This window comes from Apodemus sylvaticus, chromosome 10 (assembly GCF_947179515.1).
Source record: "Apodemus sylvaticus chromosome 10, mApoSyl1.1, whole genome shotgun sequence".
Lineage (NCBI taxonomy): Eukaryota > Metazoa > Chordata > Mammalia > Rodentia > Muridae > Apodemus > Apodemus sylvaticus.
The window spans coordinates 63,991,855-64,263,871 of NC_067481.1; the positions used below are offsets into that span (position 1 = coordinate 63,991,855).

The 272,017-nt window shown below is 48.8% G+C and overlaps 3 protein-coding genes across 11 annotated transcripts; 2 read left to right on the plus strand and 1 right to left on the minus strand.

The window, feature by feature from the left end:
- The first annotated feature begins 1,123 nt into the window (after positions 1-1,123).
- Positions 1,124-122,389, plus strand: Tom1l2 (target of myb1 like 2 membrane trafficking protein). Of its 4 annotated transcripts, XM_052194297.1 has the most exons (16): positions 1,124-1,279; positions 67,918-68,002; positions 73,975-74,053; positions 77,962-78,111; positions 85,719-85,853; positions 87,242-87,400; positions 90,224-90,340; positions 100,312-100,445; positions 103,414-103,462; positions 103,916-104,039; positions 106,450-106,567; positions 107,413-107,488; positions 109,913-109,975; positions 116,108-116,167; positions 117,960-117,996; positions 118,915-122,389. In XM_052194297.1, the coding sequence occupies exons 1-16, from the start codon at positions 1,228-1,230 to the stop codon at positions 119,061-119,063; spliced, it is 1,587 nt and encodes a 528-aa protein (XP_052050257.1). In that variant the 5' UTR covers positions 1,124-1,227; the 3' UTR covers positions 119,064-122,389. The 4 variants fall into 4 exon arrangements, with proteins under 4 accessions (XP_052050257.1, XP_052050258.1, XP_052050259.1 ...); XM_052194298.1 differs by lacking the exon at positions 109,913-109,975; XM_052194299.1 differs by lacking the exons at positions 109,913-109,975; positions 116,108-116,167.
- A 6,150-nt stretch (positions 122,390-128,539) lies between these two features.
- Positions 128,540-149,260, plus strand: Srebf1 (sterol regulatory element binding transcription factor 1). Of its 2 annotated transcripts, none has more exons than XM_052194417.1 (19): positions 128,540-128,727; positions 141,609-142,031; positions 142,309-142,487; positions 142,570-142,707; positions 142,789-143,010; positions 143,629-143,740; positions 144,192-144,403; positions 144,523-144,718; positions 144,810-144,988; positions 145,203-145,464; positions 145,545-145,711; positions 145,897-146,065; positions 146,535-146,637; positions 146,876-146,985; positions 147,065-147,197; positions 147,371-147,536; positions 147,996-148,196; positions 148,281-148,392; positions 148,666-149,260. In XM_052194417.1, exons 1-19 carry the CDS (start codon positions 128,637-128,639, stop codon positions 148,893-148,895), a joined length of 3,405 nt encoding a protein of 1,134 aa, XP_052050377.1. In that variant the 5' UTR covers positions 128,540-128,636; the 3' UTR covers positions 148,896-149,260. The 2 variants fall into 2 exon arrangements, with proteins under 2 accessions (XP_052050377.1, XP_052050378.1); XM_052194418.1 differs by lacking the exon at positions 128,540-128,727 and adding an exon at positions 138,454-138,573.
- A 422-nt stretch (positions 149,261-149,682) lies between these two features.
- On the minus strand, positions 149,683-246,086 carry Rai1 (retinoic acid induced 1). 5 transcript variants are annotated; one of them, XM_052194413.1, is made up of 10 exons: positions 245,631-246,086; positions 209,534-209,646; positions 209,032-209,251; positions 206,489-206,694; positions 205,512-205,580; positions 205,283-205,418; positions 158,452-163,981; positions 155,044-155,137; positions 151,002-151,051; positions 149,683-150,835 (listed from the first exon to the last, which is right to left on the minus strand). In XM_052194413.1, the coding sequence occupies exons 7-10, from the start codon at positions 163,963-163,965 to the stop codon at positions 150,821-150,823; spliced, it is 5,673 nt and encodes a 1,890-aa protein (XP_052050373.1). In that variant the 5' UTR covers positions 163,966-163,981; positions 205,283-205,418; positions 205,512-205,580; positions 206,489-206,694; positions 209,032-209,251; positions 209,534-209,646; positions 245,631-246,086; the 3' UTR covers positions 149,683-150,820. The 5 variants fall into 5 exon arrangements, with proteins under 5 accessions (XP_052050373.1, XP_052050374.1, XP_052050372.1 ...); XM_052194414.1 differs by lacking the exon at positions 209,032-209,251; XM_052194412.1 differs by lacking the exons at positions 205,283-205,418; positions 205,512-205,580; positions 206,489-206,694; positions 209,032-209,251.
- Between the last annotated feature and the right edge of the window lie 25,931 nt (positions 246,087-272,017).

The following is a 272,017-nucleotide window of genomic DNA, read 5'->3' on the forward strand; positions in this document are numbered from 1 at the left end:
GTCAGCTGGACCTGAAACACTAGATAGACCCTATGGGCCACAAAATAATGGGTAAAAGTAACTGATGGGAGTAAGTCCTTGTCTTACTCTCAGTGCACACAACTTATTTAATTACATGCCAACTCTGGGAGCTATCTAAAATCTCCCAGGCAGGGAAATTGAGGCTTGAGGTGGGGCTTTGTGTCCAAAGTCATAGAGTGAATTACTGACAGTGACGGAGATGGAACCTTGATATTCGTATTCTCATCGCAAACACTTCATACAGCATCAAATGAAATACCTTATTGCAGATCAAGAAGATGGGTATAATAGGCAAATTCTAGAAGGAGTTATCAGTGTATAGAGTACCTCTCTTTCAATGAAACGGATCAGGCCAGGAAACTGGCTGGTGGACCCTCTTCCAACTTGCTTTTGCTGGCTGACGAGTTTATACGTAATTTCTTTTTCAAAAGCCCGATTAAGTCTCAGTACAAGTGTAAAATGATGTGTGTGCTCATTTTACAGATGAGAAGTGTCAGGTCGGAGTCCCCACAGAAGAGTTACAAGACAGACTTCAGTCATGCAACCTCTAATCTTCCGGAGCCTACCTTCCTAAGGACTCTCTCCTTGCAGTAGACGCTTCGCCTGGTTGCTGGGGAACCAAGCACCGCCACTTGGTTGCTAAGGGGAAGTCAGGCAATAAATATCCTGGGTGAAAGTTGATTTGTCACGTAGCCATATTTCTGGGTGGGGAACCGTTTCTAACACCAACCAGACTTGAAGAAAACAAACGTTTCTCCAATCAGCACAGTCAAAGAGCTTCAACTTCTAGCTACGCTTTCTTTCTGCCCGCCTATTTAAATGATTGACACACATTTTATCCAATAATAGTAAAGATTCTCTAGACTGACCAACGTGCTAATGAATCAAAAAGAACAGCCCCTCGTTTGGAGGCGGGTCCGAGGGTTGAGCCGCTACGGCTGATGGAGACCCCAGTGACTTAGCTTGCTTCGTGCCCAATCGGACGCCGCGGAGTGGGTGGGACTTCACTGAGAGTGGAGTGTCGTCCAATCGGAGGTGGGCTGGGTAGACGCTGCCCAATAGAGATGCACCCAGAGGGCGAGGTCAGACCGGCGCTTGGCGTTCCCGAGGGTGGGGCGAGGGCAAGTGTCAGTCAGGGCAGAACGCGGCGCGGGCAGCGGAGACCCGTGGCACACAGGCGTCCGGGCTGGAACGAGGCCCGCCGAGATGGAGTTCCTGCTGGGGAATCCGTTCAGCACCCCTGTAGGGCAGTGTCTTGGTAAGGCCGCGCGTGGGGCAGGCGTCGAGTGAGCCACAGCGGCTGACCGGGCTGGTGAGGTCCGCGGGCCTCCTCCCGGCGCTGATATCACCTCACGTGCGGGTTGGGCCTTTGCCAATAAGTGGTGTCATCTCAAAGGTGGACTGGGCAACCATGTCACGAGGCCTCTGCCTGACGCTGGTGCCACCTCACCCTACAAGGAGGCTCCCCTGAGGTGCAAATTGGACTTAGAGAGGCCCCCTGCATCCATACCTATCAGGGCCCAGCCTTTCAAGTCTCTCCCCAGAAGTAGTGTCTGCCCACCCTTGCGTATTGGGAGATGTCACTGCGAGTACTCGGCTCCAGGCATCTCGCTGCATCTGCTCCCAGGCCCTCTGTCGCCAAGAGCCTTTGTGGAATGTAACTCCTTCCATCCTTGTCCCTGCTCATTGGTACCAATGGCTCTGAGGCCGGGCACTTTCCCAGAAAATGCCCCATGCTGCACTTCTAATTTGAGCTGCAATTCAGCCAGGCTGTAGGAGGGACTGGGATGGGGGAGGCACTCGGGGAAAGTGACTGGCTTGGCAGGGGGATGGCATGACTGCAGAATCTCCTAGGCGTCCTAGGAAAGAAGGGAGGCATTGCTACTTTTTGATAAGCATTCCACTGGAACCGGAAACTTGGACTCCAGTAGTGACTTTGCCAGGGACTCTCCTCTTGACCTTGTGCTCTTTTATATTTTGAAGTTCTCTTGTCTGCCACTCAAGGTATCTGGAGATAAGATGTGGTGAGAATCTTCAAGTTATAAAGTTTTAAATCTTCCTTGTTGATATTAAGTGTTTGCTTACATTAACTCTTGCTCTCCCACTATATTTAGTTAAATGGTAGCAATCAGAGCATCTGTCAATAGTATAAGGAGTTTAAGATGGGCAGCATGCTGCATAAGGAACAGCAAAGGTACAATCATGTAGTCACTGTGAACTTTCCGTACTGAAAAAGTCACTTGCAGACTGGGAAATAGTTCAGTAGGTAGAGCATTCGCTTAGCACACACAAAAATTCCAGATTTGATCTCCAGCACTGCAAGTAATAAATAATAAAACAGTTTGGCCTTTCACCCAAGGCAGGAGCTTATGCCAACAGATCAGTTAAAAGTGCTGACTAGCTTTTTTTTTTTTTTTTTTTTTTTTTTTAAACTGTGTCTTGGGGCTGAAGAACTGGCTCACAGGTTAAAGGCATTGACTGTTGATCCATATTCAAGCCCTGGCACCTGCATAGTGGCTCACAACTGGCTGTTACTTCAGTTCCAGGGGATTGGTTGTCCTCTTCTGGCATCTTTCATATACATGACATGTAAATGGTGCACAGACAGGCAAACAAAACACCCACATATGTAACATTCTTAAAAATTAAAGTTGGGTCTGCAGGTTGGTTGAGATCATCTTTTATGAACTGGGTTCTGTTCTACCCTTATGGGTATGACTAGTTCAGGAGGTAGAGACTTGCTTATTTTCTACTTTATATATGAATTTATAGTCTACTTTTCTGTCGCTAGAGAGGCCCACGAACTTACTAAGGCTTCTTCTGTTGGTTAATTGGCATTTAGGAGCATTCTGTTCCTTTTTAATAAAGTGTTTTTTATAAGCGATCATGGATGCTGGGACCTGAAAGTCTTTTCCCACTTCTATGACACTTTTTTCTCTGATGTTCACTCAAGGTTTTCTCTTTCTCTGTATGGGTATGTATATATATATGTGTCTGTGTGTAAATATTTCAATTTTATGTGTTTATATATAAACATATATATGTGCATGTATACATGTAAATATTTCAAGTTTATGTGTTTGTTTTGCCTTCATGTATACATACACCACTTGCATTCCTTGTGTGCACAGAGGCCAGAAAGGGGTCTCAGAACCTTGGAACTGGAGTTACAGACAGCTGTGAGCTGCCATGTGGGTGCTGAGAGTCAAACCCGGGTCCTCTGGCAGAGCACTCATGCTCCTTAACCACTAGGTTATCTCTCCAGCCTCCCCTCTCGTATTGAAAAGATTTGATTTGATTTATGTATGTGTGTGTGTGTGTCGGTGTGAGTGTGTAAACACATGAATATAGTGTGCCTGTGGAGGAAGATGAAGGCATCAGATCCCATGGAGCAGAGTTACAGGCATTTGTGATCTAGCTGATATGGGTGCTGGGATCCAGACCCCCATATTGGGCAGCCAGTGTTCTTCAGCACCGAGCCACCTCTGCAGCCCTGACTGTGTCTCCCACTCTCCAATCTTCTTACTCATTTCCTTCTCTTCAAGTGTCCGTTCACTGTAGTCCAAACTCACTTCCCAACCTAGTGTTGAGCTCAAGCCAGGGAACTAGAGTGGGGGTGGGGGAAGGGGAGGGAAGCTGGCACGAATGAAGGGCAGAATGTAGAGAGAAGTAAGGGATGTAGGGCATGTGAATGGATGGAACTAAGTAAACGTGTTAGATGTGACCTGAGTCGAATGACCTTGGTTATGGAACCTCAGAAGGTTGTGTAGGCCTTCCGAGCCTGAGAGTGACTGTCTGCTGAGCAAAAGAAGGGAAGGGTAGGGAGAGACCTGTGTTCAGAGTGCTTTGAAGGGTTCATGTCCACTAGCACTTGGTCTCTTATCTAGAACATTGTAGAGACTCAATGAATTGGGCTCTCTTTCTGTTCACAGTAGAAGTTAAGTCAGGGTTGGGTTTTATATCAGAAGAGGCTATGTGATCTGACTGTTTTATGGTCTGTGAAGGACAGTACCCTCCCAGGCCTTAGATCCACTGTTGCTTATAAAAGACATTCGAAGGGCTAGATAGGGTCTTTAAAAAATATTTATTTATTTATTTAATTCATCTGCATGTATACCTGCATGGCAGAATTGAGCATTGGATTCCTTTACAGATGGTTGTGAGCCACCATGTGGTTGCTGGAAATTGAACTCAGGACCTCTGGAAGAGCAGCCAGTGCTCTAAACTACTGAGCCATCTCTCCAGACCTAGGTGAATTCTTATTATGAGCAGTTGTTACTCTTACAGAGGTCACAAGTTTAATTCCCAGTATCTACATAGCAGCTCACAACCGTCTATTAACTGGAGTTACAGGGGATTTGACACCCTTTTTTGGCCTTTGTGGAATGTGTGTGTATACATATGTCTGTATACATACAGGCAAACACACACAAAATAAATAAATAAGAAAAAGAAATTTGATCATGAAAATGATGAAGAGATCATGTTGATAGGCAGCTACTAGTCAGCAGCTAGGCCTTAGTCATTTTAGTCTATAAAAATGATAAATTGCTGGGCAGTGGTGGCACACGCTTTTAATCCCAGCACTTGGGAGGTAGAGGCAGGCGGATTTCTGAGTTCGAGGCTAGCCTGGTCTACAGAGTGAGTTCCAGGACAGCCAGGGCTACACAGAGAAACCCTGTCTCAAAAAAACAAAAACAAATAAACAAACAAAAAAACCCCCCAAAACCCAAAATGATAAATTGACCGATTAAAATTTTAATGGATGTTCTGTAGGTTTGTGGCAAAGAATAAAGGTGATTTTTGGTATTGTAAATGTGCTTATGCTGGGAATGGTGGTGAATACTAGTAATCCCAAGAGAAGGTGGAGCCAGTAGGATTATGAATTCAAAGCCAGTTTCAGCTACATTGAAAGTTTGAGGCTGTCATGGGTTATATGAGACCCTATTCCAAGAAACCATCATCAGTACCAAATGGTATGTTCTGGGGATGGGGAGAAGGTATAGAGAACTAGCAACCACAGGCTAATGCTTAAAGCAGTGACGGAGGGACTGAAGAGATGGTTCATCAATTAAAAACACTGGCTGCCCTTTCCGAAGACCCAGGTTTGATTTCCAGCACCCATATAACAGCTCACAACCATTTGTTAAGTCCAGTCTCAAGAACTCTCAGACTCTTCTGGCTCTGTGGTCTGTTGGCAAGTATGCATGTGATACACAGACATATCATATATGTAGGAAAAACACCCATGCACATACTAAGAATAAGTAGATAAATCTCTTAAAAAAATGTGATAGCATCTACAGGGCTGGAGAGGTGGCTCAGAGGTCAACATCACGAATTGCTCTTGCAAATGACCCAGGATCAGATGTGGTGGCAATGTGGTGGCTCATAATTGCCTATAACTCTAATTCCAGGGGACCCAACATCCTTTTCTGATCTTCATAGGCTCCTACATGTTTGTTGTACACATCCATGCACTCAGGCACACACATGTACACACAAAAAATAGATATTTAAGACAGTAGCTAAAAGTAGTTCTCCAAGAATCATTTGTTCTGTCTAGCTGTTTTGTGATTTGTTGTCCTTCCCACTTTAGAGATGAGGAAACTCAGGTTCTGAGGAGAGAAACACAACTGTTTCACCAGTAGGTGAGAGAGTCAGGGTCTCTGGACCTAGGACTTAGGACTCTGGGAGAAAACACAGAGCTGCCTGGACTGGCGACGAGATGGAGGCGTTTAGATGTCAGAAGAGAGTAAAGGAAGGGGTGGGTATGTCCTCTGAGGTACTCTGCTGGCCAAGAGGAGGGTATGGTGAGGAGAGAGGTGGGTGTGGGAATGGGGGTTGGTAAGGTCTGATGACAAGATGAAGCCCTACTCTGAGTGGGCAATATCGAAGATGACTTTTTTTTTTTCTGTGCTAGGATAGGAAGCCAGTGCTAAATGTGGCTTTCCCTTGCATTGGCTAGACATGTTTTCAGATATTAATTCAACTCAAAGATTATCTCCTTTCTTCAAAGTATTTCAGCCACAGACAGGAGGCAGATAATCAGGCACAGTGTTTGTAGTGTTGGACATGAAGTACTTCCCAGTGTCCTCTGAATGAGAAAGGAAGAACTCTAGCCTGGCTATTTATATCAAGAATAATTAGTTGTCCCTCTGAGTGCTGTAATGGTTGGCAGTTGTGCAAAGCCCTTTGGCCTTGTCATTTTCTCTTTCAGAACAGCTGTATAAGATACATACAAAGAGACTAAAAGGAACTTACAGTGTCTCACTTTGGAACTTAAAATTACTAAGCGACAACATGCAGACTCTGTGCACAGAATCACTGAATCCTCAGAACACTGAATTATATGAGACTTATAATTTCTGCTGACTTAAAGAAATCCCAGCTCTGGGAAACTAAGAGACTTGTACAGGTCAGTGACAGAGCAAAGCCTGGAATTCGCTCCTGGTCTGTGCCCACTTGGCATTGGCCCACATGTCACTTCTTGGACTCAGAATGCATAATTCATCAGCATCAGAACCCGGAAGGCCTGCTAAGGCCCCACTCAGAGTTTCCAAGGCAGGCTCTAGAACTTCTTCAGAGTTTCTGATCCACTCCCTAACCGTGCTGCTGCTCTTTCCATGGCACACTGTGAGAACCATTGCCATAGACGGGATGTTTCACTTTGCATCTTTTCTTTATCTTTCTTCAAACGCTACATATGGACTTTGAGGGACTATCTCTAAAGGGTGATTATTTTGAATTCATTTCCTCAGACATTCAGTGGCTTTATATTGCCCACCTGTACATGCCTAGCTAAGCACTTACCAGGTTGTACAGTCAAACAAAGAGCTTAGACAGATCCCTAGATCATGTAAAACAGAAAGTGATTGGGTCAGATTGGACGGGTTAATGAAATAACATAATAAAGGAGAGGAAGAAGTACCAATAAGAAAGTATTAAAAAAGAGTAAGATGCTCCTTGCATCTTAAAACCATCTAGTTTTCGTAGCACTGGTGTAAAGAGATACAGTTATCATCCCTGATTTGCAGATGGGAACTATCAAGGCAGTACAACGATGTGTTAACCTACTTGGGGTCACATGGCTAGTAGTGAGGGAGTTAGAGTCTAAACCCAGCACCCTGCTCCGGGAGTTGCACTGGGCTGCCCATGGCAGTTACAGAAAGATCATTTTCTCTTAGCATCAAAGCCCCACCTGTGCGAAATGAAAAAGGTAGGTCCTACTAGGAAATTAGCTACAGACAGTGACACTTGCTCCAAGGTCAGGGATAGGGACACTTCCTGTGAACCTCTATCAGAGATGAAAGGGGCAGGCCACAGGAGTACTGGGACAAAGTCTGGAGTTCTGAGAAGATTTATCCTTCATTGCCTGGACAGGTTATAAAACAGAAGGACACAGGAGGGCTAAGCTGTTTTTCTCTCCTCCGATGCTTAATGTGCATCTGGTAGTGCCACGACCTGGGGCACTATTTGGAATAGTTCACATTCTCATATAAAAAAAATCAGGACAACCACAAAGAAAATAGGAAAAACAGAAAATTCAAAGAAGAATTAGAATCTCATCATAAACTTCCTTATAAGTTCCTTGAGATTTTTCTTGTTTTTGTCTATGTTTTATTTCGTGGAAAGCTGTATCCTCTACCCTCTCAGCATGTTCCTGTGTATTTTCTGACTTAGATTTGAGATTCTTAGAGGGAGGAGGTGACAAACACTGTGCTTTGAGGAGAATCACAATAGGAATGTTGCTTTTGGCCTGGAGATAAATCAGCCAGAATATTTTGACTGACCCAGAAGTCTGGAAGGATATAAACATTCAAGTTTTAGGGGCTAGGACAGCTTGTTTTTCCTTTTTAAAATTTTATTATTTGTGTGTGTGTGTGTACAGCAAACTTTATTGAGAGTATTAGAGTAGGACTTCCTAGGCCCCTCGTTATTGTAGGGATCTGGGATGGAACCTATGAGGGAGATGTCTAGTGTCAGGGGCTGAGTTGGGACAGGGACAGGGACTCCTCAGCAGCTGGGGGACTTTCTCTTTCTCTCATGTCTTTGCTGGGGTGGGTGGTCCAGGGCTTCTTACTCCTTGGAGGCCATGTAGGCCATAAGGTCCGCCACCATTTAGCTGTAACAGTATTCATCATTACAGGAAATGAGCTTTACAGAGTTGTCATTGAGAGCAATGCCAGGCCCATCATCAAAGGAGGAAGAATAGGCATCACTGTTAAAGTTGCAGGAGACAACCTGGTACTCAGTGTAGTCCAGGATACCCTTTAGTAGGCTCTCAGATGCCTGCTTCACCACTTTCTTGATGTCATCATACTTGGCAGGTTTCTCCAGGCAGCATGTCAGATCCATGATGGAAACTGGGAGTAGGAACACAGAAGACCATTACAGTAAGCAGCTTCCCCCTTCAGCTCTGGGAGGACCTTTCCCACAGCCTTGGCAGCACCAGTGGATGCAGGGATGATGTGCTGGGCAGCCCCACAACCATTATACCACAGCTTTCCAGAGGGGCCATTCACAATCTTCTGAGTGGCAGTGATGGCATGGACTCTGGACATGAGCCCTTCCACAATGTCAGACTTGTCATGGATGACCTTAGCCAGTTGGTGGTGCAGGAAACATTGCTGACAATCTTGAGTGAGTTGGCATACTTCTCATGGTTCACACCCATCACAAACATGGGGGTATCAGCAGAAGGGATGGAGATGATGACCCTTTTAGCCTTACCCTTCAGGTGGGCTTTAGCTTTCTCCATGGTGGTGAAGATACCAGTAGACTCCCCGACATACTCAGCACCAGCATCACCCCATTTGATGTTACCAGGACTCACTCCTGGAAGATAGTGATGGGCTTCATGTTGGTGAACTTCCCATTCTCAGCCTTAACTGTGCTGTTGAACTTGCATTGGATAGAGTCATACTGGAAAATGTAGAACATATAGCTGAGGTCAGTGAAGGGGTCATTGATGGCAACAATCTCCACTTTGCCAGATGCAGAGCAGAAGGTAGCCCTGGTAACCAGGCGCCCAATATAGTCATATATGTTCACTCTGACTTCACTATCATGTCTGAGGGATGAGGTTGACACTGCATGAGAAGATGTGACTGTCTTTGGAATATGAAGGAGCAGAGAGCCATTTTATTTATTTTATTTTATTTATTTTATTTTATTTTATTTTATTTTATTTTATTTTATTTTATTTTATTTTATAGTCTTACTATGTAGATGAGGCTGGCTTGGAGCTTAGAGTTCTGTCTGCCTGTGCCTCCTGAGTGCTGGGATTAAAGGCTGTTTGTTCCTAGTGAACTTTTATGTGAATTTGGGGGATCGGGCTTAGGTCCTTACATGACTGAGCTGCCCCTTAGCCCCTGTTTAACCATTGTAAACACATGATACAGTGGTACTGGTGCTCATTTTGTGCAGAGTATCACCACCATCCATCATTGACAACTTTATTTCACAAATCGATGGCCCCCACCCCATACCCTGGGAACCGCCTTTCTGCTTCAGATACTATGAACATAGCTCTCTAGGACTTTCATATGAAGAACCATCCAGGATTTGTCCCTTCGTGTCTGTTTCACATGAGATGACTTCTTAAAGGTTCGTGTATTAGAGCATGTCAATTTGTCTTTCCTTCTAAAGGCTTTGTCACACTCCATTGTGTGCACCCACTGATAAACATTTAAGTTCCTTCTGCTTCTTGGCTGCTGATAATAATGCTACTATGAACATAAGTGTGCAAATATATGTTTGTCTTTGTTTTAAATTTGTTTAGATATATACCCAGAAGTGAAATCAGTAGGCAATATGGTAATTCATTTTTAACTTTTGGTGGCCCTGGGGGTATTGGCCTCAGGACTTCACGTGTGCCAGGTGAGTGCTTTACTACTGAGCTCTACCCCCAGCCCCACTTGTAGCTTTTTGAGGCTCCACCATGCTGGTCTCTCAGGTGCAGCACTTTACCTCTCACCAGCAGCGTGCAAACTCACCTTTATTAACAACTGGCTCTCAGTTCTGCTGCTTTCCTTTGTAATGTCTGTGTACTGGGCGAGGCATGCTCTCTCCTAATCTTTCTTTTTTTCTTTTTTTACAGTACTGTGCATTGCTGAATGTAAGACCTCATAAATGCAAGCCAGTCGCACTGACACTGAGCTATGTTCTTGGCCCCTAATTGTGGTTTTGATTTGTATTTTCCTAATGATTGATGATGTTGAACATCTTTCCATGTTGTTATTGACTATCTTCTTGGAGAAAGATCTGCTCAAGTTCTTTATCTAGTTTTTGAGATGTTAATGTTTAGTGTTAGGAGTTTCCTGTGTAGTCTGGGTATCAATCCCACAGCAGATGTCCACTCTCTGTAGGACATTTTTTACTTTGTTGCTAGTGTCCTTCAGTGAACAGTTTTCAGTCCAGCCTGTCTTTTGCTGCTTTTGCCTTTGGAGCCATGCTTTTATCTCTTATTTTTAGTGGCGCCTAAGGATAACACACTTGGGGTTATGAGGACTAGCTAGCCTGACTCCTTTCTACATGCTAGGTGAAGTACCCTTTTTCCCTTTGTGGGGCTCGACAAGGTCTCATTGTGTAGCCCTGGCTAGCCTTGAACTGTATAGACCAGGCTGGCCTGGAACTCGGAGAGACCCACCCACTTCTGTCTCCCAAGTGCTGGGATTATAGGTGTGGGCCACCATGCCCAGCCTTTAAAAAAAAGTTTTCTCCTAGCATGTATTGGTCACACATCTCAACAGGCTCCGTTAGGATATTTCTTGTAGCATGAGCTGTATTTGAGTGTATCAGTTCCCATTTTCCTCCCGCTCCTTGCCTTGCTCTCCCCAGTTAGGCCCCCACTTACTTTCCTGGGTTTTTTGTTTCTGTGGACCAGTGAGTTTAATTAGGGTTACTTACAAAAGCACAAGTAACTTACTTGTGTGGGCTCCACTGAAACAGTCTCTTTCCTCCTCCTCCAGCAAGCATTTCCTGCCTATAAATACTCAGAAGGATGGATCCTGGTGAACTCCTCCCCCATAACAGCTGTTAACTGTTAATGAACCCTCAGGGATGGGCAGGGCCTCCTGAGGCCCTCCATCTTCATGGCACAATGTTGCTGGGCCCAATCATTTGCCTGTAATCACAACCTCTGTGAATTTAAGAGAAGGTGAAGGCAATTGCCATCAAATCTGAGAACCTGAATTCAATCCTCAGGACTCACAGATGGAAATATAGAACTAACTACCACAAACTGTCCTTTAATTCCCACATACGTGCCATGGCAGTTGTGTGCATGTTCAGGAACAACACACAAACTCATGAAATATAAAAAAATTTAAAAGTGCAATACTATGTCACACCTAGAAGACAATAGTAGACAGTACTCCACCCCATTCTTATGTTCTTGTCGTTCCTTTCTCCTTGGTTTTCTCTGAGACTTGGAGAGGGAGATATAGATATCCCACTGAGGGTTCTCTCTCTCTCTCTCTCTCTCTCTCTCTCTCTCTCTGTGTGTGTGTTGGAGGGATGTTTGGCCATACGTGTACATGTGTTAACCAGGGGTCAACATCTGCTGCATTCCTTTACCACTTTCCACCTTATTTTATTATTACATTACCTTATGTTTATTATGCATGGAAGTCTATGAGTGTATGCATCATTGTACATATGGGAAAGTTAAGAGATAGATTGTGGGAGTTGGTTTTGTTTTTCTACTAGGTGGGTCCTGTGGACTGAACTCAGGTCATCAGGCTTGGTAGCAGTAAATGTCCTTCCCTGCTGAGCCATCTTGCTAGCTCATCTACTTTATTTTATTTTATTTTGGAGACAGAATCTCACTGAACTTGGTATTCTCCATTTTGGCTACTCTGGCTGGGTGATCCCCCAAGACTTGCCTGTCTCTGTCTCCCAGTGCTGGGGTTATAAATGTGAACTGCCACACCAGGCTTAAAAATTTATTTTTAATTAGCAGGTTTTCTCCTGGCCCTCGATTCATGTTTAGTAGGTTGACTCTGCTATGCCTCCTTTTCCCCCATCTCCCTGCTCTGCTTCCCAGCTTAACTTTTCCACCCCTAGTACCCTCCTGTCCCCAGAGAAGTACCTTGTTTTTTGTTGGTTGGTTTGTTTGTTTTTATGGTGCTGGAGTTCAAATTCAGAGCCTTGCACATGCTAGGCACTGAACCACTGAGCTATGTCCCCAGCTCTTCTTGGCTAAATATCTTGCAAACTTAATTTTCTTTAATTCTCACAAAATTCCAGGTAGGTACTATCATTCATATACATAGATATTGTTTGTCTTAAAGAGACACAGACTTGATAGGTTACTCAGAGTGACCTCCAACCCCTGGGCTCAAGTGATCCTGTCAACCCAGCCACCTACGCAGCAGAGAGTACAGCGCACATCATGGTCCCTGGCATGTCTCATATTTTATTGCCTCTGCCTCCAAAGCGCTGGGATTAAAGGCATGAGCCACCACACCCAGCTGCCAGCTGCTGCTTTAACCATTAGTGCTGTCTTGGCAGTCTAGGGGCATGTCAACAATTCTCTTGGGGGTTTTATTTTTTTTTAATTAAGTGCATTAGAGAACAGCTCACTCTATCCCAAACTAGCTTGGAGCTCACTGTAGCCCAGGCTGGCCTTCAACTAACGCAATAATCTCTTTGCATAAAACTCCTGAGTGCTGGGATTATAAATGTGAGCCACCACGTCCAGCTTCAGAGACAAATTTCCTCTCAGAAAATCGGTCTGTGAATCTTTGAGAGCTGGTGATGAGAACAGGGACCCATAATAGAAATACTATTAAGCCCACCTTTTCTTTTGCTGCTACTCCAGAGATAAATCATATAGTTCAGGCAGATCATTAGTCAAAGTAAGGAAATGTAGCCTGGGAAATTATATTGCTGGGGAATTTGAAAGCTGAATTTCCTCCTCCTCCTCCCGTTTTGCCTGCATGTGTGTGTGTGTGTGTGTGTGTGTGTACACAGGCATACCTGTGGCCTTCTGAAGTCAGATGAGGGCTTCTATCCCCTGGACCTGGAGTTACAGGTGGTTGAACCACCATGTGTATCCTTTGAGAGCAAATGACCTTAACCACTGAACCACCCCTCCAGCCCCAACTTTGGAAATTCCTAAACCAGCAATTCAAAGAATCACAGGGTTACAGATAAAGAGCCCCAGCTTTCTTTGGTCTCTTTCATTTGTATAGGGAGACAGGCCCAGAGAGGGTAGGCCTATGCTGTTTTACCCTCACAGACACTTCTGACACCAAAATGTGAAAATTCCCCCCAGATATCAACTGGGAGTCCTATAATTCTGTTCAGTTCTACCATTGCTTGAGTGGGTGCTGACCCCTTTGGGTAGGCGTTGACTCCTATACAAATTATCTTTCATGCATCAGTGAGCCTTGGTTACTACCTCTGTGCTTCTGAGTAGCCAGCTCCAAGGTAGGGACTCTTATGACATCTTCCTCCTGCTTGATAGTTTGCCACAGCAGCTTATAGAACTGTACTTGTGCTGATGTAAAGGATTCAGCCCCTCAACAGCCAAGTGGAACAGCGCATGGGCAAGAAAAGGAGGATGAGCATGAGGCTTCTGTGCCTTGCTGTGTCCACTGGCTCCCAGCACCTCTGCGTGCCCAGTTGTTAGGGTCTGTGGAGGTATCAGCAGGGTAGTCATGGCTGATTACACATCATTCTCCCTGGCTTGCTCGGCTTCAGAGCCACACCCTTCAGTGGGGTGGGGTTGTTATGGACTGAAAGTTCCAACCTTTTGAACCTGCCTTGGTTTTTGTGGCAATTAGCTCTCCTGCTGAAGCTATCCCAGGGTTCCCCACTGCCTGTAAACTCATCCAGTTGGGAATGGTGGCACATACCTTTAATTCCAGCACTTGGAAGGCAGAGGCAGTCGGATTTCTATGAGTTCAGGGGCTAGCCTGGTCTACCCATTAAGTTCCAGACAACTGGGGCTACACAGAAAAACCCTGTCTCAGAAAAACAAAACAAAACCCCCTCCCACAAAGAAAATGCAAGACAAAAGAAGCCATTCCAGTTTGTGCCAGGAATCTGAACAAAGGCAACACTGCTTCTCCTGCCACTGTAGGCGCTTTCCCAAGGTCCCACACTGAGTCAGTTTATGACACCCACAGGGCTTTCTATTTACCCACAGTTTCTTGCCAGTCATTTCATTTGGCTATTTGTTATGGTAGAGAGGCTCAATGAGGCAGTATCCAGATGCCATTTAGTAGAAGGGCACTTGACTCATTCATGGAGGTAAATACTTTTATTGTTTGAAAGTTAATCTCCTGATTCAGACTGCTTGGTTGGAAGAACAGTTTGGCTTAGCTCCAGGCTTGATGGCCTAAATGAAACTGGTCCCTAAAACCACCTTTATTCTGTTTTCTTGGCTTTTTTCTGGCACTCATTTCAGACAGAGAAATATGTCTCAGGCAAGGACCTGGGAGGTCTGGGATTGGCCAGCACTCTGAAACTGGCTTTGCTCTGTCACTTTGGTTAGGTCATGTCCTACTTATTTATGTATTTGAATTATAGGTTCTTCAGGTTCATTCCCAGCCCAGCAACGTAAGGACAATTTGTGTGTGTGTGTGTGTGAACAGCCACAGTCTAAATATTTATTTATTTATTATATGTAAGTACACTGTAGCTGTCTTCAGACGCCAGAAGAGGGTGTCAGATTTCTTTACAGATGGTTGTGAGCCACCATGTGGATGCTGGGATTTGAACTCATGACCTTTGGAAGAGCAGTCGGTGCTCTTACCAGCTGAGCCATCTCTCCAGCCCGTAAGGACAAATTTTATAAGACAAAAGGTGGCTTTTAGTTTGTCTCAAAACTTTTACCCCTCCATAGGAGCAGTCTTAAGAATCCAATTTATATGAGTATACACATATTCATATACTTCATACATTTATTTATAGTTGTGAATATAGTACATTTGTTTGTGTATGTTATATGTATAATAAATATAGCATATTTTCTTTTTGATGTTTTCATTGAGATATGGTTTTCCTTTTTTGGTTTTTTGTTGTTGTTGTTGTTGTTGTTGTTGTTTTTTTTGAGATAGGGTCTTATAATTTTCCTATAGGAAATACAATGTACAAATCTTAGTTGATGCATTCTTGACAAATGTATACATTTGAAGTCTGTACCCTGCCAAGACATGGACAGTTAACCTCACTCAAGGCAGGTTGTTTTTTGTTTTGTTTTGTTTTGATGCCTCTTCCCGGGCAGGCTTCCTGTCAGCACACCTGCAGAGGCAGCCACTGATCTTGTCTGTCTCTGTAGGTGAGTGTTGCCTGTCTGGAGATGCAGCTAAGTGGAGTCACATGATGTGTGCTGTTTTGTGCTGTCTTCTTGCCCCGAGAAATCCTATACCTGTATGGTATTTTCCCCACTTGCTGTTCTGAAAGGGCATGAAGTTTGGCTTCCTTCCAGTCTCCCTGAGCTGCTATGGTTGAGAAGTGAGGGCCCTCTGCCAGGGTCCCACCATATTGTCTGCTGAATGTGCTGGACAAGATGGAAAGAACAGTTTGCTTTCCAGATTCTAGGTTGAGTTTGTTTCTATAATTGTTGGTGTCGTAGTCTCTCTTGTCAGCTGGGCACATTCGATCTGCCAGCAGAGAAGACTAATTCTGACACCCCAAAATGTCACTTGCAATGGCATGTTTCTAAAAAGGTGTCCATGGGACGCGTTCCTTTCAGTTTCATATGTACAAAGGACAGACGGCTCCAGGGGTGAGCAATGTCAGAGGGAGGCAAGGAGGCAGAGAATCTCACTGAACTCAGACTCTGTGTGTCTGTAGGTTTCACTGCTGGTGTTTGCTTCTTATATATGTTTGTCTTCACAGAGTCCATAACATTTGTTTCATCTTGGCTTTTGCATTCTCTGAGCTGGTCTAGCCCTGACCTGCCTGACCAGTTGCTTTTAGCTGGCCTCCTTCCCTGAATGTTCTCCTTCCCTTTCTATATTATATGCCCCATATGTGGGACAAACCTGTTGAATACTTCCCATCTCCTAAATACTGCTGGTGTAGGAGGCACTCAACTTGTTGGGCTCCTTCCTGTCTCTTCCCTTGCAGGACCTATGCAAGTGCTCTGCTGTTCTTGTGCTCTCCCTGGTTGTGTATAACATGTTATGGCTCCTGTGTAGTAGTCTCACTTGCTTGTGGTTTAGATCCATAATTCCTTCCTGGTCTAGTTTAGGGCCTTATGCTGACAAAAATTCCTAATCTGCAGTGGTATGGCATTTCCTATGTATTTGATAAATATTTGGCTATTTAAATGTGGTCATTAGCCTTTGGTTCTGGGATTGGTTTGAGTGGCCTCACTAGCTGTCAGTATATTTAGAGGCTTCTTATTTTCTATGTGTAAATACATCAGAGAGGAGGGATAGGGATTTTCCCTGAGATAGTGTCCTGGGGGGAGGAAGACAGGAATCCTGTTCATCCCTCAGGAGTTGGAGGAAGCTGGCTCTCATTGCAGTACTCAGTGGGCTGCAGTCTCCAGCACACAGCTTATGTGTTTGGAACCAAGACTATTTCTTGTTTTGCAGCTTACTCTCTGGAAGTTTTAAGGACATGGTTCTCCTAAAAGTGGGCTGTGTGATTTTACCTCTCATGACTTTCTTAGAATCAAAAACCCCAGCAAGATTGGAGCCCAGTTTGGCCCACAGCACAGCCTCCAGGTGTCACCTCCCTCACCTGGCTTCCTGTGGTCTTGTGTATGGGGAAGGACAGCGAGATCCAGTGTGGACTGGTCTGCCCCATCTATATGCATGCTACTTAGCACAGGTTTTATCTTGGGTCAGGACTCCCTTCCAAAGAAGTCATCCATTGCTTTATGGGAATTATGGTCCTCTGTTCCCTCAGGGCTGAGGAAGTGACAAGAAAGACTGTCTTCAGCATCTTTTAGAAAGATCTTTAAAAGCTGGGCAGTGGTGGCGCACGCCTTTAATTCCAGCGCTCTGGGAGGCAGAGGCAGGTGGATTTCTGAGTTTGAGGCCAGCCTGGTCTACAGAGTAAGTTCCAGGATAGCCAGGGCTATACAGAGAAACCCTGTCTCGAAAAAAAAACCAAAACAAACAAAACAAAAAAATAAAACAAAACAACAAAAAAGAAAGATTGCTAAAAATCTACTGTGTCTTCCTTACTGAGTCACACTCCAGTGCACAGAGCAATTCTCTAGACTTGTGATTTTATTTTGGCAAAGTATACATGCAAATAATGTTTGTCACCACAACCATGTTAAATATAGAGTTCAGTGGTAGTAAGTACATTCACTTTTTGTTTGTTTGTTTGTTTGTTTTTTGGTTTTTTTTTGGATTTGATTTTTTTCAGGACAGGGTTTCTCTCTGTAGCCCTGGCTGTCCTGGAACTCACTCTGTAGACCAGGCTGGCCTCCAACTCAGAAGTTCGCCTGCCTCTGCCTCCCAAGTGCTGGGATTACAGGCGTGCACCACCACCGCCAGGCTGTACATTCACTTTTAATGTCCGTGTGCAGCAGCCACAACCATCATTTCCAGAAGCTTTTAAAATCTTTCCCCACAGAAATCGTATGTCCATTAAACATTAACTCTCCATGCCCCCATGTTCCCAAGCAACTGCCATTCTATATTCTATCTGTGAATCTGACTGCTCAAGAGCCTCCTATAAATGAAACTACACAGTAGGTATCTTTAAAACCCAGCCTGACTCACCAGCTCCATCTTCAGGGCTGGCATGTTAGTGTACATGCCAGATTTTTTTTTTTTTTTTTTTTTTTTTTTTTAAAGACAGGGTCTCACTATGTCTCCTTGGCTAGGCTGGAACTCTTTGAAGACCAGACTAGCCTTAAACTCACAGAGATCCTCCTGCCTCTGCCTCTGAGTGCAGGAACTAAAATCATGTGCCACCACACCCACCTTTTCTTCTTTTTAAATGCTGAATAATATTTCATTTTATGGCCAGACTATGTTCTGTAATACATTCATTTACTGATGGACACTTAGACTAATTCTGCCTTTTTTTTAAAAAAAAAATTCTCTATTTTTATTTAGATGAGTACACTGTAGCTTTCTTCAGATACACACCAGAAGAGGGCATCAGATCCTATTACAGATGGTTGTGAGCCACCATGTGGTTGCTGGGAATTGAACTCAGGACCTCTGGAAGAGCAGTCAGTGCTCTTAACCCCTGAGCCATCTCTCCAACCCCCTAATTCTGCCTTTTGACTATTTTGAATAATACCATTATGAACAGGGTGCACAAACATCTTTTCCTAGTTAGGACTACTATTACTGTGATGAAACACAGTGACCAAAAGCAAGCTGTGGAGGAAAGGACTTATTTTGGTTATACTTCCACATTGTAGTTTGTCTTAGTCAGGGTTTCTATTCCTGCACAAACATCATGACCAAGAAGCAAGTTGGGGAGGAAAGGGTTTATTGAGCTTACACTTCCATGTTGCAGTTTATCACAAAAGGAAGTCAGGACTGGAATTCAAGCAGGCCAGGAAACAGGAGCTGATGCAGAGGCCATGGAGGGATGTTTCTTACTGGCTTGCTTCCCCTGGCTTGCTCAGCCTGCTCTCTTATAGAATCCAAGAACACCAGCCCAAAGGTGGTACCACCCACAAGGGACCCTCCCCCCTTGATCACTAATTGAGAAAATGCCCCACAGCTGGATCTCATGGAGGCACTTCCCCAACTGAAGCTCCTTTCTCTGTGATAACTCCAGCCTGTGTCAAGTTGACACACAAAACCAGCCAGTACATAGTTCATCATTGAAGGAAGTCAGGACAGGAACTCAAACAGGGTAGGAACCTGGAGGCAGGAGCTGATGCCAAGGCCATGGAGGGGTGCTGCTTACTAGATTGCTTCCTCTAGTTTACTTGGCCTGTTTTCTTATAGAACCCAGAACTACCAGGCCAAGGGTGGCAACACCCACAATGGGCTGAATCCTCCCCCATTAATCGCTAATTTAAAAAATGCCCTACATGCTTACCTATAGCCTGATCTTAGGGAGGCATTTTCTTAATTGAGGCTCTCTCCTCTCACATGACTTTGGCTTGTGTCAGGTTGACATAAAATCATCCAGCACACATCTATTGGAATCCTCACTTTTACGCATTTGGGCACATAGCCAGAAATAGAATTGCTGGGTAATATGGGAAACCAACTTTTAATTTCTTCTTAATTTTTAAAAATGTATGTGTGTGCATGCCTGCTTGTCTGAATGAGCACTACATGCATGCTCAGTCTAGTAACAAAGAAATTAGTATTTTATTTTTTCCTCCCAGGAATTATCAATATCTTAGACACAGACCACATTTTGGAAATAGGAGAAGGTACCCCATATTACCATGAGATGATAAATATCTCCTTATCTTATGATAACACACACATAAGAGACAACAGTCTCTAAAAAAAAGAGCAGGAAAAGCCTTAATAGAATTTGTTTTTAAGTTCATGAGGTTAAGACCAAATATCATGAAAAATATTAATGCTATTGCTAATTACAAAAGGTAACTGAATGTCTTAGCATTGAAGCACTTGGGTTTCAAGTCAACATATAAGAATATAGGCCTTCTTAGTCTTAAGGTGACGAGCAGCCTCTCCCTACCCTTCAGCACAGGCTCTGTGAGATGCTTCAGTGAGCAGCTTTGTTCATACATAGTGAAGAACTGAGAATTTCACACCTGCAGTAACCTTGACGAATTTCCCTCTGAGGAGTTCTGCAGACTTTTCTCCCTTCTGCCTTAACTCTCCTCCCTTGCAGGTTCCACTAGGCACTTACATTTAAGATCTGTGCGTTTAAAAGTAAACTAACTTTTCAGATATTGAACATCACAAGCTATTTTATACAAGCCCTAACCATCCGACTTTTTGTCATTTGTTTGTTTGGTTGGTTTTGTTTTGTTTCTGAGACAGGGTCTCTCTACATAACCCTGGCTGGCCTGAAACTATCTCCTTAGACCAGGCTGCCTCTGCTTCCCTGTGCTAGGATTAAAGGCATGCACCACCATGCCGAGATTGCCAGCCCACTTTTAATTTCTTGGGGCACCTATACTGTTTTCCAAAGCAGCCATTCCATTTTCCATTTGTACCAAATGTGTACAAGGGGTCATATTTCTCCAGACCTTTCGTGACACTGTTTTTCTGGTTTTGTTAATAATAGCCATGTTAATGAGTGTGAAGGCTGTTTACGTATCTTTAGGGGTATTTTATGAAGGGCCTACATAGAACCAAAGTTAAGGATATATTTTTAGAAGATGGCAGAGTATAAAAACCATGGGTAAAAATATTTTGTTTTGCAGCATTCCATATTTCCTGGGATGGTACTGTATAGTGGTTGTGACAAAAAAGTCTTTTCTTGAAGTAGATGCTAGTCAGCTGGTGCTGTAGGTTTAGAGTCAAGACTGAACCAAGAGTCTGTAAGATCACTTGTGGTTATGTGACAGCAGAAGTAACAGCACTTAGAGTGGTAGCATTGTCTTGACTTTCAGTGATTTCATGCCTCCTAGGCATGCTGAGGGCAGCTCCCTACCTTGGGTAGTAGTCTGGCAGGTACTATTCTGGGAAACACGTTGAGGGATAACCCTTAGCTCCAGGGCCCTGAGGACCTTGCTTGGGGCTGAAGGATAAGCAGGAGTTGACCAGAGAGGGATGAGTTTAGAGGCAGAAAAAGATGCCCTTCAGTTTTGTACTGAAATCACTGATTGAGGTTCTTGTGTGAGAGAATATTCCTAGGAGTCTTCTGCTTTAAATCTTGATAGCCTTGGGTACTGGCTATGGTGTGATCCCTGGCTCAGAGCTCCTTCAAGGGAGAGGACAGAGGCTACACTGGAGAGGGACTGGTCTGTGGGGTATAACCACCAGCTCTGTTGTAGGACTGTAAGATGTTTTGGGGGAAGGCGTGCATATCAACCTTCCTGTTGGATTGGCAAGAGGAAGGAATGTGATATGTCTTAGATGGCTGAGGTCTTCCCATGGTATTTTTTTCTACTCTCTGGCCTTTTATACCAGCCGGACACACCAAAGCACTTTGTCCTTCATTCAGTTTGTGTAACACACAAATGTCATATGGCATAGACCCATTCTTGTTTTTAAAATGTTAGGCAGTAAAGGAGCCTCTGTTCTTCATGAGTAAGCCCATTACCACTTTCACTGTACCGAGGAGGTAATGCCCAGTAGCTTCTTATCAGCTGTCTGTTTCCCTTGAAGTTTCTTTTATATAGGCTTCATCTTATAGCCCGTACTTGTCTACCTCGTGCATGGCCATCCATAGACTGGACATTTGGGCATGCAGACATTCTCCTCCTGGCCAGTGGCTTTGGGTCCTCAAGTAACATGCCTTTGTACCATTTAACAGTTCTCTTATTTAGATTCTGTGTGAGACCCTGGGAACATTTCATTACAGACATGGCTACATTGCCCCCTGAAAAAAGCTATTGTGAATTAGCCTGTGAGCCATTGAACCCCAGAATGCCTATTCAGTTCATATCCTCTTCAGTGTGGGGGCCATGTATTAGTCCACTGGTCTCAGGACGAATTATGGCATGTAGTGGTTCTGGGGTCATATGGTCTAAAGGAAGACTATCACTGACACCTCTGTTAAAGCCTGGACATCTCTCCCTGAGTTCCAGGTTCTTCCTGGAAACATAGAGGTGGGACATACAACAAGGGAGGCTGTTGAGACTCTGCCCTCCTATAGTCCTGACCTCCCCTCTGAGCAAGACTTTATATTTTTCTTGAAAGTTTTCTCCTAAAAACACTTTAATTGAGTCTGGAGAGATGGTTCAGAAGTAAAGACCACTGGCTGTTCTTACAGAGAACCTAGTTAGGTTCAATTCCCAGCACTCACATTGCAGCTCGCAACTACCTCTAACTCCAGTTCCAACAAATCCATCACCCTTCAAGTACTGACCTCTTCGAGTACTAGGCAATAGTGCACAAAGATATGTGCAGGCAAAACATTCATACCCATAAAATAAGAACGAACCCTTCACATGCCATTCTCCATTGGTTTTCATATGAAGTGTATCAAATGGGTATCGATTCTCGTGCTGTCTTCCTGCTAGTCAGGAGGAAACTGAATTTCTGTTGCTGCCCCATGGTTACAACCTTTTCTATACCAACTCCAGTTTCCTTCGCTTTACTCTGACACATCTATTCTGCTTTTCAGAATCGCTGGGTCTTTCCAAGTAAGGGTTGCTCCTCTCCATTGCTAAACAGTAACATAAAGAGAAACCAAATGCCTCATTCATCCTTTAATTAGGGTCAGAACAAAGAGGCAGAATGCTGTTTCTTTAACCCTGAGGAATACCTCAAAGACTGAAACTTCAGATTTGGCTTTGTGATAGGTAAAAATAAAATCTTGGTATGTGAGATGACTGCCTTCTTGAGGGGTGCTGGTCATTTACTTGCAGTGCCCCAAGGCAGGTTTACACATGGGTCTGAGTTATGTGTATAGGCCTCCCAGAAAGTAGGTGACAGTCAGAAAACAGACATGAGCCCACATCTGTCCATGCTGAAGACAGTACCCACTTAGTAGTGCTCCAGGATCTAGAGACTCTATCTCCTATGGTTTGCGTGCAGTCGTTACATGTCCCCCAGGCTTTATGGGTTAATATTCAGTCCTTATTCTGAGGTATTAAGCGGGTGGAAACTTACTGTTGTTTAGAGGGGGGTGCCTTTGGGAGATAAGGTGGAGCTCCCATGACTGAACCCTGGGGTATTCATAAGAAATAGGCTATTCATAAGAGAAGACTAGAAGAGATGCACATTGAAAGACATGCTTTCCCTGTTCTTTGCCATGTGGTTATCTTGTGTTTCTGTGGGAACTCTGTCTGCAAAAGGCTGTAACTAGAGGTAGCCTATTCACCTTTGACCTCTAGAATTATGAGCCATAACTAACTTATTTATACTGTAACCAGTCCATAATATCATGATATTGGCATCAGAAACTGGACTCACATAACATGCTCTAGGACTTTCTCCATAGAAGTGAAGATGAAGTGGCTTCTCCTTGCTAGGTCCTGCCAACCCACTGGGCCCCAGATAGGCATCTGTTTTTTTTCCTCTCCTTTCCCTGTACTTCAAGATACTGGCTGAGAGTTTCTCTTCCTCCTTAGGACCATCTTCAGAACTTCCCTTGTTTCTGAGCTACCTATGCGTATGTTTTCCTGCATTGATTCTTTATTTTGTTTTTTGAGTCAGGTTCTTACTGTGTATCTCTGGCTGAGCTGGGACTCTGTATTCAGACCAGGCTGGCCCTGAACTCTTAGAGATCTGTTTTTGCCTCCCAAGTGCTGGGATTAAAAGCATGTACCACTATCCCTGACCTCATTTTTTTATTAATTTGAAAAAAATTATTTACAAAAGATTTTTCCCTCTTCATTTGGCATTAATGCAAAGTAACATTAAAATAATAAAAAGGCAAAAAGGCAGGCTCAGAGTGCCCACCACACAATGTGACGATCTGAGTTTAGTGTCTGGATCCCACTGGTAGGATAACTGATCCTCCAGTGTTGCTTTCTGACCTTTACATGCATGCTATGGCACATGCGTACTAACAAACACACACATGCACATGAATGTGTGTACCTGTGCATGCATACACACATAGTGATAAATAATTTATGGAAGTGTAAACGGGAGAGAAAGGTACTGACATGTGTTAGTGTTCGCTTGTCCAGCTCAAGGCCCTACTAGGCTTGCTTCGTCACTACTCACACAAAATAATAATAAATAAAAGTGGTAAAACCATACAAGGTGATTTTTGCTGGCTACCATTGCTTCCTGAGACCCCAGTTGAGGCTCATTCCCAGCTAGGAGAAAGAGCTTGCGGAGTGATGGAAAAGTGGTTTTCTTGGTGTCCGAACACTAAATTGGGGCAGAAGCAAAAAGACAGGTCCAGTGTTCTTCATCACTACCACCCTGACCCAACCTTACCTGCTCCCCATTTACATGGTTTACCCCTCCCATGCCCTCCCCTGGCTTTGTTGCCCCTGCTCTGTACTCCTTTTACCCCACCCCCTGCTGACCATCATTGTGAATAGGCGTGGCCCTGTCCTATACCTTCTCTCTGTAGAACCAGTATGACTACAAAGCATGGGTTGCTTGGTCATATTGCAGCATGGTTGCAGGAGTAAAGGGACCAAGTGTGCAGGAGAGCAGGCGATGGGTAAGGGAAAGTAAACACTGCCTGCCTTTTCTCTGGGTATTGTCTCTAGTGCTAGAGTTTCCAGCTGAAGACAGAGCAGAGGGCTGTGTAGCAGGCTGTGCCCTGCATTACTTCTACTCTGAGATGGAGGCACTTTCTCTGGTTTGCATTAGAAGCTCTAAGTAGGCTCATAGTGGCGTTAGAGAACATCAACTGAGCTCTGAGTCCTATACTCATCCCAGATGGGAACCAGGCACACTCACCTAGGTATAGAGTATTCAGATTAGATAATATGTATAAAATACCTGACTCATTGCATGTTTTTTTTTATGTCCAAAGTGTTTTTGAAATGAATTAATTCTAAATTTAGACTGTACCAGGTATATTCTAGAATATACTATTGATTAAAAAAATCAAAACAAACTTGAGATGCATGTTTGTACAGGCCCACAGTATATGGATTCACATTACATTTGAGGGCCAAAGGTCAGCATGAAATGCTGTCTTAGGGTTTCTCTTGCTGTGATAAAACACCATGATCGAAAGCAACTTAGGGAGAAAAGGACTTATTTCAGCTTGTAGTCCACCATCCAGGGAAGTCAGAACTCAGGGCAGGGACACTGGAAGAACTGAGGTGGAGGCCATGGAGGAATACTGCTCACTCACTTGTTCAGCCTGCTTTCTTATACAGCCAGGACCCCCTGCCCAGGGGCTGCCCACAGTTCACTGGGCCCTCCTACATTAATCCTTAAGAAATGTCTGTCTCCCACAGGCTTGCCCATAGGCCAGTCTGGTAGAGGTATTTTCTCAATCAAGGTTCTCTCTTCTCAAATGACTCTAGCTGTGTCCAGTTGACCAAAAAAAAAAAAAAAAAAAAAAAAAAAACCTTAAACAAAAACTAAACAAATGATTCAAAACTAACCAAGAAGGGTGTCTTCCTCAGTTGCTTTATACCTTATTTTTTGAAACAGGGTCTTACTGAACCTGTAGCTAGACTGGCTAACCAGCAAGCCCCAGGGGTCCTTCTGAGTCTACATCCTCAGAACTAGAATTATAGGGATGCGCTAATGTCTGGCTTCTTATGTGTGTGCTGGGGCTCTGAGTCAGAGTCTTGTGCTTGCCTGGCAGACACTTTACTAACGGAACTATCCTCTGAACCCCAGTTTTGTTTTGTTTTATTTTATTTTGTTTTGTTTTGTTTTATTTTATTTTTGAGGCAGAGTCTCATATAGGTCAGGCTGCCCTCAAACTCACAGTATAGGCCAACCCTTGAACTCCTAATCTTCCTGCCTCTGTTGCCCAAGACTTGGGATTATAGACATACAGTGCTATGCCTAGCTTAAAGGTTTTTTGTTGTTGTTGTTGTTGTTGTCTTCATTTCTCCTAACAGTATGACCCACATACTACAAAAATAGTGAAAGATAAATTACAGGGTTAAAGAGATGGCTCAGCAGTTAAGAGCACTGGCTACCCTTCCAGAGGGCTTGGGTTCAGTTTCAAGCATCCACATAATGACTCATAACCACCCGAAACTCCAGTTTCAGGGCAGCTGATACCCTCTTTTGGTCTGTGTGGGCACCGGGCATATAGAATAATTTTAAAAAAAAAATTAAGAAGAAAGGTAAATTATAATAAATTGTACTTTCTAGAAAGAAAAGCTTTGAAATTAGACAATTTTTTTTCCTTCAGTATATGGCCTTATCCTGGGCCACACTTCATCATGAGCCCTGTCCCAGCTCAGAAAAATGCTCTGAGTCCTAGATCTGATAATTTGTTTGCGCCTAAGATTCCTCATCTGTAAATGGGGATGAAAAGTCCTACTTTGGGACTGGGGATGCAGCTCGACTGGTAGAGGTTTGCCCTTCCACAAATCCATTGCTTCTGTCCCCTCCACTGCAGAAAACCTGTCATGTGCACAAACCCGTACTTCTGGCACTTAGGAGGTAGAGGCAGAAGGGCCAACATTTAAGGCCATCTTCTGCTACTCCACAAGTTTGAAGGTAGCCTGAGCTCCATGAGATCCTGTTTCACAAAAGAAAATAAAATCCTATTTTAAGAATAGTGTTGAGAGGCTGGAGAAATAGGTCAGTGATTAAGAGCACTTGCTGTTCTTGCAGAGGACTGGAATTCAGTTCCTAGTTCCTGAGTTATATGTGGTTACTCAAAACCACATATAACTCAGCTACAGGAGATCTGATGTCCTCTTTAGGGTCCTATGGGAACCCACACTCACAGACACACAGACACAGAAATACACACACACACACACACACACACACACTCACATACACTCACTCACTCACACACATTTTTTTTTTTTTTTTGGATTTGGTTTTTTTGAGACAGGGTTTCTCTGTATAGCCCTGGCTGTCCTGGAACTCACTCTGTAGACCAGGCTGGCCTCGAACTCAGAAATCTGCCTGCCTCTGCCTCCCAGAGTGCTGGGATTACACCACCCGGCTCACACACATCTTTTAAAGTAGCATGAAATGAGATGTCTGTTAACAGTGACATTACAGAGTACCACAGGCCGGCTGCTTCGACAGCATCCACTTCCTCACAGTTCTGGAGGCCCCAAGTCTGAGGTCCTTGTTCCCTGGCTCTTGCAGAAGGCCACCTACCTTCTTACTCTGCTCACACGGCCATTTTAGGCCTCTGAGATTTGAAGAGGACTGCTCTAACAACTCTTTAATTTTTGTTCTTGTTTTTTTCAAGATAGGGTTTCTTGGTGTATCTTTGGCTATCCTGGAACTTGCTCTGTAGACAGACTGGCCTCGAACTCATAGAGAGCCACCTGTCTCTGCTTCCAGAGTGCTGGGTATAAGGACGTGCTCCACCACTGCCCACCTTCTAACAGCTCTTTTAAACCTAACTGCTTAGCTCCAAGTATAACCATATTGTGATGATCTAGGAGTTATGCTTAAAATTGGGTAGGGATACAACTAATTGTTCACATTAGCTAGCTAGAGAACTCTATGGATGGAAGGCAATTCTTCTTATCTGGATCCGTGTTGAGTTCTTTCTGTTTCTTGTTGAAGATTGTATTTAATGTTTGGGATTATATGGAGGTGAAATAATATTCATTAAGCTCCTTCCTAATTTCTAAGCACTTATGTTAAAATTAGACCAGCATGGAGGGTGACATTTAGAGAGCAAAACCAGCCTGCTGCTGCCTACAGTTCTATCTTAGGATCAATAATTTATCAGCTGCAAAGGCCAGGCTTGACTTGATTTTAGCAAGGATTATGCTTCTTTTCTGTTTTCACTAAGGTCCCAAGGGTTGAACCCAGGGCCTTGCACATGCTAAGCATACACTTTACCACTGAACTACCTTCTTAGCCCCAAGATTTTATTTTAAATGTATAAGGCTCAAAATAGGAAAGAAAACAAACAAAAGAATTGATTAAAAATCACACAGATGAGTCATGCATGGTAGTACACACTTTTAATCCCAGCACGCAAGAGGCAGAGACACTTAGACAAGTTCCAGGACAGTCAGAGCTACACAGTGGGACCCTGTCTCAAAACAAAACAAAATAAAACAAAATTACACAAGTAAAATATACTCAGTAAAAGAAGTCAGACACAAAAGACCACACATTGTCTGATTGCAGTTATATAAAATGTTTAGAATAGACAGCTCTATATACAGAGATAGCAGATTAAGTCATCTGAGCCTGAGAAGAGTGGGAACTGCAAAGTGACTGCTGCTGGTATCTTAGGGTTTCTACTCCTGCACAAACATCATGACCAAGAAGCAAGTTGGGGAGGAAAGGGTTTATTCAGCTTACACTTCCACATTGCAGTTCATCACTAAAGGAAGTCAGGACTGGAACTCAAGCAGGTCAGGAAGCAGGAGCTGATGCAGAGGCCATGGAGGGATGTTACTTACTGGCTTGCTTCCCCTGGCTTGCTCAGTTTGCTTTCTTACAGAACCCAAGACTACCAGCCCAGGGATGGCACCACCCACAAGGGGTCCTCCCCTCCTTGATCACTAATTGAGAAAATGCCTTACAGCTGGATCTCATGGAGGCATTTCCTCACCTGAAGCTCCTTTCTCTGTGATAACTCCAGCCTGTGTCAAGTTGACACAAACCAGCCAGGACAGCTGGGGTCTAGGCTTCTTTCTGGGATGATAAAAAACATCCTGAAGTTTGAGATTGGGGGTGTCTCTCAGTTGCTATTGCTTTTACAGTTCTGTTAAAGTATGCTTGAAATTCCCTAGCACTGTGGAACAAAAGAGAGATATCCTGGAGTTAACAGAAGAGCTACTTGTGCAAGTATATAAATACACTAAATCTCTTGGACTTGTGCCCTTCACGAGAGTGAACTTAACAGTATATAAATTCTTTCTCAACAAAGCAGTTATAAGGATTGACTGTGGGATGGTGAGCTGTGTATCATTTTTTTTTTTTTAACTTTGTACCTCAGGTTTCCTTTCCTAACTTGTTTTCAGTTTTAGAATGTTGGAATAGTGCATAGGGCTATGTAATCCAGGCTGGCCTAGTACTTCATGTAGCCCAGGATATCCTCAAGCTCAAGCTCTTTTTGTGTTCTTCTAATTTTCAGTAATTATTGTAATGGGAAAAACAAATTTCTACATTTCACTAAGATCACTGCTGGGCAGCAGTGGCACACGCCTTTAATCCTAGCACTTGGGAGGCAGAGGCAGGTGGATTTCTGAGTTCAAGGCCAGACTGGTCTACAGAGTGACCAGGACAGCCAAGACTATACAGAGAAACCCTGTCTCAAAAAAACAAAACAAAACAACAACAACAACAAAAAGATTACTTAGGATACAGTTTTGTATGCAAAGAAATATCCTTGAACTATCAAGAGGTTACTTTTGCCCTTAACATTGCTTGACTAGAAGAAATGACTAAAATGCATAGGCCATCAATAGGAAATGGGTACATGTGTATTGCTCATAATCAGGTTGGCCCCACATACCATGTTCCTCCTAAGAGAGTCTGTCTCCTTGTCAGTGGCTGATGTGTGCTCTGCAGGGATACAGCTCTTTGTCACTGATGGAGTGAGTCCACAGATGCCTTGAGATCCACGTGAGTGTTCATTTAGAGAATTGTTGGTTCTGTGTGTGACTTGTTTTCAGTCCAATGCCAAGAGATTTCCGAGCTCTATATATTTTTAATGTGCACTAAATAATTCATTAGGGTTGTTCGTGCTTACCTCACTTCCAACGTGCCTGTTTCTACTTCATTTTAACCTCACAGAGCCTTATAGCAATCTGTTTCCTGACTAATGTGTAACCTCGCGGAGCCTTATAGCAATCTGTTTCCTGGCTAATGACCACATAAAGTCATCTCAGAAAGGAAAGCTGAAGACTTTCATGTTACCTTTGCCAGTTTGTGCTTTCAGTCCACCCTTTGGTATTTGCAAAGGTCAGATGAGCTATTTCGGTGTCCATGGCCCTGATTAATGGGAAATCTTGCATTCTCATTGGTCCCCAAGGATGAAGGATTGGTGTGGTGGTGGCAGGCAGCATCTGCTGGAATGTCAGAGCACGTTGTTGGGAGTTGGATGAGCAGCAGGCCTGTGAAGCACAGGAGGTGGTGTTCCTTTAATGCTAGCCCGTGATTTCCTCGTCCACAGCCATGCAGACGGCTCAGGAGTGTTTGTTCTCCTCCATTAAGCCATGTTGCTAGGAATTTAGTGTGGCAAGTTGCCCCTTCCCTAAGCAGGCTACGGGCTGTTTGTTAGCTTCCCGATTCCCTCTGTCTTCCTAAGCTCCCTGTGAGTCGGTATGCCTGCCTGTATTTAGCTCCTACTCTCCTTGTAGATGTAGGTCTTTTTCAACTTAAATAAAAATTGCTGTGTTGGCATGGAGATTTCAGAGAGAGCAGGTGCTTTGTGCACTGGGGAGAATATCTCTGAATAACAGGGGACTTGCTTCCCACCCAAGAGCAGATGGTCCACATTCATTTATCTTCTGACCTTTCTTTGCTTCTCAGACACCAAATTTCAGATCCCAGGGATCATAAATATTCTTTAAGTTTGCAGCTATAGAGACACTGAGAGCAGCAAGCCGTGGGTGTCATTCCCCACTTGTTAGAACACTTTCCAGCACTAACTCAGACTCGTTTAACAGAAGACTTTCTGGACACCTGAAGGACACCATGGCAAGGCTGCCTTGGCCAAGGTCAAGAAGGAGGCCTCTGCTCAGCTCTGCAGACTCACCTGTCCAGCTACTTGGCAGCTTTCCAAGCAGCTGCTTCTAGACACGATGATGATGGGCACAGACCGTTTTTGCCTGCCCAGGGGGTCTCATTATTAATGTCTTCAATAGTGATAAAGCCACCTGGTGTTAGTCACCTTGTCTGCTGCCTCTCCGCCCCCGAGCACCTGCTTTCTTGTCAGGAGACAGACCCACAAGTGCTGTGTGGAGTGCTCTGCGAACAGGCATGCACTGAACTGGGCAGAGGGAGGATGCCTACATAAAGGGGTGGTCTCAGTCAGTCTCCTAAAGGAGACTGTGCCCAGCTGTGCCCAGCTGCTCTGGAAGGTTTTTAATTTTTTTATATATGTGTATGAATGTTTTGCTTGCCTGTATGTCTGTGAACAGCATGTGGGCCTCATGTCCACAGAGACTAATAGAGGGCATTAGATGGAGATGCTGGAAACCGAACCCAGGCTCTTTCAATAGTAGCCAGTGTTCTTAACTGCTCAGCTATCTGTCTGGCCTCCCTGGGACATTTTTTGTTTTTGTTTTTCTTTTTGTTTTTTTAACTATTTCTTCTTTCTTTTCTTTCTTTCTCGCTTTTTCCTCCTCCATTAATCGATTTATTTATTCACTTTATACCCTGATCACACCCTCCTTGTAGCTGTCCTCACACAGCCCTTCCCCCATTTCCTCCTCTCCTTTCTTTAATGTTCTTAGGACTTCAAGCAAGTGCTGTCCATTTCCCCAGCCCAGAATATCTATTTAAGAGTGACCATTCAGGGGTAATATAGAAGGTAGTCTAAGAGGGGAGAGAGAGGAGCTAAACTGACGTCACCCCTCCTTTTGGCAGTGGATAGTGGGAGGTCTGGAGGCAGCTCAGCCTGCCTGTCTGCACATTCACACTCATGCCTTCCCCATTTCTTCTCAGTTCTATAGTCTCCCTAGATCCCCATATCCTCCCGACTCCCAAGTCCAGTCACCTTCCCCGGGGCCTCCCCGCTCTCTAGGCAGCAGGCCCAGCCTCCCTCTGCACCGTACTTGTCCCCACTGTTTGACTTGCAGTGGAGGCTGCAAGGTGCTCTCAGCTCTGCTCAGCTTAGCCACACTGGATTGACCATTCAGCAAGAAGAAAGAAAGAAGAGCACCTTAAAGTGACTTTAAGTGACTCTTAAAGTGACTCAGCGGGGACTTGTGGTTTGGGTCACCCAGTTTGAGACTCCTAAGAATAAGAAAAGTTGTTTGCTTTTCTTATTCTTAAAATGAATGTTATTGTTGTTTCTGCTTTTTTTTTCTTCGAGACAGGGTTTCTCTGTGTATCCCTGGCTGTCCTGGAACTCACTCTGTAGACAAGGCTGGCCTCAAACTCAGAAATTTGCCTGCCTCTGCCTCCCAAGTGCTGGGATTAAAGGCGTGCACCACCACGCCCGGCTTGTCTCTGCTTTTTATGTGCTTGTTGTGCAGTTTCAGGCATGAGCAGGGAAGACAGATGTGGCGTGGCCGTGCATCTGATCCAGCTGCTCTCATGTGGCCCAGCCTGCTCCCCTAATCCTCCCTCCCACCTACATTATTTTGAGACAAATTTCAGGTGTCATGTAATTTTACCTACAAATGCTTACCTATGTTTAAAAGTATGGACTTTGCATCTGAGATCTTTCTCTCAGAGCCCCAGGTTCTCAACCTGTGATGGTTATTTTAACTGTCACCTTGACTAGATTTGGAGTTGCCCAGGAGACAGCTCTGGGCTTGGCTTTGAGAGCATTCCCAGAGGTTTAATTGAGGGGAAGGGCACTCCCTGAATACTGGCTGTGCCATCCTGTGAGCTGGGTTCTCAGACTGAGAAAGGCAGAAGGACTTGGAGGTAAGTGACCAATCGCCACCTCACACTTCTGCTGCCACAGGGGAGTTGTGCTTCCTCCCTAACCAGATGATAAGAATACATTTAAGTTGTGAGTTGAAAAATCCTTTCTTTTCCTAGGTTGCTGTGGTCAGGTTTCTTGCCTCATCAACAAGGCTAGCACATCCCATCCCCTGCTGTGAGTAGACCTGGTCCCACCTTTGGGATTTTGGTGGTCAGCTTGTTGCCTCAGTTTGTAGCAGGCTCTATTGTGGCACAAAAAAACACAACTGTGGAGCAGTGGATGTGCCTTAGTGGTGGAGAGTGTGCTTAACATTTGTAAGGCTCCGTGCTCATTTCCAGTCTCCAAACCAAACCTTCAGAGCAGATGAGAGCAAGTCCCATTTTCAACCCTGACATTTAGCAATACTACCAAACTCAGTCTTTTGGAACATGGTGCCTTAGTCTGTAACCTGGGCCACTCCATAACCACACCATGACAGTGTTATGGTAAGATTTAAATGAACAGTGTATTCATTGACACATGATAAGCTCTGAATGCCTCTATGTCATTTCTGAGTCTTTTAGCAGCCCTGCACGGTCGTTGCTACCCATAATTTATCTGTGAAATGACTGAAGCATAAAGCCAAGGTGAACGAACATGCCTGAGGTCTTGGAGCTAATAAATTGCAAAGTCAGGCATTTGAGCCTAGGTTTGAATGACTTGAAGGTCCCAGGCCTTTATTACTGCTGTTATTTATTGAACCTTGTTGCATGGTCGTGTGAGAAAGAACATGCTGATCTTGGGTCAGGCAAACAGGATGGGCAGGCCCTTGCCTAGATCTGCTGTTTTAAGTTTCTGCTGATTCGTTATAAGCCCAGGATTCCAGGAACAATTTTTTCTTATGACTCCTCCCTCCTGGTCTCCTTCCTTCATCATGTCTTTCATTTTAGGAGCTTGTTGGACTCATTAGCACCTGAAATGGAGAGAAGTAAAGAGAGCAGAATGCGGAAGAAAAGTCAAATGCAAGAACTTTACATCAGTTTTTCTTTGCTGTTTTTAAGGAAAGAGGGCAGAACTAATAGAATTCTGCTTCTATTCAATCTAGGTTGTGAGGGATTGCCAGTGATTTTTTCCATTCACATTATAAACTGCTAGGGATGGCAAATGTGAATATGATTCCACAGAAGCCCAGGTCCCACCTGCCGTGTTGGATTTCTTGTTCTGCAGCACTGCCCCTTGTAAGTGGGCAGCTTAGGGGACCCATAGGGAGGTGCAAGAACTAGCTATGCTGTAACTGGCTGCCTTGGATGCCCCAGCCTAGAAGGTCTGGTTTACTGTGACCATTCTGCTAGTTTTTCCTGTGTGCATCATTCTCACAGAGCTATGAGGTTCCTAGTTATATAAACAGGGATGCTGCTAAGCAGTTGAGAGATGTAGCCAGTTCTCTTCCTGTGCCTTATAGGAGCTTCTGGAACTTGCTCTTCAGTGGCATCCTGACTCTCTTGTGAAGAACAGAATAGCCAAGTTGGAATGGGGCTAGGAGACTCTCCCCAAGGTACCCAGGCACAGTAGGCTTGGCTCTGAAATGGCTTTTATCTGACTGTTAATTGCACAGATGGCCTCTTCTGTGCCTTTGATGCTGTGCTGGACAGCCATTGTCAGTGGTACAGCTTTCCCAAATAAGGCAGGGGAACAGACTTAAGTCAAAGACTGTGAATCCCAATGGTGCAGCTCTCACAAGTTTAACTTATGAGTTCCATGGCAGAGGCTCCCTTTTGGGTAGAAACACAAAACCGGTACCTCACTGCAAGATGACAGCCTGGCTTTCTTGGGATCCAGCCAAGCAAACAATTTGAGATGACCCCACACTTAACTAGCTAATTCCTTGGGCTGTAATCCAAAATCATTATGGAATACTGTTAAAATTGTTCCCTCTGAAACCCTCTGGCTATTTATTTGAATTAGTGAGGTTACTCCAATGACAGCCGTGGAGATCAGTCTGTAATTAGGAGAAGCTGCCTTGAACTTCACAAGAATGGCATTTCTCTGCGTCTTGAATGCCTTTCTCCTGGAGGTCTTTCAGCCTTACCTTATTCTTGCTCCTTGTACCGAGTCAGGGCTCATTTCTCTTCTTGAACCCCTCTTCCCTGTTTGGTGATCATAGAGCTCTCCTCTCGTTGAGTATGGGGACTTGTCTGAAACCCAAGCTCTGTCTCTTACTAGGAATATGGATTTTTGGAAAAGTTACCTCTTTTTTCCTGTATCTTGTTTCCTCATTTATAAAATGGGTCTAATATTTACTTGAGTGGTATCATAAAGCTATTTAAAGCTTTTAATGTTTGTCAGTTACTTTGTATAATACATAAAAACTTAACCTCATCTAAGTAATAACTGCCTCAAATGAAATTCCTTGGTTTAAATTTTGTTTTTTGTTTATTTTTTGTGTATGTATTTTTCCTGAATGTATATGTATGTACCACATGTGTACTTGTTGTCCTTGGGGATCAGAAGTGGATGTTGGATCCTCTGGAACTGTAGTATGAGCCACCAGGTAGATGCTAGGAATTGAATTCCAGCTGTCTGAGAAAGCAGTATATGCTCTTAACTGCTGAACCTTCTCTCCCACGGGAATTCTTTTTTTTTTTTTTTTATGCATTATTTTCCTTTTGACCTTCAGCTGGTTTCACTGCCCTCCTTCCTTGGCCCTCTGAGTGTTGGTTCCTGCCCAGCTCTGTCTTATAGGTTTTACTTTAACTTTCCTTTGAGAATATTGGATATATCAATCTTAAGTTCAAATCTGGATCAATTTTTTAAACTTCATATTTCATAAAAATGTAACTATATGCACAAATAAGGAGTCTACTATAACAGTCCTCTTGCATAAGTGGAGCCCTGAGCCCCTAACAGAGCCTCACTTTCTCTAGTATGGCATGTTGGATTTTGCTAATCTGTTTTTGTTTTTAGTTTTTGGTTTCATTAGTTTTTTTTTTTTTTTTATTTTGAGACAGGCTCTCTGTGTAGCCTTGGAAGTACTGGAACTCACTCTGGAGACCAGGCTGGCCTGGAACGCAGAGATCTGCCTGCCCCTGCCTCCTCCATGCTGGGATCAAAGGCATGCACTGCTACTGCCTGGCTTTGCTAATCTTTTCGTTTGTTCCTTTCTCTGTCCATATTAGATTCTTTGAAATTATAGTTATAACATTTCTCCCTTCCCTTTCCTCCCCCTCCCCCATATTATTTCTGAGTAAGTTTCCCAGTATTTAGCCATGTATTTTAGTAGGTAGCTCTAAAAATGACTATTTTTACTGTGGGATTGAATCTAAGGCCTCACACATACTAGGCAAACACTCTATTACTGCTGCAGCCCAGGCTGGAATAATAATAATAATGTCATAATTTCACCTTAAAAAGTTAACTGAGGGGTCCCACAGGGAGGGCTTAGTCGTTAAGAGGACCTGTGGCTCTTTCAGAGGACTTAGGTTCAATCCCCAGCATGAACATCAGCAGCTCCAGGGAATACAACACCTTCTTCTGGCCTCTGACAGTGCCCATATACATGTGGCCTGCACACACAGACACACAGACACATGCACATACACGCATGTACACACAGATACACAGACACATGCACATACACACATGTACACACAGACACACACACATGCATACACACACATACACAAATAAAAAGAAAGTATTTGTTTTTTGAGACAGGGCCTCTCTGTATAGCACTGGTTGTCCTAGAACTTACTATGTAGACCAGGCTTGCCTAAAACCTGTAGTAATTCCACTGCCTCTGCCTCTCAATGCTAGAATTAAAGGTGTGTGCAATCACACCTGAGTGATAAAAATAAAATATTTTAAAAGTCTAACAGACATTTGCTAGTATTGTATATGCAGTTAGGTTCAGAGAGTGCTTGTCCTTCAATGGACTTGTTCACCGATTGGTTACTGTGAATGGTTCTCCCTGGGAAAGGGATGAAGTCAGGCCTTAGGCTCTGTGCCCTGTCTGTTATCCAGAAGTCCAAGCTTTAGTTGTAGATTTAGCACTTGGCTTGTGCCCTGATATGAGGAGCACTGACGGATATCAGGCAGCCTAGGTGCGTTGTGTAGCTACCACTGTGCAGGGAGGTGAGGGGAGAGGCCTTGAGCTTGAGAAATCTCTCCAGCTGTCCAAGCAAACTGCCAGATTTTTGTCTGGAATTAATCTCAGCACCAAAGTAAGCACTGCTAGAGGGACCTTCAGACCAGAGAAGGTTGCCTCACTGCAAGTCCTGGGACAGGGCTACTCAGATGAAAGCCGCGTACTGGGAGGCTGTCTGCTACCAAGGCCATGATGTTACGCTTTCATCCTGTTCCTGAGCAGCTGTGTTATAACTCAAAAGGCTCTGGCCAGGAAACCAGGCAGATATGGGTGCATACTCGTGTGTGTGTGTGTGTGTGTGTGTGTAAGTGTATGTAAGTGTGTGTGTGTGTGTGTGTGTAAGTATGTGTGTATGTGTGTGTGTGTGTGTGTGTGTGAGAGAGAGAGAGAGAGAGAGAGAGAGAGAAGTGACAGTAAAAAGTTTCTACCTTAGTCTTCAAGTAAAGACTACATAAAGTAAGAGGAGAGACATGTAGGAATTTAAAGAATTTAGTCAAGGAGACTAGAGAGATAGCTTAGCCATTACTTCTGACTCTATAGACACATGTATTGCCTATTTACACAGACACATTCAATATACATAAAGAAAAGGGAGGATTGTTTAAAAAGAACCCAGTCAGGGTTGTTGATGTTGACTTACGACTACTGAAATTTGTCCCTGTGTGTTTATGTGTGTGGGCATGAAAGCAGAGTCTGGAGAGGTCTGCAGTGTCTTGAGTCTCATGGTCTCTTCTGGAGTACACGCTCACATTTTGAATGCCTGTCTTAGCCTTCTTTGTTGCCTCTCCTGTTAGTCATTTATTGCATAGAGCATGCTAGTCAGGGACAGGATTGTTGTCAGTCCAATGAGGAATGCAGCTTCGGGCTGCGCCAGTGAAATCAAAGACCCCAGTGTCTCAGAGGTAGAAGCGCTATGGGTTGCCAAGGGCAGCAGCACCCCTTCTAGGGCATTTTGCCAGGTGGCTTCCAGCCCAGCTTTGTGTGTTCCAGGGAGGAGAGCTGCTCACTGTCCACAGCACACCCCCTACTGCTCTCTTCTCAAGAGAGGGGCTTTCGTCATTTTATCTGAAGCCTGTCTCCTCATTTCACTCTGCCAGCAGTTGGTGCTCTTTCCTTTGTACTGTGAGCGTGAAGGACAGCAGAGGGGAGTGCTCTTGACAGTGGAGCTGGAACAAGCCTCCCAGAGCCGACCTGCAGTGGAGCGAAGCTTAGCCAGCCAGCCATGTGGCTCTCACTGCCTTTGTGTGAAGTCAGCAGCAGAGACATTTCTGAACACGGCAGAAAGGGAGTACAGTTATCTATTAAGCAGTGTCAGATTCAGGTGGGCTGGCGTGACGTGCAGGAGGCCATTGCAGGAGCCCTGCGACCTTTCTACATGCTCCTCACCATACAGCTCTCTCTAATGTCCTTTGTTAGGTCCCTGCATGGGAGTACTGCATTGTTTAGTGCCATTTATCCTGGCCCCTTCTCATGCCTGCAGTCTGCAGGAAGAGACTGTAACATATGGGCCGTGTGTCAGTAGTGGGCAGTCTGTCAGCCTTAGAAAGCTGTTAGGGAGCCCAGGGCTGCTAATGTCAGCGGGTAGCTCAGAGCCTTCAGACACAGAGTTCTTAATCACCAGGAAAGACTCTCCCCTATAATGACACAGACACGCAGGGAAGCACCTTTGCTTCATCTGGCTGGGTGCATTTGCACCCATCCATACTTTCTGGATCTCTGGATCTGAGCACAGGGTGACCAGATGTGACACGCTGAATGCAGCATATATTCATCACACTGGGCTTCCATTTCCATCTCTTACCAAAGGTAAAAGCAAAGCTGTTCTTGCATAGAATTATGGTAAAGTGGTTGGTACGGGGAAATGCTTTTGCTTTGGAATGAGAAGTCATGTCGAATGATCTGTGTTGGGGCCCGATTGCTCTGGAAACAGCTTCTTTCTTATTCTCTAAAGCTCCGGGGACAAATAGTCTCTGTCTTCCTTTTCGCCCCTTGATTTTGTTACAAATGATGTAGGACAGGGAGCTGACAAGGACATCATGGGAGGTCGGCACTGAGGGACACAGAGGTCAGGGCAATTCTGACTCCTCACAGTAGGGGGCAACTTGAGACACCCCCACCTGACTCCCATTTATTTGTTTGTTTGTTTGTTTGTTTATATTTTTGAGACAGGGTTTCCCTGTGTAGCTTTGGCTGTCCTGGAACTTGCTCTGTAGACCAGGCTGGTTCAGACTCAGAGAGCTGCCTGCCTCTGCCTCCCCAGTGTTTCGATTAAAGGTATGTGCAGCCACCACCACCTGAGTGGACACTTTTTTTGACACAAGGTTTTATTGTGTAGCCTGTAGCTTTGACTGCCTATATAGACAGTGTGTGTGTGTGTGTGTGTGTGTAAGTGCAATGGTGCTGGTTATTAAACCTACAGCTTCATATGTGCAAAGTAAGTACTCTAACACTGAGGCACACTCCAGCCCCATGGACCTAGGTGCTCTCTCTCTCTCTCTCTCTCTCTCTCTCTCTCTCTCTCTCTCTCTCTCTCTCTCTCTCTCTCATATATATATTAGAGAGAATATATATGTTTTGAATATATGTTTGAAATATATGTTTTATTCTTTGGGAATTTCAGGTAGATAGATAGAGAATATTTTTGAATATATGTTTTTTGGGGGACTGTCATACATTCCTATATCTTGATCACATTAACCCTGCGTCTCCCCTAACTCCTCCGAGATCCACTGCAGCCCTAGCAGCCTCCTTCCCAACTTCATGCTATTTTTTTCATAACCTACCAAGTCCAGTTTGTGCTGCCCATAGTCATGGGTGTGGGGTCATCCACTGGAACACTGAGGGGCCTGCCCTTAGAAAAAGCCACTCTCCCTCTCACTGCCATTCTGTCAGCAGCTCTTCAGCCAGGGGCGGAGCTTGCCAAGAGCAGCCGTGGTGAAAGGCTGTGCAGGTTTCATGCAAGCAACTGTAACTACTGTGAGTTTGTGAGTGCAGCTGCTGTGTCATGAGCAGAAGACACCGTTTCGCCTCAGCCTTCCCCAGCTTGAAGCTGGTACAGTCTGGGTTCTTGGACCTCAAAACTTGAAAGCATGAAGAAATATAGAGAAGTAGAGAAAATATCATTGCCTTACTAGCTGTAGCCATTTCTGTAAATACCTTGGCCTGTGTATTTCCTTTTTGCATTCTTACTGCATTTTTAGTTATGGAGATGATGCTGTAGATGGGTGTATGCCCTGTTTATTCCCCCATTTAACATGTAGTGAACATTTTCTAGTGAGAAAGCAGCATATGAATACTATTTTGCTTTCTCTTTTTTGCCTCTCTTGGAACACAGAACTTTGCATGTGCTACGCAATCACTTCATTGAGATATATCCCTTGTCCTAAATATCATTGAACATGACTTTATAATGTGTGGTCATTACTGTTGTCTTAGTGTTAGACATCTGATTTTTTTGTTTCTTTTTTTCCATTTTGCTATGACAACTGATGCAGTAATCAGCATCTCTGGTCCTAAACCTTTTCTTAGTTTTAGATTATTTACTTACAATAAATTCTTTCAAGTGGAATTACCCGGTTGAGAGACTTAGCATTTTTTCTTACTATTTACTTATAGACAGGGTCTCTGTATAATTCAGGCTGGCCTCAGCCTCCTTAGTACTGGGATTACTGGTGTGCACTACCACTCTCAGCTAAATAGACCCAGTTTTATTAAAACTTGGTTATTTAAATTTGGAAACAGGATGCTGCCTTTTTGAAAACAGGATGTTGACATGTCGTTTAGGCACCCCTTTAACTTGCAACCTTCCTGTGTCAGCTTCCCAAGTGGCAGCCTGACCACTGTATGCAGTATACTAAACTGGTAAGGTTTGCTCTCGGGGGCTAGGAGTGGGGGTGGGGATCAAGCTGCTTTAATATTTTCTCAGCCTTCGCTGGCACCCAGCCTAGTCTGCCCCAGGCTGGCATGGGACAGTAGTATATAGAGAAGGCAGGGAAAGACTTTGCTCAGTTTGTAGACACATTCCAAAGATGTTAAATGTTAACCAGGCTAGAAGCAGATGAGGACTATTGTAGATATGCAGACAGAAGGGCAACAAGGAGCAGACAGGGCCTGTGGGTGGAGCAGGCTCACAGTGATGGCAGGGAATCAGAGAGGCTCTGTGCAGGCCAGTAATGTGACCAGATTTGTGTTCTGTAAAGGTCACTCTAGCAGTAAAAAAGGTAGATTGGGCACGGCAGGAAGAATGACTTTCCCCCTGAGAGGCCGGTTAGGACTGTGGAAGACAGACTGCACTAACAGTGGATCTGGCGCTTCAGACTTAGCTCATTGTTATGGAAAAGTATGTTTCACTTACATTTCTATTTCTTGAATTTCTGCTGAGGTTGGATAGTCTCATGTCGATTTGCCATACTGTTTGCCTGTGTGGGCCTTGCCTCCTATGACCTAAACACTATACAGAATAACTCTATCATCTCAGGCTGTAGAAGTGGTGGTGTCCTATGTACAATTCAGTTTCATGTCAGAGCTCATAGACTTACAAGAGGAGCAGGCAACTGGTCCTGAGGCTCCCAGGCACATCATCTTCTGCTCTCTCTGGCCCTCTGTGTGCCCTCCTAAAGCACCATGGCTAAGGCCTTGGGAAACACACCTCAACAAGGTTGTTGCTAACTGGAAGGAGCTTGTAAGAGGGGAACATAGAGAAGGCCACTCTTCTGTCATCCAGGGTTAGGGTGTGTAACTCAGTTAATTTGGGGGAACCTTACCGACAAGGGGAAGATTTGTTACAGATGAAGGTCAGTTAAGGCTGTAGCTGTGTGTAGGTTACAAGCATCTGGTTACATTACATACCTTCCCACACCTGACTCCCTGCTCAGCTGCCACTCTACAGTTAACAGCATCCACTTGCGGATCTTGCCTATCAATATAATTAGGAGTTTGCTAGTTAGAAAGCCTCCATGGCTTTTTGAGGTAATTTCAGACAAGGGCTTGCTGAGACTACTAATTGGAAACCTTTTCTTGGGGTTGAAATTTACTTATTTTTGTTTTATGAATACAGGTATTTTGCCTGCATGTTTGTCTGTGCACCACATGTGTGCAGTGCCCTCACAGGCCAGAAGAGGGCACTGGATTCTCTATAACATATGGTTGTTAGCTACCATGTTAGCACTGGGAATTGAATCCTAGCCCTCTGCAAGAGCAGCCAGTGCTCCTAACAGGCACCAGGCAGTCATCCCTCCTGCCCCTAGAAAACTTTTCTTAAGTTGGCTGCTTGCCATGCTGTGGAGTTTTGAGTATTTTGGTTTCTCTCAGAGGCTTTATCTGTAGTGCATGGCGTGTCCTGAGTTCTACCCTAATTGCTGTGTGCAGGGTAGGTCGGCACTGAGTGCAGGATAGTGGCTGAGTAATAAATCCAATGGCCTTTACACCATGTCCATCAGCAAACCACAGGGACCTTGAGCCTGTATTTTATTCTGGATTGTTTCTCCTTGTTAAATCACCGTTGTTTCAGATGTCAAAACATTGCCATCATAGTCAGCAGCCATGCTGTGGTGTCCTACATACATAATCGCACACTTGCTTTGGCTGCAGCCCTTTTTTGCTATACAGTTTTACACAAAGACCAGATGTGAGCTATAGCATAGAGTTGGATGAATTGACCGACCAAAGGCCTTCTAAAAACTATTCTGTTACTTTTGATGACTAGGTAGCATTGGTAATTTAAAAAATTATTTATGTGTGTGTAAATAAAATAGATATGGGGGCTGGAAAGATGGCTCCCAGAGGTCCAGGGTCTGATTCCCAGAATCAACAGAGCATCTCACAACTCTCTGTAACTCCAGTTCCAGGGATTCAATACCCTTTTCTGGCCTCTTTGGGTACTATATTCATATACTATGCAGACATCTATGTAGGAAAAAAAATCCATACACATAAAATAATAAATTTTAAAAATTATGGATATATCTTAAAAAGAAAGTTTTTTCTCTTTTGAGATGAAGTTTTATTACCTTTCCTAATTGGTCTCTAGTTCCTTGCTCAAATAATCTTCCTACCTCTGATCCCTATATGGCTAAGCTTACAGATGTAGGATGGCTGTGTGCCAATCAAAGAAATAGTCTTTTTGTTAGGATTGTCCCTCCAAACAAACCAAAACCAATCAGATGACTGGAGAGATGGTTCAGGGTTAAGAGTGCTCATTGCTCTTCCAGGGACCTAGGTTCTATAAAATAAACGAGTCTTTTTTGCTTAAGTGAAAAACAAAGTAGAGTCAGGCATAAGTTGTGTACACCGCTAAGATTTTAGCAGGAGTGGGTGTGCCTTTCAGGTCTGTCCTCTGCACAGGTATACCTTTCATATGCTAAACTCTGAACTATTTTTTATTTTCATGCACATTGCCTGCTCTGGCTTCACCACTCCCCTGTCCCATACTCAGTAGCCATCATCGTGTCCTGTCTAGAATGGCCCTGCATTCTAGTCAGGGGGTCACTTTGTGAGTAATGCTGTTGTCTCCATCAGCCTCATGTTTTAGCCATGCTTTGGGCCCAGGTCACATTCCTTAAATCCTAGGTCATCGTTTGAAGGATAGGTTTTGATTTCTAAAACAAGCTGATAATCTTCCACATCCCATTGTTGTCTCCCATTTGTGGCCTGCGGCCTGCGGCCTACATGAGTGTGGCTGTAACAACAGGTCAGGTTTTCTAGAGAAAGGAAGGAGGATCAGAGTAAATATTCGTGAGTTACTTGGAATTGCAGCTGCACTAAGCTGACTCTCAGGGCCTGTAGAAACCTCTATGTAACTTTGGCAGTAATTCTCAAAAAACTCCTTAAGGGGGCATCAGAATCTCCTGAAGAGTTTCTTTAAAATGTACATGAAGCTAGGATTGGTGGAGAGGGTACACCGTAGAGAAGGTAGCCTTCTCTGTGATTGAAGTGAAACTGCTCAGCAGGTACCCAGTTACCGTTCCTCATTTGTTCCACACCGCCTGAGTTTTCCTGCTATTGCAGGGACCACAGAGGAAGGCTCCTTACTGGCTGGCTTCCTCTGGTTTGCCCAGCTGTTCCTTTTATATGTAGCCCAGGCCTGTTTGCCCAGGGATAGCCCTGCCCTAGTGGGGTGGGCTCTCTCATATTAATGAACAATCAAGAAAATGTCCCAAAGATGTGTCCCACAGAATGCACACAGGTCAATTGTGATGGAGGCAACACCTCACTTAAGGCTCCTACCCAGGTGGCTCTAGTGTGTGTCAAGTCCTAACCAGGACACCAATGGAACCCTGATTTTGTTTGGAGTGGCTTTGCCCAGCTAAGATACTCCCTTCTCTGGGCTCCCTTGTAGCTAGGGGTGGCCACCTGTAAGCTCTGGCCTGCAAGTTGAAGGCTCCTAGGGGAGCACTCCTTCATAAAGGGGCACTCCTCCAGCCTTTGTACCCTCTCTACCTGTTTCAAGGGCTTTCAGGTAGCGGCTACTGTCTTGTAACCTCAGGTAGATGACGACAGTCACATAGTTCTCAAGTCACTGTACCTTCATGCTGGCGGTTTCAAGATTTCTTCTTGTTCCATGAGAAAAATAACCCCCATCTGCTTAAGCAAATGTTGGTTTTTAATTGCTTGCAGCTGAATGCAATCATAACTGATAAGGTAATGTTTTAATATTTTTCAAGGGAGAAATATATTTACATATTGTGTAATTAAAAATGAAAAATAATTTAAATCCCCACAGATTTCTGTGCCCCACATCAGATGCACTGAAATAGAATCTTTGGGCTCAGGATGCACATATCTACATTGTTAGCAAACTCTACAGGCAGTTCTGGTATACAAGGAAATGGGAGAATCATTTCATCCTTGTTAATAGTCTAAGTCCCATTTTACAGATGAGATACTGAATCTTGGTCATAAAAGCTCCATGTCTATATCCATGTCAATACACACATATGTGTATGTTTGGAATGAAGGGCTAAGGATGAACCCCACAATCGTGGGCTTCCTAGGCATGCATGCTACTACTGAGGTACACTCCTTGTGCCCAGTATCCCAGTATTTTAAGTGAGGTTTGACTCTGGACCTATCTTGTTCCAAAATATACTTCCTCACCTCCTTACCCAAGGAAACCTGGCTGCTCAGCATAGTCAAACAGTTTCTAAAGGGATCTTCTAAAATGGAAGGTCCTGTGTCTGTACAGTAATCTGATAGCACTGTCCAAGGACCGCATCACTGCCGTGTCTCACGCAGGGGGTGAGAAAGGAGTGCATCACCGCTGTGGCTGACCTGGGAGTGAATGCTGCTTGTTCTCATAAGTTCTTGGTTTCTTTTTCTACCTTTGAAACAAAAACTGTATTGAAATTTCATTTTCTCCATAATTTTTCTTGGATTAGAAATGACTTAGAAATGATTATAGGTCTTACCCAGGTAAGGTAAATAGGGTAACTGTAGTCTTTAAGAGTGTAGAAGGCGCCAGGTGTGGTGGTGCACACCTATAATCCCAGCACTTGGGAGGCAGAGGCAGGCGGATTTCTGAGTTCGAGGCTAGCCTGGTCTATAGAGTGAGTTCCAGGACAGCCAGGACTATACAGAGAAACCATGTCTTGAAAAACCAAAAAAAAAAAAAAAAAAAAAAAAGAGTGTAGAAGACATATAGTCAGTAATTAGTACTCACAGTGCTCACATTAGACCAGACTGGCCATTGAGGAGTAATAGATTTTAATTAATTAATTAATTAATTAATTAAAATTTGGTTTCTCTGTGTAGTCCTGGCTGTCCTAGAACTCACTCTGTAGACCAAACTTTCCCCTGCCTCTGCCTCCCCAGTGTTGGGGTTAAAGGTGTGTGCCCTGTGACAGGTGGCTTACATTCATTCATATATCATGGATTAATAAATGAACAGCACAATATATATGAGGTTTAGGTAGATCCATATGCGTTTGAGGCCAGCCTGGTCTATATAGTGAGTTCCAGGTCAGCCAAGGCTACATAGTGAGATTCTGTCTCGAAAACAAAACAAAATAACTGTAGTCCCAGGCTTACGGTCATCTTTACCTTATTTTCATTGGAAGTAAATGATTATTAAAGAAAAACAGCCTTAAGTCCCTTTTTTGGCAGTAAGATATATCCATGTACCATCACAGAGAGAGGCAGGAAGGGTGGGCCCAGGGCAGTGAGGCAGCAATATTTGCCTGAGAACATTTTCCTAGCACATTGAGGAGTTCCTTGCAAAAGAATATTGAGAAGGGTGTGTTATCTTGGACAATTGATAGAATGAATTGGTGCAGGCCCCCACAAGCCTTTGAGTATTGTTGGAAGGGTGTGGTAGATATATGTTGGCAGGAGGGGTGCTCCTGCCGTTTTCTTCCCCCTACCAAGTTTGAAGTTGTGTTACTCTATATGCCTGGACTCCCCTTTTGATCACTCTTGCAAGTCTTTGATTTGGTGGTTCCATACACCACCTCAACCAATTTGGGGTGGGAGCTGTTAGAAAAATGAGCTAAATCAAGCTTATGTGTTGACAGGTCAGGTGCATTGAAGGTAGCTCAGCAGAATGACTGCCTGGTGGGTAGCATGGAACATCCTTGACTGTCAGGGCCTTGAGAAGAACATCATGGGCTCAGGTCAGAGCATCCAAGTGAGACCCACCCTCCTGCCTTCCCGGCATACAGGCGAGGCGTCTGGGCAGCTCTCTGTGCTGGGGGGGGGTCTTCATAAATGCAGAGAACTGAGCTGCTGCCTAGAGAGTTGCTGCACATCAAGGTCAAAGCCTTACCTTAAGCCTGGCCACTGTCCTGCTACTTGTAAACGTTGATATTATTTTTAATATTTGTGTTAGTAGCCACAGTGGTTTGGTTTGAATGAAGAACCTGCTGAGATGTGTAGAGTTGTGTGTGAGAGCTTTTCTGAAAAGTTTACCAGATTCTCAAATATTGTATTTAAGAAGAGTTGAGCAAATTGCTGGTCTGCACACCGTATGCTGTCTGTGGGGATCCAAGGAGTTCTGGCCCTGGCTGAGAGGCCAAAGAGTTGCAGCTCTCCAGGGGGAAGGCAGATCAAGGCAGGCTGCCAGGCCTCTTCCATGGCTGCCACTGTGGAGTTGATGGCAGTCAGGTGTTGGGATGCAGTGGGTGGCTAGGGTCAAAGGTTGGGGCCACGGAGGAGGGATTCACTCAAGAGAGAATCTTCTTTCCTGGAGTGTTTCAGCTCGATAAGACAGGCACTTTCAGACAATCTTTGGTGAAATAACTCGTGTACCTATTCCTTGTGGATAGGGCCTTATAAACATGTTGGGGTGGGGTGGGGTCTAAAGGCAGATGCTTTCTATTGGCTTGGTTTGAGATGTTAGGGAATGCCTCATCTGCATGTAGAAGGACTTCAGGTGTTGTCTTTACTGTCACTGTCCTCTCAATGGGGTGTCATGGTCAGGACAGGAACCTGGTAGGGAGTAGATTTAAACGCCTACCATTCTCAATTATAAGAATTGCCGGGGTTCCTGAATCCATTTGACCAGGTTTTCTGTCTGGTGGCACTGTCCACTGCCCCACACACTACTGCTCTGAACAAAGACTATCTGAATTTCTTTTTGGCATTCTAAAATATCAATCAACCCTCTCCCCAAGCCTGTTATTCAAAGCACCTGTAAACAGAAGGGTTGGGGAGGCATTTGGATAGCTAAGAACTAGGTGATACACCACTGGAAGGCCCTGGACTGTCCCTGCTGTTGCCCACAGGAGCCCCTTAAGCTCCAGTGCAATCTAACACCCCCTCCGCACAGAGCTAAGAGCGGCCGTGGTCCTGGCTGCCCTCCTGCCCTTACTTTTCACCACAATGCCAGCTGAGGAAAGGCCTGCTCCCCAGCTGTATTTGGGGAGCAAGTATCAGGAGCCAGAGCAGTGAGACTCATTTGCTTGCAAAACAGAGATTTTTCTCCTTTGGCCCAGCTAGGGTCTGGACAGGAAGTCTGCCTGGCTTTGTGTTGCCTTAAGGCTTCCCAAGCCCACAGTGCAGGCAGCACTTTGTGAATCAAAACTGGAAGCATTGTTCTCTGATTACCACCAAGGAATGCTTTTCCTGAGTGGTTCCTGTGGGTGTGAGTAGCTCTGAAGGAAGAATTCCCTGAGACATTTCAGACAGTAGCTATTTATGTTCTACTCTTTTGGTCAGACATTACTGAATACCTGCTGTGTGCAGGTAGAATTCACTGTCTATCAGGGAAGGCAAGTCTATGGGAAGACATTATTTAAGCCGTAGAGAGTAAGTAAACCCATCATAGGGATCCCAGAGGGGCACAATTAATTCGGCAAGTGCACATGCGGGGGTGGCCTCCCTCACTAATAGGAGGCCACTGAGCTGAGTGTTAAAGGGGGGATATGGCTTCTGCAGTCTCTCGTGAGCCTTTCCATTATGGAAGCATGCATTTTTACCTTGTTATTAGTATGCACATAATATTTCCTGCTACCGCCTTTCTGCTTAGCATTCCACTGCTGATTTCTACTTAGCAACTAGGCCAAAGTATTTATCATTTTTAAAAGCTACATAGCATTTTTGCCTTGTTGATGTACCCTCACTGCATAGCCACCCTCTCATTTGTTGGGAAAAGCAGTTTTTCTCAATGATGTTAGCAGTTGGTGCTTCCGCTCCCCACTTCCTTCCCTTCTTCCTTAGGAATCTGTGGCTAGGCTACAATTATGAATGGCCTTATGCTTTCTCCTTGGTTTTTTTCCCTTTTTATTATGGAAAATTCCAGACACACACAAAAAGGAAATGATTATAACAATCCCCATGTATTAATCATTGAGCCCCAATAATAATCAGTTCATGGTTATTATCACACCAAAAATAAATTAATCGTGACTCTTCATTTTCTGTGGTATTAAAAATGGAACCAGGATCCTCATCTCCACTAAGCTGTATCTCCAGCCTATTATAATTGATTCCTAAGTGGGAATACCTGGTCATCCAAATGAAAGCTGACAGTCTCCCAGTGTTTCTTTGGTCACTCTCATGAGGCCAAATTGCTTTTTGTTCCAGTGTATTCCCCAGGGAAGTTTTGCTTGACCTGTCAGTTAGCAATTGGGAATGTTTTTGTCAAGAAAGGGTCTGTCTGCCTGCAGGGCCTGGCCTCCTAAGGACTGGAAGGGAGGAGGAGGAGAGAGAGGTGCTGCTCTTTTCTTCCATGGGAAACTTGGCTGTGCCGCCCTTTTCACATACTTGAACTGATACCTCAGGGTTGGGGGGTGACACGGTGTCAGGCTCTCCCCACGAGTCCACCCCATTAAAGCAAACAGCCTCACACTCTCATTTCCAGCACTGAGAAAAGCTACGTGGCATTAAATTTCTTTTTTACAGTAAAAACTTCAGAAAGCTAGGAAAATGACTACTCCCTACTGTATTTGGTCATTCTGTTTCCATGTTTCCCTTGGCAAGCTCTGTTCTGTGTTTTCAAGGTGACCCAGTTAGAACTACTGTTTAAAGTCATGCTGGCCTCGGTAAGTTACACAACCTGTATGGGATCAAGTCTACTAGCTCTGCATACTGTACAAGGAAGTGCATGGAGTCTCTTAATATTTTAAGATGATCACATTATAATCTCTCCTATTTGTTTTATGTTGATATTTCTGATTTTTTTGAGTGATGACGGGTAGGAACAGCTTCCTAAATAATTCACAACCCTGCTGTATTTGTCATCTCAGACTGAATCTCAGTTTGGGCCTCTTGGATTAATCAGAAATTAGCCAGGGCCCTGGGTAGCTGCCTCTGGGATGAGGAGTGTTAGCAGGGAGGCTGGTCAGGACAATGTGCCTCTGAGAGACAGGCAGCTGTCCTTAGAGAAGAGTCAACACATTCAGTGAGATGGCCTGTGCCCAGGCCAGCCTGAGCTTGTTCCTCGCTCTTTCTTTCTTTCTTTCTTTCTTTCTTTCTTTCTTTCTTTCTTTCTTTCTTTCTTTCTTTCTTTCTTTCTTTCTCTTCTTCTTCCTTCTTCTTCCTTCTTCTTCCTTCTTCCTCTTCCTCTTCTTCTTCTTCTTTCCTTCAAGGATTTTATATTCTTTCAGTGCATAATAATAATAATAAAACCAGTTCAGCTTCTAGGAATATCACAAATGTAAGAAGGTACTGCTACCATCATTCTAAATAACTGGTATAAATTAGGTTTTTGTTCCTTCATCTGGCTTGCTATTTCTAATAGAACAATTAAATGACTGTTTTTTTTCATATGAAGCTCTAGGTAACTACCAAATATGTAAATTGTGCACCTCTCACTCCCCCAGTAGTATTAGCCAGACATATACATTCTTTAAAAAAATTAGTTTAGACTGTGTTTCTTTCGATTATTACATAATATTTATGTTTTTATAGCCTCTTATAATGGCTATATAATATCCAGCTGAGGCCCCATTCATAATTTATGTAACCATCAGTTTTCTGTTGGAGAAGTTTTTGAAATGTATTTATTATTTTATGTGTGTGTGTGCACTTGAGTGTATGAATGTGAACTATATGAGTGCAGTGCCCACAGAGGCCAGAAGAGGGCTGGATTCCCTGCACCTGGAGTTGGGCATGGTTGTGAGCCTCCCAATCTGGGTACTGGGAACCAAACCAAGGTCCTCTGAGGAATTTTGAGAATTTTAAATAATTATACTTTAATTATGTTTCTGGTAGTTTTTATTTTCTTTTCAATAGCTTTATATTAAAATATAATTCTTATTCACTTACTTAAAGTGTACAGTTCACTTCTGTACACTTTATACATTTCTGTATACCCTGAGTTGTGCAATCAGTACTATAGTCAATGAGAGCATTTTCATTATTCCAGAGTCGTTAGCAGCCACCCCCCACTCTTCTCAGCTCACCGTCCTAGGCAGCTGGCGATTGTTCTCTACCTGTGATTGTGAAATTAAAACTGAAGTGCAGTGACACATGCCTTCAGTTCTAGCTCTCAGGAGGATAAGTGCTTGTGGGGCTAGAAGAGGAACTGAAGCTAAAGGCCACTGGAACTAGAGCTATAAGTGGTGGTGAACACTCTGATGTGGGTATGGGAACCGAATCCAAGTCCTCTGCCAAAGCAAAAATGATCTCAACTGCTGAACAATCTCTCAACCCCATTTTAGCCATTTTTGTGGCAATAAGCAAATTTATGTTCTTGTGCAACCACTACCACCATACAACTTCATAACTCCTTCGTCATTTACTGTCTCCTCCATCTACCTCAGGGCCCTGGTAACCAGCATTCCCTGTTCCTCTGTGCTTACCTACTCCTCATAATTGCATTCACACAATATTTGTCTCTTTGTAACTCGTTCACGTCACTTAGCACAATGTCCACAAGATTCTGCATGTTGTAGCGCAAATCAGAATGCTGTTCCTTTTGGGGGCAGGGTCTCACTATGTAGCCCAGGATGGTCTGAAACTCTTAGTCTTCCTGTGCCAACCTCTTGAGTGCTGGAATTACAGATGTGTACCATCACACCTGGCTTCTGAGCCTTCTTAGTGCTGAATGGGATTCTTCTGCATGAATGGACCATGGTTGTCTCTGTTCTGGCAATTATGACTAATACAGCTGTCTTAGTAAGACTTACTATTGCAGTGATGAAACACCATGACCAAAAGCTAGATGGGGGAAAGAGTTTATTTAGAACTTATGCTTCCATATCAGTGTTCATAATCTAAGGAAGTCAGGGCAGGAATTCAAGCAGGGCAGGAACCTAGAAGCAGGAGCTGATGCAGAAGTCATAGAGGGGTGCAACTTACTGGTTCGCTCCCCATGACTTCCTCAGCCTGCTTTCTCATGGAACCCAGGATCACCTGCCCAGGGATGGCCCCACCCACAAAGGGCTGTGCCCTCCCTATCAATCACTAATTTAAAAAATGCCCTACAGCAATATCATATGGAAGCATTCTCTCAGTTAAGTTTCCTTCTCTCAGATGATTCTAGCCTGTGTTAAGATGATGTAAAATTAGCCACCCTGAGCACTGAGGAGCATGTTTACATATAGGAAATGCCTCCATTTCCCTTGGGTGCACTATTATGAATAGGACTGCAGAATTTTGCATTGCTTTTTTCTTTAGTGTATTTGTTTCTGTTTTGAGTCTTTTTTTTTTTTTTTTTTTTTTTGGTTTTTTGAGACAGGGTTTCTCTGTGTTAGCCCTGGCTGTCCTGGAACTCACTCTGTAGAACAGGCTGGCCTCAAATTCAGAAACCCATCTGCCTCTGCCTTCCAAGTGCTGGGATTAAAGGCATGTGCCACCACTGCCCAGCTCTGTTTTGAGTCTTAAAAGGATTATTAGGTCAAAGAATAAGAGCATGTTATGGCCTTAAAAATATGTTTATGTATTCATTTAAAAAAAAACTCACCTCTTTTTCTAGGATATCCTTTGATACCTGTTGCCCAGATTATTTTTCCAGAGCTATAAAATGCGTGTTACCTTGACGAAACATGACATGGCACACAATGACCTTCCCAGAAGTGGGCAGTATTCTGTTCAAGACACATGTTTAATTTCACTGTTTTGACTTGGGTGTCTTTTATTATTGACATCTTGACTTGTAGATGAGGCCTGCAAATGAATAACATTTGAGTCTGACCTGGGTGGGTTGCTTTTGATGATGCCACAGGTGCCTTTGAGTACTGAAGATGCTATGGTAGTAGCAAGGCGCTTTTCTGCACCCAGTTCTGAAGAACAGCTCTTTGTAGGAGTTGGTAAGCACTCTGCCACAAGTGAGCACAGCAGCCATGAGCTCCTGTAACCTCTGGAAGGCTTCTCCTGGCTTGGAATTTCACAATGGTACTTTGAGGCAGAAAGTAAATCTTCCTTTTCAGTTTTGTTCATAGTGATGCTTGTGGTCCCTGGCTCCTTCATAGAGTTGGTTGGTCCCTGGCCAGCAGAGCACAGTTAAGGCTTCTTTGCCTCTTCTCTAGGTGGGAGTCTGGGCCACTACTGTGCTTTTCCATTGGAGGCTGCACTGAAAGCCTTGGGGACCTCAAAGGCCTTTTTCTCCTGAATTCACCTTTCCTAAATGTGGGACCATAACATGTGGTTCATAGGCACTCAGTTGCTGGGCACTTGTCTGAGGTACTCAATGCCTTGGCTTTAATCCTGCCCCCCAGACCAACGTGTACTCATAACATAATAGTCCAAAAGTTGATATATCTCCATTGGATGGAGTATTTGTGGTAAAGGCTTAATGGTAGTGTGTTTGACAGGCTTATGTGAATCCCCAGCACTGTCTCACACACACACACACACACACACACACACACACACACACACACACAAAACATGTGCTTCACCCTATTTATTATCTATTAATCATTATTGCACCCTACCATATTCCTTGCTTCATGTTTGTATCACTAGTTCCCTTAGTGTACTCTGAGGAGATTTTTCTGTTATACACACCTTTCAGCAATTAAACTGAGTCAGTGAGTGTATGAAATATTGTTCCCTGTATCACAGTGAGCCCAGCTGCTTCCATGCCTATCAGATTAAAAACCATGCCTTCGACCAGTGTGCTGTCCTGGGTCCTTACTTCATTAAGCAGTTATAATGACCTGTTCTTGCTTCTCTTGCCTGTCCTGAAAGAAACAAAAGTATTGTCAAGAGGCATTTGTACCCCCCCCCCCTTTGACAATCAGGAATGTGAACTGAAGAAAGAAAAGGCCTTCTTTGCCAGTTAGAAGAACTTAGTACTCAGATAACTTGTCAGACCACTCTGCAGAAAATAAACCAAGACACAATGGGCAAGCTCACACCTTGGTAAGGACTACTTAGCTATGCATACCTTCTCTTCTCTATTTGAACCTAAACTCATGTTAGGACTGTGCCGATGGGCTTGAGGGGCCTCACTGCCCCTCATGGCTCCTCTTGCCAGTGTGGCCACCAGAATAAATCTCTTTTCTCTGCTTTCCCCCAGTATTTGTCTCTGTAATTGGCCTATTGAGGGTACCTAGATGAGCCTGGCTTGGTAGAGCTACTGAGGCCAGTAACTCCAGTAACAACACTTCCTGCTCACAGTCTGTATTTTAGTACAGCCCCAAGCTGTTCCCAGAGTGACTTGTCACAGGAACTCCAATTTGTAAAGCCCCAGACTGCAGAAAGTGAGAGGATTCTTACAAGTTGGTCATCACTCTTCTGCTCTAACATCTGTGCTCCCCACCCCTCCCACTCCTCCACCCCCTCATCCTCCAGTTCCTGCTCTCCCACCTTGTTTGCCCCTCCTCTCCCTCTATCATCACTGCTCATCGTTCTTCATCTTTTGGATTGTCAGGCTAAGTGCACACCCCTTGCTGACATTTGTCCCTGGTGTCCTAGCTCTCTGCTTGTAGGTCTGTGATCTGGCTAAACTCCCTGAGGCAAAGACTCCATCTTGCCACGATATTCCCATCACAGCCTACCAATGACCCACAGTGGGATGTCCCCCACTCCCACACCAAGGTATCTGCTAGATTTCAGCCAGAGCTCTACCTGAACACCGAGTCCCAGGAGATGTTTATTTCCTCAGCCAACAGGAGAGAGCAGCCTGTTTGGCTAGGATAAGCCATCAACATTTCCCCAGCCTGCTGGCTTCTTCCAGGGCCCCTTCTCCTGGTGATAGCTAGTGGCTGTGATGATGGCCACCATGTGTTTGCATCCCAGCTCTCCCTAGCTCCTTTCTGTGCTCATTTACCCACACATAGTGTGTTCCATTGAGTACAAAGAAAGGAACACATCAGACTAGTGATTCTGCACCTGGAGAACATACCCCACATGCATTTTAAATCTGCGGATTCCCCTTAAGGGAATTCCAGTTAAAAAAGAACTTGGGTCAGCAGCCTTGGGCCTGTGTGGCTAACAAGCTCCTATTTTCTCTGTTGTTGGGCTGGCCTGAAGGGCTTCTTTGTTTGGGGTAGGGGTGGATGTGATGCCCTAATGAGGCCCTGTGGAATCCTGGCTCATGCACAGCAGCCTGTGGGGTGGAACTCTCCAGGCAGGAAAGTAAGTTGGTGAGTTTGTGGGTTTGTCAGATTTTAAAGAACACAGAACAGCGTTAAAGGGGTGAAAACTAACTGGAGAATTGTATTCTGGGTTGGATTCAGCACAACAATGCAGAGCAAAGGCTGAAGGAATGTGAGCAGTGTCTAAAGTCTAGCTACTAGTACCACACTGTGTTCCATGTTTAAGTTTTGACAGATGCACACTGGTTCTGTAACATGCCAGCATGGGCGGAAACTGAGATGGAGATTTGAGACTCTTGGTGCAACTTCTCAGTAAATCTAAACTTGCTGCAAAACAGAAATAAAGATGGGAGAAAGGGCAGGGTCAGTCCACATGCCCTTCTGCCCCTCTCACTCTGGTCTGGAGCCCTCACCTGCAGGAAGCTGTATGGCAGTCTGCTTCTGCTCCGGGCAGTTGGCTCCTCTGTCCCTGCTGTTCTTTGTTTGGGAACAGGTTAGGTTATAAGACCAGGGCCTGCCAGAGGAGAGGGGTCATGTGGTTACTGGAAGCTCCTACCTCTTGCCCTGCATCAAGGGACAGGTGACTTCTTAGACTTTCTTCACTTGTTAGAAACTGCAAACCTGACTGGAAAGGCAAGGGAGGGCGAAGGACCTGATGTATGTGGGAAGCTGACGGGAGCTGAGATGTGCCTGGTGCTCAGACAGGGGCTCTGCACGGCCAGGTGCCAGGTTCCATCCCTGTGCTCCAGACTGGAGGTTATGTACTTGGTAAGCAACAAATTTCATCCTCTGTTCTGTTTGTTTGTTTGTTTGTTTTGAGACAGGTTTTCTCTGTGTAGCCCTGGCTGTCCTGAAAATCACTCTGTAGACCAGGCTGGCCTTGAACTCAGAAATCTACCTGCCTCTGCCTCCCGAGTGCTGGGATTAAAAGCATGCACCACCACTGCCCGGCTCATGCTCTGTTCTATTTTTCTATTTAAAGGGATGAGTGTGTGTTCCTGAAGATTTAGATCAGCAGCTTTGAGGGCAATCAGCTACTGGGGGACTAGCAACAATGCTGCACTCTTCTCCTGCCTCCTGCCCGCTTCCAAGAGCCGTAAAGAGCACACCGCTTTACTGGCTGGTTCTACATCCCCTCAGGGTTTAAATAATTAGATTCATAAAAAAATTGTGTTGTTGTTGCTCCTTCTCCCTAAAAATGAAACAAGCCAAGTTCTGAGGCTTCTTTCTGCTAAGGGAGCTCTTTCTGTCTTCCATCATGAACCTTCTGGCTCAGAAACCCAGAAATAGGAAAAGGACATTTGGAGCTTCTGGATGCTTGAATCCTGTGAACTGTTGTCCTGTAGGTGGCAGTGGTGACACATGAGTGCTCAAGGAGGCCTGGAGGGAATGGTGCTGGCAGGGAGAACCCCTCAGACAACAATAGTAACAAGTATCAGCTCCTAGTATGGCTGTGGAGTAGTTCTTTGGGAGGGGGAAGCTCCAGCAGGTGTTTTCTCTATAGTATTTAGTTTCCCTTCAGGCAACTGTGTAAAAGAAATCTGTTGTTACTGTATTTTACAAATGTGGGAAAGATCTGGTACCCTGGGGTACCCCAGTTACAGAAAGGATAAGCCAGCAGAACTCTGAGTTCACTGCTATCCAAGGCTGCTGCTGTGATGCACAAATGAAGTGCGTTTCATATATCTACCCACTGCCCCCCCAGGCCTGTCTCCCCCCCCCCCCACCTTGGCAAACATTGCAATCAACACTTCACTTTCAAGGGCCCTGGCAGTACAAGGCCAGCTTCTATTTCAGGCAGGAGAAGGGGTGGGATGGGAATGTGAAACAGGCTTTCTTTGTAGCCCAAGCTGATCTTGAACTTGTGATTCTCATGCCTCAGCCTCCGAGTGCAAGGATTATAGGTATGTACCACCATGTTGCAAGGTCAACCACTTAAAGACACTCAACTTCAAGTCTAGGTAGGGGGCAAAATGTACTTTTGGCTCATGAGCCACTAAAAAGGCAGAATTTCTCAGAATACAGAATTGCCTGAAAAGCTCCATGGCTGTGCCTTGAGGCACTGTGGTCCATCAGAAGGCACCCAGTGAGGTGGTGGCTCTGTAGTGGCTGGGCTGCAGCAAAGCCTAGGTCAGAGGTGAGCCCCGATCCTCATGTAGTTGCTGCTTTCACCTCCAGCAGAGACTCTGCTATTCTGTGGGACAGAGCTGAGCCGAGCCTTCTGACGTGTGTGCTTGTGGTGTGGTTATTCTTTGATGGGTCTGTGTAGGTAAAGGGTGCTCATTCTTACTAATATTCAACCAAGAGCTAGAAATGGTGGCCAGGCTAGGTAAGGAAGAGAAGGAAACAGAAGGCATCCCATGGGAAAGAGTAGTAAAGCTAGGTTAACAGATGTTAAGGGTTCAGAAACTCTGCCATGCAGCCATCAAAGCACAAAAGACCATCCTTCAGAGTGGGCCACAGCATCCATGGGACATGGGGCCTTTCCTGTCATCTCTGTCAGTGTCAGAGAGCCCAGGGATGGCAGGGACAGTAGATTACTGTTAAGGTTGACAATTGGAGGAAGATGAATTGTGAAGAGCTGTAGCCCAGCCTTCAAATTTCTTTTCTTGGGAAAGAATGGAATTTTTCCAGTAGTGGGGGTTCTTACACATGGACAATTAGTGCTTGATTGGTCATTTGAAAATACCTCAGCAGAGAACTTTTATTTAATTTAATTTAATTAATTTATTTATTTATGGTTTTTTGAGACAGGGTTTCTCTGTGTAGCCCTGGCTGTCCTGGAACTCACTCTGTAGACCAGGCTGGCCTCGAACTCAGAAATCCGCCTGCCTCTGCCTCCCAAGTGCTGTGATTAAAGGTGTGTGCCACCACTGCCTGGCTAGCAGAGAACTTTTATATCTCAAGAAAATACTGAAAAATTTTTGAATTGTTATAGCTATTTTTTAAAAGATTTATTTATTATTATATGTAAGCACACTGTAGCTATCTTTAGACACACCAGAATTGGGTGTCAGATCTTATTACGGATGGTTTGTGAGCCACCATGTGGTTGCTAGGATTTGAACTCAGAACCTTTGGGAGAGCAGTCAGTGCTTTTTACCCACTGAGCCATCTCACCAGCCCTTTTATAGCTTTTGAATTGGATTTTTATTCTGTCACGTAATTTTTAAAATTTGGTTTTGTTACATTTATTCATTTGTGGTAAGGGGCAGAGGATGACTTGTAGGACTCTGTTCTTTCTTAGCATGTGGGTCCTGTGGATCAAATTTAGGTCTTTAAGCTTGATAGTAAGCACTTTTACCCAATGAATCATCTTGCCAGACTTCTGTCACATGTATTTAAGTACAGTGTTAAATATTTTCCCTCCCCCCAATATTCTTGGGGGCTATTTCTTATAAAGAGTTTTTGAAATGTGTATTATTTGAACGTTAGTGTTTCTACCAGTAAAGAATAAAACAATCGTGTGTGTGTGTGTGTGTGTGTGTACATGGGCATGTGTGTGTGGGGGAGGACATAGGCATGTGTGTGTGTGTGTGTGTGTGTACATGGCATGTGTGTGTGTGGACTGGGCATGCGGATGCTATACTGTGCATGTAGAGCTCAGGAGTTGGTTTTCTCCTGCCATTTTGTTAAGGCCTAGTTTTTCTTGTTTCTGTCATGACAAATACTCAAGACTGGCTAGTCTGCAGGCTTCTGAGCTTTAGGCAGATCTGTCCCTGCCTCCTGTCCCGCTGCAGGAATGCTAGCCCTGCAATGATGCTTTGTGGAGGGCTCTGGGGTTGTATACTGTGAACTGCAGACTATTGCTGCAGGAAGCTCGTACGGTTGTTTATACAAATACTCAAGAGGCTATAGGAGGATTGCTGGAGCTGAAGGTTGTGTGCTTTGTAAGCAGTAATTTTCATTCTTTTTTGTTTTTCTATTTAAAGGGATGAGTGTGCATTCCTTGAAGATTTAGACCAGTAGCTTTGTGGGCAAGAGGCTGCCGTGTAGACAGCAACAGTGTTCACTGTACCTCCCATCTCCTGCCCACTTCCGAGGGCCAGGAAGTACAGCTCTTTTTCCTAGCTGGCTCTAAACACTCTAGGGGTTTAAATATTTAGATTTACAGCAAAAACTGTGCTGTTGCTGTTCCTTTACCTTAAAGATGAACCAAGCCAAGTGTAGGGACTTCTGCTAACAGAGATCTTTGTGGAGTTGTCGGAATATGTCTGGGCATCATATCAAGACTGTCTCAGAATACCAGACAAACAAATCAGTAATATATACATAAACAGACACACACTGATGAAAGAAATTAAAGACAAGTAAATGGACAGCAATTTTTATTAAATGGAAGGAAAGACAGTATTAAGATATTAATGTATGGGGGAGGGTGTCTAGAGAGATAGCTCAGTGGTTAAGAGCACTGGGTGCTTTCCTGGAAGACCTGGGTTCAATTCCCAGCAATCACAGGGGAGTTCACAACTGTCTATAAGTCCAGTTCCAGAATATCTGACACCCTAACGCAGACATGTAGGCAAAACACCAATGCCTTAAAAATTAAATTAAAAAAAATATATTAGTGCTGCCCCAAACAATCTATAGATGTGGGGAAACCTATCAAAATGCCACTCACAGTTTTTCTAAAAGTAAAAAAAAAAAAAAAAAATCTGACTTAGAATTCCCATGACCTCTGAGAGAACCTTCAAATAGCCCACAAAAAAACAAAGAACAAGGTTGGAAGATGCATACTTTCTGGCTTCAAAATTACTGTAAAACTAGATAATCAAAACAGCTAGGTCTTTATCTTATACCACATACAGAAATTAACTCCAAATTGATCAAATTCCCAAGCAAAAGAACCTAAACTGTAAGTTTTAGAAGACAACAGGAGAAAAATCATATTGATTTAATAATTTCTTGGGTGCGACACCAAAAAAATAAAAACAACAAAAGAAAAAAAATAAATGCAACTTTATCAAAATGACAACTTGTTTGGTTGAGTGTGGTGGTGTGCAATTTTATAATTCTAGCACTCAGTAGGAGTTTGGGGTTCCTGAGTTCTAGACCAACCCTTGCTACACTGTGAGATCTTCTCTCAAAAGATAAAAACAGTCCCTTTTATGTATTAAAGAATATTTTCAAGTGAATGAAAAGCCAACCTACAAAATTGGAGGAAATATTTGCAAGGAATATATCAGATAATGAATCACTATTTAGAATATGTAAAGAAACTCCAAAACTGAACCACAGAGGGAAAAAACCCAACTACCCAATTTAAAAAATGGGTAAAGAATGTTAATAGACACGTCTCTAAAGAAGATGCACAAATGTCTGGTAACTGTGTGTTTACATGAACAGATGTTCAGCATCACAGTCACCAGGGAAATGCAAATCTAAACACAAGATTCTACTTCACATTTGCCAGGCCAGGATTACATGATTGATCTCAGTTCTGCTTCAAAGGCCTGGATATTTACTCTGTATTGTCCCATCTGGTAACAAAACCCAAATTTGGATGTGGTGTTTTTCATCTAAGACAGATTCTGAAGCTGCCTCATTCTACCTTAGTTTATAAGAGAGGGTCCATCACCACCGTTTATTTAAGAGTTTCCTATAATCCATACATCTACTGAACTTGTCAGAAACTAGAGTCATCTGAGGGGGCGGGGGGGGGGGAACCCATAAGATCAGGTGTCTCCTTTACTGAGGATTGATGAGGGCCTGCCAGCTCACTGTGAATGGTTCCACCCCTGGGCAGGCAGCCCTAGTTTTAAGAAAGCAGCCTGAGCAAGCCATGAGGAGCAAGCTAGTAACAGAGGTCTTTCATGGCTTCTGCATCCGTTCCTTCCTCCTGATTCTTCCCTTAAATTCCTGTCCTGACTTCCCTCAGTGATAGTGTGTGGCCTGAAGATGTAAGCTGAAGTAAATCTTTTCCTCCCCAAGGTGCTTTTGGACACTGTTTTATCACAGCAATAGAAACCTAACTAAGACAGGTACTGGTACTCAAATGATAGATAAATGGCCCCTGTAGAAGTGGGACATGCCCTTATGCCTTACATAGTAATACTTGTTTTTTACCTAGCATTAGAATTCGCACATCCAAATCCAAGTTGTGATTACAAGCAGTGAAAGCACACTACAACGTTATATAGCTAGTTCCTAAAACATATGCACAGCTGCGTTCATTGGGCTACAAAGAGCAATTGTTTTAGTTACCACTTATGTTTTTCCAAAACGAATATCTCCATCTTTTCACCCTCGTTTTACATCATGTGTGGCGTTGATAGACCGTTCACCACCAGACAAAGCAGAGCCATTCACTTCCCTTCTAATGACTGCTAACCCCACATGGAAGCTTGACGCAGTCTTAACCAGGGTCCACAGAAGGCACAAGTGTGGCCAGCACAGAAGCAGGCAGTGTTGGATCCTTGTATATAAGATGAGGAATGGATGAGAAAGTACTTTAGCATCAGTAAGATTAAGAGCCACATGGGCCCCTGTGGTGCCCTGTCTACCCTGCTCTACCGTGTCATGTATGTAAAAAAGACAGTTCAAGGTCAGGAACCAGTAGCTTTGGAGCACTGGAGGAAATCAGAGCATTGTAAGAAGGCAGCTGGTGAGTAGCAAGCCGTTAAAGACAGGGATGGCTGCAGAAAGAGTGCTACAAGACCCCATCATTTGAGTTAGGGAAGAAGGTAGTGAGTGCAGAAGTTCTGAAGAGGTAGAGGTCACAGTCCCAGTGTAGCTCTGGGACAGCAGAGTAGTCTGCAGCCCAAGGCTCCTCAGAGGCATGCGAGATCAGTTCACAAAACCTCACTCCTTCGTTGAAGGTGTCCTTTCCCAGAAGAGGTGTTTCAGTACCTCCCTCTGTCACGTACGGAAGAGGCTCATCTGTGCTTTGCTCTGGCAGCTGTCTCAGCAGGAGGCTTGTCTTGAAGCAAGGGGGCCTGACTACAAGCCTGTACTTCTTCTGACCTTTCAAGGCAGCCCAGCTAGGAGAGAGGCCGCCTGGGCAGGGCACTTCAGTGCTTCACAGAACTCGAGCTATACTCACCCAGGCTGCTCTTTGGTAAAGCTACTAGGGACACATACTTGGGAGGCTTTATAGAGGAAATACTAAATCAGTGAAACATTATTTCTAAGTTTGGTTTAGCAGCAGAATCCATTAACCTTATGTTTACCCCCCTCCTTCCTCTCATAGTACCAGCCAGGTGTTCAAAGGCATAGCAACTTATTCTTAGGGTCAGAACATTTATTTCAACTACTGGGGTTTTGAGTTTTCCAGCTAAATGATACTCACTTTGATTATAAGGAACCAACCCAAGAAGAGTACTTCTTATTCCTGCTTCATTAGAAAGCCACGCCTGCTGAAGCCCGAGGAGGGAATCAAGGCTGGCAGAGCAGCTCAATCAATTCTTATTTTTCTTTTCATAAAAGAATTTTCATCAGATGAGAACAAAGTCGTGTCTGATTGATTCTGGGATTGAGGCCACTCAATGTGGTCTCCAGGCTAGAGTAGAGTAAAGTTCATTTCTTTTGACATGTAAATTGTCAAATCCTAAAATAAAACTTGGTATAATGGTAGAGACGCAGTGCTCCAGGGAGCAATAGGCAAATCCTTCCTGCCAGCCATGAGCTGGGATGGATAAAGACTAATGTAACAGTGACGATGGTTGCAAAACGTTGACCGTCCTGAGGCTGTGCTAATGGCCAGGAGCTGGAATACGCAGAGTAAAGCACTCGGATGTACAGCCCGGCATATCATTCCTAATGTTGTTGCCACCGCATTTGCTTCATTCAGAAAAGACTGCCCCGCCTGGTATTGGGCCGGGCCAGAAATCCCTCAAGCCTTGACCCTGACAGACGTGCACATTCTCTCCGGAGCACGGTTTTCTTGCCTACCCACCCCTCCCATGCATCAGTCCTAAGGCAGCCTGCTGAGAGGAGCTCCCAGTGGGTTGGTTTCTTGGCTGCCATATCTATACTTGGATGCTAAATATACAGACTTCAGAGGTGCCAACACTAGAAGGCAAAAGAGCACTGGTTTAGCATTTTACATTCAGCGACATTCTTTTGGTGAGTCTGGAGAAGAAAACAGCCAGATTATCTCCACAGTCAGCAAGTGTGGGCAGTAGCCCAGAGTTATCAGAACAAAGAACTAGCATTCAGGGTACTTCAGGCCAAGCTGGAGAAAAAAGAAAATGGGGATTTGATGGGTAGCAAGCTCATTGGGTAATGGGTCAATAGTATGCAATGAAGTTTCTGGATTACTGTTACTGTCAGCGAGACAGGAATGGCCCCTATGAAGCAGGTGTTCCACATAACCATTATTGCCTACTGCTTCAGCTTCCTGACATCCTATGTGAATGTTCACGGTAGAAGTTCCATTTCCACTGATGAGTCATGAAGACAAACATTAACTTCTTAGCCCTGCTTTATAGGCGATCCTTTTGTATAGTCCCTGTTGGTACCTCCCTTAAAAGGAAAATAACAGAGGCAGAAGAAGGTTCACACACTTCAATGCAGTTCTGTCTACACCTTGAAGGCAAAGTAAAGCCATGTGGTCCAAATGCCATTTTCTCAAGATTGACAAGAGCCTCAGATGTACCACATACCATTTTGGAAGCTAAGGAGAAAGAGATGATTAAGACGCCCACATTGACAGTCCAGCCTGGTTGCTAACGGAGGATACCACATACTGTGGGTGGTTGATACCTGTACCCTAGTGCTGGAGCTTCGGAGGAGGATGTGTATGTCCCTTACCACACAGTGACAGTCTCTGTACATAGGGCAGTAAGACTGAACTCCAAGTACCGGTCTGCATCTCACTGCCCATCAATGGAGCACCAGCAGAGGGTGCAGTCTACCATACAAGGTGCAGTCCTTAACCTTGACCACGCATCTGCATTACCACCAGGCTTCCCAGCATGGTGCCTGAGTACCTCCTTTAATCAGATCAGAATCTCTGGGTGTGTGTGTTCTAAATACTCCTCAGAAAGGTCATGTGTTTAAACAATGCTGAGGATTACTAGCTTGAACCTAGGCCGTCAGACATAAATGGGTTGCATAGCTCCCAAGTGATGTGGTGATGTTACAGGATCTAGGGGTCTTGAACTGGTGCAGTCCAGGCACCTTCACTGGGTTTGTTTTCTCTGCCAGAAAATTAAGAAGCAGGAAAAATTTAAAATGCAACAGGTAGCAGCAGAGAGATCTCAAGCACCATAAATAGAATCAGCATTTAAAGAAAGCCAATTATTGCCAGTGAGGACTCAGATATGCAGGACACAGAGAAAAGACTCAGAGAAGGGACTCAGAAAGGAACTTCTCTGCAAAGCAGAGAAGGGACTCAGAAAGCCAAAATCCAGCCTCATCTTGAGGGCTGGTGTGTTGTTTTTTGTTTTTTTTTTTTAAAGCTTCTGAAGAGTTTTCCTCCTCTACTTTAGGGTTGGTCAGTTTGAAGACAAATAGAATGGTTGACTGGTCTGTAACTGTTGTCTGACATATCCTGATATGGCCTTGAACTTGTTGAACCACTCTGTCAACAGAGGTCCTGCTAGAGAGGTGTAAAAGCTGCCAGATTCTTATGTCAAGTCAGGAAGGTGAGAAGTTGGCCATCTTGGAAATTCACCACCTTTATTACTTAGCCATGGCCCACCACCCTGTCTGTCTGTCTACCAGGGAGTCTGTTTAACTTCTGGGCTTTCATTAGGAAAAGGTGAAAGATATGTAGTCCCTGCCATTGTGGGGCTCACAGCCCAGAGAGAAGAGGCAACCCAGGGTCTAGTTCTGATCCTGAGCCCATTTCCTCTCTTGAGTCTTACATTCCCCATCAACAGACCCCAATGGTCTTCACTTCTCTGTTCTCTCCAACCAGTGAGTCCGTTGATCTCTCTGTATTTTTTCTTCCTTTCTGGATGATTTAAAGTAAGTGTGTGTGTGTGTGTGTGTGTGTGTGTGTGTGTGTGTGTGTATGAATATGTGTGTCTGAGTGTAAATGTCCATGGAGGACAGAATAGTGTGCTGAATCTCCTGAAGTGGGAGTTGTGGCTGCCTTACCTTGGTATTGTGGCTGTATAGAGACACCATGACCAAGACAATTCTTATTAAAGAAACTGGGGACTTGTTTACAGCTTCAGAGGTTTAGTTTGTTATCAGTGGTATAAAGCATTGTTGTGGTGGTTCACATATTGCTGGAGTAGTAGCTGAGATTTTCATTCTGATCCACAGGCCAAGAGAGAGATGCTGGCTGGCATGGGCCTTTGAAGCCTAAAAGCTTACTCCAACCCTTCCTCCAACAAGCTCACCCATCCTAATTCTTCTGATTTTTCTCAAATGGTGCCACCCCAGTGACTAAGCATCCAAGGATGCGAGCCTATGAGGACCATTCATGTTTAAAGGACTGTATGCTCCTAACCCTTTCCCAGCCCTTTGTTTGTTTTGTTTTGTTTTGTTTTGTTTTGTTTTGAGATAGTGTTTCTCTGTATAACCCTGACTGTCCTGGAACTTGCTCTATAAACCAGGCTGGCCTCAAACTCAGAGATCTATTTGCCTCTGCCTCCAAAGTGCTAGGACTAAAGGTGCGTGCCACCACTGCCCCACTTAGATGATTCTTTTAAAGTTGTTTTCTGTGTGTGGAATAAAAGTTACCATTCTAGCAATTTTTTCTTTGTTTTTTGATTTTTTGTTTTTCAAGGCAGGGTTTCTCCAGGTAGCCTTGGCTGTCCTGGAACTCTATATAGACTAGACCGGTCTTGAACTCACAGAGATCCACCTGCTTCTGGCTCCTAAGGGCTGGGATTAAAGGCACACGCCATCACTGTCCAGCTTATTCTAGCCATTCTTGAGCATACAGTTCAGTAGCATTAAATGTATTCCCATTGGTGTGCAACCATTACACCATCCATCCCCAAAACAACTCTCTTTTCTGAGCACAGCTTCCCACTATTCCTCAGTCTCCAGCAATCCCCATTCTGCTTTCTAACTCCTGTGACTACCCTGATACCTCACAGGATAGGACCATAGAGCATTTGTCCTTTGAACCTGGCTGCTTCCACTCAGAACACTGTCTGGAGGGTTCACTGGTGTAGCAGGTATCAGAATTTCCTTCCTCCATGAGGCTGACGAGTCCATTGTGTATATATCCATTAACTTATGCGTGGGTAGTCAGCTTTCATTCTTAGAACACTGGACAGTTCTGCTGTGAGCGTGAGTATACACATGCCTCTAGGAAAGGAAATACCCAAAACCTAAGTTACAGGTTCTTGAGAATCCACAATGCTGTTTCTATAATATTTGTACTGTTTGCATTCTCAATAGAGAAGAAGGAAGGGTTCCTTCCAGTTTTTCCACATCTTTACCAATATTTATTATCTTATGGTTTAAAAATAATAGCTAATGGAGAGATGACCCAGTGGTTAAAAGCACTGACTGCCCTTCTAAAGGATCAGAGTTCAGTTCCCAGCACCCACATGACAGCTAACAACTCTCTGTACCTATAGTTTCAGGGGATCCGATGCCTTCTTCTGGCCTCCACAGGCATTGCATACGTGTGGTACACAGACATACATGCAGGCAAAAGATAAAATGAAATATGTGTGTGTGTGTGTGTGTGTGTATACTGTGAATATGAGATGATATCTATTGTGTGTGGGGGGGGTATTATTGTTGCCACTGCTGCTCCTGCTGCTGCTGCTGCTGCTGTTGTTGTCATGCTAGGGACTAGAACAAGAGCTCCACAAATGTTAGCAAACGTTTTACCACTGAACTATATCTCTAGCCCAAAGATATAGCCCAGGATAGTTTCTAATTCATAATCTTGTTGCCTGTTCATCAGTATCACAACTAGCTTATTGAAATTTTTGATCTATACTTTCCTAAAGTAATTTTTGATTATGATCATTTATATAATGGCATATAATAATATAAATACATTTATATTTCTTCTTGGGAGAAGTGTCATATATATCATGGGGGCTCTTACATTATATTAACTCTAAATATTTTAAAGATGTGAACACAAGTGTTAAAAATTTTTGCCTATGGAAAGCCTTCTTTTAAAGATTTATTTATGTATATGTGTGTGTGTGTATAAGTATACTGTATCTGTCTTCTGACACACCAGAAGAGGGCATCAGATCCCATTACAGATAGTTGTGAGCCACCATGTGGTTGCTGGGGATTGAACTCAGGACCTTTGGAAGAGCAGTGAGTGCTCCTAACCACTGAGCCATCTCTCTAGCCCAGGAAAGGCATTTTAAAAACAATTACTTTATTATGATACATAATTTTGTTGTTGAGTTGCAGGTTCCTTTATATTCTGGATATTTCATCATGTGTGTGATTTGTCAAAGACTTTCTCCCATTCTATAGCTTGCCTTCTTATTCTGTTGTTTGTGTCTTTAGTGCACGATGGGGCAGAGTTTGGTAGTGCTAAGGTCAAAGCTAGGGCTTGTGGATAGTAGTTACCTGCCACTCAGCCCTGCCGCTGAGCTCCAGAGGTTTTAATTTGATTAGTCTAGTGTCTAGTTTTCCATAATGATCGCTCATACCACTGGTGTTCGATCCATGAAGTTATTGTCAAATCATATCATGGAGCTTTCTCCTTGCTTTCTTCTAAGAGTTTTACAGTTTTCACACTGTGTTCACATCTTTCACAAACTGAGTTAATATAGTGTAAGAAAAGTATACAACTATCTTTTTACGTACGGAAAGTAATCTTTAAAAAAATTATTTTATTATGCTTTGCCTGCATATAATGTACCATGTTCATGCCTCATGCCCAGGCATGATCCTCTGGAACTGGAATTACAGATGGTTGCAGTCCATACTGTGGGTATTGGCATGGTACCTGGGTTCTCTGGAAGAGCAGCCAGTGCTCTAACCACCATACCTCCAGCCCCAAGAACCATTGTTGTCAATGCCAGGGTTGTCCTTTCTCCTCCATTAAACGCTTAGCAGGTTGTTATATGTCAGGGACTCAACACCATGTGTTTCTTTTAGTGAGCTTTATATCATTGTGACAAATGGTGTCAGTTCAAGGTCAGTTGGCTCTGTTGGCGGGAAATATGTGGGTGAGCAAAACAGCTCCCACCAGCATCTAGGAAGCAAAGTTTCCCAAATACTCTCTAAGAAGCTCCACCGCCCCCCAGTGGCATCAGAGACTGGCAAATATGCTCTTAGCCTTAGATGTTTGTCGGGCAGGGTGGGGGCAGGGGGGCATGGGGTGGGGATTAAGAGCTAAACTGTGATGTCATACCTGCTGCAGCTCACTGAGTTTTCCCTTCTTCCTTTTCTTCTGAGGTGTGGTTTTAACAGATGCTTTTTCATGATTATGATAGTAGATCTCTATAGAGGACAGGCTGTGTGTCCGGCCATCTCCTAAGGGATTACACCTGTTAAGACATTTAACTTTTTTGATGAGATGTATGCAATAGTTTTAACTAGGCTTGGTACTTGTAAATGGTGGAGCCCATATTCTGGCTTGGTGGTTTGGTTCTGAAACCTGTGGTTTGTAGTGGCTCAGGCCTCCTAGATATGGGATTCGGAGACTAGACAACCTGAGCATTCCTGAATGTCTCTTGTGAAAGCAGTAGCCCCAGAAGTAGTGGGTCTAGTCTCTTTCCATCTCCTTCTAGGCTCCATATTCCAGGAGAAATATAAAGCAGTTTCTTTCTGATTTCACAGAGAAGGCAACGGATGGCTCCCTGCAGAGTGAGGACTGGACACTGAACATGGAGATCTGTGACATCATCAATGAGACAGAGGAAGGGTATGCTTCCTGGGAAATGCCTTGTCTCGGTTTGGGTGGGATGTCATACATCGCTTGTCCGGGCTCAGTGTGCTGGGTTCAACTCTGGTGCTTGTTTTTTTATTATTGTTTTCAGTCTGCTTGCTTTGGCATTAATAGGCTGAAATCCAGTAATCTGTCCTTTCCCCCACCCTGCCCACTTCCTCATGGCAGTGCCTCAGTTAGAGTGGTGAGGCCTCTAGCATCTGCTTTGAACCATGAGTAGACATGCAGCTGCTTGGCCTCCTGTACTAGTCATTTGCCTCTCCCCATTCCTCCTCAAACCCTGCTTCCATGTTGCAGACACGGGGGCTTCTGTGCCATGCGTTGCTTTCTAGGGTACTGTGGAAGTAGGCCCAGAGCATAATCAGATAAAGGGGTGACTGAGGGGCACCCATGGCTCAGCGGCTGAGCATCTCTGGTGTGGGTGGACTGAGTGTATGTACAGCGTGCCCTCTGGCCTTTCTGCACTGCTTAGTCAGTTCTTGGTGTTACTGAGCACTATGTTCTCTCCTCGATACCTGCCCTCTGTTCATATTTTACAGACCAGCCCGATTTAAGGTTTGCTCATAAACATCCCATTTACTCTGACTCTTTTCAACGCCAGTGTGTCAAGGAGAACAGTTGGGACTCAAGCAGCCTGGACTTGTAGATTGGAGGTGTTATCTACTTGCTGGTCTTCTCAAGTCAGTACTATGTTCATTCAACAGAAACTTACCAAGTGCCTGCCGTTTGTAGACACTGTTGTAAACATGGAGGGCACAGCAGTGAGCAAGACACAATTTCACCTCTTGGGTAGCTGCCAGATTGGAGCAGAGAGGCAAACTGTGAACAAGAGAAACCACATAAGCTGGTCAGGTGGACTGAGCCCTATAGGGAACTCTTGGGAGGCTCTGGGCACATGAAATGGTCTGGTCTGGCTTTAATTTGAATGGTCATCCCATGGTCAGAATGGGCTCACCAGGGCAGGACTCAGACAGAGCAGGCAAAGCAGGAGGAGTTTATTGCAGTCTCCCTGTTGTGAATTGATGATGGTAAGTTGGACTGGAATAGTGGTAAGGATGTAGGAGGCATCATTAGATTCTGGTGAGATTCAGAAATTAAAGCTAATGGAATTTGCTGGTGTAGAATATGAGGAAAATGTCAAGCATAACACCAGAGTTTGGGACCTGCAAACAACAGGATGGAGCTGCTAGTGCTGAGGTGGAGCAGGCAGATTGCAGAGCTAGATCTGAGCTAAGGTCAGTGTATGGCCCACCCACTGGAGCCTGCCTAGGGTTTCTGGAGATCAGACCCCAGCCTGTGCCCAGTATGGCTGTCTCCATGGGAGAAGCACTGAGATGCCTTCCAGAGGGGCTTTGAGCTTGTCTTCTGGGACAGTGTGACTTGTCCTCAAGGAAGCATAAGAAAGCGGGTACAGGTGGCCTAGTGTCACATGTTGAAGGGTATCGGGAAGCAGGAAGTGGCTCAGATCAGCGTCATCTGCCCTGTTTCCTGAAGAACGCACTTGCTTCTCCCACACCTCCCATCATTTCCTGGCGCAGGCTCCGACCAGTGACTTGCTCACTAGCAAGCCTTCCAGAGCATTCTTGCATTTTTACCATGAAGAGAGTAATCACACACCTCTGCAGCCCTTCTTCAGGCCCTTCAGCCTCACTAATTTTTCTTTTAGCTCCTTAAATTCTCTACATTTTTGTCTCCAGTCAGATATCTAAGCGTTGAGGGCAGAAAGTCCAAGACCCCTGGCATGTCTTCCTTCTGAATGATTTAAGTCCTTTTCAAAGTGTGAGTGGCCCCGCTTTCTCAGTTACTGCTCTAAGAAGGACTCTTGTGCGTTTCTCAGTGCCCTAACTTCTTGTTCACGTGTGTTAGAATGACAGCATGGTGATTCTTGAAGAGTTTCTGTGCTTGCCTCTAATGTGTCTGCTGAAATCCCTCCCACATGGGGAAAGAGAAAACAACACACATACACATTCTCTCTCTCTCTCTCTCTCTCTCTCTCTCTCTCTCTCTCTCTCTCCCTCCCTCCCTCCCTCCCTCCCTCCCTCCATTCCTCCCTTCCCTCTTTCCCCCCTCCCCTCCTGCTCCTGGCTGAGGGCTTCTGAACATTGTTCCTCATGTTTCTCCCAGCCTGTCTCCCTGACACTAAGTGGTTCCCATCAGCTATTGGATCTCAGCATAAATCTCACTCCTCTGGCTTCTTCCCTCTTATGGTATTATACTTGGCCTTCAAGTCTTTGTGATGTCTCTTATTGTCTGTCCTGTCCCACAGCTACTTCATGAGAACAAGAATTCTGTTACACTCAGTATTTTATCTCTGCCACAATGTAGCTGACACATAATCAGCTTGTGTGTCTGTGTGTATGTGTTGTGGGGGAATGTTTCATATTCAGAGGCTGATCACAAACCTGCTATATAGAGAAGGATGACCTTGAGTTTCTGAGCCTCCTGCATTGCGTTCTAACTACTGGGATTGCAGGTGTGCACCATCACACCTGCTTTATTCAGTGCTAGGGATCAAACCCAGGGCACTTTATGAAGCCACATCTCAGCTCCAAAACCAGCTCTTAATAAATATTTTAAAGTGTGTAAAGAATTAATGACATCCCTAAGGTAGTCTGATGAAAAATGCAAGCATGTAAATACAATCATATCTCGGCATGCCAAGGACTGAGACAGAGCAAGAAAGGCTGCACACAGCGACAGAGGCAGACGTGGGCCATGACTCACAACCAGCCTGGGGGCTGTCAGCAGCAAAGCCTTTTTGAAGAAGATGACACTTCAGTAGACTCTTACAGGATACCAGGATATTAGCAGGACAGGCAGATGGATGACAGGGAGAGTGGTGGAACCTTTAGGCTGGGAAGCAGTGTGTATATCAGGTGCATAGGAAACATGGTAGTATGGGTTAAGGGATGTGGAGCCTGAAGCCATCCACCTGGGCCAGAGGCTTATGTCACCACTCACTTGTACAACCCATCTCCTTGTGCCTCAGTTTCATCAGAGATAAAAAATGACTTAGCAGTAGTGCCTATCTTATAGAGATATAGTAAAGATTAGAGAAATAATCATACACACACACACACACACACACCCTGGCAGTAGTGCCTATCTCATAGAGATATAGTAAAGATTAGAGGAATAATCACACACATGTACGCGCGCGCGCGCACACACACACACACACACACACACACTGGCAGTAGTTCCCATCTCATAGAGATATAGTAAAGATTAGAGGAATAATCACACACATGTACACACACACACACACCCTGGCAGTAGTTCCCATCTCATAGAGATATAGTAAAGATTAGAGGAATAATCACACACACACACACACACACACACACACACACACCCTGGCAGTAGTTCCCATCTCATAGAGATATAGTAAAGATTAGAGGAATAATCACACAAATGTACACACACACACACACACACACACACACACACACACACACACCTGGCAGTAGTTCCCATCTCATAGAGATAGAGTAAAGATTAGAGGAATAATCACACACATGTACACACACACACACCCTGGCAGTAGTTCCCATCTCATAGAGATATAGTAAAGATTAGAGGAATAATCACACACACACACACACACACACACACACACACTAAGCAGTAGTGTAGAGCAATCAGATACTAGGCAGACTCTGATGAGGATCCAATGATCTGGATCATTTTATAACTATTTTTTATTGTTCCTAACTCACTGAGACCTTATTCTACAGCATTTATCCTAGAGTATAATGTAGGAGATCCAGTAAATGCAGTAGAGAGGATGGTTGCTGGGTAGAGACGGGGGCTTTGTTCAGGAGAAAAGCTGTGCCTGGAGATGTAACTTGCAGCTGTCTGAGAGCCACTGAAGAGCTCCCCACTGCTAGACAGGAGGGCTCTAGGGAGTCTCAGAAGGGTGTGGGTGGCCAGAGGCTGGCCTTGAGGCCCTAAATGACTGCCCCATGGGGTCCCAACCTGAAGAGCTCTCTGCTGAGAGCTCCTGGGCTTGGCCCTCTCACTCAGTCCATGTCTTCCTTGATCCCGCCTGCCCGCCTGATGGTGGCCTTACTCAGCAGTTGTGCCTTCAGCCTTCAGTAGCATTTTAAATGTCATGGTTCTTCCACCCTGACTGTGATGCTCCGATACTTCTCCCTCGGATCAGCAGAAAGAAATGATTCTTTTTGCTCTCAGGTAGCACTTCCTGAAGCATAGCACTTGGGAAGGGATTTTCAGCTTAAACCTAACCAGAGTCTGCCTGCTATCTGATTGGCCTCCACCCACAATCTGGGCATGCTGACATGCTGTCAGCCAGAAGTACACAGTCCTCCAGGGTAGTGCCTGTTTTTCACATCATGGAAATCCAAGAGGAGATGAAAGAGCATATAGAGAGATGGTGCAGCCTGTCAGTCTGGGGTGACAGTGGTGAACCGAGCCTGCAGACAGGAAATCAGTCTTCTCTAACCATTAAGTTGCCTGCTTTCTTCAGCCCTGCACATTTAAGCATGTAGCTGCCGAAAGGCTGCATTTATCAAATCTGTGCCCCTGTTGGAAATTGCCCATTTGTAGAGCCCTGGGATCCTGCCAGGCACACCTGTAGTTAGTCCCAGCACTGAGGAAGCAGAGGCAGGCGAATCTCTGGGTTAAAAGCCAGCTACACAGAGAAGCCCTGCCTTGAGAGAAAATAAAAAAAAAGAATCAGGTGCTGCATTTGGTGGGCTTATTTCTAGGTGTGCAGTACTCCATCTGAACGTTTGGTCTGGGACTGTACTGCTTTTATTACGAAGGCTCTGCAGTATCGTCTGGACTTAAGAATTCTGATACATCTAACATTGGTTTGTTTGCTTGTTTTCCCTCACTACTCAGGGGCTATTAAGCTTCCTATGAATTTTAGGAATATTTTTCCTATTTCTGTGAAGAATATTATTGGAATTTTGGTCAGGATTGCATTGAGTGTATCGCTCAACTAGACAAAATAGCCTTTTCCACAGTACTAATTCTGACAACACATGAGCATGGGCGTTCTTTTTGTCTTCTACTGTCTTTGTTAAAATTATCCTCTGGTGTTTTTATTGTAGACATCTTATGCCTCACTGTTAGGGATGTTTCTGTTTTAAGGCTCCTGTCAGTGGAATTGTCCATTTCTTTCTTTGCATGTTCTTCATCATTGCCCTGTCACAGTTTTTAGATGCTAATTTGGTAGTTTGATACTTTGCTAAAGTATTATCAGATCTAAGGGTTTTCTGGCAGTCTTCAGGACTTTCTCTGTAGCCCTAGCTGGCTTAGAACTCGCTCTGTAGACCAGGCTGGTCTCCATCTTACTCACAGAGATCCACCTGCCTCTGCTTCCCAAGTGCTGGCCCAGGATTTTATGTGTAAGGTCATATCATCTGCAAATACCAATCTGAGTCTTCCTCTCCCATTATATCTGATTTGTTTCTTTTTGAGAATCAAGTACTATACAGAATGACAGAGAGGATGGGCATCTTGTCTCAATACTGTTTTTAGAGGAAATCCTTTCTGGTTCAGTATAATATTGTGTATAGATTTATCACATATTACAGCCTTTATTTGTAGACTATGATCCCTCTATTTCTTGTTTATTTAGGGCTTTTTCATGAAAAAAAAAATGTTGAATCCCGTCAAAGGCTTTTTTTCATCTATTGAGACAATCGTGATTTTTTTCAATACTTGATATATTTATTCTTATGCATATGTCTTTTGAGTTTGGTTCATAAAAATGTACAAAAAGTTTTTTTATTCTCTTTTGCAGCTGCATAAAGGCCATGATGTAGTTATCCCTGTTCTCTCATGTAGATATCCCTGCCCCCAACTCTGTTATACTCACAGACATGCTGCAGTAAACACCCTTGATTTTATACTAGTTGACATTGGGCTAGTGCCCCATGAGGCTTGTGAGGATCATAGTTTATCTGTCCTTTTGCCAGGCCAAAGGATGCCATTCGGGCTCTAAAGAAGCGGCTCAGCGGGAACCGGAACTACAGAGAAGTGATGTTGGCCCTGACAGTGAGTATTGTTTCCTGGGAGGGGAAAGTCTTTAGGCTTCCAAGGAGCCCCACTGCCCACCCAAATGGGCCTCTAGCATGTAGCCTATGTTGTCATGGTTCAGCAGCAGCTCCCAGGGGGCACTTAGGGTCCCCTGCCCGCCTCTGTTGCAGGAGGCAAGCTTAAGTGGTAGGTGTACACCAGGAGAACATGAAATGTGGATGGCGCTGTGGAGCCCCACAGCGGTGGCTGGAAGGTCAGGATTAGAGGCCAGGACAGAGCTTGTTCCTGCTTCCAGCCTGAGGTGCTGGGAGTCAGTTTCCTGTTTATACAGCTGTCCACCTTCATCTGTCCAGTGCCTTCCCAGGATGGAGAGTTTCAGATGTTGATGAGATGTTTACAACCACCTTCTAAAGTGGGCTGATTGTTCTGCTTTTGGGCTCTGAGAGGCCTTGGAGTTTTATTTTCACAGCTAGGAAAGTACCAAGCTGTGGTATGCCATAGCATGGTCTTTTGTTTAAGATGAAAATGAAAATAATACAAAGGTTCCTGAAAAAGTCAGCCAAATGACTCCTTTCAGGGCAAATAGATAAGAATTGTGCCCTTCCTTAAGACAGAGAACTAAAAAGGATATTTCAGGTGCTATTTCTGACTTAAAAGCTAACAGTTTTTCAGATGCTGTAAAATCTGGGCCACAGTGGCTTTTTAATAGAAACTGTAACAAGTCACCATGTCGACTTCTGCAGGTGGGGAAAGTGGGTTATTTATCTCAAAATACTACAGCATATTTCCTTGTAAAGCAGAGGAGCTGCTGTGATCTATCTCCCTGCCCCCACCCCAGTGAAGTCCAAAACTTAATAGGAGGGCTCTCTCACCCAGGGACTTGGGATTTGCACAGCAGAGGAGAAAAGTCAGTTGAGAAATTGGTGAAAGATTTAATTTTTTTTTTTACCTCAACGTTGGTAGAGCCCAGGGTGAAGTGCGAATCCTCATGTTTAGTGACCTACATCCCTGGATGCCAGCTCTGACATTTGTCCCTCTTCATGCCAGTTTCATGGTAACCACTGTAGGAAGGAAGCTTTTTAAACTGACTGCATTTCCTCGCCTTCCTGAAGCATCCCCCGGCAGCCGTCATTTGACCTTCCTTGTGGCTGAGGCTTTTCTGCAAACTTGTGAGGACTGTGGACATGTAGACCTGTTGTCCTTGCAGTTAGCTCCCTGCCTGGCACGGTTGGCATGGTCTAAGTCTGCCATGCTGGCTTCACTCAGTTTCTGTCAGCCCTGTTCCTTCCTGCGGCCTTTCCCAGCTGCACATCTGCCCTTGCCGAGGCTGTTAGTATTTATCCAGTGGAGCTGAGGGCCTCTCTGCCTGAGCCTCCATATGTGTGTTCCTAACATCTGCTTCTCGTTGCCTAGAGGCCCACTTTGTTTATTCCATGGGTTTTGGCATTACCTCAGAAAGTTGCCACTGTGCTGCATTCCCTAAAACCCACAAAGTCAGGTTTGCCAAGATCCTTTGAAAGGGCGGTCTAAGGTGCCATTGATAGAGAAGACTTCCTGTGCCTCCTACATCCAGAGGCTTGGGCTGCTGCAAGTTCCTATGCACAGGGTATTGTCCAAGTCCAGGATGTGACACACTGACCTGAAAGTCTGCTGTGCGGGAAAACTCAAGGCAAGAATAGCATCCTGTCCATGGTCTCCCTAGAAATAGAAGAGCCGGGGGCTGACTCCAGCCTACTCCTCTGTTTTTAGTTATTTCACCCAGGCTAGCTTCCTGAGCCTCCTACCGTGCTGATCCTCACCTGCCTTTCAGGAAAGAAGGGTTCAGCAGCTCAGCAGCTGGCAGAGTCTAGAGAGTGAGTAGAAAATCCAAAGGAAAAGGTTCCTGCTCCATGCTGAGAACAGAAAGAACCTCTCTGGTCCCTCTTTGTAGCCCCATGTGCCCCTGAGAGTGAGAACTTTTATCTCGGGGTCACCCAGAATCAGATACTGAGATTTAAAAAAAGGAATTCCCCTTACCTGAATAAAACTTGTGGTTAAGGGCCAGGAGAGATGACTCAATGGTTAAGAGCACTGGCTGCTCTTGGAGAGGACCTGGGTTTGGTTCCCAGCACCCACATAATGGCTTACAACCAATTGCAGAGAATCCAGTGCTACCTTCTGGCCTTCCCAAGCACTGTACACACTTGGTACACAGACACACATGCAGGCAAAATACCCATACACATGGAATAAAAATAAATAAATCTTTTTAAAAATAAATTGCACTTGTGCAGAATCCACAAAGATAATGAGTTTACACTTCCTGGGTGTACCACGTAACATGTGGAGCCTCTAGAAGCACAGCAAGGAAAGAAGGAGAGGGTGGCTTGGGAGTTTCAGAGCCTCTGCATAGGGACATTTCATGACACTGCCATGAGTCATTTTAGTGCCTTCCTTGAGAGTAGCTCAAAGAACAAGAGAAGGACAACTGAACCATGACACAGTTGCTGTTTCTAAGGCTTCACAGCTGATGCGGCTGCTTAGAAGAGAGCTAAAAGAGGGTTGTCTTTGTCCTCAGGCTGGGGAAGTAACTCGGTGGTAGAGTGCTTGCCTACCATGCACAAGGGATGGGGTCAGTCCCTAGCTCTGTGAAAGAAGGACAAAAGAGTTTCCATCCGTCTCTGCTTTGGTTTTTCCTTCCTGAGACTCTTAGCTTTGAAAATACTTGAATGGACCATAGTAACTATGAGAACAGAATTAAAGTATATGTAATATGGAGGGATCTCACAGTACCTGCTATGTAGCTGGCATTCAGTCTATGTCATAATTGTGAACATTTTCTCTCTGCACATTGTCAAGGCAAAAAAGCCTGATACAGAAGCCACCTAGGGAATAACTTTACAAGCTAATTCATGGTCACACAGGAACAATGAGGTGGTTAGAAGTGTCCTCTGCTGCTGCACTATACTTGTGTGGGCATTCATTAGCAGGCCCTCCAAGAGGGGGCTTGGGAAGGCTTGGGTGGGCTGTTTTCAGGAGGAACAGAGTCAGAAAACTGTGTTTGAGGCTAGAGAGGCCCCTCCCTGTACTCTCCCAGTACCTCACCTGGGAAAATGCAAGAAGTCATGGATTCAGCAGCCTTCTGAAGTAGTCCTAATGGTTGTCTGCCCTGTGCAGCTACAGAAATAGCTGACATATGTCCTCTCTAACTCTCCCTGCAAAGGGAGAGCTCCATGCTCCCACTCTCCAGATGAAGACACAGAGGCTGAGTGAAACTTGTCCTGGGCCATCAGGGAGGGAGTAACAAAGCTGAGTCTGTCTTCCACTGCCACCTGATCAGAACCTATCAGCCATCCTTTCTCAAAGCTACTGAGGCCTAGGGACCTCCCCAGCTAAGACAGGAGAGAACAAGGTCTTTCTGAAGAAGGGTGGAACCTAAAACTGACTGATAGCTGGGGCCCACACACTATTTGTCAAAGGTCCCAATACATAGTTGTTGCTGATTTTATTTGCGGAGTAGTAGTATATTGGGGATGTTTATTTGCTTTCTCACACACAAGGGTCAGTAATTCACCCAGCAGCCTCTTTTTGCGACAAAGCTTGTGTCTCATTGGCTAAGATCTTATACTCAGACCTAGAGAGAAGAATTAAAATGTTAATTTCCAGGAACCTCTCAGTCATTCTGACATTGTTACAAGATCATGCAAAACATACGTGTCGATTACCAACCTAATTGCCTGGTTACTGTGCAGGTCCTTCAGTCAGCACAAGATTGTCATTCCCAAGGAAGAGGGATGACAGAATTAGTGCGGGGATGACTGAGGGTTGGCTTTGGAGGGGATATAATGGGAGGATGATCTGGAAGCACACTGACCAGGTGAGGAACTCGGCTCCCTCCCCGCCCATTCCCAGTGTGATGACTTTCCCCCAACCCCCCACAACTTCAGGTGCTGGAGACTTGTGTGAAGAACTGTGGCCACCGCTTTCACCTCCTCGTGGCCAACCGAGACTTCATCGACAGCGTTCTGGTCAAAATTATCTCTCCCAAGAATAACCCTCCCACCATTGTCCAGGACAAAGTCCTCGCTCTAATTCAGGTGAGCTGGCTCCCTCACCCAGTGTGTCGGGTCTGTAAGATGGGGATACTCGCTCATGCTTTCCCATTATTTCAGAGAAAAAGATACAGATTGGGGGTGGGGGGTTAAATGTTTGTTATAAAATACTTATTTTCTTTATACTCACCTCACTGGAAATCCTAAGTGGTGACTCTCTTGCTGGTTGGCAGAGCCTCCAGGAAGCTTCTGAATGTCCAGCCTTCTGTTACAGGTGGGCAACAGAAAGGGTTTCAACTGGCCTCTGAGATACCAGAGTATAGTGGAGATCAACGGAGTAGAAAAGACCATGTTAGAGTCATGTACCAGTGGGTTAGGTCACAGAGCAAGGGCCAGCTCTGGAGTGGAAATGATGTTAAGGGATGTTTCACTGAAGGGATGAAGTTTCTGTTGGACACTGAAAAGTAGGAATGAGTTTAGAGGAAAGGCCAAATATAGGAGGCATCTCAGGAAGAAAGCACCTGTGGAAGGGCCCAGAAACATCAGAGAACAGTTATCCATACTTGAAATATACCTGCTATTCATAATAGCAAATAACCCCAAGTCTAGCCCCTTACCGTGACAATGTTACCTTTTCCCTAGTTTCTGTAGGAGCAGACTTTCAGGTGTAGCATTATTGGGAGATTATAAATGTACCTGCAGGCACTACTGGAGATGAGTACTCCATTTCCACAATGGTGCCTAGACATGGTTGGTGGGGGAAGCTTCAGTTCCTTGATAATGTGACAATAGACTTGTGTTTTCCAACACAGAGACATCAAGGAAGTCACATGTCACACCTTTTCTGTCATTCCATTTCTTAGACAGGAATCACTAGGTTAAGCCTCAAGAATTTGGAATTAAGAGATGAGGTGAATATGTGAGCATGTTTTGAAAATTGTCTTTTGGAGAGCTTAGTACAGAATGTCCAGGGCTGTGCTTGGGGTGGGGGCAGTATGAGGAAGAGGTGAGGCCAAAGGTAGGTAGGCCTTATGGGCTGTGTGTGCTGGGGCTTTGGCCTGTAGAGGTAATAGGGGAACCATTAAATGTTTCTGATCTGGGTTGTATGCAGATTTTAGACAGAGCACCCGGCTGACATGGCATCTGAATCCATTGGCACATCCAATGTGGATGAGTAATGCATGTTCAAGAGCCAAGATGAGAGGGAGACCAAGTCAAATGTGAGCGCAACTCCTGCAGGGGCAGCGGCTGGCAGCCTGGCTTAAAAGATGGCAGACACACAGTAACCAGGGGTCATTGTATATGAGAGTGGAGGGGAGCCTGCTGTTCTATCTAAGGAGTTGTCCCAGCTCCTGGAGCACTTATCTCCTCCTAGTGTTCAGATGTGCCTGCCGCAGAGAACTCCCACCCTGAAGCACAAGTCTGGCTTTCTTTTTCTTTCTTTCTTTTTTAAAAAATATATATTTTATGTATATGAGTACACTATAGCTGTACAGATAGATGGTTGTGAGCCACCATGTGGTTGCTGGGATTTGAACTCATAACCTTTGGAAGAGCAGTCAGTGCTCTTAGCCACTGAGCCATCTCTCCAGCCCCTAGGCTTTCTTAATCACATCCCCTTCTAAAGATCTTCAAGTACAGCTTTGCTGTCTTTTCTTCTTTTCTGTTCAACTCAGTTGGTTCTCTGAGAGCCCTGGACTGCTATGCTCCAAGGGTCTTGAGCAGTTGGTTGTCAGTATTGAATAGTATTTGTTTTAGTTTAGTAGATGAATGTAGCTCATTGAGGCTGAGAGAAAGGGCAGGGTGACAGAGCCTTCTCTCATGCTGTCCCCATGTTGTCATTTTGCACCCCTCCCTCAATCCTGGAGTATACGTTCCCAGTTCCACCCACTCCCATAGCCTCTCCTGAGACTGCAGACTTCCAGGGCCATGAATGGTAGCTTTCTCTTGCAAAAGGTGGGACAGAGCTTAAACTCTGCATTCTGGGTCAGGTCTCCACAAGATCCACACTAGCTGCAGAACTGGAAGGAGACATTCATTGAGGGCTTGCTCACCTGAGGATTACCCAGGCTCCTGGGTAAAACACAGCTAACTTGATGGTGTGATCTGCTGAGGGAAGACAGGACCCCTTCACTGGCTGGGTCCCACACTTCTCTGCTCCAGAGGTGCCTGTTTCTTGCCTGCTCTGACCTTTCTCATTTGGTCACTACTCCCCTAAGTCTAGCTCTTCCCAGGTCCTAACCTTGGGCTGATGCAGTAACTTTTGGGCATCTCCCTTCTCTATAAAATGAAGGCTGGGTTTCTGCCCTCCTGCTCTAGGCCATGTAGCACAGGTGTCTACCTACACCTGTTTCCTCAGCCCTCCCCTCCTGGGCTGAGCAATAGCAGTGCACATATATAGCTGAGCATAGCCTAAAGTCTGATGGCGTGGGTCAGCTGTAGTTTATTGGCATTCCTAATGTACATGGGTGCTTTATGTTTGGAGTTGCTGCCACAGCCTCCAGTGCATGTCTTGGGGAGCACATGATTCTTTTTCCTAGGCATGTGTTGAGTACATGAAGCTGTTGGCTTCACTTCAGTACCATGAGAGAAGGTACTGGGTCAGGAGGTACCAGGACTTGTAGCCCTTCCGCACCCTCACCAACATGCCACTTCTGCCATTGCAGCCTGTTTGATGGACTTGGGGGAATGCTTCACAATGTCATATTTAACCACTTCATTGACTATATATAAGTGATCATCAGTATTCATGGGTTTGGCAGCAGCTGTGACATCAACCAACCTTAGCTGGAAACTATGGAAGAAAAGATAGCATTGTACTGAGCATGCATGGATCCTCCCTTGTTGTTACTCCACAAGCTGTTCATACAACATTGACACTTCACTGGTAGTCAGAATAAATCCCCAAACTAAAAATCAAGAAACACTGAGCTGGCTCACACAAGGACCAGATTAACTACAAACTTTGGTATCCTAACAGATCCTGGAACCAGTCCTCTTGTGGATACTAGGAACAACTATCCTTTTAAAAACTAAACCAGCAAGCCAGGTGTGGTGGTACACCCCTGCAATCCCAATTGGGAGGAGGCATTCAAGGTCAAGGCCAGCCTTGGCTACATTGTAAGTTTGAGGCTAGTCTGAGCTACTTGAGACCCTGCCTCAAAAAAAGAATAAACTAAATTATAGTGGTAACAGTCATTGCTTTTCTTTACAGCTGTGAGTAGGTAGTGGCCTTTAAGGAAAATCCTGCTGGATTGAAAAGTGGTTTTGCTAATGGTACAGGTGCCAGTATAATCCAAACTCTTCCTTGGTGCTTGCTAGAGTCCAGCTGCTTGGGAAGTAGGGTCAGGTTAGCCCTGCCCTTGCCCTCAGGGAGACAGCAAGTTAAAAAGAGAGGCTGCAGTCAACTGGAGCGGAAGCCTAGCTAGAAAGGATTGGAGCTGGCCTTTAACTATTGGGAATGATGGTGTAGGCCTTGCCCAATGTCCTATGTTTCCCGTTGCAGAAAAGCTGACTGAATATTTCTGTACTTGAAAAGCTTTGAAGTAAGAAGCTACACAGACAAGCCCCACCAGCTTCCTAGCTGTGAAATGTGCTTCAGGCTTTTGGGGTGGGGTTGAGGTGGGGAGAGGACAGAGGGACAGAGAAGCTTTTCTGAAGTCTCTTGTTCCTGTGGCAGAGTAGGTGAGAAGCATGTTCTCTTACGTCTGCCTGCTCCAACCCATCCTCCCCCAGCCCTTCATTGACTTGGAGTCACAGGCATGGTTGGCTTAAAAATGGCCTTAGAGGTGGCATTTTCTATAGCATGTGTTTATCAGCAGCAGCCCTCTGAACCAGCTGTGAACAGAATCTACCAGTTGGGTACAGCTTAGTGCAGAACACTTGCTAGGCATGTGGAAGAGCCTGGGTTCCATCTCTAGTGAGACACACACATACGCAAGCATGCGCACTCTGATATCTCCCTCCTGTGCTCCATTCTACCCCTCAGTGAGGCTTTCTGTGCCTTCTAATGTGAAAGCTAAAGTTATGTTTTAAGTTTAAATTACGGTGCTTAAGAGATCTATAAAACAATCAGGAGATTTTGAAAACATAATTTTTTGGTACCCCAGCAGCTGATGATTGCTGTTCCCAGTGCCTGAGGGGGATAAAAATCTATAAAACAAAATGTCTCTAACCTGAGCACTACTTGTCCAAGGACAGATAATTTTCTGGAATGCTGGGGGCTGTTGTTCATATAAGATAACAAGCCATGTGTTTTCACTTTCTGTAAACAAGTTTGGTTGCCCCAACTGCACAGGATGAGCTTGATCACATGTAGACAGCAAGTATGTCAGGATGCATGCTCGACCCCATTGGATAAAGGTTGGGATGGAGAGGGAGGTTAGAAAGGTCTGAGAGACTGTGTTCTTCGATAGTGTCAATGGCCTGATGGCACCTGAGCCTCATCACTGAGAAACATGCTGAGGACACTGCTTCAGGTGAAAGCCTGTGGCAGTGTCTGGGTACTTTGTCCTCTGGGGGCAGAAAGCCTGTGCCAGAGCCTGAAGGGGCTAGGACCTGTAGTTCAAGTGAACACTTATTTCTTGCTCTGAAAGTTGCTACTCAAAACCTTGAGGACTAGATAAAGTGTAGTCATGTTGTGTCTGCAGTTTGTCACACAATGCTAAAGCACAAATTGACCTTTGTCTTCCCGTTAGTCCTGCCCTTGGGTCCTTCAGTCTCCAAATACTGAAACTACAAATAGGAAAGAGAGAATTACATAAAGATCTTGGCTTCTAGTGAGGTGGCCACCTTGTCATTTGCCAAACTGCATGGTGGCAGAGAACCTGAGAGAATGCCAGCACTGTACTACTGGAGCCTGTGTCCTGATAAGGCAGATACTGGGGAAGCATCCTGTCAGGTGACCAAGATCTCCCAGAACTAGTCCCAGCTCTCCCTAAGGAGGATTCTCCTCTAGCTCAAGCTGCAGCAGGAGCCCTACTATATCATGCTCATATTAGTTCCTGACAGCCTCCATAGCCATCTCCTCTATTCTCTGAAGTAGGAAAATAAAGTTGCTTAGTAACTGTGAGAACTTAATTAAATTTAGTCTGACAGTTATTGACTGACTGCCTTCCCTGTACAGCAGGAAGAGACCTGTGTGTACCTTTAAAGATGCCTGACCTGGTTGGGGAGACAAGAGAAGTTATCTAGGCATGTTCCTAGAAGATGCTAGAACATGTGACAGCTATAATTTATCCATCTCCATGTTCTCATATACACTGTTCCTTTAAAATGATTTTTTTCTCCCTCCTCACTTTTCCCTGCTCTGTCCTCCCTCCTCCCTGTGTTTGTCCCTCTGTTGGCATCAGACACTTATTCAGGGGAGATTACTGTTGTGAACATATGCTTTGTTTCAGCAGTCTGGCCTAGGCTGCCCTAGACAGGAGCTGGCGGGTGGGTTAAGGTATATTAACCAAGACTTCTTGTCTACAAATTAAAGCCAACTCTGCTTGCCTAGGCAAAGAGGAGGTTTGTCTTGACAAAGCAGGACCTCCCAGAAGCCCTAGCCACCTGTCCAGGGTATGACTGGACCTAGGAAATGACAGAAGGGGTCAGGAAGCCTTTGTGTCTTCTCTCTGCACACCACTTAGCATAGCAACTGTTCGTTTCTAGAACACAAGCTATCTCTGGTCCTGAGCCACCATCAGGCTTAGATTTTCAGAGGAGCAATTGTCTTACAAGAAAAGGATCCAGTTCTCTGTTATGTCCAGGGTTGAGCTCTTGGTAGGAGGAGAGTCCCACCTTGGGACATGTCCCAGGTCCCTAGGGCAGACACAGTTCCTGAGTATGTCTAAATATGAGGAGGAGTCCCAAGGAGTGAGGAGTGTGTACATCAAGAGACCAGCATGGAGCAAGGAGACACTGAGAAGAGTCTTTTGTTTCTCCAAGAAAACAGAGGCAGGAAGTGGCACAGGGACAAGCAGCATGCTCTCCCCAGCTCTTCCCAGGGCTGTGAGTGTGGTTTTAAGATTCCTTAAGTTTATTTTTATTATTTCTTGTTATAGGACTAGGCATGGAATCTGGGGCTGATGCATGCTAGGCAAATGCTGTACCATTAGCCTGCAGGCTCCCAAGTTTGCTCCTTAAACTGAAGGCCTAGAATTGCAAGACTGAGCTGGACTTTGAGTAGGGGACAGACTTCATGATGCTGGAAGAATAGGCAAGCTAAGGCTGTGAGGCTGCGTGGATCTCCAGCTGGGTCTCGCCAACAGCCTCCGCAGGTACCTTCAGATGCAGAAGAAAGGACTGGCAGAAATAGGCTGTCCTGGTGCCATGGTGATGTAAAATTCCTGAGTATGTATCAAGGAGAGAGAGCCAGGCTGACAGTGTTGTTTGTAGAGTGTGAGATACATTGGACACAATTAAGGAAGCTTATGGGAAAATGGCCTTTTAACTTCTAGTGCTCTGGTGGTTAGAGATAGAATTTCTATAGCTGCCTCTGGATTGGCTGGAGCTTATGGCTGTAGGCCTTTAAATGCTGTGATGGTAATATCTCTAAAAAGTAGCATCTCTTCCTTTGGGTGCATATTGTAATAAAGGGGTGGCACTGGGAACCCTATTTCTGAAGAGCCTGTTGAATATTTTCTGGATTTGATTCCTCTATAAAAAAAGAACAGGATTGATTTTTTTCTTTTTCTTTCTTTCTTTCTTTCTTTCTTTCTTTCTTTCTTTCTTTCTTTCTTTCTTTCTTTCTTTCTTTCTTTCTTTCTTCTTCTTCTTCTTCTTCTTCTTCTTCTTCTTCTTCTTCTTCTTCTTCTTCTCTCTCTCTCTCTCTCTCTCTCTCTCTCTCTCTCTCTCTCTCTCTCTCTCTCTCTTTGGTAATTGTTAACAGGTTTGTACATCACCAGAAATGCTGATTTGCTCACAGTTTTCCTGCTCCTTTTTTGTCCTCTCATCATTCAAAAAAGTATGCTTTTGGAACTGAACTTTCAATTTCATTTCTGTGTTTGGGCAGATGTATGTTGAAACTGTCAGCTATACAGTGTAACAGAAAAACACCAGGTTGATACAGGACTCCCTGGAAGTGGGGTGAGCCCCAGCCACTGACTGTGGGTGGTCTTGTTCCCAGGGGACTCGAGCCCCTGGGCTGAAATCATGTCACCTGTCAGTGACAGGACCAGGCCAGACGAGTTTTAGCACTGACTGATCTACTGAGAAAAACTGGAATAGCCTTGGCTTCTCAGTGTGCATCAGTTTCTCTTTTTCTTTCTGTTCAATTTGCCTATGGCCCCTGCCTCCAGGGGATGTCAGGCATCCACTTTGGAGGCATTCAGGTAAGTCTTCCATCTTCACTTCCTTCAACAGCTCTGGCAATTGATGTCCTTGAGATGGGGCAAATGCCTGCATCATAGTGTATGTAAGGGACTTTTGTTTCTCTGCCACTTTTCTAAGGAAATACATGCTGAATTAAGTTTTATATGTGAGTTTGTTCACATTCAGTGGCATCATTGAAATCCAGGGCTTCAGCAGCTGTGCCTCAGCACTGATTGCAGGAGAGGAACAGAATCAGATTTGCCAGTGTGCCATGTGTGGGTATGTCTGGCAGCACCGGCCTCAGGGGGTGGAAGGACCACTTGTACTTCCTGACAGGCCTTCCTCTCTCCTCCCAGGCATGGGCAGATGCCTTTAGGAGCAGTCCTGACCTCACAGGTGTTGTACACATATATGAAGAACTGAAGAGGAAGGGGATTGAGTTCCCCATGGCAGATTTGGACGCTCTGTCTCCTATCCACACACCCCAGCGGGTAAGCTTCCAGCTAGTGTTTTCTAGAAAGACTGCCTGTAGAACAGCCGATTGAGCATTGTACCAGCCTTTGCTGATGCCTTTGCATTATTCAGCTTGTCATGTGTTCTTAAAGCTCCAGGGCATTTCTTTTTAATAACAAGGGGGATGCAGAGGGAGACAGCTGGGTGACTGGTGATTAAGTGGCAGCAGTGTCTCTCCCTGTTTCACACTGACAGTGGAGGAATATGGTTGAAGGTTTAGTTCAGCAGTTTTCATGGAAATGACTGCTTTGGCTGAGCCTTCCTGTGAGAGTCATTCGCACCTGCATTACAGAAGACTGTAGACAATGTGAGAGAATCTGTCCTTATTTCCTGTGGTACTTACCAAGGGGTAAGTACCAGAGGCAAGGAACAGCTCTTAGGATGCAGTATAGTGTATTTATCAAGTGGATAATTTCTTTATGGTGCTGGAGATAGAACCCAGGGCCTTGTGCATGCTAAGAACACATTCTATTACTAAGCTACATTCTAGCCCAGTCAGTGAATCTAAAATGTATTTTGAGTATGGGCATTCAGCATCCGTCCAGGCATTCTTGAATTCTATCAGCTTTGGGACTTGGAACCCAGAAAAGGCCTGTTTTAAAGCATCCTGAAGAACCTCTTTCAGTGCTGACAGTGACCAGAGTGGCTCTGTGTTTCAGAATTAAATGGATGTTGGTAATGCCAATCATGGTTCCTCTGGGTAGTTAGTTTTTGTACTAGTAATGAAGCAGCTCCCAGTCCAGGGTGCGGAGCCAGCATAGCCCAGTCTGAAGAGGCACCAGGGATGGCTCGCATGGCCTTACTGGTCTCATATGGGGACCTCAAGGATGGCAGTATGCCTTACACATTTGTGTGAACATGTGTACTAATACTGCTGAATATATCTGAGATACCTAAGTAGGCAGAGGCCATAAAGAATCACATTTTCCAAAGCATTATTCTTGTTATGATCCTCTAAACCAGTTACCTATGTTTTGTTGTATAAATATAACCCGTTCTATTCTTTTATAATGACACAGAAGGAACAATGTTATTGTTCTAATAATTACAACAAACAATCAGTAAATTGCATGATTGCTATTTATATTAGTCTTCTTGTGAAGGCCATATGTAGTCTGGGGTTCATGATTAGTAAATGTCTTTTGGGTTGCATTGCTTGCCTGCAGCACATTGTTTGGAAGGGAGGGAAAAGAGGAGGGAAGGGGGGAAGAAAGAAAGAGACAGTGGTGGCTCTGCTGCTCTCATGAAGAGACTCACCAGGGCTCTGTGGAGTCTAACTGAAAGCACCACCCATGTTAGGGGGAGTGCCATGCCAAGTCACTTAGGCACCCAAATGAATCAACAAATATTGTCCTTGTCATGCCAGAGTGTCCCAGAAATGGATCCAGCTGCCACCATTCCCAGGTCCCAGTCACAGCCCAGGACAACCGCTGACACCTATTCCTCACCGCCTCCGGCTTCCTACTCTACTCTACAGGCTCCGGCTCTGAGTGTGACGGGCCCCATCACAGCCAATTCAGAACAGGTATTCATGTGCTTCTAGTCCTAAGCAAACCAGCTAACTGTCCTCGGGTGCTGTTCTAGGGGACAGAAGTCTCCCTGGGCTTCCAGGGATTATGCTGGGTATAGGGACACAAAGATGGAAAGGCAACAGATTGGAGATCATTTCAGTAGTATGTGGTCTTGCTATATTAGGAAGCAGAGCTGAAGATTCTGTAAGCCAGGGCTGAGCAGGGCTTAGAAGACTTCTGGGAGCTATGACACTGTGGGCTCTGGAGTGGGCCTGGGGTTTTGTCAGCTGAGGTCTATGCAGGCAGTCTCATGAACATACACAGCACAGAATAGTAGCTTACCAGGGAGCACGCAGTGGTTCATCTGCAGAGTGGGTTAGCATATAGACTAAGTGGGAAGATAAGTGACAGAAAGCAAGGTCCAAAGCAAAGGAGCATAGCTGAGCTGTGAGTAGGCACTTCCCTGGGGAGAACATGGACCTCATGAGCCGCGCCAGCCATCACAGTTCATAGTTGATCATTGAGGTACCCTGGAGGCAACAGCTAGAGCGAGGAGGCCTTCCAGAAACCTCTTCTCCTCTGTCTGAGGGTTACTTCTTAATAAGTTACTGATAATTCTACTCAATTATATTTTTAGAGAATTTATGGAGACTATTTTTAGTTGAATCTATAGAATTTCTGTTAGTTGGGAGTTTAGAATGGGTGAGACTTGGGAAAGTTTCCTGGGTGTTTTCAGTTCCTATTGTTTCTGTGCCATTGCTATGGAACCTTGTTAAAACAGGTCAAGGCAGTTGTTCGTACAGCAGTGCCGTTGTGCTAGAGCTCTGTCCTTCTGCCAGAGCTAAGGGAGAGCATGTAGGGAAAGCAGGATGTGAGCAAGGAGGCCTGGCCTGGGTGTGAGCTGTGTTCTCCTGCTCCGGAAGCTTCAGTGGAATAGCTAACCAGTCTGAGCAGGTAGCCAGGCCCTGACCCTGGTCCACAGAAGGAAGATGTTCTCATGCCTCTACCACATACAGTTGCTTGGTCTAATCCCACTGCCAAGATGTGGTGTTGATGCTCTTGGTCAGGCCTGGGTCACTGACGCTGCCTCCTCTTCACCCTAGAGCCAGAGCCTTTGTAAAGGGGAGCTGTGGGCAGGAGGTCTCGGTTCTGGGCGCTGCTTTGTCTGAGAGGAAGCAGAAAGTGCTGGAAGCTGGAGGGCAGTGGAGCCCTTGCATTGGCTCACTGTAGTGTAGGGATGCTAAGGAAGGGCCCCTCAGCAGTGGGATACCCAAGAGGAAGCCCTGAGTATTAAGTGGGGACCCTGAGAACTGTGGCTCCCACACAGGCGGAAAATGGAGAGTGAAGCATGCTGGTCATTGGCTGGCCTGCGCTGCCTCAGAACCCATCAGGGGTAGAATTTTTTTTAAAGCTTTTATTTTTTTTTAAGACTTATTTATTTGTCTTATTTATATGAGTACACCGTAGCTGACCTCAGACACACCAGAAGAGGGCATCAGATTTCATTATGGATGGTTGTGAGCCACCATGTGGTTGCTGGGATTTGAACTCAGGACCTCTAGAAGAGCAGTCAGTGCTCTTAACCACTAGCCATCTCTCCAGCCAAAATCTTCTTAACCAAGACGTTAAGGAGGCTCTGGCACCACCCCTGAAATAAAGCAGAGGGTGACCTTTAGGAACCTAATCCATCGCCTAAGTGATTGTTGAGGTGGGTCTCTTTCCTGTCTCTTCCCTGAAGTTAAGACTTTGCTGAGAGACTCCTGTAGCACAGGAAAGGCTGAGGGAGACTGGTAGAAGATGTTTATACTCAGGCAAGTCAGGGAAAATGGAAAGGCCTTGCTAGGAGAGACAGGTATGGATCTGGAATATGTCTCTTACAGTCCATTCAGCTCTGGGTCACTATAGGAACAGGCATGCCTATGGTCGGCAGTATGCATTGTACCAGGTATACCAGGCACAAGACAGGCCCCACAGCAGCCTGTAAGGTGTGGGGTTATCATTCCCTCCCATAGGTGAGGAGATGAGTCTCACTGTGGACAAAGAAGGTCCCCGTGGTTTCCACAGGTATCTTGAAAGGATTAGAGACCTCAGGACTGGAAGACAAAGGGAGACAATGTACAGTATGTCAACTGCAGGCTCAGGGTTTCGGGGTGCTGATGGCTGGGCAGGGTCTGCTTCCACTCCTCACCTATTCTTTTCTTATCAGAACACTAGGAGGGGCTGGTGAGATGGCTCAGTGGTTAATAACACTTGACTGCTCTCCCGAAGGTCCTGAATTTAAATCCCAGAAACCACATGGTGGCTCACTACCTTCATAATGAGATCTGATGCCCTCTTCCGGTGTGTCTAAAGACAGCTACAATGTACTTACATGTAATAATAAATAAATCTTTAAAAAAAAGAAGATGATGAAGAATGCTAGGAGCACTGGCCAGCCTCCATTAGGGTGTGACGCTGGAAGGGACAGAGTCTGTGTGCACCTGCACTACCGTACACTGCTTTTAGAGAGAAGAAACAGAAGCCTAGTGAGGTTAAAGGACTCGTGGGAGGAGAGCTGGAGTGCTCAGCTCCCTCCTGCCCTATGTTACTCACCGCATGTTGCTCTTCACGTGCTGTTATGGACAGTGAGGGAAATCAACAGACTCAGCATCTAGGGCTCACTGCCTCCTCCATGTGGTTCTCACCAGACTCCAGCCCTTGGCAGGCAGAGCAGGTCGGGTAAGAGTCTACTCCTGTGGTTCAGACTGCTCTAGGTGATCTCACTGTGGACAGGATTGGCTGGCTGCTTCCGATCTGTAGCCCACTGACCTTCTTCCTACCTTCTCCTTGACCTACAGATTGCTAGGCTGCGCAGTGAACTGGACATTGTTCGAGGAAACACAAAAGTCATGTCTGAGATGTTAACAGAAATGGTCCCTGGGCAGGAGGACTCTTCTGATCTGGAACTACTACAGGTGAGGATAACCTTAGCTTATGAAGTAAGGGCTGAGTGCCTGGCTGGGCCCTTAAGGGTAGTGCCAGTGCTGCACACTGTGGTAGGACCCTCCTCAGGCACACAACCGTGTTAACAAGTCTGGTGGCACCATGGTGGAGGGGTCCAAGGCAATGTGGTTCACATCCAGCCTTATTTCTTGGAACCTTATTTTTCTAGTATCACTCTTTGTACTTAAAATTTTTTATTTAGTAGCTTTTTAAAAAGATTTCTTTATTTTATATATTTGAATGCTCTATCTGCATGTACTCCTGCATGCCAAAAGAGGACATCAGAATTCATTATAGATGGTTGTAAGCCATAATATAGTTGCTGGGAATTGAACTCAGGACCTTTAGAAGAGCAGCTGGTGCCAGGCAGTGGTGCGCACACCTGTAATCCCAGCACTCTGGGAGGCAGAGGCAGGCAGATTTCTGAGTTCAAGGCCATCCTGATCTACAGAGTGAGATCCAGGGCAGCCAGGACTACACAGAGAAACCCTGTCTCGAAAAAACCAAATCCAAAACAAAACAAAACAGAAGAGCAGCTGGTGCTCTTAACTGCTGAGTCATCTCTCTAGCCAGTTTTTAATAACTTTTTCCTTGACTCTAAAGTAACAGTTATAGAATGTGTGCCTATCAAAAAATTTAGTTTTTAGGCACCCACAATAAGTGGAGTTTATATTTTGATGTATTTTCAGTTAGACTCTTTGTCGTGTTCATACATTCGACATTGAGTTGAAATTATGTGTACAGTCTTGTGCATGACTTGGTTCCCTGGTTACAGTATCATAAACATCCTGGAATAAGAGTTTTTGGGTCTTGATGACATGAAGAAGCTGTGCTAGTCTCTCATCTTAAGGCAGGAGATTCTGAGGTAAGTTCAAAGCCCTGTTCTCTGCTTCACTGCTGGGACCATACGGGCTTGGGGTGAACATGTGGTTCCTGAGAAGCTGCTACCCCACCCCCAGCTTCTTTGCCTCTGAACACCTATAGATGGTGATGCTGGAGTTGGGACATAGGGCAAGTTACTCCACAAATGAACCATACCTGAGCCCACCCTACATATCTTGAACACGGCAGGAAATGGAGGCAGGAGGAAGCCAGGCTGCAATCTCACCCTCCAATTAGTTGAGAGACTCTGAGGCCCAGAGACAGAGCTCTGTCATATTAGCCTTCAGTGACTGCTGTACAGAAAGTGGCAGTGGCACTGTCCATCGGGATAGTGACCTTCTGGAAGGCAGAGAGAGAATGCTGTGAACCTCGAGTACCAGATCCTCCTCTAAGAGGCAGGGTATCTGAGCGCACAGATCAGGAACCACGCTGGCTTGGTGACCTATGACCTGAGTGCCTCACGACACCTCTGCTACTGCTGTTGCTGTTTCTGTCTGGCAGTCTTGTACACCCGAATACTATCTTCCATGTTGCTATATACTCACATTGATCACCTGGGAAACTTGGCTGATGGTCCTGCGCTTTGGTAATATACATGCCCAAAAGTTCTGCTGCTTGGAGTTCCCTCACCCCACTCTGAGCCCTTAGTTCCTATGGGGCAAGTCTTGGTAGGGCCTTCTCCTGGTCCAGCACTGAGTACAGTCTATGGGTCATAGATATGGCTCCTGCTCTAGGGAGCTCCTGGCTAAGTACAGGAGACAAGGAAACTACTGATCTGTAAGGGACCTGGACATCAGACTGCTCTTGAAACTGAGATGAGTACCCTTGGCCTATGTCAGTAAGAGCACCAAGCATCCCCTCTCTTGTTCCCAGACTTCATTCCTGACACCTGCAGCAAACTATGGTCCTGATTCCTCATATGGTGACAGTGTGTTATACTCTGCAGATCTACCTACCTCTAATTCAGTCATTGGCCCCAAACCTAGCCTGCAAGAGGGCTCGACTAGTTATCCCATAGTGCACAAGAATCTGAGGCCAGTCCAGTAATGGATGGTGATGCTATGTTGTATCAGTGTTGGAATTCCTTTTATGGGTTTGGGACTGTTGCTCTGGGCAGAACTGAGCTGGCAGTGGAAGGTGGGTTAAACAACAGCAAGATGGTTCTAGACAGGCAGATCAGACAGCAGAGATGGTCTGTGTGTGTGTGTACGTGTGTGTACACGTGTGCGCGTGCATGCGCATATGTGCATGTATGCACGTGTGCGTGCTCATGTACTCTGTGTGTGTGCATGTGCATACTTATGTGTGTGCTCGAGTGCATGTATGAATTTGCATGCATGTGGTTGTAGGGTATTTTGTTTGTTTGTTTAAACAAGCTCATCAGCCAAGAATAACAGAATCTAGTCTCCTGCCATCAGCTCAGTTTTCAAAAATAGGTTGCTTCCAATGACATTTTCCTTCACTCTGTTTTGTTCCAACTCAGAGCCTACTGGCCCCCACTGCTGTCATATAAATCAAACAGAAAAAGACCATGTCTGGGAGCCTGCAGGAGGCTGTCATTTCAGTGTAGAAGAGGCAGAAACGGGTAGCTGTGTGAACAGACTCACTTTTCCTGGCTGGAGGCCACTGCCGTATGTCGCCCTTCTTCTGCCCCAGCAGTCAGCAACCAGCAGGCAGTGGCTCTCACAGAACAGTGAGCCTTCCATATGGGAAAATGCCACTGTCGTCTTGGAACATGGTAGGGTCAAAATCTGCCCCTAACATTCCTCGGGCAATATGGAAGACAGCCAGACTACTCTGGGCAGAAGTAGTCAATTACTCAGAATGCTGGCCAGGGCCCTGGAAGTAAGCATATTTGTCACCAGCCCAAATGTCCCCACCAACAGAGACAAGCTGCTCTTGACACAAGTGTAAGTTGAGGACTAGAAGATGCAGGGAGTCAGAAGAGGTGATTGGAAGTACCAACTTCAGGATGTACCTGTGGCTAGTTGTACTCATGGGCAGTTTCCATCCCAGTTGCTTCCTGCTTACAGCAAAGGTCTTACAGGTGTGTCCTCCCACAGCCCATGAGAACAACAGGGAACTGCTTGTCTGGGGATTCCTGGAAAAGTGACTTGTCTTTGAGGAAAGGCCAAGACCAGGGACCCCTAGTGTTATCAGCTTTGCTGGAGGCCCAGGGAGATAAGATGTTGGGGGGTGGGGGAGACTCTCAGCGCTTCCCGGGGTGGCTGTCAGATCCTCTGCTTTCTGAGTTGAGCAATATCTTCCAGACAGCTATTCCAACTCAACACCTGTGCCCAGATTCCCTCTCCAGAGTCTTGGATGAGTTTTTCTTCACATCCCAGTGACAGGCTGTTCTGGCTGTCATAAAAGCACTATTTGTTTCCTGCAGGCATCTAGGTTAGCCTCTGAGCACAGCAGGGCAGACAACTTACAAATGGCCAGGTGCACATCTGGAAGACTCTGGGTAAGGCACAGCCCTTCCTGTGCCTGTATCTCCTTCCTTGGTGCCTGGAGTGATGGCTTTCCCTGTGAGTGTGGCCGTCACAGGGCATGTCCTCTGAATCATAGCTTCTTAGCCATTGTTGAAAAGCCCTTCTGCCCACAGAACTCAAGTCTGTTCTGTAGCTGTAATATAGTCTGTGTTAGACAAAAGCACAAAGAAAATCCCTCACCCATGTGGGTAGAGCCTTGGGTATCCAAGGACTGCTGTAAGGCCTACCTACTGGCCAGTATCCATGCTGGTGACATTCCTCTTGTACAGGAACCCACCAGAGGAGGCAGATATCGTCAAACTCACTCTGCCATCCTGCACCTTTTGTTTTGTGTTTTTTGTTTTAAGACTGTCTTACCACAACCATGGCTGCACTGGAACTCTCTATGTTGAGTAGGCTGGCCTCAAATTCAGAGACATGTCTGACTCTGGTTCCTGAGTCTTAGTGTTAAGGTGGGTGCCACCCCTGGCATGCTGTACCATCTGCATCCCACGTATACATACACATGGGTGAGCCCGGAGGTGCAAAGCTATTGTTTTTCTTCCTAAACTGACTATGTTTTACTGGGATCTAGTTGAGCCTTTGAAGCTGTCTTCAGTTACTAACCTATGCAGTGATGGATACTGTATAGGTCTCTATCGGATGAACAAAAGCCCTCTCTGTGCTGTGTTTTGAGTCATTTGTGGCCATCCCTGCTCGCTTTGTGCATCTCATTTCAACAGAGTGACCAAGATGTTCTTGTCAGGGAAAACTTAGCGTATCCCATACCTCATGCTCTCCCTTCTTTCTCGTCCCTCCTCCCTGTCCCCTTTGCTGCTGCATCAGGATGAGTCTTCAAGTCTGAATTCTTGTTCCTTTGCCTTGAAAAGGGTTTAGAGGATAAAAAGATTATTTTGTGAGGTGGGGATGGAACTGTCTCTTGAAGAGAAGATAACAGCATCAGGGTTAACGAGGCAGCAAAGAGGGTATTTGATCCAGTGTTCTGACTGACAGCAGGCATTTGCAGAAGTGACTGGCTGCTGAGAACCAGAGATAGGAGGATGCCAAAGCAGAGTCCTTGGCACTGAAGGAATTCCTGGCCCAGGGTCTGCATGGTGGAAAGGGAGACCTGTACAAGCTGCTGGCTTCTATCCCAGAAGAGAATAAGTCACTGCTCTTCATGGTTAGGAATAGAGGGGGACCAAGGTATCTCCAACAGCCTGCTGTGACAGCTACAGATGACACCAGGGAGGCCATGGGGATGGTCGGCTGGTACAGCGTGGCACAAATCCCAAGGTTCTGCTCCTTTTCTTTTCTTTTTAAACATGATTTTTTTAAACTTTTGTTTATGTGCCTGTGTGAGGGTATGTGCATGTGAGTTCAGGGACCCACAAAGACCAGGAGAGGACCCATATCTCCTGAGGTTGGGAGTTATGTGGTTGTGAGCCACCCTTTGTATGCTAAGAACTGAACTCGGGTCCCCTGCAATAGCAGTGCACATTTTAACCACTGAGCCATCTTTCTAGTCCTCCCATCTCTAAAAATGTATTACTTTATGCTATGCATATAAGTGTTTTGCCTGCATGTCTGTTTCTCATGTGTGCCTGGTACCAGCAGAGGTCAGGAGAGGGTGTCGTGTCCCTGGAACTGGAGTTCTAGGCCATTGGGAGCCATAAATAAATGCATGTTGTACTATAGAGTTAGGACGCTGCACCACTGAATCATGACACATGGATTTTAGATTGCTAATATATTCTTTGTAATGATTTAATTTTACTTATATGGGATTTTATCTCTTTTTTCACCCTTTTTTTTTTAAAGACAGTGGTTTGAAAGTTGAAGTCAGGAGATGTGCAGACACCTTGAGTCAGAAGGCTGGGGTGTGTGAGCCTGTCTCTGGGCAGAGTCCTTGTGACAGCCCTTGAGGCATCTTCCACAATGTGGCCTGTGAAACTCTGAAAAGAGAATGTTTTCCTATCACCCTGGCAGGAGGAGTGGAAAGAGATGTAGCAAATGCAAAGTCAAAGCAGGTGTTTCTTGTGTTAGTGTCAGAGCTAACTTGTCCCCGTCTTTTGGTCAGAAGGCTTCTAGCACTTTCATAATGGGCTTTGAAAGTAATGCAAGTCTTCTTCCAAATTGAATTCTGTAGAATCTGGCCATGTAGCAGGTCCTTAGATGTCACTGAGATGCCTCAGTGGAAATCTGCAGAGGTCTGGGACCAGAGCTATGAATATGAAGAATATATCTAGCCATACCTACTTGCTGCTGCTACTGCTGCTGCTGCTGCTGCTGCTGCTGCTGCTTTGTCCTCAGTGTCCATTCTGGGTGGGGCTCTGTAGTAACCTTGCTCTCTTCCTTTGTAGGTGGGACCCTGATGCTTTGAGAGCTGCAGCTTTGAGTTTTGGTTAGTTGCTTGGTTTTGATTTTGCTAAGAGGGCATTGCATTATGTTGTCTTGTATGGCCTCAGCTTCCTGAGATCATAGGCATATACCATCATGCCTAACTCTGCAGTGCCTAAGACACTCTGCAATGTGCTGCATGAATCTCCTGTGAATCTAGGATCTGAATCAAACATCTACTCTTTGGAGTGGAGCAAGCTTGTCGTTACTTGGAGGCTCTGCTGTAAATATAAATATAATACTGACAGTGTGGGGCAGCAGTTGCAGTCCAGGTCTGGGATGCTGTGTGAGTCCTGTTAAGGGAGGATCTGCCAGAATCTCTAGAGAACATTCTGAGTGGGCAGGGAAGTTAATATGTGGGAGCTACATAGCAAAACTGACACTATAAAAGTGGTTGTACTTTTGTTACATGTATCCACACACATATGTATATATGTATTTTTTAAATATATGTATTTTATTTTAGGCATATGAGTGTTTTGTCTGAGTGTATTTATGTATACCATATGAGTAACTAAGGATCTTGAGAACTAAACTTGGGTCCTCTACAAGAACAGCAAGTGTTCTTAACTGCTGATTCACATCTCCATTACCTGCGTGGTTTGTTCGTTTGTTTATTTGTTTTTGAGATAGTGTCTTTATATAGCTCTAGTTGTCATGGAACTTGCTATATAGAGCTTACTGGCTGGCTGGCCTCAAACTCAGATCTGTCTGCCTCTGCCTCCTGAGTGCTGTAAAGGTATGTGCCATGCTGGTACTTTGCTATATTCTTGAAAATTTATATGATAACATACTGGAGTGGGGACACATTCTGAGGTCTGGAAGGATAAGTCGGAGTTTAATGAAAGGAACAGACAATGTTGGTAGAGGGCCAGCCCCTCATCATCCCTGAGCAGTGTGGTGAGGCCACCTCTCATCCTTGAAAGTCTAAGACATGTTTGGAGATGACCAGTGGGCTCTAGGTAGTGATGCCCAGGGCTCCAGAGAACCTTTGAACTGTTTGCAACAGCATGCCCGGTGCCCTCTGACTCACAGGTCTTCCACCTTGCATTGGCCTGCAGTTGGAATGAGAATGACTGACTTTTTTCTTCTCCTTCCCCAACCAAGGCCCCAAGGGATGCTGCTTAGCCATAAACACTAGACAGGGTCCCGCTTTCCTGCCCTGGGCCTTTGTGGTAGTCTTTGTGGAAGGCTCTCCTCTTCCAGGGATCATACTTCCTTCTCCAAACCTAGGGTAGGAGTCTTTGGAGAGCCAAGAGGAGGGGTCTGGTCTGTTCAGAAAAACATCTGGAAGATCCAGACTCCCGCCTTCCTTGTATGGTGCTCAAGAAACTGATAGTGCTGCTCTGGCTGGACAGAGAGGATGACAGGCCCTGCAAGGTGGTCAGATCCAGGGTAGAGGGAGTCTCAAAGAATCTTTATGTTCAGGTAAACACCAGATTCTCAGCTACCTAAGTGCAGGTCTCTTCTGGCCTATGTTTGAGTGCTTCCAGGATGATCCAGTTGGGTCAGGCTTTGATCCCTAGTAGGCACTATGGAAGTCTGAGGCTGAGCGCTATGGGAAGAGAGAGCACAGTCAGGCCTAGGACTCACAAGTTTCATAGCATTGATTAATGAAGCACCAAGTGGGTAGAGGGCCACCTGCCTTGTCTATTCATTTTCTGGGGAGCATTGGAAAGTGCCACTATGTGTCATCCTTGGTGGTGGGGAAATGTAAAGAGAGGTCTCCTAGCCAGGACAGTAGGATGATGAGACAAAAAGAAGCAAGGATTGCCTGTGCTTGCTGTGACTACACCTGGTAGTCTGTAAGACCCATCTCCAGACTGAGGTGGTTCTGTGGTGGAGCTATGAGAAGGTTGGCCAACTTTAGTGTCTGTTCCCATATCTAACTGGATTATTAGCTCCCCCCAGTGTCCAGGAACATTATTTCACTTCTGCCTTGACCCTGATGGCAGGAAGGCTGAGGCCTGACCAGCCTGCCATGTTTCCTGTGTAGTAGCCTCAGTTTGACATACAACAAGGCAGGGCCCTAGCATGTGCTTAAGGCTATCTCAAACAAGAGCCTAGCTAGGAGCTTGCTCTGGGGCAAGAGGACTCCTATAAACAAGCCCATGAGGTGCAGGGTCTGTCTTAGGGGCTGCTGCGCTGAAGGGTTGAGAGTTCCTGTGGTGGCTGAGGGTTGCAGGTGTGGCCTTGGCCAGCAGAGAACTCTGAGAACTGTGATGCTCCTGAGATCCCAGCAACTTGACAGATGTGCCCCACTGTAAATTACATGATGCTGCCATAAGACACAGTTGTGCCATTGCTGGCAATGCAAGCAAACCGGCCTCATTCGTGGAGGGCCTTTTACTCTGACCGCCAGTCTGTGTTCTAAATGTAATACCATTTCTTGCTATGCAAGTGCTTGCCCAAGTATATAAGAATTGGCATGAGTATGAACTGCTACATTGTTTGGGTTGGGCCAAAGAAAAAGATTACCACAAGCCACATATCCATCAGTGGCAGGATAGCAAGCTTGGTACAATGTGACATACATGTGAAGAAGTGACGCAGGTGGTACCAAGGGGTAGGCAAAGGAGCCTAAGAGATTTTGTTGAAAAGAAGCCAGCACAAAGAATCATGCTTTTCTATCTTAATAATAATTTGTAGTGGGCCTGAGACACAGCTGCCTGACTCCAGCTCACGGGATCTGACACGGTCTTCCAGCTTCCACCAGCACCTGTGAGCAGGTGGTGCACGAGCACAGAACAGAAGCTTTTAAAAGGATTTGTAGTTGGTTGTTGAGACATCTAACACCTGTGTAGTGACAATTCTGGAATTTTGTTTCTTTAAAAATACAGAAATATTATAAGAGAGTATTTTTGTTTTAATTCCAGGTGTGGGATATGAGGCTGCTCCAAACTGACCGTAGCAGCTGACTGTGATTTGTCTTGTGCTCCGGCAGAGGCATGGTTTTACCAGCTGCAGATGGTTTCTTTTTTCTTTTCTTTTCTTTTTCTTTCTTTTTTTGGGGGGGGGGGGATTTTGGTTTTTTTTTTTCCGAGACAGGGTTTCTCTGTGTAGCCCTGGCTGTCCTGGAACTCACTCTATAGACCAGGCTGGCCTCGAACTCAGAAATCCGCCTGCCTCTGCCTCCCTGGGATTACAGGCGTGCGCCACCACCGCCCCGCTTGCAGATGGTTTCTGTGACTGTGTGATGTTTGGAATTCTGGGAACTTTTCAGAGGGTCTATAAATGATAGAGCCCTGAGGTGTCCCTTGGCGGTTGGTTCACGGGGACTGGTTGCAGTTTATTAATAGTTGTTCTCAAGAAAAAACAAGAAAGAAATTAGATTCAGAGATCTCTGTTCTCTCTCTCTCTCTCTCTCTCTCTCTCTCTCTCTCTCTCTCCTCGCCTGCCTCTATCCTTCTTTCTTTCCTGTGATGGGGGTGAAACTGGTGGGATAAAGAACCCACAAAGTAGCAAAGACTGACTACACATGTGAGATGCCAGGACAGTCTGTGGTCAACTTTAACACTGAGAGTGATGGTTTAACTTTACAACCAAAATCAAACAGGCGAAAGCGTAACTGACAAAGACAAAGGAAAATGAGTGTGAAGTATTATTTCAGCTGTCAAGATATGGTCCAGGTGGTGTCCTTCCTCATAAAACTGCACAAAGCTTTTTTCTGTATGTGACGGTTTAATTACTTGTTTTGTTTTTAGTGGACTTATGGGAATACATGTGCTTAAATAGCCTTATTGTGTCTTTATAGGTATCTATCGCATATTGATTTTTAAACTTATTTGCATTAAATATTCTTTTTAAAAATGACTTGTACTAACATATGCTTGTGTATACACAGCAGTGTGTGTGTGTGCGTGTGCGTGCGAGTATATATGTGTATATGCTTGCGCTCTTGTATATATCTGTGTGTCTGTGTATCTTTGTGTTTGTGTGCATGTGTGTGTGTGTGTGTGTGTGTGTGTGTGTGGTTGCACATGCTCACAAGCCTACAGAAGTACTTGCTTCCTCTGAGGCAGGAGAGGAGGGTGCCGTTTACTTCACATTCTGCACACGTCTGGTTTTATGAACAAGCATGTACTCCTTCCGTGACTTTCAAGAAACAGTGCGGATCCTTTCAAAGGCAGTAGAATGTGAGAAAAGCATTCCCAGCAGGCTCTGCCAGACGTGCATATGTTTCCTAGGAGCTGAACAGGACCTGCCGAGCCATGCAGCACCGCATAGTGGAACTCATCTCCCGAGTGTCCAATGAGGAGGTCACGGAGGAGCTGTTGCATGTCAACGACGACCTCAACAACGTCTTCCTCCGCTATGAGAGGTGGGGCAGAGTCTTTGGGGTCTTTTCCATGAGAAGATGATTGGTATATCAGAGGAATTTCATTCATAAACAGAGAGGGAGAGGGAGGCTGAGAGAGCCTGGGAGGTGTGAGAGGTGGGGGTAGTCATCAGAGATGGATGACAGAAAAAGTGCTTCTTGTTCTCCAGAGAACAGAACAGCAGGCAGCTGACTGCAGATCCACCTCTGCTCCCCGTGAGTCCGGGGAGGGCTGAGACAGGGTTCACACCCCCTCCTTTGATGATCCTTTGAATTTGAAAAAGATTGGGGGAGGGGAACCTTTACTCTAAAGAACAGGATTTCCTCTATTTCTAGTCTTGAAGAAAGATCATTCCCTTTGTAAATGTCAGTCCTTCTGGGGTATGGAGTGAAGTAGGCCTGGTGTGAGCGCTGTTTCTCCGGGGAAATACACTTTGCTTCCGTTCTTCCCACAGCCAAGCCACCTAAAGTGACAAACCTGAGCCCGTGCTCCTCTTTCCAACGCCTCTCACAGGACAGAACTGGGTTTTGTTTTGTTTTGCTTTGCTTTTAAAGTCTCTCCTGGCCCTAGCTTTATGTGGTTAGTGTTGAGAACAGCCCCCATCTGTCCCGATTTGGGCACTTCCCATTGGCCTAGGGTTGTGGCTGGCTTTGACTCTAGGCCAGCCTTCTCCATTAAGAGCATGACAGAGTGAGCCCCATGGAGGCCTGTGGCCACTCACTCTGCCGTTTGTCAGAGGACAGTGACCTGACTTAAGTGAGAACAGAACACAGGCACTGTTTGCTTTGTATGCATTGGAGGCTCTCAGTCCAGTAGGTCCATTTAACCCTTTCCTGGAGATGTACAGCAGGAACTGCTGTGTGTGACTGCCCCCCATAAGCCACAGGCTGCAGCTACACACTGTCAGAAGCACCTCTGCAGCGCTAGAAACAGCTGTCCAAAAACCACACCTTTCTGGTTTCTTGGTTTATTGTTTAATTTATTTTAATGAGATTTTTGTTTTATTTTTGTTTTGGAGGGGGGTATAGAGAACAGGATATCTCTCTTTGTCTCTCTGTCTTTCTATCTCTCTCTACACACACACACACACACACACATACACACCTCAGACTGGCCTTGAACTCTTGACCTTCCTGCCCCAGTCTTTCCCCAAATGCTCAGATTACAGTTACTGACCATCATGCTCATGTGGTCTTTCTAGTTCTCTTTTAATTTTTGTTTGTTTGTTTTCATTTGTTTTTGTTTTATTTATTTTTTCACTACCTTTTTTTAATACCTCCTTTCACTCCTCCCAGTCCCCACCCCCTCTCCCTCAGATCCATTTCTTCCTCCTGTTTCCCTTTAAAAAAGAGCAGGCCTCCCAGGGCTATGAACTGAGTCCAGCATATAAGGTACAATAAGACTAGACACAAACCCTCATACCAAGGCGAGGAGAAGGAAAAGTGTCCCAAGAGCAAGCCAAAGAGTCAGAGATACCCCACTCTACTGTTAGGAGTCCAGGTAAAACACCAAGTTAACAACCATAACATACATGCAGAGGACCAAGCTCAGACCCACACAGAGGACCTGGCTCAGACCTATGCAGGCTCCATGACTGCTACTTCATTCTCTGTGCCCTGTGAGTCCTGGCTAGTCTGTGGGACTTGTTCTGATGTCCTTGACAACTCTGGTTCCTACAGATCTTATGGGATGGTTGTAGATGTTGTTTTGTTTTGTTTGTTTGCTTTTGAGGCTGGATCTCTCTTTGTAGTCCTGGCTATCCTGGCACTAACTTTGTAGAACAGGCTGGCCTTGAACTCACAGAGATCCCCTGCCTCTGCCTCCTAAGTACTGGGATATAAAGGCATATGCCATTATACCTTGCCTATAAAAACAAACAAATAAACAGTCTCTGGGCTGCCATGGTTCACGTACGTCTGCCCACCTTTCTGAGGCAAGCCTTTTTTCTTTCCTGTCTTTTTCTTTCAGAAGCTGGCCAGAGCCTAACCATGCTTTCTCTGCCACACTGGTATTTTCCACTCTTACCTAAAGCACCCCGCTTTGCCACACAACTCTTTGCTCTCTTGACCCCCACCTGTGCATACAATAAACCCTCTAAAACTCAAACCAAACAAGCCCCACAGTGTACACCTAGTCATACTGTTCCTTCTGGTCCTTTGTCCCAGATGCTGATCACACCTACTGGGGTGGCAGCATAAAGCAGTGCCTCTCTGTTCTCTAGTTTCCTGGGCTGTGGCTGGAGTGGGGTGGCTGGCTTCCCCTTTGCATCTGTCATTTGGAGCTTTTAAATATAACACAGGACAGGAGCTGTTGTCCTGTATGGACACGTCAGAGCTTCTGCCAGGTGTAAGGGTGACTTCTGGCAGAGGGCTTGCTGGTCTTCAGTTGCTCTCAGTAAGCTCCCTGCTGCCTGGGTGTGAAGGTGTCCCTGGTAGGGCCCACTCCATCTTGTCTTCCTGGCAGCCCTTAGGTAGGTGGCACAAAATATCTTATGGTTCTGGCAAGGCCTTTCTCCAGGTTCCCCCTTCTCTTCCTGAGGTTGGGCTGGGGGTATTTTTAGCCACAAGCTGATTACCCCCAAGCCAAGTTCTGTGAAATAGAGGGAGCTCTGCACTTACCTTCCAGGCTTCACAAATGACCATGTGGAGACCGTGTGACCCAGTCACACTTTCAGAGACTGGAGGAGCATTAGGGCAGATGTGTGAGAAGATGACTATGGATGCTTCTGGTGGCCTCCTAGAACCAGCTAATAAGTACCCTGTTCCTGATGGCAGCTCGGGTGCTTATGGGAGAGACAGTGGAGCTAAACCTGTAAGATAGGAAGCATGATGCATTGAACATGTGAAGTCCACTCCACTGACAATACTGGCCAGTCTCCTACCTCTACAGGGTCCCAGTGTTCTCAGGACTATGAGCACGGCCTTTGGGCCTCACTCACATCCTCCTCATGTCTGCTCTCCTTCTCATTAGGTTTGAGAGGTACAGGTCCGGCCGATCCGTTCAGAATGCCAGCAATGGAGTAAGTATTCTTTTGAGTTCCCTTGTCTTCTGAGGCGGGCACCTAGTCATACACACATTAGAGCTTGAAGAGCTTGGCCTACTCAGGCCTCACTTCTGGTTTTCTAACTGGGACCAAATACAAATACTGGGGAACCACAGAGCAAGAGAAGCTGGAGAGCTAGCAGGCAATCTGATGAGAAAGGCAGAAGGAAGACAGTCCACAGTCATTGGTGAGGTAGCATTCTAGTGACTCAGTATACCTTCTGTGAGAAGGAGAAAGAGGAGGGCAGGGCTTGAGGCTCACTGCTAACCTGAGTCCACCATGTACCCTTCAGGTAGGTAAGGAGACCCATCCTCCATTGGCTGGACAGCTTTGACACCCTTCCTCATGAGTGCATGCAGATCTATCTGTATGGGGTTGCTGGAGTGTAACCCCAGGGCTGACCTCACTGTCAATCTCATGTCCTGACAGGTACTAAGTGAAGTTACTGAAGACAACTTAATAGACCTGGGCCCGGGCTCTCCTGCTGTGGTGAGCCCCATGGTGGGAAGTACAGTGCCCCCATCTTCTCTCTCTTCCCAGCTTGCAGGCTTGGGTGAGTGCCTTAAAGATGAGGGAAGGACCTCCTTCTTCTCTCCCTCCTTCCCTGGAGGTCTTTCTCTTTGTTGGAAGGTCAGAGAGGGCCTTTGGAATAGTCCACATGAAGCTGTGTCTGAGTCCCAGCCAGTTGTACCACCTTCATTTTATAACCTCCTTTCTGAAATTTGAAGTTTAAGCCTTGTTTGGAAAGTAGAGATGGAGGAAGTTCTGAGGATATAGAAATTGTTTCCTTTTCAAAAACCTGCCATGTTTTATCTGGAGTATTCTTTGTACTTGAAATTATTTGTTTTTCACTGTTAACTAGGCTAAAGGTGGCAAGTATTTTATCTCACTGGCTGCTCAGAACAAAGGTTTGAAGGGCAGCTGCAGCCACATTGTCCCAGTTTCATTTCTGTAACTGTAATAAATACCCTGACAAAAAAAGCAACACAGGGGACATGTGTTTGGTTTATAATTCGAAGTTGCAATCCATTGTAGGATGGTCAAGGCGGGAACTCGAAGCAGCTAGTCACATCCACAGTTAAGAGCGCAGAGAATGAATGCATGTGTGCTTATTTGTGCTCAGCCCCCACCTCTACATTTTACAGTTCAGAACCCGAACCCTGGAGATATTGCTGTTCACAATGGATGGATCCTCCCACTTCCGTTAATGCAATCAAAACACCCCCCCCAAGTGTGCCCACAGTTCTAACCTGAAGTAGAGAGTCCATCATTGAGATTATCTTTTTGGGTGATTCTAGATTATATGAAATTGACAATTAAAGCTGTTATACATCAATCCCTAAAAATTGAATCTGGGATGGATTGGCAATGTCTGCACAGGGCTAGGAATCAGAAAGTGGTGGTATGATGTATTTGCCTACCTCAAACAAAACTGTCAACCTAAAATGTTCTATTGTATGAAATTTAGGAGAAACTTCTCACTTTTTCACAGTGAAAATGTATGAATGACTTTGTATGTTTCATTTTTACCAAGTTATATAAAAATTAAATTCTAATATTTTTTAAACTAACAGCCATGGCCTTAAAATTCTTTCCTCTACTTTGATTTTATGTTTCTTTTACTAATAATTCTATATCTATTTCACTTGATTTGGATTAAACTTTTATTCAGTGGCCTGTCAGTTGTTACAATTTTGGTGTCTCACTTTTCTCTGTAGCCATATATCTAAGGTAGAGTAGATGTCTGTCCCTTCAATCTATCTAGCTGATAACATATATATGTGTATGTTTCACATATATGTATGTATAGCTTTAAATTTAAATTATAATGATTTATTTATTTAGTGTGTGTGTGTGTGTAAGAGAGAGATAGTTTGAGTATATGAACATGTGGAGATTAAAGGACAATTTGTGGGAATCGGTTCTTTCCTTCTACCATGTAGGTTTTAAGACAGAACATCCGTTGTGTTGGCGGCAAGTCTCTTCATTTGCTGAGCCATCTCACTGGCCCTATGCTGGCCTGGCTTTTTGAATAGCCTGCCTGTTACACAATATGTAGCCCAGGCTGGTCTTGAATTCACAGCAAGCCTCCTGTCTCAGCCTCTCAAGTGCTGGGAGTTCAAGTGTAAGCCACCACATTTAATACCTAAAATTCAAAGTGTACCTGCTGCTTTTCCATTCGATGCTTTACCTGAATGGTCAGCTCTTGTCTCCCTTTTTAGTCATGCATCCCTCTCAAGGGCTAACACTTCCAATGCCCGGCTTTCCAAACCCTGCTGTCTGTCCATTTTTTCCCTTCTCCTGCAGCATACCTCCACGAATCTTGAAGAACCCACCTGAGCCTCTCCCAGAATCTGAAGCCAAACGCTACAGGGTTTTGGTCCTCCTAACTGCTCAGTTATACATGAGCTCCTGAGGCCAAGGGCCATGCTGATTTCACCTGATATGTTAGAGCTCTGGCTCTGAGTGCTTAGGGTGTAGCTTCCACATTAAATGATTGGCCAGACCCTGAGACTCTGTCTGAGTGGACTGGTGAGGCCTGAAGAAGCTGCGGGCATGCCCATCCTCTCACCAGCAGCAGTCTCTTCTCTGTCCTGGATACCTCTCCCTCCTTGAGCAGTTTCAGATTTGGGGCAAAGCCTGTCTCCCACCTCACTTGCCCTGGTTCTTGTGTGTGCTGTACTGGGAGCTAAGGACACCTTCTCACCATAGTGTTGCAACCCACTGGACTATCATCCTGACTTTTGGGGGCACTCCATCACAAACTCATATTTTGGGGTCAACAAGATGATGGCTCAGTGGATAAAGATACTTGGCATGCAAGTCTCATGAGTTGCATGCATATAGACACACAGATACTCAGAGACGGACAGACAGGAATGATAATACAATAATAAAACAGTTTTACCAGCTTTTTATACACCCACATTTGTTGTCTTCTGCTTCTTATTTTGTTGTCACAGACTTGGGAACAGAGAGTGTCAGTGGCACCCTCAGTTCACTTCAGCAGTGCAAGCCACAAGATGGTTTTGACATGTTTGCCCAGACCAGAGGAAACTCCTTGGCTGAACAGCGAAAGACGTATGTGGGGCTCTTTCCAGTTACTTTCCACAGATACTAGTGGGGGAGGGGTGTTGTCCCAGCATGGTCACATTAAAAGGAGAAGCAGCCTTTTCTTTATCAGATTTAAGACTGCTAGAAACATAAAAATATCACAGTGAGGACTTGTTAACTGCTAAAACTGAATGAGTGCCAGCCCCATCTCCCCTTCTCCTCTGCCCCAGGGTTCTGTTCTGTTCGGCACAGATTGATTTTCTTTTCAACAGCCCTCTCAGGGCTGAGGAGAAATCCTACTTCCCTAATTATGGCTGCCTCATTCAGCCCCTTGCCCCAAAGCAGGCAACCAGACCCACTCCCAGCATAAAACCAACTGAAGGAAAAACAAAAACCAAAAAGCTTCAGGGCAGAGGCTTCTCCAAGCAGTTTGGGCAAAGCAAGCCATACACCAGTGGGGGGTACCGATTCCAAAGCGGACAACCCCTGCATCTGGAACTAGCACACCATCCACTCAGCCCAGTGGGGGCTGGTGCTTGTAACATAATTACTATGCCTTCTGAAGCCCCTTCCTTTGAGGACTTCCAGAATACTTTTGACATCTTTCTCTTGAACTTCAGTATTGTTACTCAAGGCAGGGATGTTTGAAAAGTATGGTGTCCCAGGTCTTAAAGGACTGTCTCTAGGTGTGAACTAGTGCCAGAACTTACCTCCACACCTCATCTGCTGGGAGGCAGACAGCAGGAATCCTCAGCCTCTGCTGTAGGCCAAGATCACAGCTGAGGCAAGCACCATGAGATGGAAAAGATTACAGGTCACAGCACAGCTCTGCACCCACTGGGAGAGAACTCATTGGCACTGCTTTTCTTCAGGGTCACCTATGAGGATCCCCAGGCTGTTGGAGGACTTGCTTCTGCACTAGACAATAGGAAACAGAGCTCAGAAATGGTAAGTCTTCAAGCCTGTGCGTTGCCCACAGTCTTCTGGAGATAAGGAGATAAAGACAGGCAGATTGGGAAAGTTGGCTGGATAATTCAGCAGAAGATGGCAGAGACAGCCTAGGGAAGACACCACAGAGCACCTCTGGGAGGTAGGTAGTGCACTGATAAAATATTGATCTCACAAGGAAAGTAAATGCTGATCTGAGCCACCTCACTACTAGCCGACCATAGTACTAATTCCAGGGGAAGGCAGTTGAGGGTCAGAACTTGTCTGTGAGGTGGCTTGGATAGTGTCACTTTGGGCCTGGAAAGAGTCAAGTCAGAAGGTTTTGAATTTGTGTTAACCTGAAACCACAGCCAGTTCCTGTGAGCAGTCAGATCCCAGGGAAGAAGATCCTGTGCACTTGATACACAGATATTTCTCTTTTGAATCTGCCCAGGAAATGTATGGGAATGTATGCCTGTCTGCCTGGCAAGGAAGAAGAGGGCTCCCAGCACCCACTGGGCTGGAATGAAAGGGGACTGTGCCCACCTATTCACTGGACAAGGAAGGGCTCTTTGCTTCCTACAACCAGAACTTAGCCTCCTGGGGCCCCTGTGTAAGGGACTGGTGGGGGACAATATGTTATCCCTGGCATGATGGAAAGGTTTGGTCTTGAGGGTGGGGACCCCATTTCTGAGCTGGCATATGTACCTCTATAGTGGCTGCCAGGAAGTGCAGAAGAGCCCACCCACTGCCTTGATCTCAGCATCCTGCCTGAGCACAATGGTGGCCTTTTTCCCATTACTTAGACTATTTGTGCATTGAACCCAGCAAGGGAATTAAAGAGCCAGGCCAGGGTCCTGCCAGTGTGCTGCCTAGTGAAGATGAGGATGGCCCCTCCTCTGGCTCACCTCAATCTGGAGCAGCCTTGTAATCCAGCAGGCTCTTTGCTCTCCACCCGACCATGCCAACACGTGTCCTGCTCCGACCCAGGCCATTATCAGTGCCCAGGCCTGGGTCCAAGTCCAGGAGACGTGGTCTGTTTCTCACCTGTCAGCCTTTGAATACGTGGCTTGGCCTGGCTCCTTGTTTGCAAAGGTCTTGCTGATTTCAGCAGATTTACCGATGATAGTAGGCAAATTGCTGTTCCTGTTGTTACTGGGACAAGGACTGGCCTCAGCAAGAAAGACTGGCAGGACATAGGACGGTCATGTGTGTATCTATGTGTGAACACGTCTGCAGGCTGCCTTGACCCTTCCTAGGCCATGCTGTCCTGGTATCGAGAACAAAGCAAAGAAGAGAAAGTTGTGTAGCCACACCTCTGCAAGTAAGACCCCACCTCTAGCTATACCAGTTAAAGTAGCAGGAGAGTGCTGGCGAGATGACTCAGCCGGTAAAGGCACCCACTGCCAGCCTTACACTTGACTTACATCCTCAGAACTTCCCACAAGGTGGGAAGAGGCAACTGACTCCCACAAGTTACCTCTGACCTCCACCCTCAGAGCGGCATGCATGCGCAGACATGCGTGTAGAGTGCACAGACAAAATGAATAGCTTTTAAAAAGATTTATTTATTTTATGTATATAAGTACACTGTATCTGTCTTCAGACACACCAGAAGAGGGCACCAGATCCCATTACAGATGGTTGTGAGTCATCATGTGGTTGCTGGGAATTGAACTCAGGACCTCTGGAAGAAGCAGTCATCTCTCCCTGGCCCTTGAAGGGTGTTTTGTTTTGTTTTGTTTTGTTTTTTAATGCAGGAGGTCTGTGGGTGTAGCTCATTTATCTAGTATATACAATGTTCTGGGATCAGCAGCAGCACCACAAATAAACAAATGCATAAACATAAGAAAGCAAGGAAGAGTATGCTGAATTCAGCATCAAAGTCAAGAATTTAAGAAAAAAATACTTGGGCAACTAGGATAGAGAAAAGGAAAGGAAAGAAAGGAAAGGAAAGGAAAGAAAAGAAAAGAAAAGAAAAGAAAAGAAAAGAAAAGAAAAGAAAAGAAAAAGCAGAGTGAGTTAGAAAAGGCTAGCTCTCTGAAAGTTGACCACTTCAGCCAGGCATAGTAGCAACAGCCATAATTCCAGAGGACTGAGACAGGGGGATTGGGAATGCCAGGTCAGCTTAGGGTTAAAAAAAGAAAGAAAGAAAAGAGAGTTAATATGCCCACTCTGGTAGTCTGACTTCTCAAGCTGTTCGGAAGCCTTAGTGTGTTGGATAACAGTCAGTATGAACTTTTGTTATCCAGCCTAGGAGGTGTGGTGATTGAATTTTCCTTCTCTTTTCCAGGCATGTAGGCAGGGTGTGTGCTAGAGCAGGGGTGGGAAGCATCAGATCACATTGCCTTGTGTGACATATGATCAAGTCTGAACAGTGACTTTTCTCTTACAATATGTGGTATGACTTTTCTTTTTGGGACTTTTCTGTCCTTGGCCCAACAGAGAGGGAGAGGTGGGGACTCTGACCTGCAGCCCATAGACAGCTGGCTCATGACCCAAGGAATGGTGAGGAGCCAGAGCTGAGTGAGCTCACTGCCCACCCCAGCCCCTCACCGTGCAACAGTCGGCACCTTCCTCTTGCCACCTGCCCAGTCCTTGTGACCAGACAGGACACAGACCACACACTTGTTCTGGGTGTCAGATCTCCCCGTGTCTGTGTGGAATCTCCATAAGGCCCCAGACTTCCAGCTCCAGAAACACCTTCCCTGGTATTTTACTGAGCCTATGCCCCTGGGTCTTCATGGGCTAGGATGTTTGCAGGGGTGAGGGGGGCCTTTCCCTTCTCCAGCAGACTCTGGAGTTCTTGGCAGTATTCATTTTTCCAGGATAAGCACAAGTAATCAGGGCTTGTGCCCAGTGGGAGGGGCCATTATAAGAGGATTCCACATATAGCCAGTCAGAGAAGCTCCCTCTCGCCCTGTGCCTGGGAATTTGGCAAGCCTAGGCTTGGTGGACTTCTATAGTATGATAGAGTCTCACATATGGCCTGGAGAGCTCTTGCAGAAATGTATAGATATGTAAGAGGGAAAAAAGAGGATAAATCTGAGAATGCTTATATCACACAACAATGCACTCTCATATAGAACTTTTGTGACAGAGGCTTAGGAGGGTCGGTCCCACCTTATCCATTCATATGGCCCTGAGCTAGGACCCAGGCTGTTTTTTTCAGGTTGATCACTTCACCCTCAAGTACAGAATCAAATCTCTAGGTATATGTGCTAGGGGTGGAGCAGGTAAGGATACAAAGAAATAAGCATGTGGACCTCTGCCCTCCAGACAAATATGGTATGTCAGATATAGATCTAGGCCTTGGTGTCAGGCCAGGAGGGACCCAGGTGTGCTGGTGTCCATGTAGGATTGTTAAGTGACAGGCTGCTTGCAGCACAGGGGCCACCTGCTTAAGAAAGGATTAGACCACGGATGCAAACAGGGCCTGCAGGCTCGTTCAGTGGTGCTGAGCTCTCCCACTCCCACAGCAATACACACCCACCCTGAGTAAGAAAGCAGTTGTTTCTTCAACCGAAGGACTATCCCTGCAAGTGTGGGCTACCTGGGCCCTTCATTTTCCTCTGCAAGGTCAGCTTGGGCCCTGGCCTTAGAGCAGGCTTCTTAAAATGATATCTCAATTGTCCAAATTGAGAAGATCTAGCTGTGTGCCCTTGTGCCTGTTAGCCTGAAAAAAAGGATACTGCCCTGAAAACTACCTGAAGTGACCTGGGCAGCTGGTGATGGTGCCTGTCTTTGTCCACATAAGCCGTCTCTACCCTTCCCTTCCTGTATAGAGCTCCAGTCTTCAACTTCCCAGAAACAAGCCCAACTAACAGCTAACTTAGTGTCTCACCTTCCTGCCTATAGTTCTTTCCCCTGTTAAAACAATGTGTGTTAACTGCTTTGCCTTATTTCCTGTAGTATAGAAACCCTACCTTTCCAAACCTCTCAAGTACAAACTCTTCATATGGAAACTTTGTATACTGCTGAGGGAGACCAGGAGCTTTAGAACATCCCTCCCTTTGGGTTGGGGTGGAGTGTCACAAACTTTCATGACTTCTCTAGAGATAGCTTCAAATAAAACCTTCACCATGGGGCAGGTAGGTGTCCTTTTATTCTTGGATCTAGGAACAGCCTTGGAAGAGTTCTGTCCTCTCCTGGAACTTGAGGTGTGAGGGCAGCTGGTACAGTTAGGTCACTACACCAGGTGCATTGGCAGGTGAAGGCAGGCAAGATCTGGCTGAGCCCAGGGCCAGTGGCCTTCCCTCTCCTCCCTTCTTGGCCTTTGGATCTCTTCTGCTACTTCTGACTAGTGATCACTTAGGATCATCTCCTCTTCCAGGGTACAAGCAAGGAAATCCAGAGCATGAAAGCTGGTATGGTAAAGAACACCTCTGGTCTCAGCACTGGGCAGGCTGAGACAGGAGGCTCATGGTCTAAGCTGAATAATGGGACCTTGTCATATACACACTCACACAAGTAGAAGTAACCATAACAACAACAATAATAATGTCAAAGCAAGAACAGAAGTAGTAGACTGTTCCCCCACACTCATTCATTCATGGTCCTGTGTTGCTCCCTAACACCAAAGGTGCAGGACTAGGAAGACCAAAAACAATGGGTTCTAAAAAGAGGGGCTGGAGAGATGGCTCAGCAGTTAAAAGCACATACTGCTCCTGTAGAGAACAAACCTGAGTTCAGCATCCACACTGGGCCACTCACAATGGCTATAACCACAGCTCCAGAGAATCTGATGCTCTCTTCTGGCCTCCATGAGCACATGCACTTACATGCACATACCCCATACTGACAGATAAACACACACAGACACAATTAAAAATAAAAACAGTAATGAAAGCCTAATTGCTGTGAGAGCTAACACTAGTTATCCCCACTCTATAACCTGGCAGACACCCAGACATAACAAACCAAAGGAAAAAACAAAACTAAACAAACAAAAACAACAACAAGCAAAACTGGTTGGATCCAGTGGCAGTACCTCCTCTGTTCCTAAGATGGAGTGGCCCTGCCTGAAGCTCCTGACTTCTGCCCACCACCCAGAACCTAAGCTGCCACCCCAGCATCAGAGATGCCTGAATCTCTTTGGACTCCATATGATGGGCTGGGTGCTGTTACCAGGGTGGCTGCCATGTTAACTGGGCCAGCATTTGGCACTGGTCTCACAGCATTTGGGAGGGTATTCTGGACAGAGTCCTTTGTCCTCACCTCCTGTCTGTCTTCTTCGTCACTCTTCAACCTCCTCCAATAGCCTGCAGCTCGGACCAGGGTCCAAAAAGATGCTAAAACCATGGCATGTGAAAACCACAGCTTCCTACAGGTCTGCGGGATGAGCACCTCATTGGAAGGATATGATGCTAAGGCACCCACGGGCCTGGTGACTTGCTCAAAGACACAGGGCAGAGGCACACTAAGACTCCTGCCATGCTCCCATCCCTCTATCACCCAGAGGTGGGATGGAGTGGGGTGTTTCTCCTTTGTTCTGGGCCTCCACGGACTGTATTTTCCAGTGAGTGTACATGTTGAGTCTGGGTCTGGTGTGCCAATATGGTGAAAGGGATACTCTGCCTGCTTCCCAGAGCAGGTTCATAGCTCTGCTCCTGTATCAGCCCCTGCTTTCTGTTAGCCTAGCTGATAAGCAACACCCACCTCCTCAGAATGCATCTCGAGGCCCGAGACACAGTTCCAGTGACCAGACTCTCTTGAGTTTCTACATGAGAGCACAGGAACACAAACCTGGGAGACGAAGAATCCTGACTCAGGAGTATTAGACTCAGAATACCACATTTCAGTCATCTGTTTCCCAGATGAGGAAGTGGGGGCCAAGCCTTGTCGAAGGACCTGGGCCAACTCCTCTACCTTTACCCACAGCTGAGGCTTCTAAAACAAGAGGCAGGCTCTCCATATTGAAGAAGTGGTTCAAAGAGCAAGACTTGCCCCCAGCCTGCCGCTGTGCACTACGGCCCAGGTGGAGCCCAGCTCCAGTGTTGTCCCACGGCACTGCCATTGCATGGCTGTGTTCAGCTCTTTGCTGTCTTTTATGATGTGAATTAACCCAAAGCTCCATGCATGGTATGCAGGTGGTGCCCTACTTCTGAATTACTCCCTAGCCCTCTACATTTTCTTTTTTTGAGGCAGGATCTCTACATAGTGCTGACTGTCCTGGAACTCACTATGTAGCCCAGACTGCCCTTGAACTCATAGAGATATACCTGTCTCTGACTCCCAAGCTCTGGGATCAAGGTGTATACTCCAGCCACCAGGCCCAGCCTGGCCTCTATACTAATTTTTTTTAAGATTTGTTTGTTTATTTTATGTACATGAGTACAGCATAAATGTCTTCAGACCCACCAGAAGAGGGCATCAGATCTCATTACAGATGATTGTGAGCCACCATGTGGGTGTTGGGAATTGAACTCAGGACCTCTGGAAGAGCAGTCAGTGTTCTCAACCATTGAGCTATCTCTCCAGCCCTGCCTCTCTACAAATAAAACAACAACAACAACAACAACAACAAAAAGTTATAAGAAAAACCTGGAGGTTTTGGACCTGTGACCCTTTAGAACTAACAACACAGTGAAAGTGTCCAGCCCTCCTGCAGGAGAGCCTATGTTCTGCACCAACACCAAGAAAGTTTGCAGACATGGCATCAGTTTCTTCTTGGTGGACTGAGATGGACAAGGCAAAAAGGGCCCACATGCCTCTAGCAGCTGGCGTTTCTTGTTGGAGAGACTGTTGACTGTAAGCTGTGGACTGGGCCTAGCACATGGCCTCTGCAAGTCAGACATTGTGGTTTATAGACACCAAGATCATGAAAACAGCACATCCTGTTTCAGGAGTGTGTCAAAGTAGAAGCCCCCTCTCACCCCACCCACCCCTGCAGTCATGAGATAGCAGATCACACCCACTGTGTCCTGATGTTCTCTGGTGGGGAAGGCAGGCATCTGCCGTGGGCACTGCAGGCACAGCTATTGAGCATCCTTGCTGTCACCTCAAGTCATCATCTGCTTTGTCACCAGGACTCATGTCATTGTGTGGGAGCTCCTAAAACATCCAGTTCAACAGTCTGAAGTGTCTGGGGGTTAAAACAGTAGCACAGAGACACTGTGTAGTGATCAGTGAGCCATCCTGAAAATGCCTGCACTTGCCCACGGCAGGGTGAAGCTCGGGCACAAAGCACGTTCTCAGAGCCAGGCTCACCAGCTTGCTGATGGGGATGGGGGGGTGGGGGGGACTGCAAGCCTCTGATCAGCGGGGCCACACCTTCTGCTCACAGAGTTCAACCTTCAAAGCAGGAGCTGACAATATGAGTGCTTTGTTCTTTTCCTTTTCAGGTTCGAATTTGGGATTATTTTTGTTGTCCTCAAGAATTACTTACACTGAGTTTTCCTATTGTCTATTTAAAATTTATTTCTGCCCCAGATTTTGACATTAGAATGTAGCCAGCTATGGACACAGCACCGGCTTTCTTTCTTTTTTTTTTCTTCTAGAGATACTGAGCTAATAATAAGCCAGGCTCCCGGGTGAGGCCCCTCTCAGTCCCAGGGTAGGTAAGAGGCAGGTTGCCCGACTAAAGGCCAGCGCCTCACTGCCTAGGCGGGAGCCACCCTTTTTTAACGTGGTTCTAAAGGTCTAAAGGCCTTCACTCCTTATCCTGTCATATCTGACAGCAACTTGAATGATTTCAGTTGCATATGTTTTCCAGAACCCATGTTCTGGGGCCCTTGGCTCAGGCCAAGGCGTGACTCCTCCCACACCCAGGTCTGAGGGGAGATCTTGCCACACCCTGGGTATTCTGCTGACAGCTCACACTGGACTACTTTTCTCAACTACTGAAGCTTAGGCAGGAGAAAAGGCAGACTAAAGGAAGCTCAGGCGTCTGAGGCTACTGAGTGGCGGTTTTTCCTCACAAGGGAGAAAGAAGACTAAAGCGCTGCATCCTTTCTTGTCATCAAAGCCCTCATTTTAGCAGCGCTCCCCTCAGAGGCAGTGAGCCCACTTTATGGAAGCAGGGCGCTCCCAGACCAAGGGAGCACGTGCTGCTGTCTCCTTCTCCCACTCACAAAGCACCTCACGGAGCAGACAGGGTCCCAGGGCTCAGCTGCCGGGCCCTCCTGAGAACCCTGCACCCTGCACAGGAATGTTGCTGCCCTGGTTCCTCTCAGTCCTAAAAGCCCCTTGGCCTGGGGTGGTCTGTACTAAGGGCAGCTGATTATCTTGTCATGGCCACTACATGACTAGTCCTTTCTGAGATTAGAAGGTGTTTGCAGCCCCGGTCTGAAAAGACAAACACACACAGAAGCAAAGAGTTATCCATATCAAGAAGACGTACTTTCCCACCGCAGCCCCTGCTGCCCAGCCCCTGCTTATAACCTACCACCTCATTGCCCTCCTCACCACCTCATAACCTTATAACCACCTCATTGCCCTCCTCACCTGCCGTTTCACACATAGCCGCTGTGCTGCCTGTGCGTGCGTGCCCGCCCGCCATGTAGTTGTTTTGCTCTGTGTACATTTTGGTTTTGTTTGGGGGTTACTTTTGACGATTTACTTTGTTCTGGTGTTCTGTCTTCTTTTGCCTGGCTGTGTGGGGCTGCCTGACCCCGCTGCTTGCCGCCTCCGCCTTCCTAGATTCCCGTTGCGCAGCCCTCTGTCATGGACGACATTGAGGTGTGGCTCAGGACAGACCTGGTGAGACTTGACATTTACATTTGCTGTGTGGGTTGTGGCCAGGCAGGTGTTCTTGGAGGAGAGGCCTGGGACTGGGGCTCCTCCACCATGGTGGGTCGGAGGAGGGGGCGAGGGCAGCTCACAGAGCTCACCTTCCTTTCTCACATGTGGTCTGGTGATGCCGGCTCTGGGCACAGCCTCCTAGCCACACAGCTCCGTACAGATGTGGGCAGGCCCCTCACATGTCTCACATCTGTGGACACTAGAGCACCCAGCTCTCACCACTCGTAACACACACCGACTCCTCTCCAGGTTCTCCTACATGGCAGAGGTGTGTGTTTGAGTGGTTCTTCTGCTTCCTTGTTTTTTGTTTCATGCTGCTTTTTGTTTTGAGGGAAGAGGGGATTTTTGTGTTTTGGCTTTTGTTTCCTTTCTCTTTCCCCTGGTTGGGGATTGAAGTCGTGGCATTGTGCATGTGAGGAGGGGGCGCTGCATCCCAGCCCCCATTTCTTTTTTCTTTTTCTCTTTTTTCCCCACAAGTGAGTTAGGTGCTTGGTTTTAAGTTCACCGCCATCCCATTCCCACCATCTTATCATTTTTGTTTACAAGCTCTGCCCTAAATGAATGTCTCTCCATCTCCTTGGGTGGGGAGAGGATGAAGATGGCCTCAGGTCAGCCCTGCTCCTTACAGAGCATTTCACTCACAGCAGCGGGGTGTAGGGGATTCAGTGAGGCTTCAGGCTTCCTGTAGCAAGTCCCACACAATAAGGACAGCATTGTAGTCAGGGCAAACACTGCCTTGTCCCAGGGGGCCAGGCCTTCTGAAGAGACAGCCCTAGGAGGCAGCCACCAGGGTGTCAGGGAAGATTGAAAGGTTCTGTGACTTCCCAGAGCTTAGAAAGAAATATGTCCCTCACTGAGGTAAGACCAGAAAGGCTCAGAGCCCTGTCCCAAACTAGACAGTGTCACACACCTATAAACTCAACATTTGGGAAATGGAGGCAGGAGGATTAGAACTGTAAGGCCAACTTTAGTTACTTGAACTCAGGTGAGTTCAAGGCCAACCTAGGTGCCATTAGACCCTAAAGAGACAAGATTCAGAAAGGATTTGTTAACAAGGCTCTCAGTGAGGCAGCGATATATCAGGAAAAGCCCATATAGCTCAGCCCCGCTGGTGAGGCCTGTGTAGAAGCTCTTCTCTGTTCAAGTGTGATCCACTTAAATATGAGGAGGTACACAGCCTCCACGGCCTCTCTAGGTAGCAAGAATAGGAGCTTGGGTCCAGGGGAAGGCTGGCCCAGCTGCTGGGAGGCCGTGGGCATGTATCTAGTTGCCAGCCTCCCTGGCTTTCACTGCTGGAGTCAGGCATAGGCCATGCAGGCCCCAAGCAGCTTCTAGCTATTGGTGTGGATGGCATCTTCAGAATCCCTGTGCTGGCAGCACTGATGAGCCTCAGCCTCATGTTGCCATGGCAACTCTCCTCAGAACCTGGTGTTGATGGGTGGGGTTCATCCCTCTGGCCAGGTAGGGACCAGCCTGTATCAATTTTGGATTTTTCTTTCTTGTCCTTCTAAGAGATAAAAACCTAGAATTTTTTTTGTTGTTGTTGTTTTGCTTTTTTAAGAAAACAAAACCTTCCCCCCCCCCCCCAAGATTGCTCTCTACTTCTCTAATAGGAAGAAGAGAAATCTAGAGGCAGGAAAAGTAGCACTTGGGTGGCCATGGGTGGGCAGAGGTGGTGGGGTGGGCAGGGCAGGGCAGGGCAAGGCAAGGCAAGGATGAGCCTTAATGCCTTTCTCTGCTTCATCCACAGAAGGGTGACGACCTAGAAGAGGGTGTCACGAGTGAAGGTAGGCCTGACCAGTGGTTTTACAGTCCTCCTTCTCTCTTGTTCCTGACTCTCAGGACCGCACAGGGCCTGACCTGATCCGCTAGAGCCATGTGGTGCTGGGCCTGAGCCCTAGCCTTCATGGGGACTAAATTTCTGAGACACACAGTGCAGGGCCTCCTGGGCATCTGGGCCTCAGTTGATGGTTGGTTAGGTGGGAACATGGGCCTAGTTCTCCACCGAGGCTCCTCCCTCTTCCCATATGACCTTGCCTCCCTTCTGTCTGCCTTCTACATCTCAGCCCATGCTTCCCCCTCCCCCCTTACTCCTTCCCCCCCCCCCCCCCCCCGATTCTTCCAGACCCTGTGGTAAAGACCAGTCTAAGGACCTACCATTGTGCTAAGTGGTTGCCTTCTGTGGCCTTGCTCCAGCCTCTTCCTTGCATCAGTGAGGGTGGGCCTGTGGTGTCTAAGCAGGTGCTTGCTCGATTTTATCAGCCCCACCCTGTGCTGACTTGGGAGATAGAGCTCTGGGCGGGCACTCTGCACACGCTGTTTTCTGGATGAAGGGACTGTTTTCTCAGTCCCTTGTCTTGCGATGAAGGGACTGAGGGCTGCTGGATCCTTTCCTCATCATTGGGGGCCCACAGCAATATATAGGGTCCTCCCCTCGCTTACCCCTAATCCAGCTTTCCCCTGTTCTATGTGCAGAGTCAGAAATAGGTGACTTCCCTTAGGCTGGTCCCCAGACTGGAAGAGCCCAGGAAAACATAAGGTCTAGCTGTTCCTCTCCGCTAGCATCCTTCTCATCCCCACTCCTGCTCACATGTACCTCCGGCAGCCAGGCCAGTGTTGTACTGGCTGGAGCTGGAGACCAGGGTGTGGGGCTCCAGCTAAGCGACCCCCAGCAAGCCTGGCCCTCAATTTGGTTTGTGTTGCAGAATTTGATAAGTTCCTGGAAGAAAGAGCCAAAGCTGCAGAAACAGTTCCAGACCTGCCCTCACCCCCAACAGAGGCCCCTGCACCTGCCTCAAACACTTCAAACCGGAAGAAGCCAGAGCGGTCTGAGGATGCACTCTTTGCCCTGTGAGCTGTCCTGTGGATTGGCCCGCCCTGGCAGGTCACTACTGACTCTCCCAGTGGACACTGGGCACTGGCCACCCCCAGCCTACATACCTGTATCTCCATGGAAACACCACTGTTTTTGCGCCCAGGACATCCTGGTCAGGACCAGTGTTGCCACCTTCTTTCTGGGTGTCAGCAGCAGCACTGACCAGAGGTCCCGTCCTCCCTCTCCCCGAGGGCTCTCATGGCCTTCAGTCTTCCCAGGAAGAACCAGTGGTGCAGTACCAGGCAGGGAAGCCCCATTGACCCTTTCTGGACAGAACTCCTGAAATGACCCTCTCATCTCCCCTTCCTGCTTCTGCCTAGCTTCATGGCTTCCTTCAGGTGAGACACTGCCCCACTGGACCCCCTCTTCCATCAAGGACTCTGGGAAAGCAGGGCTCAAGCGTTTGTAACTACAGGCTTAGTTTCCCCCCTAGGACCTGTGGCACCTGTGGCACTTAGTGTCTGTACTTGAGTGGGCTCTGTGGGTTACTACCTTGAAGGTCCCTCACTCCTTTCCCCATCAGTCAGCTGCCAGGCCTGGGACCAAGTCTCTTGGTGTGACAGCAGCCGTGAGGCCAGCATGTGTCCTGCAGATGGCAGACAGCCTCCTCCAGGCACGGCATGCACGCTCACATTCATACCTGGCCCTGGTGTTTACAGAGGGTCATTTGCTAAAGCAGCAGGACTTTAGTGCACCCCATGATTGGCCTTGCCTTCAGCAGCCTCCACAGGCTATCTCCAGGCCCAGCAGAAGGTAGCTGTGTGCTGTGCTGGAGGTGCAGAGGACCGGGAGCTGTTCTCCACTCCTCCTCTCCCTGACATGGCCTCAGCCTTCATGGTGCCCTCACCTCACATATCCCCAGGCACCAGTTTCACTCTGAAGCTTGCCAACAGCCTTGATCTGAGCAAGTGAGAGCTGCTGATACCTGCTCCCGGCAGTCCTGGGCATTACTGGTTTGTTTCCTGGCTCTGAGCAAATGACTCAGTGCTACCATAATCTTGGTCTAGCTGCTGTTGCCTAGGAAAAGGGAATTGCTGCTGCGGCTGTGTTACCACATACTGTGCAGGTAACATCACCACACATTCCTTACCCGAGTGTGCTCAGCCTTTCCCACTGTTAGGATGGCTCAGTGCTATACCTGTTGCCATTTGAGCTCCCACTCCAGCAGGGAGGGGGATGGGCTGCACTTGCAGTCAGGTCAGTGGGTTCTGTGCAGCCCTGGCTGCAAACAGAAGTGGCCTTTCCCAGGCCCAACCCAGCACCCCTCCTTCAGCAGTCTCCGGAAGGTCTGGCGAGGTGTTATCTGGCAGGACTGTGGAGGACGTCATTCTGGCTTGCGAAAGGTACCCAGGAAGCCTCTCCTGCAGGGAGCTCAGCTGACCTGCCAAGTGCCCAGCGTTCTCTGAGCACCTGTCTCACCTCCACCCTCTGTTTAGGACCCTTGGACAGCCAGAGCTTCTCAGTGGTTCTCAAGTGTAGAGCCCTCAAAGACTAGCCTGGCTGCTAAGGCCTCTGAAGGCTTGTCACAGCAGAGGAGTCTGGGGAACCAGCATACCTGAAAGTCTGGCTTCTGGCACAATTCTAGAAGGGTCGTCTATGAGGGTCAGCTGCACACAGCCTACAAGAGTTGGCCGTGTGGGCAGCAGCAATCAGGTCAGCGGCTCTGAATTAAGAGATGCCTCCTGTTTATGAATGATATAGAAAGGAAGATAGGCTTCCATCAGGGAGAGAGACTGATGTGGGCCCACCTTGGGGGTCCCCACAAGTCTGTTTCTAGTGTCCAGAGCTGTCCCCTGACCTCCTGACTACAGCTGCTGAGTCTGGCTGAAGCTGGGCTGCTGTGGGCACAACAGGTACTCAAGAACTCCCCACAGCCATCGAGAGGCTGCCTTTCTGGCTGGGACCAGCCCAGCTGGTGGGTTGCTTTGTGTTCTTCATATCGTGTCTGGAGGTAGTCTGACTTCTCTGTGGGCTGAAGTGACATGTGCCTGAGGCCTTTACCAGAAGCAAGATTGGGCTTGGGACTCTGGGGGCCTTGAAGGGGGTTTGACTCTTGTGAACTGTCCTGTCCCGAGGACTCTTTCCTACCCGTTCCCCACCATCTCTAGGCAAAGTCCTTAGACACTGGGCCCTCTCAAGCCAGCAGCCTCTACAAGTGTTAGAAATCACAGATAGAGTATGTACTTAATTACACTAAATTATTGCCAGGACTCCTCATAAGCACTAATTACACCTGATTATAGGTTAAAATATTTATTTTGTCAAAATATTTTCTTGAGGATGTATTAACCTTTTCTTGTTCATTGTGTGCTGAAGTGTGAAGACTGCTGCTTCCTACCTTTTTGGTCATCAGGCAGCAGTAAAAGAAAGTCACCAGGTGACCTAGAGTGACCTCTGTCCAGGTACCAAGAAGGTAGGCTGGAGTTGGGCCGAGAGTTACCAACTTGTTTATCTGTACATGGGACATGGGGGTTTGGAGCCCAAGGGGCTGCTTGGTAGCTGTGGCCAGGGCTAGCTTCCACTCACTCTGTCAGCCCCTCAGTGTGAGTGACTGTGACTTGGCTCATTACCTTCCTCCCCACTTGGCCCATGCTGTCTGCCACAGCACTGCTCACCCGGAACCTGGGCCCTGCTGGCCCCGGGGCAGTGAGCTCCTTTGTTCTACCACAAAGCTTCCCTGCCCACCGTCCTCTCACTGATGGTCTCTCAGATGGCTCAGGACAGGCCACAGACACTCTTGGTTCAGCCTAGGTGGTTGGTGGGGTAGAATGAGGGCCTTTGTTCCTGCCTGGCCAGTCTCTCCCTGGGGTCTCCCTGTGTGCTCAGCCACACAGGCAGCCAGTGGGGGAATGGCTCCACTTGGAGAGTCTCCCTCTGTGGCCCTCTGGAGTCTCCCTAGCCCAGTGCCCATCCCCAGCCCTTCCTGTTCATGGAGTCTAAGCTAGGCCTCCCCTAGCTCCCAAGAACAACTGTCCACCCCATGTCTTGACTGCTCCTGCCACACTCATACCCTCAGGCTCTCTGGGAGAGCCGGGGTGGAATTTCTTCCTAAAGTTTGCACTTCCTTTGTGAGGATCTAAGGATCTTTGGAGCTGCTGAAAAAAATGGTATTGAGTTTGTTATCCTGTTGTCTCACGAGTCGGATTCTTGTCCCTGTCCTAGGTTTCTGTAGGTAGAGCTGGTTCTGGAGGGTGGCTCAGAGTGACAGTTACTGTGTCCCCCACCCCACTGGCTCTGCTTCCAAACACTGTCTCTAACTTGTGTTCTTGCATGTAAAGTACTCCACAATAAATAGCTGAACCAGCCCTTCCTGTGTGGTGTCTGATTGGCCTGACCATCCAAAGGGCCTGGAAGTTGGCCCACCTGACTCAGTTTTTAAAAATACTATATTTTTTGAATTCTGTGTTTATATGTGTGGTCTAAATGTGGATATGTGCACTTACTAGTTCAGGCTAGAAGGTGCTGAACCCCCTGGAGCTGGGGTTAGAAGGTGGTTGAAAGCCTTTGTGTGGACCCTAAGAACCTAACTCCAGCTCTCTGCAGAAACAGCGTGTTCTTTAACCAGTGAGATGGCTCTCTAGCTCCCACCTGCTTTTTAAATTTTATTTCATGTTTTGAGATCGGGTCCTACTATGTAGCCCTGGCTGGCCTGTAACAGACCAGATAGCCCAGGCTAGCCTCTAACATAAAGATCCTCTAGCCTCTGCTTCCCAAGTGCTGGGATTAAAGGTCTAGGCCACAATCCCAGCACTACATGCCTTTGACAGGCTTTCATGGAGAGAGCAGTTACAGACTGCTCTCCTTGGTTCCCCGAGGAAACTCCTGCAGACCAGCAGACTTTGGGAAAGGGGCAGATGTATATCTACTCTTGCTACCTAAGAGCTATAGGACTGGGCATGATGGGTTTTCCTCTGACTCTGATATGGCAAGGCACTCGCCCTGGCTCAGACAAGTAGGCCTGAGGCACCCAAACCCCTTCACCTGGGTTTCTGCCAAAAAAGCATCAGAATCTTCTACAAAGCCATGCCAAGCACCAAGTCAGCAAGCCGTGGCGCCTGGGAAGTGGGCTCCTCTCCTTGGCTTCGTTCTTTACAATCTACAGTACACACCACAGATAGTTTTCAAACTCTAAATGTACATTTGAATGGTTTCAATCAAGAATTAGAGGGTTGGTTGTGTGACCATCACAATTTTAGAACCCCCTTGTCCCCCCAAAGCAACTTATCTCTGCCCCTCCTCACCTGTCTTCCTATTGGAGCTCCTGTGCTGTTCACGGAGGCTGCCCTAAGGTACTGTTCTGATATATTGTCCCTTAGGAACTGGTCTCGGTCAGCTCTGAGCAAAGGGACCAAGCGGGGAGACAAGAGTGGATCCAGGTGTCTGTTCCTATGTCTCCTTTGCTTGAGGACTTGAAGCCCTTCAGACCTTCCACCTCATGGATCTGAGGATGGAACTCAAGTATATCAAACTTGTGTGTCCCTGGCTAACATCTGCCGACCTGCCACCGTACTAGAAAAGTTGGGGCTGGGAAAAGTCACAGACTTGCTTTTGGATACAGAGATGGACCTAACTGTCATTTAGACCGGGACTCCAGTCTGCTGGATGTGCGGCAGATGAACCGTCCAGGAGGCACAGGCTGATGGGGTCCCTGCAATCACTAACCCAGGCCAGGGTGTCTGCATTCAGCAGACTAAGACCCACTGTCACCCCAGGATTCAGGAGCTGAGGCTCTGACTGACCAGGTAGAGTGAATCACAAGCCCTCAACAGGGAAAGAGAAGAATGTACCCCCTCAGTGGAGGGGACCCTCATCCTGCTGAGCACACGACAGACTGAGTGTGTTCTGTGCCCAGCTCTGTGTTAAGCACTGAGGCATCAAAGAATCCAGATCTCTATCCCGTGAAGAGCAGGTGGTTTGAGTGTGCTCTGGCTCACAAGGTCCAAGTGCACTTTTCCCCTTGATGTTTCTTATGCCTGTGCCTGGCTAGTGCTCAGCTCTGCCCTTGGGGAACCTGAAGCCTTGTTTAATTCCCAGAACCAAGGTCCCTCCTCTGCTGAGTGCTAGAGAACTCCAGTGGCCTGCAGGGAGGAAGGCTCTGGCACTGCTTTGGCTGGCTGGCCCAGAAGGGAAGGCAGGATGGTCATGCGGCTGGATGGTCTAGCTAACAATTCTCAGAGGGACTTTGCAACCCCTGGTGGGCACTTGCCAAAGTGCGGTTTCCCAATTGACTCATAGATGTTCCTGTAAAGTAGGGATTCTGTGAGAAGAAACAAATGCAAGGAATGTTGGAGAAAAGTGGTACTAGGGTCTCTTTGTCAGGATAGTCTGTGGCCCAAATGCCTCACTTAAAGGGTGTTGGTTGTGGCAGAAATTGGGTAATGAGTCAGGAGGAGGAATGGGTTTCAAAAACAGCTGTATACAGGCACCACCGATATATTAGGCTAGATGCTTGTTCCTTGTGTGTCTTGGCCTTGCTTCCTCGGGGTTGGCTCTGCTATAACAGACTAGACGTTGCCAGCAGCTCCAGGCCAAAGCTCTTTATAGTGGTTTACACAAAATACCAAGAACTCACCTTCAACCCCTTGACTGTTAGAGGAAGAAAACCTTCACCAGGTCTACAGCATGGGTTCATACAGCCCCTGGGGTACATATGGACAGAGCAAACTTCCGGCTCTCCCGTTTTCCTGCTGGGCCTTGCTACCTTCCCTCCAATCGCTGGAGCCCCCTCTTGACGATTGCCCCACCCAGCCATCTCCACTGAAGTTCTTGATGTGAAAGGAACTTTACCATCTATCTATTCACTTTCTAAGAAAAACATGTCTCCTGGATTTTGGGCAGGAGCAGAACCAGAGACCCAAGACAGGCATGATACCCGGGAAATGCTGCAGAGTTCCTTGACTAATAATAGTCAAGGAAGCTATTAGTTTGTTCTGTCATGGTCTCTGGAAGACTATGTCCAGGTCTCTAGGGCCAGGTCCTGAGCATCCCAGGACGTCAGGTCTTAGAGAGGAATGGACTGGGGTAAGATCCCAGGGAAGTGAGGGCTGAAAAAGGAGCCCACACACTGGCTAAAAGGAGAGCTAGTTGTCAGTCTGGCACAGCCTGAAATCCAACATTCAGGTGCAACATTCTGTATGTTAACCTGTCACGGTCCTTACAGTGGATTGTTTGGCTTGCCTCCTGTGCTCCCCCTTCCATTTTTGAGGCCTCCCCAAATCCCTGAGCAGATACTGCAACCCATTCTCTTTTGCCTAACACGCTGATGACCTCCTGCCCCGTCCTTCTGATTGCCGAGAGCATAGCGGGAGGGATGCCACTGCCCCTCTGCCAGAACCCAGAGCATCTGTGGGTCTGTGGGACGTTTCACTCCTACTCTCCTCAATGAGGTCAAAGTGAGGTGCAGTGGCCAGCATGTCAGAAGACTCGGGGCCTGGGAGAAAACCCACTTAGCACACGGGCTCCCCTCCTCTCTTCATCCTATACTGTTTTTCTATAAGGGCTCTTTACACCTCCAAAAACAAAACCAACAAAAACAAAAACAAAAAAAACCCTGGGAGGCAGAGAATGTGCTCTTTTCTCTTTGTAGTGGGTCTTGAATAAACCTGCAGCTTCCTATCAGAATCTGCTCCTGGGTTTGGACCTGGAATTCCAACAGTAACAACCTTAGGCTGGACTTGACTGGTGGCAGTGATGTCATCAATTGATGTACTTTGCTCTCCTCTGGGACTCAAGAGTATGCTGCTGGCATCACCCCCCCCAATCTCCCCATCCCCCCTCTCCATTTGTAAGCTGACCCCCTCGCTGAGCACAGGCTTTGGGCATACCCAGCCTTCATGTGTGGAGACCCATCAGGAGACTATAATGTGAAGCAGCTACCACAGTGGGTTGAACGCAGAGCCTCAGCGAGGGCTGGACAGCTCGAACCCAGAAGTCTGCTCTGAGACCAGCCCTCATCCAGGGCCAGGATTCTCAAGTCAGCAGTCCTCTGTATAAAGTGAGATCAGGAAATTAAGCCCTCCCAGGTGGCTCTGGACTCCTAGCAATCTAGTCCCACTTCCTGCTCCTCTCCTCCACCCAGGAAGGCCCAAGCTTAGTTCCCGCAGTCAAGAAAGATAACGGGGTCATGCAGAGTGGCAGCAGCCTCCAGCCCAGCGCCTGCCATTCCCGCAGCACCAGACTCCCAACGCTGAGGGCACTGCTGAGCAGAGAGGTCCTGCTGCTCAAGGTTCAGTGTCTGCAGTGCTTAAAGGGTGGGGGCCAATGGGGAAGTGCATGCTGGTCCCCTAGGTAGCAAAGCCGGAGCAGGCACAGAAACCTTCACTTTAGAAGCTGCGCTTGCAGTGGAGCACCAGACACAGCGCCTATCCTCAGGTCAGATCGCCCCGCCCCCGGGTCGAACGGGCTCTAGGCTCTGGCCACGTGCCCAGAGCCCGAGTCCCGCGAGCACACGCTGACGCCGCGTCACCCCACTGGGGGCCCTGCACCCATTGGCTGCGGCGCCGTGAACGGGGCCTGTCCTCTGGCACCAGGAGTCCAGGGTAGCCGCGCTGCCCACCCTGCACTGCGCACTGGGACTGTCCCCAATGTAGGACAACCTCAGGTAGCGCTGGGAAGTCCTAGGCAGGTCTCTTCGCCTCCTGCCTCAGTTGTCTCATCTGTAGAATGGGAAGGGAACAGATGCCTTCTTAAGGCCTTTGGGAGGATTGAACGAGTTAATACAATTAAAAGGAAAGTATTAGGCGTGTCACAAGCATGCCCCATGACTGCACAAAGCTGAACCTGCTGACACAGGTAACTGTCGGTCAGGCTGAGACCCCGCCCCTCCCAGGTTCTCCAGACCGGCTTGTGTGCTGAGCGCCAAAGATCCCAGCAAGGCAATCCAGAGAGCATTGGTTGGAGCTCTGGGGTGTTTGAGACATCATTAACTTCCTCTGAAGTTTTCCAATCTAGCCCCATGGGGAAAAGCTGCCCCTTGGCTGCTGCCTTAGAAAAAACAATCTGGAGCAGAGATTTGTGTTGATGGTCTAATCTCCCACCTAGGGCTTTGCTCCACAGGGGCTTGGCTTTTCTTCCCTTTTCTTTTTTTTTCTTTCTTTCCTTCCTCCCTTGCTTTTCGAGACAGGACAGTAGCCCTAGCTCCGGCATCTATGAAATGTGTGTTTGTGGATCTATACTCCTTACTCAGTTCCAGAACAAGGCAGATCTGTTGGATGACTCCAAACACCTTGCCCTTTTCTGCAGACAGCTCTAGTAAGACTGGGGGAAACCAGTGGTCCTGGCTGCACACACAGGTGAGGTGCTTGTTCTGCTGACCTCTGAAGACCCTCACCCTTCTGGCTGGGACAGGCTGTTTGAGTTTTCAGGAAACTGGGTGTCTTCTGATGATGGGACATGGCAGGGTGACCCCAAATGAAGGGCTCTATGTGTGGTGTATAGCCCTGGCATCTCCTGTGCACCCTGGTCTATGTAGTTTTCTAGCAGCTATTCTGAGAAAGGGACAAAATGCCACCTGGTGAAGCGCAGGCATGCACTCCAGCCCGCAGCCTGTGTATCTGAGGTCTGAGCAAGGCAGCTTCCGGGTGTGGCCTGGGGCCCTGACCCTCCCTGGTTGACTCTAGTTCTGCTGTTGCCTCCCCACTTGCATTACCTGTGGGCCAGAATGGTCTATTTCAGTCCCCTCTCCTTGGCTTTACCGTTCCTAAGTCACAGAGTCACTTTTCAGTCTTCATTCAGGCTCCTGGCCTGGCCCCAGGTCATGCACGATCCAGGCAGCTGGGCTCAGGTCGTCTGTTATAGAATCCCTTCTTGACCTTGGAATCCACACTTTTTTGGGTCTTTTTTGTAGACACAAGTCTTTCTATAGGAGTCATATGGGCCCACTGACCCATCAGGTCCTCTCTGCCCCAGTGGTAGGACTGATAGGGTTAAGACAGGATCAGAAGTTCCCAGCCACCCTCTCCTGCAGGTTCTGCCCAGGAGCCTTCTCCTCTGGAGGCCCACTTCTAGACTCCTAGGCTGGTGGGCAGATCTCACGGGCAGTGCCTCTCTAACCCCTCAGCTGGCCCATAGATAAGTGGACCCTTGCTACAGATAAGGAAAACAGAGGCACATAGTGGTGGGGTCACACCGCAGGCCTGTAGCTGCTGTATTTCAGACCCAGGTCTGTCTGGTTCTAAAGAGCAAGGCTAGGAAGTGAGTTTTCTGTTCTCTGCGCCCACCCTCACACTGCCTCCCCCTCAACCCCCATCCCTGGCCCTTTAGTCTAACGATGTCTGGGCTGGGTCTAGTCCTGTGGCTTCCATTCGGCCACCTGGCCTGGTGTGGAAGAAGCCAAGGCCCAGTGCCTGGGAACCCGCAGGAGACTGCTGGAAACCAGGTTCAGGCAGGCAACTGAACCGCTTAGGCGAGCTGTCTGGACGCTGGCTGGTGGGCGGGGCTTGGAGGGAAGCCCCGCCCCTCCCTCCGCTCAGGTGGCTCCGCCCGCGGATCCCAGTTTCCCAGGAACTTTTCGTTTACGCGGGCCTCCTCTGAGGCCCGGTGGGCGCCGGCGCCATGGACGAGCTGTCCTTCTGTGAGGCGGCTCTGGAACAGGAGCTGGCCGAGATGAGCGAACTGGACGCGGCGGTTTTGACCGACATCGAAGGTGCGTGTCCCGGGACTCCGGTGCGGCCTGTGCACGGTCGCACGTCCGGGGAGGTTGCTTGACCAGGAACTTCCTGCGCGTGCGCACTGCGCGATCTGGCGCCTGGGCTCTAGGGTTGAGCTTTCGGGATGGCAATGGGCTTGGTTTCCGGACACTCGTAAGTATCCACTGAACTCCAATTCTGATCCTGTGTACAGTTCACAGGCAGACCCGGGGTTTCCCATTTTTTGAGTGCACCAAAATCCCCAAGGAAGTCCACGAACGGATATTTACAAGTACCTTGACTTGCAAGCATCTGGCTACTTTGGATAGAGGTCAGGGAGGTCTCTTTGAGTGCACTAGAGCTAAGGGGCAGCCCCAGCACCCGAAAGGAAAGATACTTTGTAGGCGGAGGGCAAGAAAGAGGCAAAGGCCCTTGAGGCGGGACCTAAGATTGAGGAATTGGTATGGGCCACGCTGTAAATCTGATAGAACAGAGCAGCTGCTCTCTAGAATATTTCTCAAATGTTGTGATTCTGGGGCAGTAACTCGGGACCTAGAACATATTAACCAACTTTCTGCACTCAGCCACACCCCAGGCGACTTAGGTCCTTTAAAACATCACTTGAACTTGCTCATCATGATTCATCTCCAACTTCAACAACTTGGCAGAGAGAAGGAGTGGGGGCAGATCTGGAGAAGAAAAAAAACACACCAATTTTCCGTTACTATTAGATATATATCCATATTAGGTGGACTGTTCAACGATCTCTGGTGGCTGTTAGCAGTCTCAAAACATTGTATCTGTCTCGCCTGTTTAAGGCTGCTCCACATCCTCCTCCACCCCAGACAACCATGACTGTATATTGTCTACAACTACAACGGGGCCTGTGGGATTACAGTAGATTGTGCCCCCTGAGTCTCTGATGCTAGACACCTAGGCTGTTTGTTCTGTCCAACACAGCCTTGGAATGCTGTGCCTTCATCCTCATCAGAGACCCAAATGTGCCGTCAAAGCTAGTAGGCTTGTAGTTACTGCTAGCTACTGAAGAGGAATGAGAGTTTAGAGATATCTTGGCTGGCCTGGGTTTCAGGCATGGTTAGGGGCGATGGGAAAAGGGATGAGAGGAGAGTACAATGTTTGAGTTGTTAGAAGTTCCCTCTCAGTGTCGGGGCGGTCCATCCATCACAACACGGTTAGGAGACACTGAGTGCTTGGTGTGTACTTGCCAAGTATTATTAGGTTGAAAATCTCAGTGAATCCTTCCGACAGCCCCAGTTGGAAGACATTTTTGTCTTACAGGTAAGAAACCAAAAACAGAGGGTAAACAACATGTCCAAGTCTTGCAGCCACAGCAAGACAGAACTAAGACCCAGGCTGTTGGCTCAAAAGTCTGATCCTCTGGCTAGACAAAGAGGCCAGATTGAGGCAGGGGCTGGGAGCCATGCAACTGCCCCCCTCAACCCAGAGCGGCATTGGGCATAAGACTGGAAAGTGGCTAGGAGAGCCAGCTAGGGCCTACAGCCCCCCACTGGCCAGCTCCTGCTTGTTCCTCTGACCCTCTGTCACGTGACTCTTCTCTGAGCTTGCCATCTTTATTTCTGACGGTGATGTTGTGTCCAGCGCATCAGTCCTGCTGCTGCCTGTGACCTCAGAGAAGTTCTAGAGGAGCCGTCTTCTCCTTGCTCCTGGTGTCTGGTCACTGGAGGCTGGGGGAAGGGAGCCTGTGATGGGGACTACTGCACATCGAAGGCAGAGAAGGCAAATGGAGATAGTTCTGTTCTGACACTGTCTAGGAGCCCTGGGGAGCCCAAGGCCTGTGGCAGCCAGCTCCCCAACAGTCTGTTGGCTCAAGATGTATGCATAGCTTAGGTCCGACATGGTTCACTAGGAAGCCCTCCCAGGTTCCAGTTCCCTCTCTCTGCCCTGGTCTTATACTCTTATCTGTCTATATTCCAGGATTGTGTGACTCTCCCTAGGGAGAGGTGTCTATGAATCTGATAGCAAACTGTTATGGACTGAAGAAATGATTCCATCCAAGTTGAGCTTCATGAACCAGTGAATTTATTGGTGTCTTAGTCAGTGCTCTGATGCTGTGAAGAGACATCATGACTATGGCAGCTCTTATAAAGGGACGATTTGAACTGGGGCTGGCTTGCAATTTCAGAGGTGGAGTCCGTTGTCTTCATGGCCGGAATGCAGGGCTGCACACAGGCAGACATGGTACTGGAGAAGTAGCTGAGCGCTCTAGAGCCAGATCCACAGGCAGAGAAAGAAGACACTGGGTTTGGCTTGAGCTTTTGAAACCTTAGAGCCTACTCCCAGTGACATACACACTTCCTCCAACAGAGCCACACCCCCTAATCCCTCTCAAGTAGTGCCACTTCCTGATGACCAAGCGTTCAGTGGGGTTGTACAGACCCAGACAGCTGTGCCACTGCCAGGTCTTACTCCAGTGTAGTGACAACCTTTAGAAAGTTGCATCTGGAGCCCTAACCCCACCCACCCACCCACGAATACACCTTCTGCCTCTTGTATACTCTGACCTCCCAAGATTCCATGCAGCTGAGTGGCAGGAAGACACAGTGGTTAGAATCTCTGGTCAAAGGTTCTGTAACCCTTCCCCTCCTGCCAAGAGAGTCCCATTGCTATCTTTATAGACCTGGCTATCACCGCTTTCCAGCCTGTTGTTGTCGCACTGTGGGACAGCATTCTTAGGGCACCACCTGTCCTGCCATCCGTGGATGTCTTCTTCTGTCCCTAGTCCCACCACACACAAACACTCCTTAGCAAACAGCACCTGAGTGGCATGTAATTCCACTAATGCCCAGCCCAGTGCTTCCAGAATAAAGGACCCTTGTCTCAAGATGGCATTTAAGACCACACCACCTTCAACAGTGTCAACCCACTGAACCCTGCCTGGGGAACAGCCCAAGGAGGTCAGTTAGGATTATCATCACTGAGATGAAACACCATGACCAACGCAACTTAGAGAGGAAAGAGTTTATTTGGCTTATACTTCTGCCTTGTAGCTCATCCCTGAAGGCAGTTAGGACAGGAACTCAAGAGGGGCAGGATCCTGGAGGCCGGACCTGATGCAGAGGCCACGGAAGGATGCTGCTTACTGGCTTGCTTCCCCTGGCTTGCTCAGCCTGCTTTCTCATAGAATCCAGGACTATTGGCCCAGGGATGGCTCACCCCACCCACAATGGGCTAGCCCCCTCCCCACGTCAATCACTAATTAAACAAATGCTATAGGGGCTAGCCTATAGCCCATCTAGGGAGGCATTTTCTCAATCTCATCTGAGATTCCCTCCCCTCCTCTCAGATGACTCTAGCTTGTGTCAATTTGACATAAAACGAGCCAGCACAGTTGAGTCCCCCTTCTTGTTTAGTCCCCATATCCAGAGCCCCCAGGGATAAAGCTTAAGAGCACCCCGCCTGTGAGGTCTTCATGCCCAGCCTGTCTAATCGGCAGCAGAAAGCCCTCCATTGTGCCGTTGCTCTTAGGGAAATTGCTTCACCCTCTCTGAAATAATAGACTTGAGGGTTCCCTTAGAATGTGTCGGGGGAAGACGTGGCAGCTGCGTGATACCTCTGAGGGGAGTAAGAAAGGTGCTAGGTGTGGGTCCAGGAGGCAGTGGCTGGGAATTACCTCTTCCCTATATTAATTAGCTGGACACAGCTTCCCAAATGACCTGGTCAGCTCCAAATAGGGGTCACCCTGGTGGAGGCCTAGGACCTAGCCTTTGCCTAATTGTGATTGGCCTAGGTTAGGTACTCTGCTGGCTGGAGAGTGGCTTTCTCCTGTTGGCTACATGCCTGAGGAGATGCTTTTTACATTTTGACTTTTAATTTATTTTGCAATGTTAGAGATAGATCCCAGAGATTGATACATCGCTGAGCTATGCCCAGCCTGATGTAAAATTCCAAACTTGGAGACTGATTGGGCCATACAGCAAGTGAAACCCACAGGCCAGTGTTTCACAGGGTGGTGGGGGTGGGGGGTGTCTCCCAGTTAGAGGAGCTCAGAGCGGCCCTGGGTGCCAAGCCATGTCTGGAATAGGGCTGGAGAGAGTTTATGGCCTTGGAGAAGCCTATTCTGACCATTGTCCCCTTAATAGACACTCTTACCTCCATCCCCAGCCATTTCCCAGGAAACCTTGCACCAGACTGCCCAAACCAGGTTCCAACCCATAAGCTCCCTACAGCTGGAAGGGAAACCCAAGAGTTTTCACATCCATCCTGACTGAGAGGCCTTGGGCATGTGGCCCAGCTGCTCTGGCATTTTGGTTCTTGTCACTATAATAGATATAATACTAGAACTTGTTCTTTGGATCACATGGGACCCACTGCAGGATTATTCTCACATTGTTCAGATCATGTAACCAGCCGCCGATCAAGCCTGTTGTGTTTTGTTGGCAGTCACTATCCAAGGAGCCCATACAGGGAGTTTCCAGAATGTCCTAGGCTGTGGTCCCAAGTCCCAAGTGTGTACTATGTAGTGGTTCTGTCATCTTTACATGAAAGACAGGCCAGTGAGGGGTTCCCACCTGCTCTGACGAGCAAGGCCCATCCTCGGCATCACCTAAGGTTAGAGGAAACTTCAGCCTCTCACCACGGCACTGTGGGCCACTTAGCCCAGCCACTGCCCATCCTTTTGTTAGACAAGTGCCATTGCCTTGGAGACTGTCCTAAGGAGGTGGTGGAGGAGCCAGCCGTGGTTATCCCCACCTTCTCAGGGCAGCTTCCTGCACAGGGGCAGGGCAGCCTTGGAAGCACAGAGCGAGCTTCTTAAAGCTCCGGGAGTGCACAGCTCTGGCCCCAGCAAACAAACAGCTGCAAATGCATAACTGAAGAAGCCAGTGCTGGCGATGCTGCGAGGATGGACCTTTACCTCACCAGAGTCACCTGCTGCCACCACGGGGCAGTGCCACTTCCCTGCAGGCTAATGCAGCCTGATGAGAGGATTATGAGAGGATAAAGAAAGGCCCAGCATTGCAGTGGAGCCTGGGAACCGCTGCCACTGCACTGGGCACGTGGGCTGTTTGTCACCTCCAGAATGATCAACATGTCCTGGCCCCAGCTCAAGCAAACTGGTGGGGTCTGTGCTAACTAGGGTCTTATTATATCAGGGCCACATGTCAGACCTAAAGCTCTGGGGTGAGCTTTGGTGACCAGGACATGAGTATCCTAAGGGACAGTGGAAATTGCTTGTGTGGTGGCACACATCTGTAATCCCAGCACTCGGGAGGTAGAGGCAGGGGTCAAGAATTCAAAGTCATCCTCAGGTATATAAGTGGGGTTTGTGTCCTGCCTGGGCACTGTTCAAGACCCTGTTTCAAAGGCAAACCAACAGGAGCCTAATGAGGCTTTCCCCACCGGAGGGAAGGCAGGGCCTGCAGTTCAGGCTTCTTCACCAACAAGGACCCCAGACAATGGGAGAGTCAGGGTTAATAGCAGAGCAAGTTTGAGGAGAGAATGAGTGTTTTACAAGTGGGCAGAATTGAGAGTAAGGAGGATGGTCCTGGCAGGATCAGCTCAGGGGAGGGCAGGAATGCTGGGATACCTTCAGAAATCAGACAGGGCGAGGCAACCCGTGAAACTAAAGACCAGCCGGCATTGAAGGTGGGTGGCCAAAGCTTGGCGTCTTCACGGTCTTGTCACAGATCCCACTGAGTTACTCTTTTTGTGTGCGTGAGTGTGCAGATGTGTGTATATGCAGATGTATAGGTTCTGAGGTGGAGGCTTAGTGTCTTTGCTTTTCCACATAATTTAAAAATATATATTTTAACCATTTTTTTTAAATGTCCAGGAAGTGGTGGCACAAACCTTTAATCCCAGTACTTAGGAGGCTGAGGCAAGCAAATCTCTGAGTTGGAAGCCAGTCTAGTCCACAGAGCGAGTTCCAAAAAAAACAAAACAATACATTTTTAGATTTATTAGATATATATGTTTTGCCTGCATGTATGTGCACCGTGTGCAGCGTCTATTGAGGTCAGAAGGAACCGGATCCGCTGGAACTGGAATTAGGAATGGTTGTGAGCCACCATGTGGTGCTGGGAACTGAACTCTGGTCCTCTGCAAGAACGAGTGCTCCTAACCACTGAGCATCTCTCCAGCCCTCCACATAAGTTTAAAGGCAGCTTTTTTTTTTTTTTTTTTTTTTACTGAACTTGCAGCCCACAAATTGACTACAAAGGCTGTTTGGCCAGCAAACAGGAGCAACCTTTTTCATCTCTTCAGTCCCGTGATTATAAGCATCAACTGCCACACCTGGCTTCCCTCCCCCCCTCCTCTGCTTTTTTAATTATTTTTTGCTTTTTTATTTTTCCATACCTGGGTTTTTATGGGGGTTAAACTCAGGTCGTTCTGCCTGCACAGCGAACACCCCACTAATTGAGCCATCTTCCCAGCCCGTCTGCTTACTGCTTGCTGAGTAAGGTGGTTGAGGCCCGGGATGGTTGAGGGTCTTTGCTGAGGCCTGGCCCAGCACCCTGTACCATTCGTCTGCCTATGCAAAGGTGATAAAGGCTGGTTGGCCCAGGGCTCGCTCAGGCCATGACTGTCTGGGAGCAGACAAGGCACTGTGGATCAGCAGACTGAGCCAGGTCACAGGTTCTTCCCGAGGCTGCTGAGGGCTTTTGTGTCTGTGATCCTTCTCTGGACCTTCGTGTCCTCACTGGGAAGAGGTCCTGAGCCCCAGCTGTGACTGTTTCATCAGCCTGTATGTGGCCCATCCCCTTCCAGGAAGAACCACGTTCTTTTAATCCCCTGGAGCAGGGCCTTTGAGTGCACAAAAGGCAGTCTATACCCCTGTGCCCTGGCGCCCATATGACAGCCAAGGACGGGAGTGCCTGCCAGGGACTTCTGAGGACTGAGGGCCCGGGAGCAGCAGGCGGGTGCCTGGAAGAACAGTGAGCCACAGCCCGGTCCTCTAGCCTGCAGGCCCCCAAGCAGGGGGCACTGTCCCATGTCCTCTGCGGGAGGTGGTGCCACTTCTCTATGTAGCTGCTGTTCCTCAGGGCATTGGATAGTTTGCAAATCCTGTAGGCTCACTGGGATCCCAACATGCCCGTTCTCCCCGAGGCACTGTCTCCACTCCTGCCCTCACACCTAGCTTGTTCTGTCTTTGGGTTTGCCTTTTCTTCTGGCCTGAGTTTTTCCTTCCCTTGTGGCCCCAGTTTTTCAGACTGCACTCAAGTGTCACCTCCCCAGGCAGCCTGGATAACACCTGTCTTTGCTTGCCCAGCCTCTCTGTCGTGGTGCACTCACCTCCCCCCCTTGTCTCACACCCCACCCCCACCCCGAACATGTGTGCAGCTGGTTTCTTGGTAGAGTAGAAGTATCCCCAGGAGCAGGGTTCTGTGCCGTCTAAATGAGCCCGGGTGAGTGCCTATCACCTGGGATGGGCCTTTGACACTGTTGGGGAGGGGCAGCTGAGGCTTCAGGTTTCCTGTTGAAGCTGGAGAGGATCAGGGCCTGAGAGGGGAGTAGGGGAGGGAAAGAGCTGAACCCAGGCGGCTTATGCCGGGCTCTCCTCTTGTCCTTTGGCTTCAGATTGTGTCTGGGAACTGGAAACCTGTGTACCTTCATGGGGAGTCAGTGTGCATCGTCCGTCCATCTCCTGATGACTCGCAGCCTAGCTACTGTGGTGGTGGCCCTTTCCAGATGCTGGACCTCCTGAGTCCTGGTCCATCCTAGGGTGAGGCAAGGAACACACACTTTAGGTGTGTAGTGTGCTGGCCATTTCCTCCACCTCAGTTCTTGTGTGGCCCTGCTAAACCTTTTTAAAATGTTAAAAACCACTGGCCACCTAGGGTTGACTTCATTCCTACAGGTCACCAACAGCTCAGGGTCTAGTTTGCAGTTCTAGCCAATTCCAGTGGCTGTTGAGAGGAGACACCTTTGCTGAGACCTTTTTGAATGGGTAGGTGCTTTATAAACTTGTTCTCCTGGAATCTCCACCCCTGGAGAGGGGTAGCATCTGGACCTGGAGGCTCTTAGAGGCTCTGGCTAGCTCCTGACGCACAGTTGGTAGGGCTGAAAGAAGAGAAAGGCCTTAGCACGTGGCCACGAGTCCTTGGTGAGGCTTCTTCTCAAGGAGATTGCCAAGCTGGCTTTGAGGTCCTGCTTCCCTTCAAGTCTCCACCATGGCCACCAGTATCTACAGAAATGGGCTAGCGGCCCGACTCAGAAGGTTGTGAGGGGGAGGTCAGGCGGAGGAGGGTCAGGGTTGGGCATACATGCTGCTAGGTGTCAGGCCGGCCCCTGGTCCACTGGTTGACTAAGGCTGTTGTACTCACAAGCCTGTCCATACGCTTGGGTCATACTTGTCCCTCCTTCAGTGTCCAGATAGGGACAGGGGCGGGGCAGCTTGACATGGCCTGTACGGAGTGGCTGTTAGGTGAACCTGCCTGCCTGTAAGTCTTTCTGTATTCAGGATTCAGAAATCAGAAGGACCAAACTAGGGTCACATCAGGGAGCCTCAGGCCTGGCCTCCAGCCCTCAGCACCTTCTGGTGTCAGGACTCTTCCCTGCCTTTAGTTGGGTGATGTCAGAGGCTTTCCCAGGAGCTGCGCGTGGTTTGTTTGGGGACACACGAGCACTCGCAGACTGGACAGAACAGGGTCCAAAAAGACCTTTTCTTTGGAATCTCCTATGAGGATGTAGAAGGACTTAGAAAGGGGTTGAGGAGAATGTAAGGAACGAGAGAGGGGCCACAAGTCCTTGACACCCATGAGGAGATTTGGTCGCTGCCTGCCCTCCCCCCCCCCCCCCCAGGCTGTGTGAGTCCCTGGTCTGCCAACTAGGCTGCCAGACCTTGCTGGGCCACTGCCACAGAAGCTAGGTTGCTGGCCATCACTGATGTGGTGATGGTGAGTGTGGGTGTGTGTTCACATGCGCACACACACACATATGTGCACAGGTATGAAAGAGCTTTACGTTTCCCAGCAAGGGACAGGGACAGACTTGGCATACCCTTAATATCCACTGCCTTTCCCTTCTGTCCAGAGACTGGGTCCTGTCTGGCCTTTGCAAAGTGCTATAAGAAAATCAAGTCAGGCGTCACTTGTTGACTGCTGGGGGCTGTGATATCTTGAGGGAAGATACCCAACCTAGGGACATCAGAGCTGAGACCAGGATATGCTGTATGATTAGAGATAGGATTTCCCTTGCTCACTCCTGAAGACCGTCTCATGAGTGATCTAGGTCTGGGACCATCAGCCCCCTCCTTGAAACAAGTGTCTTCATCCTGGGGCTGCTCTGCTAGCTGGATGTCCCTGCACCACCAACTGCCACTATCTAAAGGCAGCTATTGGCCTTCCTCAGACTGTAGGCATATACTCTCTTGCTGCTGCTGCCATTCAATGTGAAGGGCCAGGAGTGGGTAAACTGAGGCTAAAATGGGCCAGGCTAGTTCTAGGTGTGTGCGAACCAGCGGTGGGAGCACAGAGCTTCCAGGATCAGAGCCAGCCGCCATCCAGATTCCGGACCCGGGCTCTTCTCAGGGATGGTTGCCTGTGCAGCAGGGGCTGGGACGGCAGTGACCGCCAGTAACCCCGGCGCGCGCTGGCGCAGTTGCGGTTAAAGGCGGACGCCCGCTAGTAACCTCGGCCCCATTCAGAGCACCGGGTGAAACCCGAGCTGCCGCCGTCGGGGGTGGGCGTGGCCCTAATGGGGCGCGGCGCGGCTCCTGATTGGCCATGTGCGCTCACCCGAGGGGCGGGGCACGGAGGCGCTCGGCGGGCTTTAAAGCCTCGCGGGGCCTGACAGGTGAAATCGGCGCGGAAGCTGTCCCGGTAGCGTCTGCACGCCCTAGGGGCGGGGCGCGGACGACGGAGCCATGGATTGCACATTTGAAGGTACTTTGGGGAGGACCCTGCACTCTTACTTTGCCAGGGTCTCTGCAGCGGATCGCAGTACGGCGTACGGAGAATGCAGAACGGCCCTTCACCACATTGGGCTGGAAATTGGTGGGCCTCCTTAGTTAAGCTCTCCTGCTTAGGGACTGACTACAGCACCTTGCAATTTAGACAACTTTCTCCTCATCCTCTGCTTTCCCTCTGGGCAGGGTTTGGAGAAAGAAACTAGAGGGCCACTGTCCTATCTATCCTGGAATCTGACCCATTTGGTGGCCCTAAATTGGGCATTTTGGACTCTCCAGGCAGAAGGCAGACTATCAATTTTTCTTTCTTGACCTTCGTTTCCCCATTTAGCAAATGGGCCAATGGTGCGGGGGCATGAGGATGGAAGAGCCTGTGATTAAAAGTACTATTTATGACCTGCATAGAGCTGGAGTCTGCAAGCATGCAGCAGGCTGAGCCTGCCACCCTGTTTTGTTCTGTTCACAGCCATAGGGCAGTCCCTCCCCTGCAATAACGTGCCTCTTGCCCAAACATCCGTCAATGGGCAGTGTTGATACCCTGCTCTGGTGGGCGAAGACTCACGAAGGGGTGTCAAACGGTGTTAAACTGGGTCAAACTGAGGTCCAGTGAGAGGAGACAGGTGGCCTCCTCCAGCGCAGGGGGTGGGTGTGAGAGCGCTGTAGCCCTAGTGTTGTGCTCACTGGTGCTGTAGAGCCCTTTGACCCAAAAGGTGGCCTCCATGAGTGGGTGAGAGGGCCCTGGACTGAGCCAGCCAGGGTACTGGTTGCCAGCTGGGGAAGAGGGACTGCAGCTGGGATGGAGCCAGGGAGTAGTTTCAGTCCCTGTTAGGAGGAAGGAGCCAGGATAAGAGAGCACTTTGCTTTTCCAGAGGGAAAACCAAAGCCAGAATGGCCAGGCCCCGGGGGCTTGGCTTCATGCCTAGAAAACACAGATACATCGGTTGGCTACTTGGCCAGCAGCTGGTTTTGCTCCAGGCCTCGGTGTGCTCTGCTGAGGAATGGGTTAGTGATGGCTTTGCCCCTGGCTTTTTGGTGGAATAAGAAAAGGTGCTGTAACCATAGCTCAGACTGTCTGTGGGCCGAGGTCTGAAGTGTGTTGAGTGCTATCTGGATGCCTGGCCCGCAGCATCAGGATCCTCTCTTGCCTCCAGAGCAGGCGGGCGCACCTAAGCGAGATGGTGGTCTGAGTATGGGTAGTGACTAGCGCTCCGAACACTGTCAGGTAGGTATGGACTCAGTAAGAATAGGCTAGCTCAGTGACTTCACTGGTAGAATAGGCATCTGTCTCACCTACGTGGGCTCAGTCAGAGTAGGCCTGCTGCTTGACCAGCCCCAGTCTGCTGGTACAGCCCTCACTCACTCCTGAGTCTGTCCAGGATGGAGAAGGACCCTTGCCTGACATGGATATCTGCTACTCCTGTCTGGGAGTTCCACTCCCAGAGGTCCTCAGAGCTATCCTGTCTCTCTGTAGTTCCCTTGAGTGGGTGGGTGACATCTCTGAAATCTCAGTAGTCTCCGAGTTTCTGTCGAGTTCTGTATGCAGGGGACCCTGTGCAGACACCCTTGGAGGAAGAGGCCAGGAGTGGCCGTGAGCATGGATGCGGCTCCTGTGTAAAGGCTCCTTTGGTCTGTGTCCCCTCTGCCCTACTGCCTGTTAGGACCTGTTCCTCTACTGAGAACTGGACCTCCTGAGTGTGTGAGGCATGCCCTTATTTTCCAGATTGAGAAATTGAGGCTCAACTGGGGCAGAGCACGGCTGTCTGTGCCTCAGGCTGAGCATGTGCTCTTTTAACAAGCCATTCGGGCGGAGAGGGAGCAGCGAGGGCAGGAGAGGCATCGTGGATGGCGTCCTGCCTTCTAGCAAGCACTTGGAGCTTCCCAGGCAGTGCAGACTGCACCTGCATGATTGGAGGGACTGAGCAGTGGCTGTCCCACGAAGGTGGAGTTAAAGGTTACCTCTGCGTGTGGCAGGATTCAGGACAGGAATGAAGGCTACTCATTCAGTAAAGCATTTGCCTTGCCAGCATCAGGACCTGAATCTGACCCCTAAAATCCAAGTGAAGAATACCAGGTGTGATGGGGCACACTCGACATGCCTGCATTTTCCCAGGTTGTCTGTCAATCTGCACGAAGATTGGGGAATTGCTGCGTACATATGGACACACACACACACACATACATGTCCACAATAAACAAACAGAACAGGCCAAGGAAGAGTTCAGTAGTGTTGGAGTGTGTGCTTATCACGTGTAATCCCTGCTCCACTGTGGCACACACAAAAGACACCAGCCCAAGGAAATAAATCACACTAAGACAGAGGCCACTCAATGTTCCCAGGAAGCTCCTGTCCTCGGGTGGGATTTGTATTTCCTCCACTGAGGGAAGGTTCCTGCAAACTGCTCAGCTGACTGCGTATTCTTTTTGTTTTGTTTTGTTTATTGGTTTTTTTGAAAGAATCTCACTGTGTAGCCCTGACCGTCTTGGAACTCAGTCTATAGACCAGACTGGCCTTGAACTTACAGAGAGCCACTTGCCTCTGCCTCCCAAGGGCTGGGATTAAAGCTATGCACCCCCAGGCGCCTGGCAGTCGCCCTGGAAGCTGAGACCCCAGCACTGCTATGCAGGGCAGAGGCGAGGTTTTGGTCTTTGTTCTTTGGTTCCAAGCCTTGGGGAGAAGGGGGTCTAGGAAGAAAGCCTTGCCTGGTGCCGGCACTTGGTACTGGCTGAGTGGGTGAAGGAGTGAGCGGACAAACGCGGCCCTGCGTGTGCTGTGGTGTTAGATGTCGGGTGGTATTGGCGAGAGGAGAGAGCATTGAGGAGGGCAGTCTCAGGCAGCCACAGCATGAAGCACAGATGAGAAGTGGGTAAGTCGGGAAGGATCCCAACAGTACAGGCCTTCCTGGGTGTGCCCAGGACTGTCAGCTGCACACACACTCCACACGCCGCTGTGTCTGGAGCTCAGGAGCTGCCCCTGCTCTGCCGACACTCACTCATCATTGTCTCCTTCCCCAGACATGCTTCAGCTCATCAACAACCAAGACAGCGACTTCCCTGGCCTATTTGATGCCCCCTATGCTGGGGGCGAGACGGGAGACACAGGCCCCAGCAGCCCTGGTGCCAGCTCTCCTGAGAGCTTCTCTTCTCCTGCTTCCCTGAGCTCCTCTCTGGAAGCCTTCTTGGGAGGACCCAAGGTGACACCTGCACCCTTGTCCCCTCCACCATCGGCACCCGCTGCTTTAAAGATGTACCCGTCTGTGTCCCCCTTCTCCCCGGGGCCTGGAATCAAAGAGGAGCCAGTGCCACACACCATCCTGCAGCCCCCAGCACCACAGCTGTCCCCGGGAACCCTCCTGCCTCCGGGCTTCCCTGCCGCCCCCGTGCAGCTCAGCCCTGCTCCTGTGCTGGGCTACTCCAGCCTGCCTTCAGGCTTCTCAGGTGAGCGGGTGGGGAGGAGGCAGAGGCGTGGCCGCTGTGCTCTTAGAGAGGAATTTCCAGGCCTCAGAAGTCAGGTGGTCATCCTGTGGCCCGAGATGCCCTTTGGTTCTGGGCCCAGTGCTCGTCCCCAGTTGTCCCAGCTGGAAGGTGACATGGGCTGGGCCTGTCTTGCTAGGAAGTAATGGGGGTAGTTACGTGAGCCCGTAGACAGACAGGCCAGTGGAGTATAGCTGGGCAAAGCAGCCTGTGTCAGCAGCCTTTAACTTTGTCTCTGCAGGGACCCTTCCTGGAAACACCCAACAGCCACCGTCTAGCCTGCCACTGGCCCCTGCCCCAGGAGTCTCGCCCACCGCCCCCTTACACGCCCAGGTCCAGAGCTCGGCCTCCCAGCAGCCGCCGCCAGCCTCAGCAGCCCCTAGAACAAGCACCGTGACCTCACAGATCCAGCAGGTCCCAGTAAGTGGGTCTGACCCAGGAAGTGGGGGTGGGGCAAGCCTGCCTTGGATGTTACTCATGGCCAGCCGTCCGCACCACCCAGGTTGTACTGCAGCCACACTTCATCAAGGCAGACTCCCTGCTGCTGACGGCTGTAAAGACAGACGCAGGAGCCACAGTGAAGACTGCGGGCATCGGCACCCTGGCTCCGGGCGCAGCCGTGCAGGCAGGCTCCTTGCAGGTAGATGGCTCAGGCTAAGGGGGCCTTGGGGGACTGGCTGCACGTGTATGTCCACCTGGTGAGATGCATCTGACCCCACAGACCCTGGTCAGTGGAGGAACCATCTTGGCCACAGTACCATTGGTTGTGGACACAGACAAGCTGCCCATCCACCGACTAGCAGCTGGCAGCAAGGCGCTAGGCTCGGCTCAGAGTCGTGGCGAGAAGCGCACAGCCCACAATGCCATCGAGAAGCGCTACCGTTCCTCTATCAATGACAAGATTGTGGAGCTCAAGGACCTGGTGGTGGGCACTGAGGCAAAGGTATGGCCAGAGGCCAGCTAGGCTCGGGCCAGGGTAACCAGGGAAGAAATGGGGCGCATCAGCCAGCAGGAAATAGTATTAAGTCAGTCCTGGTAACATCGTCTTCTGCATCAGCTTGTCTGGCAGTCCCGTGTGCCTGGTTAGATTTTTATCAAGGGTGGCCTGGATAAAGAGAGGGCTGGTCTGTGCATCGACCATGTCATGGTGCTGCAGCACAAAAGTCCTGTCCCGGAGGAACCGATCCCCTGGGGAGTACTGGGCACTGACTAGATAAAAAGGTCAACGTGCCAGCGGTTCGTGGTGCGGGGAGAAAACAGGAACAGGAAAGTTGCAGGTGTGAATTGGGTGGTCGGGGAAGGTCTCAGAGTAAAGAGCTCAGGGAGTAGGGGAATGTGAGGTGGAGACACAAGGAGCCACGCCGGACAGATACCGTTGTGAGTATTCACGGGACAACTTGCCCCTTGCCCTGAAGAGTGGGTACCATTAGGAGACATCAGCATGGGAGGGTTCTGGGCAAAAGGGACAGTCCAGAGGCCCTGAGGCAGCTCTGACGCCTACTTCGTACCTGTGGTCAGGTCTGCTTGGCTAGCTGAGCCCTCTCCCTCTCCCTCTTCACAGCTGAATAAATCTGCTGTCTTGCGTAAGGCCATCGACTACATCCGCTTCTTACAGCACAGCAACCAGAAACTCAAGCAGGAGAACATGACCCTACGAAGTGCGCACAAAAGCAGTGAGTCCCAGCCTCCCTTCCCCTCCCCCCCCCCCACTGTCTTGGTCACTATTCCGTTGCTGTGAAGACACCATGATCAAGGCAACTTATAGAAAAGTTTATTGAAGGCTTACAGGGACGGGGGTGAGCCCAGACAGGCATGGCGCCCTGGAGCAGTGCTGAGAGCTCACACATTGAGACAACCACGAGGCAGGGAAAGAGCTGGGCATAGTGTGGGGTTTTGAACCGTCAAAGCCTACCCCTGTGACACACCTTCTTCAGCATGGCCACCCTTCCTAATCCTTCCCAGACAGGAGCGGGGACCATTCTCATGCGGATTTCGGCCCTGCTGCTGGCTTCTCTAGCCCTACCCACCGCGCCCTGCCCACCTTGGCTCCTGCTTGGATCATAACCAAGTCCTGGCACTTGGGCAGCCAGGCCTCGCTCCCAGCCCTGGTCTTTCTGCCCGCAGAATCACTGAAGGACCTGGTGTCAGCTTGTGGCAGTGGAGACACAGATGTGTCTATGGAGGGCATGAAACCTGAAGTGGTGGAGACGCTGACCCCTCCTCCCTCAGACGCCGGCTCACCCTCCCAGAGTAGCCCCTTGTCCTTTGGCAGCAGAGGTAGCAGCAGTGGTGGCAGTGACTCTGAGCCCGACAGCCCAGCCTTTGAGGATAGCCAGGTTAGACTCTGCGACATGGCGCCTGCCCTCTCCCAGAAGCCCTGCAGTGTCCTCCGCCTTCCAGCCCTAGTCTTTGGGGCTAGCTGGGCTGTAGGCCTTACACCCTTGCCTCCTTGCAGGGGAAAGCCCAGCGGCTGCCTTCGCATAGCCGCGGCATGCTGGACCGCTCCCGCCTGGCCCTGTGTGTACTGGTTTTCCTGTGTCTGACCTGCAACCCTTTGGCCTCGCTGTTTGGCTGGGGCGTCCTCACTCCCTCCGGTGCTACGGATACACGCCGTAGCTCTGGGCGCAGCATGCTGGAGGCAGAGAGCAGAGGTGGGTCAGGTCAGCCCCGGTGTGTTGGCAGAGACCTTTGGGACTTTAGATTCCTGAGAACTGGGTTCTCAAACCTTTCCTTTGCCTGTAGATGGCTCTAATTGGATCCAGTGGTTGCTGCCACCCCTAGTCTGGCTGGCCAATGGACTCCTAGTATTGGCCTGCTTGGCTCTTCTCTTTGTCTACGGGGAACCTGTGACCAGGCCACACTCTGGCCCTGCTGTACACTTCTGGAGACATCGCAAACAAGCTGACCTGGATTTGGCCCGGGTAAGGGGCTGGCCCTAGGGAGGGGTGGGGAGGAGTGTGGTGAGCCCCCGGGCCTGGAAGGAGCTGGGTGCTTCTGCTCCCTTTATTTTTCCCACACCTCCCCGCGTTTTGTTCAATCTATCCCAGCCCCCATCTTCAGAGCTCCTTTGACTCTAGGGGCCCAGACAAGGGGGTACCCTGCTGCCATTTTTCTTACTGAGAACCCTTTCTCCAGGGAGATTTTGCCCAGGCTGCTCAGCAGCTGTGGCTGGCCCTGCAAGCGCTGGGCCGGCCCCTGCCCACCTCAAACCTGGATCTGGCCTGCAGCCTGCTGTGGAACCTCATCCGCCACCTGCTACAGCGTCTCTGGGTGGGCCGCTGGCTGGCAGGCCAGGCTGGGGGCCTGCAGAGGGACTGTGGGCTGAGAACGGATGCCCGTGCCAGTGCCCGAGATGCGGCTGTCGTCTACCATAAGCTGCACCAGCTGCACACCATGGGTATGGCTGGCTGGGAGCTGGGCTCCGAGGGTCCCCACCATACCGTCACCTCCTGTCCTCACACCTCGCCCACTTCGCAGGCAAGTACACAGGAGGACATCTTGCTGCTTCTAACCTGGCACTAAGTGCCCTCAACCTGGCTGAGTGCGCAGGAGATGCTATATCCATGGCAACACTGGCAGAGATCTATGTGGCAGCTGCCCTGAGGGTCAAAACCAGTCTCCCGAGAGCCCTGCACTTCTTGACAGTGAGCAGGCTGATGGGGGAAGGGCTGGGCCCCTCTTTGTAACTCTCAACCCGTCACTTCCAGGGCAAGGGGCTAAACGGGATGTGGCAGGGGTTAGCGGGTGGGCTGCAGGCCCTCCTGGAGTCCAACTCGGGTCTGGGTTTGAGCTGGGAGCCAGTGTGACGGTCCTGTCCCTTCCCCTACAGCGTTTCTTCCTGAGTAGTGCCCGCCAGGCCTGCCTAGCACAGAGCGGCTCGGTGCCTCTTGCCATGCAGTGGCTCTGCCACCCCGTGGGTCACCGTTTCTTCGTGGATGGGGACTGGGCTGTGCATGGCGCCCCCCAGGAGAGCCTGTACAGTGTGGCTGGGAACCCAGGTGCTCTCTCGTCCTGTTCTTACCCCGCCCTCGTTCCTGTCCTGCCACATTACACTGTCCCCTCTTCTGAATGCCCTCAACCACCAGCTTCTGCCCTGTGGCCACAGCTGGGGCTCTGAGGTGGCTTGCTGGACTTTGCCAAGGGTTTTGAGAAGCAGGAATCAGTGTGGGTCAGCAGGCAAAGGGGGGACGTGAGAGGTGACAGCATGGTTGTCTTAGGAAGAGCCCTGAGGAGAGTTGGGTCCATGGGTATGTGACTAAATAGGCTCTCCTTTCCCGTGTGTAGCTTGTGCACAGACTACCCACTCCTCCCTGGCTTGCTTGTGGGGGCAGGCACCCATCACTGCCTGTTAGGGTGTGGAACTAGGCAGTGGCTCTGGGTTGGGGCCCCAGCATCTGAAGGCATTGGTGGGGGAGAGGACTGTATCGAGGAGGGTGCCTAATCTGTGTTCTACTCCCCTCCTCACAGTGGACCCGCTGGCCCAGGTGACCCGACTATTCTGTGAACATCTTCTGGAGCGAGCATTGAACTGTATCGCTCAGCCCAGCCCAGGGGCAGCTGATGGAGACAGGTAAGTTTCCCTGTGTCACTCCCAGGCAGGGCCTACAGCAAGGCATCTGGGAAAGCCTTGTCCAACCTCTTCAGTAGCCAGACTCTTCTCAGCGCCCCTCTGGGTCTTGCTTTCCCCTACCAGCCAGACAGGTGGTACTTTGTAGAATCATAGAGTCAGACTATCTCTTGGTTGGATGGTTGGTGAGCGCCATTGTCACCCAGACCCCAGCTGTCCTGACAGCTCTCTCCTGCCTCAGGGAGTTCTCAGATGCCCTTGGATATCTGCAGTTGCTAAATAGCTGTTCTGATGCTGTCGGGGCTCCTTCGTGCAGTTTCTCTGTCAGCTCCAGCATGGCTACCACCACTGGTGAGCTCCAGACCCCTATCCTGACTCCTGCCAGACCCAGACAGTGTGCTGAGGTCAAGCACCTTTCCCTCTCCTGTAGGTACAGACCCAGTGGCCAAGTGGTGGGCCTCCCTGACAGCCGTGGTGGTCCACTGGCTGCGGCGCGACGAAGAGGCTGCTCAACGCTTGTACCCACTGGTAGAACATATTCCCCAGGTGCTGCAGGACATGGAGTGAGTACCTCGCAGGTCCCCCCCCCCCCCCCAGCTTGGCCCCAGCACTTGGCTTAAGTAGACTCCTAGGGAGGGCACTGTCTCTCCTCCCTAGGAGTCCAGAACCGTGGTGGGAGATCTCAGGGAGGGTTGTAGTCTGGTCTAACTTACTATGTCTGCCATGGCTCCAACAGGAGACCCCTGCCCAGGGCAGCTCTGTACTCCTTCAAGGCTGCCCGGGCTCTGCTGGACCACAGAAAGGTGGACTCCAGCCCAGCCGGCCTGGCCGTCTGTGAGAAGGCCAGTGGGTACCTGCGGGACAGCATAACCTCTGCAGCAGCGGGAAGTTCCATTGACAAGGTGAGGAGTGGGGCGGGGTCCCGTCTAGGCCAGGGTCACAGCCAGCCATCTCCAGGTTCTCGGAGTTAATCCAAAATCATGCTGAATTGGCTTACCTCAGTTTTTGACGAAGGCTCAAGTCTTGGGGAGAGTGGTCTTGGTTTTGCCACCACTAGGAAGAAGGGTATGGAGAGCAGACCGGCAGGACTTCTGTGGGGCGGTCATTGTCCAGACGACTGCAGGCCTGTAGTGTGAGGCCTAGAGAAGGCAGCCCCATAAGGCATTGCAATTGCATTACATGTGCAGGTAGATGCAGGGCCTCAGTGATGAAACCCCGAGTCAGGCCCTGGAGCTGTGGACTTTCTGCCCTTCCCAATGCTAGAGCCTCTCGGGGCGCAAGCCTTGAGATAGGGTGGCCCTCAGCTAGGGAAAGGTTGATTCCCATAGGGAAATTCCTCTCTGACCTGCCTGCTACACCAGGCCATGCAGCTGCTCCTGTGTGATCTACTTCTTGTGGCCCGCACCAGTCTGTGGCAGCGCCAGCAGTCACCAGCTTCAGCCCAGGTAGCTCACGGTACCAGCAGTGGACCCCAGGCATCTGCTCTGGAGCTGCGCGGTTTCCAACACGACCTGAGCAGCCTGAGGCGGTTGGCACAGAGCTTCCGGCCTGCCATGAGGAGGGTGAGTACCATTGTCCTCACTCTGCGCAGCATGCAGCAGGAAGCCATGGGAGAGTAAATCTGGTGGTTACTCCTCCCCTCTCAGGTATTCCTACATGAGGCCACAGCCCGGTTGATGGCAGGAGCAAGTCCTGCCCGGACACACCAGCTCCTGGACCGCAGTCTGCGGAGGAGGGCAGGTTCCAGTGGCAAAGGAGGTGAGGAGGTGGCTGTGCTTACTGGGCTGGTGAGGGTCAGGGGCTGGCTTGGTCTGGTATGAGGCATACTGAGAACTCAATCACAGAAATCAGCTGGGGATGACAATTTTTGGGGCAGTCCCTGGGAGAAAGCTGAGCCCATCTGTGTGCCCAACACGGTGGAGAAAGCATCCGGTGTTCGAGTTCCGTGAAGAGCTCAGATACCTCGTCCTGCACACGGTGTGTGGGCTCAGCCAGAGCTCAGCCTCCCTTCGTTGTGTGATCTGTCTGCAGGCACTGCAGCCGAGCTGGAGCCTCGGCCCACATGGCGGGAGCACACAGAGGCCTTGCTGCTGGCATCCTGCTATCTGCCACCCGCCTTCCTGTCGGCCCCTGGGCAGCGCATGAGTATGCTGGCTGAGGCAGCACGCACTGTAGAGAAGCTGGGCGATCACCGGCTCCTGCTCGACTGCCAGCAGATGCTCCTGCGCCTGGGCGGCGGGACCACTGTCACTTCCAGCTAGTCCCCAAAGCCTTCCCCAGTGTGAGACACCCTTGAGCACCTTTGTCATTGGCTGTGGTCTTCTGGGTGATCCTGACAAGCAGTCAGGATCATGCCGACCTCTAGTGGCAGATCTGGAAATTGCAGAGGCTGCACTGGCCCAATGCCACCCTCTTGCTCTGTAGCACCTGAGTGACTGTTCCGCAGCTGAGGCTCACCCCAGGGAGACCTGTCCAGACTGGAGCTCTGAGGGGGAGACCTGTCCAGACTGGAGCTCCAGCCCAGCCAGCCCTACGCAGGCTCCTGCACTACTTTGACTTTTGCAAACTTTATTTTCATAGGTTGAGAAATTTTGTACAGAAAATTAAAAAATGAAATTATTTATAACTTCAGTTTTGTTTATCTGAGTAGGCGGATGTCTGCCTCATCTGATTGCTATCCTTCCTGGTTGTCCTCTGGGAAGCCGGACTTCCCATCTGCTGTGAGAGTGTATTTGCTGGTCTCTGCCTTGTGATGGCATGTTGAGCCAACCTGGCCCTGTCTCAGGGTTGTCAATCTTGAGGGGCTTTGATGGTCATACTTGTTTCTTTGCCTTCCAGCTCTCTACCAGGGTACTGACATCCCTGTATATCTGGAAACAGACACACACACACACACTCACACACACAGTTCCCTAGCCATCTCTTTGTACACCAGCCTAGGTGAGGGTCCACTAGTGAGCAGACTGGGACCCCTGTTTGAGTCCCCTGGCCCCTTCCCTCTACTCCCAACCCCTTAGGGAATCTGGTCGGCATCCACAGGCCGCAAACTTCCAAAACAATCGTGGTATCTTTATTGACTTTTTTTTTTCTGAATGCAATGACTGTTTTTTTTTTTTTTAACTCTTAAGGAAAATAAACATCTTTTAGAAACAGCTCGATACACACAGTCTTCAGTGTGAAGCAATATACTAATAAGAACACTAGTTGTCTTAACATTTACAGTCTTCATATATATTATATATATGTATATGTATACATATATATACACTATATAACGAGGCCAGATATAATACACACGTTTACCATTTTACAGTCATATGTACAGAAAGTTGCAGGGAAGGGGGGCTGCATCAGGCCTATTGAAGCGTGGACAGAGCTGAGAACACAGACAGACAGGTGGGGCTGGCCGTGGTGGTGATGGTGGAAGCTGCCCGGGGAAGGGGCATCACTTCAGCTCCAACCCCGGCCAAGGCCAGGTTAGGGCTCTGTGCTGTGGAGCACACGACGCACAGCAGCGACACACAGAAGCGAGCATGTTCCCAACATATATACATTCTATATAACATATATATAGAGGGGTACACAGGTTTGTACACGAATCTAGCACTGTCTCCACCCATGAGCCAAGGATGCTGCGTGGCAGTCCCTGAATCCCATGGTGGTGTTTTGTCTGGGGGCTGCACATCTAGAGGGTAGCCAGGCCCAGTCTCAAGCTTCCAGACTGGGCTCCGACAGTGGGCGGAAGACTGGAAAGGGGGCAAACAGAAGCCATAGGGCGCCACCCCAGGCCAGCCCTCATCAGGAACAGAATGGCCTGAGCCCAGGCCTGCCACAATCCTGGGCAGATCCGAGCCAAGTGCTGGGCCGTGTCCCCCCACCGCTGGGCCTCTACCGAAAAGGCTTGGGTCTGCCCCACGTCGTCCACCGAGCCAGCAGCCTCTTCCAGGGGGCACAGCTTGCATGCCACGTCTTTTTCAGAACTTTCAGGGGCCTTGCACCCTGCCCGAGATCTTGTGCCCTGGGTCCGGCCACTCCCTGGCCTGCCTTCACCAAGCCTGGCCCCGGTTTTCTTTGCAACCTAGGCCTCACGCCAACACCCAAGGCAGCCGGAACCTAGACCCGGGCTGGGATCAAGGACCGGCTGTAGGCGCAGCTCCTCGTCCTCGAAGTTTCGGCCACATGGGGATTACAACGGCAGCCTCTGTGGGAGGGACAGCCCGTTACTGTTATCACCAGCCACTGCCACCCCTGCCCTTTGCAATCACCCTAGACTGTGGCAAAGTAACTTTAGGACCCTGCCTGTGCCCCTCCCTACCCTCTGGCAGGGCAGGGAGAAACTGCGTTGGCTAGGGAGCCTGTTCACCTACCTTATGTTTGGGGCACTTCAAAGTAAAATTCTCCTCAGTGAACGTGCAACCTGTGAGCAAAGAAAAGTCTCTGTGGTGATGCAGGGCAGGCCGGCTGCCAGTGTTAATCCTGAGCACCCAGCTCCTGCTCAGAACCCTTAGTCCACATTCCACCCAGAGGTGCAGCCCCTGCCTCTCCCCTGGTATTTTCCCCCCCTGCCCGCCACCCTAGCCACTGCTACCCAGCTGTCTCCCTGCTACCCGGGTCTCCCCAAAGCAGAAGGAACTCATTCCCAGCCACGCCCACTCCTGTCCCACCTCCTGCACAATGGCCAGGAGAGGCCCACGCTCAGAAAGCACCCACGATTCTTTGGGTGACTGACAACTGCAGAGTGGAGTTTCAGGTTTTGACTGGAGTATCAGCTACTGAAGCTCAGCCTCTATTGTAGATTAGTCACAGTGTCACCTACTGTGTGCTGTCATGATCCTTCTTCACGCTCAGAGGAAATGTTCCACATGGAAGGGCTTATTCTTAAAGAGACAGCAGTAGGAGGTCACAAGGTCCAGGTCTAGATGAATCCCCCAGATGTCCAGAAAGGATGGTAAGCCAGCCAGTGGTTCTGCCCACCCAGGGCAGTGTGCTGCTGCCATGAGACCTTCCCAGCCGCCAGCAGAACACCTAGCCACCACCCTCAGGGTGTCCCCTCCACCAACAGGCCCTCCTGGGCCCATCTTTGCTCCCCTCTCTGCCCCTGACCAGGGCTCACCTTCCCAGACCGACTCCCACCTCACACTAGGGACTGTGAGTTCTTCCTGCCTGTTTTCTTCCCTTCCCTGCCCAGGAGGGAGGCAGCTGGGTGTCACCTGGGGAAGCTGCAGGAGAGGCTGTCTTCTAGGGCCAGCTGCTGCAGGTGGGTACACTCGGGCACACACATCCGGGGCTGGGGCTACGCTGGATCTAAAAGGGGTGCTCACTACTTCCCAGCCAGCTCGGCCACCAGTCACCCAGCAGCTGAGAGCAGGAACTGGGGTTGGGGGCGGGGAGCTTTGGGACGGAATACAGATGTTCAAACTGGACCCTGTATAGCTGCTATGCTCTTGAAAGTGAGGGGCAGAAAGGGATTTCCAGTTGTTTCTAGCAACCTAGGAGCCTAAGGCCACCTAGGAGTGGCTGGCCCCATGTGGTGTATTATTCCTGTGCTCCTGGCCACGTGGCCAGGCACTCTGACCTTGTCATCTGCCATGACTGCTGTTTCCCAGGGCTCTACCTCCCTGACAGCTGTTCAGAGACACCCCACCCCCACCAGCCCCCAGTGCTGAGGTCAGGAGCCCAATGGCAGATGCTCCCTCCTATCGTGCCCCACCCTGTGTTCCCTGGCTCTGTAGTCCCCGCCCACCCTTTGAACCTGAACTGTACGGGTGGGCCAACAAAGCACACACCACAAGTCTTGTCACAGGGCCTCACTGCTGTCGGGATGTGCCAGGCCAACTACCCGATGCAGACAGCACTGGCTCAGGAGGTATTCAAAAGCCACCAAACTGGTTATGGAAGGATCAGGAGCTTGACCCTGCTACTAAATGCCCAGTCTTCCCATGCCAGCCCTGCTCAGATCAACACCGGAAAGTGAGACCAGGCGCTCCATGCCTGTGCTCGTCCTCACCGTCCGGCCTGTGAATCCTGTCCAGCAGTCTCTAGAATGTATGGTTCCACTTTTACCAGACAGCCGTTCTCTCCTGCTGGGGCTCCTAGATAGCTATCAATCTATCATCCCAATGTTTTATCCCCCAGGCCCTTTCAGCCTCAGATTTGTTGAGTCTTAGATTTCTGTTAAGTACTCAAGGCCTGGTCTGCAGTCCTGTACTAACCAGCCATGGCTTAACCCATCTGATGGTTGGGGCCTGGCTCCAACATCACCTGTCTGGAATCTCTCCCAGAGTCCTCCCGACTCAGACAGAATGGCTTTCTTTATGATCATGCTATCTCCTGACCTGATGTGAATACTGCTCACTGTCAGCTAGAAAGAATTTAAAATAACCTGGAAAGCAGGCTTCTGGGAATACCTGTGAGGGATGATTATCTTTTTAAAAATTTTACATTTATTTTTGTTTGAACTACAGTGTTCTGTCTATGTCCCATGTGTGGCTGGTGTTAGTGGGGGGCCAAAATTGGGCATCAGATGCCCTGGACCTGGAACTTAGGACGGTTATAAAGTCACCACGTGGGTGCTGCAAATCAAACCCAAGTGCCTGAAGAGCGGCTGTGCTCTCGGCTACAGAGACACCGCTCCAGCCCCATGACTGTGTGGCTTGATTAGGTTAATTGCACTGACATCTGTTGTTCTTCGTTGTTACTACTTTTTTGTTTTTTAAGTTATTGTTATTATTTGGGATGGGGGGGTGCAGTCTTGGCTGGCCTAGAATTAATTCTGTAGACTATGCTGGCCTTGAACCTATAGAGATCTGTTTGCCTTGCCTTCTAAGTGCTGGGATGAAAGGTATGTGCCACCACGCCTGGCTCAAGTCTCATTTTTTAAGTATGTGTGTATATGCATGGCTGAGTATGTATTGTGCACATGAATGCAGTACCCACAGAAGCCAGAAGAGGGCATCAGACCCACTGGAGTGGATCTGTAGGCCACCACTATGTGGGTGCTGGGAACAGACCTGGGAACCTCAGCTAGAAGTCTCACTGCCCAGGCATCTGAGCTACACAGCCCTAGCTGGCTTCAAACTCAAAAGCCATCTGCCTGCCTGTCTCTCCAGTGCCCCACCATGCACGGCTCCTCTGGCTTCTTTACTGATGCAGTGTGGCCAGCCCCCTTAAATGCCTACTGTGACTTGGGACTCAGAACTGTGAGCCAAAATAAATCTTCCCTTCCCTAAGCTGCTTTAGTCGGTATTCTATCACAGCAATAAAAGTCACCAGTCAGCTAGTCTATTACTGAGGCAGAACATGGCTGGCCTGGCCTGGAATGGGGGAGAATACAGAAAGACCGAGACTTTGGCTGAGGTGGGTTGGATGGAGAGTGAGCCCATGCACTTAGGCTAAGCCCACATTCTACACAGGCCACCGTGCTGACGGGGGCAGAGGCAGTGAGAACCCCAGTCCTGTACTCACCACCATCCCTTTCTAGCGACTGTTAGCAGCTCAGTCCTAACAAGACTGTTTGGCTGCAGCTGATGCTGGCTCAAGATCCAGAAGGCAGAAAGGGCACTGGTGACTGCTCAGGCTGGGATGAGTGACCAGGCCGGAGCTGGGAGGGGTGGAGGGAGGGTGAGGCTGCACCTTCTGGAGAGTGTTAATTTCCCCTGCCACTGCTCCACTGAAGAGCTCACAGCCCAGCTCTGCGGATGGGGCCTAAGCACAGAGACTGTGACAGGCTCAGGAAGAAGAGCCACCAGGGCTGAACCTGGACAGGGGTGTTACCATCCCTATTGAGAAGATGCTTTCTTTACAGACAAGTACTTGAGGTCTCCACTAAATGGATTAAGGCTGGGCTTCCGGGCCCTGTGGCCCACAGTGAATATCTAGGAATGGGGCTGGCCGTAGGGTAGGGGCCTGTCAGAGACCACACAGGCCTGCTCCATTTTGCACTCCTGCCAGCCAACACACCAGCTGTTCTGTCTCCACTTCAATCCTAATTCCCCTAGTTTTATTTTTCTGTAATGAGTGCTGGGGATGGTGCTATGAACTTGGGCAGTATGGTTGCTATGGAGACATTGGACACAGGATGCTTGCCCACAATGTGCACTGAGCCACATTACGCCCCTCATGTGGCTTCAGTGGGTGTCTGACCTCTTTCTCAGTTGTGTTACTCCTATTCATCCTTAAAAGCCCATGCCCATCCACACTCCTTTCTGGGAGCTCCTTGCCCAGATCTCTTTTCTATCATTTGTCTGTCTCCCCCTCAGAGATCTGGAAAGTCCTCAAAATCAGCCGAGTAGGGACTGACCTGCCCATCTCCACAGCCAAATGCAGGCAGAAGTGAAGAGAACACAAGATAAAGTTGCTGGGGCAAGTGAACACCCTGGGAGTCACACGGCCCCCGGAGCCAGCTCTTACCTGTGTCATTGGCACATGGGTAGTGGTAGGTGTGGATGCATCCTTTATAGGAGCACGAGATGGTGGCTCCGGCTTCATGACAGCTGGTGCACGGCTGGAGAGAGAGGAAGGCAAGTGAGTCCTTGTGTGTTTGACAGGCCTAGCAGCACTTCTGCCAGGGTGGCACAGCAATGTGGTGTGGTGGGATATGCCCTCAAGGGCTGGCTGGCCCTCTGCCACCTCCTGGGCTGGCACACTGAATGGGGGACCCTCTTGGGTTAGTGGTGCTAGTCACCACAGTGGTCATGGCTGGCAGCCACCATCTGTCAGGTGCTGCTTACATGCTGGCTTTGGTGTGTCCGCAGCCACTGGCTTCTAGCGGCCACAAGGGGCGTGGCTTTCACTGACCTCCACGTTGCAGCTGGTGCCACAGGCCTTTCAGTGAGAGCAGTCAAGCACTCTACCCAAATGGCGGCAGATGTGGGGAATGAGCTAGGGGAAAAATTGACATCTGACTCCCCCAAGAGGCTGATCTCAAGTGAATCTGATGACTCTACCACCCCTAGACTGTGTCCTGCCTGCCTGTGGCTGGGCTCAACACTATGACATGGCTAGGACAGACAAAGTAGTCTAACAGAGGAGCAAGGCCAAACCCTGGCAAGAGAAAGAGAAAGATGGGCCTTGGCTATCCCTGTTCCCAAGCCTGTCACCACAGTGGGCAGTGAAGTAGGAGGGAAGCAGAGGACACAGCAGGCTCAGAGGCTAAGCACTTGGTGACAGGCTTGGTGACAGGCATGGCTGGAGGTCCCAGCACACAGTGAACTTCTCTAGTCCAGAGGAAACAGCTGGAAGCAACCAGTGAGCTGGAACGTCCAAGCAGGTCCTGAGCTGCAGCCTGGTGGCCCAGGCCGCTCTGACTGGGCAGGGCGGGATCTGTCCCAACGCTCTGTGGCTGGAGTGGCCAGCAGGGAGTGGAGGTACAAGAGGAGACATTAGAGCAGAGGCTCTGGGCAAACCACCCAAGAATCTAGAGCCCCAACCTCTTAAGGCATCAAAGGAGGCACAAGTGGAGACCCAGGGCAGACCAAGTCTCCCTCACAAGGGCCCTTGGAAGCATTGCAAGACTCTTGTGGGTCCCCTGTGGCAGAGTCCCCAAGCAACTCCTGAGGCAGAGCTCTGTTTACTGCAGACATGAAGAGATTAAGGTACAGGATGAAGACTACTGTCTGCCCCAGTTCCCTTACAGGGGGCATAGCTGACAAACTGTGCCTCACTTCTTGGCCCAGACTCCCCCAAGGGTGACGTAGCCCAGGCCACCCAGCCAGGAAATGACACAGCCTAGGGACGTGGGCAGCCTGAGTGGCTAAAGACCAGGCAGCGCTGTCAGACTGCAGGGGCTGTGAACGACAGGAAAGGCCAAAGGCCTGGCCTGCACACCGCCTGGCTGCTGGCGTCCTGGGCTTGCAGAGCAAATGAGGCTTCCTGGAGATAGTTATATTTGAACCAGGGTCTGCCTGGTTCCTAGAAAGAACAGTACCAAGTCACTGATGCAGAAAGCAATGGTCTGAACTATAACCCTGCAGGTCACTCCAGGGAACCTGGGAAACCCTAGCCTATTCTCTAGCATATTCTAGGTGGCCATGTCATGAGCCTGTGGCTATGGGGCACAGCCTGGCAGCAGGTCCCAGCTCTAGCAGGGAAGAACCTTCATTATGCAGACAACCCTGTCCAGTGAGGGTCTCTCTTGGCCGTCCCTGTTACCCTGAGGTGTGGCAGAGTTGACAGGGCTCAGCAGAGAGCTTCCTCAGCTCAACAAGACATCCCGTGGGTGCCAGCATGGGGAAGAGGAGGCCAGAGGCATGGGGCTGAGTCAGGGTACAGGGGCCTTTACCTGCACTCACCAATGTTTCTCCTTGTGTATGTCAGGTTGAGGACATGAGATCACTTGGTGCCAACCCTGGGCCCCAAAGAAGCCCTGGATGGTGTAGGGTCAGGACAGCCAGCCGGGCAGGGTTCCATCCAGGTTGGGGTTTGTTTTTTATTTATTTTTATTTTACATGTATTGGCATTTTGCCTATGTCTGTGTAAAAGTGTCAGATGTCCTGGAACTGGAGTTACAGACAGCTGTGAGCTGCCATGTGGATGGATGCTGAGAATTGAACCCAAGTCCTCTGGAGGAGCCGGTGCTCTTAACTGCTGGGCCATCTCTCCAGCTTCCAGGCTTGTTACTTTCTAATGGACAGATGAGATTAGTTTAAGGTGGCCATAAAGAGAAAGTTACCATGGGACCAGTGACAGGCAGGGAGAGGATGTGTGGACCGTGTGTGGCTGGTGTCTTGCCTGCTCCATCAGCTGGCTGAGGTACTGTAAGCTGTGGTGTCTTGTCTCTTGGGCCCTTCTCACCAAGGTGGGCGGACAACAGGGTCCAGAGACTCTACAGTCAGCTCCGTCGGCAGGAAGCACCGGGAGCCTGGAGCCAGGGGCAGCATCCACAGTGGTCCCCAGGGTCAAGGGTGGGGCCTGCCTGGGCAGAATGCTTCTCAAGAGCTGGAACAGTAAAGTATGGGGAAGAGGGGGCACCCGGCTGCTGGGGTCCTCTAGGCTCAGCTGTCCACAGTGTGCTGAGGGAAGGAAGGAGAGGAGGGGAAGCCAACAGAACTGCCAGGGCTACCCAATGAGAACCAGTGTGGAGGAGTGGATGTGGAGCCTCACTGCCCAGGAACCAGGGCAGAATCTGCAGAGGCAGGAAGAGGCCTTGCTGCCCTGGGGCCAAAACTAAGCGAACATGGGCTCTGAAGTGGCCTCTGCCAGTCCCCTTGGCCTGAGGAATCTTAGCTACAGCCACAGTTCAGAATGCTTTCCCCTTCCCAGACCTGTGATCCCAGATATAGCCTTAAAGATCAATAGGTGTTAATGTGCTAGGTCCTGTGACCTTGCCCTGCAGGAGAGGCAGGAGCAGGGTGGAGGGGCAGTGCATGCTACAGTCCAAAGTTCTCTGAAGGGATGACTTAAGACTGGAGGTCTGTGCTTCAGGGCAGGTAAGCCAGGGTTGCCCAGGCTCAGTGCCCCATGCTTTAGCCTCACGTTCTTTAGAAGCTATCCCCTATGTCCCAGTTCAGGGGAGACCAGGCCATCTTGGCATTCAACTCTGGAAGGACAGTGTCGCCAGGACCCAGCAGCTCCGGTTTTGGGCAGTATGTGGAACATAGAAACTGCAGCACATACCCTGGGGCAAGATGGAGGACTGTGCCCTGCTGCAGCCCCAGGGATGCCTCACCTTGCCTCCATATTCTGCCAAGGTACTCCAGGGCTGGAGGCCGTACTCTGCGGCTGTGGGCACAAGTAACCCACAATAAAGCCCTGGAGACACTTCTGCCAGCCTGTTGGTCCTTCAGACCCCACCCCACCCCAGCTGGTCTAGCTTCTTACCATGTCCACAGCTACCTTCATGGCCTCTTGCAGCCCAAAGAGCTTCCCGGCCACCAGGTACACCCCGCTGGTCCACACAGCACAGGCCTCATGTACCCAGTGTTCCTGGGTGTCCCCACCAGGTTCTGTAGGGGCCTCTTTGCTGCATTCATGTTTGCGGCTCTTGTCAGCTGGGGCCACCTCCTCACCCCCATCCCCCTGACCGTCACAGCAATAGCAACTCTGCAGCCGCCGTGACAGGCCCCGGGCACTGGTGCGCAGGGAGCCCTGCTTGGCAGGGTCAGCTGGGCCCTCAGGCCTGGACAGTCTCCCCAGGGTCGTGGTGGCCGTGACGGTGGTTGTAGTAGGGGTGGCAGCCGTGGTGCTGGCTGCACATTCCAGGCCTGGGATTGTTCTCTCGAGAGGCAGTGGCGCCTCCTCCAAGGTGCCCTCCAGCCGCACCTTCTCCTTGAGTTTTGGCTTCTTTTTTGGGAGGCAGTGTTCAGGGTAGTAGGGGCCACAGAGATCCCCAAGGTCCTTGAAATTGGCCGGGTTTTGGCAGAGGCAGCAGACAAGGCAAGAGGTACTTAGGGCCTTGGACACCACAGGCCCCAGATGCATGGTGGAAGAGAGGGGCAGGGAGGCCCTCGGCTGCAGCACAGAGCCTCCAGGGAATGGAGTCAGAGAAGCCCCAGCTGGTTCTAAGGAGGAGGAGGAGGTGGAGGAAGAGGCGACGGAGGAGGATGGCTTCCAGTGAGGCTTCGGCTCATCCCCTGGGGAGTTGACAACAGTGCATATGGTGGTGTACGCGTCTCGCTTCTCCACCCGCACAAAGGGTGAGAAGGCTGGGGTGCGGCTGTCTGCCCTCAGCCTCTTGCAAGAGGAAATGTATTTGAGTCGGATTTCAGGCTCTGCAGGATCCAGGGGCAGTACCTGCTGCTGCCTTCTCCGAGTGGCGCGTCCCTTACAGGGCGAAGCGTGGGTGGTCTTCCCCCGGCCACGGCTGAGGCGCTTCCGCTTTGAATAGCTGCTATAGCTGGCTTGGCCTGGCTGCTTCTGTGCCCTTGTCTGGGGCTGGCAGGGCCGGCCTTCAGGGGGCTGGGAGGCTGGCCCCAGCTCCTCTGTCTTTGGCTTCTTGCCTCCTCCACTGGAGTTGTCCTCACCTCCGCCCTGAGTGCCGCTGGCCCTGTCATGGGGAGTGAGGAGCAGAGCCTGGCCAGGACAGGCCCTCTTCTCCAATGGGCCTTTGGAGGGTCCCACGGCCCCAGTCCTGCCTTTCCGGCTCCTTTTCTTCGGTGCCCGAGCAGTCCCTAGGGATGGCAGGGTCTCTGGGGACACGAAGGCCTCACCTTTGGGGCAGTCAGCAGCAGAGGACAGCTTCTTACTATTCAAGAGTTTCCCTTTTAGGGACCTGCTGGCTGGGTTTCTGCACAATGGGTCGGCTCCTGAAGCTGCTGGTAGCATTTGCCCTGCACCCATTCCTCCTAAGCCCTCTTCTGCCCCAGCTGGGCTGCCCGCTGAACGTTTCTCAGGTAGGGCTGGGCTTCGGAGAGTCCCAGGAGGGGCCCCTGACACCCTGCACGCAAGCTTCTTGAGACCAGGTGAGGTGATCTTCTGCACTATGGCCTCCAGCTTGAGGCCGCGGCCCTTCCGTGGTGGCAGCACCTTGGTCCTCACAGCACTGGGCAGCGAGGCTTGTGCAGCCAACCCCATGCATGCGGCAGGCGGCTCCAAGGGTGGGGGTGGGGGTGGCTCCCCACTGCCCCTGGGTCTGGCCCTCTGGGGTGAGGCCATCCTCCTGAGGAGGCCAGGGGAGCTCTCAGCCCTCTCCTCCCTCCCATCTCCCCCACTTCCATTGTTGCTTCGCAGGATGAGGCTCCGCTTTTTGGTGGGGACAGGTGCCATGAAAGCGGACTTCCTTTTGAGGGTGTGGAGCGGCCTCTCTGAAAGCTTGCTTCCTGTCCCAGGCTTGGGCACTCTGACCCGCTGGCTCATCCGGCCTTCCTTCTGGGGCCCACTGGAAACCTTGAATGCAGTGGGCAAATGGTTGTTAGCAGGGAGCTTCTTGGCACGACAGTCTGGGATCCGGCTCTCTGAGGGCCGCCGCCGTTTGGCATGGAAGACCTGCTGGGGTTTGGTGCGAGACCGGAGGACCATGGAACGCTGGTCCTTGCCAGGCATGCTGGGAGAGTCTGGCTCCTTGGTTTTGGAGCCCATGGGGCTGCTATCTGAGGCGACAGGCAGGGCGGCAGGGTTGCTGGGGCTAGACGCAGCCTTGGGGGATGGTTTTCCCACCCGCTTGCCAGACTTGAAGGCAGCTCTCTGTTTCCCTCCCAGTTTGTCAGGAGGTGTGGGAGTGGTAGTCAGGCCTGGAGGTCCAGGAGTTTGGGGCTCACTCAGAGCTGTAAGAGAACGGGTACACATTCTGGGGAGCCCTTCTGATAGCCCCCGGCCTGGGGCTCCAGCCCCCTCTGCCTGTCCCTGTGCGGGCCCTGTGCAGGACTCTGGGAGCAAGAGGTCTTTGGGAAGTGCTGGCACCCTGCACGGAGAGTCTTCAGCCTCAGGCAGCCCCCGGTGTACTCGCCGGCTCCGCAGACTTTTACCCCGTGGCACAGGCTCTTTCTTAGCACTGGGCCCCTCAGGAACGGCAGGCTTGTTAGGCTTTGGGGCCACGGAGCCTTGTGAAGTGCCGGAACTACCTGGAGCTCTCTCCATTTCTGGCCCTTCTTCTCCCGGCTTCATATGTGACAGAGAAGATTCAAACCAGCTCTGGACCTTTGATTCGGCACCCACAGAGGGGCCCAGTAGGACAGCAGGCTCCCCAGAGAGGTGACATGGAGAGACCCAGCCAGCCTTGGTATCCAGCACCTCCTCTGCCTCCTCCTTGGTGCAGATCAGCGGGGCCTTGGGAGACAATGGGTCCTGCAGGCTGGGCCTCTGTTCAGGGCTTCCCAGCAGTTCACACAGAGAAGAGTACTCCTCTTCCGCTTCCAGGTCCTCCTTCCTGCCAGGGGGCGGCAACAGGGGCAGGTCCCCGAAGTCAGTGGAGGAGCAGCAATGCCGGCTCTCCTCCAGCCACTGGTCAGCCTTGCCCACCTCAGGGCACTGCAGCAACCCACCCACTTCCTCTTTTACCCCATCTGCCTCCTGCTGTTTGAAGTCCCCAGACAGTGCAGCCACTGGCTTCGCAATGGCATGCTCTTCCTGGAAGCCCATGCGAGCAGCCGTCTCATGTGCGTCTGCCTTGCCCACACCGTCTGAGGCCTTGGCACCCTGTTCCAAGCCCTTGGTAAGTTCACCAGGGTGGAGGCCCCAACGAGGACAAGCATCACCCAGGTTCTCCTCTGGCCAGGCAAAGGGGTTGGCACCATCCACTGAGCTGGCAGTGGGTGTATCTGGAAAGCAGTCAAATGCTGCTGTGGTGGGGTCAGGAGTGGCAGTCCCAAGCAAAGGCTTGGTGCCGAAGGACAGGGGGCTGGTTGTTTTCTTCGGATCAGTGGTGGCAAAGGCCACAGAAGGGTCTTCAAACAGCCCGGGGCTGAAGTCCTTGGTGCTGCCACCCTTGTCCAGCTGCAAGGGCTCAGGTAGAGTCTCTGGCTCCCCTGGCTGTGACCATGAAGTCTTGGCCACAGTGTCCAGGCAGGTGCCGTGGTTCTCCAGTGAGAAGGGCGGCTTGCCATTGTCCTTGGGCAGGCTGGAAGCCTCAGCCCAGGCCTTGTCAGCCTTCTCAACAATGGCTTCCTGCAGTCCCAGGATCTCAGAGGCCAGATCTTCCTGTGCCAGGGCACTGAGCAACAGCCGTGGGCAGTCCCGCTCGCCTGCCACGAATTTGGAGAAGCTGTCCAGTGGCAGAGTACTGTGCAGGCTCTGGAAGGAGTCGTCAGACTTGGTGGACATGTCATCGGGTGAGGTCACGGAACAGGTGGACACAGACTCAGGCTTAGCCTTGGAGTTGCTGTTGACCCTGGCAGGACTGCCCCGGGCCTGGCTGCAGTAGAGGAAGCTGCGCTCTAGCGGGTCCTCAGAGCCACTCAGGTAGTCAGTGTCTTGTGGCTCAGCATGAGTGGACTGTGGTGTGCTGCTTGGCGGCTCAGACAGTGGTGTGCCTGCTGGCTCAGCAGAGTAGCCACTGCCCTCAGGGCTACAGTGCTGGCTTTTGTGCTGCTCTGGAGTCCTAGACACAAGGCTCTTGACCCCTTTCTTCTGCGGCATGGTGGCTTTGGACAGCAGGAGTTGCTGCACAGTGTTGGAGATGTTCTCCACCTGGGAGGTGAGCGCTGAAAGGCTCTGCAGGCTAAGGTCCGACAGCAAGCTGTCAGGGAGCTTCTCCTTTTGCAGGGGCTTGCAGTTGCTGACCTGGGGGTCCACAGAACTGGCAGCGTCTGTTGGGGATGGGTTGAGCAGGGGCATAAAGTGGCTGTGGTCTGTGATGCCTGTGGGGAAGGCCCCAGTACTAAGCGGCTGCTGACTATAGGGGAAGTTCTCCAGATTGGGCATCAGTGGGGACGGGGTGGAGCTATAGGAAGGGGAGCGACCCACAGACCGTGCAGGAGAGTGGCTGGAGCTCGGGCTGAAGGTCTGGTAATACTGCTCTGGAGTCCTGACAGCTGTGTCCGGTGGACAGTAGCCCTGACCTTGCTGGCCATAGTGTTGGTACTTGGCGAGGTTCTGGTAGTGGAGTGTTTCCTGGGTGTGGTGCCGGCTTTGAAGGGCTTGCTGCTGCTGCTGCTCGTAGCCAAGGCGGCCCGGCTGGTAAGCGTGAAGATTCTGGACCCGTTGCCCTGGAGCCAGGCTCGCACTGGCACTCATCGGCCTGTCGTGAGGCTGGGCAGATGGCGCCGTGCAGCTCTTGTATGAGTGGGCCCCCTGCCCACCACCCTGCACTGTTGGGGCATAAGTGGAGGAGGGAGGGAAGGACTGGGAATGCTGGGGGAAGTGGCTGCCCTGGGGGAAGGGCAGGGGGGAGGCAAGGTCATTCTGTGGTTTCTGCCTTTGGAGTTTGGGGTAAGCCAGGGGCTGCTGAGGCTGTGGTGGTGGGGCATGCAGGCTGTGAGTCCGGAAGGGAAGCTGAGGGCTCTGCTCAGGGTACTGCCTGTTTGGAGGCACCACTGTCTTCTTCATCAAGTTCTCCTCATACTTGCTCACTGCCCCTGGCAGAGGCTGTGGCTGAGGAGGTGGTGGCTGTGGCCCCCCCCAAGTCTGAAGACCCTCCTCGCCAGAGTAGCGCCCTGGGTAGGGGCTGCTGTCTTGAACATAGCTAGGGAAAGCTGGTCTCCCCTGCAGGGATTTGCTGCCTCGGTGGTACTTGTCTGCAGCTGCCGTGGCCACTGTGCCGGAAGGTGTACCAGTGCCACCCTCATAGCCTGTATAGGGCTGAGGGCTGTAATAGTCCTTGGCCAGCAGCCGCTGCCGATCACAGCTCAGCCCAGCCTGACCCGGCTGCCTGTAGTTCTCCAGGCGCGATGTCTCCTGTGAGCTTTGTGGGTAGTTTTGCTGTTTGCCATGGAAACCACACCTTTCTCGAAAAGACTGCATGACTCGGGCTGGTTATCTGTGAAGAAAAAGGATAGTGCAGAGGGAAACAATTCAGATGGGCCGTGGTTTACTCTCTGCCCCAGCCAGCATCCCTTCCTGCCGCCTTCCCACGGGCTGTGCACATACTGACAACCTCTGAGTCTGAGAGGTCTGCTCTGAAATCCTGTTTCCACGGTGAGCTCCCACTGAAATGGATAGCCGCAAAGAGCAAGTCACAATGAATGGCCACTCCAGGCCCCTCTTGCCAGCCCCTCCTCGCTATCAGCTTGTCTGCACTACTACCACACCCAGCCCTTGTAGACAGCTCAAAATCATTTAGCAGAGCAATACCACTGTTCCCTGGGCCCTGCTGGATCCCGTCATCTTAGTCTTTGTGTAGCCATACTTAAGCATGACTCAGTCACACTGGGTACCCATGAGGACCCCCTCCCCAGGTGGGCAGAGAACGTTTTCCAGGCCTGCTGTAACTGCACATACAGGAATCCACGCATGTACAAAGGACCTAGCAGGCACATGTGCATGCTCACACACACCTCCCCGCAGTGCCATCTGGACTCTGTCCCTTCTGGCAGATGTTGACTGGGGACTGCTAAGCCAACTGTCCACATAAAGCATCCCCTCCTCTGACTCCTGGGAGTGAAGGATGGTAGCACCTGCCTCCTGTTCTTGGTATCATAGGTGCATAAACAGATTATGCAGACCAGAGTGTGGGGATGCATACTAATAGGGGACAAAGACACAGTCCCCTGGCCACTGGGGAGCACACTACCCTTCCTCTTCTCTGTCCCTCCTTTCCCAGGTCAGGGATGGTGCAGACTGCACTGATGTGGGAGACAGGGGCAGGCAGACAGGGACTTCTGCACAGTCACATCCCAGGCTTGTGTATCTCTGCTGGTTTCCTTCAACCTGATTGTTACCCCCAGAAAATTCTCAGTGGTGAAAAACAGGAATGCCCCCAGGCTTTAGAGGAATCACAAAGATGGTTGACTATTGGCTCCACATTCCACAGACTCAGGGTTTACCCAGCCACCAGGCAGGGTGAAGACAGGATGTCCAAGCTCTCTGGATCTGAGCAGCCCAAGCCCCTAGGGGGGAACTGGGACTTTCCAGTTCTTGTCCCAAAACACACTAAGATGGAGGTGTGGTCTGCCATAGACCATGAAGGTTTCAGGGGTTTGGTTTGTTGAGAACTAAATGTGGGGGAGGAGAGGAAAGTGCCTCATAGAAACAGAGGTGTGAAAGGCAGAAGTGGGGAGCTATTGGTAAGGAGAGCCAGCCTCCCTTTAGTCTGGAGCCCACAAAGGTGCTTTCCTTCCTTTGTCTGGGAACTGACCCAAGGAAGGGAGCAAAAGAGCTCCATCCAGATGAGCAGGGCATTGCCAGGCAACCAGACAGCCTCCAGAGCTCAGAGTACGGCTGCCGCAGCTGCCCTCCTCTCCAGGTTGTTAAAGCTTCCTGCCTGTTAAAGCTTCTCTAACCCCTTACTAGGACGGTGCCCACCTACCCTTTGGATCTACTTCATTCTAGTCCTTGTGGTTTGGATGAGACACCAAGTGGTGCCTGCCATTCCAGAGGGGCTGGAGGCAGGGCAGTCTGGTGTCTCCTGCCCACCATCCCAGAGCAGAGCACACTCTGGATGCAGGTGGATGCCACGCCTGCTCAGGAGGGCTGGTGGGCCATTTCTAAGACCAGGACACAAAATGCCAGTTCCCTGCCCTCCCTGAGTGTGTGTTTATAAGCCAAGAACACACAAACCCGGACTGCTCTGAAGGCTACATCTGCCTCCCTCATATATCTGCACAAATTACATTTCGGTTTTTATTAGTCCCAGATCACTCTCATTTCCTGCTGAGTGTCCTGTGGATATCATTAACATTTCTACGGCTGGAGTTGTGTGTGTGTGTGTGTGTATCTGTCCCTGCAATATATTCCCTAAAATGCAACGTATTACCAGAGACATTATCTAAAGAGGGGAGAGAGGGGAGATGTGAACAGTGTCCCCTCCCTGCCCGCTCTGTCCCTGCCCCATCTAATCAGTCCAGCTGCTGTGCCTTTTAATTTCCCCACACAGGATTACAGGCTGGCTTCCCGACGCACACAGGCAGCTGGATGTGGAAAGCATCTATCTCTAAGAAAAGACAGTTCAATTAAAATCTCAGAGGCCCAGTGCCTGTTGGAGGACACCAGCAGAAGCATGTGCCCCAGCACCACCCTTCAACCCTGGCAGAGGGAGGGACAGAAACAAAGGCTCAGGCATGGTGGCATCCTAGCTGCTAGCTACAGAGGTACTGCTGGCTCTGCCAACAGAAAGTAGGTGCTGCCTCTTTAAGGCTTGCAGTGGGCTCTGTTGTTATTAATTATTGTGACTATGATTATTTTTCAAGAGCATCAGGAAAGGATATGGAAGGAATGAGAAGCGGATAGCGAAGGACTGGCTGGGTAGCCATCAGGAGAGCAGATGGAAGAGTGGATTCCCATAGGTGATGGTGACCTTTCAACATGGAGGAAAGAAGCTGAGATGGCTGGAGTAACAGCAGTAAGGTTTGAGATGGGAGCCTTGCCCCAGCTTCTGCTCCTCCCCCTCCTCCTGGGAACTTGCCAAGGCTTCCCTTCAACCAGCTTGGCAGAATCTGGCACGCAGCTGATGGGAATCCAGAGCAACCCTCGCTGCCCTAGGGACATGAATAGTTCACCCATGTGACCACTGGTTACTCTAGACACCGGATGGAGAGTGTACCAGGCCCAGCAAGGCCAGATCTTCGTGGAATCTGATGGTGCTTGAAATCAGGATGAACTTCCTCTGACATTCCAGTAGCCAAGGATGGCAAGCCATCAACACAGCCATGAAACAGTGAGGTTGAGCCTCAGGCACAGTTTTCTCCCAAAGACTCTGGGGGGGGGGGTGCGGAGATCCTAGACTTTATGTTTTATCTTGTCTCGTCTACTACTAAAGGTAAGGTTATTAGGGGCAAAGGCTTTGCTTATGACTATAGCTGAACATCGAAGTTCAAACCCCTGGCCTGTACCCCACACCAGAAAGTCCCACCCTGAGAGACTGTCTTGGTATGACAGCAAGAATGCAGAGCTGAGCTCAGGACAGACAAATATATGCCTATGTACCCTCTACAGCAGGCCAGACCCTGCCTGCAAGCCTGGCTCTGTATTTCTGTGCTACTAAGGCAAGTCTACCACTGAGCTGTATCCTAGTTCTCAGCAGGCAATCCTGCCTATAGTATTTGACCAGCCTCCAGTGAAGGGTCATTAGTTCCAAAGCCTCATCAGTGAGATGGGTATAGTGAGGGTCAGAGCGGCTAATGCTCCCAGAGGGCCCTGTAGGGATGCGATCCTGAGGGAAAGGGGACACATTCCCTCTTCACTAGCAGCCCCAGCCACTGGTCCTCCTGCCTCCCCATAGTTGTTGATAACCTGATTGGTAGCTTAGGAAAAACTGAAAGCCTAATCCACTCAAGGCCTGAGAACTAGAAAGGGGGTACTTATGGGGCCCAGAAAACCTGGAAAAAGCAGGAGCAATGGGTAGGTGAGACCCCAAGGGCCTCCCCATCTGTTATGGATGAATAAAAAATATTAAGACTTAGCTGGGCGGTGGTGGTGCACACCTGTAATCCCAGCACTTGGGAGGCAGAGGCACGCGGATTTCTGAGTTTGAGACCAGCCTGGTCTACAAAGTGAGTTCCAGGACAGCCAGGGCTATACAGAGAAACCCTGTCTTGAAAAAATCAAAATCCAAAAAACCAGGAAAAAAAAAAAAGACTTGGAGGCTGGGAGAGGGCTCAGTAGGAGGGCTTGCTATACAAGCCTGAGGCCCTGAGTTTGGAACCCCAATACCCATGCAAAAAAAGCTGGCGCCTGAAGCCCCAGTAACAAGGGGGAAGGGGATGGAGAAGAAGAGGAGAAAACAGGTATTGCCTAATCTTGCAGGCTAGCTAGCGGGGGCAGTGAGACTGTCTGAAGGGAATGAGTCAAAAACCCATCAACAGAGGAAGGCACCAGAGGTCTCTGGCAGTTTTTAGGGCTGAGCTTGTCTGGGAAGCAGGAATGAACCTTCATGGAACCCACAAGAATAGTCAGACCCCACTGGCCTTTGAAACTAGGCTAAACTTCTTGGGCTAGGGGCTAGCATAAGGAAGAGATTAAAGGATCTGCTTAGTGCTGGGTGGTGGTGATGGTGAGGCAGCTCTATCCCAAAACATGGCCTCGAGACCACCCCATGTTGGTAACATTTTTTATACTACTCCCCCAAGTCCCACAGGATCTGGGGTCCTGAGTAGCCAGAGGAAGGCAGAGAGATAAGAAGTAGCAGACAGCCAGGCAGTTGGGGGGGTGGGTGGAGGAGAAGAGTAGCAGACAGAGACAGGGTTGTGGTTCAGGCTTTTTAGAAGACTTGCCTAGCATACAGTCAGCATCTCCATCACTGAAATAGAAAATTAGGATATAGTGGCATAAACCTGTGATCCCAGCATTTGGAATCTGAAGCAAGGGGATCAGATCTCAAGTTCAGGATCAGTCTAGTAGGTTAGTCTGAGAGCTCAGTGGTAGAGCATTTGCCTAGCATTCATGAGGTCTTAAATTCAATTACCAAACACTGCAACAAGCTAGCCTGGGCAACACAAGGGAGAAAAAAAAGACCCAGCATATTCTGAGGCTGGGGACCTAAGAGGCTGAATCTGAGTTCTCTAGAGGATGTATGAGAAGTCCAGACTTATCGTCCCTACCATGCTAGGGCACTGGAAGAAGAGTAGAGATCTAACACCATGTCAATGGCCCTGACTGCACCAATTCTTTCTTAAGACACAGCCAGCCCTCAGCATCTCTTACTAGGATGCAGTAGGTCACAGCTGGATGCCCTCAGTGGCAGGGCCCATAGTCCAGCTGGGCCTGTGCTCACCATCAGGGCTGTCTTCTCTACACCACCTCAGCTGCTACTCTCTGTCATCGATCTCTTGTGGCTACTGTGGGTCATTTTATTGACCACTCAACAAAAGGCATCACTGCCTATCTGTCTAAACAAGGAGGAAAAATAAAATGCCAACTACAAAGAAGGCAGGCCCTGCCCATCATGTTGACTCAGGCTAGCCTGCCCTCACTGATGCCACCCACAAGCAGAGTCTAGACATTAGGGGCTTCCCAGGCTGCTTGGGCTGGTCCACACTCCAGGCCCCAGCAGTGCTATCCGTACAGAACACAGCTGTGTCCTTTCCACTCCGTGTGCCCAGAAGGACCAGGGCTTAACTTACTTGTGGAGGAATCAGCAAAGAAGTGCCAAGGAGTAGCAGGCTGTCTAAATGCCACCAGGCTTTTGACCTTGGGCAAGCCTTTCAACTCCATGGGACTCAAGGCCTCTGTGCCAGTTGTCCCTTTTGCTAAGAAAACCATTCCCAGACACCCATGCAACTCCACTGTGTCCCTGTTACCATTGTATTTAAAGTGACACCCCTGTGCTTCCTCCTAGTTCTTTACAGCACTTACCTTTTAACTGCATTACCAGTCTCCTCTCGAATGAAAACAGCTCCACAGGAGCAGGGATTTTTACCTATTTTATTCATAGCCCTGTCCCCATTGCCCAGAACAATAAATATTTATTAAATGAATCATGCTCCAAATGTCACATTAACCCTGTGAAACTAAATTCAGACTAAGAAGTCAGCTGATAAGACACAGTGTATTTGGGCAGGGACTGAGAGGCATAAGTTAGGGCCACAGGTCTGCTTCATACATCAAACACAGACCTGTTCTTAAGGATGGACAAAGTCCACTTTGGAGTAAAGCAGTCAGACAAAGTCAGACAAGGGGGTTAGAGGCAGGCTGTGCATACTGGTCCCAAGCAAAGTGCAGGGAGAATGTGCCAGAGGGGTCTTGTCTTTAAGAGGTTGCAAGTCAGAAATGTACAGTAGGGATGTTTTCCATTTTCAAAAATGGTACCAGGGCTGGCAAGATACAAAGGCTTAGTGATCAACTTCCATTCCTGGAACCCACAATAGATCTCTCTATTGTTCTCTCAACAAGCTTCTGAAAGTTGTTCTTACACACACACACACACACAGAGAGAGAGAGAGAGAGAGAGAGAGAGAGAGAGAGAGAGAGAGAGAGAGACAGAGAGAGAGAGAGAGACAGAGACAGAGACAGAGACAGAGATAAAAAAAAAAAACAGGTATCAATCAAGTCTCAAGGGTTTTTATTGTTATTTAAGCAGGGCAAAGGTCAAAAGGCCTCATCTGTGGGCTCTCACTTGGCCATCAGCCCCAGGTGTCAAAGGTGACAAAGCAGACACCACACCATGCAGTTCAGCTCTTGGCTTCTGAGGCAGGGGACTTGGGTATTCAATGCAAGAGGACCTAGCTGGTCTCTGGCTCCAGAGCAGCAGGCAAACACTGATGGGAAAGGTGAGACCTGGGTGCAGGAGGGAGCTTAAGAGCTAGGATTGTGGCTGCATAGCTTGTAGAGGTGTAGGAGGTGGCCCAGTAACATTCCACAAGAGATAGGTGAAGCCCCACCCCTCCCCCCTCCTGGGACCCCTGCCAAGCTCCCATGTGGGGCTCATGACAGCAGTAATTACATAATTAATGGTACAATGAGCTGCCTCCTAAGGATAAGAGCCTGAAGGCAGGGACTTCAGTGGTTGCTCTTAAGCGCCCAAGCCCAGCTCTGGCCCCAAAGTTGCCCCTATAAATATTGCTCTGATGGGGACCGAGTTGGACAGAGACACTACTGGCTTTGTGCTTATCACAGTATTTATTCTTCATCACAGTCTCAGAGGGTGAGGATCAGAGAGGTTTCAGGAGTGGGTATGGGAGTCGGTGGGCAGGACATAAACTAGCTAACCAGGAACAGCAGAGTCTGCACTCCTTCCTCTGCAGCCTGTAGTGTAGGTGCCCACTGGCTCAGCAAAAGTCCAGGTGGAGGGTGAGCAGGGCAGAGCAGAGGTGAGGTTCCCGGGGGACACCGGCTGTGTGTGCAGTCTAAGTCTAGAGAACTGCCATGGGTGCTGAAGGACACGGGAGACAGGAAGATGACAACAGATGAGGGGAGCAAGTGGCTGCCCTCCTGGGGGGGAGGGGCGGCCTACCTCTTACAGAAGCTCCTGCCTACCTTGCTTGGTCCAGTTCTGAGCTCAGGGACTACAGCCAGTGGTCAAGGAACCCTGGCGCTTTCCCAGCAGCGTTTCCTGTGTGCTCACGGGAACTCTAGGTCTGCTCTTCCAGTGGTGGCAGCAGAGGGTCTCCGGCTCATTACGGACAGCCCTTTCTGCAACCTCCTCGGAGGCAGTTTTGACATGGAAAGCAACCAGCCCCAGGAACGGGGCACATTCTTTCTCCACACTCGAATCCCAAACTTCCATCAATGGAAAGGCAGAGAGGTTCAGCAGCTCTGTGCCCCAATGCCTCTCTGCCACACAGAAACAGAGAACATGGCTTTCCTGCTCAATACTCCAGCAAGGGAAAAGATCTTGCTGCTTCGGGGAGCCCGGGTAGAACCTCCCCAGCTGCCTGCCCCAAGGGCTTCTCACTGCAGCATGCTGTCAGCCCCGGAGGTGCAGCCCAGGCCCCCTCAGTGCGGGTTCCATATGGGGGAGCAGGGCACTGAAGCCCCTCCTGCACCCGCCCCCAGGGGAGGAAGCCGCCTGTCAGGCCGCCTCGGCGTGTCAAATCCTCTTGCTGCCTAATTGTGAGACGGCGGCGTTTAAAGAAACGCTTTTCTGGCCGCCTGCCACACCGCAAACTGCTTGGTATAATTTTATTATTAAGGAGAGAGAAAAAGAGAAGGGGCTGGAGGAGAGAGAAAGGAGAGAGCAGAGGAAATTGCTTCGTCCAAGTCAGCTGGTGGAGTATTCCGCTCAACGTGAAAGCGGGGACAGCTTTCCAGTTGGCAAGCTGACTCCGTTAATTGCGCATTCAGTCTCTACTTAGGGTAATTGGAACGGAGTGGGGCCTAGCTCTGACAATTAGGGTCTGCGACTAGGCCATTAACCCTTTCCGCAACCAGCCCCCGCCCCATCGACCCCAGGCGGGGAAGGGCGCGGGCGAGGACCCCACATTGAAGTGTGGGCAGCAGCAGGGTACTGCCTAGGGAGCAGCGCGGAGGGTGGGGTCTGCGGCCTCTCCGCTGCTGCTACAGATGTTTCGACCATGTAAGACAAAGGCAGAGCGCGGCTGTCGCCGGGAGAAAATCCGCAGGACTCCCTCAGGGGCAGGTAAAATTTCACCTTCCATTGGTATTCCCCTCCCCCTCCTCGTCTCCCGGCCTTCCGCCAATCCGGAGAGGGCCACCAAAGACGCCGCGACGCCGCCTCCGCAGCCCAACCCACTGACCCCAGCAAGGTCACGGCGACCTCCGGCACACCCGCCCGTCCTCAGCTACAGATCCGCAGGGACTGTGGGCGCCCGGAGAGGAAGAGGGCGCTGCGCTTGCCACGAGGCAGAGGCAGCCAAGATGCTCCCCGCCTCCCTCCCGCCTGCACCCGGACCTGGGGGCGGCCCCCCAGCCTCCATCATTCATTTTTCTGATTCCCGCTGTAGCCGCCCTCGGAAGTCAGCCGAGTGAAGCAGCTGTTCCTTGCACACTCCACTTGACCAAAGATGATGATAAATGAGGCCAGGGCTGCGTCAGGGACGCGGCGGCAAGGGCCAGGCAGGGAGGGAAGTGGGGGCCTATAGCCCCCTCGCCCAGTTCAGCTAAGTGCCCGGCCGCGAAAGAGCATCTGAGATCTCCCCACCCCCGCCCCGCAGACCTTCCTGCAGGTCCGCACCCTTCCCCGAACGCTGGGGTCCCCGCGGCGTCCTCGCCTCCGCCCCCAGTCCGCGCGCCCCAAACCTATTAACGCTCGTAAATAATGAATAAAGGAGCGCTTCCTACAGCCGCTCTGGGTGCGGGAGGGGCGGCAGCCAGAAGCGTGAGGCTGGGGAGATCGCCGCGGGCCGGACCGAGGGGCGCGGGCGCGCGGCCCCGCACACGTGCAGCCACGGAGTGAAGGCGGCACCCCGCCCGGCGGCGGAGGAGGGGAATCCCGCGCTGCCCTCCCCAACGCCACCTCCCCTGGAGTCCTCTGGCACCGAACGAGGCGAGAGAGTGCGCGCGAGCTTCCCAGCCGAAGAGGGTTATTTTTAACCTGCCCCCCTTTCTATATCTGCCTCGGCGATGCGCGCCCGCCCGCCCGCTCCAGCAGCCGAGGACGCGGGCTCCTCACCTCGCTCGCAGGCTCCGGACTCTGCGCCTCCCCCGGCCCGGCCCCCGCCCTTGCGCGGGCAGAGCGCCGCTACATCTCAGCCTGGAAAGGGCCGATTAGGAGCCGCGTGCCTTTCAGCTAAATATCGGAACCGGGTGGGATGGGGGCGGGGAGCCGGCGCTCATCCCCTCGCCTCCTTCGCTCCCTCCCACCCTGCGCGGAGTGGCGGTGCGAGGCGGCTCCGGCTCCCCACTAGCCTGAAACAGCCAGCCCGAGTACCGAGTCCCCCTGGGGTTCTCGGCCTGGTCTCAACATCCTCTAGTTCGCAGAAGCTAGAGCCCCAAATGCACCGACCCTCAGGGTGCAGCGGCGCCAAGCCGGGCGCTGCCACCCCCACCGCCAGACCTCTTCCTTAAGCCACTAGACAAATAAGCCATTTGAACAGCAATGGGCAGGTCTTGCCGGAAACTTCAAAGCAAGCCCCTTCCTGAGCCAGGGTCTGGGGACGTGCCAGGAGGACACAGGAAGCTCGCCAGATCGGTTTACTCCCTCTTGTTGGTCTGCCTAGGCTTCCCCTAGGGAGAACCCCACTTTGGCTCGCCTTTTTCAGACCCTTTCCTTCCTCAGTGTGAGGTAGGACTCAGGAAGTTCGCGTCGTTGTGGTTGGTTGCTCTTCTCTGGGAAAGGCCACCCACCTTAAACTTCATTCTGCCCTCTTTAGAAGAGGTGAGCATCAAATGGGCAGCCAAGTCAGGACCAACTCCGGGATTTGACTGAGTCTCTCAAGTATTCTGGCATTTTCCAGACTGTTCCTAACCCAATTAGGTGGTCTCAAGAGAAACCTTTAAGGAGAAGGTGGTCAGCTGTAGCAGTGACCAGAGAATGGGGTAGCTAACCCAGACACAGAAACCATGAACTGCATGCTAGTTCTCAACTTGTGGGTAAAGATCCCGTCACAGGGGTAATGTTACCTAAGACCACTGGAAACCACAAATATTTATATTATGATTCACAACAATAACAAAATTACAGTTGTAAAGTTGCAATGAAAATAGTTTTATGGCAGGGGTCACAACATAAAGAACTGTATTAAAGAGTCCCCACCTTAGCAAGGTTGAGACCAATCTCTTGAGGTTTAAGTCAGCTAAGCAAAACAAAGCTTTTGAGGGGCTGGGCTTTTGGCTGGGGTCACTCTTAGGAGAGAGGCCTCAGGAGGCCAGCAGTAGCATGCAGATAGGTAAAGAGGCCTAGCGGACCGGAGCACCTAGTAGAAGCAGAATGGAGGTTGATATCCCAGGGGGGCTGTGACACACCTAGGTCCGGCTCTAGATGGGAGGGGCCTGGTAGCCAAGGTGGGTTAGGAGCAAGAAGAGGACTGGTACCTAAGCAGTAACAAGGTACTAGAGGGATGGTACACATTGGGCTATGTCTCCCTCAGATCTGGAAAGTTCTTCCCATCTCACTATTGAACCCTGTTCCACACTGGAGACTGGTGTTTGAAGAGACCTGGAGCTACCAGAGGTCTTCCTTCAACTCTCCTTCAAGATGTAATGTCGCTTCTCATTTCCAGAAGTGGAAATGGCTCCCAATAACAGACTCCACTCTTTGGGAGCCCTAAGGGCAGTGCTGCAAGCTGGGCCTCTGGCTGGGGACACAGAGTGTTTCCTGAAGGTACAAACAGATGCATGGGCATGAAATTTCAGAACACTGGTCTTCTGGGGAGAGGGGAAGAAGGGCTGGAGAGAAGTGTCACGTTTCTTGGCGTGAGTCTGGACTCTACAGATCTCATATTTGCCTGTAGACTGAATCTCGCGTAGCAGTGCTCTTCTGAATGTGCACGGCTGTGGTGATAAGTAGCTAGGCGTTAACTTAGGGTCAGATGCTCCCAGGCAACACTCGCTTGCTCCAAAACACAGACCAGTGATCTGACTTCCATCTCCCGGGTTATCAAGGTGGAGAAGTGCTGGATTTGTGGCTTCTGTCATTACAGAAGAGCTTCCATTTGTGCCATGCTGGTGGCTGCTCTGACCACAGAAGCACTACCCTCAGAGAGGGAGCAGGCAACCCTGCTTTGGGGTCAGGACCTTCCTGAGGACCTTCCTGAGCCCAAGCGGGAAGGTACTTAAGAGAAAAAGGAATGCCCAGGCGGCTGGGCCAGCGTCTATCTCACGGTTTGGAACATCGCTCGGTTCCCTCAGAGTGAACACAGCACTTCAGCTCATCCTGTGTGCTGGTTCTGGGCCTGGCCCCCGTGGACCTCGCTTCTGACTGCATCCAACCTTTCAGAACTCTCCCCCTGGCTTCCAGGCCCTCATTCTTCTAGCTCCACACAGCTAATTTGGCCTGAGCCACAGATGCCTCGCTTTGGAAGCTTGTGGGAGGATTCCTTATAACTGGGAGAGAATGGCAGATTATTGTGTGTACTCCTAAGGAGTTCCAAAGGTCAGGTTCAGGCAGCCAGGATACTTTGAGAGGTCATAGGGCTTGGAGCTGTGTAGAGGATGCAGTCTCTCCATGTCCACCATGATGAAGCCCTGACAATGAGTGGCTGGGGGCTCAAGTTCCAGCCCCTGAACACAGACCTGGGGAGGACTGAGCACTTAACCTCTTCATGGTTCATGTTCTTGAGTTGTAAAATATTCTAGGCATCCAACTGGCAGGGTTACTATAAGGGGGTGGGAGGAGAGCTTGAGTTTGCTCCTTCCAATCATGCCTGCCCTTCCCTACACCGACAGACCTGGCCCTGTGGGTGTTTGTTAGGATACCACTCATTTGACTTTCTGAGCATGGAGGAGATAGAGGCACAGTGCTGTCTCTGCCTGGCTGTTGAGGCATGGGAGAGGATGGTCCAGATGGGGATGGACAGACCAACTGGTCCTACCTCTTGGGAGCGCCTTCTGGCACTATGGATCCAAGTAAAACTTTCCACGTGGCTGGAGTCCTAGCCCAAAGTAGTATGTGCAAGGCCAAGCATCTGTAGCAGAAAGAACGGCAGTCCTTTACATGTCCAGCCCAGGGAACAGCACCAAGGAAGGTTTTAAAATTACAAGAAAACCAGACCTGGTTATATGAGTGCGGCTTCACCTTCAGGCCCCTGGCTACCTGCCTCCACATCAGCATCTGAATGACACAGGGTGCCAAGGTTACAACTCCCTATGTCTGGCACTTTTAGTGTCCCTATCAAGGGACACTACGGCCCCTACAGGGCAGAGGTGGGCCTGACCACTGGCTACACAGATCTTCATGAGTGGACAGGACAGGGGGAATCCCAGAACTATTGTTCAAGGCACTCTCAGGGTTCTTTTAGGCCCTCCCTTTCCTTTCTGTGTGGCCTAGCAATACACTTTACTGTAATCTTCCCAACAAAACACACGTAAAATGTACAGGCAGATGCCATCCAGGGTTTGTGATCCTCAAGGCTCCGAGCTATGAGGCCTGCTGGAGATAAGGGATCAAATCCTACCCCAAACCTGAGCTGTGGGACCCTAAACAAGTGGAGATTAAAAGAGACCATATAGACAGAGCTGCACAGGATATATCTGTCCTTTGAAAAGATAAATATTGACATACTTTTTATAGCAAAAGCAAAGGACTGGAAACCCCAACTGGTCTTTGCTGGCTGCAAAGGTGTGACCAAGAGGAGCTCCTGGGCATCACATGGGTCTGACTCTCATCTGCCCACTGCTGTTCCCACCAGCAGGTTATTATCATGGTACACTGCTTGGACACAGAGGCCTAGTGGCAGTGGCCTGAGCAGGGTCCTGTCACATGACAACTTTAGGTATCAACTCTGGGTAGAACTGACCTGACAGACCAGCAGGAAGCAGGGTCCTGTCACATGACAACTTTAGGTATCAACTCTGGGTAGAACTGACCTGACAGACCAGCAGGAAGCCCTGCAGCCCCAGGAATGTTCTGGATAGTTTTGTGTTTCACTGTGATCTACAAGTAGCTTTTTCCAGAGTGTCCTAATAAGAGTCTTTGGAAACAAACACCAAGTACCCAAGACCCTGAGGCTGACTGACTCGGTGACCTCAGGCCGGTCATCCCAGCTCTCCAAGCCTGTAATTTTCATCCTTTAAGTAAGGACAGCAGTTAAACGTCCACATCCCAGGGCTGAGCTGAGAGCCACCAAGGAGCAGAAATACCTTGCTACCATCACTATGACTGATCTCACTGACCTTCCAGGCACTGGCTCTATTCTGAGCATCAGTCATGTCCTAACTCACTTTGTAGATGAGGTCACAGGCACAGAAAAAGGCTTAGGGCATTTGTGTATTCAGATAAAAGTTCTAACATTATATAAATCATGCTGGGGGGGGGGGGGCAGAGGCAGAGCCAGGGTATAAAACTCTACATGTACTTGGGATATGTACATGTTTTCTGGGTGTGCCTAAACAATGTTTTCATTGCCAGAGAATCAGTAAGAACATAAGCACCCTACCATATATTTATATACATACATACATACATACATACATACATACATAGGTTGTATATTGTATATATATAATACAACTAAATCCCAAGAGGCCAAAGGATATCTTAGGAACAACAAGACTTGGATTTAAATTGAACGCTAGCTCCAACTCTCTAGTCAAGGCAGGACCTACAGAAAAGGAAGGTTCTTTCAGGGCTGCAAACTTACAATTTCCTTTGTGGTCACTGTCTGGCACACCTGACCTATTGTCTTCTTGGCCACCTTTTTCAACCATAGGAGCTGAGCAGACAGACCATTTTACTCACAGGGAAACTGAGCCCCATTCAAGGCTCTGAAGCTTACTTCCTGGGAGCTCCAGTCTCTCCATCCACTCTGACACCCTCCCATTCATCCATCCATGTATTGTCCACTCACACATCAAGTTCCCCATCATCTACCCACCTGCCCAACTATCCTTTGATCTCAGAAGCAGTTCCTAAGTGTCTAGTCTATGCTGCATGCGTGCTAGGAATGGACACAGACAGAGACAGCAAAAAGATCAAGTAACCCTTGGAAAAGACAGCTGAGCGCTGATGTACAGGCAAAGCTGAACTTATACCCAAGAGGTGCAGGGTCAGAGGGATAACCCAAAGGAAGCCCTGAGTCGTGAAGGGTAAGCAGGAAACACTGAGGGCAAGGGAGGCAGAGAGGAAAGGTCTGGAAATGTAGTCTCTTTAGTTAGATGTGGAAGTGAGATAAAGGCCAGATCACGAATGTGCTATTTGACAGCGAGCCGCAGAGCACGGACGAAAGCAGGGATAACAACCCTGCATGCTATGCTTCACAATAACTAGTGACAGGTAAATATGGAGGCCAGTTAAGAGGAGGCTGGGTTATCTCCTAGAGAACAGTGATGGGGTCAGTCTAACGTGACAATGCATGTCTCCAACTCAAGTCTGACTTGCAACTCTCGGTTCCAGGTAGGGTCAATATCTATAGGTAACCCAGTATATGTCTCAAGTCCAGAGAGGACAAAAGGGTCACAAAGTGTGGGAATCAAAGCCTACCAAACCCTCACCTCCAGCTCACCATGCCTAGTAAGAGAGAGACATCTGAGGCCCTCCTGGTGGTGGCCACCTTCTTCAAGTGTCCTCCTTGATCTCACTGGGCAGTGGGAGGGAGAACCACTCTTAAAATAGGCTGATGAAAGGCAGGTTCTGGGACCTAAAGGAATGAAGTGTCCTTAACAACAGTTGTGTGTGCCAGCCTGCTGGGCGGCTTTAAGGGTAGATAAAAGCTCCGCGAAGGAAGGGCTTTCCGGACTGGAAGACAAATGTAAGGTCAGCAGGAACACCTGAGGAGGCCACACCTCCTCCAGGAGGGAACTGCATGTTTTGATGCCCTCCTCTTCAGACCCATGCCCGTTCTCCTGACATACCAGGTGGGTTCTGGGGCCACACAGCCTCCAGGGCTCCTTGCCCATTTCCCCATCACAACCTTCAGAACCTCTGCCGATAAAAGATCTTCTCCCATACAAACTGCATTTAGAGACTGCCCAATCGCTATCTCCTAAGAGACTCAAAAGCACAAATCAGGCATCTGATGGACATGGGGTTTTTTTGTTTTGTTTTTGTTTTTGTTTTTTTGTTTTTTGGATTTGGTTTTTTCGAGACAGGGTTTCTCTGTATAGCCTTGGCTGTCCTGGAACTCACTCTGTAGACCAGGCTGGCCTCAAACTCAGAAATCTGCCCGCTTCTGCCTCCCAAAGTGCTGGAATTACAGGTGTGTGCCGCCACCGCCACCACCGCCACCTCCACCACCACCACCACCACCACCACCACCACCGCTATTTTTTAATTTTTTTTCTGATGGACATGTTTAAGTTGGACAGGAGGGATCAAGCTGTGCAGGGCCTCATGTTTATTGAATGAGCTGAGTGAATAGGTAGATGAGTGGAGTTCTACCCTCCAGCAAAGCCACTGGTATTTTTCTTAGCCTGTGTAAAATATGATTCTCTAAAGCTTTTAAGAACATAATAGTTTAAGAACAGACAGATCGGGCTGGAGAGATGGCTCAATGGTTAAGAGCACTGACTGCAGTTCTAAAGGTCCTGAGTTCAAACCCCAGCAACCACATGGTGGTTTATAACCATCCGTAATGAGATCTGGCACCCTCTTCTGTGTGTCTGAAGACAGCTACATATAACATATAACAATAAATAAATCTTTAAAAAAAAAAAAAAGAACAGACAGATCCCAGACCCTCATCATGGTGCTTGGTCTGAGGAACTCAAGAGGGACCTGAGAATTACCAGGCCAGGCTCCTGTCGACATGCAGAGTACCCCAAAGACCTACTTCAGAACTCTGTTCTCAACTGGGATACCATCCTTCTCCAACTCAGGATCACTGGGAGCCTCTTTGATGGGAGCAGGGGCAGGTGGGGGGGGGCAGCATATTTGCACAGGCCGAGGCACATGCCTACGCATAGGCTGGTATCTCTGCAGTTCAGGAGAACAGGGTGTTTGTCATCTGCTGAGGACTATGGGGATGGCTTAAGATGAAATTTAAGTCCATTAGTGTTTAGCTAACGTCATCATCAGCAACAGCAACAGCAACAAATAAAGCTGGCAGGGTGTATGAACACTCATAAACTGTCAGGGTCAGCACCGCCCCGCTCCTCAGACCTGACTCCCACCCTCTGCCAGCAGGGCTGGGTCCCCTGTCCACTCAAACACCCACTATCACTGGCAGCTCTGCCCCCTGCCCTGGCCAATCCTTGAGATTCAGCCCTTTGGTCAGCATGTGACCGGGAGCCTGTGACCAGAGGCGGCAGGCTGAGGCATAAGAAAGGGATCTGCCAGGGAGCCTGAGTGTGGCAGAGACAGCAGCTCCTTAATCTGCTTCCTTTGATAACTTCGCCTTTTTATGCACACACAAGGACTGCAGCTCTACCCTGCTCAGCTGTCTCCCTGCAGCTAATGCCTGACAGCTCTGTTTATGTCTCCCCGTAATTCTGCAGCTTTATGTTTTTTTTTTCTTTCCGGGGCCATTAAGCTCACAGCTACAGGCTCCATCTCCTGCTCACCCCCCACCCCCAACCCCTGCCTTTGTCCTTGAGGCCCAGATGCCCTGAAGCTCTTTGGGAGATAGGCTGTCCCCTCTTGGCTAGTGGATAAAAATCCTGAAGACCAGACCTTGTCTGAAGGCCAGTACACGAGCTCTCCTGATACGACCTCCTCCCAGCACTGTGACGTTGGCCTGTTCCCCAGGCAGATCCCACAGCTGGCAGCCTGGATGGACAAGGTGAGCCCCTAGCCCTGCCCCATCTCTGCCCTAATTCTGTTTTCCTTCTGCTTCTGCTTCTGCTGCTTCTTCTTCTTCTTCTTCTTCTTCTTCTTCTTCTTCTTCTTCTTCTTCTTCTTCTTCTTCTTCTTCTTCCTCTTCCTCTTCCTCTTCCTCTTCCTCTTCCTCTTCTTCCTCCTCCTCCTCCTCCTCCTCCTCTTTTTTTTTTTTTTTTTGGTTTTTTTGGATTTGATTTTTTCGAAACAGGATTTCTCTGTATAGCCTTGGCTGTCCTGGACTCACTCTGTAGACCAGGATGGCCTGGAACTCAGAAATCCACCTGCTTCTGCCTCCCAGAGTACTGGGATTACAGGCGTGCGCCGCCACTACCACCAGGCTTCTGTTCCTTATTTTGGCCTCTCTGAGCGACTATATTTGTTTCCAGAACATAGGCCCCCTTCTTAGGAAAAAAGACCTCCAACTGCATCTTCCTTCTGGTTCTCTGAAGCTTCTGATTGAGATCTAGTGTATCCTTGACTCTCAAGCCTTCACAACTCCATCGATTCCCCCATAACCACTTCACCAAGGTCTCTCCAACCTCACTCCACAGTATAGAGCATACCACAGGCCCAGCCACCACAGATACTGTACCTACAAGTCAGAGGGCTCTCCAGGTCTCTAGCCTGTCCCTGCAACCCCACAGCAGCTCTATTCACAAGGGCTTTATTGCTACAAACTTTCCCATGGCTTCCTGTCCCTTCATCTGCTGCCCTTCGTGTACTGCAGCTCTAGCCCTAGGACTGACTGGACTGCAGCCGCTCCGTACTTGAAGACACCAGGCCTCATCTTTTCCCAGTTTCCTTACTGGAATCAGTTCTTCCCTTCTTTGCCTCACCTAGACCCCTAGGACAGGTCTGCAGACTCATATCCTATGCCCCCCACCAACTGCTAGCTTTCTATATGCCCTAGACTGTCCCTGTGACCCTCAGTCCTCAATGTCTACACCTCTCAACAACAGTCTCCTGGTGTACCACATTGGGACACAATTGAGAAAAAAAGCAGGGTCACATTTGACCAGAGCCAGCCCCTAAACGTTGATTGGAATATTAAAAAGGCAGAGGCCTGTTTTGTCTCCTCCTTTAGGAAGAGAGTCACCTGCCCACTTCTCCTCTGAGGCTCAGTTGCCTCAGTCCTGGAGTGGCCGGGTAGGAAAGGCAGCTCTGCTCCAGGCGCTGGCTTGTGTAGAGGGAAAGCCATCCTGCCAGCTTCCTTTAATCCTTTCCTGCTGAGCTGCCTGTGACCTGCCCTATGTGTGCTGCCCTCTGACACACCTTTCACTTCTCCTCACATCGCTGAGCACCATTAGCCAGCCTTTGGAATACTAGGTGGCCTGACCGTGTTCTTCCATCTCTCTCTCATGGACGAGTACCAAGATATCTTGCCTAACCTAGCTGCCTGGAACTACCCAGAAGACTAGGAGGTGGTATCCCTATTATGTGTACCTCCTTTTCTTATGTCCATCCCAAGACTCAATTTCAACTCTCTCATCCCATGTCTCCTCACAATGTGTGACCAAGAGTCTGTAATGGCCAACCAGACCCTTATCCCATGTGACCCTGGTAAGCACCTGACCTCAGAGCAGAGTTCTCCACTGCACAGGGTACCAGGCAGATACAGCTGTGGGAACTTCATGCAATTCTGCTGCCTAGAGTCAGGGAAGCACTGTGATGTGTGAGGTCCTTGCTGAAAACACTAAGATCATGAGCGATGGCAGAGCTATACCATGTACTGGGTGGATATTTCTGAATATGGGTCCTGGGCAGCTGACTTGGTGAGGAACGGTTGTGATACAGCTGGGAAGTGCCCTGAGGTTCCTGAAGTCATGATGAGCATTGCAGTAGGACCAAGGTTACTGCCAGGCCCCAGCATCATCCAGACAGTAACACGATACTCCTCTCTCCGAGCAGTTACTGGCTGTGAAGCACCCTGCTTCCATCAGGTAACTAGCAAACAACCACTAGACTCTGAGGCTCTGTCGGGGCTAGGGTTCAGAGATGCTAAGTCCTTGGCCAAGAGGTGGGCAAGTGCTTATTGGAGGCAGCGCCAGCCAGGTCCTCACATCCCACTAACTTCATACCGAGGAAGTGTTGTCCAGTGCCTGCCCTGGCACAAACATCACCAGGCTTTCTTTCATCTGAGGAGGGCAAAGCTGTAATAATTAGGTATCTTGAGACAAGCAACATCCATATCCCTGTGCAGAGCCTGAGAAACAACCGTTGCTCTCTGTCCCTGCACAGACAAGAAACAAGGCTCAGAGAAATCAACTGATCCTGAAAGATCACACAGCACTGCAGATCCTCCAAATCCCAGCCCACTGCTTCCATAGAGCTTTTCTTGTTACAGATTAAATGTTAAGGGTCTGATATACAATGAATAAAGCATAGAAGCAGGCATTCAACACAACCCCAATTTTGTGACCCAAAAAGTTGACATCACTGTCTTTTCATCTAAGAGGTTGGAGGTAAATGCTATTTTTTTTTTCATATTTTTCCAGCAAGATTTCTAAAAAAACCAGCAATTCTGTGTTTTCTAGAATGAATGGGGATAAGAGCTGGTGTAACCAAATTCTGGCTAATAGAATGTTGCCATAGATACCACGTACATAGGCATCATGTATCCTTCAAGACTAAGAGCACACTGAGCCAGTTTTAGCCTTGGGTGATCTGTCCTCATTCATTCTTTGTTCATCCAGAATGTCCCTTGGCACCCAGGCCCTCTCCATGAGGTATCCTGCACTATACAGGCCTGTGGAACAGCAGGATCTTTTCTTGTACCTGCTAGGGGAAGGAAGCGTGTCCCATTGTATGCTATGCCGTGCTGCCTAGCCAGCTGGTCTTTACCTGTCTCCATCTCCCCTTTGTTCCCTGGCATCTACTAGGGTGGCCCACAGCTCTGGTGTCAGGGAATCCAGGTCCACTGTGTGACCAGTCTAGGCTGACATCCCCAGCACAGCCCCCACACTCATATAGCATTTTATAGTCAGCTTTGGACCACCCGTACCCTGAGAGCCCCCTGGGCCTGGGGCCTGAGAACAGCTGACAGCTCCTTAATAGAAGCAGGCCACCCTGAAGCCTGAGAGACACTGGACAGGTCTGACAACGATGCTCAGGCTCACATCAAAGCCTCATTTTTCTCTCATTTTTCTCTTTCCTGTTAGGCACTGACACCATTTACATAAAGAGCCCACATGGGTCTACAACAAAGATGCATTTCTCCCATATCCCTTTCAGCCTCCTAGACACTGCCTGTCAGACTGCCCTTTTGGGGGCAGGTATCTAAGGACCCCTGTATTTGGGTCACCTAGACATGGGACTGGGGGGAAGCCAGTCAAAACAGTAACTATGACATAATTTCTAGTTTTTGATAGTTCAAACCCAAAGCCTCCAAAATATAGGTGCTTCACAATTAGCCATACCCTCATCCCTCTAGTTTCCTTAAAAACAAAAAAGAGAAGAACTGACCATCTATAAGAATCTTGGTCAAGATGGAAGGGGGTCTCTGGGAAGACTAGGCCAATTGTGAGCAGCCACTTTCCATCCATATCCACTCCTGGCCTCTGGCTCGTCTGGGCAGAGGCTGACTGAACTTGTGGGTCAGGCCTGAGCCAGCTCTTCCCAGTGCCAGGGCCAAGTCCACAGTCGGCACCTGGTGTGCCTGTCATTTCTGCAGCTCATTCTGGGTGGTCCAGGGCAGCTCCTAAGCAGTCTTTTTCTCTGACAGACGGGTCTCCCATTGCTTAGAGGAGGGAGGTGACTCAGAAAATGACCTGGGAACACAGGAAACAGTGTCATTGGTCAAACTGTTCCAGGTCATGTGACTTGGAATCCCTGGGAATGTGTTTTTCCCATTTAAAAAAAAAAAAGGCTTTCAATGGAGGACATATATGTTGGGCAGTGGTGGTGCATGCCTTTAAATCCCAGCACTTGGGAGGCAGAGGCAGGAGGATTTCTGAGTTCAAGGCCAGCCTGGACTACAGAGTGAGATCCAGGACAGCCAGGACAACACAGAGAAACCCTGTCTCAAAAAACCAAAAAAAAAAGAAAAAGGAGGCACCCCAACTTTATACCAACCTTGAAGCCCACATCCCACAGACTTGGTCTGTGAGGAGGCTCTCATCACTTACTTCTACTAGCCATCAGAGCAGCCCACAGCCATAGAAGGTAGACAGGAAAGGGAGAGAGGGGCTTGAGACCGGTATGCTCTGGGGTCTCGTAGCTCTCCTAAATGTGTTTCCATGTACCCTTCCTCCCCATGGAGCAACCATGACCTGCCACGGTCACAGTACTACCACAAAATTCACAAGCTCAGAGAGAGTGTGAGCCACTCATTCAAAGTCACACCTGAAAGCTATGCTGGCAGCTTTCCTACTGCCTGAAGAGAGGACATCCTCTTTAAGTCACATGGAAGTCTCTAGGCCAGCCAATGCCGTGTTGGAAGCAGGTCACTTACCTTTCCTCTTCTGCACATGCTGCAGAGCTACTTTGGCCTCTCAAGCACACACGATTCCTCCTTATTCCCACCGTCAACCTGCATCCTTTTATTTCCCAAAGCTACTTCCTATGACTGACTCCTCTCTCTAGGCCTTAAAAACAAAAAAGAGAAGAACTAACCATCTATAAAAATCTTGGTCAAGATGGAAGGGGGTCTCTGGGAAGACTAGGCCAATTGTGAGCAGCCACTTTCCATCCATATCCACTCCCGGCCCATCTCTACAGCTCTCTATTCTCAAATTTCCTGCCTTGTGGCATTTAGTAGCTTGTGGTAAGAGATAATACCTAGGGCCTCATACATACTAAGCACTCGGCCACTAGGCCCCACCCATGGCTCTACAGCTTGTTGGGAACTCTAAGGGCAGGACGCCACCTGTCTAATCAGAGCACATAGGAGGAACATGCTGGCCCAAAGAAGAGGTAAATGTTCCCTCTACAGCCTGAGCAGTACCAAGTGCTCTGACTGGAGACTGTCTGCTGATGGTGTTCACTCAGAAGTTCCAAGCTCAGAGCACAAAGCTCTCTCCAACCACAGTGCCCACTGTAAGATCCTTTAAGAAGCTTTCTGCATCCCCAGCCTCTGCACACACTGGGCATCCAATGCTAGGATGCTCCACCCTCTCCATTTGCCTGGCACATTGTCCATGGATTGTCAATCCACACAAGGATCATCTCTTCTCAGGTCACACTGGATTCCCTCCCTGAAACCTTATCCTTAGCAGCAGTAGCTTCTTCCAGGCAAGTTCCTGCTTCTGTCATATCACCCATCCACTAGCGCATGGTAGATGCTCACAAAAATCAAACCAATGTGGTTTGAGTTCCAGAGGCAGAATCTGATGAGTACACAGAAAACCAAGAAATTGCTGAAATACCTGCTATGCATCACCCTGGGCTGATGAGGAGAGGCCAAAGGCAGTGTTTGTGTACCAGGCCCTTACTACATGCCAGAGGCACTCATGCCATCGCTGAGCAGCTGGCGCCAGATAGGGAGTAGGACCCTTCTGGTGAGGGCTTTGTGTGTTGGGGGTCTAATATCAATTATAACTTTAGATGTCTGCAGAGGGCTTAAGAGAGCTAAGAGACCAGATGAGAGCTAAGAAAACCAAAGTCACATAGCCGCATGCTATATCCCCCACGATGCTGGGTGGGGCTGGGTCCTCTCCAAAAGCAGGCAAACAATAGCTGCCCAGAACTCAGCTGGCCACACCTTGATACTGGGAGTCTTTAAGAAGGCAGAGAGACAGTAAGCTGTGGTGTCTCTGGCCCTAAAGGCCAAGCCCTCTCCAGGTCACTGATTCCTCCCTATCTGCCTTCTACCATGATAACTCAATGTTCAGCTACAACTGCCTGGCCATTTGTCCTCCCTGCTGTAACACTGTAGAACACAAGCCTGCAGCCCTGGCCTGACAGGTGTGGGGAACACGATAGTATGTCATGTGAGCCAGACTGCTCTTGAATTCACTACATAACTGAGGCCTCTTGCCTCTGCCTCAAAAATTCTGAGACTGCAGAAATGTGCTATAAGCCAATTCTGTAGGTGAGTGAACTGAGGTTATGCACTCAATTCCCTCCTACTACTGCCCACCTACTCCAGAAAGACCCCCCCACACCCCAAAACATCCAGGGCCAGCACTCACAGCTCAGCGCATCTCTAAACCCGCTTGCTTAACCATACGATGCATGCAGAGCAGTGCTAGGTACAGAATGTGGTGGAGGTAAACATTAAAAACCCAGCTCTCATCCTTAGAAACAGGAGAGACGTCAGCACTGTCTACTTGCCCTTTGGTGGCCTATTTTTCTTCATTTATCTTTTGGAGGAAGGCCCCTGTATCCCTGTATACCCCAGAGTACAGTTTGCCAAAAGCTGTGTTACTCAGAATACCATTCCTGTCTTAAAACAAACATCTTGCCCCATCCTGGCTGTGACCCAGTGTGACTTGGCACTAGAGGAAAGGAAAGGCCACCAGAAAGCCCATTTTCCTGGGATTTCCATTTGCTGACATTTCTGCAATTACCACCTATTTTATTTGTTACTATATAACACTGACCCCATAGCTTCGCGGAAGTCCTGTTTGGGTTTGTTTCTGCTGGGGGGAGAGGGGAGAGTTGTATGTAGAGGCCAGAGGTTGGTGTCAGATGTCTATCTCCATTACTCTCAGCCTTAAGCTTTGAGACTGAACTCGGAGCTCATTGATTCAGCTAGGCCGCCTCAACAGAGCACTCCAGGGAGCCAAATGTCTCCAACTCCTCAGCATTGAGATTACAAGTATGCACCATCTTGCCAGCTTGTCTTATTGCATGGTAAGCACTTTATTCCCAGCTATCTCCCAAGGCCCTGTTCTGTTTTCTGACAGGTCCTCCTTAGTTGGCCATTCTGCTCCAGAAAAGGCCCACACGGTCCAGGCCTTTATCAGAACTAAGACCAAAGCTGCACTACTCTACCCAACTCAGGCTGGCCTGTAGCAGGGGCATAACTAAACTTTTGTAGATCCTTCTCTCCTCATCTGTACAAGGAAAGTAACAAGCTAGTACGATGTCCCCCACCTCTCCTCCCACAGCTCCAGGCCTACCTAATGAACACCATTTGCTTTACATTCTAAGTCCTAACAATCTCTCCTGCTTTCTCTTCTAGCTCCTTCTTCAATAGATACATCTGCAATACAAATAATTTTAGGCTAATGCTTGCTCCAGAACCTGAGCATATGCCAATTATGTTGAAAATCCACAGATCCTATTCATCCTTTCAAACCCTGGGCACCTGCCCCCCTCCACCCCACCCTTTTCTGCCTGTCCCTCTTCCCTGAGTGGGTTCCAGGTACACACACTGATTCTTGTACTCCACTGCAATCAGAGCTTGACACCACTGTCTCCTACCAAACCAGATTCGACAGGGACTAGGTCTTTTGTCTTTGTTTTAAATCCCTGGTGCTTAGATACTGCCTGCAGACAAACAGTCACTCATGAAAGTCTAGCTGACAGGTGGGTGAGCCTGTAAACAACATCTGCACAACCCTTAGCATCTATGAAGCCTTTTCCTGTCTTCCCTCTCAGACCCCATCCCTACCCCAGGCATGGCCTCCGAAAGCCTCAGGGGCCTTTTCTCTGTCCTGGAGCTGGGGTCTGCGAGGATCTTCTAGCAGGGATCAGCAAAAGCAGCTGGGACCCTCTTTCAGCAGGATGTCAGCTGTTTCCTTAGCTAAGAGATACTTCCCCACCAGCAGCTGGAGAGGCTAGCAGGTGCTCAGGTGGCCAACAAGTATGGCCCAGAAACTGGCTGGCCCAGCCATCCGCCCAGAGCCTCCAGGATTTGGTGGTTGAGTGCAGCTCTACCCGTGAGTCTTGGTAACAGTTGCTATGTAAAATGCTCGAAGGGGGAATTTACTGTCAGCGTTAATAATAGATGAAGGTTTCAGAATTTTTGATGCCTTACGTTCTAAGCCGTTTGATTTATAATGTCTCTGGAAAGAAAGAGATGAGGGCACAGTGAAGGAGGAGGCTTAGGAAGGAGTCAGGAGCTCATTCCTCTCCCAACGATGGCATCAGAGGCCGGGAGAGGGGAAGCCCTGGGGCCATGCATCTCCAAGGATACTAAAACTTGAGGAAGCTTGCACTGGACCTCACACAATGTTGGTCCACGAGAAGGGAATCGGAGTCCTGGCCCCTCCTGCCAGCACCTGGGGTTGTTTTGGCGGATTGCTGCTTCTCTTCTGAGTACAAGCAGGTGTATCTCAAGTAGGCTCCGGAAGCAGCACTTAAGGGTGCCCACAGCAGGGGCCTTGCAGGGCTGATTACAGGCTCCACGGAGCCAACTTGCAAGTCCAACTTCCCCTGCTTAGCTGCACATGGCAGAGGTTGCTGTTGGAGACAGTCCTCATGTTGGCCACACAGTCTGCTGCAAAAGGACTCTGCCTAGGGTCCCACTGCCTGGAAAAGCCTCAGAGAGAGGAGCATGGGCAGGACCTGAACCTCCTGAAGGCAGACAGGTCAAGGCTGAGGCACTGTGGCCAGGGCAGCTTTGCTGCAGACACCCAGTGCTATACTGGCTTCAGGTGCTCTCTGCCCCCCTGCACACCTGCCTGTACGGGTGGGGAATGTTTCCCAGCCGGACCAAGCCTTCTCTGTGCCTGACAAGGCAGAGCCAGCCTAGGCCATGCCCCACACTCCTCCAGCTGTCTCCACCTGAAAAAACAGGCAGCAGCTGGCCCTGCATCTAAGTCCAGAGCAATCTGCCCCAGGTTCCCTTGTTCCTCAGCAAGATGGGGACAGTCCTTATGAGCCTAATGGACAGGGTGACCCTTCACCCTGTAATTTGTAGGTCTGTTCTTCACTGGAGTATTCATAGTTTTAATAACTTCATCAGTGTCACGAGCCTGAGTTGTTATAGAAAAGGGGAAGGAAAGATGATACCCAGAGGTATGCCACATGGTTTTGTACAAAACACCCCAGGTGCCAGGCTTGCACAGAAGCCAGTGTGCAACACGTACATCCATAAACTTCTTTGGTCCCAGCTTCTTATCAGCACGGTGGCCTTTCCACACACAGGTTTCCCTGCCTTTCAACACCCAGCCTAGGTGTGATGATTTCCCGAGATCAAATGAAAAGTTGTGTATATACGCAAGCTTATGTTTTGGCAGAAGATCAAGAACTTTTCTCCAATTTCCAAGTCTTCAAGAGTATCTCCAACTTAAATCTGGACCCAGACATGGTAAAGGGAGGTAAAAAACCTGCTGGAGGCTGACGGCTCAAATGTGTCAAGGTCACAAATACCTTATTTTATTTTCCAAGTGGTAGACTTAATAGTCTGAGAAGGGGTAGGGGTGGGGGTTGGGGGGGGTGGGGGTTGTTCAGTCAGCAAAGTGCTTCTCATGAAAGCATGAAGACCAGAGTTTGATCTCCAACATCCACATGAGGAGCCAGGAGAGTTTATAATCAGTTCTAGGACTGAAGAAGTGGGGACACACAGTGCTGGCCCAACCCAATGAGGAGACCCTGGCTCCCAGAGAGAACATGTCTCAAAACCAAAGTAAGGCCAGGTGAGGCGGTACACTCCTTTAATCCCAGCACTTGGGAGGTTGTCCCTGGAGGCAGCTGGGCAGCTGGCAGGATCAACTCTGCTGACAGGCAGACTCTGGGCTCTGTTCAGCCTCTTTCTCACCAGGAATCTTGGGAGTTGGGTGCAGTAAAATTGAGGAGAAAGCCTAACAGGCACTGGAGGGTGCTGTGATGCACATCCCAGCCTGGTTGATATTTTCTGGTCAAGAATAAAGCCCTGGCCTGGAGGTGTCTTTGTCACTGGATACCTGACAGTACAGGAAGGCAGAGGCCCCTGGGGTGTCACTGTAGGACCATGTCACTCCCTCAGCTCACACTCAGCACTTAAAGGGTGACCCACCATCATTGCTCCTATGTACATAATGTTTGCACATGTTGTTCCTTTTGCTATGTGTAGCACCCTTCCTTCCCTAATACATACAAGACCTGGAACCAGAACCACAAAACAAAAAAACAAAAACAAACAAAAAAGAACCTCCCCAAACTCCTTGGAGCAGTGCCATCTTCAGGAAGTCTTGCTTACACCCAGTGCCTATGGACTGTGTCCACTTACTGGCTCCTCAGTTCTGTATGCAGATCGTGTGTGATAAGACACCCCTCTACCATCCATGTACTGCTCTGCCTAAAGTAGGACTGGACACAGCATCCACCCCTACTGCCACTCTCAGGGCTGGAGGCGGTTCCTCTAACTCCAGGAAGACTACTCACTGTCTACACAAGAGACAGGCAGACAGCCTGAGCTTGGTGATATGCCTGGGTCCTTGCGCCATCACCATGTCTTCTAGAAACCCTCAGAAGTATTGTGTGTTCACCCCAACAAAAGTGCCGCTCTGGGCTAGAGACCCTCCTGGCTCCCCCATCAACACTCAGAGAGGCAGTTATAACTATCCTTAATTAATAAGAAACAGGGTAATGGATGAATTGTCACATAATACACACAATTTGTTTGGCAGCCCTATCTTTAAAAAACAAAGCCATGTGTGAATACTCATGCATGGCGGGGTCTTTGCCAAATGACACTGAAGGGCAGACTCTAACACTATCCTAGGAAGCCCCCATCTTTAGATGAGACAGGGACAGCCAGGGGCTACTTAATAGTTGTAGAAACTTCAAGCAAGAATCTGGGGGAGGGAGGAAGGGAAAGCAGGGACCCCATAGCTCATCCCACCCCAAGATAGAAGCAGGCATACTCCAAGCTGCATAGCTCTAAGCAACCCCCACCCTCTGAAGAGCTGAACAGATGCTTCCTCAGATCAGAAAAATGACACCAGCCCTCAAAGAGATGCTGCGAAAGCCTGTCTTCCCTCTTTCTCCTTTTCTTTATGACAAGACTTTTTTTTTTTTCTGGAGAGCAGCTGAGCATCAAGGGTGATAGGGGATGCAGTGGTGGTACCTTTAGGACCTTGAGCAGGTTCATGGTCACCAAATCACTAGGGTTGTAGGCCCTAGTACCTGTTCTGTACCTCTCTTTGTCTTACAAAGTCTCCCAACCCTAAACACTTACACTCTAAAAAAGATCTATGAAGAGACAGAATTCAGAGGGACAGCTTACTAGGGTGCCAGGAGACAGACAATGCCCTACCAGAGCCCACTAGCTTGCCCACTGCCTCCATGGGTTCAGAGCTAACTAAGCCCCACCTGCATGCCCTTGGCCCTATTCTGACCCTACTGGTTCAAGTTCCTTGCTAAGACTAGTCATATCTAAGTGGAGTCTAACAATTTGGACTCCTGGGCCACCCAGAAACTGGCTCAGAGAGACCCCAGGAGCCTGCCCTGGGCACACTTCCATAGACTGAACTCCAGTGGCCTTCAAGCTGACTCCATCTTAATCAGAAGCAGCCTGAAGAAAACATTCATATTCACTGAAATCTGAAACCCCATATCCTATGGATCCTAGCATTTCTTTATTATTATTAGTAGTAGTAGCAGCAGTAGTAGTAGTATCATCATCATCATCATTATTAATTTTGTCCTTTTTTTCAAGACAGGGTTTTTCTGTGTAGTCCTGGCTGTCCTAGAACTCTCTCCATAGACCAGGCTGGCCTCAAACTCAAAGAGATCTGCCTGCCTCTGCCTCCTGAGTGCCAAGTGCTAGGATTAAAGGTGTGCTCCACCACCACCTAGTGGGCCCCCCGTTTTTTTATTGGTGCAAACTGGCCTGGTAGAGCCAGGGGCTAGCAATGGGGAGCTGCTGTGGCTTCTTCACCCTTCTGGATCCATGTTTTCTTCATTATGAGACACTTGGACACAGCAGGGATATGAGGATGCTCAGGACCTAGAAGTGTTCACAGAACAAGGAAGGCTGCTCCCAAATCACCAAGGCTACTGTTTGGTAAGTGATCATTATGGTCAGAGTTCTGTCAACCTGAGTTTGTTTAAACCTAGGACTTGGAATGATGGGCACATGTAAAGCAAAAAACACAACCCTCTGGAGAGGGATACACAAATCAGTACCACTGATGGCCCTGGCTGGACAGAGCTATAACCAGACAGATGCACATCATTGTATATACATATACATATACATACATATACATATACAAAACATTCATTTATAAAGTAAATCTGGAAAAATAAATGAAACCCTGGAAACAGTGTATATGGGCTCCCAAGATGGCTCAGAGGGCAAAGATGCTTTCCCTCAAGCCCATGGACATGGGTTTAATCCCTGAGACTCACATGGGAGAAAGGAAAACTAATTCCAGTAAATTCTCCTCTGACCTTCCCACTTTCACTGTAGTGAAAATACTTTCTCCACCACATACAAAATAAAGAAATGTAAAAACTATCTTTAAAAGGAAAACAACATATATGGTTTAAAGAAGGGAGGGCAACAGTATTTTTGGCAGTTGTAATAAATGTAGTTCTAGGACTTGAGGGGAGGGAGAATGGGTAAGTACATCCAGTTAGTTAAAGAATGAAGATATTCGTTTATTCATTTCTTCATTAATTCCAACCAATATTTCATCATCCAAGCAACCTGCTGGATACCTAGACATCAGCAGTAAAAATATATTCATTCTTCATGTATAGGTTTCTGCTGTGAGTCTCAGGCCTAGACCTTGTACCTAGAGCGATGGCCTGAGTTAGGAGTGGATAGGCCAGGTTGGGAAGGGCATGACCACGCCTTAGGGTGCATCTGGTATCTGTTCTGTGCCCCAATCCCCTACTCGCTGACGCCATTCTCATTACCTGTGACCATAGGAGCCCACCTTAGAGCTAGCAGACACACAAAAAAAGGAATTACAGTCCCTACAAGAGACAATGACATGAAGCTAGCTACTGCCTTTTCAGAAAATGTAATTCCTTTTTATTAGAAAATTAAAGGATAGGACCAGCTTGCCAAAAGCCAACACAGCTAAAATGTGCTTGCCTAAGATATGCAGCGTCTGATAAATAGATGTATGCATCTCCCTTCTTTTCTCTGTCCCTCTCCTTAAGCAGTCTGCCTTTCATTCACTCCCCACTCACAGGCACTGCAGCAGTGGCCATGATCATGGCCCTGGCCCACAGGCCCAACACCCCAGATGTAGGCAGAGTGCTTTTGTTTCCTGGCACAGAGAACCAGCTCTAAGCCTTTTCAGAAAAGCCTTGGGGATTCTTTGGCTTTCCTGAGTGCAAGGCTGCCTGTGGCCTCTGTTAAGCTAAGGGTGTTAGGAGGGAAGGGCAGGAACAATAAAGACTTGAGCTTTGGAGAAACATGCTCGCCCAGGTGGAGACCTGGGCACAGACGGTTCCAGATGCAGCTGCTGGGGAGGCAGCAAAGGCAGAGTGGAGCAGGACAAGGACAAGAGGGCAGGGCATGCCCCTCACCACCACAAAAAGAAGCAACTATCAAAGCCACCCAGGGGGGTTCTCTTATTGAAAAGTCCTTGATTCTTCTTTTTGCCTCAGAACTAAGGAAGAAGGACCCAACTTATAAATGGGGTGATGGAGGGGTCCAGAGGGTGGTGCGTCTTCCTCTTCAGGAAGGTGGCTGAGCCTGGCCTGTGAGTCATTAGGAGCTGGTAACTAAAGTCTCCAGTATTGAATTTTCTCTCACCTAATCCTTTCTCCATCCCCTCTCCCCCATTAGTCAGATGTTCCAGGCCTGGTTTAATAGGGAACTGGGAGCACAGGATGCATATATGACTAGACATGTATGCATGTATGCACATATGAGCATGAGTGTGTGCTGAATACTAAAATGGTGTCCACCTCCTGAAGCTCTGAAGGAAGTGGGAGTGGGAGAGTGGCATCACAGCCCAAGTATCTCTGCTTCCATTATCCCTTCGTGGCCCCTGAGGGCCTCCCTTAAGGTTTAAGGACAAATCCATTCGTTGATGCCTTCTTGGGAACAAAAGGCATGCTTTGGTTTCTTTTACCTCCTCTCACTGAAGCCTTAGCTTTAGCCTGCTTTGTTCTAGAGAAAATAAGACAGGATCTGTCCCAGGGTTTGCTGCCTGGGTAGGCAACAGGGTAGAGGTCAGAAATAAATACAAAATAGCATTGTCCACCAGGCCTCCTTCCCTGGTCCCAATAGGCACAGCTTTTTATAGGATTCTGCTCTAAGACCTAGTTCAAATCTCAGGTGGCTCTGTGGTCTGGAGAATTCTTTTACTCTCTAAGTCTGGTTTCACAAACTCAGAGGCACTTACTGAACGTGCTGTACCTGCACAAACCCCCAGCACAATGTGTCACTTCTCACCTGGGCAGCTCCAGGACTAAGCCAGTTTTCTGCTGGCACAGGTAGGGAGCCATAGCAGGGAATGCCATCCCCAACTTTTAGAGACAACTGGGTTAGGGTGCTAAATAGGTGTCTCTGGACAGTACTTCTGAGGAAGCAGCAAACTGCCTGCCCTAAAACACAAGGGTTTCTAGATGACAGGAAAAGCAGACAACCTATGCAGGACAAATGTGCTCTTTAGAGAGGACCTGGACCATGGAGCAGCGTGAGCCACAGAATTCTGTTCAGTGTAACCCACACAGCACCTTCCCCTGGATGTTCAAAAGCTCTCCTGGGTAGGGACCAGGTCCAGGGTACCAGGGACAAGGTCTGGCCTAGTTCAGTGACTAGCCATTCACTCAGACACTAACCTTTGACGCTGATTGTTCCCCAGGCATGAGTTGGGTCTGGTCTATGATCCTCCTCAAGGGGTGGGGCTGTAGCATCTGGAGGCTTTGCAATGGGAAACAGAGCTGCCTGCACTAGTGAATCATGTCAGCGCAGCTGGTGGTTCTATGCTTGGGGAGGGCCCCACAGCCACATCCCTGCCTACAACCAAGCTTTAGCAGCTGACTGGCAGTAGGGCTGGGGCCTTGGACCCACCCCTGGCAGCCTTCGGTCATCACCAACTGAGTCAGCCTCTAGCCTGGCTAGTGCAAGGGAGAGGCAGTCCTCTGAGGTCAAGTTGATGGCGTAGAACCTAAACATTCTCAAGGAGTAGAGGCAGAGCTCAACAGAGAAAAGAGAAACAGATGCTGGAATGTGTAATAAGATGGCTTTCTAGAGCTGCAACCAGTTAAGCAGTCCAGCTTGTTAGGCAAGAGGTGTAACCACCCAGTCAGTAGCCCTTGCTTCAACTCAGAAAACCCTCTCATAGCTGCCAGCTTAGACTGCTGTCTTCACTCTCTTCTTCCTCACCCTGTCAGAGTCATGAAGTAAAGAACTGCAAATGGGATAGCCATTTTCATTTGCACCCGCCTTCACTTCCTCAGGTGCCGAGGGCAGACATGTCCTGTCCTGTCTAGTCATCCCTGTCCCTTCTCTCTCTTAGGGGTAGCCATAGCCACATACCCCAATAAGGACAGGCTGTGAACAATGCCAGGAGCAAGCAGCTAGCACCAGAAGCCATGCTGAGCAGACTTGTACTTCAGGAGCTTACTGTGATAGCCCTAGTGTAAGGGACACAGTGGGCCCATAATAAGCATCCCCACCCCCACATGCTGTCACAGTTTTCACTCCAACTGCCTTGGGTTTTCCTTGTCACAAAACCATCCCTCTGCTGGGGTGGAGCAGTCCTTATCAGGATATTACATCCAGATACTTCCTAGGTACCTGACAGATACTCTCTGAAAGAACTGCGGCTGCCCCACCCAGCTCATACTGTTTAAGAGGAACCAGACGCATGTTAACAGACTTGCAGCCCTAGGTATTTTGCAGGTCATTTTAGTTCTGACAACTCCTACCAACCTGACCTACTTCCCAGATGAAGACAACTGAGATTCAGGCTGTCTGGACTCCTGCAAGTTCTGGGGCCAGTGTGGATGAGGCGAGGGTCTTACATAGAGCAGCTTTCCTGGGCCCAGACAAATATCACTAAGATCAGCAAGCTCTTATTGCTTTGTTTGAAACAGTCTCACTATGTAGCCCTGGCTGGCTAGGAACTAGCGAAATAGAACAGGCTAGTCTGGAACTCACAGGGATCCATCTGTCTCTGCCTCCTGAAGTGCTAGAATTAAAGGCATACACTACCACACCCATTTTTTTAAAAGTCCCTTTTCAGGAGCAGTGTTCCTTTGAGTTCTCTGTTCTCTCCCTCAGCAGACAGGTCCAGCATAGGGACCACACAAGATGGGGGAAAAGGGAAGAGAGCAGCCACACAGCATCTAAGCCATTCTCCACCCAGCAGCAGTCAGGAAATGGGTTTCTCACAGACCCCTAGCCAACCCAACCTTACCCACAATGCTTTACTCAGCCCTGAGCCAAGAACTGGGCCTGTTGCCATCAGCTATCAGGCACTACCTGAGTCTCATCCCACACTTCTCCCAGTCAAAAGGAGGCACAGGCTTTCCTGAGTCCCTATATCCTCAGGCTACCCCAATTCTTCACTCCTCACAACCCCACCATTACTTCTTGGATAGTTTGGGACTGTTTTTTTTTAAGTATCTCCTAATCCAGCAGGGATTAAGAAGTGTAATCTATGCTTAGTAGTCTGCCTTAACTGTCCTGAGCCCACCCTCCTATACCTTCTCCCTGGGACTGCAGCCTACACCACCATCCTCTGAGGCAGGGAGGGGCACCTGAGGTAGGTACAGGGTCTTTGCCTCCACACTCTTCTGAGGGATATTCACTGAGGCTAAAATTTCAATTAAGGAAGAGAAATAATTACTACAGGGCTCCAGGCCAGCTCACGTGGGGACAGGCATCGCTCGGTGTCTAGAACTGGAAGAGGTAGCCAGGTACCCCCACAGCCAGGGAAAGAAGTTGGATCTCGTTGTCCCCACCCATCCTCCTGCCTCAGAGTGCTTGAAGGCACAAGAAGCTGGGGTGAAGAAAGACTAGAGGCCATAAAGGGAGCCTCAGCTGCTCTAACAAAATCAACATAAGTAAGATCTGAGCATTCAACACTAGCAATGCCATGGTGAGACTGAAGGCCTCCGGCGCATACTAAGATGGGGTAGGCCTAGAGGGCATGGCTCTTCCTTTAGGGAGTTCCTGTGCAGGCCTAGAGGAAGACAAAGGTAGCACTGACCTCTGCACCTCAGACCTACCCCAAAGAACATGAGCATGAGGAAAGGAAAGGGGGTTCTCTGCAAACAGCCTGTTTGGCTCTGCCCTCTCATTCCAAGAAATGACTATCCTTGATCCAAAATGCCATCTCTAAGAACCACCCATTTCCTCTTCAGGAATGCTTCCCTCCAATTCCAGAATTCCTTAGTTCCAAAAGTGTTCCATCTCTAGAAACATCTCCAAGTATGATCCATCTCCAGAAATGTCACTGCTCTCCTAACAACTATTTCTACTCCAAGAAGCTTTCCCAAAGTGCTACGCCCCATCATCTCCAGATGCTCATTTTACCTCCAAAAGTACCTCATATCTAAAAGTATCCCATTGTTTCCAGAAATACTCCAGAAGCACCCTCAAAGAGGCACTACAATTTATCTCTAGAAAGGCTCCATTCTCAGAAATGTTATGTTTGGCAATACTCAGAATGCAGAAAAGCCTCCTCATCTTTACTTAAAAGAATCTATCTCCAGAAGAATTCTCATTTCACTTTCAAATGTACCCCCTATTTCATCTTCAGAAATTACCTCCTCCAGAAATGCTCTCCATGTTGTCTCTAGAGACATCATGGCTCTGGAACCTTTCCAGCTCCTGTCTGGAAGAACCACAGCAAAGCTTCCCGCCTTGGCTCACATGCTGAGGAACTGAGGCCCATTTCCTCCAAGACCTCCTGGGAAGAGACTGTGCAGGCTCCCCCTCCCCTTGTCTCTCTGGCTCCTGGAGACCTCTCAGCCATCTGCTCCGTCCTCTTGTCCCAAAAACTAAGATGTGTGGTTTGCAACTCCTTTGAGGGTGAATAACCCTTTCACAGGGGTTACATATCAGATGTCCTGCATATCAGATATTTATATTATGACTCATAACAGTAGAAAAATTAGTTATGAGGTAGCAACAAAAATAATTCTATGAGGCTGGGCAGTGGTGGCCCCATGCCTTTAATCCCAGCACTTGGGAGGCAGAGGCAGGCAGATTTCTGAGTTCAAGGCCAGCCTGGTCTACAGAGTGAGTTCCAGGACAATCAGGGCAATACAGAGAAACCCTGTCTCAAAAAAACCAAAAAATTAAAAAATTAAAAAAAAAAAACAATATTTTATGGTTGGGGGTCACCACAACATGAGGAACTATATGAAAGGGTTACAGTGTTAGGAAGGTTAAGAACCACTGGGCTAAAGGATCTTGCCTGGGGCGGGAATGTAAGAGGGTGTGGGGCAGGAAGAAATAGTAAAGATGAGGCCCTTCCACTATGTCCTCACTGTTAAGAACCACTGCCTATATGCACACAGCATGATAAAAACTATACTATGTACAGCAGGACCATAGCATCCTTTAGAACCTTAGCTCAGAAAGGCATGAAAATGTGTCCACCACCTATATACACATCTAAGATATATTCATACCCACTATAAACCTTTCCTGATTTTCCTAGGGTGTCTTACATTCTGGGGATGCCAAGAAGTTGAAGCACTCTTTCAATCCACAGACAGTGCAAATCAACAAGACTAGCAACCTGTAGCTGCTCAGTGCCAACTGTTAAGAAGCTCAATCACAGCACTTTGGGGTTTGGGAAATTAGAAAGGTGAGAACAGTATATTTAGTATCTTATCTGCATGCACTCACTAAGATGAAGTGTTTACTTTTCTTTGGGCAGTCCTGTACTCTTGGGTAGAAGCAAGCCTGGCTTTGTCCACACAGCCAAGCACTGATCTCACTGCACCACATAAAGCTATGTCCTGTGGGAAGTGCTGGGGAAGGGGATCTAGAGGGTGCTAAGCAGGGGATAGTCAGCATCCCCACCCTCAGATGTGCTTCTGGAATACTCTCAGCATAGACATGGGTACACTGCAATCCTTCTACTCTGGAAATGCACAGAGGGGCCTGCCCCCTGGCCTGCACCAGGGGCTCCTGATACCTGGCCTCTGTGGGACAACTCTCAGAGCCCCCAAATAGTAAAAGGAAAGAAGCCATGCATGAATCCTGATCTGTTGGGATGACACTATGTAGCTCTAGTCTGCTGTCACAGGAGGACAATTACCATTTATTAAGCCTCCCAATTTAGAACCAGCCTCAATTAACTGGAACCTCCAGAGCCCACTCTGATGGCTGTGAATACTGCTTCAATATGCCCTCCACTGTGCCCTCAGCATAGGCCGTGACCCCCAACTAGCTAGCTTTTGCCTGGACACAGAGCTTTGACACCTGTCTTCCACCATCCTTTTCCATCCCTCCCTGACCTGTTCAGGAGACATACTTTATCAATGCCTGACCTTCCTTTGCTAGGAAAAGCATCCCCTCCAAAAATAGAAAAGAAATCCAAAGTTAAACATGGATGTTATTGAACATATGGTCCTAAAGTCTCAGATGGCAGTGAGCCAGGGCCACACCTTGCTGGCAGCAACAGAGCTGTCTGTCCAGGCCTCTTAGCTCCTGGGAGCAGCCCAGCCTACTGCATCGATATTCTCTGTCCTTCCTAGCCCAAACTGCACTGGCTCTCCTGGGACCCTTTTATCGTACAATGTCGCTTCAGCAAAAGGTTATGTAGAAGAATGTGGAAGTCTCTCCTGCATATTAACTAAAAGAGTGCTCTTGAAAATGCACAAGAAGAAAGTACACCTTAAGACTCACTTTCCCTGGGTCTCAGATGAGATGGATCATTGGACTGGCGGGATTCTGTCTCCAGTCCTGCTCAACGGGGACCCAGGTATGTCACTTCATTTCACTGAGCTCCAGATTTCTGGTTTGCTAAAAGTGGGACCAGAAGTCCCCATTGCTGGTGCTCTGACACTGGGAGGCCATCTGAATAACTGCAATCACAATCCAGAATATGAAGGAGACAACTGGTGTTAACATTCAGCCTTGCCAAAGAAGTACTCAACAGGCAAGAACACACTACACAAGCACCTGAGGCCTGCTTCCATTGCCTACCCCTCACAGCTCCCTTCCTGTGCACCCTTTCTTTGGCTGGAGGTAGGGAATATCCCAAGAGAGAATTCTTGGATATACCTTCCAAACACTTTATCATTAGTTAACTGTGATTTATTTTGTTGTTCCATTGTTTGTTTTTCAAGACACAGTCTCACTGTGTAGCTTTGGCAGGCTTGGGACTCACTATGTAGACCAGGCTGGCCTGGAACTCATAAAGACCCTCCTACCTATGCCTCCCAAGCACTGTGCTTAGAGGCATGTGCCATACCTGGAAACCAGCTGGCTTTTTAAAAGAAAAGCACAAAGAAGATTTTTGTGTTAAACATGGTATTTTTTAAAGCCCTGTGCTTGACAAACACTGCCCATCTGAAGATGTCCTTTGGCTATCCCCAAAGGACAGAAAAGCAAGTCTTTTCAGAGAGACAGTGTCGGGGTAGGCTTGTGGAAACACAAAGCAAACTTTCCTTGGCAGAGGCTGTCAACCACGAGGGTTCTGTATGCTGTGCTGTCAAATGTGGTGTGACAAGAGCCCACCTTCAGTAGGTGACCAGTGTTGTAAAAGCCCCCCCCCCATAAAAATGGGCTCAGCAGGTCTCTTTGGGAATCACTGGAGAGGGGCATGAAGGGTTAACCCCTTCTCTGAGATTTACCTGCCCTCCCCAGCCAATGTTACAATGAACAGTAGGAGAAAAAGGAGCCCTTTACAGATTCAATGCCCAGAGAGGTTATGTTTGTATTGCACAGCAGAAAATACAGGAATGGCAACTCAGAGCATGGCCCAGAGTAGATTACTCTGCAGTCACAGAGTGACCTATGATCAGTGTCCATCTCTTTAGGGCCCTAAGACAGGAGGGTCCTAGGAAGCTCTACCTTGCTCAGACCTACTCCTGGTTCAGGCCTGCTGCAAGTCTGGGTTCAGTCTTTGTATATACTCACAGGGAGTTCAGCAGAAGAAGGGCCTTTTCCCCTACTACTCTACCCCACTCAATATCCTAGGAGTCCATTCCAGCCATGGGGGTGGAGGGTGGGGCTACTTTCAGAGTGCTTCCAGACAGAAACACATGATCTCTGCACACCTCAGTGTCTGCAAATTGGAGGTGAAGGAACATTCTACTGACAGAAAGTCTGAAGAAAGTAAGAAAGGCTGAGGCCTGGTACCCAGCAGGCTTTACCCAGGTTCTGGTGCTATATACCTCAATCTGAATCCTAATCCTTCTTATCTAGTACTGTAATCTACTGGGTTTTGATTATGGTCTCCAGGACTGCCACATCTTTTCCCTGTAAGATCTTGGGGCTCCTTGGTATAAAGAATGGCAGGCCAGCAATTCTGGTTCAGGCAAGTGACTAGGGAATAGGTCAGGCCTTGCATCCCTCTGGCTGTGCTCAGCCAGGAGGTCTGTACAGCAACCCCAACAGGAAAGGGACACAAGGGTATTGAGAAGATGAATGGGCTGTCCATATCCTTGGAAACAGGTGTGGACTTGCCAATCTCCCTTGACTCCTCAGTGCTTCTACCTCTGAGCTAGTCATGTTCTGCCTAGTGAGCCCTTCTTTCCCAGTGCCTTCCAAGTAATGTGTTTCATAGCAGTCATAGCCCAGTGCCTTGTCAGCTGCAGATCCTACCTGGGCTTGCTCTGTGCCCACTCTGATCTACAGCTGCTCATATCCACACACACTCCTTGTCTTACAATCATAGGCCTCAAGCACACTGTGGAGAATATGGAACTGCCAATGCTCCTTCTCTGGCAAAGAATACTGTGCTGAGTCCCCTTCCTCTGGGACACCTGCCAGGCCTGCTAGGGCAGGGCCTCCTAGACAGACATATGGGCTGTCGGCAATATAGCTTCACAGCCACAAGTACAGTTCAGACTGATATGGATACCACCACTCCCCATGAAGCACCTCTATTCTACACTCTAACCTCCAAGATGGCCTCCCCCATAAATTTTCCTGGCCACTTGGGCTCTGGCTGAAGCCTAGACCATAAGTTAGCCTATATGGCCAGCGCAAACATGGCAGAATGACTCTAATTCTGCTTTTGCCTTACTGAACCTCAGGGGGAAAAAAGCCCCATTTTGTGTTTTCTATTTCTACATGCCTTTCCCAGGTTACTACATCTCCTCTGACCCAGCCCTGCTAGGGTCTCATTGAACCAGGGAGCTTCCTGAGAGAATGCCTTCCACACTAAACCTGTACTACATAGCAACATAGTGACCTAGTGGAAACAGTGATTTAATTAGGCAGAAAATGGTGGTCTAGGGTCCATATCTGATCCATAAGCAGTTACTGCAACAGTTGATATTATATGATTTTGAACAGAATGTGTCACAGAAATATCTAGATTTTGGATCCTGAGAAAGTGGGTGACAGGTACTCTGGTTACATCTCCAGGAAGACAAGCTGGCCCTTATGGCCTTACCTGCACTGCCAGCTTGGACTGGCTTTATGCAAGCATGGGTCCCTTCAGACCTGCCTGATGAAACAAAGTAACAGGTTAGCATTTTAAACAGGCTGCCCATGCCTTGACCTGTAGCTGTGGGGGAAGTAGCATTATGGGCAGAAGGAAGACAAGAGGTGGGAACTCAGCTAAAACTGCTCCTGAGAGGTGGCAGCTTGCAGGTGTAACTGGGGCAAGGCAAGGCCACTCTGTTTATATGGGTACCAAGGGCTTTTGTTGGGTGAGTGGACACCTGTCTTCTTCCCTCCCAGTTCTGCCCTTTGGAGCAAGTGGAAGCTGACCTCCCATCCTACCTGCCCCTCTCATCCTCAGAGTACTGCTTCTGACTTACACAGCTCCCCCTTGTAAAGCTCCCCCTAAGAATGTGAGGTCAGATCTAACAAATCTCATTGGGACCCAGCCCAGCAGGAGTATCCCACTGCTTTTCCCAAACATTCCACTTTTAATGAGATAACCTTAGGTGGCTCCAGTGAGCACATTAGCTCCCCAAGAGGCTCATACTGAGATGAGTTACCTGCACCCAAGGCAGTCTCCTAAAAAACCCTAAAGGATTACATTTTATCTTTCTCCTAATAGTCAGCAAGCTTAACTCCTCTCCCATGGCAGCATACATTTGTCCTGGATGTAGAGATGTACAGATGAGTCCTTTTGCATCCAGGGCTGTCAGGCACTTAAACAACCCCTACCTCTCTTCCTGACTGACTTGCCAGGAAAAGCTACCATCACTGTTGCACCAAAGGGAAAATAAGGCTCAGCTACTTTGGGGCAGTGACCTTCAATTCTTTTGGATCTGAGTCTCTCCCTTTCATAGAATCGGGGCAAGCCTGGGGCAGAGGCAGCCAATTAGTGTGTGGGAGTAGGAAGAGGTGCAGTGGTAGGCAGGTCTCCCAGATGCTGAGGTGAGCAGGTTTACGGGAATGTCTATCATTGGATGCTTGTGACTGCAACTCTCTACCAGAACACTCCTTGGGTTAACAGGAGAGATAACCAAGCAGAGCAGAGCAATGCCAGGCCTGGGCTTTCCTAGAGAAATCTTAGCATGTGTATCCCAAGTGTGGCTGCAGGGCCTGCAAGCCCTAATGGCACTTAGGTCTGGTCTGCTACAGATTATCAGCTAACACAGGACAGTAGGGGCAGATAGAAATGATGCAAGCCAGATGAAGACCATCTAGGTAGTGAGCTGTCAAATCCCCCAAGTGAAGGAACAACACAGCTTATGCTCTGTAGATAGGACCTAAGAAAGGAAGGAACTTAGTGACATGGAGAATGAGAAGACTCTCTTAGCCCTAGCTTCCCCAAGCTTCTGTAGAAGTAGAAGCTCAAAAAATGGGAGTCTGGGGGCAGCTAAAAAATAAGAAAACAGGTGGGGTCCTGAGGCCAGAGAACTGAGTTCCCAACATCTGGCTGCATGAAGCAGTATCAGTCTTCTATAACACTAAACACACACACCAACATGCAGAGTTATACATTTACCATATAAATAAATAGAGCTCCCTCGCATTCTGATGGGTGTCGTGTAGTACCTTAGACCTCAAGGGCATCACATCAGGGAGCTCTAATTGGGCATGTATCCCCAATACCGGCCATAGCCCTCCAAACCTGTGTCCTGAGTCTATGGCTGGACCCTGTTTATCCAGACCCCTGTGCAGCCTCAGCCTCTTCCTGGCTGGGGCTTGAGCAAAAACAGCTCAATCAGGATATAATCGTTTTTAATTAACGTGCGGATCATTTCACAGGCTGATCTCCTTGGAGACCACAAGGAAGACACAAGGAAAGGATTTTCTTTCTTTTTGTTTTCCCAGTGTATCTCTCTCAGCAAAGGGCAATACTTCACGTTTACCTACCATCTACAACCTTGAGAACTGCACAGAGCCTGCCTCCTGGGTCTCCTCAAGGCCATGAGGAGGTTATTATATGCTCACAGCCATACATGTATACAAGCTTACATCCCATCCCCAACACATACCTGCAGAGATGTGCATGCATCCACATGAAGGGCACCCACAGGAGAACATAGAGGCATGTGTGTCTAGACAGAGGAATATGCATGTGGAGGCAGAGGGGTCACAAGTTGGAGGCCAGATATCTACATAGTAAGATTCCTGTTTCAAAAAAAAAAATAAATAAGGGAGAAGGAGGATTAGAGGCACACACATGGGCATACCCCAAAACATGGCACACAGACAAGCACTCACCTGCACACATCTCACACAAATGTCCATATGTCCATATTCAGCACAGTTTCAACCTTCAGGGATGAAGTGCTGGCAACGAAGAGACAAAAAAGGCCCTTTTCTTGGGTGGGGTATCAGAAGCCACAGTTGCCTGCTACAAGGGTGTCTAGGGCTTGGTGCAACATGTTTGGGGTCAGAAGGACTTAAACCACATGGAAGCATATAGCACCCAGGCTAGTGGCCTCTCTGTTGTTCCCTGACAGGGCCTAGACAGTAGCCTCCCTATGCCCTGTTCCCTATGGAGAAGGTAACAGAGCAGCACACAGCCCTGTACAGCCAGCCACCCACGGTGCCCAGCACCAGCTGGCCTGACATTCCCACTGGAAGCAGTACACCCAGGCTTCTGAGTACCTGATGAGGTCCACAGGGCCTTCTCTTTACGTCCTGTATTTGACCTAAAATCCTGTCTATCCCATTTCTTTTTTTTCCTTCCTCCATTCTCTTCCTTCCAAGCTTCCCCCATTTTGGAATCACTCTCTCATCTGTTTCTTTTCTTTCCTTTCACCCCAGGTTTCCATAGTCAATTTCAGATCAGAAGAATCCTAAATAGACTTAACTGATCTCCATCCCAGACGCAGTACATCTGATAGATGCTTATACCTTCCCAGCTCCTGACAGACCATAGCTGGGTCTCTGAACTTTGAAGCTGCAGTAGAGGGAAGAATGACCGCCCCCCCCACCCCCCACCCCCAGGCCTGATTTTTACAGCCCCACCTCTCCTGATGCACTTGTTTCCAACCTTCAGCTTTTCCCTTTGGAGAATGAGATGGTAAAGGGGTAAGAAGTGGAGGGAGGGTTAACCAACTTCAGGCTGGGGACTGGGTTAGTAGCCCTAGACCCATTGCCACAGCAGTGTACACAACACAGAAGATGTCAGGAGCCTATTTGCTACTGCTCCAGCTATAGACAGCAGGGACAAGTTGAATGGGTCTCCTCACCTGGTCTCTCATCCATGAAATGGGAAAACTCAGCCTATTGACTCTTCCCAGATACAATAACCCAAATGCCAGATCAGTAGCAGGTTCTTGATATGTGACCTTGGGACTCACTTCCCCTCTGGGCTCTGGTTTCCTCTTCTTGAGTCAAAAGAGGGAGGTCAGACAAGTGACTCATTGCCAAGGTTCTTTGCAACACGAAGAAGTTTCTAGACAGTAGGGAAGGAAGAACAGTGTCCTACTTAGCCCAAGAAAGCTAGAGAAGCCTTTTTCTTCCACTGCAGGCATGCTGGAGCCTTTCACGGTGGTGGCAGCAGCAGCATTTTGAGGAAATCACCTTTAAACATCAGAAAAGGCTCTCTATATAAAATACACTCAACTATATCATTTTGTTCCAGTATATGGAACAAAGGGCAGTATTAAGCAAATTATACCAAATCCACTTCACTGGAAAAGCCTGAAGATATTAACACTTGTGTTTACAAAGAGCTGGTTACAAAACAGGAAAAGGCCGGTGTTATCAGCACCCCTCAAACATGGAGACCTCAAGAAAGCCTTTAAATCACCAGCTGTCAAAGCCAACATATGGGAAGAAGCACAGTGGCATGCAAGCCCTGCAAGACACTAAATAATCCGTTTTTCTCGATTTTCCAGGGTATTTTGTAAACTGTGTTATAATATATATGTCAAAAAAATACCTTTAACAAATGACCTGCTGCTGCTAATCCCCTTCCACTCCCTGACTCACTTAATCATCATTCACTCCTATGTTTGTCTAGCCAAATACCAGACAATATTGTCTGCAGTGTGCCTGGCTCTGAGGTTCTATGAGAATAGCTTCTGCCTAGAGGAAATGGAGGTGATGTCCAGGGCAGGGTAGGTAGTCCTCTCTGCACAGTATCCCCAGCCCTCCTTCACACACACACACAACTCTCCAAGGTGCTTATGCCCTGGGGTTGAACACTAGGCAGCAACAAACTTGGCAAAATGAACCTCTATTTCTTAGAGCCCTTATCTCCAAGCTGTCTCAACTCCCAAATGTCATAGTCTATCCTGGGAGTCAGAAAGTCACTCTAAAAGACCCAGGTCCTCAGCTGTAGGGGTGTGGATAAGACAGAGGGTCAGAAAGGTCTCGTTGCTCTTCCTAAACCCAGCCCCATAATGACATTCTTCCCACTTTCCAGGACCCAGGCCTGTAACCTCTTTCCTATGAGCTACACAGCCACAGCTTGGCTGCCTGATCCACAAGCTCTGACTTTTGTCTCCGACAAGGTCCCTAAGTAAGGAGCCAGCATGCACCCTGTCCAGCTAGTGGCAGAGACTGCTGCTGCCATGAATAGGGAAAGCAGGGTCTGGATCTGCAGCTCCTGCCAGGCAGTATCATGCTGTTAGCATGGAGAGGCTGACAATGTTTCTCTGTTGTTTAGGGACTGACAGATTTCTGGGAGAAGGTTAACTCTTTAGATTCCTGGACCCAGCCACAGAACAGTCTAAAGACAATCCATTTCCCTAACCCCAAAAGAGTCCAGTTTTGTTCCCCTAAGAATCCAGTTTCTAGGGAGAGAAGCTCTTCCCCAGCTTTACCAGCCAGCTATGGTGTCCGGATTCCATTCCCCCAGGGCAGCTCAACTAGCCATCTATCAAAGCTGGGTTCACAACGCCCACTCAGCCCCATAGCTCTTCACCAACCCAAAGTGAAGATCTGACCCAGAAGTCACCCCTTGAAGCTAAGCCCTTCCCCTTTCTGGACTGCAGTCCCCAGGAATTCTCTGGGCCAGACTTTCTTTCCCATGGTGCCAGTATGGAAAAAGAAATGTTCCTACCACCCCCCCCCCTTAGCAGCCCTTCACCCCATTTCATCCTCGAGAAAGTGGGATGATCTCTGGGTCACCAGAGCAGTGGTGTCTGCTGTGGATTTCAGGACACCAAGCAATTTGTCATACAAGCATATCACCTCCGGGATCACCTCTCAGCCTGCATTGTATAGGAGAGGAGGAGGCTGAGGTTAGAGTGGTTCTTCTACGTGTCCAAAGGCACCAACCAATCACCAAGCCAGGACGGGCAGAATCCACAGCCCAGCCAGTGCACCCCAACTCTCGATGCTGGACACCCCTACTAGCCTCCTCTCCACGCCATCCAGTGGTAACCTCTCCAATCCAAACAAGGAAGAAAGACAGAGTCTCTTCCCCTGCCTAGGGCTCAGGGTCAGCAGTCACAGGAGAGGCTGAGTCATGACCCCTGCCCCTCACTGCAAAGGCATGAGATTTTATTGTCAGCTTGGCCACTCAGCTGTTTTAGCAGGCAGGCTGGCGCAGGACAGTGGGAACGCAACAGGGAATGGGGAGGGGTATCTAGGGGAAGTGTTTGAAGCTGATCAGTCCACCAGATCAGGAAGCTGTCGGGAAATGTAAGGGGGGGATGCGGGGGGGAGGGGGGGGCTTAACCTTTCCAAGGCTGAGAGGAGGGGTAGCAGTAGCGCCCAGAAGCGCCAAGGAACTGTCCCCGGGGAGACGGCACTCTTGGGAAGTTTCTCACTGGTTGCTCACAGTAGGACCGGTGCTTGAAACGCCCTCCCAGGCCGGACCAGCTTCCCGACACAGATTGCGAACTTGAGGTGAACTCCTTCCTTCTCCAGCATCCCCATCTGCGACCACCCGCCGCGACATCTCAGCCCCAATTCTTCCACCAGTAGCTCGGTCGCCGTGACCGCTCACCAAGGCATTGTGGAGCAAAAGGGAGGGGAGAATCCCCAGCACAACCTAACTGCTGCGGCCATTAAAAAAAAAAAAAAGAAAAGAAAGAAAGAAAAGAAAAGAAATTCCTTCTCCTGAGACTGATCCCCTCCACCCACATGGAAAACCTCCAAACACGCAAACCCGCAACTCCAACAAGGATCGCGGCGCTATCGGAGCCCACCCCCCCCCCCCGCGACCCCCGTCAGCAGCCCTGCTTCGCCGCAGGTCAGAGCGCGGTGGAAGGCCGGGATTCAGGAAGCCCTCTTGCCCGGAGCAGCCCGCCGAAGACACAAAGCTTCGCCGCCAACAATACCTGCGGGCTCCTCCTGGGTCTTGGGGCGCCGGCGTGGCGCGTCTCGCTGTCTCCTTTTTCTCTTGCCGTCTCTCTGCCTCGCTTCTTCCAGTACCCGACCGCCAGATGAGATCCTTGGGAGAAAAATATGTGAGCGCTCACACGATTCCTTTCTCCGCGCGCCGCGAGCGCTGGCGCTGGGCTCGCTCCTCTCTTTCGCGCTCCCGTGCGCGCCGCGCCTCTCCAGCCCCTCGCTTCCTGCTCAGCAGCGCCTGCGAGTGCCCTCAGTAGCCATTATTCACTGGCCGCCGGGGGGACAGGAGGTAATTAGAGACGGCCTTGTGGCCACGTCCACTGGGCTAGCACGATGCGGGCGCAGGGCGCGCGCGGGGAGGGGCACGCGACAAGGGGGCTTGGCTGCGCGCAGCCCGCGCCCCAGACGCGGAGGAGGGGAGAAGAGGGAGGGGGCAGGGAGGAGGAGTGGTAAGCTGGGCGCGAGCGGGAGGAGGGGGCGCCAAGGAGACGCTCTCCCGGCTCTCACCGCTGCGGCCAGGTCACTGCTGCGAGGTTCCTAGGCGCCTAAAGACCGAGTGGGGGCGGGGAGGGAAGAGGGGGTGCTGTGCGTGCGCGCGCGCGTGCCAAAGCTAAAAGGGAGGGAACGCTTTAATATTTTTTCTAGTGACTTACGAGCCCACGGGTGAGCCCTTGGCTGTGCGTTCAGGACCGTGTATCAGTGTGGCTATAAATTTCTGTTCTGCCCTACGTGTGAATGTCACAGGCTGGTGATGGTGGGGGGCGGAGGGGGATTAACTAGAAACCAGACTCTGAACATGCCGGTAGGTCTCGGCGGGACTGAGTGATGCAGTGGTTGCGTGGGGGTGGTGTTTGTGTGCGATTGTTTATAGGTGGCAGTGTGACTGCGTGGGCGGGGCTGCCTGCGTGGGCTGTGTTCCGAGGGCGTTGTGTATTCGTATGAGCTTGTTTGCGACTGGGCTGGCTGCTGTGTGGGGCCAAGGGACTGAAAAAGTATGGACATTGCGCCTGTGCATGCACTGGCCACACGCAGGGATCTGAGGCTGCCTGTGATAGCGTAGGGTCTGAAACCTGACAGGCAGAAGCTGGCCCTAGAGGATCCAACAGAGCGGAGGAGCTGTTTAACGTGCGAACAAGCAGTGCTGGGGTTGGGACACAGAATGACGTGTGGGAGTGTGTGTGTGTAGGTGTAGACAAGTAGGTAGGGACCTTCGTGACGCGCCTCCTTTCACTGCACCATAGATGCACCTCAGAGATCCTGGCACTTATGGACCCCACAGACCCAGGAGCTCGCGGTTTTGAGGGGGCAACACTGGTTGAGGTCAGGATATCTTGGAGGCGGGCAGCTAGGGAGGTAGTGCCTAAAGATAGCCAGAGAATAAGATGAAACAAAGATTGAGACTTTGAGGCTGGACCTGAAGGGGGTGGGGGCGGGGGAGCTGCCACCACACTACAGACAGACCCCTGGGAACACGACAGAAATGCCACACTTAGTCGTAAACTGAGGGTTTTGCTACCAGCCCTTTCTAAGCCACCCATGCAGCCCACCCATTCATTAATGAATCTATACATCCATTCAAGTATCCATCCAGGTTTTCCAAGCCAAGACTAATTACCCAACCCCGCTCCCCTACACTTCTTCCTCTTCAGGCACCTATCTGCTCTGTGGGAAGGAGCTACCTTTTTCACACTTAGGGGCCAGGTTCTGACACTTCTAAACCCCACCTTGCACGTGCATTAGTCTCCATAGACCCTCATCCCACCCTGCCCATGATGGTGTGCCTTCTAGGCTAGGGTGAAGGTGATGGTGTTTCTTCTCAGCTTTCCTTGCAACCTGGTGAGGTCTAAAAGGGGGTGTATGACAACAATTGTTCTGCCTCCTGGCCCGTGTCTTAAAAGTTACCCTAAGTCTACTGTTGGAATGGAAAGAAAGATGCTTTAAAAACAGACTCCCAGCATAAGAGAGCTAGCTGACTTGGAACCCCAGCACTTAGGAGGGAGAGGCAAGCATTCAGGGCCATCCGCTATATTGCAAGTATAAAGTGAGGCTGAGATCCTTGAAACCATCTCTCAGACAAAAAGAAAACACAAACCAGATTTCCTTATCAAGTGGCTGTCCAGAGCTCTTGTTCTTACAGCCAGGCTTGGCCCCGTTATGCAATAAGGACCTCCTTAGTCACTTGAGAGCAAAGGAGACCTCTGCCACCAATGAAACTTAAAGGATAAGGTCTAATCTCCTCACCTTTGAAATGCAGGGCTGCTTAGTTTTGGTCTTCAATGACTTGTCCTGGGACTCTGTCACTCAGGCCTGAGACAGGCCTGAGAAGCAGAAGGCCTGCTGTGGGACGATCAAGCCAAGTGATAGACCAACCCAACACAAATCAGTGCTGGGAACCACCACCAGTCCTAGACTGACCTCTTGACCCTCACCCACAGCACTTCCTAACTTACCTATTTCCTCTGTGCAATTGCTTACAAGGCCAGGTGTACAAGATGTGCATAAAGATGATAATGTGTGCCCATGTTGGAGGGCTGAGGCTGACTCTCTTCCCTGACTCTTACATTTTATTTTGTAATTAAAAAACAACTTGGTGGGGAGTGGAGAGATGGTCCAGATTGCTCTTCCAGAGGATGAGGTGGGAGTAGAGATGGGGATATTTGATTCCAAGGACCCACATGGAGGCTCATCACCATCTGTAACTCCAGTTCCAAGGGTTCAGACACCTTCTTCTGGCCTCTTCAAATACCAGGCATCCATGTAGTGCACTCATACACATACAATAAAAAATAAATATGTATTAAATTTTCATTTTATTTTATGCATATGGGTGTTTTGCCTGCATGTCTGAGCACTGTAAGCATGGCTGGTACCTATGCAGGTCAGAAGAGGGTGTTGGATCCCCTGGAACTGGAGTTACAGATGCTTGTGAACCACCTTGTGGGTGCTAGAAACCAAATCCAGGTTTTCTGCATGACCACCATGTGCTCCTAACTGCTGAGTCACCTCCCCAGTCCCCCTCCCCCCTGGTTTAACTCTTCAGTGTTCCCAGTGCTGATGGTTCCTTCACACAGGCCCTTTTGACTTCCTTGATGTCATATGCTACCTTCTGGCTTCACAGTGCCCCGTCTTACTGTACATGCTGGTTCCTCTGCCTGAAACACTTCCCACTTCTAAGTGGCGGAAATTTCCCTATTTGTTTGGTAGGTGGCTTTTCTGGTTGTTCTGTGGTGTTCTCCATTGGTAGGTTGGTACCTTATATATAGTCAGTAAGTATTTGGTAATGAATGATGGTGAATGAGTAAAGAATAGAAGCTAGGTCTTCTATTTATAACCTTGATTCAGCCCATGGCTTCTCTATGAACTGATAGCCTATTGGACAGGGTGAAGGGGTTAGAGAAACTTGGGGTTCTGTCAGGTCACATGACTCACCTAGCCATGAGTACTCTCCACAGATCTAGGAGGGTCTAAAGGAATGAGGTAGTGATGGGTGACTTGTCCCCAAGAAAAGAGGAGTACTTATTTATTCTAGGGGCCTTTCTTTGGCTCAGTGGAACTCCCAACTAGAAAGGTCAAGAGACCTTTGTATTCATCTCTGTCCAGTACAGTATCTATTTAGCATGTGATACTCACAACTCAATCTGTATTTATCAAATGACAAAGTCAAAACTCACACTTAAACTGCATGAGTCCAGCCTCTGGCTTGTTCCCTAAGACTCTGCTGGCAGGTTCTGTGTGGTGGCAGGCAGTTCAGGCTTGTAGCACAAATCATTTTCATGCAAGGGATGGCCAGGTGTAGGGCTACAGGGCAGGAGGGTTTCCTGTGTCCTGAGCTTCAGATCCACTAGGTAAGTCTTGCCTGGAGACAGCAGAGTGGTGGCCCCTACTGAGTTACTGTGGCTGGGTTCCTGGAGCAGGTGACCAGCTGCCTCATAGTTGCCTATGGCAATCTGAACAGCTGCTTTATTACATAGTGAGAGGGAAGCTAGAGAAAAATGGAAAAGCTGGGGACTTAAGCAGGAGCAAAGAGAAGTCTGGGGGATAGGGGACACAAACACAAAGGACAAGGCCATCAAGGGCTGGGTTAGCTAGGGAGCACTTAGACAGATAAAGAAGAGAAGGGCATGGACCCACCCAACCAAGATAGGTAGGTGTTCCTAAGATTCAGAAGTCAAGTTCAAACAACCTTGGGCTGATAGCTTCAGGCTAAAAGTCTCTAAGACTGGGCTCAGAGGACAGCTGGGGTGTTTTTTTTATTGTTTGCTTTGCTGGAGCAGGGCAGGTTTTATATGTATTCTATTTGGAGGAGGGGTGGCAATTTTAAATCTCCATATATCTTCTCCATTTCAGGGACTGGATCACTAACATCCAATGATGCTCTTCCCAATGTCACATAACTTTCAGGTGGTAAAAGTGCTCATCCAGGGCTGGAGAGATGGCTTAGCGGTTAAGAGCACTGTCTGCTCTTCCAGAGGTCTCTGGTTCAATTCCCTGCATCCACATGCCAGTTCACAATTCTCTGTAACTCCAAGATCTGATACCCTCACACACAATTGCATGAAGGTGAAACACCAATGCACATAATTATTCAAAGTGTTCATCTACAGATTTGGTGTGTGTGTGTGTTTGTGTGTATGTGTGTGTGTGTGTGTATGCATGCATGTATGCATGTAAAGTGTTCATCTACAGATTTGGTATATATGTGTGTGTGTGTGTGTGTGTATGCATGCATGCATGTATGCATGTAAAGTGTTCATCTACAGATTTGGTATATATATGATTCCATTTTCCTCCCCAGGCAGGCATGAAACAGAATGAAGACGTAAATGATGTACAGTCAACATGGTTCATTCTGAGAACTACATCAGGCACTTGTGTCATCATAGTCTCCTTACGCAAACTAAGACATGTCTGCTAGGAAACAATCTTAGGAATCTCTGTGGTACATGCAGTCTGTTATTGAGTGAAATGTTATGTGGTGTCTGACTATAGTTGTTACTCTTAGGGTGTTAAGAAAATATAGAGCCAGGGAAGGGGCTGAGAATATGGGGTGAGGGCTGTGTTTTTATATTGAATGCCAGGAAACTTAAGGCTCAGAACATAACTGGAAAGACTATGTGGTGAACATTCATATAACTGGAGGGAGAGCTGCAGGTGAGATAGTAAGCAAAGGCCCAGAGGCAGGAGCGCTTGTAGCTATACTTCAGTATGTCAAAGAGGGGCAAAGACAGACCCATAGAACATAGTATACCATAGTAAAGATTCTTCTGTTTTATAGGGAACATGATTAGGGGTAGGGAAGGTCTTTGTGGTATTTCAAGCATAGGAAGGACATAATCTCCCCTGGGTCCTCATCATAACCCATGGCTGCTGCCAAGAGATTGAATGTAGGGCCAAGGCAGGAGTAGGAGGCCAGCAAGCACTAGGTCACATTCTAGCTTTAGTCTGGTGGTAGGGTTCATGATACTGGCTGAGCAGTTAAGCCAACAAAGAGCTTCAGTGATCTGCTGTCCATGCTGTAGACACCAGGGCATGGAAAAACTTATCCCTCAAGAGGTAACATCCTCAGCTTCTGTGATGCCCTTTCCACCAGTTAATAACCCTTGTTGTCATCTGCTAACTTCATCATGCCAAAGAGGTCTCTCTTTCATCGATTGTCCTCTCAGTGACTCGTCTTCTGCCTGGGACCAACATGGGCAACCTGTTACCTTCCCACGCACCTCTGAGCTTCACTATCATTATTTTGTGAGTATGTCAACCCAGGTCAGCTGTCAGACCTTGCTTCCTTGCGGATCTGATGTATTCTTAAACCAACCAAGCTAATCAACTGCTATAACTCTGCCTTACCATGTACCTGCAGAGTATCCCTGGCATGAGGTATAGTTAATGTGCTAGGGAGATGGCAGTGAGCCACAGATAACCCTGCCTGCCTGAAGTGGCATGGGCATTCACTGCCAGCCTGTATATTTCTGTTCACATTAGAACCCTCTGCCGAGTAACACTCTCTAGGGGAGGAGTACAGAGAACATGTTTCTTTTTTAAAGCAAAGAGCTTTGTGTCTCAACTAGTGGTGATGCCATTGGGAATGTGGGCATCCCAATCCCTAGTTTGTGAGATATTTTCAAACAATTTATATGGTCCCCAGCCCACTTCCCTCCCCAAATCCCACAAGTGAGGATCAGAAAACCAGTTGGGTGTCTAGGGTCGGTGCTGGCAAAAGCAAGGCAGCAAGCTGCCCAGATAATGTCCACTCTCTTTTAGGGACAGAAATGCATCTCTGCCTCTGCCCTGAGCTGGGATCTCTGATTAAAGTGAAAATGCAGACCAGGCTCTCTCCAGCAGCCTTTCCTCTCAGCTGACTCTGAGCTTATCCATCTGTGGTTCTCCCTACCATGTGTCTGTCTGTCCAATCTTCTTCCCTAGCCTATATGACATCACCAGAGGCAGTTAACACCGTTCTAGGTTCACACAGGGCAGAACCTAAAATAAAGCCTCTTCCTCTAAGCCCTGAGGAACCCCTGGCTGCAGCTAAAGCATCACTTCTGAACCCCTACATTGCTTCTTGGGCAGTCTAAGCTCCTCTCTCCCTTTTTAGGGTCTTAGAAGTACCATGGTGCAGGTGCTCAACTTCTCTTCTATTACAGGCCCGAGTGAATTTCTAGAAGCCTCCAAATTTACTTGCTTGATGCCAGGGACATCAAGGAGGAAACCATCTAGGCTGTCATCATGGTGAGACCCAGAGGATAACCTCACCAGGATACATATGCCTTTACTATAGCTGGACCCAAACCCAAGACAGAGAGGAGACCCTGGCCAGCCCTTGAGGCATCCACTCTGACACTTATCCCACGGTTCTGTCCCCCTTCTCTCTCTGCTCCCTGTCTTCCTCTCCTTTCACTGGCTCTCACTCTCTTTCCTTCTTTTATTCATTTCCAACTGAGCAGACCTCCTCTCTTTCCCTTTACAGACCAAACAGCTTCTTCCTCCTCCTCTAGCCTTCACCTACAGGCACTGGTCCCTAAATAAGTGTGGAAGTTGCCAGAAATTCAATCACGCCCTGTGCTAGAAGAAAAGTTGCATGCCTGTATCAGGAAGGCACTGCCAAGCCCTCATGTACTCAGAAGCAAGCATGTGTACACACCACCTGAGTTGGGCTGGGCTGGGCTGCCATAATAGCTGTCCCTCACCTGGACACTGTCACTAAACCCCAGGTGTCCAAGAATGGGTGCAATGTGAATGCCTATCTCTGCCTCTCTTTCAGGTCCCAAGGAACTGAGGAAAACAGCAAGTCTGGAATGCTAGGCCAAGCCCTGGCCATGCTTCTTGAGGCCTGACAGCAGTCACAGACATTTTATCTTTTAAGAGGGGGAGGACTTAGAACTAAAGAGATGGTACAGCCAAATTCATCTCATAGGAGTGTGAAGAGGCCTGGGCCCAGCCATATCAAACAGTGGCAGGCTGCAAACAGAAGCCTCAAGATAGAAACACTGATACACAGAGATAGGGAAAGGAGTCTACCTTATATTCAACATATGAAAACATTTTTTTAAAAACTGTAGCAGCATGGTGTGATAGCAAACTCCTGTACTCTCAGCACTTGGGAGGCCAAGGCGGGAGAACTGCTAGAGTCTGAGGCCAGCATAGGCTAGAGAGTGACTCTGTCAAGGACTGGGCGAATCTGGGACTAGGCCAGAGAGCTATCTAAACCTGCAGAGATATTACATTACCTCTGGGAAGGAGAGATGGGTGTTCTAATCAAAACTGATCTTGATGCAGCCTGTCATGTCAGCCCTCAGAATGCAGAAGCAGGATTGCCAGTTCTAGGTCAGTCTAGGCTAAACTGCAAGACCATATTGGAAACAACCAAATAACAACCTGACCCTTGGTTTGGCATGTTCAAGGTCCTGGGTTCAGTTCCCAGAACTACTAGAAGAATCTGTCCCCAGAAGGTCAGAGTCCCTGAAAAGGACTATCATAGTCAGCTATATGGATACCTACCACAAATCTGGGAAGAGAAGAAAGACCAGAAAGAATGTCTGTTCTAGTTTTCTGCCCAGTTTAGCTTTCTCTCAGAATCCCCTGCATGAATTTATGTGGTTATATCAAAGAAAAGGCCAGTGAGATGGCTCAGCAAGTACAGGTGTCTGGTACCAAACCTGAAGACCTGAGTTCAATCCAGGACTCACGAGGTGGAAAGAGAGAACCCACTCTGCCATGACACAAGTGTGGTATTTTTTTTAAAGGAAGGGAAACATGCAGAGCAGGATGTCCACTCTGCAAGACATCCCACATAGGACTTCACAGAAATCTTTTTTAAGTTGTATGTCCAGAATCATCTGTAACAATTAGAATCTGCAGCTTGGAGAACAGACAGGCCCATGGGCCTGGATGTCTCTACACAGTAATAGTAAAGTAACTAAGACACCTATCAATTGTGTGAAGAAATGGAAATGTAATCCATCTGTGGCCTTTGGAGGTGGGGCCTTTCGGATGTGTTAGGTTTGATTAGATCACTGAAAAAGAAGTCTCAAGATGGCTTTATAAAGAGGAGAAAGAACAGAGTCAGAGATACACTGCTGTCATGATGTGGTCCACCAGGGCCTGTGCAATGCTGTTTGGGCCCTATACTTCCAAAACTGTAAGCCCAAAACAAACTTCTATTGAAGTGACCTATCTCAAGTACATGTTATAGTAATGAAAAGTTAATATAACTCTCCAAATATGTCAGTGTGGAAACTGAAGTTCATTATGTTCCTAAGCCTTAGTTTCTTTTCCTTTAAAATGGGAAGAATAACAGGGAATTCATCATGTAAAGGATGAACAGAAAGTCATATCCATGAGTTTGCCATGACATGTCACTCCTGACAGTCACTGCCTCCTGCTCTGAGGTCTGAGTCTTCCATCTGAGCTCAGTATGGGATTCCGGTTTCCTGGTGATGCATTAAAGACGGAATCTGGAGTCTCTGCTTCACTGTGCTTTCAGATCCAAAGCTCCTAGACTTGTGCAACTAGGAGTGACCACCAACACATGCCCTAGGCTACAGTGTATCTTTTCATGACCTCCAAATGGCATTTGAGGGCCCCAGAAACTGGGGTTCTAAGGGGCTCAAGCTGAGAAAGGTGGCAGCCAGGATGAGATTCTACCTCCAAATAAGGAAGAGCCTGCTTACAGGCAGAGCTGCCCAGAAATGGAAGGTGCAAGCAGCAACGGTGGGGTGGCGTGCGTGGCCTGTGGAGGAGGCCATGTAAGCAGAGAAAGCTGCAGCTGCCTGTGGCTGGGACACCACCACAGCCACATGGGCAGGAATGGATTCCAGAAGGCCAGAGCTGGGCCAGAGCAAGCACTACTGCTCCAGGATCCCACACAGCAGGACTGGATGAGAAGCCAGCAAGTAGAACATTTGTTTTTCTAGAGGAATACCTACTTTTAATTTTTACAGAAAGGGTAAGTACACAAAACTAAAAGAAAACAAAAGTTCCCAGCTTCCTTCACTCCGTGAATTTCTGTAAAGTCTTTCTGATCATTTCTTCGATATGCTTCAATTTGAGTTAGAGATTGCCATCACTAAAGTATCTTCAACTATGACGTCATTCACATATTAGAAGCCTCTTTCTTTGAGAGCTGAAGTGTAACAGTGAAAGAACACATTGTGCAGTTTTCGTGAGACTGGGTTTGATCTCCAACACTTGAACTAAAATTCACAAGTCAAGAGGGGTTTGGTTCCTCCACAGAGTTGCTCAACTAGTCCTATCATCTCATTTCAGGATGCTGTCCTCATGGTAAGCCAGGTCTCCTCCCTCCCCTAGCCCACCAAGGTCACCCAAACTCTATATACTTGTCTGTTCTGGACCCTTTTCTCTTTTTGCCTTTTGATGGAATTTATTTAAAACCTTGTAAATAGCGGTGGTGGCGCACGCCTGTAATCCCAGCACTCTGGGAGGCAGAGGCAGGCGGATTTCTGAGTTCAAGGCCAGCCTGGTCTACAGAGTGAGTTCCAGGACAGCCAAGGCTATACAGAGAAACCCTGTCTCGAAAAAACCAAAAAAAAAAAAAAAAAAAAAAAACCAAAAACCAAAAACCAAAAAACCACCACCTGTAAATATAATGACTATCTATCTATATACACACATACATATATATGTATATATGTGTGTGTGTATATACATATATATATAACTAGGGGGCTGGAGTGATGGCTCAGTAGGTAAAAGCACTGACTGCTCTTCCTCTGAAGGTCCTGAGTTCAAATCCCAGCACCCACATGGTGGCTCACAACCATCCGTAAAGAGATCTGATGCCCTCTTCTGGTGCATCTGAAGATAGCTACAGTGTACTTGCATATAATAATAAACAAACTTTTAAATAAACAAACAAACAAAGTAGGGCATATTAATGCACTTGTACTCATTAATTTTAACCCATTGGTTTTTTAAAAATATTTTGTTCATTTTTTGAGGACTTCTTAAATGTGTTTTAATCATATTCATCCCATTTCTTCTCTTAATTCTAAGATTCATCCTTATCTTCTGATTCATTACCAACTTTGTGAGGGTTTTGTTGTTGTTGTTCTTAAATAAACAGTCAAATGTGTGCTGGCCATATATCCTCATAGGTGTGGAGCCATACACTGGAGCTTGGGTGACCCTTAAAGAAAACTCAGACTCCTTCCTCCTGGAACCACTGTCAGTATCTCCTCGGTTGGGAGTGGAGGCTCCCAAGCTCTTCCCCTTCTATACTGGAATATTAACTGGCTTGATCTTGTGGAGGTCTTATGCAGACCACCATGGATGCTATAAGGTCATAAGTACAACCATCCCATCCTATTTTCCCAGACATGTTTATTGCCTTTCACATCCAGCATGGGTGGGTGGGTGGGTTGGTTGGAGATGTTTGAGACAGAATCTCACTATGAATCAATCCCTAGTTGGCCAAGAATCCAAAGATCAGCCTGCCTCTGCTTCCCAAGTGCTGGGATTAAAGGTATGTGCCACAACACCTGGCCACAGCACTGTTGTTTATTGTTTGTTTTGCATTTTTGATTTTTTGTTTTGTTTGAGACAGGGTTTCTCTACATACCTCTGGTTGTCCTGGAAGTCACTATATAGACAGGCTGACCTCAAACTCAGAGATCTGCCTCCCAAGTGCTGGGATCAAAGTCTGTGTCTCCATACCTAGCTTCAGCACTAGTACTTTTGATGTATACTTTTAAATTCCTTTTCTCACCAAGCAGAATGTAGTCACCTTTTCTATAGTGTCCTGAGGCTTTACTTATACTTGATCTTTGCAAGTAAAGAGGGCTTGGTTTTTTCTGTTTGTTGATTGGTTAGTTTAGGGGAAATGCAGCTGAGGACCTTGAACTCCTGATCCTCCCTGCTTAGTCTCCTGAGTGCTAAGATTATAGGCATGCACAACATCTGACTTTGTGGAGAGATTTCTACACAATTTGCTCAATTGTAGTGATACCACTCCCCACCCCACTACTAGTGGACAGGCCCTTCTTGACTCTTCCAAAGACTATGGCAACCACACAGTCAACTCAACAGGATTCATACCATTTCCTTGCTTATTCAGAACCTTCCATGGCCCCCATCTCTCATAAAGCCTAAAAGCAAACTCCTGCTATGCCTCATGCGTCCCTATATGTTAAGCAATCTGCATGCGGGGTGCTCACGTACAAATACTGAACTTGGAATGATATTCCAAGTCCACTTGCCTCCCCTCCTCCCATTCTCTGCCAGTGCCCCCTGCTCGGGCCACACTAGCCTCCTTGGGGGGGCGTCATACACACCAGTGCCATCCCCTCAGGGTCTTTGTGCTGGCTCCCCTTCTCCTGGAGCATACTTGTAACTGCTCTGCTCTTCCTGCTCTCTTCTTCCCAATACTCGCCACTCAACACATGTTTGCTGCCTTCTCTCCAGCTGGAATGAAAGTCCTGGGGTACACTCTCTCACTCACTGATGTCCTCAGCGCCCTAGCACAGAGTTGCAGCTCAGCTTGGTAACTGGTCAGCTTCCAATAAAATATGCAACATGATAGACGTCCATGAAAACTCCAAGCGTCCAGACACTGACACTGAGAGCCCTACTCCTGCAGACACATGCAGCTTCAGCCACAGGCTGCATTTTATTAGTTGAGATGGCCTTTTTAAGTCAGGAGAAGTCACAGAAAGTCCAAATGTCATTTCTATAGAAAGCATAGATGTGATCACACGGAGCTATATACCTGCAGGACCACCATCAGCGGTCCTTAAAAGGGCAGCCTGGGAGACAGTGAATTCCAGGGAAACTCGTGTTTCCCCTATTGCTCCTGCTGCCTGATGCAGCCCACTGGCCCCATTTACCAGTCCTATATGGCCTCCAACGGCTGTGCCTTCCCAGGCATACTAAGCTCTTCTGCCACAAGTAGCAGTCTCTCATCATCCCATGGTTTCCAGGCCATACCTGAGAACCATGGTTTTGTATGTGCTCAATAAGAGGGGAGAGATTAGAGGTCCCCTCCATCCCAGCCTGACCTCTGGCAGAGCCTAGTTGCAGCTCTTAGCTGTGTGGTAATCAGTTATATCTATATAGAGGCTAGGATGAAGGAAGGGTCTGATTTGGTTCACACTAGATGCCAATGGGTGCTTGTTAGTCACCCACCGTGCAAGGCGTACCAAGATGCTGAACCTGGAAATGTGTGGCAGTGGGAAAACAAACCTGGTAGGACAGGGGCCCAGCACAGATGAGCTCTACTAATCATCAGGCAGGGCCTCCTTTCAGCCCAGGGCTCCCTATCCCAGGCCTCTCAGGCCCCTCCCCCAACCTTGTTTCCGCCACAGAGGTTTCCAGTATACCACACTCAGGATTTTGCTGCATTCCTGTGAGTCATTCTCCAAACAAACCGTGTGATGGAGAGAAGGGATCTGGGGAGGGGAGGGGAAGATGGAGAAGGGAATAAGACCCCCTCCTCCCTCCCATGTACACTCTGGCTCCCTGGGAGAGCCTGAGCAGCAGGCTGGGGTTTGTTTTAATTTTTTTTAAAAGACAGAGTCATTCTATGTAGCCCCGGCTGGCTTGGAACTCACTTATGTAGACCAAGATGACCTGAAAATCACAGAGATTTCTCTGTGGCCTCTGAAGGATTAAAGGCATATGCAACTACCCTGGGTCCTGGCTGGCCACTGAGCAGGGAACTTGCTCAGTGAGTTCAGGGAGCAGAGTGACTAGGAGACCTGGGTCTCTTGAGAAAATGACCACAAAGGTCTATGCCTACTAGATGTGCAGTTTCTAAGGGGGCTCTGTCTCTGATGAGGCCAGTGTTGCCCTTGCATCCTCAAAGCAGCCTGTGGCCACTTTCTTAGCTCGGTTTCCCTACCTCTGAAATCAAAGGGCAAATCTGTTCGAGGGGCACACTAGTCAGGTGTGGCTAGACTCAGGCAGTCCAGCCTTTCCACAGGCTAAAGCATGGAGAGGGAGCAGAATCTTTCTCAAGGACAAGAGACCAGCTAGTCTCTGCTCTTTGAGTCTAGTCTGCCCCCCTGAGGCATAGCAACCACCACCTGCTCAGAGCTTCTTAGCAGGGTGCTAGGACACAGGCCCTCCAGAGCAGGCATTGCTGTCACATGATGATCCCAGGTTGTGGGAGTGTGGGAACTGGCTAGGAGCCAGTCTGCACCCTCCACCCCTCACCCCTACCATACTCTTCTGCTTGCGGCTCTCACCCTGTATGAAGTAGGAAGAGCCAGGCCTAAGAAGCCTGAGGCACCCAAGCGTATTTCCTGGAGATGTTGGTGGGGACCCAACCTATAGCCTCCAGAATCTCTGATGAACTGCACCACGGAAAGTCCTCAGGGAACCTGGCCTTCCCCAGACAGCTCAACATTCTCACTCCCTTCTGGCCAAACTGTCCCCTTGCTATTCTCAAAACTACAATTAACAAAGCAGACTCGTACCACAGAGCTTTCCTTCCTCTGTAGCTCCCCACCACCTCCACTGTTCTTGCCCTGAGTCTTAGCTTACCTGCTGCTATCTCAGTATACCTTCTCTGGCTCCCTAATTTCAACCTACAAATGCCATGCTGTTCCTGAGCCCCTCTCTGCTCTTTTATTTCCACTTCTGCCCTTCCGACATGCTCTGGACTGTAATCAACTGGCTTGCTCACCGTCTACCTTATGGTGTCCCTCCACTCTGTCAGAAACTCTATCAGGCCACAGAGCACACCCTGCCCCATGCAGTAGCCCACAGGTCCACAAGAATCTATCTGATCTGAGTGAATCACAGCCCTGCCACTCAAGGCAGGAAAGCCTTATTCTGAGATGGCCTTTGAAGTCTCCTGAGATAAAGAAAAGGAACTAGAGAGGAGTATATACCCATCTTCTCAGCATAAGCCTCCCAGTAAGGATTTGCTGGTCCTTACTGTGCTCTGATATTCAGCCCACACGCTGATGTCAGCCAGGACACTGCTCAGGCCAATGGCTCTCAGAATCTACACTCAGCCTGGCACTATGCATTCAGGGATCTTCTCCACTGGTTTTCCACACTGGCCCTGGCCCAGTCTGCTGCCTAATCTACCTCAGCATGCTCTTCTTGCCTTCAACTCAGGACACTGGTGCTCCACAACCCACAACTAAATAAAGACCAAAGTCCCCCTTCAGCATCTGTCACTTAGCCCCATCTTTACTGGCCAGGCCCAATAATAGTCTGCTTCCTCCTGCACTTAAGAGACCAAGGCAGGAGGATCACAAATGGAAGGCCAGCCTGGGCTGCAGAGTGAGATTATCTCAAAATGAAAACTCAAAAAAGAATCAAGTTTAATGGTGAATGCCTTTATCCCAGCGTTCAGGAAGCAAAAAAGCAAGTGGATTTCTATGAGTTTGAGGCAAGCCTGGTCTACATAGTGAGTTCCAGGATAGCCAGAGTTACATAGTGAGATCCTGTCACAAAAGCAGAACAAAACAAAACAAAGAAATAAAAGGGAAAGGGGGCTGGGGTAGGATTAAGACACTTGGGGCTAAGGAGATCTGTTAATGATTCAAGTACTTGATTCGGTGATTCAGTGCTTCTCTAGCAGTTTGAGGCCCTGGGTTCAAGTTTCACTAGTCAAGTGTGGTGACTCATCCTTAATCCCAGCACTCAGGGGGCTGAAGCAGAAGGACTGCAGCGTGAGCCAGCCTAGGGTAGAAAGTAAGACTCTAGTGAGACAGTGTTCACTGTCAAGATGACAGGATCTAGAATCACTTGGGAGGAAGGCCTCTGGGCAAGCCTGTAGAGATTATCTTCATAATGTTAACTCACACAGGAAAAGCCGTCCTAATTGTAGCAGAGGCTTTCCTGGACAGGAATCCTCACTAGGAGGCCCTAGTTGCTCCAGAACTGTCCATGAAGACCAAGCTGGCCTTGAGCTTACGGAAATCACCCTTCCTCTGATTTAGGTGTGTGCTACCATGCTGCTTTCTAACCCTTATCTGTGGACAGGATGTGACCAGGTTCATGGTAGGGAAGTGAGTCAGATTAAACTTTTTCTCCCTTAAATTATTTTTGTCAGACAGTTCATCACAACAATGGGGGTAGGATTAAGACACTTGGGGCTAAGGAGATCTGTTAATGATTCAAGTACTTGATTGCAAGCATAGGAGACTAAATTTGGATCCTTGGCATGCGTGTAATAAACCAGTCATGGTGGCATATCCTTATAATACCAGAGCAGAAAGAGAGAGACAAGATCCCAGGAGTGTGTTGGCCTGCCAACCTATTCTATTTTTTTTTTTTTCAAGACAGCATTTCTCTGTGTAATCCTGACTGTCCTGGAACTCACTCTGTAGACCAGGCTGGCTTCGAACTCAGAAATCCGCCTGCCTCTGCCTTCCAAGTGCTGGGATTAAAGGCGTGTGCCACCACCGCCCGGCCAACCTAGTCTATTAAGCAAGCTTCAGGTTAAATGAGAAATGGTGTCTCAAAAACTAAGGTGACGTCCTGAAGCAAGCCTTTAATCCCAGCACTCTGGAAGCAGAGAAGCAGGCAGATCTGATCTCTGTGAGTTCCAGGACAGAATATGCATATATATATATACACACACACACACACACACACACACACATGCCCTGGAGCCTGGGGGTAGGAATAACTATATAACCATCCTCCATAGCTCAGGTGTTCAAAACAAAATCCATATGCAGGGGTAGTAAGGAGGCTTCCTCTCACTGTGGAGTAGCCGTGACCTTTGTGGAGAATCCCACCCTAGCTAGGAAGTGTTTTGCTTGACAAGGCTAGAACAGGCCAATGCCACTGAGTAAATACAGTCCTAGCTGTAATTCCTATCATAAAAGAGCAGAATTTATGGTAGACCAGAGGGCTTGAAGTGAAAAGCTCTTTTTAATAGTCATAGTAGCATTGTGCTCAGACCCTAGTCAATGTCTCCACTTTTCATTTAAGACAGTTGAAGTCTATAGTCGAGAGACTCACTAAGGTCACACAGCCTGAAAAAAAATTGGCCAACATGAAACTTGCTCCAGGTAATCCCAGGTTTCTACACACCTCAATGCTGGCCAGGCCTTGACTTGACCACCAAGTGTGGATACAACCACCCATCAGACTGGGACCATAGACCCTGGCCCTCTCAGCTGGCTGTGTTGAGGAACTGGGCTGACAGCCAGTTCGGTGCTTCAAGGGACAGCTCTGCCAGGGAGGCCAAAGAGACAAAATAGATAACACTCTACACTGAGATGCCATGCGCAGACTTAGAAAAAAAAAATGAGGCCTTCCATAAACCACACAGGGCCATGGGTCTGGGAAGCAGCATGGAAGAAAGAGTCACTGCAATTTGAAAGACCCAGCAAGGGCCTTTAGACTAGCTCGGTGGGTAAAAGTGCTTGCTGCCATGCCTTCTTAGAACCCCCATAGCAGAAGAGAGAACCAACTCTTATAGGTTGTCCTCAGACCTCCACACAAATGCATGGATGGATGGATGGATGGACGGATGGATGGATGGATGGATGGATGGACGGACGGACGGATGGATAGACAGATACACACATACATACATATATACATACATACATACACACACACATAAAATAAATAAAATGTATTAAGACTGTAAGACCCAACTCTATGATTTTAATGGCTTTCAACCTGTAAAATGGGGGTGTGACCAAAATCCTAGCACTATATGTCTCTACCATGAATAGTATGTGCCCAACAAAGACTGGAGTCATAGCAATCACTGTCCCCATCACTGAGCTTCAGGGCCACACAGCTCACTGCTCTCTGACTGCAGCTGAGCCTCCATATTATAGAAGTTAAGAGACATGTCCCTTCTCCAGTTGTTACAAGCATGCAATCAAACAGTTCTTTACATGTTTATGGGCTTGATCAGAAACTAGCCCTATGTCACAGTACCTCCACGGGACATGGGGCATGGAGCCGAGTTGGACCCTCCCCAGTCTCCAGGGAACTCTTCTCTGCCTAGAAGCCCTGAGTCTTTGAGTTTGTTTATTGGCTACCCAATTCCTGCAATAGGCAGCTGGGAAAGAAAGTGCACTGCTTTCATAATAAATGCGCATCCAGGCACCCATGCGCATTTATTGAGCACCTGATACATCCCACTTCCAGAACTCTACTTTAAGAGAAACTACAGGCCTGGATCTAAAATCCATTCTGATGGACTGTTAGCTGTCCTGTCAGCTGAGTGGCTCTGAGCATTCTACTTCTCCCCAATAGCTTCACTGGTTCTATGTGCCGGAGATAGTAGCAAGATCCACCTCAAGATGGTAACAAGCTATAAAGCACCAAGAGCTTCAGGTACAAGGAAGTACTCAACTCACAGGGTGGTATGAGCTGCACAGTGTTCCCTAGACAACGAGGACAAGGGTCTTGAGATGAGCCAATAGAGACATCCTCCAGGTTTCTACCACCTCATTAATCAGAGTACCCTGGCTGGCTGGCTGGCTGTGATGCCACCTAGTGACCCTGGCAGTCTGCCCATTTACTGGCAAGGACATCTGGGGGCAAAGACAAGGGTAGGGTTAACTTCTAACTAAGACCAGGCATGTTAGGACTCTAGCCACCTACAAGAGGCTCACCCACCAGGGCCCACTACCACCAATCACACACAGCCATGACTCCTGGGTCTCTGCACACAATAGACCCCCAGTAAATATCTGCAGCCTAAATTGCCAGTGGTAATCAAGTAGCCTAAATAGAGCGCCACTGAAGATTGGCAAGCAGGCAACAAATGTCTGCTCACCTTTCTCCTCTGCTCACCCCTCTACCTACTAGTGAGCGAGCATTCTGTCATTTCCAGCCAGGCTCTTGCTCCAGCTATTTCTCTACCTGGGATGCTGTTTCCTCTGAATATCTCACATGCTGCACACTAAGCTAAGATAAGCTGAACTTCAGACCCTAGATGTATACCAGTTTTTTCACAGCAGAGAGTAGTATTCTTTTCTTGCACCAGGCTTCAAAAAGGACAGTACAAGAATCTGACTTCTGTTGTGCCCCCAACACTGGCCCACAGAGGCAGGTCTAGGACAGGGTTTCCCTATGTGGACTGCTTATGCTTGAGGATTCTGGCTCAGATGATGAGAAGGGAAGAGGAAATGCGCTAGGAGTGAGCAGAAAGGAGTTCAGTGGGGTGGAATGGGGTGGGGTGGGGTGGGGTGGGATGGAGAAAAAGCATCATCTGCTTTGTTTACATTTTGGGGGAGGAGTGACCCTTGTGCAAGTTAAAGGACAACTGAAGGGGTCAGTTCTTTCCATCATGTAGGTTCTAGGGATCAAATTCAGGTAGGATTTCAGGCTTGGTAGCCAGCACCCTACCCACTGAAGTATCTTTTTGTTTGTTTTGTTTTGTTTGAGACAAGTTTCCCTCTGTATCACAGGCTGCCTTAGCTCTGTAGTCTAGGTTGGCCTCAAACTCAGAGATCCACCTGCCTCTGTCTCACAAGTGCTGGGAATAAAGGTATTTGCCACCACCTCCACCACCATGTGAATTTTCTTTCTTTAAAGTCACAATAAGGATTTGAACTTCAGCCAGGGCTCATAACCAAGAAGCCCTACTGCCATATGGGACACAGCCAAGAACAACAGTAAGAGAGATGGTGAGGCAAGCTTCACCCACCTAGGATGGTAAGACTGGAAATTTCAGGTGAATTGCTGAAGAATTTACCCCCCACTTCCTAACCAACGGGTAGACTTCAAGATAAGTATGAAGCAGCTGGTTGTTCATGCCTGTGATCTCAGCACTTGGGAGGCTAAGGCAGGAGGATGACCATGACTGAAGACCAGCCTGGGCTACATAATGAATTCCAAGCCATCCCAGACAACAGTGAGACCCTGTTTCAAAAACACTAAAAACAAAAACAATAGGAATTAGGTTTGTGGGCTGCATGGGACAGGAGGACCCCTTGGGCCAACATACATGTAGCATAGTAGCTGTATCTGGTTACTAACAGGTATCCAAAAATTCTAGACACATGAATAAATGAATGAATGCATTAGTACTGACTGCCATCTGGCAACAGGAGGGAAGACACAGGGCCTATCCTCTGATTTCATCTCCTGAGTGTTTACTTCAGGCCAAGTTCAACAGCTTGGGTTGGGACAGCAAAAGAGCTAAGAGGAGATGGCAGGTGGGCCCTGAAGCAGCTGTGCTGTGCTGTGCTATGCTGTGCTGCGCTCTGATTGTCTGTGCTGTGCTGTGCTGTGTGGTGCTGTGCTGTGCTGTGCTTAGCTGGACTGGACTAGGCTATGCTGTGCTGTGCTGTGCTAAGCTGGGCTAGACTGTACTGTGCTGTGCTGTGCTGTGCTGTGCTGTGCTGTGCTGCTCTGTGCTGTGCTGTGCTGTGCTGTGCTGTGCTGTGCTGTGCTGTGCTGTGCTGTGCTTAGCTGGACTGGACTAGGCTATGCTGTGCTGTGCTAAGCTGGGCTAGACTGTGCTGTGCTGTGCTGCGCTGCTCTGTGCTGTGCTGTGCTGTGCTGTGCTGTGTGGTGCTGTGCTGTGCTGTGCTTAGCTGGACTGGACTAGGCTATGCTGTGCTGTGCTGTGCTAAGCTGGGCTAGACTGTGCTGGGCTGGGCTGCGCTGCGCTGCTGTGCTGAAGGCCTCCCCTGGGACAGAGCGTGGTGAATTCCAAAGGAAGCTGAGCCAAGAGATACAGAAATCTTGGGTGGAGGGGAAGAGCACTAGAAAGGAGACTCTGTCTGACCACCTGAATTACACTCAGCTTGAGTTACAAAGGAAGCTGTCAGCCTCTGAGAAGCCTATAGATCCTATAGTACAGTATAGAAGGTGGGCAGCTATTTGCCTGAGACCACACGGGTAATCAGTGGCTGATGAACTGTGCCTTTTCCACAGTGGGCAGATCAGCCCTTATCCTACCAGGACTCCTGTGTCCACGAGACGTACCCCAGTCATCTTGGTTGGCTTGTGATAAAGGTGCATTCTCACATGAGTGCATGAGTGCATGACGACACAGGCAGGCGGGCTCTTCATTCACAGGCTGGTCCTGGTCATCCCTCGTTATGAGCAGGCAGGGCTCATAGACAACAGGTAATCTCAGTGCCTGCACACACTCGGTCTGCCGTACACAGCTGTTTACCAGATGAAATATATTACTGCTACAAGCAGCCACAATGGCAAAGAAAACCGGGTTCTTTTGTGGCCTTTCCTGCCTCCTAGTCAGCGCCAAGGGGACCTGGGTTTCACTGTTGCCCTTTTACAACTGAACTGAGCAGGCCTACGGGAAAGACTCAATACCCTTCCCCCTAATCAGAAGGCTAGCCCACCCCTCAGCTACCAGCTGTTCTGCAAAGGTATCTGCCCCCAGGTCCCTGAGCAGTGGAGTAGGGTACCAACACAAGGCTGTTAGCCACTAAAGGAAGGAATGGGCTTCAGGATGCAGAACTCCCCAACACTTCTTGCTGTGTCTGAGTCCTGGTTAGTACTCTGAAACAAACCCCAGTCCTCTCTGCTTTGTCTGACACCAGCAGCCCTAAAAGAAACCAAAGGGGCCAGAGGCCCATGCAAGGAGCAGGGCTGCGCTGGGCAGTGGTGGCGCACGCCTTTAATCCCAGCACTTCGGAGGCAGAGGCAGGTGGATCTCTGAGTTCGAGGCCAGCCTGGTCTACAGAGTGAGTTCTAAGATAGCCAGGACTATACAGAGAAACCCTGTCTTGAAAAACCAAAAAAAAAAAAAAAAAAAAAAAAAAAAAGGAGCAGGGCTGTCTTAGAGCCGAGCCCACAGTAGAACACATGTTCTACACCTGGCTTGGCTATTAAAAAGTTGTGTGTCCCTCCAGACCTCAGTTTTTCCATCTATGAAAAATGGGCCTGGACCACTCTGATGTCCCTTCCCCAGTATCCTCTGGTCTTGGCACTACAGGATAGAAAGACCCAGTTCTGCCAAAAGAAAGTTAAGTGACCTTCAACCACCAAAGCAGCCCTTCCTGGATCCATGGTCAAGCTACACTGAGGTCACCAAGGATGGCCAGAAACCTAGTCCTCCCAGGACATAAGGACAAATGCCCTTAAAAAGCAACTCTGCTTGTGGCCACTACCCAATAGTAACAAGTGGTAGGGTGGCACTTGGGAAATGGAGGCACGTAGACTGGCAGTTCAAAGCCTGCTGTGAAACACCAACACTAACAACATAGAGGCTGAGGGTACAGCATGGTGGCAAGGCAGAGGTGCTTCGTTCCAAGGGGCACACATGCATACAAGCTGAGCCATACCCAGGAGAATCCACCAACCATAACAATAGCCATAAAACCATATACTGCTCCCTACCATAAATACAGATGTATAGCCACCAGACTGCATCACTTATGCATGAGCACAAACTCACAGACTACACAACCTCTTACAGGTAACTAAAGCATGCATGATTTGGAAACTTGACAAAAACCAACACCCTCTAACATAATGTATTATTAGTCAGAGTTCTCCAGATGAACAGAACTCATAGAATGGGGGAGGGGGGGAGACAGAGACAGAATGAATTTATTAGAGTGGCTTACAGGCTGTGGTCCAGCTAGTCCAATGGCTGTCTACCAACAGAAGGTCAAAGAATACAATAGTTTTTCAGTATATAAGGCTAGACGTTTCAGCTGGTCTAGATGTATATGCCAGAATCCCAGAGAAGTAGGCTGTAATTCCAGTGAAACAGACTTGCCTGCAGGAATAAGGGCAAGCAGGCAAAGAGAGCAAAGTCCTTCTTTCATGTCCTTTATATAAGCTGCCAGAAGAAAGTATGATCCAGATTAAAGGATAGCCAGATGTGGTGGTGCACACCTTTTCATTCCAGCACTTGGGAAGCAGAGGCAGGAGAATCTCTGTCTTTCAGGCCAGCCTGGTCTACGGAGAAACCCTGTCTCAAAGAGACTAGGGGTGGGGGTGTTAGATCTTCCCACCTCTAAAGATATGGAGCAAAAGTGGGTCTTCCAACTTCAAATTATTTAATGAAGAAAAATCCCTCACAGGTGCTTGGGTTTTTTCCAGATGTAGTCAAGCTGACAACCAAGCAGTCACACACACACCTACATCCAGTGACCTCATTAGACACAGTGGCAAACCCAGTAGCACAGTGTTTCTTAACCTGTGGACCAAGACCCCTTTTGCAATCCAATAACCCTTTCACAGGGTCCCCTAACCCTAATTCGTTGGAAAAAACAGGTTCATAACAACAATAGCAAATTAGTTATGAAGTGGGAATAGAAACAATTATATGGTTAGGGGGTCACCACAACATGAGGAACTATATTAAAAGGTCACAGCAAGCCAGGCAGTGGTGGCACACACCTTTAATCCCAGCACTTGGGAGGCAGAGGCAGGCGAATCTCTGAGTTCGAGGCCAGCCTGGTCTACAAAGTGAGTTCCAGGACAGCCAGGGCTACACAGAGAAACCCTGTCTCGAAAAATACCAAAAAAATAAAAATTAAAAAAAGGTCACAGCAGTAAGAAGTTGAGAACCACTGCAATAACCCCATTATTTGGGAGGCTGAAGCAGAGGAATCATGAGTTTGAAGCCACCCTGGACTACATATAAAGGCCTTGTTGGGAAAAGAAAACAAGAAAGAATAAGTCCAGATAAATAAGCAAAGGGCTGCTGAAGAGGCACACACCTGCACGCCAGCGCTGAGAAGGCCAAGGCACCAAGATTACTATGAACTTAAGGCCAGCTGGACCACATAGTGAGATCCTATTTCAGAAAAATGAGGAGCAGGGGAAGACTGACTCGACCATGAATTCACACCTGGAAGTGTGTACCCATCTCCTCAGATGGGTAAATTCCACACAGGGGTGGTGCCCAGCCCATAGGAAGAAATTCAAATAAATCAATCATGTGCAGACAAGGAATCTTTGCCATAATCTGGCAGACTCATCCATGCAGGTAAAGTGAACTGTTTTTTAATAGCCACTACATTAATACGCTTATTAATAAAATAAACTTTTCAGGACTGATGTTTGCATGCTGACAACATGCCTACTGTACCTTTTCAATAGCACACATTGATGGTGGTGGGTAGTGACCAGGGAGAGTCTGGTGCTACTCCTGACACCCCTGTGCCAGGCAAGGGACAGTCTATGGTTTTTCCATCTGTTGAATTTAGCTGCCATTCAAGATGCAAATTCAACATATTCTTCTGTCTAGGAAGCTTTCCACCCTCAGTCTTAGAAGCCTTTCCAGTGCAATCCATCTAGCAGCTGAAATCGTCCAAGGCCCACTTCAGAGGGCTTGGGTGGCTAAGACTGCACTGTGAAGACAAAAGAAGAAAAGAGGCTGGCTACAGGGTGGATGAGGACAGGGTAGTTCAGAGTGAGGTCTGGGGGTTGTCTGAACATAGGAAGGTTGTGCCCTGTGCCAGGCCTGCATGCTTCCAGTGAGAGGCTATAGAGCTAGGACAGCAGACCCTGATTCTCAGCAAGACCAGACAAAAAGAAGAGTCAAGAGATGAACACAAGCCTCTGAGCTTGGTAACTCTGAGGGAAGGTTACCTGGCTCTGGGTGAGGCTGGGTTTGATCCTTTCCAGCCTTGTATGTCTGGCCAAATCAAAGTCTTTGCTTGAGTCCAGGGCTCGGCATGGGCCAAGAGCCTTCTGGGTCTCTGCACATAATAGGGTGGCTTCCTCAGCCTCTTGTAAGAAAGACTCCTTGTCCAAGATACTTGTTAGAGGTTAACAGCAGGGAAAAAGACCTCCCAGGGGTCTGTGGACAGAGAGATGAGTAAAGTGACTATCTGGGTGGTCCAATAGGCTGCCAGCTCCTAAGAGTAATACTCCCCATCTACGACTGCCCATAGATACACAGAACAGAGGATAGATAACCTGTAGTGCACTATGCCAATCGGGTGTCTGCACTAAATCTGGCATCAATATGGTGACCTCCCAGGAGTGGGGGAACTACCAGGTTGCTGGGATTTGAACTCAGACCTTTGGAAGAGTAGTCAATGCTCCTAACAGCTGAGCCATCCATCTCTCTAGTCTTTTTCTACCTCTTACTGTGGGGTGGAGTTTAGACAATGTTAACATACCTTGGATGGCATTATATGAGAAAGGCGGAGTACATACTTCAGGTACCTACAAGAGTGGCAGCATACACAACAGGGTTAACGCTATGACAGGCAATGCAGCTGCTTTAGAGACCAGAACATGGGTAAATATCTTCCTTTTAACTCGTCATATTTTCCAAAAGTTCTATAATAAGCCTGTTCTCCTTTTATAGCAAGAAAAAAAAGCTATTAAAGTCATCAAATACTTTACAAGTCCAAACATACAGCACGACTCTTTCATTCTTTGCATTTATTGTGCTCATCCCATATTGGTTTTTAGGAATTTAGGACATACACACACATATAGTGTGAGTGAGTGTGTGTATGAGTATGTGTGTGTGTGTGTGTGTGTGTAGGAAAATTTGCTACAGTCAGTTTTCTTCAACCACAACTGAACTTGGGTCATCAGGCTTTGTAGCAGGCCCTTTACCTGCTAAGCCATCTCACCAGCCCTATTTCTTTTTTGAGATGAGGGTCTTGGTATTTTGCACAGGCTAATCCTGAACTCCTGCTGCACTCAACCTGGAAAAGAGTTGGGATGACAGGTCTGGTTCTCCTACTTTTGAGCTTCTCTACAGTCAGCATACTCAGATTATCAAACTAGGAAATATTTAGAATTGGGACGATTTGTTTTGTTTTGTTTTCAAACACAGGAACTCTTCATTATACAGCCCAGGTTGACCTCAGTCTTGCTAGCCTATCAACCTCAGCTTCCTGAAGCACTAGAGATTCAAGTGTGCACCACTATTGCTAGCCTTATGATACATCAAGATACATCCTTCTGCTTCCATAAAAACCTACTCTCATCCTCCTGTGTGTGCCCTGGGTGAGGCTGAGGAAAGGGCAGAGTCCCGCAGCTTAAGAGGCAATCTTCTTGCTAAGACCCAAAGACCAGTATTAAATTTAGCTGCCTGCTCCATACAAGCAGAAGTGGGCAGAAGCCAACTGAATTGGAGCCTCTTACTGGACTAGAGGAAAGAAAGCAGATGAGGAGTGTGAATTTAGGGATTCAAGGCATGAAAAGCACGGGGAGAGAGAGCAGCATTACAGGGGGCAAACTTGGCAACAAAGTTTAGTTAGCGGTTTCCCCAGGGCAGGCGACGGAGCCGGGCTCAGAATGTAAGAATGTACCTCCTGGCCAGGCAACCAAACCTTTGCCAACTACAAGAGGCCAAGTGCTGAGCTCTATCGAGGCCCAGCGGGTACCTCTGAGCACAGTTCTGCCAGGGTAAGAAAGTGTCGGGGCGCTCCCCGCGCCTCGTCCGTGAAGGACGGCGCAAAGAAGAACCAAGGCTGTGGCCCGGGGGAGGGGGGAGAGCGGTAACCCTCCTCTTAGCTAGGCAGCCGCACACAGCCCGAGAGCCCTGAAAGTACCTTCGCAGGTCTGGAAGCCACGCCTCCGGCTTTGCATTCCCGGAAAGAGGCCCGGCTCTGCCAGGGGCGGGGCCTTGGCTGCCGGTCCCAGCAGCGCGGAGCATGACGGGCCAGGCGCTGCCATGGCGACTCAGTGCCCGCCCCACCCCACCCCACCCCGCCCCGTACACCTCCCGGGAGGAACGCTGCTTTAGGGGGGCGCCGCGGGCTGGCGGGCAGGAAGCGCGGGCGTCTGCCCTCCCGCCGCCCGTTTCGGGGTCGTGGAGAGGAGAGGAAATGGCCCCGGAGCAACCACGCAGCTGCCTAATCGTCTGGCCGGACCGCGCCTCTGTAGACTTGGGACCTGGTCTGAGCAGCCGGGCTGGAGAGGGTGTCCTCACTAGGATAATGAATACAGCTCCACTACCAATACAACCCAAGACGACCCCTCTCACGCTCTGCGAGGAAACCGGTCTTCGGGCTGTGCCCCCAACCTGGTGGCCTGCACCAGTGATAAGGCAATCTGGCTCCTTGGTCGTGGGGGTTTGAGATACCATCTCTACCTACCGACACCCACTGCCTGTCACTGCACTGTAAACCTTCCCGCTCCACAGGGCTGCCTCCCCACTGGAATTCCCGCCGTGTTCCTAGTTCTGAAAAGTCAGTCCTCCGGGGTCGCCATGATTCCCTCCTAGCAGCCACAAGCAGCAAAGTGGAATGGGAGCCCGACACTGGCTAGGCCCCTAACAGTCCTAAGGTGTGATAGTTCCGGGGAGTGAGTCTGTTAGATCTGTTCAGAAGTCAAGTGGCAGGGCCCACGCTTTGCCTCTCTACATGGAATGGGCCTCGTCATCCAGCTCTGGCTACCCACAACCCAACAACAGCTCAACCTCCCATACCTCCTCCCTTTCTCGCCTACCACAGGCCTGGCTTCCCTTCTGAGCCGCCACACAAAGGCCTGTTTGTTTGCTTTCACTGCGACTCCCCCCCTGGATCCTATGTCTTTTCTCTGCTACCTGCCGGCAGGGCTTCCTCTCCCAGCCGCCAGCGGGCTGAAGAGGAGGGGCCGAAGGGAAAGAGGGGCAGCCATTGCAGAAAGCCCTGCCTCATGATCACCCCGTGGTTCCTCGAACCCACCTCCCTAGTACAAGGGGCTCTCAGTTTGATGGCTTGACAAATGACGGTGACACTGGTGCCCCTTCAAGGTATCTAGGAATAAAGGGTGCTAGCTGGGTGGGCAATGCCTGGATAGAGAAAGACCAGACAGACTCAGCTAGTCTTCCCCTCTCCGTGTGAACAAGACCTGTTTGTCAGGAAGGCTGCATTGGCTTTCTAAGCAACCTAGAGTCTGCCAGAAGATACGGAGATGAAGGGGACCAGGAGGCCTCCTTGGAGCAGGCAGAAGGATGATGTTTCCAGCTCCTACTCGGTTGGTGGGTGCCCTCTCAGTGTCAACTTTGGACACCCCAGAGAACATTTTGTGTTTCTGAAGCCCTGCACAGCCCAGTGAGCTGAAATAGGCTTTCACGGGCAAAGAAAAACAAACAGCCGCATTCCACACCACCTTCTCTACCTGCAGAGGGAGGCTGCCCTCTCTCCCCATTCAAATAAAGAAATTCGACACTGATACAGCACAGAGATAGGCAATCTGGCCTGGCTCCTCCACCAGAGCTCTTTTATTGCACCCAGCCAAGCTGGGTGGCCTGGGGCGGGTCCTTACCTCCCTGGGGCCTCTCTCCCTTTCCAGGGTGAATTTAACCCCTATGGCCGCTTGCAGGATGAAAACATTATGCCCACCCAAGAATGAAGGAAACCAAAAGAAAAACCCACAGGAAGAAAAACCTCCCTAGTCAGAATCCAACCTCAGAGCTGTCTGTTTCCAAATCTTAAAATTTTCTTACCAGAAAGCAGTGTCATTTCACAGCAGCTGATTATCTATGAAATGGGTGTGTGACTAATATGAAGGGGTGGGTGGTAAGCAGGGTTAATTTGGAGCCCAGTAGTTGTGATTCTCAACTGCTTGAGCTCATGTGGGTCCCTTAACCTTTCTGAGCTTTAGTTTCTTTGACAGAACAGTTAAGAGTTAGAAAGGACCACCCAATACCTGGCACAAAACAGGCACAGATTAACTGATAGCTCTCCTGACAATGAGACAGGCCTTCACTCATCAGAGGAGTCAAAGCTCCCTTCCCTTTGCCTTCACCAACTGGCTTTGTCTACAGGTATCACATCACCTCTTCCCATCTCTGACCTCTAGAAACTTCTGGTAAAGGCCACGGCCACCTACCTGAGGTCCCTAAGCTCCCAGGAGACAGTGTCACCCCAAGGGAACAAAGCCAGCTCCATCAGCGTTATGCTAAGTCTGATTTGGCAAACTCTCTGTTTTTAGTGCTATTTTGAGCCACAGTAGGGATTTTCTGTGCTGTCTCAAAGGTATCACACACAGGATTGCTTCCATCCCCTCTCTGTGCCTGACATGAAAATGTTGTTCTTCCTCTTCTCTCTCTCTCTACCTATTAAAGGATGTAATCCAAACAAAGGTCAGAATCTAGGGTTTGATCCCAGAGCAGCCTGGGACAGCAATGGCCTCTATTCTCTCATACTTAACCTGGTCTTCTGTCTTCACAGTACAACAGAGGAGCTGCAGTTCATCTAACCAAACAGAGCAAAAGAGGTTTCTCATTAGCATCCCTTCACCTCTGGAAGTTTATCCCAGGTCCCTAAGGCTGACCTAGGAGCCTTTTTCTGGCAGCCAGCCTTGCAATGATACCCTTCCCCTCCACCTCTGAAGCTTAGAAATTGGGCCACCCTGTTGTCCTAGAAGGATTGCAGAAGGCCATTGCTGGTTCTGCACTTTCCTTTGAGCTCAGCAAGTCACAACTCATCCTGCAATTGTGATTATTACAGTCCTTTCTGCAGTGCCAGTATGCCCACCCGACTGGACACTTCAAAATGGCAGGGCTATATCTGAGTGGCCACTACCACTCTGCAGCAAGGCTTGCTGAGCCCCCAGTGCTATAGATGTCTTGGCCAGCTGGTTTGTTGTTATAGCGACTGTGGACTGCAGTACTCTGCTGAGGCAACCAAGAATTCCTCCAGACATGACTCAAATATCCCCCAAGTGACAAAATTACCTAAAATTGATAGCCTCTTCTCCATAGCCAATCCTGGTGTCCCTGAAATAAGGGAATGCATACTTCAGCTCTCCCTTAGAACAAGTGGTTATAGATAAGTTATCTTATCCAAATCGTGAGCATGGATCACTTCCCCTTCTAGACTGGAAGTTCCCAGAAGGCAGGACCATTGGAGCAGCTCTCAGCCAGTGACATTAGGTGACAGAGCAATTAGCACATGAAGTAATTTTCCCAACCCAGATCTGGATCACAGGTGTTTTAAAAAATATATCATAGGTGCTTTGGCCATTTAATTGAGGATGCAGGAGTTCTAGGAGGTTGAAGAACCTCTGTAAAATCACATAGAGTCTGGTGACCTCTGGTAATTGGTGATGACTCAACTAGAAAACACTTCTGACTTTAACATTAGATGTCAAAATTCTTTCAAGTTTGAAGTTCACTTGATGCTGGGTAGGGTTTCATCTTCTCAGCCTCACAGGGGCTCTCTACAGCCAGCCCTACATTACCCTGGTAGCCTGTCTGGGATAGGGTAGCAGTGAGTACTGCGTCAAGAGCTGGCTGTTCTAACAAGGCCAGTAACCACTACCCCTTTCCAGTAGGTCATACTTCTAGGAGGAGTATGACTAGCTAGATTGACCTCCCCCAGGCAACAGCAAGTAAGAAGAGACATTTCTGAAGAGAGCCCCTTGTTTTGGGGTTTTTTGACTGATTTTGTTTTGTTTTTTGGTGTTTAGGTTTTTTGTTTGATTTTTGTTTTTTGGGTTTTGTTGTTTGTTTGTTTGTTTGTTTGAGACAGGGCTTCTCTATGTAGCCTTGGCTGTTCTGGAACTCCTTCTGGAGCCCTGGCTGACCTCAAACACAGAGATCCACCTGCCTCTGCCTCCTAGGATTAAAGTGCTAGGATTAAAGGCATGCATCACCACGGCCTAGCTAAAAGAACAATTTGTCCACATCAGACACTACAGTGCTTCATCTGTGTGAACTCAGATCTCTTCATGGTGCCATTAGGAATGTCTAAAAGGAAGGGTGCCTTGCCTTTTGCCTCATAAACAAGCAAAGTGAGCAAAGGAGATAAGTAACCTGCCCAAGCAACAAAACTTAGGTCAGCACCTAGGCAGCCAGGGTGCTTAGAACTACACCTAGGAGAGACTGGAGAGACAGCTCAGCAGTTAAAGGAACACATGCTGCTTCCAGAGGACGGAAGTACAGAGCCCAGCACCCACGAGGGTGGCTCGTAATCACCTGTAACTCCAGCTCCAGGGTAACACATGGCATACCACAGACACACACAGAGAAATAATAAACACTTTTTTTAAAAAAAAATCCACTGAAACTCCAATTTCAGGGGCTCTAACACCCTCTTCTGGCCTCCACAGACACCAGGCACACACTTGGTGCACAGACATACATGCAGGCAAAACACACATAAGAAAGAAAGAGCCAGACAAAACACACATAAGAAAGAAAGAGCCGGGTGGTGGTGGCGCACGCCTGTAATCCCAGCACTTGGGAGGCAGCGGCAGGCAGATTTCTGAGTTCGAGGCCAGCCTGGTCTACAAAGTGAGTTCCAGGACAGCCAGGGCTATACAGAGAAACCCTTTCTTGAAGAAAAAAAAAAAAAACAAAACAAAACAAAGGAGGAGGAGGAAGAGGGGGGAGAGAGAGAGAGAGAGAGAGAGAGAGAGAGAGAGAGAGAGAGAGAAGAGGGAGGAAGGAAGGAACGAAGGAAGGAAGGAAGGAAGGAAGGAAGGAAGGAAGAAAACGAATGAACGAACTATGACTTGGGGATGGCCTTGCAGCCTGTATCACTCAGCACAAGTGAATGTACAAATGAAACTGGTCACACTGCCACTTAAGTCACAAGTTGCTGGGCACTTTCTTAGGGTCCACTCTCATCACTGGGGCAGTCCCTTTGCAAACAGCAACTATGGCCAGAAGCCAGTCATTTTCATGTCCTTCCCCCATTGACCTCCACCTTGCCAGAAGAGAAATAGGCATCAGACTCCCTGTTTTGCAAGTGAGAGTTAGAGGTGACTTTGTCCAGGGAAACAGTCATTGATACCTTGTCCATGTTGCAAAGCTCATTAGCAGTAAGAATAACAGTCCAGCACTGGGATACAGCACAGGGTTAATATGCACTTACCTAGCAAGCTAGGCTCTAGACTCCAACGAGCATCGTAAAAACAAATATCAACCCAACAATAACAGCCAAGTGGTGTGGTGCGGGCTGTGTGCCAGCAGGACCCTCTGACTTTGCTCATTGTAAAATGGAGGAAAATAGAGCCCTCCCAACAGTAGCTGATGCTAGGATTTGAACTCAGGTTGGCCTCACTGAAAATTTTTATGTCCTGAAGCTATAGGACTCTCTTTGCTTTTTAGATCACAAAACACATCAAGGCCGTTGTCACTCTTAATGCTGGTAGCAATTCATATTCCCATTCTTGACAGAAGAAAATGGTGCTGAAGGAAAGGAAAGAGGCCCCCCTAATTCCAGCAGTGGCTGGAATGCAGACATTTTCTCTGATTCTTTATCTATCTGGTACTTGCTGATCTGTCCCAATGATCTGTGCAGTGAGCAGTCTCCCTGCACACCCTTCTGCAAGCTCCTACAGGTCTGGGTAGGTGTTAAACAAACCTGCTGCCTGGTCCCATTAGCCTTCTCCAACAGCGGCAGCAGCCCCACCACACACACACACACACACACACACACAGTGAGCAACTCAGGCCTACAGACTAAGCACAGTCTACCTTTTGCTGACACTGATGGTACTGAGTCCAGAGAGGAAGGGGAAGATTCCTTGGCTGGTTCCAGATCTCATTCACAGCTCCCACCAATGACATACCACTTCCCTATCCAGGGCCCCGCAGCAGCCTTTTCTCCTCTTCACTGTACCCTATTGCCCTAGGCAGGCAACTGTGTAAAAATGGGACATTTGTTGAGTGTCTACCTAGTGGCAACACTTCAAGAGCCTTGAAGACTTAGCACTGGGTTGTTCAACGTGAGCACAGAAATGATGCTCAAAGAAACAATGAACTAAAGAAGAAATGTCTGGTGTGGCCATAGCCCTCGTGCATGTGACTGCCTTCTCTCCTGAACATGAGCCTATTCATCTGTAGCAAGAACACCTCAATTTCTCTTACAGTCCTGTAAGTCCCCCTCTCCTACTCTCAACTCCCAAGGTCCCCCCCCACCCCCACCACACCTCAGCCCTGCACATGCTTCTCAGAGTATCTCTGTCTCTCCCACACCTGCCCTTCTGTTTCAAGGGCTCCAGAACCAGCAGAACAAACTCTTGTCTTTTGGCAGCCAAGCCTCAGCCTGTGCCTCCTGTGGCCTCCCCTCCCTGCTGTCACATTCCAATCTTAGGTCTTCAGTGACCCACCGGAAAGGGGCACAGCTCACCCTCATTCTTGGAGAAACAGGATGAGCCAGTTTCTTCCAGTCCCCTAGGTTTCTTCCAGTGTGTGTGTGTGTGTGTGTGTGTGTGCGCACACACACATACACACACACACACACACACACACTTTCTTCACAAAGAACAGGCACCAGCCAAGGATCAAAGGGACCTCTGAGTGACTGTGAGTTCCTATCCTCTGCACTTCACCTGGGGCCCCTACCAGGAAGCATTCCTAAGCATCTGAGTTCTAGTTCCCACCCCTGGCTGTGGGCCCTGTAAAGAGTCACCCGGGCTCAGCTGCTCCAGCCTCATGTGCAAAGCAGAAGGGCCTATCATTCAGCAATCCACGCTAGGCCACTGACATAGACAAAGAGAGATGACTCATTCTCTTGGAGGTCAGGAGGAGGAGACAGGATGTCTGTTTGGGTCTTGGGAGGCAGATGAAGGGCACCCAGGTGGAAAGGGCAGCCCAGGCAAACTCAAGGGGCTGGCATGGAAATAGTTGAACTGAAAGGAGGGTAGTGTGCAGGAGCAGAGCAGAGGACAGAGAGGACCCTGGGGGCATGCGAAGGAGCCCAGGCTAGCCTCTGTTCAGAAATCAAAAGGAGGCGTCAAGGTAGCTGCTGGAGTTCAGAAAGATGGCAAGGAGACCACCAAGGGAGCCCTGGCACAATGGCTCCTTCACCATTTCTCCTAAGTGGCCAAAACACACAAGCTCCCCAAAGCAGCAGGAACATTCTCCATCCTTCTCTAATCTACCCCACTCTTCCATAAAGATCTTGGCTGTTACCTGGGTCTCACACACCTGTCACTGGGCAGTAACCCGGGAAATGTTTCCTGCTTAGACCCTGACATGGCTTTGAAAACACTAGGTCTTTGCACAGTCTGCATTTGCTGGGGCCTGGCATCCAGGGCCTGTCCCAAAGAGAACCCTGGTCTGAGGGCATCATCACTGCCAATGCCATGACTCCCCTCCCCGGGAACCACAAACACACACATACCACAGCCCAGGCAGCTGGCTGAAGCAGAGAAGGACAAGTATGTGCCGCCGTCGACACAGAAGACAGCCATGAAGAAAAGACGCGGAAAGACGCGGCAGCTGGCCTTCCTCAGAATCACCGACCTAACCATCTATGGATACCTGCAGCTGGAGTCAGCACAGGGATTCTCATTGTACAGACGGAGACACTGAGGCCCAGAGTGGTAAACAGCTCCCTCAGCAGATGGTGGAGCCAGGAGTCATTCGGAGTCCTCCCTGAAGCAGCTCACCCCTCCCCCCACCCCGGGCTGTAGAGTGAGAGATCTGGCTATGCGGGCTATGTGTTCACTTGGGGGGAAATAAAACTATGTATTTGTACATAGCCTCTTGCATACATTAATGAGTCCGGACGGAAGGATACAATGACTTTACAACAGCCACCTGTGTGTGCTGAGGGTCTGTTTAGTCTACATGCTTTCAGGCTATTTGCATGTTCTCAGTGAGACCCTCTCTATGTATTACTTGAGTGAAGAAAAAAGAGCAATTGTAGGGTCTCAATTACTATTTGTTGAAGGAATAGATAGCAGATCTATTCCCAAGGAAATGGATGCCGTTTCAAATTTGGTGTGACCTATCGGTGGTTGTGAAGACAGATTCAGAAAGCTACAACTAGTCATTTTTCTAACCAAATGAATGAGAAGAGATAAAGGACACACAGTAGTAGATTTATTCACTAAACTTTTGTTTTTGCTATATATTGTAGATAGGAACAATACTGTGACCTAAAAACTACTCTGCACATGGCATGAGGGGTGTGGGGGGGGCAGGATTTCATCTTGGGTAAGGCTTTTTAAACCAATGGTCTAGATTTGGGGCCTAAAAGAAATACCACCCCCACCCTCACCCCACCCCCATTCCCAGAGGCCTCATGGATCAGTGGGAATAAAGACACTTCTGAAGCAGAAGGCCCCTCTGCAGAAGTCAGAGGGATGCCTGATTGTCTAGGAAGGTCACATTTTGCCCCCTCCCAAGATGGCCTCTGAAGCATCAATCGCCCCATACAGTCTCCTCTCCAAGGAATTACTGTGATGAGAGCCTGGCCAGGCTTCTGTGGGGAGGCTGCCTTGGGACTAGAATGACTGTGTCGATGCCTTGTTCTTGGGCCCCACATACCCTCTGGGGTGTTGGGAGGAGGGGTGGGAAACTAGACTACTCTCCAGCTTCCAGATCCCAAGGGCCACGTCCCAGAGAAACCTCTGGAAACAGCTGTGTAGTCAGCCAGGAAGGGCCTCCACTCCACTGCCCCCAACCCGGGCCTGGCTGGAGCTGAGAGAAGTGTGGGGAATGGGGGAGGAGGCGGCTAGGATAGGAAGCAGAGCTCCCAGATCTGGGCTCCCATCGCGCTGGCGCCTCCACATCACAGCTTGCCTGGCCCCACTCTCCACCCGCCTCCCCTCCCAGGGCAGCAGACAACTAAAAAAAGATAAAATAAAAAGAAGTAATTCCCCTGCTCTGACGTCAGCTCGAGGTCTTAACAGCCCAGCAGCCGCATGAAACTAGATTGCAACCAGATGTAATGCCCTTGAATTCTCAACACAGCACTGCCGTTGGAAAAGGGGGTGGGAGGGGGCGCGGGGCCCGCTAGAGCCGCGACACAAGCGCTGCGGGAGTGCGTGCGGTGGGCTGCGAAGCGCCGGCCTGGGCTCGCCGTGCAGGCACGCAGCCTCACGTCCCCAGTCCCCAGGAGCCTATTACGCTTGGGTTTAATCCATTCAGAGCCCTCAGGTCCCGGCTTCCCGGGACGAAGGCACAGCTCCTGGCCGCACTCCCGCCCTGCTGTGTGAATGAGCGACCCGGAGCCCCAGGAGAAGCTAGCTGGTCGCTGGGAAAACGGGCGCCCCAGGAAACTGGGGCCGCCGCGACCTGGAGCCTGCCTTGTGTTTCGCTTCCCCTCTGCTCCTCCTTGAAGGCCTCCAGTTGTGACCAAAGCTCCAAATGTCACCTCCCAGCCCTGCCAAACCCTCGCCCCTGCCGCGCTCGGCCGAGTATCCCCCCCCCCTCACAGGTCTTCTTGCCTCCAAAGGCGTGGGACTCGGCCTCGAAAGGGCCCGCAGGCCAGGCCGCCGAGCCGCTTTCGGGAGGGCACCAGGCTAGCGTGTCCCGGGCTCCAGCCGGTGGCGTCACCCCGAAAGGCCCGTGCGCCCCGGGCCTGGTCGCGACGGGACTCCTGGATCGCGGGGACCGCTTCCTGTTCAATGCGGGGCCTGCGCACAGGCCCAGGCGGGGACACGCGGCGAGTGCCGCGTCCTGTGTCACCACGAGCGGCCCTCGCAGCCCGGACACCCGGGAGCAGGCGACACACCTAACCTCCGGCTCCCCGTCCCCACCCAGAACGCACTCACAAAGCTCCCTCGGGCCCGCGCTGCACCGCCCCACATCCCCGCCCCACACTCGATGACACTGGGCCTCAGGTCCCAGCACCCGCGCCCGGCCGGCCACCGACTCTCCAGAATACCCTCATGCAGCTCCTACACGGCCACCAGCGGCCTCACGCCGGCGCCACACAAAGCCAGGCCGCGCGACCCCGCGTCCGCGCCCCACTCGCGCTCGGCCCCCGCCCGGACCCCTGCCCGCTGGGTCCCCACGCCTCGCGCCGCCCCCGCCCAGGTCCTTGTCGCCGCGCCGGGCGCCCCGCTCACCTCGGCGCCCGCGGTCACTCCGGGGCCCGGCGTCCGGCGCTGCGACTTCGCGGCCCGGAGGCCCGCGCGCCCATGGGTGTCCGGCACGACGGCCGCCCAAGCGGGAAGGAGGATGGGCCGCGGCGCCCCCTCCTCGCACCTCGACAAGGCAGCCAGCTACCCTGGCCGCCGCCGCCGCCACCACCGCCTGGCTCTGCAAGCGGCCTGTCCGAGCCCAGGCGCGAGCGGGGGCGGCACCGGGGCGCCGGGAGCCCGCGGCGCGCGTAGCGGGCCCTGACCGCGCACCCGGACGGACCTGCCTGATGCCCGCGGGAGCCTAAGAGAAATGCGATCCCCTCCACACAGGAAGAGCGGCGGGCGGGCGACGTGCGGGGGGAGCAGGAGAGCGAGAGCGCGAGGAAAAAAGTTCCCGGGCGGCCAGGCTGCTCTCGCTCGTGGCCTCGGGTGCCAGGTGGGCCGTTCGCGCCCCGACAGCGCCCCCTGGCGCCTGCGCGCCCCACTGCACGCCCCATGTCCGTCTGGGGGCAGGGGCTTGGCAGAGGACCTGAAGGTGCAGCCCAGCGAGAAAGGCCTGGGGACAGCCACAGGACTTGGTCTGGTGATCAGTCGCTGAGGATTTTGGACTTAGACATGGGGCAGGCCTCTCCCCATCTCCCGTTCACTCCACCACCATATGGCCCTCACCTGTGACCATTTCTTTGGTTCGAGAATCAGTTTCAAATTTCCTCAAGTTAGATGTACAGTGTGTAGTCACCGCACATGTAGCAGCACCTCGCGGGGTACCGAAGCAATGCGGTTCCTGCTTGTCAAGGAGCTGGCATTGTGTAGGGGAGACTCAGACAGCCAACAACGATCAGGTCCATAACCAAGATAATTTTAGAGAGAAATAAGTGCTAGGAAGAAAATCAGCAGGTGCAGGGATGGATTTAGCTGCGAGTGAGAGAAGGCCTGTCTGAACAAATAACTGAAGAGCAGGGAGGCGCCTGCACCAGCTGCACGTGGAAGAGCCTTCCTGGAGAGGAGAAGACAAGGGCAAGGCCCTGAGGCAGGGGTGGCCTTGATGAATATGAACAGTCATTCGGAGGCCGTACCCAATGGGATAAGAAGCGTATATGCTGAATTCTAAACTAAGGCCAGGGCCTGTAGGACTACAAAGAGCCTGAAGGAAATGTGGCTGCCTTCTTAGTGCTGTGGGAAATAAGCCACCAACAGATTTTAAGTGAAAGAATTTTGAGTGGATTAGTAAATGAACCAGTTCAGCTACAGACAGACCTGTGACCCATGGCTACCCCAAGGCTTCTGCTCAAGGCAGCATGGGTTACCTGCCTCATCGAAGCCTGAGCCATTCACCCTTTGCTAGGTGAAGGTCAGATCACCCAAGTCCCCAGGTGACTTGACACAAGCAAGCCACCCTTTCAGTCCTGTTTCTTCATCTGGAGTGTGAGCGGTGTGCTAAGTCCCCCACCTTCGTCCCATACCAGGTACTTCACCCCTTCCACCTCATCCTGTACATCCTGACTGCTTCTCTCTTAGCCCACCACATCGACGAAGGTTCTCCACCTATAACGACAAAGCCGAGACACACCCTAGGTCCTCCCTGCCAACTGGCGGGAAACACAAAGGCTAGGCAGAGAGCAGGGCACGTGGGCACTGTGTTGTTTCTGGGGCCTGCTTTCAACGGTGACTCCAGACCTGGCTTCTGAGCATGGCTTCTTTATTCCCACAAGCCAAGCACAGTGAATGGTCTTTCCAGACATACTCTCTGTCTCTGTCTCTCTCTGTGTCTCTCTGTCTCTCTCTCTGTCTCTCCCTCTCTCTCTGTCTCTGTCTCTCTCTGTCTCTCTGTCTCTGTCTCTTCCTCCTGTCCCCCACCCCCACCCCCTTCTTTTTCTGGTTGCTGGGCCCCTTGGTAACTACAAGAAGCTGGAAAAGGCAAGAAAAAAAAATCAACAACAGGAAAGCTTCCGCCGTCTGGCTCCTACTTCCTCCCTTGGTCTTCTCTCCTCTCCTGAGAACACAGGACTGTACTCGGGCCCTGGATACTCTAGAATGAACTCTTCATCTCAACAGAAGCTGGAAAAGGCAAGAAAAAAAAAATCAACAACAGGAAAGCTTCCGCCGTCTGGCTCCTACTTCCTCCCTTGGTCTTCTCTCCTCTCCTGAGAACACAGGACTGTACTCGGGCCCTGGATACTCTAGAATGAACTCTTCATCTCAACAAGACTTTTTGTTCAAACACATCTATGACACCCATGCCCCCCTTTGCTGTATTTGAAGATCCCTAGGCTTCAGGGATTGGGACTTGGATACCTCTGAGGGCTGGTTTCTCTTACTGCTTCTCTTACTGCTGCCTCACCACAAGCCACTTCACAGAAGAGGGAACAGACTCACACCAGCGGTAGTGAGTCTGGCATCCAGCTACTTGAGAACCAGAGGCTGGACCATTGCCAGAGCCCAGGAATTCAATACCAGCCTGGGCCAGTGGGACTCTATCTCAGTTCCTGTATGTTTATGGTGTGGGTAGAATAGTCTTGAAATCATCTGTGTAAGGTGCCAAGGTGCACAGGCACACCTAGAATTGTTCTCTTGCAATTAATTCATTTTTATTTCATATGTGTTGGTGTTTCACCTGCATGTATGTGAGAGGGTGTTGGATTCCCTAGAACTAGAGTTACAGATGGTTGTGAGATGTCATATGGGTTCTGGGAATTGAACTTGGGTGCTCCTGAAGAACAGCCATCTTTTTTTTTTTTTTTTTAATTTCTGAACCATCTAACCCTTTCTCTTCTCTCTTTTTAACCTTTAATTTTGTTTTATGTGTATCATGGATTTTTCACGCATTTATTACTGTGCACATGAGGCATGTAGTGTTCGTGGAGTCCAGAAGAAGAGATTGGAATCCTTGGGACTGGAGTTATAGACAACTGTGAGCTGTTTCGCGAGTGCTGGGAACTGAGCCCAGGACCTCTGAAAGAGCAGCTAGTGCTCTTAACCACTGAGCCATCTTGTCACCCCACAGATCACTCGATCTGTGGGAGCCTCCTCCCCCTTAGCCATAGAGGTTTCTAAGCAGCCTATCAGAACCTGACTGACATTAATGCTGACCAAGAATGTGCATGCTTCAAGGTGAGAGCCAGGAGCTGAGGGTCACCGTCAGCAGCCCCGGCACCAGGGAACTTGTCTGCTGAGAACCTAGTGAGCACCCTTAGCATGCAGGCGGGCTAGGAGGTGGGCAGACTGCCGCCCAGAAGCCCAGGTACACAGCCTTGGGGCAGGAGTCTCAACCTCAGAGCAAAGGCCGGCGCATCTGGGGGGCTGGAGGGAGGCGCTGTTTGTTTTTATGGGGGTTTTGTTGTTGTTGTTGAATTTTCATCTTATCCTTATTGTGTAGTGCTGAGAAATCGAACCTATGGCTTTGGTGTATGTTAGAAAAGTGCTCTCCCCCTGAACTATGTCTCCAGCTCTGAGACAGAGTCTCAGTATGTAGGGCAGCTTCCCTAATGCTTATGACAGCCCAGACAGACTTCAAACTTGGGCTTCAAACTTCAGACTTCAGACTTCTTTGTTGTTGTTGTTGTTGTTATCTGGTCTTCCTTCCTTCCTTTCTTCCTTCCTTTCTTTCTTTTCTTCTTTCTTTCTTTTCTTTTCTTTCTTTCTTTTTTCTTTCTTTCTTTTTTTTTTTTTTTTGACAGGGTTTCTCTGTGTTAGCCTTGGCTAGCCTGGAACTCACAATACAGACTAGCCTGGCCTCGAACTTACAGATTCTGCCTGAGTCTGCCTCCTGAGTGCTGGGATTGAAGGTGAGTGATCTTGCTTGCTTGTATTTCTTCTCTTATATATCCTCCCTCCCTCCCTCCTCTCCCCCTTCCCACCCCTGCCTCCCCCACCCCCAGTGGTGTGAGTATGTGTGTATCTGCGCCTGCCTGTGCATTCATGTCCTGTGCACATGAGGATGCTGGACGTGGAACCCAGAAGCTCCTTGGATGCCAGTCAAGTGTACTAACTCTGGGCCACATTCTTAATCCCCTGGGGTGTTTTTGTTTAAAAAGCAAGAACAGAGCAGTGTGAACATTTGGGAACTGAAATCCCTTCAGGTAACTTTACTTTCAGAGGAGCTTACTACTACCCATTGTTCTACACAGACATTTAAATCAACTAGCTGACCTCTTCACCCACCTAGGAGTTTGAATCTGAGAGACCTTCCCCCAAGCTATCCTAAGCCTGGTTACCGGTGTGGCCTTGAACTTCCTCTGTTTTCTATCAAACAAAAGGAGGTAATGTTTCCTGTCTAGCAAGGTAGAGGGGCTGTTAGCTGAAACAAAAGGAAAAGGAGATCTGTTTGGTTAAGAACCAGGCTTATCTCTGACTGGCCTTTAATTCCCGCACTTGGGAGGTAGAGACTTAAAGATTTCTGTGCTTGAGGCCAACCAGATCTAAATAGTGAGTTACAGGACAGTTGGGGCTACAGAGAGATCCTGTCTCAAAAACAAAACAACAACAAACAAACCAAAAAACAAAACAAAACAAAACAAAAAAAGGGACTAGGTTTATCACTGGTCCACCTAAAACATTGTCATGAGTGCTTATACTTGATGGCCAAGGCTACCCACGCCAAGCACGTCTTTGGGACTGAGGAGGAGAAAGAGCTTGCCTAGGGTCACATGTAGATCTAGAGTGATGATTCTGGGTTTCGCACACTGTCCCCCTGTGTTCTTCTGGGACACAAGCTCCTACATAAAGAGCCCAGGCTGCTCTTGAAAGCCCCAGCGGCAGGTAGTATGTATCAGGGCTGCCATCAGTAGTCATGGAGCTGGAATTTATTTGGTGCCTACTATGTGCAGTGAGCCTCATTCTCATTATCTCTGTTTTACAAAGAAGATAGGCCAGGAGGAGGGGGCAGGAAACCCACTGTCTGTGTACACAGCTGTCAGGAAGCTTTCAGAGGAGAATCCTTGCCCCACCCTGCCACCTGGCCACAGCTTGGCTCCAGCACCTCCCCAGGGCTCCAGAGACCTCTGGCTTCTCAAGCTAAAACAATTTCAATACTGTTGAGCTCTGTACCACCAACCCTCCCCGCTCACTCCCCACAAAGTCCAGCTGGTACAAGTATTCTGTATGGGCACTCCGTTCCTGTTGAGGTCCTGTGCTGTATAAGAGAGGAGAAAGCTGCAGAGCAGCAGTAACCAAGTGTGTATGTGTGTGCGTGTGCGCGCGCACACGCGCACACACACACACACACACACACACACGCTTGATTCCTCCCTGCTCTCGCCTGTGGTTGTGATATGGCATCTGCTTTGAGATTTGGCCTTGACTTCCCCACAGTACCAGACTGTAATCTGGAACTGTAAGTTGAACAAGTCCCTTCCTCCCCAAAGTTTCGTTTTGTCAGAGTCCATGAGCAGTTAAAAAAAGGAGTACCCGTTTCTAGGGAAGGGTAGTGAGGGGGCTGAGCAAGGACAGCCCCTTTAGCTTCCTGCAAGGCCTCTGATTTCCAGCAGCAAAAGTGGATGAAGATTTGAAAGAACAGCTTAGCTGTAGGCAGTGTGAGCACCACAGGGAAAGGGATGTGGGTCCAGTTCCGGGGATGCTGCTCACAGGATCAAGGCTGGGGCTATCAGAGCCAGATACGCATCACTAAGATCTTCCACCCATCCATCCATCCACTCATCCATCCATCCATCCACTGACTAATCCATCCACCCACCCATCCATCTGTCTTCACATCTATTCAGTCATCTACCAGTCCATCCATTGATCCATCTACCCACTGACTTCATCTGTTTACTCATTCATCTCATCTCCACCTGCCTATTTATCTGTCTACCCACTCATCCATCCATCCATCTATCATCCACTCACCCATCCATCTATCTACTCATCCACTCATCCATCCATCCACCCACCCATGCATCCATCCATGCACCCCCCACCCACTGTTGAAGTTACAGGTGGTTGTGAGCTGCCACATGTTTTAAAATTTGAATCTGGGCCCTCTGGAAGAGCAGCTGAGTACTCTTAACTACTGAGACATCCCTCCAGCCTGTATTTATGTCTGTATTTCTGTGTCTTGAGACTCAGTCTTTCTGTTCTGCCCAGTAGAGCCTCCAATGTGCCATTTGGTTGAATCCTCCTATCTTTATCTCTTGAATACTGGGATTGCAGGTGTGTGCCACCATGCCTGGTTTTAGGCAGTACTGGGGATTTAATCCAGGGTCTTGGCATGTTAGGCAAGCTCTCTACTAGCTGAGCTACAGCAATAGTCCAAGATTCTGAAGAGAGAGAAAGGGAGACAGAGACAAACTGACAGACTTGAATAGAAACTCTGGAGAGAGGTTTAGAGTAGAAAACTCTGGACTTTCAGATAGGCAAGTCAACCATTTACATATGTGTGTTTGTGTGTGTCATGTATGTGACATCTGTGGGAGTGCACATGTGTATATGGAGAGTAGGGGTTGATGTCAAGTATCTAGCAATCTTCATTTTATTTAAAAAATTTTTTTATTTTAAATTAATTGTGTGTGTGTGAGTGTGTGTGTGTGTGTGAGAGAGTGTGTGTGTGTGTGTGTGTGTGTTTGTGTGTGTGTGTGTGTGTGTGAATGTGTGTGTAGGTATGTGCACATGAGTGTAGGTGCTTCTGGAGGACGGAGGAGCTGGAATTGTATGAGGTTTTGAACGGCCTAAAATGTGTGGGAACCAGGGTAGGACCTCGAGAAGAGCACTGTGCTCTTGGCCACGATGCCACCTCTCCAGCCCTTCCACTTCACTTTTATCTTTTTTAAAGAGAGTGAGCACCCTGATGGGCTAGACTGGCTGGCCCTCCAGCGTCAGGGTCTGCTTGTCTCTGGGGTCCAGTACTAGACTTACAAGAGCGCCCTGCCATACCAGCTTTTATTTGAGTACTGGGGATCTAAATTCCGGTTCTTGTATGGCAAGGACTTTACCAACTAAGTTATCTTCCCACCTTTTAATGTCATCAGCTTGAATTGGTTCTCTGTAGTCTATTGTTTTAATTTTTTAAAAAAATATAATTAAAAAAAATTTTAAGCCAGTCAGTGGCGGTGAACCCCGTTAATCGTAGCACTTAGGAGGCAGAGGCAAGTAGAACTCTGAATTTCAGGCCAGCCTGGACTACAGAGCAAGTTACAGGACTTCCCAGAATACACAGAGGAACCCAGCTTGAAAATTAAGTAAGTAAGTGAATTAATTTTTAAAAATTATGTGTGTGGGTGTTTTACCTATATATGTGTTTGTATACCACGTGTGTGCCTGGTTGTCCATGGAGGATGCAGAAGAGGGTATTGGATCCCCAGGAACCAGAGTTACAGATAGTTGTGAGTCACCATGTGGGTACATGGAAATTGAATCCAGGTCCCCTGGAAGAACAGCCAGTTCTCTTATCCACTGAGCTATCTCTCTATCCCCTAGTTGGTTTGTTTTATTTTGTTTTGTTTTTGTTTTTGTTTTGAGACAGAATCTCATGTAGCCCAAGCTAGCCTCAAACTCACCATGTGTCTGAACAGGCCTTGAGCTTCTGATCTTCCTATCTCTATCCCTCAAGTACGGGGATTAAAGGAATTGAAGGGAGCTGGTGATGTTTTATTTATATAAGCATTATTTGGTATGGCTTTGGGTAGAGTTCTGAGGTAAATAAGTTACATAACATATGAGCCCTAGGTTCCTACCCAGTACCACAAACATAAAAACGTGAATAAGACCTAAGAGTGTGACAGACTGCCCTGGCCTTGTATTGTTGTAGCTCATGGACAGATTGCATCGTCACAAGGCAGCAGGCCTTGCAGCAGGTTTTAACCCTGTGAGGAAGAACCTTCCCATGGTCTGGGCTATTTACAGAGAGCCACAGGCTATCTCTGGAGAGAATATGAGCTCCCCATTGACTGAAGCCTGTAATCAGAGGCAGTGAGAGGGACTGAAGCTGGCTGGAAGGCAGAGATCAGAGATCCTGGAATGGATTAGAAATGACTCGAACGTGAATGTTAGGCCAGTTTCATTGTCAGAACCGGGGAATGTCGGGTACACCCCGATCTGTGATTATAAAATGTTTAATCTAGTCAAGAAGGCACAGAAAAGAATCCTATGATCATCTTGCATCTGCCTCTGTCAGCTTCAGAAATAAATCCTCACAGTCTGCCGGCTCCTCATCGTCTGCCTCATCGAGGTTCTTCTCCATTCTCTAAGGTCCGACCAACTAAGCAGAGGGTTTATCAGGGTGCAGTTTCTACCTGTAACTCCGTACTAGGGAGAGTAAGCTGAGGATCACTCTGGTCTACCCAGTGAAGTCCAGGCCAGCAAAGTAAGAAAACAAAGCATCCATTTTCTTTCCTTTGTGAATGATAGTAAGGTTTAGCAAAAACTATCACAGACAAGTTTTCATTTGCAGGTTGGTTTTTTGTTTGTTTTGTTTTGTTTTGTTTTGTTTTGGATTTGGTTTTTTCAAGACAGGGTTTCTCTGTATAGTCCTGGCTGTCCTGGAACTCACTCTGTAGACCAGGCTGGCCTTGAACTCAGAAATCTGTCTGCCTCTGCCTCCCAGAGTGCTGGGATTACAGGTGTGCGCCACCACCGCCCGGCTCATTTGCAGGTTTAACAGACTTTCTCGCCTTCTTTTCCTGCATTCAGGTGACCAGGGGCCACCTCCACTCTCTGTTTGCTACCCTGGTTAGTTCTAGAGAAAACACTGGGCCTGAGTGAGCCCGTTTGTGCTCCAACATCCCTGGAGCACAGCTATGATAGCAAGCACTCTAATCCTATTTTGTTATGTAGGCATATGTGTATGTATGTATGTATGTATGTATGTATGTATGTATGTATGTATTTCCAGTTCTGGGAATCAGTCAGGGCCTTGTAAATGCCCTGCAAGCCTCTACCATCAAGTCGTATCTCACCCCAAGTGCTCAACTTTGGCACCCTCTGTTCTTATGGCCATTCACATGGGGGGTGGAGTATCCCCTCCTCTCCCTTACTACAAGAAGTTGTCACCGTGTCCAGGATGCTCTGAAATACTTTGGGAGAGGATTCGATGTCACTCTTGGCTGTCTGACTGCAGCCTGTAGAACTGGCTCTGCCATGGTCCTCATCCTTCCTGTACAGGGCATTTCTCCTGGGAGTGCCCCACCCTGGGGCTTCAGGTCGGGTCTGGCTCCATACACACCCTTTCCTGGCTCCATCCCCACAGAAGATCCCGCAATCTTTCAAATGCCTCTTCTCCATTCGGAGTGTTCCTGGATGTGGTTTATTATGTCACAGATGCTTTTCCCTTCTTGCTTTGGCTCCTCCCATCCTTATTCTTCAGGTTTAGCCCAAGACTGGCCTCCTCCAGGAGGCCCTCCCAGACCTCCTCTGGTGAAATCCAGCCTGGCTCCCTGGGCAGTGCACCCAGACATGTCCCATAGCCTTCTAGTCATCAGCTTCATGAGTCTGTCTCTCCAGGCTGCGAATCTCATGAGGGCAGGAATGCTGTCTTCCTCAAGCCTTCGGGCCCTCCCCTTTTTTCAACATTACCATTTGCTGGTCATGGTGGTCCATTCCTCTCATCCCAGCACTCAAGATCTTGAGTTCCAGAACAGCCTCAGGTACACACTGAGCTGCTATCTCAGACAAATAAACAACAGCATTTTCCTTTTCTGCACTGGGCTCTTACAGGCTACTCTGTCTCTGTCTTGAGCTGGGAAGAGGGCCTCTGCAGGTCCTACATTCCTGAAGGAACAGATCTAGGCAGGACTGAGCTTCCTGGGGTAGGGAGTAACAGTAACCCCCACAGTAACTCTGCAACCTGAAATAGCATTCATTTATTCTCTTTCAGTTCTAGAGTCATAGAGTCAGGTCAAACTGTGGGTGGCAGGGTCTCAGTAAGTGTCTAGCTTCTGCAGACCTCAGTCCTACTGCCCAGTGTCTTCAGCTTGTGGTCCTTCCTCCCATCCCCTCAACCTCTGGCTCTGTCAGCATGTCTATCTTCTTTTCTCCTGTGTCATCTCTCTGTATCAGCTTCTTTCTTCTAGGACTATAGGGCTTGCCCTTGTAAGGCCTGTGACTGTCTCCTGAGCCTGTGAACACTATTCAACCACACATGCAAAGGCTTTTTGCTTACTGTGAGAACACTCACAGGGCAGAGGCAAACATGCAGTCTTTGTCAAAGGGTGTAGCAGTAGCAGATCTGAAGTTCTCACTGGCCCCGGCAGCCAGCCCATCAGGAGCCACCCTGAGGGTTTTGCTCTGGCTAACTGGACACAGCCTCTAGGCAGGAAGAAGAGTATCCCAGAGGTGAGGGGAGGGGCTCAGTGACTTGAGGGCAAGTTGTGCTTAACCGACTAGCTGGAGCCCCACAGAGTGCTGAAGTGCCTGTTCTTCCACCTCCTCCAACACACAATCTCTCAAGGACAACGGAGGGAAGAAGGGTGAGCCCTGCCTGAGCCTGGGTCTGTCACTGGCTCCTCTCAAGCTTCACCACAGTCCTCTACCCCCAGGCTGTGCTATGCATGACGCTTATCAACAAAGGCTAATGTCTCCTCCGCTGGACCACAGGCTGGCCGTAGGCTCTGCACTTTACAGTTCGTGCTTCCAGGATGCTCAGAGCAATTCCCTAAGAGGACAGCATTATCTGTACAGAAGCAGGGACAGATCATTACCCAAGTGAGGAATGACAGAGCACATCAGAGCTGGAACTGAACACTGGAGCTGTTTGACCAATTCTGAGTGGTAGTGAGGTCAGGCTTGGAGCTCAGAGCCCCAGCAGCGCCTTCCCAGCCTCCAATCTTCAGGTCAGTTGTAAACAGGCTCCAGAAGCCCCTCTGGGTGGCAGAGAATGCTGGCACTGGGCTGTGGGATGGAGAGAGAAGGGATCAGGGGCAGGGATCTGGGATGTGGGGAAGAGAAGGGATGGCAGGAAGGATGGGAGGGAGGCAGTGAGGACCAGGAGGGTCACCATAGTAACAGGAGCTGGCTATGCTCCGACCTGAGTCTGAGCCGCCACCAGGGAAGGAGATAAAAGGTTTTCTATTGATCCCCATCAGGAAAGCCGTCTGTGATAAGTTGGCTGGAAGGGCAGCTGCTCGGGTGTGGATGAGGTGGCTGCACATACTTCTACTGGTGCTATGTTGTGCCCCAGAGGCTGGGGTCAGACTGTGGGGAGGTGAGCCCAGAGCTAGGCGTTTGGATGGGTCAGCTGCATTCCTGTCCTTGGGCCACCTTTGTTCGAAATGTATTCTGCAGTGGATGCCCTAGCTAGGTGGAGATACAATAATCAAAGCAAAAAGCTCCATTCCTTCAGGGAGCCGGCACTCTAATGGGAGTCAGCAGTGGGGGAGACAGACAAAACAGATGAATGAATGGCTGCGGATGATTGTATCTGTTGGGAGAGGCTGAGGAGAGGGAGAGCAAGCAGGCAGGCAGCAGTGGTGAGCAGAAAACACTCTCAAATCAGAGCTGGGGAAGAGCATGTCCGTGAGAAGGCCCAGTGCATACAAGAGGTCCCAGGACGGAGGTGCATGAGGAACAGGAAGGGGTCTGTGTAGCTGCCATGGGGGAGTGACAAGGACAGAAAGGGTCAGGAAGGGCTTGGGTGGCTGCAGTGAGGGCTCGAGCTCTGGCTGAGTGAAGATCATGGCCCTCCCGGGATGCCCTCCTGGTGCTCCCTGATGCCTGTGGAGACAACAGACATGGGACAAGGGTGGGATTGGGAAGACAGGCAAGGTGGATCAAGGGGGCCCTGCCCTGGGTCAGGTGGCATAGAAAGGGTCTGGCTGGGGTGAGAATTGCCTCTGAAAAGCTTCAACTTTCAAATGCAGTTGGACAGTTGAATGGGTAGGATTTCTCTGGCACTCCCCAGGTTTCAGCCCAGTGACTGGCAGTGAGCCGGTGTGAGGCAGCACCAGGGTGTCTAACTGCTGGAGGCCCGGGTGTGCCCAGGGAGGCACTTGCTGGGCAATACAAGACCTCTTGGTGTGCTCTTGCTTGGGCTGCTTGGAACCTGGCCTTTCTTCCTAGGCCTAACCAGGTTGGCTCAGAGCCAGCCACCATTAGAGGCAAGAATGACCCCCCAGGCTCCTATCCAGGGCCCCATCCCATTCTTACTTTCCTAGGCTCCTAGGATATATGGGTGCCTTCAGCCACTCAGATTCCCTAGCTCGTTCATCCCTGGGGAAGTAGATAGGAGGGAGGTAGACAAAGGGAGGTTGGGATTGAGGCAACCTTTGAGCGATATTAGTAGTATGAATGTAGAACTTAGCTAGGACATGCTAACCTCCTATGGTTGGGGACATACAGTGCTGGAGTTTGTCCTGTGCCTGTGAGAAGAAACCAAATCAGATTCCACTGCAAGGCATTTTCTTCTAGAAGCCTAACCAGTTGATTCAGCTCTCCGCATCTATCTTCCTGCACTGGCCCCAAGAAAGCGAGTGCTTGAGTCGACCCAAGAGGCTCCCCCACTGCCAGCTCTTGCTTTGTGACTGGAATCTGTCACTCCACTTATCTGAGCCGACACCCGTCCCTCTAGCACCACGCTGATGAGAACTGCTTGGTGCTGCTGTTTGAAGAGAAGTTGCATAGAGGACTCTGCCAGCTCTGGTTCCCTCATGTGCCAAGGAAGGCCACACTGGTTTGGGTGAGATGTTCCCCGGAGTCTCAGACATTTGAACGCTTAGTCTCGAGTTGCTCATGCTGTTTGGGAAGGCTCGGGAGGTTTTAAAGCCTTGTGCCACCCCCCAGTTCACTCTCTCTGCTTCCAGCTTGTGGTACAAGATGGGCGTCCTCAGTGTCCTGCCCTGCAGCTATGCCACTTGGGGGTCATGAAATCTAACCCTCCGGAACTGTAAGCTCAAACCCTGTTTTCTATAAATTGCCTTTGTCATAGTGTCTCATCACACCAATAGAAGACTAATAAAGGGTGAAAGGGAGGAGACTGAGATGTTGTCTTAGGGCTCTGCACAGTCCCCTCTGGACCTTGTTTCAGTCCCTTATTTCTCTGAAACCTCATACATCTGGGAGCTCTTACAGGACTGGGACCACAGACTTGTGAATCTATGCTATGGTGGGGATGGAGTCCCTGGGGTCTTTTGCTGTATATGACTCCAGGTTATCTGGTCACAGTTACAGAGAGTATAGGAAGCTGGATATGTAAGATCTAGACTCCACCCTAATGTTGTTCATTGTCGTAGGCCTAAAAAACAAGAAGCAGCCATGCCTGAGCCCAGAAATGTCTCTTTCTGCCTCAAAAGGGTCTTTGGAGATGTGATTAAAGGTCTTGATACAGGGCTGGGTGGTGGTAGCGGCGCACGCCTTTAACCCCAGCACTTAGGAGGCAGAGGTGGGCGGATTTCTGAGTTCGAGGCCAGCCTGGTCTACAGAGTGAGTTCCAGGACAGCGGAGCTACACAGAGAAACCCTGTCTCAGAAAAACAAGCAAACATACAAACAAAGAGTCTTGAGACAGGGATGATCCTGAGTTTTGGAGGCTCCCTAATGCCATTCTAGGGACTTTGCAAAAGACAGGCAGCAGGGTGCAGGAGAGAGACATGTTGTGCTGGCACCCTGGAAGCAGCAGAATCAGAGACAGAATTGAGCTCAAGACAGTTTGGGCTTCAAAGGGAGACAGTGTCTCAAAAGGAGAGCAGAATGCTTATGTGGCAGGCGACACCAGTGAACTCAAAGACAATGTCCCCAGGGTAAGCCTTGTCTACTGTACTCCAGATGTGTGGCCCTTAAGATCACCCCAGTTATGGGAAATGAGACTGCAGGATTTGTAGTACCGGAGTATGTATATATGTATGTATGTATATATATATATATATAAATAAATAAATATATATGTATATATATATATATATATATATATATAAGTAAAGGGGATAAAGGGCAGTGGTAGAGAGAGAGGCAGAAGGAAGCTTGGCACACAGGAGGCCATGTGGCTGCTGGGGCAGGATTGGGAAGGAGTCAGCAATGGGCAAGGAACATGTAGGAAGGAGATGCTGGGTATGGCAAGCACGAGTTAGCATGGAGCCTCTGCCAGAAGCAAGACCCCACTACCCCACTGGTTTCTGTCCATCGACACCAACCTTGTGTTTCTGTTCTTCGCGGCCATGAGAGAATGAATCTCCTGCAATAAGATATCAAATGGAGAGTTTTCTCAGCAGCCAGGGACGGTTAGAAACAAGAACACCTTCATTTTGGGATTTGTTGGCTACTGTCCTAGACTCTCCCACAGCTGGGATGTGTGAGTAGGCACGGTGAGTATGGGCCATTAGTTCTTCCAGAGCAGTGGGGACTCAGACCATGGGAATCATCTGGAACAGTCCAGGAAAGGGAGGTGGTAGGATCTGTGGCCCGGAGGATCTGAACTGCTGGGCCAGGTGCTAAAGGGGTGACCTGTGTATGAATGAATGTGCATGGACTGTGGGCACAGAAGTAGGGACCAGGAATGGGACTACCTGCTATACCAATTGTAATCTATGCTATCCTTTTAATAGGGCTTTTGGGATAATTAGCTTTCTGGTATTTAAATCTATGAAACGCATGGTCATTCAGACATGAATCTCCAATGGAAAATTATATAGCCTTAACAGAAGGCTCGGACATGCCAAGAACACCCTTATTATCTTTAGATCAGCCTATGCTCTGCTCTACGGAACCTCCTGTCATCCCTATTGGCTACTGGGAAACTGAATCTCAGCCCTTAAAGGCACCATCCTTCACACCAAGTAATACAGATAGCCTGGCGCTTATCTGATGGCAACCTCTTCTGGCAAGGCTGGAGTAGGCCTGGGGACCACCTCTTCCTGGAAGGTGAGAAACTTCTAGAAGTCCCTTAGAGAGGAAATGCAAGTGGCTGGACCTGTTCAAAACTGACTTGAAGATAGGCAAAAAGTGAGCAAAACTGAAATTAATATCACGTGTTTATCTAGACCCTAGGACTCTGCCCTCTGTATGATACCATTAGCCACATAAGGCTGTTTACATTCCAATTAATTAAAAACAATAAAATGTAGAAGTTTGCCCTCTCTAGCCACATCCCTGGGGCCCATCAGATAAGTATAGCTACTGTTGTGACATCACCCAAAGTTCTGTTGGGCTGCGCTGCCCAGAAGTGTCCTGCTACAACGGACAGACAAGAACAGGCACATCTCTAGTTTTATGTTTTATAGATAGGCCACACAAGGGTCAGACCCAGGAGGCGACTTCCCAAAGGCCCCTCCCCGCAGAGGGAATCCTTAGGGCCAATTCTTGGATGCCAAGGCGTCCAGGCGAGTGTTCACCTTGCGACTTCCTGCAAGTTGCCACCTGTGTCGACTTCTGCACCAACTCATTTTGGGAAATGTCCTGACTTGTCAGAGGTAGGCCTTCCGGAGATCTCCCGGGCAGCGCTTTCAACCCGGTTTCCCAGCTCTTGGGATGGAGCTGCTACAGGCAGGCTTTCCTGAGTCAGTACTTGTGACATGCTCAGGACGTGTTCTGAGACACAGTAAGAGACAGCATAAACATAGTCCCCATGTCCCAAAGGTGACAGTGGAGCACAGAGGAGACACACTATACTGTTTCTAAGTGGCCACTGATTCTCAAGAGGTCATTTGGACTTCCCAGTTATTCAATCTTGCTTTGTGTGGCCCTGAGCCAATGACATGTAAGCCTGGTGCTGTGAGGACTACACAGGGCAGGCAAGCTGCTCTGAACATAGACAAGAACCAGAACAAGATGCCTGGGGCCAGAGACCTGGATTCAACTGTGCTTGTGTGTATATGGGTACACATAAATACACAAAGACAGACACACACAGAGACACAGACAGACAGACAGACAGACAGACACACACACACACACACACACGCTTATTGCAACTCAAAGAGTATTTTTAAATTAAATTAAAATTTCTTGCAAAGTTAGCTGAGCCAGCAGTCTCCTCATCCCCCATCTTTTCCACAGCAGCTCCGACAGCCTTCCCTTGAATGCTCAGGGTGGGAGCTCACACAGCAGAGCTACCCTACCCTGGCTGTTCTTGGTTGAATGGGATACACAGAGTGATGGAGTGGAAGGAAGGCAGCGTGGCCCTGGGTGAGACATCCAGGCCCAGACGCAGGGCAGATAATGGGAAGAGGGCTCTCCATGGTCCAGCAGATCCACTGGCAGCCCACTGTGTAACCCCAAGCAAGGCAGGGTCCCTTGACACAGGGGTCATCAGTCTCACCATCTGGAAACCTGGTTCTCCACAGTACTCATCTGGTAAGGACACCATCAGGATTACACAGCAAGATGTGTGACAGTCTACACACACAGGACATACACACAAATTAGGGCCACCTAGTGAGAGCAGAGGGAGATGCTCTGTGGCCTTGGGGACTGCCCTAGGGACTAGCTACAGTGACAACACAACCTGGCTCCCGTGTTTCCATGTGGCCAGCAGTGTTCATAACCAAGATGTGGAGCTGTCTGTTGTCATAGCAACCCAGGCCTATGGTGTCCTGTCCCTGTTAGTACCAGATCTTGCCACTGTGGGGTGTCAGCCTGCAGCTTTGTGAGTGGGTATGGGTGTGTGAGAGGGATTCCTGAGGGCACCAGCCATGTGCCTGAGCATGAACAGGATTTCTTTTCAATGAAAAAAAAGAATTCTGCCCAGGCAAGGCTGGAACCTGTGCTGTGGGCATCTGGCCATGGGTGTGGTGTCTGAAACGCTTGTGTGGTCTGCATGTCCATGGGGCTCTTGTGTGATGTGGCTTTGGGATGCTGGCCCCAAGATGGGGTGGGTAGGAAGGAGCTGGTGGAGGGAAAGCATGGTTTCTGCTGTCTACTGCTCTGACCGTGTGGTCCTGGAAAGGGAGGCAATCGCTGGACCTGTCTGAGACTCTGCTTTCTGCTGTGTAAACAGCGGCAGGCTGTAAGGGCAAGCACACCTCACATCAGCCCACAGTTACTCCTTTGACTGCGAGTAACTTCGGTTACTGAGGTTCGACTGTGTCAGTTCCCAGGGATGAAGCTCTCAACAGCAGCCCCTCCCTTGAAGATCTTCAGGCTGGAAGGAGACAGCAATGTGCAACTGTGTAAACAGAGTACAAGAGAGACAGGGCAGATGGCCCACGAGAGCTGTGCACACAGTGATGGCAGAAAGGCTGAGGCGCACATGCGCTGAGGTGCAATGCCGAGCACACCCCAGCCTCGGCATGGCAACAAACAAACAAACAACAACAAAACCCCAAAGCTAAGGCAAGAGACCACATGGAGTGAGCCTGTGCTCTCAGGGCTAACCTCTGAGTAGGAATCTCAAGGAAGGATTGACAGTCATGGGGAGAGGTGACAGGCGGCTCACACAGGCAGAGCAAAGGCGCTGTGGTGGTCTGAGTTTCCTTTGTCCGCGGCTCGGCAATGAAATGATGTGCATGACGGGCGTGGCTGCAGCAGTTTGTGGGGCAGAAAGGAGGCACATAGGGGCAAGGACCTGTGTATAGCTGACCCCGAAACTGGATGGCAGTGCTGGGCCTGTGGGAAGGGATGGGGTGAGAAGAAAAATACAGCTGCCTTTGGGATGCAAGGGGGGGAAGTAATCTGGATATGGAAGGATGGTGTGTTGCCTGGCAGTGTGGCTCTGGTCCCCTCACCCCCAAGCACCATCTCCTGCCTCTAACTAAGCTGGCATCTCCAACACAGAGAGGAACAGCCCTGTGTGGGTTGTGGTCATATTCAGAGTAGTTGGTGGAGGGGAGAGGAGAGGGGGGCGGGGACCATGGAGGAAAGGGCCCAACCAGCTAGAGGGGATGCTTGGGTGGTACTGGAGCTGAGGAGGGAAGGTGGCCACATTTGCCTGGACTGTAGAGACAGGGATAGGAAGCAGACAGTGGGAAGAACCAGGGCCCAGAGCTGTTCACAGGGGTGTGGAAGAGTTTAAGACTGTAAAAGGCCATGGCAGTTGTACACATTGGGATGGCCTGCTGTGACAATTCTGGAATTTTGGTTTCTTTTGAAAACAGAAATGTTATAAGAAAGTATTTTCGTTTTAATCCCATGGGTGGGGATACGGGGCTGCTTCGGATTGTCTGTAGATGATAACTATGATTTGCTTCCATAGTAGGGGAGTGGTCTTGCCAACTGTGATTGTGTGATGTTTCTGGGAACTTTTCAGAGGTTATATAAAGGCTAGGATCCCAAGAGGAGGGGCTAGGGGTTGTCAGTCATCCATGGAGGTTGGTCGCTGTTCATTAGTAGTTGGACTCAGAGAAAAGGGAAGAAATTATATTCAGTGATCTCCATTGCTCCTCTCCCTCTCTCCTTCTTTCTCTCCGATCTAGTGACAGGGCTGACACCAGTGGGATAAAGGATGGGTAAAAACCCACAAAGTGGGCTGGGGAGATGGCTCAGTGGTTAAGAGCACCCTTTGCTCTCCCAGAGGTCCTGAGTTCAATTCCCAGTAACCACATGGTGGCTCACAACCATCTGTAATGAGATCTGATGCCCTCTTCTGGTGTGTCTGAAGATAGCAACAGTGTACTCACATACATAAAATAATCTTTAAAAAAGAGGGGGAGGGCTGGAGAAATGGCTCAGTGGGGAGATGTCTCAGCGGGGAGATGGCTCAGCAGGTAAGAGCACTGACTGCTCTCCGGAAGGTCCTGAGTTCAAATCCCAGCACCCGCATGGTGCTCACATCCATCTAACGCCCTCTTCTGGTGTCTGAAGTCAGTTATAGTGTACTTGCATATAATAAATAAATCTTTAAAAAAAATAAAAAAAGAAGAGCCTATGAAGTAGCAAAGTCCACCTACAGTGGCCCACTATGTCTGGGGCCAAAAGTAAATGGGGGTAATCGGGGGGAGGGGGGCTAAGAAGCAGAGGTGACAGTGTTGGTGATTCTGTATAGAATGTTCTATCGCTCTGGTCTACGATGTACTCCCCACTCAGCAAAGCCAAATCTGGTTCTCTCGCAGCTCAGGAGACAAAGACAACAATAACCTGCTTCCCCCAGCTACGCAGCCTAGCCTGAGCCAGCTCCGTCGATGGACACCTGGCTTTGTCTTGCTTGTCTCTCCAGCATTTATCTCTGCAGTCACCCAAACGTTAGGAAGTCAGGACTGAGCTCTGAGGCCCGACCAGGACACTCTTCACTATAGCACCCTCCCAGTCTTGCCAAGCTGGAGACTAGGTCCAGGGGTGTTGCTGAGGGATGCGTATATTCCCAGGGGAATAGCTGAGAAAGAGCTCAGTGGTTAAGAGCACTGGCTGCTCTTCTAGAGGATTAGAGTTCGATTCCTAGCATCACGATACCAACCTTCTTTATCTCCGGTTCCAGGGGATCTACTACCCCCTACTGGCCTCCATGGGTACTACACTCACGTGGTCCACAGGCATCCATCCAAGCGTCTTTCTTCCTGGCCACAGGAGTCAGTGCCTTTACTGGCCCGAGTCAAGTTCGCATCTGGCTGGGAGCTTAGCAGCCTCACTGTTCAGAGACCTATTTGGTTTTATTTTTTAATTTTTTTATTTTTGGTTTTTCGAGACAGGGTTTCTCTGTATAGTCCTGGCTGTCCTGGAACTCACTCTGTAGACCAGGCTGGCCTCGAACTCAGAAATCTGCCTGTCTCTGCCTCCAAAGTGGGAGGGCCATGGGCCACCAACGCCCGGCTCAGAGATCTATTTGAAACGAATGGAGAAGTTAGAACTCTGGGCCTCTCAACCATGATCAGTTAGGACTCAGTGTTCAATGCCCCTAGAGGTCCATATGCTAAAGCCTGGCCACCAGCCTGTGGGAGGTGGGGCAACGTAAGGAGGCGGGGCCTACTGAAAGGAAGTTAAATAACCAGGGGTATTCCCCTAGGAAGAACCTGGGAGCCGGGGCGCTGGTGGCTCATGCCTGTAATCCCAGCACTTAGGAGGCAGAGGCAGGTGGATTTCTGAGTTTGAGGCCAACCTGGGCTACAGAGTGAGTTCCAGGACAGCCAGGGCTACACAAAGAAACCCTGTCTCGAAAAAAACCAAAATAAAAATAAAAATAAAAATAAAAAAAGAACCTGGGATCCTGCTTCCTTGCTCTGTAGACACCAAGAGGCAGTCAGCTCTGCCATACCCTCTGGATCCTATCTTTATGTTCTGCTTCATCGGAACAGACCAACCAACTCTGGACCGGAAGCTCTCAGACCTTTAGTTGGTACCGCGGGATTTGTCACAGAGACGAACACTGACACATCCACGGAGGCGAAGATGGGAAAGGCATACATTTCTTTATGAATGGGAACGAGTCTGGGAGAAGGATGATGGATGGGTGAGGAGACTCAGAGCTGCAGAAGGCTGAAGGGGAGTAGCTGCTGAGCGGAGGAGCCAGCCAGAGTCAAGTGTAGCACCAGCTAGGGAAAAATGACAGACCGAGGCAGGGGAGGGAGGGGAGGGGATGAGAGCGCCACGGGGGAGCCTAGACTGAATCGCACCTCCCAAAATTCACGTCCATTGCTGCTCTGTACACAACAATAAGGAATTGTAACTGGCTTAGTTATTCACCAACAGATGAATGGGTAATGTGGTTCAGATACACAGTGGGATTTTATTTGGCTGTAAAGAACGCTAATCATGAAATTTGCAGGAAGGTGGGTAAATCATTTTGTTTATTCTTTAAAACAAACAAATAAACAAGCTAACACAATGATTGATAGTACTGGAGAAAGAGCTCAGTGGTTAAGAGCACTGGCTGCTCTTCTAGAGGATTGGAGTTCGATTCTTAGCATCACTATACCAACCTTCTTTATCTCCGGTCCCAGGGGATCCACCACCCCCTACTGGCCTCCATGGGTACTACACTCACGTGGTCCACAGGCATCCATGCAAGCAAAACCCCAAAACACATACAAATTATAATTTAAAATGAACTTGGCATGGTGCTGCCCACCTTTAGTCCTAGCCCTTTGGAGGCAGAGACAAAGCCAGGTAAAATATCTGTGAGTCGAAGGCCACCCTGGTCTGCATATTGACTTCTAGGCCAGCCCTAAACAGTTAAATGGGAATTGGTATATAACCACAGCCCATTCCCCTGACTGAAACAAATGTAACTGTGCTTCTGAGAAGAAAGGTAGGCTAGTTTGACAGTCCTGGTAGAATGCTGCCAACTGAAATCATTACCCTAAACTCTTCTATGCAACGAAAAGAAATAGATTCATGAATTTACAACCAAGCTCATGGACTCTGACTCTAGTAAGTACTTATTTTTCAAAAATGATTTTTTTTGAAGTTTTTGCTTCTAGCTGTGCTTTGTGTTTTCCTTGTTATGTAGTGTACTGTGGACCCTTGACATTCTGCAAGCCTCTCTCTCTCTCTCTCTCTCCTATTTATTTATTTATTTATTTATTTTTAATGTATATGAGTACACTGTAGCTGTCTTCAGACACACCAGAAGAGGGCATCAGATCCCATTACAGATGGTTGTGAGCCACCATGTGGTTGCTGGAAATTGAACTCGGGACCTCCGGAAGAGCAGTCAGTGCTCTTAACCTCTGAGCCATCGTCTCCAGCCCGAGGTTTCTCTTTTTAAATAATTTATTTAAACCTATATGATGTATGTTAGTTTGAGGGTGTCAGCTCCTCCGGAACTAGAGTTACTGATAGTTGTGAGTTACTGATAGATGTGAGTGTTAGGAGTTGAACCTGGGAACTGGTCCTCTGGAAGAGCAGCCAGTGCTCTTAGTCACGGAGCCATCTCTCTAGATCCCAGAAATGAGACCTCAAACAAAATAACCTAAGCAGTGTTTTTGAGAAACTAGGACATCAGCCGGGCGGTGGTGGCACACACCTGTAATCCCAGCACTCTGGGAGGCAGAGGCAGGTGAATTTCTGAGTTTGAGGTCAGCCTGGTCCACAGAGTTCCAGGACAGCCAGGGCTGTACAGAGAAACCATGTAGAAAAAACCAAATCCAAAAAACCTAGAGAGAGAGAGAGAGAGAGAGAGAGAGAGAGAGAGAGAGAGAGAGGAGAGAGAAGCTAGGACATCACCCACAGGACAGAAAGACAAACTTGTGCCTGGACTCCAGGTAAGCCCCCCACCCCCTACCCCGCTTTGGCTCCTGGGGGCTCCTTCTTCTGCAGCTCTTTGTTGCTTGAATTTAACTAACAAGGGAAGGGAGTTGCAAAGGCTTGTCCTTGCCCTCAACCTCCATGCAAGGTCAGACCGGATAAACTAGAAGACATTTCGCCACTGTCATGAGAGATAGCTAAAGCCAAATGCCGGGCTGGCTGGCTGGTGATATATTTGGAGGAAACTGTTCAGAGTCAGGCGTGTATGGAGATCCTGTCAGAATCGAAACGAAATTATGCTGGATGGGGTGGCATACCCTCACAATTTCAGAACTGGGAAGCTAAAACAGGAGAGTCCTGAACTTGTGGCCAGCCTGGGCTTCACAATGGGACCAAAGCCACCAACAAAAGTACAGTCACTTGTGCCAGCCATTCTCAAAGTAACTGAAGTCACGGGGCTATGGGAAAATGGTTCTTCTGCATAGTTACCTGAAACCAAGTTCCTTTAGCTGGAATCTATTCTTAGTAGTTTATTGATTATCGGTAAAGATGACTCCCTGCAGAATTTATTTAATGACATGCCTTCTAAGTGTAGCTCCTTTCGCATTCTCCCTCTTCAGGGTTTTACTTAGAGGCTTCTACCATTAAAGCTTTCCCTTTTCATGCACTAGTTTACCGCTGGTCCAGGGAGACTATAAACCAGGGCTGCTTGTGCCCTTATTCACACGCAAGGGAAGAATGAGAGTGGACACTTAAGCTGCTCTGGCAAAAAGCGCTAACTCTTTACTTGGGCTCACACAAGAGCCAGAAGCAAGGCGGGGTCTGTGCCTCGACTTGTGTCTGCCTCCTTTTCTCTGATGGGGGACTTTTCAGATTCACATCACACTCGAGCACTCAGGTTTGAATGTCCTCTGTGTGATGGGGGCTGCTTCCCACTGTGGTGGGGGTAAGCGGATGAGACCTTTGAGAAGTGGAGCTGTTTCGATCATGGGGTTCTGTTTTCCTGAGTGTTTCAACCTGTCTGGAAGGAGTAGGTCAGGCAAAGTAGGAGAGGAGCTATTCTCCCTAGGACAGATTCGCAAATTCTTTCTTTCTTTCTTTCTTTCTTTCTTTCTTTCTTTCTTAAATAAAATTTTTAAAATAAATTTATTTATTTATTTTTATGTATGAATGCACTGTTGCTATCTTCAGACACACCAGAAGAGGGCATCGGAGCTCATTACAGATGGTTGTGACCCACCATGTGGTTGCTGGGATTTGAACTCAAGACCTATGGAAGAACAGCAGTCAGTGTTCTTCTGCCCAGCCCCACTAGAGCAGATTCAAGGTAGCACACACTTTTAATCCCAGCACTCAGGAAACAGAGGCAGGTGGATCTCTGTGAGTTTGAGGCCAGCCTGGTCTATATAGAGAGTTCCAGAATAGCCAGGGCTACATAGAGAGACCCTATCTTTAAAACAAAACAAAACAAGGGGCTGGAGAGATGGCTCAGTGGTTAAGAGCACTGACTGTTCTTTCAGAGATCCTGAGTTCAAATCCCAGCAACCACATGTTAGCTCACAACCATCCATAATGAGATCTGATGCCCTTTTCTGGTGTGTCTGAAGACAATACAGTGTACATACATATAATAAATAAATCTTTAAAAAAAAAACAAAACAGAACAGAACAAATCAAACAAACCAAGAACCAACCCAAACCCAAACCAAATTACATCAACCAACCAAACACAACAAAAAGTCAGGCACATGAATCAATGGAATGGAACTGAGGACTCACATATAAGCCCCTTCTCCTCTAGACAATTTATTTTTGACACAGTGGCAACAAAATACACAATGAGAAAAAACAGTATCTTCGATAAATATGCTGGACAAACTTGGATAGCTATGTACAGGAATGAACTAGATCTTTATTCCGACACAAAACTCAATTCCAAAATGGATCAAGTACCTCAACATCAGACCCAATAGATACCCTGGATCTAAACTGGGGGATTTCTTGAATTCACTGGCATGGGAAGGGACTTTCTAAACACGGCCTTATTAGCACAGGCACCAGGACATTAACTGGTCAGTGGGACCTCACGAGAGTGAAAAGCTCTGCACAGCAAAGGACACTGTTATCAGAGTGAAGGGGCAGCCTGAAGAATGGAACAAAACCGTTTCCAGCTACGCATCTCACTGAGAGTTATTATTTAGAACACAGGAAGAACTCAAAAACATCAAGCAAGCAAGCAAGCAAGCCTGTTGGAAATTGAGACATGAACAGAGTTCTCAAAATATCAAATACCAATGGCTAAGAGAGGGTTTTTAAATGTTCAACATCCTTAGCCATCAGGAAAATAAGAATTAAAACAACATTGAGAGTTCATCTTGCCCCAGCCTTACTCCTTGTTTTGGCGAAGGCCAAAAACAAAACCCAAACCAAATGACAACAATATGGGAAGGAGAAATGTTTATTCACTGCCAGTGTTGGGATGCATGCAAACTACACAGTGACTGGAAATCAGCAGGGAGGGTCCTAAAAATTCTAGAAGTAGATTTACCATACCATCCAGCTATAGCACTCTTGGGCATATACCCAAAAGAATCTTAATATCCTACTGTAGAAATATCTGCTCATTCATGTTTACTGTTGCTTCAATCACAGCAGCCAGGAAACTTAAACAGCTAAGGAGTCTACCAACTGATGAATGGACAGTGAAAATGTGCTACATTTACACAATGGAATACTATTCAGCTGTCACGACGAGTTCCGGGATAGCCAGGGATATACAGAGAAATGCTGTCTTGAAAAACCTTAAAACAAACAAGCAAGCAAATGAACAAACACATTCAAAACAGGGGCTTGAGAGATAGCTTAGTGGTTAAGAGCACTGGCTATGCTTCTGGAGGTCCTGTGTTCAAATCCCGGCAACCATGTGGTGGCTCACAACCATCTGTAATGGGATACAATGCCCTCTTCTGGTGGGATTGAAGAGAGTGACTCATGTATGTGTACTCATATACATAAAATTAATAAACAAATCTTACAGAAAAACCAAAAAAGCAAAAACAGCCGGGCGGTGGTGGCGCACGCCTGTAATCCCAGCACTCTGGGAGGCAGAGGCAGGTGGATTTCTGAGTTCGAGGCCAGCCTGGTCTACAGAGTGAGTTCCAGGACAGCCAGGGCTACACAGAGAAACCCTGTCTCGAAAAAACCAAATCCAAAAAAACAAAAAACTATAAAACAAAACAAAACAAAACAAAAAACCAAACCAAAAAACAAACAAAGCAAAAATCACTGTCACCAATGCAACTTACAGGAGAGTTTATTTGAGCTTACAGTTCCAGAGTTAGGAGTCCATCGTGTCAGGGAGGCAGCAAGCATGGGGGCAGGAACAGGATGCTGAGAGCTCACCCTGTGGGCCACAAGCAGCAAATGATAGCGAATAAAATGGCTTACATCTTTAAACTTTTCCTTTTTTCCGAGACAGGGTTTCTCTGTATAGCCCTGGCTGTCCTGGAACTCACTCTGTAGACCAGGCTGGCCTCAGACTCAGAAATCTGCCTGTCTCTGCCTCTCAGAGTGCTGGGATTACAGGCGTGCGCCACCACCGCCAGGCTTTCTTTAAACTCTTGAAGCCTGCCTCTGGTTAAATACATCTACCAAAAAGAGCAAACATCTTATGCCTCCCCAAACAGCTCAGTCAATGGGAGGACCAAGTGCTAAAATACTTGGGAGTCACTCATTCAAACCAGTGCATACACCCTTCTAAAATTCAGGCATCATGACAGAAGACAGAAGACTGTAACAGACAGAGGCTGTGGATGATCAGAAGGAAATCGTGTTTTCTGGTCACAACAGGGCAGTTGCACGCATGACCTCATAGGCATTGTGGCAACATTCACAAGTTCTGCCAAAGCTCCCACCAGAAACAATTCCAGTATGAATGGGGGGGGGCAGGGCAGGGCATAAAGTCTCACTCCTAGTGAGGAGCTACTGTTCAGAGTTGCGAGGGAGAGTCAGTTTAAGGATGTGGCTCCAATAAGGGGCCACACATCCAATTGCATGGGTAGCACACATTCGAGTCAATGGATTTAAAAAGTGAGAACACAAAGTCGGGTGGGCTGAGAGAGGGGGTGGGTGTTGGAAAAGCTGGAGGAAAGCTGAATACGATCAAAATATATGAAGGCCAGCCATGGTAAAAATGCATTCAATCCCAAGAGGGAGAGGCCAGTGGGTCTCTGAGTTCAAGGTCATCCTCTTTGTGTTACTTTTAACAAGCATTAACTCACCAGTAAACGTCTTGCATTCCTAACTCTGCCTCAGCAACGTCATCCTAGATAACCTGAATCGGCAGGACCCTCATCCAGTGCACCCCAGTGAATGCCCCTTACAGCTGAGCCCTGTTGCTGT

Bases quoted from the DNA above. Each gene is read 5' to 3' on its own strand.
- Tom1l2 (XM_052194297.1), top strand. From the start codon at position 1,228: ATGGAGTTCCTGCTGGGGAATCCGTTCAGCACCCCTGTAGGGCAGTGT. The intron at 68,003-73,974 runs GTATGCTTCCTG...TCCTTTTGCCAG, and splicing joins ATCAATGAGACAGAGGAAGG to GCCAAAGGATGCCATTCGGG. The intron at 90,341-100,311 runs GTGAGGATAACC...TATGTTTCCTAG, and splicing joins CTGATCTGGAACTACTACAG to GAGCTGAACAGGACCTGCCG.
- Srebf1 (XM_052194417.1), top strand. From the start codon at position 128,637: ATGGACGAGCTGTCCTTCTGTGAGGCGGCTCTGGAACAGGAGCTGGCC. The intron at 144,404-144,522 runs GTTAGACTCTGC...GCCTCCTTGCAG, and splicing joins CAGCCTTTGAGGATAGCCAG to GGGAAAGCCCAGCGGCTGCC. The intron at 146,986-147,064 runs GTGAGCTCCAGA...CCTCTCCTGTAG, and splicing joins CAGCATGGCTACCACCACTG to GTACAGACCCAGTGGCCAAG.
- Rai1 (XM_052194415.1), bottom strand. From the start codon at position 163,965: ATGCAGTCTTTTCGAGAAAGGTGTGGTTTCCATGGCAAACAGCAAAAC. The intron at 155,138-158,451 runs GTAAGAAGCTAG...CTCTCTCTCCAG, and splicing joins TGAAGGTAGCTGTGGACATG to CCGTGCACCAGCTGTCATGA. The intron at 151,052-155,043 runs GTAAGAGCTGGC...CTTTGCTCACAG, and splicing joins CCCATGTGCCAATGACACAG to GTTGCACGTTCACTGAGGAG.